This window comes from Phaethon aethereus (assembly GCF_964289735.1).
Source record: "Phaethon aethereus genome assembly, chromosome: 3".
Taxonomy (NCBI): domain Eukaryota; kingdom Metazoa; phylum Chordata; class Aves; order Phaethontiformes; family Phaethontidae; genus Phaethon; species Phaethon aethereus.
In genome coordinates this window covers 53,369,487-53,619,486 of record NC_138576.1, presented here as the reverse complement: position 1 = coordinate 53,619,486, position 250,000 = coordinate 53,369,487, and the positions used below count along the sequence as shown (strand labels likewise).

Below are 250,000 nucleotides of genomic sequence, written 5' to 3'. Positions count from 1 at the left end.
GTGTGGAAGAGGGATGATGTTTTCATATTCTTTTTCTACTTCTTCCACAAGTCATAAAAATAAACATTACCTGCCCTAGAGGGCTTAAAATCTGGGCTAGGAACGTGACACTTTGCTTTAGTCTTTGCTGTGGAGGGTACCCAAGGGAGAGGGTAAGCGTCTGATGACAGCAGCCAAAATTCTTCCTGGTGAAGTGTGAAACTCTGGAGCTTGGATTTCCTTGGCTGTGTTTATTTAGGTTATAGACCCAAAACAGTTCCCACATTTGCGCTTGCTCTTCCTAAAAGGATTTGTCTCTGAGTTTTTTTGAGGAAAGTTGTGTCTAGTTATCTGAAGAGAAAGCTGCATTTAAGGCAAGCGTACTTACGCTTATCTGACCCCATGGCAACAGCCTTTGTTGCAATCTCAATGTGTGCATCCTCATGGCAGCTTCCAAATTCTGCGTCCGCTTACTCCCATCCTGCAGATGGATATCAGCAGTGCCACGGAGTTTAAAGGATTCAGCCAAAGTACACAGGAATTATTTGGAAATCAAGACATTCCTGTCCAACCCCACCCCACGTGATCGCAGCTTTGCCTTAACCCATACCAGTGCCATTTCAGAAATGCCATGACTGGTGAATATAAAACCCTTCCCTTGTGTGTTGTGCACCAAGGAAGGTAAGGTTTCTTTCTCATCCTAGTATTTTCTAACAATGTAGGCAAATATAACTTTGATCAAAAGAGCAAAGGTATTTTCCCTCTCTCCGGAAGTGACGAGGAGCGCAGCTATGCTCACGTTGCGCAGTGTCTCTTCTGTTTCTTCATGACAGAAGTTTTCTAATCAAAAGCAGATAGACAGTTAGTGTGTGTTTTGGGAGAGAGCATCCTGACAAGTCTTCGTGCTGGGAAACAGATGAAATACCTGACAGATTTTGCAATCAGCTGCAAAAAACTGCAGGGGTGAGCCAGAGACCAACACCCTTCCTCTTCCTGGCCAGCCCCTTGCCTCCAGCAGACGTTTTTTAGAGGAGTTTGGCCATTTCTTCAAGCTTGGGTGCTCAGGCCCATCTCTAAAGACCTGCAGAAGAATTTGTTCCCCTTCGCTTATGCTCTCCCTGCAGCTTCCCAGGAGCAGCCATCACCCACAGCGGCCAGCCACGAGCAGGAGAGCAGGGCAGCCGCCCTCCCAGCTCCCTGGCAGGAGCAGTGGAAGAACCTCTCCAGATGTCAGAAGCGTCACAAAGGAGCTGGGACGGGGTTTCTTCCCAGGAGCTTGGGTCACTGAGCATCCACCCAAGGTTATTTGCTGAATTAATGCACGTTACAGAACTGGGTGTATGCGCAGCAGGAAGGAAGAGAAGGAGAAAGGGTGGTTTAAGGAGTTCCCTCAACATTTTTGAGAGCAGTCCAGGCCTGGCTACTCTGTCCCTTTAGGAAGGGCCTCTTCACTTTATTACAAGCAGGAGTATAAGCAACGGCTCCAGCTGGTTATCAGTAATCTCCTGCATAGTCATAGGTGCAGGGGGGATATTAAATTCTTGAAGCTTTCTGGCAATATCGTGATCTGACTTGAAGCTGCAGTGTCTTTGGAAATGAGATTGGGCACGATCTACACTCCCCAGCAGTCTCCGTGCCAGAAAAGGGATCAGGCTACAGGTTTCTGAGGGTATTTCAATATGCTGAAGCATTCCTTTACCCTAATTCTTCAACACAGGAGACCTAAGCGAGTGATTTCTCTGTCCTATGCATAACTATACTTGCAGGATAAGCTAAGTAGAAAAGTCAAAGGAAACCTAATGATACTCTGCAGCATGAGGCAACATAAAATACTGGGATAATGGGCTCAGCGTTGAGTCTTTTTCCAAAAGCCAAGGATCTTCAGCAGAGCAGAAACAACGTCCTGAAGCACTGCTGTTGGAGGAGGATGTTTCTGAATCATCTGTAACATTTCCAGCAGTGTGGGGATTTCTCTCGGGAATTCCCATCCACATACCATTGCCAGCATTGCTCAAAAAGTGTTCAGCATGTCCTGGGGTTAATTTATCCTCGGGGCCATCTCTACAGACAGAGCTCTGCTGTTGTAACAGCTTCTCTCTTGAACCAGAGCTACTGAGGGAGGAGGAGGATGAAGTCACTTTTCCTCCTTTTTAACGGTGTGTCTGTTTTAACACCAAAGCCCCTCGGTGCCTCCTACCTCGGCCTGGTGGGAGCAGGGGCTGTGGGTGGGTACCAAAGCTCAGCTTTCGCTGAGCTATCCTGCAGCAGGGTCTAAGCAAAATCATGTTTTAAAAAAATAGAAGATTTTGCAGGTAAAAACACAAGTGATGGAGTCAGGTCTCTCTTCCATCTGACCAAATTATATTTGCTCAAGTATTTGGAATAATTTTCATAATGTTTAGCTCATGTTATACAGGAAGGAAATAAGGCTGTCATTTAAATATTAAGTTGATTTAAGACATAAAGAGGCGTTTATCCTTTCAGAGGACTAAACTAATACGAAAGAGATTTTTAAACTATTCTGAAGTAAGCCGTTTGAAGAACTTGGTAGCTGGTCATTTGCAATACAGTTTAATAAAGTCTTAATATCCCTCCTCTAAAAGGCAGACTAAATACAGTAAATAAGAAACTTGAAGAAAACAAGGCTGAGTTTTTTCTGCCCGTATTGTGCCTTTCGTTAGGTTCACACAGTCTGTGCATGATCCATTTCACAGATAGCCAGATGTTAGGAATGGAACTAAAAAAAAAAACTTTGGACGTTGTAGCCTCCAAAGGAGTTTATTAACTTTTAAATCCCATCTGACACCTGATCCAAAACCTACTGAAGTCAATGGAGAGATTCCCATTTACTTCACTGAGCTCTGGACTGAGTTCTCAGTTTCTCTTCAGAAATCTGTTCTTCTTGTCACGGTGCTAAACTAAAGGCTGTTGAACATAGATGATCTGAATTCAAAGCGTTTTCTAGCTTTTTGATCTGACTACTTCAGAGATCATCAAAGAAACATCTTAGTGTATGAGGCATCACAAATTTGTTTCTGAAAAGACATGTTTGGGTGTTTTCTAAGGATTATATCTAATGGGAGGGATGCTCAAGACAACGCGTGTGCCTAAAGAGGTGGAGCTGTACCCCAGTACCCCACAGCTGAGCTTGCGCTTTGTGAACACCAGGGTGAATTTTGCACAAGGATCTAGTTCACTGGAGATGCTCAGTGGCATCAATGCAACTCAAATAAGAGTCTGCAATACTCTGCTGCTTGAGCACGCGGCATTCAGCTTACGCGCAAACGGACGGAGATACCCACAAGTCGAAGCACGTCTGAGCAGGCACTTCGAGGCCAGATGATCCAAGGGTCAGGTTTGCAAAGCTGCTGAGATGAGCAAAAGGCAGATGCCTTGCAGGGAGTTCGACACCTAACCTTCGCAGGCACTTGTCTAAGTCTGGCAGGGCACCACTCGGCAGCTTTACACCCTGGTTTGTGTAAATCTGACTTCATGCTGTACCGTCCCGGACAGTCACCACCACAGGGCAGTCATCATTTAAATTGCCACCTGACCAAAGGTCCCCGGTAAAGGACATTTTACCACCACCGCACAGGACAGCGCAGCACAAGTCCCTGCCACGGTTCTGGGCTGATTACGAGGGCTCGAGGTTTTTCTTTTCCCATCGCATCGGTTGTGACTCTCAGAGAACCATGACTCAGCGAGCAGGGCCGGCGCTAGTGACGTGGGGTAGAGGAAAAGGGATGCAAACAGCAGGGAGAGACGTGTGATGGTGGTGAGCGGACCGTCAGGATTTCAAGCCTGGGTGCTCGTGTGGGAAGGAGCTGGTTTGGCACCAGACCCGGGGCTCTCACGCGGGGGGCTGCGGCTGTCAGAGCAGCAGCCTGTTCGCTGTGTTGGTGCAACTAATAGCTGCTCTGAGGACTTGCCTACATGGGAAAATTTACCGGCGTAATTATCCCACTGTAATTATCCCAGGATAACTCTCCCTGCGGACGTGCTTATTATAACATAGGATATGTATGAATATATGGTAAATCTTCTGCATAGATGGGTTTTAAGTTACACAGAGGAGGAATATTTACATTTCAGCCCAGCAGCAAAGCACAGTTCTTATCCTACTTCTCAGCAAATGTTACACCCAGAATTTTCTATGCCAGAGGTACTTTCAGGGGGAAATGCATGCCATTTGATCTGATCAGCATGAATGTAAAGCCTCATTCTTGCCCTATAGCACAGAGCACAGCACTTGCTTTTACAGAATCACTGTGGGAGCCATGGTGAAGGTTGGGACACTGCCTTATACCTCTCTGTGATCCTGTTCAACTGTTTTTAATACTGTGGTCATTTGAATATATTCTTCATCTGACCTTTTTGTTCAAGCTACTGTGACTGAAGTTGGGAGAAATCCTTGGATCGCTAAAAGGTCCTGAAACGTGTTGTGATTTTGACCTTCTTTACCAGGCTTTCAAGGCAGATTCTGTTGCCAAATATTGTCATTCCCGTTGCTTGTGTGCTTAGTCCATTCCTCTCTGAAAACTCTCCTGTTTGGGATTTTAGCCTCTGTAATGTGATAGAAGGAAAATGGCTGGGGAAATGATGAGCACCAGGCTTGTTTCTCTATACTCCACATTATCAGATAAAATTTGCTGGGAGCAAGCTAATCTGCACCCCTGTGTAAGAGGATGAAGATGGCTGTATTACCTGAAGCCCACTCAGCATTCACTCATCACTGCTGCTGTCATTCTGAGTGAAGGTGGAGCAGAGGCGTCCATCATCAGGGATCACTTGGCTGGATCAAATTTACTGACAGCACCCCCAAAAGGCAGACATAATTTTGATGTTTGGGCCCAAGCCAATTCCAAAGAAAGGGGAGAAAAAAATCCAAACAGTAACTAACACCTCTAAATTGTCTTTTAATTTTTAAATAATTTGAAATATCAAAAACCATGTGATAATAGGCTGGATGAAGTGGTTTGATAAAATAAGCAACAACACTTGGAAACAAGCTTTGGAGTTGAAATTACTCCGCTAGGTGTGCGGTGAAGTTTAGATCCAAGGCACCAGTATGAAGCTATTATTAGAAGGTCTGGAGTAAAATAATTGCAAGTGATTGTATGCCCTGGAATATGCCTTAGCCAAACCTCCAGACCTAAGCAGCCTGCTCTTTTGTCAGGTGCAGAAATTACCTCTGAGAAACGGTTCATGTGCTTTTCCCCTTCCATTCTCAGCAGGAACAGTAAGTTCCAGAAATCCCATAAAAGCGTCTGTTTTGTGCAATGCGATTTCCAGAACTCTAATGGGTATTTCTTTTCCAGTCTCTGAGACGATAGAGTTATTTTAGGATTATTGCCTGTGTGAAACTGTACCATGTTCACAGGAGTCCTTTCTCTTGTTTTCCAGTTTGCTGGAAAATCCTGGCCTTGCAGTAAGGCAGCTGACTCGCGTTTCCGGTGCAACTACAAAACTTGGAAATGGCCTCTGTGTCAGGTTGGTCCCAGTTATAACTCTGTGCTAGCCAGACTCCAGCTAACCCTCTACTTTCTTGCTTTGCCAAAATTCAGCCTGACCTTTCTTGCTGTTTTCTGCCTGTCTTTCTAAAAAACCATAAAAATAAAAAGATTATAAAGAATATCTACTCCTCTTCAGTATTCCAGCTCACAGTCATTGAGTGATGACTGACAACAGGCATTTGTCTGCATGGCTGTCGGTCTACAGTGTTTCTTCTCCCACTTTTTCAGGCACTTTTGTGGGTCGAAGCATACCAGTCGAAGTGGATGAATCCATGCCGTGGTCCCCGTTTCCCGAACATGTCTTGGAAAAGGCTTTGCAGCCTTCTGGAGAGGATATGGAGGATGAGGAGTCCCAGACACCATGTGTCACTCAAACACCTCAGCCTGTGGCTGATCCATCATGCCTCTGCAGAGTACCAGCACGTCAACATTCAACACCATCCTTGGAGCCGGACAGCAGCTTGTGGTCAAAATACACTGATCCTGATGGAGATGGACGCTTCTGTTCCCCCAGTGAATCAATAGCTGGAGTAGTTCCCTCCAAGATGCATCTTGTAGCTATGGGCAAACCAGGCATGCAGCCAAGATCACAGCTTTCAGCTGACACTGGGCACAATTCCAGTAAATCAGAGCAGAGCTTGTCTGACACTCCCGAGGACTCGCTGGAGGAGAGCAGCCAAGGGAGTTCACGGTCACAGCAACCCTCAGGAAACCGACCCCCAGCAGAGCTGGGGACCGGGGACACGGGCTACAACTCCCAGTCACGAGATGTCATGGGCCTCAGGCACCTGGAGCCCCCCTTACCCCTGGTGTCCGTGCTGAACCCCCAGGACCTCCCAGGACCACTGATCTCCAGAGAGTTTTTTGGACCTGAGCATCAGCCATGCCCTATGTGCCAGCACTTGCCCCATCCCAACGCCTCCTCGCAAGCCCATGGCTGCTTTGGGCACCGCTGCCCAGCGGAGCAGCACCCCCAGGACCCATGTGAGTAGCCCTGCTCACCCCACAGGAGGTTTTCTGGGTGTATTAATCACAGCCATCATTCACCAAGCTGGTGTTTTCCTACTGTACTTCATAGCAATGCACGGCATGCAATTATTAACCTTTTCAAACGCCTCTTTGCAGTCCATTTTATGGTTATACAGATGGACTCTGATGCAGAACTTCTGAGCCACACAAAAAGTTAAAGAGCTCACAGTTACTCATCAAATGAAGGCTAATGATTTTGCCTAGAAACTAGCCTTTGTCGGTCACGCTGAGCATACACAGCCTTCTCCCTGCTGTTATTTCATATTCTAGTCATTTCCTTCCTCCTTCCATCAGTCATTCAGCAGCCTCCTATACTGACTTAATTCCTGTTGTTTTCATAGATTTCCTTGCTCCCACTTGGATCCCCAAAGTTGAGAATTTCCTGACAGAATCAGGATGGGAGGTTACCCTTGATCTCTGTAAATAGTATCTCCCAGCATTATGACCAAACTCACCCATGTGTTTCATTTCTATATGAAAAGAGCGTGACATCCATCATCCTCATTTTTTTCTGTTGTCAGCTGAAATGAAAGCTCATTACTTAAAATGGAGCCCTCTCAGCTGCTGGTGATTGTATCACTGAACGCTGATGTGACTCTGTCAATATGGGTGTTTTGGCTCTTGGAGGCTACGACGCAGTTTACAGCCTGCTATTAATTAGTATTCCTTTTCAGTCTCTGAGATGTTTATCTGTTATGAAGTGAGCTTTGAACATTCAATAGAAATATCATTGTTTTAATATAATTTACATTACATTAGACTCATGAGCCCCCGACCTGTTTTGGGCTGGCTTCATAATAAAAAGCTGTAGGCCTGTTCTGATAACCTGGTGGGGTTTTTTTAACCTTCTGTTGGCTGCACAGCATTTATATTTTATCTGTTTAAGGAGTTTTGTCATTCCAGCAATGTGCTATAATTAGGTATATTAAAGAGAGAGGGAATCAGAGACTTAGTTTTCACCTCTGATCTTGGAACTTTGTAAAGGGGAAGGAGCCACAGATGGACCTTCATCAATGTCTACAGCTGAACGTTTGCAAAACGTCCTCTGGTTTTCTTTTCGTACCTTCTCCTTTCAGTTCAGCTTTAAGCAGACAAAGAGCTGGTTGCACAACACCCCTCACTATTTACCTCCATTTACCTCCTCCACACGCGGCAGGCATCGTGAGAAGTAGGACATTTACTGAATGGGGCCATTTTGTTTTAAAACAAGAACTCTGAAAGGTTTTCTTTAGAAAAATCACTACCATTTCAACCATATCCAGAGGGCAAAAAGAATAAAATAAACTCAGATGGATGGAGCAGATTTGGTCAGGACCAAGAAGCTGGCAACTGTGCTCGTGTTTCTCACATGCCTGGTACAGCGTAAATCACCTCCTGACAGCTCCTTGCATTTCAGATAATTGTCGGGCAGTGGCAACTCACAACAAAGCTCTGCAGTTTGTGTGTTGCAATGCGCCTCTCCCGGGGACTGGCAGTAGCCTGGATTGTGCCCGTCGGCTCTAAGCTGGCTCCGGACACCTGCTATTTGAGATACAACAGCAAAACTGCTTCTGAAGTCAAAGAAAGCCCGCAGCAACGCTATGTGCCCAGGGACCATTATTTCAGATATTTATGTATGAGGGCTGTTGGGGTGTGTGTGCACGCACGCTCAGCTATGCTGTGCTTCTGAATGGCGGTGGCTGCAGCCATTAAAATACGGAAGCATCAGATAGATCTGAAGGAAGCTGGTGAAACATTGGCCTAAAAACCTGTAAACCTGAACCTCCCAGAGCCCTGCCACATTCCCTAGAGCTGGTCACGAGGGACCCATGAGAAGACCAGATTTACTTTCAGTTTTGTTCTCCCAGCCTCTTTTACCCTGTCCTGTTGCAAATAGTTAAGAGGGGGAGCAGAAAAATCTCCTAAAACAATCTCAACAAACACATGTTGCCAACTCACAATTTCATCAGGAAACTTTTTGTAATTGTGGAGTGGTTGGGTTTTGGTTTTTTTTAGTACTGGCTCCTGGAATGGGACTATTTCGTCAAAGCTTTGTTTTCTTTCTTTTTTTCCTCCTTCTTTTAAAAAAATTTTAGTCCTCATGGCTGCTAGAAAAAGGAAAGCATGACCCCAAAATAGCTAAAAGGATTTTAAAAAATAATCTAGGGGGGTAAAAAAAGAGTGTTCGAGTACTGCAGCTTTCAGAGCCAGCTCATAACACCATAATCATGCAGCGCTAATAAGCCCTGCCAGGCTGGACTTTGATCTGCGCACAGCAGCTTGAAAGTGCACAGAGCTGCTGCCTAATGAAAACTGCAAGCAGAAAGACTGAAAAAAAAAAAATCGTTTTCCACATTTGGGAAACAAACAGCTTACATTGCTTTCTCTTTCAGTTTATGCCAACAGTTCCACTGTACGTTAGTTATTAAACAGCATTACGTGTGCGCGGCCAACAACAGTAAGGTTTTTTAAGACTTATTTGAGCAAAATTGACACTTTGAGCTTCCCCTGCAGCCTCCTGGATGACAACAGGAGCAGCAGCAAGGCCTTAAAAGGTCACTTAGGCAGAAAATTCATACAGGGTGAAGTAACAAACCAAGAGATTATTTCTCCTCTTTTCATTTACAATAATCACAGTCTGTTTAGCCTTACTGTTGCAAACTGATTTGTTCCAGGATTTTGCATCTGCTTTCATGAGAACGTTGGGATGATTCATTTTCACAAGTTACTGCCAAAAAGAAATTAAAAAAAAAAAAAACAAACCAACCAAAAAAACACTGAGGCATGGTAAGTGCAGGGACAAAGCAGCCCTGAATGTTTAACTGTCCGTTGTCCCGACAGCTCAACCCAGGGCGGGGGTCTGAACTGTGCTGTATGTGAATGGGAAATAGCAATATTCAGACTGTAAAATGTTCCTTAATCTGGCTTCTTTCAGACCAAGATACCTGCAAATGACTCCAAACTGTTCAGTTTCCCAAAACATGAAGGAGGACGTGCCTGGAGAGGAATAAACACAAACTGAGGCAAAAATGTATTGGCTGAAAATTATAGTTGCTGCCTTTATTTTCTCACCCTCCCAGATGGCAGAGCTCCTTACCAACATTTTGCACATACATCGCAACCGCTTCCTCCTGTTCCTGGACCTTGCATGAGAGTTATCCGCCCGGCCCAGCAAGTCATCCCAAATTACTCAAACCTTCGTGCTCCCAAGGGCACTGGAGACCGACCACCCCCAAGGACATGCTCCTCCCCTGGTCCTCCTCGATTCCCGTAAGTATGCCTCGGAGGGGTGGGTTGCACACAGTGGAAGCTCCTCTGATCTGATTTTGTGGGTTTTCAACCAATAACTCTGAAGCCTTGTAACGTTAGCGTGCGCAGGCGGTGGGAGTACATGCGAAATGCCGGGTAGTTTTCTTCATTTGCTATTTTACACCCAGCAGGGGCCTGACCTTGCCCTAGAGAACTTCAAAGCCAGTTACCTGATCTGTTGTTACAGCGCACCCTGAAATGCACACATTAAGGAAGATAAATGCTTGAAGGTTAAAGGGATGAGGGGTTGAAAAATATCTCAGTTGAAACCTTAGAGCTCTCCTGCTTGAAAGCAAAGGTCAATTTGGCGGCTCACTGCGGTCTTCAGCTTTACGCTGTACCAGCTTGGGATGCCTCAGTCATTGGCTTCCAGTGATTTCCTTATTATCTCATCCGTAGTGCAGAGAAAAAGGGAGAAAATCTCACCTGTCGCTGATATATCTCTACATTGCAGTTTGCAGCCTTTTCTATGATTTTTCATGTAGTAATAAAACACCACATGTCTATCATTTTTCATTCAGGGCTTTTTGACTCGTTTTCAAATATTAATTTACCAGGTCTTATATCTCCCTCCTTATAAGCATGTCATTAACAGATGGGAAATACTATCCATGCAGGGTTTTCTCCAGACTCAGCTACCTGAAGACAAATTGAAGCTTCAGGCACTGAGGACATCTGAAATCAGACCATTTTTACTTAAGTTCCACAATACTTTTAGAGGTGCTAGACTTACAGGCATCCATGTTTGAAAATGTCCTCTTACGTGACATGGTCTTGGCAGACAACTGGGAGAAGAGATGGGACAAAAGAGTGCAGACGACTGAAATATCGCACTGCTCTGGCCTGGGAAAAGTTAGGGGCTGTGACAGAAAAGTGACAGCAAGGTGAGGCAGTACCTGCAGCAGAGATAATTGCGCTGAAGAGTTTGTACGAAAATGTAAAAATACTGAGGAATAGTGAGTATCCTTTGCAGTAGCAAAATTTCAAAACAGACTCCTAATTTTTGGCGCATTTGTTAGACAAGGTGAAGTTTTGGGAAGATCTGTAAATTAGCCACAGGGTAATTTTTTGTGGCTGTTGATGAGGTACATATTGCTTTTCTTGGTACTTTCTTCTGCTAAAAGAAATCCAGAATATGCGGGGTCTGTCCTGCGGCTGCGTGGCTGGTGTTTGCATGCTGATTCCAGAAACGGCAGTTATATGTTGGTAATATTTGCCTATAGAGTATTTTGTAACAGAAAACATCTGTACCGAAATGAATAAACCAAATCTTAATGTGACAACAGAAAACATGCTGTGACCAGCCTGTCATCATTCATTTAAGGAAGGCAAAGGAAAAAAAGAGAGTGGGCTTGATTGACTAAACATCACTGCTCTGTGGGGAAAAGCTCTCAGAGAAACCTAACACTCGTCCAGCAGATTCAAAGCACACCTCACGGAAAAATCTCTATAGACTCCCCTTCCTATTGACTTAACCTGTGAAGTCAAAGTATAGTAGGACAAGAACTGCTAAGCTTCCTAAAATCATCCCTTTCCCTCTGTTTGTTACAATGGAGAAGACGTTAGGCAAGATTATTATGGGTCTGGAGCGCAGATCCCTGACATGAGAAACCCTCGCTGAGTCTGCTGTTGCTGGTCAAGAAACTAACTTTGTTCCCTCTAGCAAAACTTTGAGTTTTGTCCTAAACTGGAGACCCTCCAAGCTGTGCCAGAGCTGGCGATGGAGTGCCCTTGCACCCCCATTTTTCTCAATCTCCACCTTGCACTGTGCTCCTGTGCTGCACATGACCTCCGGAGAGCATCCGGGGTGCCATTAAGCACCCTTTAGATAATGGGAAGAGGTTGCCCAAGTGCCACTCTGCTCCCGTACGTGCGTAAGAACATCCCCGACACGACATTATTTCTCACTCAGAAACGGCCTTTGCTTCTGTGAATTGCAAACTGAGCAGCTTTCAGCCATGAGGTGCATTTACTTCCTGTGGCTAAATGTTGCTTCTGCAATAAACTGCTTCTTGTGGTAGACTGTCACCAAGCTATCCATTCAAAAGATGCTGTAATAACTAAGTAGAAATGCTGAGCCAGGCATTTCTACAGGAACTTTTCCTAGCTAATATGCAGATAAAGTTCTTAGTGTGTTATTAAAAGAAAAAAAAATCTGAATTTTGCCTGAAAATAAGTCTTTTTTAAATCCTCGCTTGCTTTTCTTTGTAGAAACCAGCTATACAACCAGCTACCTAATGGCCAGCTGCCCCCCAAGGCGTGTGGCCCAGATGAAGCATGCTGTTGCCCTTCTGACAATTTTCCATCTCCAGCTGCCGTCCCGAGACCCCTCAGTAACCCTGCAGCCAAGGGAACTCTGAGAACCAGCAATTTGCCGGAGGAGTTGCGTAAGTGGTTAGCAAATTTGTTCTGTGCAAGATTTTACAGCGCAGCCCGACAGCTTTAGGTGGGAAAGCTCCGGGGGAGGAGGAGGCAGGGGGACCGACATTAAGACACAAAGACAACAAGAAAAGAAAATACTGAGTGTCATCACATCTGTAGGGTGTGAGCGTTTGTGTTTGGTGGGATGGAATTATCCCCTTCAATCCTGAAAACATAATTGTCATTAATTGCTTGTTACTTTGTTTACAAAAAATAAATACTGTTTAGATTGCTTTCATGACTTATTGCTAAACAGGATGTCCCTTTGAGGCAGGAGGCACTGAAGCTTACAGTAAAAGACTAATAACAAACAAAGCCCTCGGGTAAAGCGTTTCTGCCTGTCCCAAACCAGACAAATATGTCAAGTCTCAATCTCAGTTTCTCCCTGACCTGGTGCGTGGAGAGGACTTTGGGCCGGGAGCCCGCACTGAGGGCTGAGGGCAGCACGGGCGCTGGCTGAGGCGCTTCCCCTGCCACCGGCCCCTGAAATGCTTTCACCCTTCAACTCGCACAGGAAAGCCAGGCTTCAGGAAACTGCCTTCCTTCTCAATGCTGTGCTGGCTAGCAGGTGAGATAGATAGACCATTGCTAAGAACCTTCCTCATCTCTCCTGAGGTTTTGAGTTTTCCTTTATTCTTCCTTTTGCGCATCACCTTTCAAATCCACAGAGCTGCATCCCTCCAGCCTGTAGGAGGGAGTTATGACACCGGACACCCCTCTTGGATAGACCCTACTTTATCAGCTAGTGTGTCCTAGATACAGGAATTACTGGATAAAATCGTGTCATTTGTGATACATGCACAGCTGGATTAGATTAGCCAGCTGGTTTACCCTGACCTGCAAATCCATGATTCTTTCCTTAGTAAGACAACTCCTTCCACGATGGCAAGGACAGCTGAAGACACTGCTGTCATCAGCCATCCATCCTGCCTGCACAGGGGGTTAATGCTGCTATAAGGTGAGGCAGCACAGCATGCATAAGTCAGAGCAATGAGGTCTGGGGGAAAGCTGTGCTGGTTGCTGAGCTGGTGGCACGAGCGCTGGGTGAGGACCCAACCTCACGTACGCCAAAGGTCTGGGGAAGAAGAAGCTCTGGCAGCAAGGCAGGGCAAGCGGCAGGGTGATGTTACCCTGTGCGGCTTCCGCAGGGGCGCTTGCCAGCGGCACAGCAGTAGGAGCTTAAATCTAGAGCAAGGCTTCTGAACGGGGGTTGAGCTTGATACCAAGCCACTGCGCTATCCCGCATCCACCCAAATAATCCGAAGAGACGTAGGTGGGCAGAACCTGCAGCGTGGTGGAAAAGGAGGGCTGTGAAAGTCCCACCCTCTGAATGGTGTATTTTAATGCATCACATATTCATATGGACTCTCTCTCCTAGGCAAGGTCTTCATAACCTATTCAGTGGACACAGCAGTGGAGGTTATGAAATTTGTGAACTTCCTGCTTGTAAATGGATTTCAAACTGCTGTAAGTATTCCTTCCAGAGAAAATGACTTTCAACCAGGGGAGAAAACAGATTTTTTTTTAAAAAGTAGAGGCGATACACTGTCCATTTAAATGTTTTTCTGTTTATCATCACACGTGTAGGTTAAAGAAGATACAAATAGAATGAACTAGCCTTGTTTTTAAAAGTTGTAACTGAAATGATTTGCCTTTTTGTTTGCTCGTATTTCAACTGAATTTTATGCTTTGAAATGTGTTTTAATAATGACCCTGGAAAATTTCATTTAGTGACACCAGATGGGCAATACTATGAGGTTTTGTGAGCTATTCCATTAACATTGTCTCATATTTGATCTGTAATATCAATACTAAAAAAGGTCAATTTTCATGTTCATCCCATCCCAGCTTTTTTTTCTGCAATGGTGTTACATTGCTGGTTCTTCAGATGTGAATACCTTTCTGCTAAAAATGATCTAAAATCAGTGTATTTCACACAGCTTAATGAAACAGCCCTTCTCATGGTTTCATTTGCTTTGTTATACTTCTTTTAAAAGAGATTCTAAAATCACTGGCCTGAAAAGGTCTGTGTCCCTCTGTCTAACCCCATAAGCCATCCAGATTTTCATTTAACTTCTCGTGAATTTGCTTCATCATAACGGCCCTCTCTAAGGGAACCATCCACAGAGGCTCGGGGATTCAGTGTTCATCAAAATCTTAATTCATATTTTCCTATTTCAAGTACATATGCTATCTGACCCCTCAACCTTCACTCTTTGGCTTCAATTCAGGAAAGCGTTCAAGCAAGTGGCTATCATTAAACTGAATGAGACTCAGTGGGGGGCTTTGCACACGCTTATTTATTTTCATGAATCAAAGATTTTTTCCAGAGACTGCAATTATACTTCTCTCCAGCAGTTCTGTACTATGAACAATTCATAGTAAAGCTTTGGGCACCATAGAGGTATGGAGTAGAAGGCTCATTAACAGCACCTTTGCTGGACAGGCAATTCTTGGAGCTTGCTGCAGAATAATAAATACAGCAAAATGGCCCTAAAGCAGGGAAACAAATATGCTCGCCACCTTCAAAAAGGGAAAAAGAAAGAGTTGACAGCAGAACCTGACTCTTTTATCAAAATCTTGGAGAAGCTAATACTTATTCCATTGGTCACCATCATTGACTGCCAGTTTCTGGGCTCACCAAGCATGCAGGGAAGCGACCGGTGTTGGTCACATCCAGTCCTATGAAGTCCTCCACCTCTCTGCTGTGACTGAAGTCTGGGTTATTGCATCCAGTATCGGTGACCTGGCTGACTTCCCACCATGCACCCTGAAAATTTACTTCAATATGAAGATAAAACTTGACACTCAGTATATGCACTTGCAGACAGAAAATAGTGGACATTTGCAGCTATACAGATAGAGAAGGGGGGCAGCCATCCACCTTCCTGAGGCGTTTAGAGACGCAACAAAGCCATTTTGCAAACATCACATATCTAATGTTCAGTGAAAAAACGGCTGGGAGTTGGGAGTCCGCAGCAGCCCCCCTCTGCCTGCCTGGGGTGCCCGTCCGGCTCGACTCTGGACTGCAGGGAAAGGGGAGAAGTTGTGCATGCACACGTTTCTTTCCTATGGAAATTAGGCGTGCATGCTAGAAACCAGGGAAAAGAGCAGGCGCCTTGTCAGTGCCACCAAATGGGGAGGAAAGGTGAAAGGACGCTCACCACAGACTTTCATTCTCTTGCAGATTGATATATTTGAGGACACAGTACGAGGTATTGACATCATTAAGTGGATGGAGCGCTACCTAGGTGATGTATGTAAAGGCAATTTAACCTTGCTCGTGGCAGAGATGATCTGAGGAAAATGGCTGAATTATTCTGATAGCAACAGGAGCAGAATCAAAATACAAGACCCTACTATCGTCTTCCCTGCCCCTACAGGAACGGCAGGGGCCTGGCAGAGACAACATAGGCAAATCCCACTCACTTCTGTATCTTATGGTCCCAAAACTCTTTCTTTAAGAAATGAAGAGCTAATCCTGGCATTCCTGCCAAATTCCAGTGCTGGCTGTTACATTCAGCCTGAAGCTGCCACTGGACATGTTGTTCCTCCACCTTATTTTTAAACAGTGTTTTTTAGCTATGCTTGGTTAAAATGATACCTGTATTTCATCCCAGGCTGCACAGTAGTGGCTAATGCTCATCCTGCTTCTCACCTGTAGCTTTCATGTTGCTAAAACACTGAAGGGTTCTTCCAGAAAAACCATCCTATATGTAAACTGGAAATTAATATTCTGTCCGTCCAATGATAGATTTGCTGTCATTGCTTTGTATCTATCTAAGCAGTAAAATAGAGATTTATGTTGCTGGCAGCGCAGTCCCCCTGCAGCAACAACTTCCTCCAAAGTTGAACTGAGCAGTGAATGCACATCTCCTTTAGACCAAGCCAAGTGGTCCCATTATACCAGCACAGCGGGACACAAACTAGCGATCTGTCGCTTTACACATGCCATCATGGGGAGGCTTCGATTTGTGCCTTACTGGGTAGCCACTGGGCTTCTGACTCACTCTGGGCAGATCTCCATGGCTCAGGAACAGGATGACAAAGTGGTGGGCTCACCCCCACCTGAGCAAGGAAGCACTACAAGGTTTCCTAAAGGTGTCCAGCAGGACACCTTATCTCAGGTGCACGACCACGCAGGCATGGTACTACTGCATGCAGAGCCAGCTTGGGGCCTCTGCTGCGGCAGTGCAGTCATGCCTTTTGGGGCTTTCATCAGGACAAGTTAGGCTTGGGCTCCCCGTGTGTAATGGAGATACTGAAACTAGAAGCCAGGGTGAATTTTCTTTTGCCAAGAATGTCATTATCACTTAAAATACAAACTGGCAGATCTCCTTTGGGACTCCTGTGCAGTCAATAGGAGAGACCAGTATGTGCAGAGAGCAATTCCCTGCCTCCACATGATGATCCTTCTCTAACTGCCCACCCCAGAAACATGTTTTCCCCCATTGACTGTAGAGGCAGTTTCTAACTTCAAAACCTCTATACGTGTGAGGAAGAAGGGACTGCTCGGACACAAGCAGGGGGATGTGTGCAACCGGGCATGTCTCTGCAAACCCTCAACATCTGTAAGTGCTTACATGCATGTCAGGCACAAGCAAAAGTAATTCTGGAGTATGTTAAGTCGGTGTAAGGGATAATGGCTCCTTACTGTATTTGACCCTGTGGTGGGGCAAATTCCCCTGATATTGCACAGAAGGAAGGAGTTAATTAGGTGCCAGGCTGACTATGAGCCACAGACTTGGAAGCCTTACACAGCCTGATGTGGCGGGGATGAAAGACAGGCCCTAGGTAAACACAAGTAGGAGGCTTTCATCTGCTGACCCTCTTCACTGGCCCACCATTAAGGAGGAGAGACGTTCCCCAGATATGAAGGATGACCCCCTGTGGAAACCTGAGCTCAGTGGGGGCCTGGGATTAAACAGGTCACAAGAAGAATCCAGGCTGTCCTGGCAAGGCGAGGAGCGTTGCCTTCAGCCCACTGTGGCAAAGTGGGACACAGCTGCTAGGTACCCCTAAACCTGCTCAGGGCATCTGCAACAGTCCACCTGTCTGCACAGCCACCTCTCTGCATGCTTTGCCACCAAGATCAGCAAGAACAGTTGCTGTTTCTGTTGCCAAGAGCCCTAGATGTAGGGGCTTCCACAAACAATTGCCTTTAGTGGCTTTATGCATAAGAAGCCATAGATGGTTAAATAGATGCACTTTTACATAAGCTGTTGGAAAATGTTTACGTCTGAATTTAAAGATAAAACTTTTCTGTGTATGCACATAGACACTCTACACTGATAAAAAGTAGCTTTTTATTACAGGGATTCCAACTGTAAACTGGTAGCTGCTAATATATCTCTTGACATTTAGATTTTCTATATTATGAGATCTCGAGCAATAATGAGGAGAACGAGTGTACGAGTTCTCCTGTATTTCCTGCCAGAATGAATGAGATCCTCTCGTGTTTGCCAAGAACATAAAGATCACTTAAAACACAAACTGGCAGATTTCCGATCTGCCTCTACCAAACATGCTGCGTTTCCCAATTTCATAAAAGTGCTTTTTTTCCCTAACAGAAGACAGTGATGATAATCATAGCAATCAGTCCAAAATACAAACAGGATGTGGAAGGGGCTGAATCCCAGCTGGACAGGGATGAACACGGCTTACATACTAAATACATCCACAGGATGGTAAGCAAGGACATGCATTTGCTGTTTTACAAAGACTCTGTCTCTTCTTCTCAAAAGACAAATCTGTCTCCAAATGGCAGGTTCTTTGCTTTGTTTTCCCTAATCCCCATAGTTAAACCCCCCCCTTTGGAATTCATTAATCCTCCCTCTCATCAGCTCCGTATGCTCATTAACATCTGCTAAGAGGTTCAAGGAAGAAAAATCCTATTAAACATGCTCATCTTAGTTCTCCATATTTTTTATTGTTCGATGTTTTTTTCCCTCCTTCACCTTCTTGAGCCCTTGTTGCCCTGTTGTATAGCCCTGAGCACAATCTTATCTAACAGCGCCTGACCTTCCTCCCTATAAACCAGCCCCTATCACTTCAGCCATCCTGTAACTGAGGTCTTTTTTCGGGCAGCAGTAAAGCTGACTGAAAGGTGGAATTGCAAAGCGAAGGGCAGAGCTGCAAAGGGGGGGTCCTGAGAGGTGCAGGGTGGCAGGACACCAGTGAGGGTCACAGACCTCTGCAGTCTATCAGAGGATGCACATTTAGCCCACAGAACCGTGCACCTCATCCTTTCTCCCTCAGTTGGCAGTTTGCTGCCTTTCTAACCCTATAATCTAGCTGATCTCCCAGTTTGATCCTGCAGTCAAATTTCTCAGAGGCTGTCACCAACAGGTGAGCTCTCAGCAGTACTTTACTGTCCTTACCACCTCCAGGATGCCTGTGTCCGAGGACTCAGGGGACAGGCTGGACCCCAGCTCAGAGATGGAGCTGGGGACATGGGGAACAGGCTGGGTCCTGGCTTGGACACAGCTGGCCTCCGGCTGAAATCTTTCACCCTGTTGGAGACTGAACAGAGAGGCCTTAGTCAAGTCAAGCTTCATCGGTTCTAGATGGATTTCATGGGATTGCAACTTCAGCTAAACCCACAAGTATTTCACACCACAGAACTAAATGCCCAAGAAACATTGACAGATCTTTCCTGTATCATTTCTGTAGTCATGAAGAATCAGATTAAGTGGCCAAACAAAGCAATACCGAGTCCACCAGCAATAGATCAAATCACTTAACAGAAGAGCAGTTTAAGTAAGCAACAAATGTTTTTACGCATAGGACTCAGATGTATGCGAAGAAAAATTAACATGTTGTTACAATAAATCTGGCAATTTGTTCTATTCTAGATGCAGATCGAGTTTATACAACAAGGAAGTATGAATTTCAGATTCATCCCTGTACTTTTTCCAAATGCCAAAAAGGTAACATACATACCTGCATATATACTTGTTGCACAATTAAGCACATATTATTTTGATCACAATGCACCAGATGAAATCTTAAAACCCAAACCCTCAATTTCTTGGTTCTTAATATCCCACTAGCAATATTCCAAAGTTACATTTTACATTAAAAGTTTATAGTTTTATGTACAAATAAAAAACATTTCATCCACAATATAAATCAGCACATAAATGTATTTCTGATGATGAATGTGCAACTAAAACTCAAATTGTCTTGAGCATTGAAAGAATTTAAATGGAGAGAGACAATCTATCCAGCAAGCATGCTTTTTATATTAACCCTTTTATAATTTTGTCCAGATGTAATGCCGATGAGTGAGATGGGAGAGATTTATGACTGATGTGAAGTGAGGATCTGGAAGAGGGTGGGTTGAGAATATAAAAATAAAGAGGATAATAAATACTAAAGTACTAGGCCATTGCTTGAACTTTGATGGGCCCATCAAAGGCAAACTGTAAGTTTTTTTAGGACTTGCAATTTCATCTGCCCTCCTTATTGGTTTTGAAGATTCGTTTGAGAATAAGAAATAAGTAATGCAACAGATTCCCATCTCTTCTTCCTCATTCTGAAAGAATCTCTTGGATTTTTACAAGGCCAGAAAAGCTAAATGGCTTCAGTTGTAGTTGAGAAATCGCATTCTTCCCTAAACGTAGAATGGATGTATTTGTATTCGTGCTCACTTTTTGTTGCTAAATGTTGTGTGCACTGTTGGGTAGCTGTGATGTTACCCCTAGGTACAGCTGCATTTTGGAAAAGTATGGGAAAATTCTTTATATATCTTTGGGCCCCCAGATTTTGGAACATGAGTCAAAATTTAAGCAATGTTATCAATGATTGTAGGGTTGTGAAGTCCCACTGCACTTGTAGATCTTAGTGTAACAAAGTTATTTAGGCATCAATTTAATACAAACTCAGAAATTTGAAAATATGTCCCTGGGTTTGTAAAATATTTGAGGTCCTTTGGAATGAATGGTACCTCTGGTATTGCATGTCATTCAGCTCCCTTCCTGAATGATCTCAATCTGGTACTTGCCTTGAGTGTGAAAAGCTGGGAGATGGCACTGGTGGGGATTGGGCAGACCAAGGCAGGGAACAGGTCAGCATTTTCAGTCAGTCTTTGCAGCTTGATCTGGGGGGAAAGAGCAGGACTGCTCCTAACCTTGGGGGGTCCTTGAGTGCCTGCCATGCGAACAGACCGTACAGCCTGCAGCCACCTGGCACCTTAAGGGTTGCAGATAAGTGGCCCATCAGGCACTATAGCTGCCTTTGGGCTTTGAGGCAGACACAAGAACAATAATCTTACATTAATTTTGGCTGAAGTTTATGTATCGGAAGACTATTTAGCATATAGCAGCGGTTCTCTCAGACAGTGATTTATAAGGAATTTCCAGGGTTGGTTTATTCAGCTGCTCCTATCAAAGCACCAGGCTCCAGGCACCCTTCCTGCCCATCTTCTGTATTCCACATCACCCTTCAGTTTTTTGAGAGGTGCCCTTCTCACCTAAATTATGCAGATTAGCATTTTCTATTGCTGTTAAGCTTTGTTCTCTTTCTCCACACATTTCTTCTTTGGTACATCATCTACCTTCATCTAATGAGTTAATGATAATATAACTGAGGACGTCATGGGTGGAAGGAGAGCACCAGAGCCTGCACAAGTTGCAGTAATGAAGTCTGCAGGCAGTCAGAGGAAGTGAGGTACCTGAAAAATACCACATATATGTACAATTGGATGATGTTGGCAGGGAAATTACTTTCATTTTGTCTTTTTTATACTGTCCTTTACATGTTCAAGTACTACTGTAGCTGGCAGTGGAAAAGAGCAGGAAAGCAAGGTTTGGAAGGTTTCATCTGGGGACGTGGCTATTAGAAGAGTTAATCTCATACAAAGCACACCATAAAGCACTGCTGGTATGTGAAAGTTAGTCGACCTTCAACACGAAGGGATTTGTGTGATCCAAAGAGTGTTCATTAGGAAATCGAATAATGTGGGGAAAAAGCACAACACACAGTTAAGGTGGAACTAGCACTTCCAGCTTCGCATCATACACTGCTAAAGGAAACCTGGGTCTTGCTGGTTCAAGGCTTTCATCGAGCCAATCCACAGAAATGTGTTCTCTTGCTCTGGTCACACGATGATCAAAACATGAAGCCATGATTGCCCCACACTGGAGGCTTCCTCTGGCAGAGCGGAGGCAGCTGGACGGGTGAGATGAGCAGGGTCGGTGCCAGGGAAGCCAGGAGAGCTCAAACCATGTTCTGCCAACTCGGCCCTGAATGCATAGCCCTGCCCTCTGCACTGATACGCTCTACCCTCTTCCTACCCGTTTGATCCTCAGAGTAATCAAATATTCTCTCTATGGCATAGAGAGAATTTCCTCTGGGCTTACAGATACACAGCCAAATTAAAAAAATTTAAAAGGTGGTAACCATTTTCCCATTACTCCCACCTGCAATGACAGCTGGCATCACATGGCAAGGAAAAGCCCCCTTCTCACTTTCTCTGCTCTCTTTCTGGATCAAAATAGCAGCTATAGTTACCCCTTTACCCCTACACACCTCCCTCAAGTTAAAATTATTGCCAGAGCTGATTAGCGTGCAGGTGCTTTTTGCACCGAGTTCATTATGGAGGATATTAAAATGAAATTGGCTGCAGGAGCAGTTCTGGAAGAAAGGCGCAGAGCCTGTCTCTGGATGTAGAGTGCCTCTCTCATTATATCCCCACTTGCTGGTTTCTTACCTACTATACATTTCTCACACTAATTTCCATCTTTTCAAGCTTAACTAATGATTTCCCATGTGGACCTATATCAAATGCTTTACTGAAGTCCAGACCGACTACGTCTACTGCATTTCCTTCCTCCAAAAAAATGTCGTTTCTTATCAAAGGCAGAGAGAGGGCTCATTTGGTAAGCCCTTGTTGCATTTATTGTATTTCATAGAATCATAGAATCACAGAATCATTAAGGTTGGAAAAGACCTCTAAGGTCATCAAGTCCAACCGTCAACCCAGCACCACCATGTCCACTAAACCATGTCCCAAAGTGCCACATCTATATGTTTTTTGAACACCTTTTTTCTTCAATAGCTCTTAACAAGACTTAGTAAAGAAACCAGTTTTACATAATAAGGGTGTGCAAACGTAGTTATCTTTCTTTCTCCCAGCAACATTTGAATCTCTCAGACAATTTCAAATAGTTTTGTCAAAGGAGTAAAGTTCACGAAGATTAAAATCCATTCCTATGCAAAACCAGCCTTGCAGGTAGAGGTAAGAAATGTTATTCGTGCTCCTACCAAAGGGAACGCTGCAGGACCTTACCCTTGTTGGGTGGTGAGGTGTCCACCTGGAAGAGCAACATTTTAAAACCTCCACTTTGGGGAGGTTTCTCAGCCACTGGAGAAAGAGGAAGGCCAGGCTTGATAGATACCTCTGCCACTCACCAAGCTGCTTGTTCAGAAGCCTAGGTGAGGTCAGACTAATGGGTTTGTAAGTGCCTGTGTGACTTGACTTACCTCCTTCTTCACGTAAACCCTAAGGATCTAACAAAGTGGTTGCATCAACTAACACAAACCGCTCCTTGCGCAGTGGAAATGATGCAGCCTCGTTCCTACAGCTGTGAAGGCCAAGGAGAAGACAGCCAATTTGAGAAGCGTGAGGCTTGGGAATTAAAGGTTTGGACTGCAGCTAGGCTGTTTGCTGGCAGGCAGGACACGTGTTGCCCATGCCAGGGCATCCCCTGGCAAGGTCCCAGAGACATGGTGCACACCAGCAGCTTTTTGCTCTGTCCTCTTGGAGCTAGCTCCACTGGCTTGACAGGGACTGTGCTGCTCCTAACAGGGGCCACCTTGGGAAAATACCATCCTGCTAAATAAGAGGTCCAGGGAGCAAGTGCTGGATGTCTTGACTGCTCATGTTGTTTACCTGCTCTCTCACTTTGGCTGTGTTCTGGTGTCTCCAGCAAAAGCTCTCCAAAAAGAAACCTCCATCTCCACAGTGAACATGAGCTGGTCTTGGTCAAGGATCAGTCTTTGACCTTCTTTTAATTAGTGGTATGATAATAACCCTTCACCCCTACACATCCAGGCTGTCCACATGGAAACCTCCTAAGGCTGTGGAGACATGAGAACATGAAGTCTGAGCAGGCTCCTCTCCATCAGCCCGCGGTCACTGTCCATGCCATGGTGGTCCCAGCTTCATTATGTTAATGGGCATTAGCCAACCCCTCTGAAAGGCTGCATCTTTCTCAGGATGCAGGGAGTGGTGGAGGTTTGACACTGCTAATCTGGAGATGCATTAGTCTCTCCTCGAGTTCAGCATTGGCCTCAAGCTCCTGCTCAGGAGGCGGCCAGAGCACGCCATGCTTGGTGAAGGAAGGTGCAAGGGGAGGGGGGAGAAGGCTACCAGGATGAGAAACACTTCCCTGGGGTCCTGCTCTTTCCCTTTTGATTCTCATCTCAAGGTTGAACATGCTGTGTGGATCCTTCAGCAACTACTAAGGTAGCTTTCCCTGGTAGGGGCACTGAAATGTCTCCCTTCTCTTCTCAATGTTTATTTTCACAAGCCTTTAGACACCTGTCATTGAGATCAGACTCCCTTTGAAACATGGTGATATTAGCCAACGTGATGGCACAAAAGAAAGAGAGACAGGCAAGCTGTGAGATCACACGAAGTTCATTTATTTAGGAACCCAAATACAATCCTGAAGCCAAATTAAAATTTTTTGTTGTTACGAGAAGTGCCTACAACAGACAAAATGAAATCTTGCTTGGCACGGTCTGATGGAATCTGCGTAGTTCTGGTACAGATTCAGGAGGATTTATGGGATTTCACTTTTTTTTTTCTTGTTTTGCAGGAACACGTGCCCACCTGGCTGCAGAACACTCACATTTATAACTGGCCGAAGAATAAGAAGAACATCCTTTTGCGGTTACTGAGGGAGGAGGAATACGTTGCTCCTCCAATAGGACCTTTACCAACACTCCAGGTTGTGCCGTTATGAAGGTTATTACTTAAAGTGCACGACAAGCAGTTGTTAAAGGGTTGTTCTTGGCAGGGGGCCAACACTCTTCCAGATGGCTCTTTCTGATGACAGAAGACACTCTTTCTGCTACAGGAATTAGTTGTCTTGGGTAACTCAGGCTCGGCTTGTTCTCTACCATGTTAAACACCTATTTCTGAAGCTGATGAGGCGGAACTCTTTTTCTCTAGATTTTTAAATAAGCTGCAAATGGAAAGAATGCCCAGTTTTATTTTGACATCTGTTTTTAACATATTCCTTTATTAGTCGATATAGCAAACAAATAGCAGAAATAAGAGTCGCAATAAGAGTAAAATAAAAATTACATCCTCCTTTTTGCTCAGGGTTTCTTTAAAGATATTCCTGCCTTGTACAGCATTATCGAACAGTTGATTTGTATATACACTATTAAATATATCTGCCTTTTGTAAGACTACCTTATATATTGCATCAGCTTTTATTATTGCTGGGAACAATGGAGGAATGGTAACCATGGGGTAATGCAAGTTTCCCTTAGCCGGTCTTGCATAAAGACACTGTGTTCAATTAGAGGACTCTCAGATCTCAAATCTCTGGAGTTCCATTTCCTTCCAGCTCAGCTCCTAACACCTTCAGCGTGTTGCAGCAATAGTCCACAAAAGGAGAGCTAAATGCATGACTATGTGTGTGCTGTCAGTTCAACGGAACGCTGCAGTATTTTTTATAGCAGGCCTTTAGCTTCATTCCTGTTCTTCAGTCCTTATTTGAAACAGAGCATGTCAAAGGACAGCTGGCATTTGGAAAGCCAGCGATTGTTAAGAGAAATAACATTGACTCCTACAACTTGTATGCAGTATGGAACAATAAAATAATCAAAGATGTTGGAGAGCCACAGGGTGTTGGCAACCAGGAAGGCTCAACAACATCCCATCTGCTAAAATTCAAACTTTTTTTTCACAGAGCACATAAGTACGACTTTGGTGAGGGTTCTTTTTTTAAAACTACCTTAACCTTACTAACAGTGGACCCTGTTGGCTTAAAATTCTGCAGCCTTTATTCTTTAGACTATTCTTTAGACATTGTACAAGAATGTCCCGGCCTGACACAGAGCACTTCGTGCCTGCTCAATGCAGGCTGTTTCCAAGATCCTCCTCAGCTTTATTATTTCTTACAGAATGACCCAAATACAGCTTTACAAAAAAAGCACATGTGTTTGGTAGTCTGAAAAGTAAATTAGCCCCAAAGCTGATACTCCTCTTACATTACCCGAATGATTTCATTAGCTTTCCATACCGGTGGTGCCAGTGTGGTGTGCTTATACAGGACGTGCTTCGTGGTGCTCATGACGAACAATTGAAGAACCACATTGCAGATAGACTCAGATTTTCCTTTAGCAGGCTTTTGCATAAAGAGTTGCAGCCATTTAAGAGAACTGGGAGAAGGGTGTATCCAGCGTTGTCAACTCTTACAACTTTGTGGCAAATTTTGCTCTGCTTCTTACAACTCCAATTTCTAAAGGAAAACTCAACAGCTGAAATAGGCCAATGCCTTGTCATGCCAGCAGCCTCCTGACAAGGCACAATAAAATTGCATGGAGGCTGAGCAAGTCTCCTGAAATGCTGTGGCCTATCTGCCAACTCAATATGGCTGTCTCTGGTATTTTAAGATATCTGAAGTGTTTTAACACTGTGAACTAGTTTGTCTCAAGTGGCTTCTGAGCCCCCTAGCCAGTTTCTACGACATTTAATAGGTAGAAGCTCAAAGATGTTAGGTGCCTATGAGTTTCATGGAAATAATTACCTGAGCAAAGAGCTAGCCCCAAACCTGCACGCTGCGGAGGGAGAGGCAGCAGGGGTTCAGGCCTGCAGAGGTCTCTTCCCGGAGGTGGGCAGCTGGCCAGCCAGCACTCACAGGACTCACAGCTGGCCACCCTGCCCCTGGGGGGCTGCCAAGGCGCTGGGAGGGCTTTTGGGGTGTGCGGCCGGGGTAAGGCTGGAGGAGAGAAATCTGTAGGGAATGAGGCTGGGTCAGTTTTGCTGCTTGCAAAGCAGCGTATTAGAGAGCGCAGTTAAGCGTTCAAAATGATTAGCGAGGCTGGGTAGTAAATTCCTTTCATCATTTTGGCTGTCATCCTAAAATATGTGCTCTAGATTTACCACAGATTTGCTTGGTTTGGGCCAGGGAATTTCATTAAGTAATTCCTGCATCATGTGATACACAAGGTTGCATTAAATGGTCCAGTGATCATTTCTGTTCTTCTGTTTCAATGACCCTTTTCTGAAAAACAATGATAGCAGAGTGAGGAAGAAAAACTAAGCATTGGTGTTTAGGAAGTACAAAGAGCCCAATCTATTTAACTGCTGGGGCATTTTTTTTTTTTTTAATTGAATAACAATTCCCAGGATTCATTGATCTTTACATTAGTTAGAGCATCCTACAAGGACAGAAACCATGGTGGGGAGAGTGTGAGTAATGAGCTAGCAGCCTAGTGAATCATTTCCCCTAAAGCTTTGTATTTGTAGAGAGACAGATGGTGGGAGCTGTGAAGAGGGAGAGGGAGGAGAAAAGCTATTTTTTGCAAACAACAAAAGTAGGGATAGAGGACAGTGAGAAAATAAATAATCAGCAGGTAAGGGAGAAGAGGATGAAAATGCACAGGCTGTTTCAAAACTAACACGTTGCACAGGCTGTTTCAAAACTAACACGTTAATGTTAAAATAGATTAGAGTTATGGGAAAATATAGGAAGGAAATTACAGAAAACAAGAGCTTTGTGGCCGAGAGGGGAAAAATTTACCAAAAGCAGCCTTAAAAATATATTTGTAGATGAACTCTTGAGTCAGTTATTAACTAACTTTATGTGTACATAATGGGGAAGTAGCTGAAAGTATGCAAGCCTCCCTCCTGCAGCTGCCAGCTGGAGCTGCCGAGCTGCAGGTACCCACAGAGGCAAAAGGCATCGCTTGAATGGCGACAGTAGTGCTGGGGGTTTCTTTCACAGCGTCTCTACATTTGCAAGGCGTGTGTGGGAGAGGAAATACACTGTCCCTAACGTGGAAAATAAGCAGCAAAGCAAGAGAGTTACATACTGAACACTGGGATGAGTGCAGCATTAAGATAGAGACAGAGATCATTGAGGAACAGCCTGCTTTGCGGGCTTGCCGAAACTCAGATGACATTAATGCATGTAAAGATTTTTTTATGCAAGTCATCTGTGTGACAAAAATATGGCTGTAAAGTTTTTATCCCACAATTAAGCTAGATTGGTCTCTCCAGCAAGGGAAGTGTAAGGCGGTTCTTGTACAAAGTTAATCCAATAAAGCCTTGCGTGGAAGACATGAAATGCTGCCTTAAGAGCTCATTTTCTCCTGGTAGGTTCTTAACTGCCGTCATTTGGTCCCATTTAAGAAAATAAAGCAGCAGACTCCCTGCAGCCTCTCTGGGACCAGTAGCAAGGCAGATAACGAAGCTGGCTCATTATAGCAGCCCCACTGGAGGATGCCTTGCTGGGAGCATGCCCTTCCCTTGTCTCCAGCCGTCGACCAGACTGCAGGTACCGGAGACCCAGGCGTCTTAATAACAGCATTAGTCCAGGCAGCAAACTTGGGCAGTGTGGTCAGGGGAGCTCCTCAATGAGATACACTGATGGTGTAATAGGAGCAATTGCCACCATTTATCATGCTTCTGGGTTGTCGGATTGGAGGCGCTGGCAAGGCTGATGGAGATACCTGGTCTTAAAAGGGAAGGGGTAGGAGGTAAAAGGGGGAGCTATGTGGCCTCACAGTGCAAAAGGTCTTCTGTGGTAATGAAGGAAAACACATCTCAGAGAGTTTCCTCACCCCTAGTGTGCACAACAGGTGCACGTTATCTTCCAAAGCAAACATCTCTTGTTATGCTTTGGCTTTAATTTAACAGGTTCTCCCATGCCCAGACCTGTGGGACTCTACCGCTGTTTAATGTGTGTTTGGGAACCAGATCCTGCCTGGAAGGTCACAGCTTTCAGCAGCCTTCCCCTCCACCATCCTTTACTGCACCGTTGCTGCAGGAAAGCACTCCTGTTATACCGGGTTCACAGTACCGATGGGCTGGCGCTGCTCTTTCTCCCCAGGCCCCAACACGGGTCTTCTGAAGTTCAAGGCTGGCACATAGCTCATCAGTATCGTTAAAAATCTCCACCGTGTCATTTCTGCTTGGGCTGTGCCAATAGCTGCTCACACAGGTCCCCACAGCCAGCACGAACCGTGCTGGCACACAAACATCTCACGAAATCTACTTGCAAAGCCCTTTCTGAGACGCTAGGCCTCCAGACACACACCTCTCCCACCTTATCTAATGCCATTACAATTAGTGAAAGAAGAATGGTACCTATATTTGTGTGATATTTGTATTAAAACAGTTATTGCTAACAGTGAGGGGTGTTCTCTGGTCTGCGGGAGAAGCGCGTCTGGAGCGAGCAGAGGCATCCATTGCATGCTGGCTATGAGCCAGGGCCGCAGACGGGCACTGGATGCTGCTGCCCGCGCAGGCAAAGCCAAACCGGGCTCCGAGGCGCCGGCCCACAGAAGGAGGCAGCGGAGTAGCAGCCTCTCCAGTGCTGGCTCCAAACTAAGCCAGAGCTACACCAGGGGAGCTCAGCCCCGCTCCAGCCTTCGCAGGCTCGGAGCCCTGGCCTCAGCCTGATCACGGAGCTGTGCACAGACCAGCACAGCAGCTGTGTGTCTCTGTCTGTGGCCAAGATCACTTGTAAACAAAGAAATAAACATCTAAAACTAAGTCTCCCAGCCTGACCAGATCTGCCAGCTAGGCTACGTTTCAAGGGCTGGCTGGTGTAGATGGGACCAGACTAATATAAACGTATGTATCTCCCGCCGTGGCTCTGTGCACTGCACGCCGTTGTGCGGATCCGTGCGAACTGGAAGAAATGCCACCAAATGCAAAAGGGAGTTGTGGGGTTTTTTTAAACACTTGCTCTTTATTGAAAGGTATCGGGGATTTCTCCAGTTTCCAGAGGGGGAGAGGTCAAGCACCTGCCTGCCCACCTAACCCTTGGGTCAGGGGAGCTTCGCAGCAACTTCTGCAGCCGCCGAGCCCTCAGGGCTAACAGGCGGATCCAGGGATCTCAGGCAAAACCTGGATGCACCCAGTGGGTGTAAATCCCTGCAGGACTGGCTGTTGTGGAAGGGCGAAAGGAGTGGCCCAAATCCTGCCAGGGAGTAGGTGGCTTCCCAACACCTAATTTGCAGGTTGGGCAGATGAAGTCCTCTCTGTTCTATCGTACAAGTCTTCTAACAGGGGGCAAAATGCATGCTGTGGAAAGCCCCAGAAAACTACGAAAGTAGGGATTTTTCCTGGGGCTGCAGAAGAAGGTACTATAATGACAGACACAGGACAAAAAAAGAATTATTAAAATAATTAATAATTAAAATTTATTTTAAAAAATCATGACCAGCACCATGTGCAGTGAGCTCACTCAGGCTGAATTTCATTCTTTGGATTTTCTACTTTTTTTCCTGAAGGAGTGTATCCTGGAAATACTGTCTTGAAGGCTTTCTTCAAAGCGACCTTCCTTTACTTGGGCTGACAGTCCTTACAACATGTCTGTTCTGGTTTTCATCATCTACCTCCAGTGAAAATCTGCTAAATGTGATGTTTTGTGACTGGCATGTTCAGCACTGCAATGCTCCCATGTGCCAGCCTCGGGATTTACAGCAAGCAGCAGGTGCTCCAGTCCACTGTTAAAAAGCCTGCAGTCTTCAAAGGAAGCAATTTAGTGAGAAAGACTTCTAAACAGATAACACTACCGGGGATTGAGTAGAACGTCCCAGGAGCTGCGAGTGCCTTAAAAGAGTCTTTCATCCCTAGGCTGGGAGAGAGAATTGAGCCCGGCTTGGCACTGACCAAACCCAGCCAGGTTCATATCTGGTAGCATCGCTTCAAGTCTCAGTGGGCGTTGTGTGCGTCTCACTCACATGTGTGACTGCACGCAGCCAGATGCACACAACACCCCTCATAGTCTTCCTCCCAGATCTTCCCTCCAAGCAGGTTGTGCAGAGACACTGAGATCCCGCCTCAGCATCGATACAGGCACTAGCAGTTCCTGAATGCCAAATTAACGGCACGCAGCAGACAACTGATCATTTCTCTTTACAGCAGACTAAAGATATCTCTGCCAACAATGATTCCAGATGCTCGGTACTGCCTTTCCTCATGTACAGGGCAGTGGGTCAGGCACTGAAAAAACATTTGGAACACAGAAGTTTTATCTTCCACTTTACTACTGCATTGCTGCAGACAGCAGAGAGTTATCAACTCGCTCTGCTCCAGTCTCCTTACCTAAGAAGCTGAGACAACAGCAAACTGTTGTTTGCTGCACTTAGGTACAGTTATTGGAGACTTACCAATTAAAGTACTAAGTGCATACAAACAATATGTATTTTTATGAGTCCATACTCCTCACAGCCTTACAAGAGAGACACTTTTTTCTTGAAGCTGAAACAGCAGAAAGGCAGCAGTAAGATTGTCCCAAAAGAGAGATGAAGGCGGGCTATTTAAATAGGCACGACAGAAACGGCGAAGACAGACAAGGGAGTACAACAAAGAAGTGAGAAAGAGGAAGGGATGTATACTGTAATAAAATTGAATGAAGTAGCAAAACTAACCAGCTATATAGATTAATCTTTTCTGGCTTCATGTTTTATTTTAAAAGACGTAAAATAATATAGCATTTACTATTTTTAAAACAAAGAGGGAAAAGACGGAAAACCAGCATTTTCCTCCAGGTTTTTGTGTCCTGTTTTAAGACATTAGTTGGAAACCAACCTACTAAAGCAGCAGAGTCCCTCCTGGGCACACTGCCATACCGATGCCAATTTGGTATACTGGTGTATCAGCAGTCAACAGACTGACGGCTGCATCAAGACAAGACAGCCAGGTACAAATTATATGGAAAACAAAGCAGTTTTCTCTAACACAACGAATGAGAACTGCACATCTCAAACCCTCACATCTGTTGATTGATGCAGTCCAGACTCCTTGTCCACTCCAGGTTGGAGTTAATTACTCTCAGGAGTAATTAAGAGGTTGAATTTTAAAGCTCTGGGCTGGACAGACTTTGGCATCGGAGAGACAGGTTTCACTATACTCTCAAAGCGGTGCCCTGACAACGGTGTGAATTTTGTGACCTGCTTCACTGGAGCTACGCTAGGGAAAAAGCATCATCCGCATTGTCCTGGTTTCAGCCAGGATAGAGTTAATCTTCTTCACAGAAGCTGGTGTGAGGCTGTGTTTTGGATCTGGGATGAGAAAGTATTGATAATATGCTGATGTTTTGAGTTATTGCTAAGTAGTCAAGGACAGCCCAGCTTCTTTTGCTGGCCTGCCAGCGAGCAGGCTGGGGGTACATGGGAGGCTGGGAGGGGACACAGCCAGGACAGCTGACCCAGGCTGGCCAAAGAGATATTCCATACCATATGACATCATGCGTGGTATATAAAGTTGCGATGAAGAAGAAGGAAGGGGTGGAGGGACGTTCAGAGTGATGGCATCTGTCTTCCCAAGTAACCGTTAGGCGTGATGGAGCCCAGCTTCCCTGGAGATGGCTGAACCCCTGCCTGCCCATGCAGAGTGGAGAATGAATTCCTTGTTTGGCTTTGCCTGTGTGCGCGGCTTTTGTTTTTCCTATTAAACTGTCTTTATGTCAAACCATGAGTTTCCTCACTTTTACTCTTCCAATTCTCTCTCCTGTCCCACCATGGGAGAGTGAGCGAGTGGCTGCGTGGTGCTTAGTTGCTGGCTGGGGTTAAACCACAAGACCCATCAAACCAGCTTGGGGTTTTTTGTTTCTGTTGCCCATATTTCTCAGTCCTGCACACCTCCCTGTTTTTGATGTCTTACAAAGTAGCTTGTCTTGAACTGCCCAATGCTCCTTGTCCTAATGGCAGTTTCCAGTACAAAAAAAGGTTCATCTGGAGACCCACATCAGGCTCAGCCTGTGCATCCCTACCCAAAATGAACACTCAATCTGGTCTGACCCTGTAGTGCCTTCACACGAGCTTGGGAGGTGAAAGAAGAGCTGCAGCTGAGCAGCGCTCGCTATCATATGGAGACAGGGTGGTGCTTGGGAAAATCATCCACAGCATTTCTGCATGAAGGTTGGTCCAAGCCTACATCTGTGGTGGTACCCAAACTGGTCTTTAGCAGACAGCAAGAAGACAAGCCTTTACGAGGTACTGTTTGAAATAGCATCAGTGAGAAAATCCAGTGAGTGCCAGAAAATCTGGTGTCATATTGCTTGTGACAGAGCTCAGTAAAATGAATGCCTTCAAGGAGGCAAGGCAGCCCCCGACCTACTTGCTCCCTATGACCAGAACAGTATCTAGACACATCACAGGGAAACGCATTTAATCCTACCAGATGTACAGTACACAAACACAGGTTGCAAACAGCATGTCTGCGAGCTCCTAGCTTGTCAGACAAGTCTCAGTATCTCAAACCCTGGAGCCCGCTGGGATTTAGAAGGCTTTCAAGGCATTTTGCAGAGCCCAGATACCGGCTCTGCTACTATTAGGCAGTACATGTGCTATTGCCCAGGTAAAAGCATGGTTTCAGTTCTGATTTCTCTTTTTTCTCACATGCTTCCATTAGCTACCTCTAATCAAAAGAAGCAAATAACTTCTCATGTGTCATCTGTATTTTACAACATTAGAGCCAGCTACATAGATAGCTGCTCTGCACCTAACACTGAAAACCAGAAGGCTGTTCTTACGAAGAGCTTACAGTCTGACTCTATCTAGGATTTGAGTGGCTAACTAAAATCCTTTGCAAATTATCTGTCGCTTCTTTGTAAGCCCTGCTTCCTTTCTTTACGTCTGAATTTGGACTGGGGATAATGAACTTCCTGTATCATAGGCTGGGATACAAGGAAACTCATTGTACTCTCACCAAGGAAGAGTATATCAGTAAGTAGCTTATAAGGCAGCTCTGAAGGGTCTTGTTAGAATGACTTATTCTCTGAGTTTCAGTGGTTTGATTAAGTGGATCATGTGATAAACACTTATAATGAACTTCTTCAGATGCTGCCAGGGGAAACCCAGCAGATAAAATGCTGAATCCCACGGCATTGCTCTCTGCATAACAAACTGATTACAAAAATGGAAAAATCATGCAATTCACTGGCTTCTTCTGCTCAGGACAGTACAACAGTGTTATACAATTTTCTCTCTCCTGCCCCAAATTAAAATATCCTTCTACTAAATCCAGTTCAAACTAGTGCAATTTTCCTCCTACAACTCACCAGGCAGATTACAGCTAAATGTAACCACTTGTAAGCAAGTCTACTCATGCTTTTGAGTGACTTCTTTCTTATTAAAGAAAAAAAATAATACAAACAAACAATACTGCAAACGAACAAAAACTGAGCATAAACTCGTAAGTAACATATGCTAGTTTGATTTTTTTTAAAAAAAATATAAATCTAAGTCAACCTGAATCACCACAGGGTAAACCTCATTCCATTGGCAAGCAAGAGAGGTCAAACAGCAGGCCATGTTCAAGAGCATCCCTTGCAGTTTTGGCCTATACCTGTAGGACCAATGACCAGGGTAAGGTATGAGCATCTGCTATGCTCTCTCCTTACCCCAGCTAGTGGTTCATCATTTCTGCTTCTCAGCAGCACAGTCTCTCTTCTTTATCCTGTTCTCTCATGTTTTCTCCACGTAACAATCTACGGTGTCTCTGCAAAAGGCATCCTGGCTCAGGGATGAAGCATGGGATGTACTTGTTCCTGCCCCGTCAGTCAGCATAAATTACAGTGCTGCTTCTCCAAGGCCAGTGCTATATCCCTGACTCAGGTGTCAGCTGCAGCACGTGTGATGGATGGGGTACCCTTAAGAAAGTCTTCTTCAGGTCCTGGGACTGATGTGAGGGAAACACCCCAATACCCTCTGCTCCCTGACTAGTAATACCCACGTACTCCTGCTACCACGGGTAATAGCTGTTTGCAACAGCATGCACATGTTGGTCTGGTCCGATACCTGACAAAAATATCTGTAAGGGCTCTGCTACACAGAAAAGGGCTAGGAGCTCTGCTGGCCCTTTGAGGTGTCAGGGTAGAGGAGGCAGCCGTTTCAGCTGGGTGTGGTACTGCTGTCACTGAGCATGTGGAGACATGCAAGTGCTGGGCTCTAAGTGAGGTAACTGGTTTTACTTGGAACACTTAAATCAGCAGAAGGGCAGCGAGGGCATGAATGATGCTCTTCCTTTAAGCTACTTACTGACTGGGTTTCCCCTAGTCCAGATCCCAGCCTTTACAAAGTGGTAGCTGAGATGGCAGAAGCTGCAAAGCCAGCCGCCAGTAACGCCTGTCCTCAGGCTGCCTCACTCCGTATCATACCACTGAGTAATCAGCTCTTTAGGGTCACTGGGTGAGTCACCTTAAAGGGAATTGCTTTGGGAGTTCACCTGTCAGGAGAAATAAGAGGGCAAAGGGTGGTAACCAGCACGTCACCTCAGCAGTCCTGCACATCACCAGTAGGTCTGACATCTGTCAATGACACGTGGCGGAACGAAACTTGGCACTGCTAATTCCTCCACCACACTTAGAGCCCTTGCATTTCCCTCCTGCTCCGCAGCCGGGACGCACAAGGCAAGAGTGCCCAGCCTGGCACGGAGGAAGTGCAATAGCTGGTGCATCATCACTAGAAAGCCTGTACGGCCACAAGGCTGCTTTTGCACAGCGCTTCAGAGAACGGCCTCAGTTATGGCTGGCATCTCACTGTGCTCCCCATTCCATCTGTTTCTCATGCACACGAGCAGCCCCACATCGCTCGTCCGTTGTACTGAGCAGCGTGTTAAACCACCTCACCGACTGCCAACATATTAAATCACTGGACATGCACAGATATGCAGACAACCTTGCAAGTGAGGTCCTGTGCTTGCAGCTTACATGGACACTAGAGCTGTCCCAGAGACAAGCCTAAGAGCATCCTTGAAGTACAATACCGACGTATTAACCTGCTACGTGGGATGACAGGCTCATCGCACCTAGTGCAGCTGTTACCAAGAGACTTAGGGAAGAAACATTTGCCAGATGAAGAACACATACATGAATATCAAACTGACTTGTCAAATGAATCACAGCATCAGAGGTGGAGGGGATGCCTCGCTCCCTGCTTGACCCATCAGAATACTTATCCATCAGTTCTGCTGTGAGGAACGGTCCAGTGGTTATGGCATTCCAGAGAAGTCCTAGGGGATGGAAAAAACTGTTTGTGTTTTTTTCAAGCAGCCAATCTGTAAATACAACTGCAGTTTAAAATCGACATCAAGCTTTGTATGTCAGCTTTCCCATGCACCATTACGACCCAGCAAGTTTCCCCAGGTCATGTTATTTTTCAATTAATGGGATTGCACAGGTGTAATCGAAGGGATAATATGATACCAATCAGCTCTCATCAGCTGTTATGGCATGTGAGAAAGAGGGGCTTATTCTGATTTATTTTACAGCCAAAGGGAATTCATGCATCTAATAGTGAGAAAAAAGGCATCTTTAAAACATACTTTCTATGCAATCAGTAAGAATCAATAACAATAACAATACAGCTATTAGACTCAGTCATCAGAGAACAACGGAATTTTAATTTTGTAAACCAAGTGAAAATTTGCTCTTAATATTATTTTGTTTACGCTTGACAAGGAAGACTCCTGGAAATGTTGGCTCATTGTCCTTAATCACATTTTGGTATTTTGAACTGAATATACTCCCCCAAAGTATTCCCTTCAATTCTACTTGCAAGTTTGGTATTTCAGATTAGGTATGGATGTTGGACTTGAAAGAATTTTTTCCCCCACTTCACACTTAAAAACAATTCAGGTAAAAATCATTTAATTCTAGGAAGCAACTAAAAAGGAATAAAAGCTAGTACGTTTTTTATGTTAAATCTCTGTGTGCCAAGCTCTGTGTGCCCAGTTTTAAGAAACTGAGCCCCTCTAATTCCCCAAGAACTAAAGGAGACTTGAAAATGTGAGGCATACTGAGGCTAGGTATTCCAAATAGAAAATCAGGCTATGGTACTTCATTTTTCACTCACCTAGCACCACATAATCCTATTACAAACGCCTACTGTGAGACTTCAATATTTAAATATTTAGCAGCCGAAGAGCATCAGTGAGTGTTAAGTAACATTTCTTTCCAACTTACTAATCTTTACCATGTCTCTTCCTTCTATATGACACAACAGATAAGGTGTTTGCGTTTTAAACCACGGACACTAACCTATCCACAATCGAATCTGAAATTTTGAATTAGATCAATTTGGAGTACCATTCAGTAGCTGCTTTCTACTACTCTCATACTTGTATGTATTAAATATCGTGCACAGTTTTCCTGTGCAGGCCTATCCCCAGGGACTGAAAACCTGGTGTACACAACTCATAAATAAAGCTAGTGAGACATGAGCAAGAAAAAGCATAGCATACTTCTGGGAATCACTCCAGGAAAATAAATATGCAAGATGGCACATCACCCTACACAAAGCTGGCAAAGGTAAAATAACATTTGGGTTTGATCATTACAGAAAATAAAATAATTCTCTGTTCATATGTACATGCTGGTCTTCCACTGAAAAAAAGGGGCAAAGGTAAGACTGGAGTTTGACTCACAAGAAAATAAACCTGCTGGTAACAGTTGTACCTTATTTAAAGTTAATTTGGGGAATCAAGTCTGAATTCGATCCCTGGCTTTCAGAAGGCCCGTGAATTCTCTAGAAATGACCACCATCATTTACTTCCTATTGCTGTCGTCCATGACTCTTTCTATAGCATAAGCTTGCTTTTCAGAGCCTACCTAAATTCTAGGTATACCTTTCCCTCAACAGTCACAATGTGTGACTGTATACAGAAGTAGTATTTAAAACACAGTGAAGAACGAAAGAGGAACAATCGTCTTGTTTTCCTATAACGGGTTTGGATGAACACGCCCTTCCATTCCCATCTGTGCTTTACTCTGTTTTCTTCTTGAGAGTAGGATATTACATTTACTGGCACTGACTCTTTCCTCAGAGCTTATTCTTTTGCTCCCCTTCTGCTTTGCTCTCACTTTCCCAGTCTTTTCTACTTTTCTACACAGTCTTCTGAATCCTTATTTTCCTATAAATCAAACTTTGCACTATCTAGTCCCCAGTTTTGTTTACTGTTGTTATTTATGAGACATTGAAAAGTTCAAGCTGCTGTATATACGGTATGACAACAATATGATTGCACAGAAATGCTCATCATTCAAGGGATGAATTGGCAGAAGAGACATCCTGCAACTATGCAGGTTGTAGACAGATGTCTACCTGTGTTTTGCTTGGCTGCAATTTGGAAATGTACAGAATTCTTCGAGAGCAAATGTGATGTGTTCTTGCCAATTTTTATTTTGCTGTGGATTGGTCCCTATTTTTTGTTTTAGGGATGAAGGCTTACCATCATCTTATAACTGTTTGCCTGGCAATGTTTGTTGGTAAGTTTGTTGGGGTTCTTATCTGTTCTTATCTGACAGTAGAATTGCACACTTCCTGGGCAGATACAGCTTTAAAACAAGCTATTTATTGATGTCACACTTCATAAAGAGTTTTAAAATTTGGAGTTTAAGAACAATATCTTAAAAGTAGTAATTTACACTATTCCAAATGTGTTTTGTTCAGGTACTCTTACTGTTGTTTTGTGTGTGGGTTTTAAAATTGCTTTATCCTTTGTACAATTGAACACCCTTCCACTATCGGATATCGCTACTTTCATTGCACAAAGAACTGTAGGAAAGCTTTTCATACCACTGTCCGAATAAAAAGTTATTTATGATATAGCACCAGGAGTTCGATGAGAGGTATATACACATATCTGCTGGAATTGCACATTTGCTTATGTGACTGTGGGGCCTGGTGTACCTATATAGCACATAGAATCATAGAGGAGTTTGGGTTGGGAGGGACATTTAAAGGTCATCTAGTCCACCCCCCCGCAATGAGCAGGGACAAAGCCTTGAGGCTCGCTAAGATTTTAATTTGGGCAACAGCACCCTCAATGCACCTTATGTGTATGAGAATCCCAAGTGTGCAAGAGTATAATGAAAAGAGAATGTGTGAGATACGCACGTATCTACCACTGATCAATTACTGATAGGCAACTCATTTTCTGTTCTCTTCCCAGCAGTTATCTGTATGCAATACACATCCGTATTTCCACCACAGTGTACTCAATTGCAACCATTAGTTTCTTCCATGGCAGACTCAGATTCCTGGGAGGCTGCAGTTGGAACAACGCTTTATGTTGCACCCCATCAAGAGTTGTTAATATACTCTACGTAACAACTGTTGAATTGGGAAGACAGAGCTTCAGGTCGATGCTCTGTAGATGTCTCAAATAATTTTCTTGGTCAAATTTCCAGCACAGACGCTGCTCTGACAGAGTATGATCTAACGGTTTACCTGGAATTGCCATAACAATCTTAAACCAGACTTGCAGTCTGGAATATAAGTAGGTAGGAAAAGTCAAGTGAATATCTTAAAATACTGCACTGTTTGTAGTTAACAGGGTACCTGCTACCCCCCAAGTGTGGAGAGATGACTCTGTCTCCAGGAACATGTGGTTTGAGGGAAGAATACAGAAAGAAGAATTTTCTAGTTCAGATGGAGCTCCACAACCATCATTGGTAAAAATCTGAGGATGCTATTAAGCACTCTGTATCCATTTAGAAGAGAGGGATCAGCTGTACTTCTCCCTCACTCTTGTCACTGAAGTGATGGCCTCCAGGAGGTCACCCTAGCTCACAAAAGTCATCAAGGGCATAAAATTTTTGTCAAGGTGTCATGGTTTAACCCCAGCCAGCAACTAAGCACCATGCAGCCACTCGCACCCCCCACAGTGGGATGGGAGAGAGAATCGGAAGAGTAAAAGTGAGGAAACTCATAGTCTGAGATAAAAACAATTTAATAGGTAAAACAAAAGCCACACACACAGGCAAAGCCCAACAAGGAATTCATTCTCCACTCCGCATGGGCAGGCAGGTGTTCAGCCATCTCCAGGGAAGCAGGGCTCTATCACGCCTAACGGTTACTTGGGAAGACAGATGCCATCACTCCGAACATCCCTCCACCCCTTCCTTCTTCTTCATCCCAACTTTATATACCACGTATGATCCTGATGGGATCCACCCGAGAGTACTGAGAGAGCTGGCGGAGGAGCTTGCCAAGTCACTCTCCATCATTTATCAGCAGTCCTGGTTAACAGGGGAGGTCCCAGAAGACTGGAGGCTTGCCAATGTGACGCCCATCTACAAGAAAGGCCAGAAGGAGGATCCTGGGAACTACAGGCCTATCAGCCTGACTTCTGTACCGGGGAAGATTATGGGGCGGTTGGTCTTGAGAGTGCTCACAGGGCATCTGCAGGACAACCAAGGGATCAGGCCCAGCCAGCATGGGTTCATGAAAGGCAGGTCCTGCTTGACCAACCGGATCTCCTTCTATGACCAGGTGACTCGCCTAGTGGATGAGGGAAAGGCTGTGGACGTTGTCTACCTGGACTTTAGTAAAGCCTTTGACAGCGTCTCCCACAGCATTCTCCTGGAGAAACTGGCGGCTCGTGGCTTAGACAGGTCTACTCTTCGCTGGGTGAGGAACTGGCTGGATGGCCAAGCCCAGAGAGTTGTGGTGAATGGTGTTAAACCCGGCTGGCGGCCGGTCACAAGCGGTCCTGTGTTTGGTGAGAGAAGTTTTATTTTTCTGAACAATGTAACACATGAAAACCTCAATTCCAACACAAATCTTTACTAACAAATCAGGTTGATGGGCAGTAGGATAAAGGTTAAGCATAATTTGTTATTTACAGTTTTCAAAGTCATATACAAATCCCTATGTTCTGAGTGCTAATCTCTTATGCCCTATACATATGTTGTTTGTTTTATTAGACTACATGTGAATGAAAAGAACAGCTGTGACCCCCACCTTGTACTTCAAAAGGGCTCTGACAAAAAACAAACAAATCCTCTTTAAGCAAAAAATTCTTAATTTGACTTCATTCATCCGACATGTGTAAGGACCCACAGAATTATTCCACATTTTCATTACATAAAAAATTGATAGTGAAAAGGCAGCTAAGGTAGAATTGCACACCTGTTCATATTCAGTTTTGGAGTTATCGCTTAACACTTCAGTTATACTGCATAGTTCGCCACCACTGTTTTCTAATTTAGAACCAGACTCATTGTAAACTGATACGATGTTCATGTAAGTCTCCACCTGGGCCGAAACTGTGAGTTCAAATAATGCCATCTCCTCTTTGTACAACCTTCAGTTACCTGAAATATGTAATTAAAATGATTCTTCTCTTTCCGTATATAATTTTAACAATTCTTTGTTGGATTGGGTGTGATTTTTTAAGCATAATCATTAAGCTGATACCAGTATTTAGCTTATTTTAATAAATTAATTACAATTACTGTATCTGCACTGCAGGCTTATGTTGCTTTTATTACACCAAATGATTTGTTCTAAATAGCTAACAGTATACAAAAACTGGGTGTGCACAGCCCATAGTTAAAACTAATGCAAAGCCCTACATAGTCTTATAAAGATTTAGCTTAAGTTGGTAAATGAAACAATTAATCAGTGTAAGTTTTTAATGTGATCAAAACATAATGATACATGTATTTCACTGTTCAGCACTCACAGCAATTATCTATCACCATCCCGTCTCTATGCCTCCTGGACTGCATGCACTCCTTTTTTCCCCAGAAAATACAGATCCTCAAATACAAGCACAAGCAACGAGAATTCAACAAAAAACAAAAAAAAGGGCCTCTCAACTCAGCTGGAAATGGAGGCTGCTGCCTCACCATCAACAAGATGGTGCTGATCAGCTTGCCTTTCTATGAGGCAGCTGCTTGCAGCTTTTGCTAAGCTGCGCACTCGGTGTGGGTTGTGGAAGAAAGGAGATACAGGTGCTGGAATAGAAGTCTGAAAACAGGGAATACTGTAGTTTGTATTATGGTGGGGAGGGAGGTAAGGAAGGAAACTGCAACCAAACAATTGATTTGTGACTTACTGACACTGTATATTTTATTTGCCTTGTTCTCAGCCTATGCAAGTTTGGTGATCTCTGTCTTTTGGTCTTCTTCCACATACTCCCACTGCTGTCTAAGCTTTCCCATGTGTCAAATGACCCAAATGTTTCTCCTCCACTGACTTCCAATTTGACTGAGTTATTCCTGTGATTAACAGACAAGAGGTACATGAACAGTGTGCATTTTCAGTAACAAATTCTGCAGCTTATTGAAAAATAAGAATTAATAAAAATATTTTTAACATGTAGGTAGTAAAGAGAATGATTTGGTGTCTACTGATTTTGTTAATTTTCATATGTAACCATATATAAAGAAATTGAAATTATATGATGAATTACCAAAGTCTGTTACAGAATTTCTCATTTTTAAGACTGGAGTAACAGAAAATTTTTTCCTGCTTGCTGTATCATTGCCTGAAGAGATACAGGAACAGGCAAAGAAAGCAGGCAGAACATAGCTGTAGCTGGCTGTGCTCATGTAATCCAAATATTTAATAGACAGATGTGCCTAACAATAAATAAGCAATAATAATCTATTCTGTATCAAAGGATGTATTTGAACTCCTTGGGAAAGTTTTGGCTTAAGCTTATGAGGAATGTGGTAGTTGAAAGGAAATATATAAATAAAAGGAAAAACATTTTCTGAATTATTTTACCAACAAAAGGGAAGCGGCAGGAATGACCTACACTGTTCTGTACTTTGTTCCTGAAACAAGCAGAGTAACTTCCCTTAAAGCACACGCTGTGAACTGCACAGTCTGTGACAAGGTACCAGGCCTGGCCAAACACCCAAATCAGCTCAGTGTGCCCACTTGGAGTCACGTAACGTCAGAGGGCATGTTAGCTTAACGCTCAAAGGAGTGATAAGAATGTATTTAACCAACCGTGAGGAAAGTGCAGTAAATCTCTCTGTGTCATTTTCCCTCATGTTCTTCAAACACATTCCCCTCTTACTATGTGGCAAATATAATCCTCACCCTTAAAAAAAATCCCCTGAAATAACATTAAATAATTTGCAGGAATGATTAACAGTTCTGCTGACTGGTAAAAATCTGTTTAGAGCAGCTAGGGTATGATGGCTTTTTAGGAGCAGGGTAAAGTTTATTTGATTCTCCGTAACTGAGTGTCCTCAGTTGAACCTACCAGCCCTTTGCTGTGTGAGGATTATAACTCACGCTGCAGTTGGATCAGCCTCCATTTCTATTTTTAGTGCAGATCTTGCTCCTTATTTAGTCCTGATTGCATAGCCAGAACTGCATTCTCAGCAGCTCAGTGAAAAGCCTGCCTGTTCCATTTTATAACTTTTCCAGACAAAAAGATGGGAAGCGTGTAACTTTCCAAACAGTCTTATTTTAGGAGCTTGCAATACGATACGGTCCAAAACCCAAGGGCCACATGAATCCCTGCTGAAATACTATTGACTTTCCTGGAGTTTTACACAGCAAGAATTTGGCTGCTTATAAGTTAATCAGGATATTTAAAAAAAAGCCAACTCCCCTCAAAACCTTCTTCACCCTAAATACTTAAAAGATATTTATCGAAACAGTAATATACATCTGGATCAAATTCTCCAGAAAGCATTTCATCCTCCTTAGAGTCATAGTTTATAAATCCCATTCATGGAGGCAACTACTAGCCAAAAAAGAAATAAACAAGGAAAAATGGAAAATGTTGGTTTTAAAGAATCTCTTAGTAGGGATGACCACACAGAAGTAATTTTCTGCCACTCAATTAAAACCATAAGAAAATTTTTGGGTTTGAACAAAGTTTTCCTACTACAGCAAGGAGTTGCTGTAATTCTGACAAAATAGCTATGACGCTTCACCTTCACTTCTAGGATTTCTGGAATATCTCCTTAGTCATATACTTAGTAAGTTATATTTCCATATGTTGCACAGAAGTGCATGACTAAAAACCTCAATTAAGATGATCAAGGCCATTGTGAGGCTGTAAACACACAAAATGTAAAAAACCTACACTGATAATACATGTAAAATACATTTTTATCTATATGTACAATACATTTTTATCTACATGTACTGAAATACATTGTCAGTAACGGATCTTATTTTCATGTGTGAAGACACTTAGCATCTTACTATAGATTGAAATTACACACACCTCCAAATTGGTCTTTTATTTCTAACCCAAGACAAACAGTCATATCCTCACATGCACAGATCTCTTTTTATATGTAATCCTAAACCCTTGCTCTCACAACCTGCCATAAATGGCTAAGGAATTATTATGCTGATCAGGCAGCGATCACTGAATTCAGCCATCTTTATTGAACATGTAAGGATATCCAGCACTCCTCCTGCAGTGGGGAGATTGATTGCAGACGGAAACTTCCCTCAACTGCCCCTGTATGAAGGCCGTTGACTAGTCCTTTTATGCCACACTGAGAACACAAAGGCAGATTTGAAAGAAAATTAACTGGAGGAGTAAAGAATTGAAATCAGTGAAAGGAAAGATGGACTAATATATTCTCATTGTAAATTCTGTAATTTAATTAGCCCTCAGTCAAACGCTGGACAAATTACAAAGCCAATACAAAACAGAAGGGCCATAAAAATTATGTATTCAGCAGGTCTGAATTTGCATATTCTGTGTTCCCCAAATATCCTACTAACGCTGTGAAAATGGTGAGTATTCCAAATAGATGAAGTAAAGTCCTGTATCTTGATTTAAACGAGACAGGCTTGAGAGAGAGAAGTTGAATGCCACAAGAAACACTCAAGATCACTATCTCAGAGGCAGGAGGTTAGAAACTGAAAGGACTGGAAGTTATTAACTGAAAACAAAAGACCCAAGTACTTGAAAGCCTGTTCATCCTAGCTGCTGTCAGGAACGGTGTACCCTTGTACCCTAAATGGAGACTACTGAAATTTGGGTATTTGGGATAGGGAGTGTCTTGGCTGTGCTTCTCAATGTGACACATAAAGTTGAAAGAAAAATATAATAAAGACAGAAAGACAGAAAGACAGAAAAATATAATAAAACATACTGGCACTGAGGTGCCCATGCTTAAACCAGGGCAATGGAATCATGACGTGTGTGCCTATAAATTAGGAACAAAAATTTAAGCATGACCATTCTGACACAAAGGTATTTAAGAACAGAGCTTTAGTCTCAAAGAAGGCCACCCAGATTTTTTTCAAGATTACACTGAAAGAGACCGAACTGCACATGAAATCCTACAGAAAACCTAAGACTATGCTAACTTCCTTTGTGCCCTTTTCAGGAAAGGGTTTTTGAGCTGATGCATGGCAAAGGAGCCCAAGAAGCTGATGCTGAGCTGCAAGGGGCCAAGGCATGGTGTGGAGGTCTCTATACCTATACAAGAATATGCCATGTTCCAGGAAGGTTTGGAGAAATCTTCCACAGGAAGACTCTATATCTAAGAATAAAATTTAGAGGAAACTCCTTAAGGAATCATGACAAGATTTTCCCTAGCAAGCCCCTGGCATGGACTTTCTTATGAAACGTCATAGTATAGTGCAAAAATTATCAACTTGCTCACAACTACATTCCAGACATAATTTTTAATAATAAAAGTGACTGCTGAATCCATTTGGAAGAAATACGGATCTAAGTGTATATAGCTTTGTTTGTAATTCAACACTGTAAAGAGTGCCCTAAGAAATGATGAGTATTTTGTGTCTGATGTAATAACTATTTCTGTATTTTCAGCTAGGAGTGACCAGTTCTGTGTTTTGAGTTAGGAAATGTGCTTAACGTTAAAATAAAATTATTCAAGTGCCATTTTAAATCAAAATTAAGTAGGTCACTTTGAAGTCAGCTTTGATGGACAGTTTTGTTGTTGGTTGTTTTTTTTTTTTTTATGAGAGCATAAGACTGTTCCCTCAGCACCACTTAATCACTGGTAACTTTCATGAAGAGCAAACAAAAGGCCTCTTTTATTTATCCATTATGTTCCGAAGAGGTGAGAACAGCTTGATGCAAATGAAAATCATTAAAGCATTCTGCACCACCATTAACTGTCTGAATATCTGTCTATGCAAATACAGCACATAACCCAGTGAAACTGCATGACCTTCTGCATTGAAAAATCTATGCCTTATGACCCTCTCAACGCAATAGTTAAAATACTCTCTGTAATGTCCCTTTATATAAGTGCTTGGTTTAGACAGGCACAGCAATGGAGTGTAAGCCATTACAGAGATTCAGTTTCAGATACTCCTTCACCCTGGCTGGGCAAGGGGTAACATCAGAGATATCTCATTTGTAACAGTGCTACACAGTATGAATAATAAGCTAACATGTGATTGCCCAGATCTGATCCTGCATGCAACTACACCGATAACTTCACTCAAATGAGTAGTTCCATTTAAGACACAATGAACATATCATGCAAAACCATAAGTGGCTTGTAGGATTAGAGGCCTAATTAGATATAAACCTACTGACCTAATTCTTTAGAACTTTGCCCTTTGTGTGGACATTCATGCCCACGCAAATGGCATACAGAACACTGCTATTCTCACCAAGTAGCACTCCACCTGACCAACAAACATGGGTGAATGTATGCAGCCAGAGATTATCAGTCCTCCAACAGCAGTACCTAGCAACAGAAATGCACCAGAACTCCTGCATTCTTATTAGTTTTAACCAGAGACATATCATAACACGGAGATAGCTCAGACAGCACGTTACAGAAGGCCATTTATTGCTGTTAAGTCTGTCACTCTCCTTGGTGAAATTTAGGTCAGTCATCAGGCACAAATTTACAACTGCTGCCTAAGAGCTTTTCTAGAACTAAGTCTTGGCAGAGGTTAAGGATATCTCCCCCTCCTTTGGAACACATACCTTTGTTGCATACTCTTACATAGCAGCAGAGATGCAAGACAATGCATTATTCAAGAGCAGATGAAGAGGAAATAGTAGATTGGATTCTAGGCCTTCCATTGCTTGAATAACACCAAACCAGCTTCTCCTGCCTCCTAGGAGAGTGCCCCTGCCAGCAGGTGGTTGCATGTGAAGCATTTCTTACCTCCAGCTTGGGAGTTTGCCAATCCGTGCTGAGGAATGGAAGACTCTAGAGGCCACAAAGAAGAAGGAAGTTCTAATGTCCCAGGCCTGCTTATGTTTGTTCATTAAACAGTAATTATATAGCTTGCATACATACTAGTGAGTGCAGGGACTAAGAACTCTTAAGCAAGTGCCCTTATTACTCATTTATTTTGGTGTTATGAAAAGTAATGAATGTATTTGAAGCACTTAAAAAAGAAAGAAATCAGCAGAACTGAATACCCCTAAAAGTCGTTATGAATTTGGCAGATTGGCACATTTGAAAAACCTTCTCTGAGACATGGCTGCTCTGCTTATACTGTTTAGTAGAAAAGTACCAAGAAATCAGCTTGAACACTGGGCTGCTCATGACCCATGCTGTTAAGCTGCTAGCATTCTGTGTGGCAGTTTAGGCCCTTAACAACTAGTACCCCCTCAAACAGTGCTCCCACACTGCTCAGGGGACAGCATTTGGAGGCAGAGGGACACAGCGGTCTCTCCAGCCCTTTTGTATTGCACAGTATAGATGTAATATACAGCAAGGAACATTACAAAGAAGCCAACAAGGAAATTATGAATTCTACTCTCACAGTACAGTTCATGCCAAATCATTTGGAATTTTCAAACCTTTGAAGTAGCAGTGTTATCATTTTATATATGATTAAATTAAAGTGAGCTTAAAAAGTTTTGTTTTTATTAGGGGCATCGAAATAAATTACGCTAACAACAATACAATATTTACAGAAAAGTTGTGCCTCCAACATGCTCATTCATCTCCTTTTCTGTCAGAACGTAAGAAATAAAGGATGTGTTTCCAGGTAGTGCATTTTATACCTTTTGGCAACTACTGCTGTATTTTCTCTTTATCGGAGTAAAATTTACTTCTAAAGAGAACTATTTAATTTAAAAAATAGTAATGCTTTCAAAGTGTGATAGAAGGTAAAGCTAGCCTGGATAAGTTGACAAACATGGATGCTGTTGATTTCTTTTGTTTAAAATAAGCAATTTCCGAAGCACTCCAGGCAAAAAGCAATTCTGTGTTAGTCAGGAAAAGAAGAAATTAGGGAACTGACTAATAGTGCCGTGCTGGAGCAATAGAGAGAAACTCAGGTTACTGGTAGTGAAATCTTCATCACAAAACAGCTTTAAAAAGTTGCAGATCGAACATATGGTCTTTAAACACATATTTTTTTCTCCAACAACAATGAAGAGAAGGTGGAGATTTTTTGGTAAGAAATTAAATTTCCTTTTCAAACAAACAGATATTTAAAAAAAACCCCAAAATTACAGTGATTTTAAAAGCTTATTCATTACAGTACAAAAATACAGTCTGGTTTTTAATGTGTACCTAAAGATACACCCAGAACAGCCACCATAACTGCTATCTCTAGACAATGACGAAGAAAAACAATCAGGGGATGCAGGAAAGGTATTGTCTAATGAAAGACATACCCACTTTTCTCAAAGCACAAGAGGTCTTGGCACTGACAATTTTTGTTTCAAATGCCCAGTCCTAATGCCTTATTTCAGAATGATATGGTTTTGCAGACAAGCCCACAACTACATTCAATTTACTGACTGATTCTCTTCTGTTTCCTTTTAAAGATAAAGAATGTGTTTAAAGCTGAGTGTGAGAATGTGATCACTTCTTGGAAGGCTCTCTTCCCTCTCTGAACAATCTGAGACTCTTTCAAAGTTATTTTTACAGCATAATCATTTCCTATTTTCCCCTGCATATTAGTACTTTCACTCAACAATCATTTTCTTTGAAAAAAAAAATGCTCCTAATGCAAACACATTGCTTAATTATTAGAGAAAAAAAATTAATAGGCCAAAAGCCTAAGTCCTGTCCTCAGAAAAACAGATACACAAAATAGCTTAAAAAGTAGCATAGGAAAAGGAATGTGGAGGTACAGTGGGTGGGGAGACTGGAATGTAGCATAGTACTTAATACTTTACAGATTGGGGGCAGTGTTGTTTAATCTTATTAGCCAAGCCATCAAGTTCCTGCTTTTGGAGAAAAACAAGTATCACTGATTTTCTAACAAAAGCAGCTGCAAGATTACTCCAGAGACAGCAGGAAACACGCACCATATTATAACAGAATCCAGTCTCAGTCACTTAACTGCACAGCTTCCAGACAGAATGTATCTAATTTCTGTACTTGACTAGGAATCCATAAGCAACACACACAATTTTCCTCCCAAGAATCTGGAAACAGAATCATGGTGTCTTTCCTTTCAGTCTTTCCTAATTTCAGTTAATATATCACATTAGATTAGCAGATTTACTCTATAATGTTTTCTTCCCAAGTTTGTATCTCAAACTGTACCTATCTCATGCTTTGAGATATAAAATGACCCATATACTGGTAAGAAAATTAATTTTATTTGCAAGATTGACTGCAAAATTGTTGAGGTAGATCTGTGTGCTGATGGGGCCTGCATTTTCTGTGTCATACTTTAGTAGATACTACTAGAATTGGTTAATAATAATAATAATAATAACAACAACAACTCAAGCACACAGAGAAGTATTTATAAAGGGAATACATATCTAGGAAGACCATGTTCTGGATGAACTTCAGCTCCAGTGACCTCTTTTGGGGGTTACCTGTATATCACTGTTTGCATTGCCTTTTTCCCATGTGCCATATGCCTAGCAATGTCTTTGTGCACTGCGTTGAGACTCTGTAAAGTAAACTTACACAAGTATAGTATTATTAATTAGCACAAATACCAGTATTTTAATCTTTAAATGTAGGTGTGCCTTGATTTTGGAAAGAATAAGACGTGCAACTGTGTTTAACTGATGGATGTCACACTAAAATAAAATGTTAGTAATTTCTGGCTAAATATCATGTGCCTAGTAAATAGTTCCATGGTATTCTGTGGCTTTCTGTATTTTATGAATACACTTTTTGAAAGTACGCATACCATTTTTTGTTCCCCCCTCCTGTTTATATATTCCCATTAAGATTGGCATTGGAGGAAGCAAACCCTTAAAAAAGTTGAAAAGTCCCTTCACAATGCAAGTACAGAGCAAAAAAGAACAGAAGCAAAAAGCGCTCAGGAAGTGAACATTTCTGAAACTAGCTTTCAGCAGTCATAAAATCACTTTTTTAAACATGTAGGTAAGAGCACTACCTCTGAAATTCTAAACTACACTAAACGTAACTTCAGGCCAAGCAAGCCTGAAAATGTTAGCCCTTTAAGGCAACAACAGAGTCCTAGGCAATATTTAGCTTACAATAAAACAAATAACAACACTTTCCCCAAAAGCCAGAATAAAATACACTGTTCAAAGGAAATCTTTAGATATAACATAACTCAATTTTAGGAAAGCATTTAGTACCCTCATGAAACCTCAAAAATCACTCAGAATGTGTTGGATAGATTACAGTGCTGAATGAGAAGTACAAAGACACTGTATTCTGAAGCTTAAGGAAAACAGTGAATATTGTAGGGCTCAAGATAAACCTGTGAAAACTGACAGTAAATAAAAGAATCCTAGGATAAAGGACAAGTAGCAACCTATCTGTATGTGTGGTGCCACAGGAACTGTTGTGACGCCTTGTTTTATTTGACATCTTCATTAATCCCTGAGAGGCCACAAAGTGGATAACTCTGAGGACACTGAGATACCTCAAAATAGCTTAGTGTGGCCAAAATGCAGTCAGAAAACAGTAAAATGAAATTGAGTACAAGAAAAAGCAAGCTACTGCTATGGAAAAGACTGAGAGAAATATTCTGGAACAGATTCTGGAATATATTCAATAGGATAGAAACACCCCAAAGGCGTAATATTTGTAAAGGATCTAAGGATAACAAGCAAGCAGAAACTACAAATAGATTTGTAACAGAGTACCAACAAAGAGACTAATTGAGATTTGACTTGCTTACTTGGAAGCACTGTATCCTGGAGCAGGAAGGTAACAATGTCTCTTTATACAGCTGTAGGGCAGACTGTAGAACATTTTATTGGGTGAACAACCAACAAAGTCCTTCAAGCCTCTTGGTGGACCAAATATTAATACCCTCAAGTAATTAATTCTGCCCTATACATGGAGGTCATATGGATGCCTAAAACAAAGTAAAAAACTCTATCTGGACGTAAACTGAAAATTCTTCATCCATGCTCTTTACAACCACGTCTGGAATTCACAAATGATTTCTAGGCATATTACAAGAAAGATCTCTGCAAATTGGCTGGAATTCACATAAAAATAATAGAAATTCTTTGGGAGCTGGAAAGACTCAAAAGGAAATGTTACAAACCTAAACAGGTGTTCCCTTATTTGCTCAAGGTAAGCAATTAAGAAGTTCAAAATGCTTTTTTCTTAACATTCAATTTGTTCTGGAAAATTATTTCAAAGGAACAAACCCCAAGAAGGAAAAATAATTATTTGGGGTTATATATACATACTTAATTAGGAACAGAAAGATTTAGACAATACAGGAAATGTATGCTGAGTTCTAAACTATAGGTAATTGTCCTAATAGAAAAAAACAGTAGGCATCTGAAACTGCAGCATAATGTATACATTCATACATTACAGGGACCAGGACTGACAGAGATGGACAAAGCATTTAATGGAGCTCTGCCACCTCTAATCTAATCTTAACACATTTTACGTTTACTCTTATGCTGACATTCCTCTCTCTTTTTGGATAACAGTTTGTGATCTGCATATTGGACTGAGGCTTCTTTCACTTTTTCTGATGCATGAATAGGAATGCCTCCCGTAAGTCAGACTACGTGGCAGAAAAAAATATAGCATCGAAAATTAAATGCATTTCACCACTTATCATCCAGCCCCACTTCTGTGATTCATTCACAGAAACACATTTCACATTTTAAAACAACAAAAACTCAAATATTAACCACATACTCGTGTGTATTTGGCTACGTAAGTTACAGGAGACTGATAAGACTTCTGGCAGTTATAGTACTTGAAAATTTTCCATTATGAAATATTTTTAATTACTATTTGAACCATTTGGGCTAATTCTCTTCAAATCAAACATATTTCTCAATGGAGAGTTTCAACTAAATGCTTCAGCTATTTATCAGAACTAGTATATGAAAAATTATGTTTCGCTTGCCTGTTTAAAAACAACTCTTACAACCATTTCTATGGAATAAACATTTCAGAGTTTGGTAGGGATATGTACACAGGTAGATATATGTACATATAAATGAAAAACACTTTTTAAGTTAATAAACCCCACCCAGTCACATACGCTTTCTCCTGGGAAGACGATGGAAGGATCAACCACATGCAGCCTCAACTGGTAGCTCTGTTGTAAAAATAAACAAATTACTTTTATTTTTACAACAAAAGCTATTCAAATGCTCAACCATTTTTCCCTTTATACTCCACTACTTGCCAGTAAGTCTCACTGTTGAACATACCATTGCCACAAACAGTATTAATGTTCAAATGTTTTATGTCATTACACAAAATTCTCTCTTTTAAGTCCTTACCCAACTTTTATGGTCATCAGGCCCAAGCACTAGACAGCAGGTTTTTTAATTACACTGATTCAGCAATGCCACTCATAAAAACAGCTCTAGCACTATTCCTCAATTATCTCAGACTTAATCAGTCCATCTTAATCAAATTTCATTTACAAAATTCTCATTGTCATACATTCAATCACTAAACTTCACTTATTACTATACTGTTAACTGTTCCCCATCAATGTGTGCGTTCTTGTTATACTAAACTTAATTACTTATGCAATCATATAAATATTTTGCTCTTGACAATAGGTCATTCTCCAAGCACTGGAGGGAACCTCAATTCCCATGTAGAATTCTGTCAGTACAGAACAGTTCAGGAATCTCATCTTTAAAATTAAAATTAAGTGTTCATTGACCTTTTTCTTACATTACGCATACGTTGCTTCTCAATCAAATATACTTTCTCAATTTAAAAAAAAAAGTTATATAGTTCTACATTGTTACACGTGTAATTCTTTATTCATGTTTACATTTCAGTTATATAATTTTCTTGAATACTTATGCGTTTTCCTGTACACGCGGTCACTGGTAGATTTTTCTGATACAAGGCAAGAGCAAGACCTGAAAAAGTTGGAAAAAGAATTACTTTCAAAACAAACAAAAATTGAGTAACTTTCAATCAAAACTTCTGTTTGAAATTTAAGTTGATAAATGCACATACAACCCAGGCAACAAAAATGGTCAAAGGTGGCTTTGCACTTTCATATAAACATTATGCATACGGATTTGTATACACAATTCATTTACAGATATGAACATACACACAAGGACACAATACGTGTTGTAACAGGGTTGCATTTTGTGTTACAGTCAAGGTCTTCTGAAACAGAAAGCTATACCATATCCATGGTATACAATGTATCTTGTATGATGATAAAAACTCATTTATCCTAATGGCTAAATTGTCTGCATCGATTGCAGGAACCCACTATTGAAATGTTCAGTGAACTACATGTGATTCTTCTAGAATGTTGATCATCAGGTGCAGTCACATGCGATAACCAGCAAACATCATATAAACCTTTTGATAGTCTCATCAACCTCCATATTAAAACTTACTAAAATGCACTGCCCTGCTACTTCTGCTGTGAGAAGAAATTATTTCCTCCATTCATGGTCAGTTAATTTCCAGTTTATATCTAATCATTCTACATCAACACTGTTCTTTGGCTTAAGTATTTTTCCTTCTTGCCTACTCCAAAGTTACAGATATACTTACAAAGTTCACTTATATTCTTTCATCTTTTGTTCTTCTAGTTGAAGCCAACTGATTTTTATCTCCTTAATAAAATAGGCTTTTCACATCTATGATCATTTTCAGAACCCCACTCTCTACCTCTTCTAGCTTAAATTCATCCCTCTCGACAACTTAAAAAATTGTCCAAATAAGCTATGACCAAGAGCTTGTATAATCACACTGATATATCACTTGCTTTGATAGAAATAACTCACTTCATGCAGTTTAGGACTGTACTTATCTTTTAGACCCCATCATGGGGATAGATTAATACCACTCTGACTCCCAGATCTTTTATTCTGTTATTTCTGACATTCTAGTTCAGAGCAGAAAATTCTTAGCAATTTTAAAGTGCAAAATCTTGCCTTCCATATGCAAGATATGACATTTCTATTATTCCAATCCAATCCACACAATTCTTCCTATATGACACGCCTGTTCTCCCCCAAATTTAAGACTACCAGCAACTTTTATTTATATGCTAAATAGGACTACACTACAGACATTAAATGGTGAACTCTACCCATACCCAACTTCCACTTCTATAGTCCTTCTTTCAACACAGTCCACTGTCACTTCCCATTAGCAATTCTTTACATTATGCATCCTACTTAATTACTTATATGGCACTATATAATTCATTCAAACTATATATTTCTCATATGGCACTGTCTTTTTATGAAGTACAGATTAAATTATTTTATCTCCTTTGTCAATAAATGAACTATTTTATCAAAAAAATGCCCAGTTTCCCCAACCAAATCTACCTGTACTACATGGAAGATTTTTTTTTTTTAACTTCTATGCCTTTGCTTATCCTATGTCTTAATTTGTTTCCTATGTCCCACATACTGCAAGAGTTACACATAACACTTCCTTGGGCTCTCCTTCAAACACATTTCTTACTTTCCAATCACATGGCACCATTCTTGCTCTGATACGTTTATTAAGGTTTACTAAAAGTCTTTGCTAAAAAACTACTTTGATACTTCTGATATTTTCATTAACTGAGACTTAGGTTAGTTTTCCCATCAGGTTTCTACCGGCAAGACATTGTTGGTGTGAGGCCATTGATTAAGTGTGTGGCTGCCCTGGTTCTGACAGAACCTGACAGCATTACACTTCAGAGCCTATTGCCTAGCCTGTATATACTCAATGAGAATTAAAAAAAACCAACAAAACCCACAGCAAACCACTCATGAATTAGGATCTTAAGCATTATTTCCAAAGCACAGTTACCTCCGCAAATGAATTCAGAAGCCCAAGCAGCACTTTAAGCCAGTTTGGTGTCCTACAAGTTGCTCAATTCCTTGCTGTTCACATGCTGACCTTAGATTTTTATTTGATAACATCCAGACAGTACTTGACTTTCCATTGGTATGATCGGCATGCGCAATGTTGCCTCAAATTATGGCAAAAGTGGGCCTAACTACCTGAAGTATAAGCAAGGCTTGTCAGGACTCTCATATGAGGAATCCACCTCTGTACCCTGCCTATGATGTACGGTCTAACAAGCATTCTTAAAACATGAAATACCACCAGAAATTAATCTTTCCTAATATTTTGCATAGGTGCATTAGTTCATCCATTAACCTACTGTTAAGGCACTCACGTATGAAATGTGTATCTGTTTTCAAATCCCTGATCTGCTCAACTTGGAAGAAAGAGCTATCTTTCCCTGTTCATTAATCTCCCAAATAAGAGAAAGGTTGTACTTGCTTAGATATCCAACTCTAGGAGGGGACTCCAAACTCAGAACCCTGAAAGAAGGCTTCAGCCTTACTCCTTCAGGCAGGGGAACATTCAGTTTATACTTTCTCAGCATTTCTAGACAGTTTCTCATTCAGTGTACTTGCTAAGAGGGCTACTTCTTGCACTGAGTGTTTAGGGAGCCTTAGAGTCTAACATGAGACTACAGATTCTTACAGGTTGCAAATTATGTACAGGTTTGGCAGGTCAAAATTACACAGTGCAGCATCAAATATTTTACCCTGAAGATTCACACTTTTTTCATTCACTTACCCTGTGGGCCACACTGGGAAATAAACGTCCTGTGTAATGTAGACAATCTGACTGCCTGGGTCAGGACACCCACTGGGTAGATCACATACTACTCTTGATTCGTGCACCCAGGTTTTCTCCCTGCAGAAACCATGTTTCTGTAACCTAAAATATGTGGGCCACACTCAGCTCTCATTCTGAAATATAGTGTCGTGGTTTAGCCCCAGCCGGCAACTAAGCACCACGCAGCCGCTCGCTCACTCCCCCTCCCACAGTGGGGTGAGGGAGAGAATTAGGAAAAAAAACCTCGTGGGTTGAGATAAACATGGTTTAATAGGACAGAAAGAAAGAAGGGAACAACAATGATAATACCAACAAAGGAATGTACAAGAACAAGTGATGCCCAATACAGCAATTGCTCACCACCTGGCGATCGACAGCCCGTCCCCGAGCAGCGATTTCCGCCCCCCGGCCAACTCCAGTTTATGTACTGGGCATGACGTCGTATGGTAGGGAATATCTCTTTGGCCAGTCTGGGTCAGCTGTCCCGGCTGTGTCCCCTCCCAGCTCCCCGTGCATCCCCAGCCTCCTTGCTGGCAGGCCAGCACAAGAAGCTGGACTGTCCTTGACTGCTCAGCAACAACCCAAAACATCAGCACATTATCAACAGTTTCTCATCCCAAATCCAAAACACAGTCTCACACTAGCTTCTGTGAAGAAAACCAGCTCTATCCTGGCTGAAACCAGGACATCCTGGGCAAAATCCAGGGCACCCCCAGACTGAGAGCACACTCCAAGATTTCAGACCATAGACCTCAGAAATACCAAACATCCTGAAAATCAGTAGGAACTCAAACACAGATACAAAAGTCAGTTTTAAAGTTAAGACGTACAGTTTCAGATTTTACCTCTGTGTTATAGTCTAAACTTTTATCATCAAATTCTATTGCATTCTGCTACTATAATTAGATATTTGAATAATGTGGCTTCTCCCTGGCCCCCATCATGTTTAGTCACTAGATGATTCTGTCTCTGCTCATATTTGCATTTATAATTTTTTTGTGAACTACAGATACCATTTGGTGACCAGTTTTTTTAAAGTAGGTACATAGTAAGGATTAAGAGAAAGAAAAAACTGATGTGGCTTTTGTTAAAAAAAAAAAGGCATAACTATGTGATTTTACTCTATAAGGAAATTCAAACTTTTAAGACAGTCATCAGTTATGATGATAACTAATACTATTAATAGTCAAATTTTTATTGTACAGCTGTTTAACTGTACATGATTAGAAGCTGTTACATATTCAAGCTTGATTATTTTCATGCAAATACATGGCTGGCTAATGGGGAGAACAGCTGCTGCTTAGCAACTGAAGGAACAGAGAAAGGGGGTGCCTTGTCTTATAACAGAAAACTGGATGAAACCTTAGAGTACATGCAGAGTTTGGAGATACCAGGGAAAATGGACAGTAGTGCTCCCTAACCATGATGTTTGCTTTTGCAATTATCGACATCCTAGGACAGCAGTGTTTTCAGGTAACAAAGGATAAACTACAAGAAAAATTATATATAGTAGATGCATAAACACATGTGCATGAACAACAAATAAAACCAGTGCTCAAGACAAACCCTGACACACAACCTGAAATGCAGAAACAGGTTTTGTATCTGTCATTTACTGTAAGGGTTAAACTGACTTTTAGACTTCAGCAACTTAAACTAGTGATCAATTTAAGCTATCACAAGCCAAGACTGCTGGAAGAAGTGCTCTCTTTTTCTTCACTCCTGCTCAAACTCAGCCCCTGCACTGCCTCCTCCACTGTGCCAGCACAGGCTTTCACACACACCTACACAATGAGGCAGATCAGGACCTGAGCTAGGTTAAAACTAACCCATATTTTTTACTTGGATCACTTTTACCTGGATAAGCTTCCACATTCAGTCTGTTATGCAGCTATTCAAATACTTGCACTGACATGAGGAGGAGGGCAGGGGACCTTGCATGACAGTGCTCACTCAAACGTTTTCTGAAAATATATTCTTACTTTGGTGTGACCCTGCAGACTAACTTACTAACTTGACTGCAAGAAGAATATGAAAGCAGAATTGCGCTCTAAGAAATGAAGGGAAACTGAAAAGGTACAGCTCGGAAGGCATGTGAGTTCCACATAAATGTCTGCATGACTCTAAGACTACCACTTGGAAGAAGCTATTTACATCGAAAAGGAAAGTCACTTCATTTTTTTTCCTGGCAGTAATATTCAACATTTTCAGAAATCAGATTAATACCTCATATGAACAGGAAACTGGCTCTAGGTTTTAAAATTTTGTAATGAAATAGAACATCGAATGACATGCTTTAGTGAATCCTGCTTTATGCTTCTAAAAAGTTAGTTATTCCAGCTATCTACACTATTCTATTGTGGGCAATTGCTTTCTCTTCAGCAAGACCACCAGATATGAACCTGTGCCTACACCTGACACACTACACTAATTTCAAAGAAGCCAGAATCCTCCAGTAGCTTAAATGTCTTGGATTACATACCAACTCAGCTGAGGTGCAGATACACATTATGTTCTGCTGCCTACCTATATGACAACAGAATACAGTAGTGCACTGGTATCCCCTAGCACAGAAGTGGACTGCGGATGTTGGGAGTATGTTAAACTCATGCAGGAAGGAGCACCAGAGCACATTTGCCAGTGTTCAAAGACATTAAGCCATCAGTGATATGAACAGTAGTGGGAAGACACAATGCTCAGGAAGTTAAGACAATCATGGGAACAGAAAGACAACAGAGCACGGAATGGAGTAACACAAGAACAGAGTGGTGTCCCTACCAGTCCTATGGAAAATGGGGGAAATGTATTTAGTTAAGCAGCAATACAAAATGTATTCGAATAACAGGGTTAAGAGATGCTATTTGTTAACATGCTTCACCAGTAACCTTTTAGTGATTTATTAGCCGTTGTGAAATTTAAGTAGTCGTAAGAATTTTCGTGCAGTTCCAAAGGTTTTCCAAATATTAGCCTTGCAAATGTAAATATGTGTCAAAAAATTGAAGTTGTAGCTCAGTTATTCTTTAGACACAGTGAAAATAGTTTGGGTTTCAACCCTGTTTCGACAACTGACTTCCGTGACACAAGATCTCTTGATGACTAGGTAGTTTGACTTTTCTGTTTGCATAAAAATGAATTTAAGGAGGAAAACAGAAGTGAGCTAGAGAAAATAAACAGCTTACAAAGAAAGAGTAGGAAACCAGTTACCCTTGAGTAGACAGGCAAGCTTCCTGTTCATTACAATGAAAAAATGAAGGGTAGCAACTGCCTGACCTGTCTTTTGTTCAAATCTAAAACCAAAACATATGTAAGCAAAATGTGAAACATATGTTTTACATATTGGACTTTTGTCAGATTTTATAGATTTGTACATTTGTCTCGTATCATCCAGTCTTGCACGCATATGTAACAATATCAGTCTAAGTAGATGTAAGAGTATTTGGCCTTTTTACAGGCTGATCGTCCACACTGCCAACTCTTTCAATATTTGGTGTGGGCTTTCTTCCCCAAATCCTCAGCTCTGAGACAAAGTGACTGCAACAGGAATCCCAACTCAACATTTTGTTATCATTTTAAATTAAAACGTGTACAAGCGATCTGAAAAAAAGGCAAAACAAGCTTTCCTAAAGGCCCAAGGACCAAGTAAGAGAAACCTAAATCCTCGTAAATTTTACCCGAATTAAGGACGGGGGGGGGGCAGGCAGATGGGGAGGCACCTAGCTCTCAGGACTCGCTTCAAAGGACCCCATTAGCAGGTCTCCGAGGGCTGTCTCGCCCACTTCTGCTGGGGTTCAAGACAGCCGGGTGCCTGACCCCAGCCGGAGAGGGCCCGAGGTCGCGGCCTCAGTACCGCGGTACGACAGGAAGCCTCTCCCTCACTCCCGCCAGGTAACAGCGCGGGCAGCTCCCAGCCCCACTTTTATTCCCGGGTCGCAGGAAGGTAACGGGGAGAGGGGCCGAGGGAGAAAGAAACGCGGCGGCCGCTGGCTGTGGGGAGAGCCGGGGATAGGCGGAGGAGGCGGCGGCCGACGCGGGGCGGAGCGGCCCGGAGGGGCGGCGGGCAGGCTGAGAACAGGCCGCGGCCCAGCCCCCGCCGCTCCGCCGCAGCGCGCCCGGCCCGGCCCGGCCCCGCCCCGCCACCACCCGCGCGCTCGGCAACGGCACCAACCGCCGCCGCCTTCTACGGGCCTCGCCCCCCACCTCCCTCTTCCGCAAGCCGCGCGCAAGGGACCGTTACAACCAAAGGGGGCGCCGGCTTCAGCGGAAGCGCTACCTGAGCAGTCCCGCTACGCCCCTACTCCCCCCCCCCGCCGTGAGTAACGACGGCAGATTTCCTCGTCTCCTTCCTCGCCCCCTTCCCTGCCGCCCCCATTTTTTATTTTTAGTTTTTAGCCCCCGCAGCGTGCGGAGCCTCACCTTCCCGCAGCTAGGCGGCTTGGCATCCAAAATGGCGGCCGACCCAGCTTAACCCCATCGTGTCCCAACAGCGCTCCCTCCCCGCCCCAGCCCGTCCCATCCGCGGCTCGGGATTCCGCAGCCTCACCCCAGCCCGCGCGGCCGATCGCCGAATCACTGAGACACCCTCCCGGGCCCGGCGGGTGGAGGATGAGCATTGGACAGATTTCCTCCACTCCCACGCACACTCGCGCTCCGTCTGCTGAGCTCACCCGAAAGACCGAGGGGGGGCGGGTGTGTGTGCTGGTGAGCAACACCTCCCACGCTCGTTGCCCCCCCCACCCCCAACACACGGCCCGTCCACCTCCCCGTTCCCCCAATGGTTGCGTCCGTGACATCATCATCATGGCAACAACAGCTGCAGCCCGGAGCCGGGGAGCCGCCGCTGCCGCTGCGGTGTCCCTGGTGCTGCGGGGGGACGGGCCCGCGCTACCCGTGAGACGCTCGCGGCCGGCCGGGCTTTAGAGCCCGCGGGGCGCCCCGGCCGAGCGCGCGCGGCCGCGCACGCGCCCGGAGGAGCCGCCGTCACAGCAGCAGCAGCAGGAGGCGGCGGTGGCGGGGGGAAGAGCGAGCGAAGAGCGACAGACAGAGAAGGCGCGTGCGAGGGCGCGCGCCTGTGCGCGCGCGCCGGCAGGCGGGCGAGGAGAGGCAGGCGGGGGGCTGCGCTCGCTCGCTGCGGCGGGGGGAGCTGTGCGGGCTCGGCGCTCGCTCGCTCTCTCCCTCCCTCAGTGCGTGCCTCGGCGGCGGCGGCGAACAACATGTTCTCAGTGCGGATCGTGACTGCCGACTACTACATGGGCAGCCCGCTGCCCGGCCTGGACCCCTGCCAGTCACACTTCCGAGAGGCCCCGACCAAGCGGGTGCCCGTCGTGAGAGTCTTCGGCGCTACCCCTGCAGGTAAGGGACCCTCGTCGTTGTCGCCGCCGCCGCCCCCCGCCGCGGCCGGCCGGGCGGGGACGGCCCCGCTGCGGCGCGGGTCCGGCTGGCGCCGGGCCCGCCGCCGGGCCCGCCGCCGGCCCCCCCGCGGCGGGGGCAGCTCTTGCTCTTTGTGGCTGGGTCGCGCCCCCCCCCACCGCCGCCGCCGCTGCGGCGCGTCTCACCTGCCAGTGGCGGCGGCGAGGGAGCGCGCCGGGCCCAGCCAGACCCCGGCGACGCGGGGCGGTGGCGGCCGGCCAGGAGGGTACCTGCCCCGGGTGGCCCCGTGGGGGAGCCCGGCCGCCGCGGGTGGAGGGGTCGTGTAGTGTCGCGTCGCGTCCCGCCGCGCACCCCGCCTGGCCGGTTGTGGGGGGCCGGGCCGCAGGTGCGGGCCGGGGCGGAGGGCTCGTGGCCGCCGGCGCTTTGTGCGCGGCGCGGGGGTGCCCCGGGCGAGCGGCGGCAGCTGTGCAAACCCGGGGGGCAGCTACCCGCCCCCCGCCCCCGTAAAGGGCAGGGTAGCGGGGTGCAGGCGGCGCAGCAGGAGGTGTGTTGCTGCGGGGCGAATAGTGGCAGGGTGAGCGTACAGGAGGACGCCTTTGAACGTAGTCACAAGTGAGACTTCTGCGGTACTTACCGAGCGGGGGGGGGTTGTGTTGATCTTGCGGTAGCGTGGTATGAATCGCGTAAAACGGTAGACATTGGTGCTGCACTGCAGAAGGGAACGTCCTAACCGCTGGCCACATGTTGCCCCCTGAGACTTCCTAATGTCACATCCCACTTCTTCGTTGCCTCTTCTCTGTGGACTCGTGGTTATAGTCTTCCCACATCCCGAGTATGTTTCTGACTGTCAGAACAAATTTTAACAAATTTGATATTTAGAAAAATGAATTTAATATTTATTGTAGTTTACCCATACATTAAAAATTGTTTGGGGGAAAAAAAAAAACCCACCCTGTTTTTAAGCCCTGAGATGTCTAACATGTTCAGCATCATTGCTTGTGATCCCTTTATACTTATGTTGTGTAATGCTGACCTTGGGAATTAAGGAATTTATGGATATTTTATTGACTTATGTGTTGAAAATGAGTTATTAGTATTGTACATCAAACGTTAGGCAAAACAAAAAACGTGTAATAAGAAAGCATAGTAACAGTCTCCTTCCCTTCCCCCAGTCATGATAATAGAGCAGATTTTTTTGTTGGGTGGGTTTTGTTGTTGATTTTTTTATTAATATTATTATTTAGAATTTTCTGTCTGTTCTCTGTTTAGACACAGAGGAATGTGAGATATGAAAGCTGTTGTGATTGATGCCTCTACAGCTCCAAATTATTAAGTGGATGAATGAGATTAATAGATACAATATTGAAATAGTGGGACCTGTTTTATTGTACTTCTAATTTTGCATACAAAGGAGATATTATGTAATAATATTTATGTAATGGCATGAGTAACTATTTCATTATTAAAAAATGTAGAGCCTGAGGTTGTCTGGCAGGTAGCAGGCTTTCTGTGCATGCATGTGGTTAACTCATTAAGGCTTACTTTCTTTTAAGAAAATGTTTAGGCTATGCCATATCATGAATGTGGCATCATAAAGTAAACAGTGAAGTAGTTTAGTTGTCCAGCTATTAGAAACACAGTAGGAAATCCCTAACCATAAACTTTAATATTGGTTTGCATAATGGAAGTGTTCTAATGCGTCCCGGTTAGAGGAGACGCTTCACTACAGTCTGCAAAGGAAGTGCGACTTGGATATCTTCTATTTATTTCCTTGTTAAACTTTTTAATGCCTTTTTTTCCTTTCTGTACCTTTAGTAATGTTTGCTACTAAGCTTCAAGAACTTTTCATTACATCTCTGCATTTTTTTTTCTTTTCAAGAAAAGGAGACAAATGTAATTTTGTCTCTTTTCAGAGGTGTTGGACCTAAGCAGTCATTGTCAGGAGTAATGTATGTGGCCTCAGCGAGAGGGCTATCCAATTACTTACTTGAGATTTGAAATATAAAATTAAATGAAATAAAATCACTTACATCTGCATTGGCATTTCCTTTGAGGAAAAAGAAATGGTAAAAGCAGCTTCTAATATACTGTAAGACAATGGGGTGTACTTATTGTTTGGCTTACAGGCAGTGTGGTGCTTGTCTTCACTTGAGTGGGCCTGGATACGAATAACCCTTTCTCACTGGGTTTAACGTGTATGTCTTGCCTTCGGGGAAGGTGCTCAGTTGCCATGCTGCCTACATGATAGCAAACCACTATGTCTATGTAGGCTGCTTCACCTCCGGCATGATTAGCTCTGCTTGAAACTTAGTATGTTTAAAGCTGTGTGTCCATGCTGTGCAGCTAATTGGGAGTCAGGTTCAGAACAGACTCCACGTTCCACCTGCTGAGTGAAGGGGGATTGATTGGTATGTGGAAGTGGTTTATGCAGATGTTCAGCGAGTCAAATGTCTAGCAACACTGTATCTTGTGTCTAATATCAGCTATGGATGTTGGTTCTGAAGATGCCTCTCTACATTATCTGCCTCTTCTTCTGGAGGTATTGAGCTCAGTAAAGTACATGAATGACAAGGATTGCCAGTGTTTTTTATCTTTGAGGACTTTTATGTAATCCTGTACTCAACAATTGATTTGTAAAGGTTTGCTGGTACAATCTGTAAAATTAAAGTGGTTTGTGGTATGGTGCTTGGGGAAGGTAAAAACCAGACTTTTAATTAAAAATAATGGACTGTGTTGGCAATAACGTTTGACAATGTCTTTAGCTCTTTTGAAGAAGAAATCTCATTGTATTTGGCAAGACTATGCAACTCATCTCTTGATATCCTATATCTTTTCATAGTAAGAGCTTGAAAGGCAAGGCATCAAAATTTTTTTTAAGCCCAAAGATCTGCCTGCTATTTTCTGTTGCTCTGTGAAATACAAAGAGTAAAATGCTGACTACAATACCAAAAGGTGAAGTGAAGCACTACTAGAATTTATGTTTGAAAGCACCTTAGCTGGTTGAGGCATTTTAGCCATTTGGTGCTTGAAGCAGACTGGCATGTCTGTTGACATAGTGACTTGGACAAAAGCGTAATTTCAGAAATGCTACAACACTGCCATGGTGGTGATATAGTGAAAGCAGTGTTAAATTCATGCTTTGTTGTATGAGATTGTAGATATTATTTGATATAGTAGTCTTTGTATCTCTAAAGGAGTCTCATAATATTGCTGCTTATATTTAAAAAAATAGATTTTAATTCACTACGTAATGCTCAGCTATGAAACAATTTCATTATCTTCTCAGGCAGTATTTCTTTTATGCTAGCTAGCAATTTTTGTAAATGCTTTTTCTAAAAGAAAAAAAGAGAAATTGCAAGGCCTGTTTTTTAGAGTGAAATCATGATGAAAATTGAATTTTCTGTTTACATATGGTCATTTGTTTAATTGATAATTCTTGAATTGTCATTCTTGCTGCTAAGTTTTGATGTATGGAGGTATCAAAGTTTTGATTTATTCCCTACTAGCTTTTGGCGATTTCAAGATCTTAGAGTCTTTCCTCAAGATTTCACTGAAAGCTTCAAAATAAGTATATGAATAGTTGGGTGTTTCTGTTAGGTGCTTATTCACCTGCAGGAAGACAGAACCAAACTGTAAATCCATACATAAAGCAAGCAGGGTGAGACTAGATGTCATGTTAGGAGAGACATTAACAAACGAGCTGAGGTTGCTAAATTACCTCTTCACTTAACAAGACTGAGTGCAAGTAGCTGAGGACACAAATTGTAAACCACATACAAGATACCTGTTGGTGTATGATAATGAGTGTTGTAAAACCGATAGTTGAAATATTTTTAAAAATCAGAATTCTGATTTGGGCGTGACTTGAGGCTCATATACATGATAAATTTTACAGAAATAGGTACACATTTTAAAACTACTTTTGAAGGGTGTTATGCTGAGAAATGTGTGTTCAGTTGACAGGAGGGCCTTTGGAGAAAGCAGATTAGGAATTTACCTGAAAAAAAGCAATGTGTAATTTGAGGAATAGTGTAACTCCACTGTCCTCAACTGCCACTTTATATATTTGTCTGTTTTTGAAGGGTTGTGTATTTTACATTATGAAATCGTTGATCCAAGAATGAATCTTACTTCAGGGCAGCACAAAAACTCAGCCAAAGAGGAGGATGTTTTTAAGTTACTCTTGCAGTCTTCTGCTGCCAAGTTTTTCTGAGGCTAGGTGTGATTTAGTGTAGGGGTTTACAGTCAGCAAAATCTGTATGCATTTCAGGTAGATGTCTTAAGTTTGCTGGCTTCACTTCTCCTTTGTTTTCGGGGCGGGGGGGAAGCAGAGGAGAATGCTGCAGCTCAAATCTGGCTCTGTTCCAGCAGCAGTAGCTCTGGTATGACTCAGTGAGGGGGCCTGGTTATCTTCTTTCTTCTGTTCTTCCCTCCCCTTTCCCCCTTCGCTGACCTGGCTAGGCTGTATATCTGATCCCATTCCAGTGCCTTTCTCTCCTCCGTTGCTGCTCACTTGAGAAGGAATGAGCTCGTTGCAGGAACTTACTGCTTTCTAACCCCAACTCATGATTAACTTTTTTTTCTCCCCTCATTTTCACTACCATTTCAAACACTGTGTCCCACAATGGTCATTCCCTATAGCCTTCTTGGTTCATTATCCCAATGTTCACAGCAGTGCATTGTTCCAGTTTCCGCTACTTCCCATATTCCATTTCTCAGAATTGGGCATTTCTCGTTAACTTCATAGTGAGGGTACGAGGATGCAAAATAGGATACAGCCATTGCAGTGAGGCTTACGCCTCTGCCTTACCTTTTCACACCCTCTCCCAAATTACATCAGTGTACAACTCTTGATAGGGGATTATTCTGTGGATTGCAGCGTGGCCTAGAAGATTGTCAGCATCGTACAGTGCAGCTCTACTTCCAGCATACCATTTCTGCATCTTGCACTGTCAGGCTTCTCATATTTCTGAAGAGCTATTTGAAAAATAGCCTGATGTCCATTTGTTTCTCTTTTCTCCAGAGGTTTATAGCTTCTGTGAGATGTGAACAGGGCTGGAGTAGGAATGAGGAATGTGAGATGATGTATTTATTCTGAATGTTTTCAGTGTTTGAGTTTTGTCAGTGATGTGATTTGAGGTCAGCCCGTAACTCACCTGGTTCTTGAAAGGCTGTGTTTTCTAGTGTGTTGTGGGGTTTTTGTGGTTTGGGGTTGGTTTGTTGGTTGGTTTTTTGTTTGTTTTTTTTTTAAGAACCTTCGCCTTTTTTTGAGGCATTTGTTACATAGTTTGTATAGATTGCCTGCTGAGTTGTTTGAGCAATGAGAGTCTGCCTGAATAAACTGTGAAATTCTGCTCTGTTGGCATGAAACTTGTTAAGTAGCAAATTTAGTACCCATGTGTATACGGCTTGCTTTAATTCTGTTTCTTAAGTAAATTTTAAAATACTGTGACAAAATCGATGTTCTAATTAGAATCCAGATACTGGTTTCATACTGTTCCTCTGTTTGCTACTGTAGAGTACCTCAGTGACTTGACCAAGAAGATACTTGTGCTTTGGCAATTCAATCAAAAAAACCCCATGTATAACTGACACTGCATGCATAGAACTCCATCAGCTGCAGACTTCAAAGTGTTTCACAAAGTAGTTGCATCTATATTTGATCTAATATATAACTTGGGACTGATTTTTATGGTCAGTGTCCCTGGAAGTAGACTAACATCTATCTCAGCTACAACTTCCACTTCTGTAACATACTTCTTAAGGGTGCTTTTTGGCTGCTCGTTGAAATATCTTCTTTTTCAGTGTGTAAAATGAACCTCCTCAAAATAACACACTGGCCTGAAAATAGTTATGTCTCGTACTTTTACCCGAGTAGCACATGCATATCACAACTGAGGTTGGCAGGGTTAGAAAATGTGTAAACACTCAGTGAGAAACAGCTCCTGCTTAGCAATTTTTCCAGTCTCAGTAGACAAGATAAATCTCTGGAAGAAGGAAACAGGTGTGGTAACACCATGCTCCCCGTTTCTTTTCAGTCTCTTGTTTCAGAGTTCCAGTATTGATCATTTAATACCCTGTTCTGCTAACTGTTGTCATTACCTTGTTTTTGTCCTTTACCCTTGATTTACCTCTGCGTGCAGTGGGCCTCTGAGAAGGATGATGATAATGAAAATGTAACAGTTTGGAAAGAGGCAGCATGAACACTCATACTAAAAGGTTTTCAGTGGGTGTTCGGTTTCACAGATGAAGCAGCTGAAGTCTTTCAGAATGATTGGACAGGGTCACTGGAGATTCAATCTCATGTGAAGGAAGATCTGCTGATCAGAATCTCAGGACAACTGGCAGTCAACTTTTTTTAATTAAGCATTCTGTATCGCCAGCTATTGCAAAGCCAGCTTCTGAAAAGCCACCATCTCATCCTCCTCATCTGTCATCTTTGGATGTTGAGTTGACAACTGATGAACTTGCTTCTTCCTCTCTGTCTGCCATGTCATGTGTATTGTCCCTGTGTGTTATAATTGTGTGTGTTTTTTAAGTTTTTATACGTCTCATCTGTATTACATCTATTCTATGAGGAAAATTATTTCACTGTCTATTGAATTGTTACCTCACATTTCAGGAACATGTACTTGACAGCAAGGTATACCTGTGTAAAGAAAAGAATGGATTTGCTTAGGGTCCCACAACAAATCCATAGCAGAACTGATAGTACAATGAAGAAGCTACTGCCTACAGGCAGTGTTACTTCTGTGCTACTACCCTGCCCAATAATGAATTAATGTAAACAATAAAATAATGTTCTTTTATATGTTGACCAAACCTATAGTTGTGGTAATAAGTATAACATTAAGGCCTAGGCTTGATTAACAAGGTACAGGTTGCAAAGATCTGCCATGAAATCTGTATAGTTAGGCTGTAATTGCACTGTTATTCATGATGCCTGTGTGTATTCTGGTGAAACCAATAATTTTGAGGAATGCAGTGGAATAATCAAGTATATGGGCTTGCAAACAGACAGTATTTTTCTGCCTGTGGTACAGTTACTTTAAGACTGAGGATAGAGCCCAAAATATACAAGAATCTAAACAAATACCAGAAAAGTTTGTACTAGATACAGGGACTGTCTGAAATGTCAGTGTTTGCATAAGCTTCATTCATGCATGTTTGTTAAGGTTCTTTTATTTCAAGAGATGCTTTTTATTACAGCAAAGTTATAAGATGTGTAGAAGTTTTGCAGGGTTTTTGGCAGAGCATTTAAATAAAACTTCACACTTGCAGGCTGGGGTGAGCCATATGGCTTATTAGGGAACCGTTTGATATCTGTATGCTCCAGCCTTTCTGCGATCAGCATGCGGACAGCCATTTCAGATAACTTCTTCCTCCACTCATATATATACAGTCCGTCATGTTGACTGCATGTTTATGAGTTCATGTTATGTGACCTTGGTGTATGTGTGCATGCCTTCTCAGATTCTTAGGTTGTGGAGTCACTGTCCTTGGAGATACTCAAAAGCCATCTGGATGTGGTCCCAGGGAGCTGGCTCAGGGTGGCCCTGCTTTAGCAGGAGGTTTGGACCAGGTGACCTCCAGAGGTCCCTTCCAACCTCAACCATTCTGTGATTACTGAGATCACTCTTGTCAACAGTGAGTGTCCAGGTGCTCTATACAGCCTGTTCATGTGTCCAGGTAAACACAGTTGCTTCCCAGTGGTGTGGAAAGCTTGCCAGGTAGCTGTCTTGATTACCCTGCAGCTGTAAAAGTTACTGGAAGGTTTTGGTGGTGTTAGTGAAAACCGATACACATTTGGAAAGAAGAAGAAAAGAAAGAATATTCACTACAGAGACCATTGCTAGGTTGGGTTTGTCCCTCAGTGATGGGTTCTTTTCCTAAAAATTACAGAGAAAGTAGGAGCAGTCACTGCTTATTTACATTCAAGTTGTGCTGCTGTACTGTTTGCTGACTAAACCAGTGTTTACTACAGCAAGGCTGTATGTCCTATTTTAGGTGCAATATCAACATGCAATACTCAGTGCGAATACTGAAAGGGCTGTGCAATGTTGCACCTAATCCATAATACTTGGCACTACTTGTCAGGGGAGGTTTACAATACAAGTTTTCTGAGTTTTGTATAATGAGATGTATAATGAGTCTTTCATTTTGTGTTTGAAACTACCTAGATGGGTTTCTCTGTAGCACAAATCTTATTAAGCAGTGGGAGTTGAAAACTGCTTCAGCCTTCACTTCCGCAGGTATTGCCTTCAGATCAGTAATGAATGAATTTTTATTGCTGCCCCCCCTATTATATTTATTATCCAGATGAGGAGGTTATTTTTCTGGAGTTCTTGATGTAGCAGCTTTTATATTTCCTTTTAAAGAGTTACCTATTTAACTTAGCTAAAATGTTACAAAATACTTTCGTTGCAGATGATTCTTCCTTCATGTTCTTGTATGATTTTAGCCATTGACCATTAAGCACATGGTTTTGTGGCATTCACATTTCTAAGCAGTGAAACCTGTTTTACTGTCTGTAGGAAAATAGAAGAAATCCCAGGCAGTTTCTTATGATGAGGTAAAATGAATCTATTTTTATAAATAATTGGTAAGAAATATTTTAATTTTTGAGCTGTTTGAATTAGCTTTGTAGAACTGAGGCTTAACCATCTTTACTGTTAGACCTAAATAGTAGCAGTAAAAACAACCCAGTTCTGCTGTGAGTATTATCTGTTTGTCTGTTTCCTACAATAGAAGTGTGTTTTTACCCTCAGATGTTGGAAGGGACCTCTAGAGATTGTCTAGATAGTCCAAGCACCCTGCTCAAAGCAGGGTCGCCTAGACCAGCTCCAAGGATGGAAATGCCACAACCTGTCTGCCTAAGTTCCAGTGTTTGACCACCCTCACAGTAAAACAAAACAAGCAACAGAAGAGGGGGGGGACGGGGTGGGAAACCAAAAGCAAACCTACCCCAAACTTTTTTTTAGTCTCTTGTGTTTCAATTTGTGCCCATTGCCTCTTGTCCGTTCAGTGGCCACCACTGAGGAGAGTGAGACTCACTCTTCTTTACTGCTTCCTATCAGATATTTATATACATTCATAAGATCCTTCCCCCTGCCCCAGTCTTCCTCTTCTTGAGGCTACAAAATCCTGGCTTATGTGGCCTTAATTATCTTCATGGCCTGGCTCCAGTACATCCATGTCTGTCTTGTACTGGGGAACCCAGACCTAGACCTAGCACTCCAGATGTGCCTCACCAGTGCTGAGTAGAGGGGAAGGGGCATGCCCCGTGACCTGCTGGTGGTGTTCTTCCTGATGCAGCTCAGGACACTGCTGGCCTTTGAGGCTGAGGCACATTGCTGGCTTGTGTTCATCCAGGACCCCTGGGTCCTTTTCTGCAAAGCTGCTTTCCAGACAGTCTGCCTCCAGGCCATAGTGATGTATGGAGTTATTCCTCCCCAGGTGAGGACTTTGCATTTCCCCTTGTAGGCCTTCATGAGATTCCCCTCTGCCCGTTTTTCCAGCCTGTCAAGGTCCTGCTGAATGTCAGCACAACCCTCTGGTGTAAAAAGCACTCCTCCAAATCTTATCATCTGCAAACTTGCTGAGGGTGCACCTGTTCAATGTCCAGGTCATTAACAAAGATGTTAAACAATATTGGCCTCAGTATTGACCTCTAGAGTATACCACAAATGACTGGCCTCCATGTTCTGTTATTGCAAGGCTGCTTCTCTTCATTTAAGTTTCATTTCTCTCCCTGCTGCGCAAGTCAGATCTGTTTTAGAGCTCTCCAGTGTGTGTTTTGCTGTTACCTCTTCCTTTTTTTAACATGCCATCCTCTGAGGTGAAAGTATATGCACTTCATTTCATTTCTGATTACAGCAAGGTTTGTGTTGTAGCGTTTATAAAACTTCTATGTAGATAATCTTGGGTAAAGTATAACTATGTAAAAATAATAAATCACGGGTCTGTATTTTCTGTTTTTTTGATGGTATGTTTTACCTGAACAGAAAACATTGGTGAATATAACTCATCATTTGACTAAAAAGGTGTTCTATATCAGAAATACGGTTTTAAATTGTCCTATGTTTTCCTTACTTCAGAAAAGTGACATATGTTGTGCCTAAAGTAATTTAGCTTTCCGTGGTAATTTAGGTAATTCTTTATTGTGTTTTTTATGCATGGTTCTTAAGGAATTTGTGCATTCATGTGTATGTTTTTTAAACCTGCAGTTCCCATGCAGAGATGAATTTAGTATCTTTATGGTCTAGATTCCTGTTTTGAGTCTGATTCGTTAGAACAAAAAAAATCCAAACCTGCTAACAAAACCCCTCACTTCAGGATAGATGGGAAGAACAGAATGAAGTTCTGCTAAGCGTTTACAGATTCTGGTGAGCTTGTGTTCTTATGCCAGCAGTTGGAAACCTCATCGAGGAAATAAATAGTCATTTTTAACCACTGCTATACTAAAGATGAAAGACTTAAGAAAAGAAACCAGTTGTGTCAGGCGGTGTGCAGATAATGGTGGATAGTCCTCACCCCCCAAAAATTATGTTCTCTATAAACAGAGCATTAAAAGGTGTAGAAAGAGTGATATGTTATGAAAACAGATGGCATGGCAATATTGTTAGTCATTATTTTGAAGTGGAATTTTGTAGGAAGGATTGCCTGAATGGAAAAACAGGAGGATGGGAGTATGTGTTGAAAGGAAGTCTGGGAACAGAAAGGAGTATGTGGAGCATGTGAGGTGAGCTGGGGAGGGGGGGTTAGAGGAAGGAGAGTGCTGAGAGCCAGGACTGCAGAAAATACTGACGTGGGGAGTTGCAACAACAGGGACCAGTTATCTAAAGCAGCTCCCTTGTGGTTTCACTTGCTTTGGCTCATGGGGCTGATTCATCCCCTGGAATTTCTTATCTCCAGACTTGTGGCTGGAAGTAGATGAGGTGTTATGTGATGTTTATTGCTCTGTGCAGTGGGAGAAGAGAGAAAGAAAACAAAGTCCCCCTGACTGAGAAGTGTCCAGGAGGTGTAGAACAGAGTGGAGAAGTACAATATTCTCATGAGCACTCTGCAGTTTGTGTTGCCTGCTTTCATGAAAATTTTTATTATTATTTTTAGGTTAAGAGATGTGAAAATGTAAATAAAACAAGTTCTAAGTATCTGGTGTTCACCTTTCCAGTGTATCAGTAGACATAAACTAAAACCAGCCAGCCTTCAAGCCTGACTCTGCAGCGTGATGCATGCATGGGAAAATACATCTTCTGCTGGCAGAGAGAGATAGATGGGCCTGCGTAATGTAGTTGCATATGTGGCAGATTTAAGAAACAGAACAAAAACCAAGCAGAGAGAAACAGGACACTTCAACTGATCATCTCTTCTTTAGTGTAAACGGCTTTCTGTAGCCTGTTCATATGTTATGTCCTTCAGTTGCTTCCACAAAAACCTTACTTGTTTTGTGTGAGCTTGATTTGTTGAAAGAAAACCGTAGCAACATCCAAGTTAGTCTGGCTTTTTCAGAATGTCATTCTCTTATGGAAACCACTAGCAATGCAACAATTTCATTTTGTTGATAATTTGGCTTCTGTAGCCATCTGACTCACAGTAAACCATTTAATTTCACTCAGTGTTTGAATTCTATAGTTTTTAAAGGATGAGTGATTTGCATTTTTTACCCTCATGACCAGGGACTTGGTATTTTGATAGCAGAGCGTTGGTGGTGAGAGGCTGAAGCTTATGCATTTGACAATAAAGTTGTGGAGATAAAATGGTGATGGAAAAATAACAGTAGATCAGAGTGGACTTGGCCAGAGAACCCTTAATAAGAAGCTGGTTTAGGAGAAAACCTGGTGACTGTAATGCTTTTATTATCTGAAGATGTATCATGTGGTGTACAAGGGTCAGGAGAAGCACAAGTACTGTTTAAAACTGAATAGTACAAAACTCTGGCTGTTTTTACAGCTGCTCTGCAGCAGCCATCAGTTGAAACTTAAAGCTTGATCATACAGTTGAATCTCTGCCTCTAAGGTAGATCGAGTTTTCAAATCCGGTAGTTTGCATTTTTTTTCTTCTATATTTAGTTAATGATTTTAAATGTTTTATGGTGTGCAGTATTGAACAGAAGTTTCTTAGTCCAAGAGTTTGATGCAGTAATGATCACTTTAGATGAATGTTGCTTTCTGAAGCCATCTGATTTTATTTGGCTTGTGTTTGCACAGTGTAGTTATTTGTTAGTGCTTTTACACTAGAAAATGACTTAGAATTGTGGGGAAGGGAGAAGAGAAGGGGAAAGACTGATGCGCTATCTTTGCTGAGCTGAGGAGGCTTTGGGGGTGAGTGTGGTAGGTTTATTTTTGTTTGGGGTTTTTTTACAGAGGTAGACTCCGTCTGTTGTCCTGAAATAATTGTGTTCTTTGTTAGCACAGTGTAATTGAGGTTTCAACTGTAGAGCTGAAAATAATTTACTGTTTCAGAGTATTTTGTGAGCTGCTTATTGATGCTGTTATGGGTAACTAAAGAAGAGTAGATTATTTTCTACCAGTTGTGTGTTCTGAAATATTGCACACTCTGAAGCTCTGCAGAAGAATTCTGCTGTTTCAGTTCATCAAAACAGTAAAAGAGGATACTGCCAGTGCTAAAGGTGGTATATTCATGTGAGGGTTACAGGAAGAGACATAGATGAAGAGAAAAAGAGGAAAAAATAAAACTTGGGGAATTAGAAGTCCATTCCATTTGCATTCATGAAGGAGTCTTGACTTTTTTCCTTCTAAACATCATTAAAATGATTTCTTAATTTCTTCAAATATGTAGTGATCTTGTTGAAGGTATGCAAGGAATTAAGTTGGGGGTATTGTTTAGTCTCTGTGAGCAGTTAACAAGATGCAACCTTGAGGGAAGGAACAAAATAATCACAAAAGAAATACAGCTACTGAACCAGGAGTGAACTATCCTAATGAACATCTAATTAACATATAATTGGCATAACAGAAACCTGCCCTTGGATGGGGAAAGCCCCCTTCTCACAAAAGTCCCTTCCTCACTTAGGATGAGGATGCTTAGGAAAAAAAGAAGGATGCTGTGACTTTAAGCTTATGAGAGACCCATGGGAACAAGAGTAAGGGAGACAACTTTTTAAAAATACTGATAACTGTTGCTTGAAGTGTATAAATACTTTCTGTGAGTTAACTGGGGTGTGCTAGCTTTGTGGACCTACCACCTAGCACCCAACTCTGCACAGATTTGGAATAAAAGCAAATATCTCGGCTCTGTGTTTTTTGGCTCTCTGCACAGCAGCTGGAAGAACCCGTATTTGGGACAACGCTCTGTTACAGATACCAGCCATGTCTTACTGTAATTAGACACGATGGAGTTAGATATATTCTGCTATTCTGAATGTAAGCCTGGCTCTTCAATATCTGTAAATTGTATATTGAAATGCATACCCAGAACTATAGTCTTTTAACCAGAATAGAACCTAGTATAGCTGTTAGAAATCTTACAATACAGTTTTCAACAAACTTTGGATGTTAAAATTCAATATAACTAATTTTTCAGCTTTTTTTTGCAATTAAGTCATAATTGGAAAATTCTACAACTGTTGTATTGATATCCTTTATTTTCTTCCAGCTTTTAGGAGAGGAGGAATATGTGATAGGGAGAGCTATCTACTAAATCTTTGTCTGTGTCAGTACCAGAGTGATTTGGTATGAGTGCAGTCTCTTGTGATTATACTTGAAGTGTATGTTTCATTTGTTGGTGTGGGTTTTTTAGGAAAAATTAAAATGTTTGGGAAAATACTGTTTAAAAATCAGTTTAAGGATGAAACTTTTAATTAAGGGTGATAGTGTCACCTATACAAAAGGAATGACTTCCAGTAAATTTCTATAAAAGTGATGCCACTTTTTTGGTCTATTTTCTAAATATTCTTAAAAATAGGCTATTGTCACTGGTGCCAGCCAAAATCTCTCAGTGTCGCTTTGTTACTTCTTGGGTAGATTGTTCAATGAAACTTAGTGCTAGTGAGAAAGATGGCATGATGTGGTTGTCATAGTGGTAGTGAACTGGTCCTTAATTGTAACTCCACAAATTCTTTCCAATATTCCAGCTAAGGAATAAACCATGAAATCCTAGTTGTGAGTACAATTTTCTTTCCTCCTTGTAGTGCTTGTATTCTCTCCATTTTAAAAGAAATGTGAGAACTAGATGTAGTTCTATGTAATGTCTTAAAAAATGACTTTATGAAAGAAAACAAGACTACATATTCCAAAGTACAGCAGCTGTTTTAGAGCATCTGATTACATTGATTTTTTTTTTCCCAAAACACTGTGTTTTAAGCAGTCTCTAATTTGAGTGTTCAATGTATTGTGGTTATTAATATATAAGATAAAAGAACTTTATATCCTCTGATGTTATTGTTTGCAAGCTAGGATAGGAATTGAAAGGAAAGAATATGAGGTTTTTGTATGTAAGGATGCGGTCTTTTTTTTTTTTTTTAACCTGTTGGGGTATCTTTCTGTTAGTTTTCAGTTGACCAACAGAATTAATCACCCTGATACTTCGCTCTGTAAAATATGTGATGCATTTTTTCATCAACCTATGTTCTAGTAGCTGCCAGCATTTAGAACAAGGAAATCTCCAAGTTGATATTGGAGGCTAGCCATGTAAAAGGATAAGGCGCCAACTGCATGAAGTGTTGTTTTTCTGGCAAATAGCTTCTGTGTACAGCCATCCCTAACTAAAAAAACTAAATCTGATCTGAGGTAGTTTCCGCTTTTGTGAGTTAGTTGAAATTTAGCTCTGAATGCATGAAGCATAGGTCACATTTGTAGTAAAAATTGTTGCTCTTTGTTTTTGTAGTTGCACAGTGAGGTCAAGAGCTCTTTTTCCATTCAGGAACTTTGGTCACATTTTAAAATAAGCTCAATTGCAGTTGGACATCATTGTCTCTCATTGCCAAGCTCTCTGTTGAACTATTTAGCTTTAAAAAGGCTTCTAAAAATCATCTCTCATGAGGCTTAGTGGTATTTCTACATAGACCCAATCATAAAAAAAGGCTTTACCCCAAAGAGGGTTTGTAATGGTTGGAACTGTAGTTTTGTATTAGAATTTGCTCAAGCAGTTAAGAAATCTGTTTGAAAAAAAAATCAGATCACTTTCTACTGTTAGTAAAGAATGTGATCAAAATTGAGTGATCCTTTCCAAAAGTGAGAAATAACTAAAAGATGGCTGTGTTCATCAATTTCAGCTTATTTCATTACAGTTGATTTTTTTTTTCCATCATGTGTTAAGAAAGATTTTGAGTATTCTGTACTGATAAATGATTTCAATGACTCATAGCATAGCGTTTTGTTTTCTGAAGATTAAAGTTTTGACTGTGCTGTGTCTTCTGATATTTTTGAACCATATTCAAATACAAGTCTGCATACGTGCTCATGCACTTCCACTTTCGGAAAGAATTGTTTGAAGGATAGTCCCTGACGTAGTTTGGCTCACACAGTTCCTTTCTTACAAAAAAAAAAAAAAAAAAAAAAAAAAAATCTGGACAGGGAAACTTGGCAGACAGTCATATTGGAAAATAATAAACACACTGCTGCCAGAAGTGTTTGAATTTGTTACAGTCATCTGGTCTGGACTAGTAGCTGCTTAGAGATCTATGAATAGCAACAGTAGAGGCAGAGGAGCAATTTTTCTACAGTCGTAGAGTTGAAATGATTCTTATTTGGAAGACTGCCTTTGTCATCAAAGAGATAGAAGCATAGGGTTTTTTTCACTTAAAGTTTTTTTTCTGAAGAAATTAACAGTATGTAGTAATAAACAGAACTTGAAATTTGCTGGAACATTCATTTTGTAGCAGGACATTGCAGAAACACCCCAGTGACACTGGTGAATGATATTTCTGGCCAAAGCCAAGACAAAAAATAAATAGCCTTACCTGTGTTTTTAGATCTCAAGGTCTTTTGGTGGTTTTGATGGCAATTCTTTTCTGCTTTTCCTAGAAGTAAAGGAATTCTTTGTCTCTTAAAGGGTTAGACCCCAGAGGTTTTAATAGTCATCTTCTCTTTAGAGTTGCACAAGACTATTACTTTCTCTCAATACGAGGTTTTCAGGTTATTTTCCCAGTACACAGCCATCACTATTAATACTATGATGTCACCTGTGTGAGAAGGTGCTGTTAGTCTGTGCTTTGCTCTCAGTGCACTTTGTATTTATTTTACTTTTGATATATTGAAGTTAATTGACTAGGATTTGAAATAATCAGTTAATTGTTGGTCTTAACTATGCAAAATACTTTTTAAGCATAGATTTTTTTTTTTTTTATTCCTGGTTATGGTCTGTTTCCTCCAGTTGTCCACTGGATATGTAAGCATTAAAGAGCAGCCTGATGGTTAGGATGTTAGAGTTCAGAGTTGGGAGGTGAGGGGGGCGGGGGGTGTGTCCCATAATTTTCCGGTGAGGCTTTGAAAATACATCTAGTATCTATAAAAATATAAAATTAAGTCCTAATGTATAAATTGGCACAGTGCTCCACTGGTAATCTGATTTTAATAATTTGAATCTACACGATTATATTTTTCACCTTTTGGTCTAATTGCAAATGAAAAATATATCCTTTTCGTCATTGTCCTGAGCTTTGCTATAAATACATTCAAGTTCTTTTGTTCTGAATGCCTGAACAAGTTCAAGTGTGTCTTTTGTTTCTTAAGCTCATTGATGATTATCTCATCATTATAGTGCTAAGGATTGAATTAAACCTTTCTCTCAAAAGGATCAGGAGCTGGGACAGTGAAATAGATTCCATTGTCCAGAATAAAAGTGATACCATTAGTACTGGAAATAAAATGCAAATACTTCGAAATCCGAAACATGAGAACAGGAATATTTGTGCTCTGTGATACTGGTGTTCTCGGAGATTTTTTTAGACTTGAACTAGAGCCTCTAGTTAAGTAGTACTCTTACCTCTTTACAAAACTGGGTACATCCTGAGAATTTTATTTTTTTTTTAACAAGTGAGAGATGATGGCGACTTTATACTTCAACAGACCAAAAACATTTTACAAGTTAGTAATCTTTATGAACTGTGAGTTAACTGCAGTAATAACTGTCCAACAGACCTCAGGGACAAAACAATTTGAGGCATGATTTGTCAGCATACTTCTGAATTTGTATAAACTTCTTCATCTGTCTCCTGACACTGGATGAAGTGAAGTTGTTGAATGGCTTCAGGAATATGGCCTTTCTTTTCAGCTCTCGGAAATCTAAATAATTGCTTCTGAGGAGGACTCTTAAGTGCCCTTTTAAGGCATGCCTTCACTAATCAATCAGCATTAGTGCTTTTGGTTCTTGCCCAAAAGTGTATCATACTATTTACGTTAACAACCTGCATGTGCTTTCAGATTTGGTCAGATTTAGTGACTTTCCCTAAAGTCATAGATTGGAATTGAAGCGTATTTCTTATTCTAAGCATATTCTTAAAATTGAGGGCCTGTTGTCCTCCAGTCCTCTTGCTGCAGTTTTTCTCAAAGGGCATGTAAGCTGACATAACGTGCTGGTAAAAGCTCTTAGAGGATCTCAGCATGAAAAGTAGAATATACTACTAGAGGTACATGGATGAACAAAAACAATATTGAAGAAGCAGAATCACTGAATGGTGTTTTACAAGGTTAACCTGGGTCTTCAGATTCAGTTGCTGTTCTTTGAGTTCTCCACGGGGTAACCAGCTGTGAGGGTATCTAAACACACATGAGAATAAAGCAAAAGCTATTTTCAAAGAGAGGGAGATAATCACTTCTGTGACAATGAAAAGAAAAATCTATTCAGTAGCTTCTAGTCCTCTTTGTTTTCTTTTAGGGCTAGCTTCTACTATTGCAGTAGTTGTAGCATGGGAAAACAATGGTTTGGGAAGATTACCATATGTGTATTCTGCCATCAGCTGAAAAAAGACCTAATAAATGCTTGTTTCTGTAAGCCCTTGGGTAAAAAGGAATAAAGCCACTACAGAAAGCCAACTAGTATGGAATAAACTGGTTTCAAATGTTTACTTTGTAATAGTTTCATCAGAAGTTATATTCAAAATGCATAAAGTTACCTCTCATAGCTAATCTATAGTGTTATCCCTAAGTTTTACCTGTTACTCTCATAAGGAGACTTCATCCTGTGTACTTACAAAGTGTACAGTGTCCTGGGAATTAAATGGATTATATTTTGGTTTGTTTTGTCCCCTCCCTGTTGTTGCTAATATTTAGTCCTAAAACTCTCCAGAGTGCTTTTTGTTGGGGGTTGTTTTTTTTTTTTTTCCCTTCAGATCTGTACTACCCCTGCTCTTGTACAAAAGCGTCTTAGTCCATGTGGACTTTTGATTAATGCAGTGAAATGTCTGTATTATGTTTGGATGTTGTTATTTCAGTTATGAGGTTGTAGTGGGGAGCTTAATGAAGTCCTGTGGGTTATCTTAAATGTGGAATGTCCTGCATCCTGTTAGTAAAACATGTAGCTTTTAAATAGATTACAGATAAAAAGTGAGGACTGACTTTGATCTAACTAGATGATGATGATGACTATTATTATTTTCTTAGTGCATTGGAGATGTAAGTTCTCTTGCACTTTTAAGTATTATTGTTGCTTTTGATGATCCATTCAACTCAAAGGCTTAATACAGTAAGATTTGAAATATTTATGTTAAACTTGCATAGATATTTGATTCCTTTTTCTAAATGTGGCGATCAGTAGACATAAATTTTCAGAACTTGGATCAATAAAGTTCTGTTAATGGAACTTTGTATGCAGGCTCGTATAATATATGCTATTCTTCACCATCTTCAGTTTAAGCGGGTTTTTGTGTAAAACTGAGCTTCTTAAGAATAATAGCAGCAATCCCAGGGGACGTAAAAGAAAGCATCTTGGGAACATAGGTAGACCTCTGATTTTGTTTTTCAATTTGTTGTCTTAACTTTGTTTTCAAATGAGAACCAGTTCTGTAGTTGTAGTTGCAGGGAAACATTCAACACTGAAACTGAGTCAATCCAATATCATGCTGTCTGCTTGAGATGTCAGAGACCTTGAAACAATAGCTCTGAGGTATGAACTAACCCATTCTTAAAACTGTGCCAATTTGAGTGCCAACAATGATATCCCATAATATCAGAGTACTTTACTCTTTCATTATTCATTGAACTGTAGAAAGTAGTACCAAATTTATATGCATCTTATTTGCATTCTGAAAAATGCAGAGCCCAGACAGCCTGATAGAGTCAATAAAATGAGTAAAAGAACATAGTACATGGATATTAAACTAAACAGCAGTAAAGTCTTAGATTTGGAATTGCTTTTCTGAAATAAGTATTGAACAACTTTAGACTTGCTGACATAAGTACTGCCAGTTCAGGATGCTTCAGTCATAGGGGATACATGTGTTAATTGGTGAAATTTAATGGTATTTTTTTCCTTGAAGAAAAACTGCCTTCACTGCATTTTCTCTTGTTTCTCTTTGTTGTGCCTAAGGCTAACGGTGATTGGATCGCTTAAACATTTGTCAAAATACATTTGTGTAGAAACGAGAGTCAAATTTTAAAAATGCAACTAAAGTACTAGATGTTTTAGGTGACCCTGTTTTGCGCAGGGAGGTTGGATTAGATGGTCTCCAGAGGTTCCTTCCAACCTCAACTGTTCTGTCAGTCTGTTATGTGACAGACAAATTGCATTTAATATTACCTGCATAGGTTTATCCAACTAGTTTGTATTTCAGATGATTTTGCTCTTTGTTTTGTTGAAATATTTAGTTCATTCTGTTGTCTTCAATTAAAAGAAAGGATGCCTAAGTCATTTCTACCTAGTATTTATTCATGGAATTGAAATGAAAAACAAGTTTGCAGCTCTTTCTCAGTTTTGAATGAGTATCATTGATCTATTTGACAAAACACGTGAAGATACTGGTTCTGCACCTGCTTAAGAGAGATGATCTCTGTCACAAGCTGGCTTTAGAAAAACTCTGTAATTCTAAGTTGTTTACTTTTCATTTCCATGGTTTGATTTTCTTTAAAAATGTTTGTGTTGGACATGGTTTCCTTAAGTTTTGAAAGCATTTAATTGAAATTATGTTAATGGCTTACAGCAAACATAAAACCTCAATATAAGTTGTTACGTTTTCAAACTTAATCCTTAAAAGGTTTACTTTAAAAGGAAAGGGTTTGTTTGAAAGTTACTCAAATTGAAACAATTTGGGTTTATGGCTGTCTCTTCCTAATATGACCCTATGAAAAATTTTTAACAGTCTTGTGGTATTTAGTTGTTGAGGTTTTTTTGATATCCGTTTTGTGAGAGTCAATGGTACTGCCCACCACTTCAGTGATTTAAGGCTCAGGGCTGGATTGATTATAATTTAGCTTGCATTAATTGGTCTTTTCAGAAATGTGATGAATGAATAGCTCTGACATATAATTTGTAACTCCCTAAAAATATAAGTATGACAGTTAACTATTTGGATAAAGGACCAAGATTTTAACGGGATGAAATTAAGGGAGAAATTCACTACAGCTAACAGAGCTGCAGTGTAGTTGCTCATGCTGACCTACTGCAGCTGTTGCACTCGAGTGTTACAGACTTCTAAGAACTACCTGAGTTTGACGAGAGACATACTATTAAGTCAGTAAGTGATTAAATCTTCAATCATGGAACAAAGACAAACAGCCAACACTTAGTAAAATTTGCATAGTTCAGATTAAGTTACATTTGATTGTTGGCATTTAACAGTTCACTTAGCATGCAGAGTATCCCTTCGGCAGATTTACATTTCTCAGTTTCGGTGATTGCAGTGACTATCAAAGAATTTTAAACTAGGAATACTTCAACACGAAAAAAAAAGTTCTGTTTTAGTGACAGTGCTGTTTTAGTCCTGCAAGTAAAATTTTAGAATTCAGAGATTTCAACCGGAGTGCTCATTTGAGTGAACACACTCACATGCTCTAACTACCATATATATAGATAAAATGTGTGTAGTTAGAAATGTTACTATTTTTAATATACAAATTTTCTGATAACTTCGAGCATGTCACCTGATACTACATGCTTTCATTTGTTTTATAATTTGTGGTTGCAGAGTAAAAGCTGGAGTTTGGTTGGTTGGTTTTTTTAATTAGAAAAGTTTAATAATTTGGGGGTTGTCATCCCTTTAAGGAGCATAAATATTTCACATGAGAAGCTACTGGTTATAATATTTGTTTATAATAAACTATTTTAGTACAAGTTTGCTGTGAAATTAGTTTATATCAATAATGCATAATGTTGATAGAATTCAAGGAAGACAAAGAATTGCAGAAAGTTAAATAGTGCAGCAGTCATACATAGTTATGTAAATCACTGGGTAGAGAGTGGGAGTATTCAAAGTGGGATGTTATATGTAAGAACAAAGAATGTAAGCAGTGTCCATGGTATAGAAAACAGTGACTGTGAAAAGGATTTCGGGTCATTGCAGACAAGCAGCTGAATGAATATCAGTGTGATGATGAAAAAGCTAATGTCATTTTTAGTTACATTAATAACAGGAGAATGCTGAGGAGGTTGAAGGTAGCATTTGTGAAACAGATGTGAGAAGCAGTATGTCCTACTCCTGTGCCAATGTATTTTAAATTATGTTGAAAAAATACAGAAGGCTCAGAAGAGAGCTCAAACATGTTTTTTCCTCCTCTAGAGGATATTAGGATATATTTTTGTTAGATTGTATCAGGAGCTGGTGAAGAAGTGATGAGAAGTTCTAGTTTAGTGAAGTCGACCACAGAAAGAACAAATAACTGACATTTAAGCTAGTTAAATTCAAACAAATACTTAAATGAAGAAGAGTTTGGGGCGGGGGGGGAGTTCAAAAGATTTTGAACTGCCTGTTAAAGGAAAGTGGTAGCCTTCTCTTCTCCTAAAGCTCAGATGGATCTTTCTAGAATGACTGCTTTTGTCACGTGAGCTACTGGATAAGCAGGTTAACTTCTAGGTCTGTAATATCCTGGAAGGCAGATAGTTGATCAAATCTTCCCCCATAACTGAAATAAAAAAGTACATTAACTGTCAATCCGCTGCATCAATATGATGAAGTGCTGTATCAGTGGAGGGTTGCATCTGGGTGGGGTCTCCAGCTTCTAATTGGTCTGGCTGCACAGAGAGCTTTGGCTGGAACTCAGGAAACAAAGGAGAATTTATGACCTTTGGAAGAAGGGGCAGGCAACTCAGGAGAACTACAAGGATGTCATGAGGTTTTGCAGGGAGAAAATTAGAAGGGCCAAAGCTCAACGAGACCTTAATCTGGCCACTGCCATAAATGACAATAAAAACGTTTCTGTAAATACATTAGCAACAAAAGGAGGGCTAAGGAGAATCTACATCCTTTATTGGATGCAGGGGGAAATGTAGTGACAAAGGATGACGAAAAAGCTGAGGTAGTTAATGCCGCCTTCTTTGCCTCAGTCTTTAATAGTCATACCAGTTATCCTCAGGGTATTCAGCCCCCTGAGCTGGAAGACGTGGAGCAAAATGAAGCCCCCATAATCTACCGGGAAATGGTTAGCAACCTGCTACATCACTTAGACACACACCGGTCTATGTGGCTGGATCGGATCCCCCCAAGGGTACTGAGGGAGCTGGCGGAAGCTCTCGCCAAGCTACTTTCCATCATTTATCAGCAGTTCTGGCTAACCGGGGAGGTCTCAGTTGACTGGAGGTTAGCAAATGTGATACCCGTCTACAAGAAGGGCTGGAAAGAGGATCCGCGGAACCACAGACCTGTCAGCCTGACCTCGGTGTCAGGGGAGGTTATGGAGCGGATCATCTTGAGTGCTGTCACGCAGCATGTACAGGACAACCAGGTGATCAGGCCCAGCCAGCAGGTTCTGTTTGACTAACCTGAGGTCCTTCTATGACCAGGTGACCCGCTTAGTGGATGAGGGAAAGGCTGTGGATGTTGTCTACCTAGACTTTAGTAAAGCCTTTGACACCCCTTACCACAGCATTCTCCTGGAAAAACTGGCTGCTCATGACTTGGATGGGTGTACTCGTTGCTGGGTAAAAAACTGGCTGGATGGCTGAGCCCAGAGAGTTATGGTGAATGGAGTTAAATCCAGTTGGTGGTTGGTCACAATTGGTGTTCCCCAGGGCTCAGTTTTGGGCCCAGTTCTGTTTAATTTCTTTATTGATGATCTGGATGAGGGGATTGTGTGTTCCCTCAGGAAGTTTGCAGATGTCACCAAACTGAGAGGTGAGTTGACGTGCTTAAGCATAGGAAGGCTCTGCAGAGGTATCTGGACAGGCTGGGTTGATGGGCTGAGGCAATCTGTGAGGTTCAACAAGGCTAAGTGCCGGCTCCTGCCCTTGGGTCACAACAACCCCATGGAGTGCTACAGGCTTGGGGAGGAGTGGCTGGAAAGCTGCCCAGCAGAAGAGGACCTGGGGTTGTTTGTTCACAGCTGGCTGAACATGAGCCAGCAGTGTGCCCAGGTGGCCAAGAAGGCCAGTAGCATCCTGGCCTGTATCAGAAATAGTGTACCCAGCAGGAGCAGGGAAGTGATAGTCCCGCTGTACTCGGCACTGGTGGGTGAGACCGCACCTGGAATACTGTGTTCAGTTTTGGGCCCCTCACTACAAGAAGGACATTGAGTTGCTGGAGCATGTCCAGAGAAGGGTATTGAAGCTGGTATTGGAGTCCAGAGAACAGGTCTCATGAGGAGTGGCTGAGGGAACTGGGATTGTTTAGTCTGGAGAAGAGGAGGCTGAGGGGAGACCTTATCGCTCTCCACAACTACCTGAAAGGAGGTTGTGGTGAGGTGGGTGTTCGTCTCTTCTCCCAGTTAACTAGCAATAGGACAAGAGGAAATGGCCTCAAGTTGTGCCACGGGAGGTCTAGATTACATATTAGGAAAAATACTTCATTGCAAGGGTTGTCAAGCATTGGAACAGGCTGCCCAAGGAAGTGGTTAAGTCCCCATCCCTGGAGGTATTTAAAAGATGTGTAGATGTGGTGCTTAGGGACATGGTTTAGTCATGGACTTGGCAGTGCTAGGTTGACTGTTGGAGTTGATGATCTTAGGGGTCTTTTCCAATGTCAATAGTGCTATGATTGTAGTTCAGTCTCAGCATTGTGGGGTACTAACCATAGGCTTGTGAAGTAGAAAGATTTGAGTTCCAGTTCCCCATTATGCTCCTTGTATTCTCTCAGAGCTTACTGGCCTGTGACGATCTGAGCTTCATGTAAACAGCTGATCCAAAGTATTGGGGATTTAGATAAAATCTGTGGGTAGGATTGGGCTTTCTGTAGCTTGGAGCTCATGAGAGAGCTTGCTATCTTTGCAGCACCACTCTGATGGTGCTCTCCTGTAGTAACAGCTATGCAAACAAACTGTCATGGCAGGAGCAGCCGATACCTTGTAAATTTATGTGCTAGTTCAACCTGCTTGTAATTTGTGCATGTGCTTATGCTGCCAGGGATGACAGGCAAAACATCATGCCCATACTTTCAAAGTGTTTGAGTGACCAGTTGTGGTGTCTTCACCTGGTGTCACTGTCACCATGGGCACTGTCGCAGTGGAATCAGAATTTGAAGCTGAATGTAACCTTTCTATGAAATGTGTCCTTGGGTAATCAGGGTGTCTCTGCCATTATCTTACTATGGGGGAGGGAGGTTAATGTCATAGATCTGGGAAGCCTATACTGTCTTCCAAAGCAGCTGTTAAATGCACAACTTGAGTAAACTTTAGTTCAATAAACCAATGTTTGAGATTGGTTTGTTGTTAGATATGCATCTGATTAATAATTCAGTATGTGCAGGATTGGATTCTTCTGACTGCTTGTGACCTAAGAGAAGATGCCAGTGCTGTGAGTGCTCTCACACTGTGTAGCTCAGGGCATAAAGGGCAAGTGGCATCAACCTGCTGTCTCTTCTTTCTGGTTATAAGACAGAATCCTATGCTGAATGCATACCCTAGTCTTAGTAACTAATAGATGTGATGCAGATAGAATTTACTTGCCTCTTGATTCTTTCTCCCTTTCAGGTAAGATTAGCAGTGTTGTTTTATGTATAGTAGCGTTTCGGCCAGGTGCAAAGCCAGAAATGTTTGGGTTGAATCATTGAGCTTCATTAGGTATCCATTACTGCTAAATATTTCTGATGCTTATTGCGTTTTGGCAGATGCTATTTTCTTGTTTCCTTTGTGTGAAGAAACCCTTCTCCAAAAGGATGTAAGAGACATGAGATACCTTTTCAGGTGGTGTTTGTTCTGGTTAGACCTACAGAAAGATCAGGCAAGTGTGCCAGCCTAATAAAGCCAGTATTTTAAACAGAAATGCAGTTTGGCATACCCAGTCTATTTTTCTTCAAACTTCTTTTTATTATATAAAAAAAGTAACACTGTAGAAAGCAGCTTCAAGAGAGTACAGCATCAGGCCAGACCTAGTTTGGTTCTGTACTGTGTAAAATAGAAATAGAAAGCCTCTGTTGTTCTTTTCTATAGCAAGCGTATATTTATTCCTGTTAGTGTTGAGCACTTCAGCATCAAGTGTAGTAGTGCGAAATGCAGCATCACAGTATTATTTGGAATGGTTATCTTTATTTCTAGACAGATGTATTTATTTATGGCAATACAAGTATTTCACTGGTATTGCTCTGATTTATGGCACTGAGAGACCTTCCTGGCACTATCATTGTCCTTGCCTCTTTTTGCAAGTGTGAGAGGTCATTGCAAAATATGGTCAGTGTTGTTTTGAAAACATATTTCCAAATAGTCAGGCCTGTCTACTGAAAAAAGCTCACCCCTTGCTGTCAGAGATTTCTTACTCAGTTGTACTTTACACAACCCATGTTGATGAAATACAAGTCGGAATGAATAATTGGAGAAATCTCAAGTGGAATGGAGAGATAATTGTAGTCATACAAGGAGCAGCTGACATAGTCACGTTTACTCTAATACCCGCACCAATCACAGGAGGACTGAACCTTTTCTAGACAACTGGCTTCATTTGTTGTCGTTAAAGTTAGATGTCCTTCACTGCATATTCACTGAATTCAGTGTTATTCATTTGTGTCCTTCACAGAGTATACACTCCAGCTTGACTGAATATTGTTCCTGGTTGAAACCCAATTCTTAAAGGGGAGAACCTAATAAAGGAAGAAATTATTTGCCAGAAGATCACTGCTTTCTGGCCAGTTCGGCTATCAACAATTTGCCTATTGTTCCCCTTTTGTCAGCAGTTGTCATCTGTCGATTTGAGGGTTCAGGCAACTCCAGGAACTCCTAAACTACAAAGCTATGCGAGATCTTCTCTTTTGAGGGACAAAAGAGAGGTCTAAAAAATGGGCTTAGGTGAGAGGACTTTATACTCTTTAGTGGCAAACTATCAAACACTCTTCATAGCATAGAATTGCTATGATTTGCTTGACATTGTAAGTTGCATTTGATGTTTCTGATTAAACATTGCTGTGACTTTGATTCTTTACACAGAATGTGCTCCTAAGAAGACTTTAAGGAGGCGATGACCATTGACCATTCTTCTGCTTCTGGAAGGCAGTGAAACTTAAAATTTAATTTTAAATTTCATAAATATCACAAAGAAATTATTTTATTTGTACTTACGAAAACATCATTTTGGCAGTACTTTTCCCCTCAACTTCAGAGGGAAATGATAGCATGACAAAAAGTGATGCTCTGTTTCCATTTTGTGTTGTATATTGATGGAAAGTTTTTTATCACCATCCAAGCTAGGAAGAAACCTGATTTAGTATCATCTGGTAACTACAACATAGAGGTAAAAAGTAAGGCAACTGTAGAACATGGTGTAAAGTATTGGAAGTTTGTTAGAAAATGCATCTGGTAGTGACAACCAGAAACTTCACCCAGCTCTTCCAAGTCTTTATGCATATAACATGCCTGTAAAATGTAATTCCGAATTTACATGATGGGGAATCACTTTTCCACCTTCTATTGCTATTCTGCTTTCTAGCTGTTTCTAGATGTACCTGATGGTGCTCCGGAAACACTGGAGAGAGGTGTTGTCTGTACAACCATTGTCTTAAAGTAGGATGAATTACCTGTTGAAGGGGTCCATCTGCCCCTACCCCTCTTTGACTTTGAAGCAGCATAATGCTTAACTCATTAGAGTGGGTAAACCTCATGCTTAAAAGAAAACGTAGGCCTCTGGACCAAGGAAAAAGATCCATCCAGCTCATAGCAGGTATGTTTAATATGCAGCTTGATAGAGATGACGGTGCTGTTCCTACTATTTTTTTAATGGTTCTTTCTCAACACTTACCCTTTTTCCTCATAGGTCAAACATCAGTGGTAGGAGTCCTTAAGCTCATTTCACTGTTAGGTTCATGTAAACAGTACAGTTCTGCTGACAAATAAGCACATGAAAATAAAGGTACTCTTATTTTCCCCAGGGGACAACAATACAGAAACAACTTTATGGAATGAACAGTAGCAGGAAGTATGTGACACAAGTTTTGGATTAAAGTACATAGAGTGAAATGAGCCAAGATAGGGAATTGCAAATAAAGAGCCTCATACATGTGAGGCAGGATGCATGGAGCCTAGAAGTGCAGGCAGGTAACTAGGCAGATCGTGCCATTTGTACATGGTGTGATAACTACACGGAGAGTAATTTTATCAGTATATTGTCTTCTGTCTACTTATTTTTGCAATGATCCTACTTTTGCTGAAATAATTGACTTGGGACTAGGAAAGTTTTAAAAATTACTGTGACCATATTAGCTCTATTTGAAGTTAGACAATCCTTTATTGGATGTGTTTCCATTAGAAAAAGGAAAGTTATATTTATGCATGTTTATCATGTACACCGGGGGCTTGTCTGCACAATTTTTTGTATAAGCAATGAGCTGCAAATTAGACTGTTAAGCTTTTTTTTTTTTTAACTAGAATAAAAAGACTTTAGAAAATAGCATGTTTTGTAATACACATCCCTAGAGCTATATGTCTTCCAGTTGAGTGCAGATGTTAATTATTAGTTGGTTAACCTCAAATTTCTCTGGAGCAAAAATGTAAGCCTGGTCACATGGCAGACCACAATGTTGATTTCTATCATCAGTACTACTTAAAAGTTTTCTTAACAATAGTTTTACTTTTTTCTGATGTCTAAGTAAATTGGCATTCTTTCATATGCCTAGCTACAGATGTGGTGGGTGTGTCTTGACTTCTCTGTTGGGGGTATTACAATTAGATTGCTTTTGTTTCACTTTTTAAAAGTGATTTGATAAATCGTAATTCTGACAATAACTAAAAAGTATTCTGTACTATCCCTGAGGAAACATTGTTTCACTTGTGCAGATATGTTTGAATCTCCAATGCTGAGCCAATTTCTTGTGCTATAATTTCTTTGAGAACTTTCATGTATATTTGTTTTCATTGTATAGATCTTTATTTATTAAGGGCATTTGCAAAACTGGCATTCGCTCGTTTGGGGGGCTATAAATTCTTGTTGTATGAGACTTTTGACATGTTTGTGTTCTTTTTAATACTTTTAATCGGTTTGGGAGTCACAGCTGTTTTCTGACCTGTAAATGTTCAGTAAATCTGTCTTAAAGCAGTGCACTTGAACCTGTACTGGTTTTGTTCATTTCTGATGTTTTGTGATCCCATAACCTTAAAGTGTGAACACATGATTTCACATTGGTTATTTATTCTGTCTGTTTATGTTGTCCAGTAAATAACTACGAAGTACATAAAGCTTTACAGGTACACTTTTTGATTATGAACAACCTCCCTTTTTTTTTTTTTTTAAAAAAGGCAGAAATGTGAGTTTCCTCATTTAGTAGCCACTGTCTGAAATCTGATCCAGTTATATTAACATTGATATAATTGCTCTGCTTTTAGAAACACTTAATTTGCTTTACACTCTGGATTAATTAGTTCTTTTTCTGCACATGAAACTCAAGTCATCTTATGTTGTTTACAAGTGATAAGAATAATAGGATTTGTGTCTTTAAAATGTAGAACAAATCCCCTTCTGTTTTATTAGTCTTTGGAAGTTACTTGCTTTGTCAAACTAGTTTGCCAAAACTATTGTAAAATACTGGCTGGCAAGCTTGCTTTAAAAGTAAGGAACATCTAGAGATCATTATTGTTTTTAAAACCATTTACAATACTTTAAGAGTTTTCTGTCAGTAGCTAATAAAAGCCCGACCTCAAAAAAGACTGTTTGCTCAGATATGTTATAGCATTTAGTTAACTGGCATTCTAGTATTTCCTTGTACTTGTGGAAAATACTGCTTTTTATCTCTCTTTAGTCAAATTGTGGAGGGGCACAGCATAAAAGCTATATGGGTGTACATACTGTCTAGCTGTTCCTTCCCACTTTTAAGAATATGGCTGTACAGGATTGTTTTTTTTTTATTTTAAACTAGCTAACATTTAGCTTATAGTTTTGAATGCTGCTTACACTGTATTAGCTGACATTGATACTGTATGAAGCAAGAACTATGCACAACTGACCTGTGCAGCTTTGCCTCTGTAAGTTGTGCAGTTATGGTGAACTTGGGGAACTGCTGACACATTGAACGGGTAATCTTTTTTGCAGGATGAATTTTTAGCCAGATCACTGTTCCAGCTGACTTCCTAGTGCAGGTGTCCAAAATCCTGTACAGTCTCAAAAGAGAAATGGAGAATGGGAGCAAAAGCAGAAGATCTAGGCAGCTTAGTTTTTGTCTGATTTCGTCTCTACTGTACAGCTGACTTGCTTTTTCTAAAGGATGATCTTACGGAGAGAAGATATGACATAGTATAAACACCTGGAGGGTATTTTTGTATTGAAATGCTTGGAGCACAAAGTTGGTTTTGGGGTGGTTTTTTTCTTAGGCTGTATTTTGCTTTTTTTTCCTTTCCCTTGCCTTTCCTAGAGGAATAAAAGGGCAAAAATTAAAAACTGAGGAGCATATATAGCAGGTTAATGCTTTGGGTTTGTATAGTTGTGTGTTATTTCACTTCTTCCTAAGTGGTGTTAATGTTAAAAGTGGGTGGGGGGAAGGAGGGAGTATCTCAAACATTGAGGTGTTTTCCATTCAATATACCATAATGTGAAAACTCAAAGATCTAAGTGGACAGTTTGCTATATGCTAGGTTCAAATGATGCTTTAATAAATCTTTTAAAAATGTACTTTAAAATGTAATAACTTAAAACATGCTTTATTTCAGCAACAAGTCATAGGTCATATTTAAATAAAGTTGACATTTTAATTTGGAAGAAACAGCCAGTAAGCAAGTACTTTACCTCTAACTCAAATGTAGCTGTATACCTTTATAATGTAGCTTCTGATATGTTGGTGTGAGAAGAAAAGCTTTAGCAGTTCAGCTGTAGTATTTGCAACCAACTGCATTCATCATTTCACCTTTTGATACGCTTGCTGAAGTTGATGTGTGCAGATGCTGAACATGCAGTACTGTCATAAAACTGTTTTTAGATTGAAGTTCATAAGGTATCTAGTACATTATTCATTCCAGCCACAAGGTGACTCATGCTGTTACGTTGCTCTTGTAGGGCTGGAACTGTATGAGAAATTATAGATTCACAATAAAGAACAGCATATAGAAATAGCTGAACCAAAAGCGGTTTGTAGTGTACTAGGTTTCCTTTTTGGCCTGGCCTGATCTTGATTGAGAAGATTAAATAGTGTGATAGGTATCAGTTGTGCTGAGTTGAATTAATCAGTTGAACTTAATGTTGGTCAATTTGCATTTGGTAGATAGTTGTTCCCAGAACTGACATGTAAGAGCTGATGTCATTCTTAGAGTATGAAAGCATACATGTCATGATGCCATTCATGGTTGCTTAGTTCTGTATGTTCTGGTAATACACTTTCCTATAGGAATCTTGTGACTTACCAGCAACCTTGAACTCCATTAAATCCATGATTTCAGCTTGAACACATTTAGCTTTTACCTCTCTCAAACTCTTCCATTATTCAGTATCTTATTGTTAATTGGCTTGCTGCTTTATACTGTTTATCAAAATGTAGTAAATCATCAGAGGCCTAACCTGATATAACCAGCTACACCTAGGCAACAAAGAAGAAATACAGGCTTATGGACCCTTGGAAACACCAACAGAAATTTTGACAATAAAGAGTTTTGGTCCTTCTGTGTCCTGAGGGAAGGAGAAAATTACTTTAGTTATTGATCTAGCTCAGTAAGGTCTGTCAACTGGCATCTACTGGCCAATTTGAATTGTTTTTTCACCTTCATAGATCATAGAATAGTTTGGTTGTAAGGTACCTTTAAAGGTCATCTAGTCCAATCCGCCCTCCTCTCCCCCCCCCCCCCCCCCCCCCCCCGCAATGAGCAGGGACATCTTCAATCTTCAGAGCTACCAAATTTAATTTGTTTCCCTCCCATCTCATCTTCTCCTTATCTTCTGTAGGACTTCTACAGTCTCTGTTTATATCGGTGTTTCATATAAATTCTTTGTTAAAAGACCACCAGGGTTGCAGTCACTAAGAAGTGTGAAGGTATGCCAGAAGTCTTTTCCCCTGTGTGAAACCATTAGGATGATTTTCAGTAATATGATCAAATGCTATTTTTTCACATTCTGTCTAGCAATTAGCACATGGTGCTTAGTGACTTTTTATCCAATTACTCAGCTGGTAGGCGTAATCTTACTTATCATCCACAGTCAAAAATGTAACCCAAATAAAACATCAACTTTTTTTTCCCTGCAATACTGATGTATTTACAGGTGTTTGTGAAGTTATCTGCAAGTCAGAGCTGAGCTAATGATATTATCCTGTACATGAAGAAATTAGATTTTAAATTTTTTTTAACTTTTGTGGGATCTCAAGCTGAAAGTATTTGAGTTTAAGTTTTTATGACATTGCAGTGCTTAATGATGTAATTAAGCATAGAAATACTTAGCAGTTTTCTAAATCGTTTTTAGCTGTCCCAGTGTAAAAAAAGGCTCCCTCTGCCCTTCTTGTACATATGACTTAGCATCATAATAAAAATTCCAAGAGAAAGCTGGGAATTATATCCGTTTTCTAGAATGATACTCATCTGCCTCGATGATGAATCTTTTTACATGTGTTGGTACCTGCTTTATTGGCATAAATTTCTTAACTACTCTGAAAAATGAGATATGCATTATGCAAGTAACTCATTCAGCATGTGTTTTTGACTTACTTGGAGATTCTAGATCTTCCCTGTGTATCAGGTGAAGCTAAGCTTCTACGGAAGTATCACTATCAGTTGCACAATTAAACTTTTATTTAATTCATACATCTGAGGAGACAAAGGCTTAACTGGTAGCACTTAGTTCTGGCACTTACTAAGGTTTCTGTCAATAGATGGGCTGTTTCAGTTGCAACTTCAATTCAGGTTGTCATCAGTAGTTATCATCTGCCAGACTGCTCCATCTATCTTTCCTGTCACCTCAGACTCCTGCTTCCTGTTTTTTCCCCATGTTTCTTTATCTCTCAGTTTATCTGTTCACTCCCCTCTCGTCGTGCGTGGTTTGTTTTTTCGGGCTGTTTTGTTGGTGGTGGGGTTTTTTTGTTGTGTTTTGTTGTTTTGTTTTGGTGTGGTGTTTTTGTTGTGGGTTTGGGGGGATTTTTTTCCATTTTTTCTTTCTATGCTTGCTGGGTACCAGCAGTAGCGCTACTGAGAACCTAGAGAGGGGGTGTCTTTGTATTTGAACACTTCCAGACTCACAGAATCACTAGGTTGGAAAGGACCTTCAAGATCATCAAGTCCAACCATTAATCCAGCGCCACCATGTCCCCTAAACCATGTCCTGAAGCGCCACATCCACACGTTTTTTGAACACTTCCAGAGATGGTGACTCCACCACCTCCCTGGGCAGCCTGTTCCAATGCCTGACCACCCTCTCAGTGAAGAAATTTTTCCTAATATCCAATCTAAACCTCCCCTGGCGCAACTTGAGGCCATTTCCTCTTGTCCTATCGCTAGTCACTTGGGAGAAGAGACCAACACCCTCGTCGCCACAACCCCCTTTCAGGTAGTTGTAGAGAGCGATAAGGTCTCCTCTCAGCCTCCTCTTCTCCAGACTGAACAACCCCAGTTCCCTCAGCCGCTCCCCATAAGACTTGTGCTCCAGACCCCTCACCAGCTTTGTTGCCCTTCTCTGGACACGCTCCAGCACCTCAACATCCTTCTTGTAGTGAGGGGCCCAACACTGAACACAGTATTCAAGGTGCGGCCTCACCAGTGCCGAGTACAGGGGCACAATCACTTCCCTCCTCCTGCTGGCCACACTATTCCTGATACAGGCCAGGACGCTGCTGGCCTTCTTGGCCACCTGGGCACACTGCCGGCTCATGTTCATCCGGCTGTCAACCAGCACCTCCAGGTCCCTTTCCGCCGGGCTGCACTCTAGCCACTCCTCCCCAAGCCTGTAGCGTTGCATGGGGTTGTTGTGGCCGAAGTGGAGGACCCGGCACTTGGCCTTATTAAACCTCATACAGTTGGCCTCTGCCCATCGATCCAGCCTGTCCAGATCCCTCTGCAGAGCCCTCCTACCCTCCAGCAGATCAACACTCCCACCCAACTTGGTGTCACCTGCAAACTTACTGAGGGAGCACTCGATTCCCTCATCCAGATCATCAATAAAGATATTGAACAAGACCGGCCCCAGAACCGAGCCCTGGGGAACACCGCTTGTGACCGGCCACCAGCCGGGTTTAACGCCGTTCACCACAACTCTCTGGGCTTGGCCATCCAGCCAGTTCCTCACCCAGCGAAGAGTAAGAGTAAACCTGTCTAAGCCACGAGCCGCCAGTTTCTCCAGGAGAATGCTGTGGGAGACACTGTCAAAGGCTTTACTAAAGTCCAGGTAGACAATGTCCACAGTCTTTCCCTCATCCACTAGGCGGGTCACCTGGTCATAGAAGGAGATCAGGTTGGTTAAGCAGGACCTGCCTTTCATGAACCCATGCTGGCTGGGCCTGATCCCTTGGTTGTCCTGCAGATGCCCTGTGAGCACTCTCAAGACCAGCCGCTCCATAATCTTCCCCGGTACAGAGGTCAGGCTGATAGGCCTGTAGTTCCCAGGATCCTCCTTCTGGCCTTTGATGGCAGTTATTCTGCTCTTGCTGCACATGTCATTCATGCTCTTAGAGTAAACCATGGAATAAATCCCCATTTTTGCTCAGATTTTATTTTTTAAAGAAAACTTGTAGTATATCACTTAGACACAAAGTATTAACTTGTCTTTTCTTCTAGTTGGTCCTAGAGGCTTTTTCCTGTTAATTTTTCTCTGGTCAAGGTGCTACATCAAAGAAAAATAAAATACTTGAACAGTTCCCATATAGCACTGCTTAAAAGTAGCATGATCATCCACATTTTTTTTTATTGTAAATATGTGGATACACAGTCCATTAAATTGTCCATGATAACCGCGATTAATAAGAATCTTTCAGTAGGTGTAGGATGCATCTGTGTTATTAAGATTCGAGGATAATTCCTAGTGAGCTGCCTGAGTAGTGAGTTCATTCCATAGTGACCTTTCAAGAACATGAACAATGCTGATTATACCCAAAGTATGTATACTCTTCTCTGCCTCTGATTTCAGTCTGTCGTAGGCTATTCAGAACACGGGCTGAAGGGAGCTTCTAAAGCATAGTATCCTGACTCTTAAAAGAACAGGCAATCTCTTAAAGCATTAACAGAAAACTACATTTAAAAAAAGCTGTGGACTGGTAGTGAAAATTAAACATCCTTTTTGACAATACGTCAGTGCTGGAAGGAGTTTGTCACATTGCTGTCGGTTTTGATAATGCTGTAGTCTTGATCTTAAAACTTTAAGGTCAAATGTGAGGAATACATTTTTGGGAAGGCTGGTTAAAAAGTGTTAAAACATACAGCTCATGTATCACTGCTGTCATTGGTTTGGAAAAAGGGATAAGTGGGGGTAGAGAGGATTCAGATCTGAACAGAGCAAGGGAGCGACTGGTATTAAGTACTTTGAGCATTTGTTGGATCAGCTTAAAATGTGAAGCTGGATTGCTAGTTGTTTTTTCTCCCCTTGTTCTTTTTAATTTTGTGTGAGGGAGAGCTTTTGTTTTCAGTGCAGAAAGGTAGTCAATACTTAGAGTTGTGCTGTGTGCAGAATTCCAACAGTTTAAAAATTAATAGCCAGTGAGATGACCCTGTAAAATAGGAATATCTGGACTGGGTGATATATCAGCAACAGATACTTCTGAGCTACTCTTCAAAACATTTCTTAAAGAATGCAGACATTGTTATAAATACCTTGTCTTGGCAAGTAAAACATCCAGTCTATGCAGTCTTCACAGCCACTCTGAAGGTTATTGAGTAAATACAAGACAACCACATGAAACGATCTGTACAATGCAGTCTTTGGATACATGCTTTCTGTAAAGTGCTCAAATATTTAAATTATTTTGCTCTAGTACTAAGACAGAAAAAGATCTTGCAGTTATAATTATGTGAAGAACTAGAACAGTGTGCATGTTATCAATTAATGACTGTAACAAGCCTAAGATAAGAGTGCTACAAAGACTGGGCATTCTTTGCAGAAAGAAAGGCTAGAGCAGGCAAAAAGCCATGAAACCCTTTAACTGCTGCCAAGAGACAGCAGACTTTACAGAAGATGAAAAGAGGGGGATGGATGCCTAATTCAAGATGAGGAACTGAAGTAGCATGTCACAAAAGAAACTGAAATAAGAAGTAAGACACTTAATAGTATTGCAAAATGTGCAGAACAAAATAGTAACACCAGCTGTATTACTGAAAGAGCATTAATTTACATATTTTGTAATATATAAAAGAACATGTGTTCTTTTTTATATTTATATATAAGAAGAAGGCATAAAAAGATCATATTTGAAGAGTGACAGATGCTGTGCCTGCATTTAGCATCTTTTGACTTTGGTGGATGCTAAGGTCCTTGTTTACCTGGAGTCAGGCGGAAAAAAACCTTGCTTGTTAGTAACCACAACTGAGGGTGTGGCAGAGATCTGAGGACTATGTTCACAGTAGCAGACAAAAGCTAAAATACAGATTCTTGTCAAATAACATGGAAAAAATCTATGGGAAAAGAATAAGTCTAAAAAAAGCTAGTTGTATTTACTTTTGGTTTCAAGGACTTTTTTTGTTGTATAAGACTCTTACCCTCCCATGTCTTTTGACAAGCAAGCAGGCTATCTAATATTTTGGCAAGCAAAATAAAAATAAATATCATTACTGTAGCGTGATTTTATACCATGTTATTGTGGTGTAAAGGAGGAGAACATCTTTCATCAAAATAAAAAAAAACCTGAAAAATACTGTAATCTGAATTTGATTTTTCTAATGCTGATATTGTTTCTACTATTTAAAACAGTTATTTTTTGCACTTGCACAGTACCTCTCAAGAGCTAATCCTGAATAGCTATTGAAGATAAATATAATAATTATTGAACAACTGTTAAACTGGAGCAAAGATCTTAAACATGATCTGAAGGAAAAGGGGGCAGTAAGGTACTATTTTTTGTGTGCATGTGTGATAAACTATAGAATTGCTCAGGATTTATAATCCTGTTGGATGAATCAGGATTCAGACCACCAGCTTTCAAGACTACAGCTTCTGTAAATAGTCTGTGGAGCAGCTCCCTCTGTAACAACTCTACAGAATTGAATTTGGCTGGGATCAGTTCATAGCAAACCAAAGGCTGGTATATCAGCTGAAAATAATTTCCCTTGTGCAGCTGGTTGAAGGGTCCTATCATGAGAATCCTGATGGCATCCTGGTTTTGGCTGGCATAGAGTTAATTTTCTTCCTAGTAGCTAGTATAATGCTGTGTTTTGGATTTAGTATGAGAATAATGTTGGTAACACACTGATGTTTCAGTTGTTGCTAAGTAGTTGTAGTGCTTATACTCAGTCAAGGACTTTTCAGCTCCCCATGCTCTGCCAGTGGGGAGATGCACAAGAAGCTGGGAGGGGGCACGGCTGGTTCAGCTGACCCAGGCTGGCCAAAGGGGTATTCCCTACCACGTAACGTCGCGCTCAGTGTATGAACTGGAGTTGGCTGTGGGAGTGAGAATCACCTCTCGGGGATGGGCTATTGATTGCGTTGTGTATCGCTTGGTTTTGTATATTCCTTTATCAGGAATATTATTATTGTTGTTCTTGTTATTGTTATTATTATTTTCTCTTCCTTTGCTGTCCTATTAAACTGTTTTATCTCAATCCACAAGGTTTTTTTAATTCCGATTCCCTCCTCCATCCCACCTAACTGGGGGGAGGTGAGTGAGTGGGTGCATGGTGCTTAGTTGCTTGCTGGGGCTAAACCAAGATATGGGGAAAACTTTGAATAAGGATTTGAGATATGTTCAATCTCAATTTATAGCACCTTTTTAAAAAGCTTCAGTGGATTAAAGCATTTTATTGCCCTATCTGCTTGCTGTAGCTTTTTTTCCCCCACTTGGAAACATCTTGAACATTTTGCACCTTTGTGCATAGCCTTTCTTGGAAGACTGCTGAACAGGCATATCTTTCAGTAATATCCTTTACAGCAAACCCAGTTAAAAACATAATACTTTCTCACACATTGTTTAATTAGTATATTAATACAACAAATGGACAATATTTATGCCATTACGTTATTTAATGTAAGTTATGGTCATATGACTAAGTTATGGCAAGTTTGTGATTAAATATGTTAACGATGCATCGAAAGGTTTTATTACTTTGGGGATTGGGGCTGTATGTTGTTTTTTATTAAGTTAATATGGGTAGGCTGAAACTTCTACTCTGAGTAAAAGTTTAAAGCAGAGACTTGCAGCTGTAACACCCTCTGAAATCTTCTGATGAAGTTATAGATTGCAAGGTAGCAGGTATAAGTCCAGTAACGTTAAGACTTGCTTTGCTTTGTTACCTTTTCCAAACCTTCTGAAATAGTTTTTTGGCTCTAGAGGTTGACATCCAGGGGATCATCTCTATAAACTGTTACATGCTGGGTTAGGGTTGGCTAACAGCCAGGTTCCCACCCAGCTGCTTGCTTGGTAAGGCAGGGGATAAAATAGAAAAAAAAAAAAACAGAGAGAGTAACGCAATAGGTTGAGATAACAGGGAAATTGCTTGCCAATTACCATTGTGGGCAAAACAGACTCTACTTGGGGAAAATTAACTAATTTATTGACAATTAAAATTGATTCAGGTAGTGAGAAACAAACATTAAAACAGCACACCTTTCCTCCCCCCTCTCCCAGGCTCAGCTTCATTCCTTCACTCCAGACTCCCTAAACTGCATACCCCACCACCCTGCAAGCTCACATGTAGGATGGCAGTGGGGTTGCAGTCAGTAGAGAGTGGTATCTCTCTGCCACTCCTTCCTCCTCGTGTCTTTGTTCTGCTCTGGTGTGGGCTTTCCACTTTTCAGGAATATCCTTGTGCTTCTCTGTGGTATCCTCCATGGGCTGCAGGGGATATCCGCTGAGCCATGGGGCTGTTCCTCCTCTTTTCTCTGCCTTTGGTGCTCCCTTTCTTAAACGTATTTTCCCAGAGGTGCCCCCAGCTTGGCTCCAGGGCTCAGCTGTGCCCTGCGGTGGGTCTGTTGGAGCTGGCTATGTCAGGACAGCCCCTGGTTTCTTCCACAGCAGCCACCCCTGCAGCCCCCCTCTGCCAACAGCTTGCCATGTAAGCCCCAAACACACAGTAAGACATCAAGAACACAATTTATTTTCTGTGTCATGAAGTTCTGTTCCCTGCTGTTACTGTCGCATACCATATAGCCCTTTTGAAAGCTTACAGAGGAATTTAAAAGGTGTCTAAAGTAAGGAAGTACTCCCTAAGTAAGTTTATGCGTGTCTAAAAATCATGAGCTTAGAAAATACAAAAGATATTCAGAACTTCTTTAATGAAATAAAAGGATATACGCAATAAGGACAATCAAGTGTTGCAAATTTGCTTGGGTATCCTAAGAACAGTGCTTGTTTTTGTGGAGCATGTCATCTAGCTTTCATCAGCTGGAGGAACAGGCTGACATGACAGTTACCAGCGAGTGGGAGATCTTAATGCAAACACAAAAGAAAAGAAAAATTCCAGCAAATATTCATAGAATTAGTTGTATAGGAAGATAAAACAATGTAGTGTCATTTTCTACAGTGTATCATTTCTCTGAGATTATACAAGCTTGGTGGTGTTGAGGTATTTATGAATAGTCAACATTTCTGAAAAGTGTCTATGGAAGATAATACTGATGAAAACTCTTAACCTTACCACAGTTAGTGTCAGGGTTTTTTGCCTACAGTTCACAGTAACAAATAAGTCTTTGGCAATAACTTATGGTGCTTTTTTTCTAACTATCTATCTAGCTGACAGAAAAATACATGGTTTATTCCAGTTGAACAAAAATGTTTCGACTGATTTTGTCTGACACGGGAAAAAGAGGGGAATTGTGATTGGAACAGTGCACAGTCATTACGGTATTTAATAGGCAGATGAGCCTCATGCGGAGATGAAAGTTCAAGTTCAGTAACCAACCAGCAAAATTTTTTCTCCTTTGAATATATGCACCAATTCCATTTACATGTGGTTTGTGGTGCTTTCATCCAGAATGACTAATAAGATAGTTAAGAGAACTTGTGCAGCAATAACAGTCTTTAATGAAAACTAGCTGAAGGAAATGGAAACAAAAGACTGTGTGAGTACTCTGCTTTCCCTTTTTACTACTGACTTCATCTTTTACAGGTTGCAGTAAAGTATACACCAGTAGTTTATCTGGGACTAGTAAATACACTCTTTTCTGTTAAGCTGTGCTTTGGTCAGTGTGGTCTAATATAGCCTGCCTCTGATGCATTCATGTGGTTGCTTTTGTTACCGGAATAAGCAGCTTAGCCTTTGTTGCCAGTCTGTGCATGCCAAGAGCCCGGTATGATAGCTGGAATCCGTAGCTGGGCCCAGCTACGTGTTCCTCCTTCATGTGTCTTAGTTCAGGCTAGCTGGCATCCTAGTGATTTTTTTGATGCTTATTCTAGAAATATTACTGATATTGTACGGATGCTTATGTGAGTAATCTGTCAATAGAGGAAGCAAGAATAACATTTTGTGTATGGCTCATTTTGTAAGTAAGTATTTAATTAACCAAATACCTAACCTTGCCTTGTGTGTCAGCTTTTTCCTACTAAAAAAAAAAAGAAAATGCTGTTGCCATTTCTCATAACTCACAAGTAAACACTTGTGAAGAACAGTTTGTACATAGCTCATCCTTGATCTCCGAGGTGCACATCTTTGGTCTCCATTTTTTCAGGAGACTTGTACTTTTAAATTATTTTCTGCATCTCTGGACTTCCCTGCTTCTAGTTTGACTGCATAACAGTAAATTTAATGAGTTAACAGTAAATTTAATGAGTTATATTTTTCCTACAATCTCCACTGTGAAGTCAGTTATTTTGCTTGGGGTTAACTGTAGGTAATAGCTGTTCCTTTCTCATGATGTACCTGTACATCCTATAAATAGTTAGGTTTATCAGTAGTACTTCTGAAATTGGAGACCAGATAGTTTTCTAATGCTACGGCAGAAATTCAGAAAAGATCCTAATCAATTCAAGGCAGGAGGAGGTAGTTTTGTGGAGAGATCATCAGAATATCTTCACTGAGTTGATGTATTAAATATCTTGTCTCAGTTTTTATGCCTTTCTTGGCGTTTGCTTGTTATTTATGTGAAATGGAATAACAGACCCTCTGTTGCATATTGGAATAAAAAAAAAATTCTTGTTAAGACTAAAATAGTAGCCTTGCTTTTGGAGCTTACAACTGATAATTTCCATCAACAGTAATGTCCAATGTAAACTCTAGCCTGAGAGGCCTCAAAGATTATTTCTTTTGTAGATACCTCTCAGTTCAAAGTATCTAATGGACTTCAGTTTTGTGTGACTGTTACATGGCTCTCTAGACTGGAGAAGACTTGGTGAACCAGGTCTTAGGTTTAATGTTTCAAATGATTAAGACAACTTATATTTGATATAAAAAGCTGTCTGTGAGCAAATTAATTGAATGGATATCAGTTGGAGATGTGACAACTAAAATGTGTGCGTAGGCACTTAGTAAACGTGTGTGTGTCAAATGTAATTTTGTTTGGTGTTACCTACGCTATTGAGCAGTAGAAACATCTATTCCAGGGTTCTCAGCCCGTTAGACCTGACATGTTTTCTAGAGACCTTGAGAGGAATTTGTCTTTTGGAAAATACTGGATTCAAGGAAGCTTGTGGACTTCTTGCTTGAATCTAGAAACTGCCCAGAAATCTGGGTTTCTGGGGAGAGGATCTTTGTGCTGCTTTCAAAAGCACAAGAATGCCATTATGCTTCAGGGTCTTGAGGGGCATGTCCTGTCCCCAAAACCAATGTTATATTGCATTTTCTTCTGATTTGTGAGATCTTCTTAACTGTTTTTAGGAGCCTACTGAAGTGGTATGATGCTTATTCCAAATTTTCATCTTTGTTTTTGCATATAGAGAGGAACTTTCCTCATACTAATTTTTTATTTTTTTTCCTCTTGTAGTATTATATTTTAGGCATCTTACATGTTTGGGTTTGTTTTTTTTAAATGTAAGTCAACTTTACATCTGAATATTCTGCTTCTCTCTCATCTTTGTTTCCCCCGATAGTTCAAGTGGAAGAGTAAATTTGTTGACTTTTCTTGCTGCACTGAGCCATCCCGTAGATGGAAGATTGAGATCTTCCTAGCCATTGTGTACTCCTAAAACCTATCTTTGTCTCAGAGTATTCCTTTTGTATATTTATCCCTTTAACAGATCTTTCAGGTATGAAAGTACTGTTACATCAATTTCACAATGAGAAAGTGCATCATCTATGGTAAGTAACTTGCCTAAGGCCACACATGAAGTCTCCCGAGATGGGAATTGAACTCTTGTCTCTTTGGTTCTAGGCTAGGTATTACTTCAATATGTGCTTAGTTATACAGGGATTTCTAATTTTAAATTACAGATGGAAAACCCAGCCCTTCTCCCTCTCTAAGGATCTCTACATCAAGGGTGAGGAATAATCTAGTTGTAATGAGTCACAGGCCCTCATTTTCCTAGTGGATAAGCTTTGTGGTTTTTTTTTTCCTTGTCATGAGAATAGAGGTATTACATGTTACAAGGAACAATTACTGACTAAAGGGTTATAAATAACTAAACGCTCCATTTGGATTAAAAAAAAAGTAATTTTAAAATATTTTTTTCTGTCCTATTTACAAATGTTACTGAAATACGTGTTTTCTCACATGCCAGGGAAAAACTGAAAGCCTTAACACAAGTATCTAATTATGTATCAAATATGGTCTTTGGGCTCTGTTCTTGCTTTTGTTTCGAGGATGTCTTGCAGCAGCAAGACCTTATTTTATTATTCTTGTGTCTCTAGTATCCACTATTTAAGACTACAATGTGTGTAGTTCTCCCTTCTCACCCCTTGGAAAAAAGGTGACTTGATTCAGGACTTTGGGAAGAGGTTCAGAGTTTCACTTAATCATTGAAGAAGTTACATTAATGTGGTATACTACTAAAGACCTCTTTGACATTAAAAGATTAAACTTTTACGTTTTTGAATGACGTAGCAAACATTTTAAAAGGGAAAGGCCTTCCCATGTTTTTCTAGGGAAAGGATTTGTCTTCATCAAAAGTATCGCCTTACTTGTATCAGTCTGTATATGTGATCTATTTGCTTTCTGTGAGAGGTAGTCATCATTCTTTAATTTCATAAGCTGTATTAACAGTATAGAGTAATTGAGTCCTGTCCATTTTCAGTAGCTCAGTTCTGAGTGATATTCAATCATCAATGTCATGACAAGCCCACTCCAGCGAGCAACATAGCTTAAATTTAAAGCACTATCTAATCTGTGCAGAAGATGCTCATGTTTCACCTACCTAGAAAGGTAGAGTAAGTACTCCTGTTACAACTTGATGTTGCTTTCTGAAGCCTATTCCTGGAGAAAGGGTAAGCCTATGGTATGGTAACTTTTATCGTGGGAAATAAATTGCTTTGAAATTGGATTCTAATATTTATCCTATTTACACATTTGTATTTTTAGACTTTTTTTCTAACAGGATTGTTACTTTTCCCACTCTCTGTAGTCATTGCTGTTCACAGTTTGTTTTTCTTTTTTTTTTTTTAAATCTGCATGGTTCAACAGTTCTTTGAAAATACTTATTGATCTTTTAAATATGGTACTGTCATATCTTTTGGTTTTTACTGACTTGCTTTACTATAGCTGTTAAAGGAAGGAAATCCCTTATGACTGTCTAGCCTTTTCTGCATCCTGCAGTGACACGCTTGATGTGTTTATGTGCGTTCTTTTGCTAATATTGTGTATGTTTAATTAGTCCTGCCACTTTACAAAACTGCACTTAAAGTACTTCTAATAGATGGCAAGTGTATAAAAAGCCCTTTGTCTTCCATCTTCTGCATCCTTTTTTTAATCTCCAGCCAGAATTTTCCTAAAATCTTAGGATTTTGCCATGTATTTAAGTGCTGCTGCACTCTCCTTTTTACTCCCACCCCATTGTATTTTATAGTGGTCTGGGAGAAATTGTTCATAGTTCAGCAATTAAAATAACAGTTTTAGGGACAGCTTTATAAAACTGGTTGTTCATTTACATATAGGAGTAGATTCCATGTAGTTGTTCCCCCACAGCTCTGCCGAGCTTCTTATAATGCAATCAGCTTGTTCCGTGGCAGAAATAGCACAGCAAAATACGTTTGCATGTAGACCAGCATTGAACAGTTTTCTGAAGTCATATTTTTCTAGATTTAGTTTTACTTTTCTAAATACTAAATGGGATGATGTCTATTCAAAATGTTTCCAGTATTGTCTTCAGTTTGTGAGGGTTCTATAGTCAGTTCCTAAATTAAGAATTACAGGATAGGAGTTAAATGGCTTTGAGTATCATTTATAAAAAGTTAGTAAAACTATCATAACTGTAGGACATGCTCCCATTCGTTTTTAGAAATCTTAGACTGCAGTGATTTTGTATTTTAGAATACAAAATCTTATGCATAAACCATACTGAGGCAGGAACACCCCTGAGCTGCGGAGTCAGGCTCTTACTCTTGCTGTAGAAATCTTGCATTCCTGTCTGTGGTGGTACAAATTCAGGTCTGTAGAGCTTTTCCTGTAGGCTTGTGATTAGGTCAGTCTAATGTGAAAACATTGGGTTTGGCTATTTGTAGGTAGAATAGATCCTAGAACCTAGCGTGTGGTTCTTTGGGGTGCCTTGACCTCATTATTGACTTAGGGGCTCAGTAGATTACAGTGTACTTCAATATTCCAGGCTATAAACTGCATTGGTTTAGGATCATCTACATGTTCTCTGGAGACAGTCTGCCCAGGACAGTGGGAGGAAGTAACTTCCAGAGGAAGTAACTGGAGGCAGTAACTGCATGAGTTCACCCGTTGCTGGCTTCTGAGCCAGCAGGTAGTCCTGTACATGTGGAATTGCATCCAGAACAGATGGACTTCTGTCTTCTCCTCAAATATGTACACAGGTTTTCATGTCCTAGCTGTGGTGAATCCTTGAGTGCTCTTTGTCTAACTTTTTTGCAAACTTTACTCCTGAACCAAACAGTGCGGTAAGGTCTCTTATTAATAACTTTCACATTTTTGTTTTGCACAGAAATTTTTCAAAGTTTAAAGCAAAATCAAATTTTTCAAATGGTGAAAAAGCACTTCTCTGAGGACACTTGAACAATAATCCTCAGGTTCTGTAGCTTGTTGTACTATGAAATTAGATGTTCATATGCTTGGGCAGGGAGGCTGGACCAGATGACTTCCAGAGGTCCCTTCCAACCTCAACCATTCTGTGATTCTGTATAGACTGCATCTCAGTTTTATCCATACCAGATCATTGTGTATGGCTGAGCATTCCAGTGTTGAGAACATGTCAGTTCCTGCATCTTCTTGAGCAGTTGTTGAGCAACTGTGCATTCCTTTATCATACTGGCTTCAGATCTCTTCTAATTATATTGAAGTTTTCTGTCTTAAGGTTGCTACAGATTTTTTTCTGATATTTTAAATGATACAGTAACTCAAGGATTATGCTTGGTACGTGTTCCTAAAAGTAGTGCATATGGCAGCCATCTTAAAAAAATAACAGGCTGGCTTTCTGAATCTCTCTCTTGTGAGTTTCAAGTATGTAAAATGCTGTATTTGGATTTAATACTTCATTAACATTTATGCCGCTTGCTTTTTAAAGTACAGGTTTGGGAGGTGGGCTCACTTTCTTTACTGTCTGAAAATACTGCATTTATATTATTTTTGAAGTATTGATTCACTACTATTATTCTGGCTCTTCATGTATATTGACATTTAGTTTGCAGTTTCTTCTTTTCAGAAAATAGTTTGCTAGTTGAGTATCTCGGAATATCTCAAGATTTTGTGTATTGCCTCTTCTATGTTATAGCAGCACTTTTTGTGTTCCTTCATTCAGCACGTCATTCAGTGCCTGAAAATGACTTGACAATAAGTCTCAGCTTTTCTTCTAGGTTTCTGTATGTTTACTCAGCAGCCCCCCTTGAGTCATACGCTGAGATGCTTGATCTGTGACCTGCAGATAATTCAACAAGTGCAGACCCCATTCTTTAAGAGAGCATGGGCTAGAGAAATTGTTTGGGCAGCAGCTTTCTCCTGGCTGATGACCCATGGTCACCGCCAGTCCTAGCTTTTACGTGCTCATTATGTTCATTTGTTAATAGAGACATCATATGCCCTGCTTGTGTACAGAATGGTGGTGATGAATGTATGCAGTAGGTCCATCACGACGCCACAGTATGAAACATTTTAGTGGCCTGTTCCATCTGAAAACTCTGGGAATCACATCCAGGTGTTCAGTTTTGCATTGGGAAATTCTGAAGAGAGTGATCGTATAAGCCGTATTGCTTTTCTGCGGAATCTGCTGTCAAGCACCACTTCCGTTGATTCTACAGATGTAAAGAAACTGATGAATAGATGTAAAAAATAACATGCTGGTCACTGTAAGCGGTCACTGTAGTGGTCACTGCTGTTCCAGGGTACGAATTTGCTTCTGTCTGTATCTCTGAAAAGAAACAGAAATGCAAGATTGACATATTTAAAGCATAAAACTTCTTAACCTTATCCCAAGCCAAGTTTTTAATTTATGTTAATTGCTGAGTCTGTGTGGCCTGAGATCCTTAGTGGGTAGATCTGTTTTCTCTTTGTGGCTCTGTTGGAAAGAATCCACTAGAATTTGTAACTGCTTGGTGCAAACATGTTGCTGTTACTGATGCCTGGGCTTCAGACTCAGCACAGCGACATTTGGTGCAATTTGAGGCTTTGCCTTAAATGATGGAGGAAAATGACTCTGTTCTTACGCTAGCAGGGTAAGACTTCTAGTAACGTGGATTGTAAATAAAAATAGTATAACCAAATATTATGGTAAATGAGACATTTGAGAAGGATCAAAATGAGTAGCTGTATAAACCCATGTAACTTGACAGCTGCTGGCCTAATACGAGTCTGAGATCAGCAGTGCCTTGTTTGCTTTCTTGGCAGAATCAAAAATGAAAAGCAGCTCAGTGTGTATGTTTTATAAGATTTCCCTGGAGTTAGGTGGTAATTTGACTCTGGTCACTTGAAAGCTATAGTGTTCTTCATGGGTTTTTGCACATAAAGGGGAGTGCAGGGGAAGGGGATAGAAGGAAACAGAAGGAAGCTTTCTTTGTATGTGTTCTTTTTTTATTCAACAATAAAATGGTATTTCAGTTCAGCAAGAACTGTTAAATAGCTGCAGTAGAAATGGATATATTGTCTTTTAAATGTAAAATTAACTTGAGTAATCACGTGCTAGCTATAAAAGCATTATTAATTTGTCTTGCATGTTAATTTAGTCTTGCATAACTTGAAATGAACCTGAATTTAAGTACAGTAAGTTTAGACTGTCTCCTTGTTCTGTTTGTTCTGGTGCTTTTCAATTTTGTTTTCTGGGGGAACATAAATTAACTATAACTCAGAATAGCCAGGCAACCTTTAAAGCAAACTTATTTTTTAAAGTCTTATCAAAAAGAACAAGAGTTCACAGCTGTTAGTGTGGGGGGAGACAAAAAAGTAAGTGCAGGACTGGTTTTGACTCACAACTTGTAGGTAGTGAACACCTCGATTTGTAAAATTCATGGGGGGATAGACCTATATATTTGCCAGAAATTCTTAGTCTGTGGCTCCAATATCAAATTTAGTTTGGGGTAGGTTGGTTTGTTCACTTGTTTTTTAAAAGCTTTAGTAGGCATTCAGACAAATAATATGTATGAATGAATTTGAATTTATCCCTGAACGTGATCCTGGCATACATTTTAAAAAAAAAAAAAAAATCACCACTATTCCCCCCCCCCCGCCAACTCAACCAAAAAAAATCCCAAACCCCTCCCAAAAAAGACCAAACAAAATTAAACAGAGGAACTGTAGAGTTTAAGCAACTATTAATTTTCTGTTAATTATATCAGGGGGTGAGGGGGAATCCTTTATTTCAAAGTCAGTCTTAAGTACAACCATGAGTAAACGCTCAGATTTGTTGGTGACTTGGTACAGACAATAAACGGTATGCTACCACTGCACAGATCGATACTGTCAGTTCACATGCTACTAATAAAAGACTACTCCCACATTAGGGGTGCAGAGGTTTTCCTGCCGTGTGAAGCTGTTACTGTCCTTTATTTTGCCATTAAAAAAACCCTCTAGTTCATAGTTTCTCTTACTTTAGTTTCCCTTTTTTCTTAGTCTATCATTATTTGAAGTATGTAATACATAAATAAGAAGTTTCCTCTCCTGAAATAGTTTGCAAGTATGGGCAGAATTCATCATAGGTGATGACCTCAGCATTATGAATGCGTATATAGGTTGTATTTAAACATTGCTGAAGAGACTTGATGGGGTAACTTATAGGAAGCATAAAATTCACCTTGAAAAATGGACTTGTACTACCATTCTTTGAGCAATTTCTTTCACTTCTAGACATTATGTGAAAGTCTGATAAATATTTGAAGAAACAACAATACATATGACCCCCAGTTAAAAAAAAAAAAAAGCTATGCTGTTTATGGTATTTGGAGACACGCATTTCACAGGTGTAAAAATTTGCAAGCAGTCCTGATTCTGAAGCTCTGTTCTTCCTGCGCTTTAATGGACTTACAGCTGTCTTCACTGGGTGGCCAATGGTGCATTGATGCGGGTATGAATGAGTGTAAATAGTTCAGGCAAGGTCCACCTGCTGAGAAATAATTTCAGTTTGAAAGAATAGGCTTTTGGAAGTCTTTCCATTGGTCTTGTGGATCAATGACATTGTGCTGCCTCTTTGTCGGTAATATTTATCTCCTGGTTGATGAAAGCACTGCCTTTAGATACTGTTTTGCTGTCTTCATGCAGAGTTTATCCAAACAAAATGCAGGATGGTATACTTTGCCTATCATTACGGTGCAGTGGGGGTTAATTAGTGACATGTGCTGATAGTGTTTTTCTATGAAACTTTTTCATTGACCAGTGAGAAGTCATGAACAATTTGGGGAGCTGGAAGGATTGTGAGCAGGATCTGATGTTAGTTTCAGCAGTGACTGCATGCTCTGTTGCACTGTGGTGAGAAAAGACCAGAGAACACACATTACAGTTGAGACTAGCCCCTCAAAAAATGTGGTAGGTTTGGGAGATCCTGGTCCCCATCACTGTGCTGCCTTGTCTGAAGCAGAAAATCAAGCTGTGGTCTAGCACAATGGTTTTCATGGTGCGTTCTTTCATTCTGCTGTTAGTGCAGACTCATGAAAGCTGATGTTGAGAAGTGTGATGTTCGAAGGGTAGAGACCAGCATGTGCATCCTCTCAGGGATCCACAGATTTCTAAAAGTTGAAAATCGCCTGGTTTTTTTCCATATCCAAACTTATGCCTTAATAACTAGAACATTGAATGGCTTGTAGGTGCTCTGAATGTTCTTAATTTGAGACATTGTATGCTCATTCTGGTGAAGGGCAATGAAGCTGGTGAAGGGTCTGGAGAACAAGTCTTATTAGGAGCAGCTGAAGGAACTGGGGTTTTTCAGTTTGCAGAAGAGGAGACTGAGGGGAGACCTTATCGCTCTCTACAACTACCTGAAAGGGGGTTGTGGCAACGTGGGTGTTGGTCTCTTCTCCCAAGTAACTAGTGACAGGACGAGAGGAAATGGCCTCAAGTTGCGCCAGGGGAGGTTTAGATTGGATATTATGAAAAATTTCTTCACCAAGAGGGTTGTCAAGCATTGGAACAGGCTGCCCAGGGAGATGGAGGAGTCACCACCTCTGGAGGGATTTAAGAGACGTGTAGATGTGGTGCTTAGGGACATGGTTTAGTGGTGAATTTGGCCGTGCTAGGTTGATGGTTGGACTTGATGATCTTAAGGGTCTTTTCCAACCTAAACAATTCTATGAATTTCGATACTGCAAAATTTTCACGAAGGCTGAGAAACCATTAACCATCCAACACTGACCCAGTATGCAAAATTATTTTCAGAGAGGTGTTGTGTTATTACTACGAAGAAGATCGTTAGGATTATGTTTGTGTAACAGCAGAATTTGCCACTGTATATCATGTAACCCTGTCTGATCTGTATTGCTTTTGTCAATGAATCAAATGTTGAGAACTGCTCTAAATTTGTACCTTTTGATTGAAATGCACCTGAACTTGTTCCATAAATTTATCCTGTCTGCAGAACCTGAAAATAACCTGAAAAAATTCAAACTTGGGGACTACTTAAAAGAAGAAAAAGATGCAGTCATTAGAAAATAAATGTTTACCTTTTCTTTTTAGGTCAGAAGACTTGTCTCCACTTACATGGTATCTTTCCTTACCTCTATGTACCATATGATGGTTTTGGACAGCATCCAGAATACTATCTTCGTCAAGTGGCATTCAGCATTGACAGAGCACTTAATGTGGCTTTAGGCAATCCATCTTCTACTATTCAACATGTTTTCAAAGTTTCATTAGTATCTGGAATGTAAGTATGATCTGTTAGGATTTTTGGTTATTAGTTTTGAAATGTTTTTGCAGTTGTGCTACATAGAAGCACTTACTATGGATGTGGGTGACTGCAGTGCTTTTCTTTTTTCTTTTCCCCTCCATGTGTGTCTTTGTACAGGCCTGTACAACTACTAAATAACTCTTCTCACTTGCTTTGACTTTAACATAATGAACAGGTTTTCCCCCAAATGCTTGACACAACCATTTTTTCCTAAACTTAGATCCTAGTGTCTGTCATGTTCCCAAATCTGTTCCTTTTAACTTTTTCTGCCTCTGCTATTACAGCAGTACTTCCCAGCCAGCATTTTCTACCTGTCTGGGTTATTCTAGGTTCCCTGTGACCAGGCATGTCTATTGGACCCTGACTCTAGGTCTCCTTTTCTTTGTTCATCTGAGATGGCCCCTTTAGGAAGCACATCACAGAGACTGTCAGGTTGTATTCTGATTCTGTAAATCTGATTCTCCCAGCAGCACAGGCCATGAAGGTGGAGGCTCTTAAACATTAATGTACTTCTCTGTCAAGCTGACTGTTGTGTTTTATTTGTTGTGGCTTTCTGCTACTGCTGGAACTATATGCTATTATTGACTATTAATATTTTAAAGATTCTCTTAATCAATTTTTATTTAACTTCCATAAACAAGGACTGAAAAATATGTCAAAACATAGTGAAGACAGGAAGCTGTCCTGGAGGAACACAGTTAGTCTATACATGCATTTAATTTTTCACCTTGAGAACAGCGTAAATGCTAGGTTTTGGTACTGTACTTATTTTCATGCACTTTTGAAATATGTTCTAACTGTTAAGTTTAGGAAGATAATCCTGTTCTTAGCCAGTTTTAGTGGTATCTTCTAGATACTGCTAGTAAAGTGGCTGCAATAACTTCTTTTCATTTTTAATCAGAATATTGTGACATGTTTTTGCAGTAACAAGGAAGCTAAGCCACCACATTTCTTATTTTTGTTCTTTTTGTGAGAACTATGTGAGTTGTATAGCTTTTCATCTCAACAGTGAAAGCTGGGCACAGTAAACTGCTGAAGACAATCTTTCCTCAAATCAGTGACAAAACAAGAGACAGAGGTTAGGAGAACTTGCCTCTTTCTCACCTCTCTTGCCTTAGAGCTTCAAAACAGTCATTACTGAAAGTCAGGTGCTCATTGCCTCAACGAAGCACAGGAAAGAGTGTTTCATGTATTTTGTTTGCTTCCATAAGAAGCTAATGGGGAGCATCCTACAGAAATTGTAATACAGCTTGTGTAGTCACACAAATCTGTTTGTTCTGTTCTGACCTGAGTCAGATTCTGCTCATAGATAGTATACTGTCTCCATGGTGAGAAACCTGTATTTTTCTTTAAATCTTGGAGATTATCTTATCCCTTCCTTCCTGCATTAGCAGGGAAATTGTTATGTAATAGAGGTGTTTGCAAAACCTTTATAGGTTTAACGTAAGGTTTCTGTTGCATTAACTTCTAAACATAGTGGAGGTCCAGGAATACAAAGAGGTGAAATACACTGTCCTTGTGCATTGTGAAGTTGAAGTAGGTGTTCCTGGCTAACCTTGGCAGTGTTATAAATCTTGCTGTCCCTGCTGCCATGTCAATGTGAGTATGGATCATTTGTCATGCAAGTGCTGACTTAAAAAAAAGTAGCTTTTCATTTACATGCCTACAGCACATTGAGTCATTGTAACTCAATGTATGTAACCTGTCATTAGGTTTATACTGTCTCTATAAGGAGATTGATTCATTATACAAGATCTGTCTGCCTTTTTTTCAGCTTAACAGCTTTAAGTTTGTTCTTTCAATGTAGCTCAGTTTTAATATCATAAACTTTTTTTTAACAGTTTAGTCTAGCTTTTGGAGATATTAGATGTATGCATATTTAACCATATTAAGGATGACAGTATTAATGCTGTAGTTGTGCAGTTCTGCTGAGTTTGCATTTAATTTAGGACTGACATCCCTCTTACTACTGAACTTAATTTTTTAGACTTAGCAGGTAAGCATCGCAGTTGCATTTTTTATAATATTTTTGACAAAGAGATTTTATTTTACTTTGTAGAAGTAGCATTTAAACTTCTGCATTCCTGAATTTCTGTTGACTTTGGTTGCAATTACTGCAAACTGTAGACTTCTTGCATTCACTCAACGTGGTGAGTTGTGGCCTGATTCCTTAACATGCTGTTTTGCAATCATGTTAGATTAGATTAGAATTCTAGATGCTGAAAAGTCAGTAATTCAGTCAAGCAATACCAGAATTAATGCTGCCCATTCAACCTCAGTTTAGTCTTGACATATTCATTATGCTACGTATTCTTTAATTGCATTCTCAAATCCTATTTTCTTCAGGATTCATGCCTCATTTAGTGCACAAGATGATTAGTAATCACTGAAAAGGGGCAGCTATTCACTCATCTAAGCTGTTCTCATTGTTATTTATATTACGTGGCCAGTATTTACTCATTTACACCTGATCTGCAGAATTAATGTCCTTAAGGACTTTGTTGCAGCATTTATCAGAAAGGCTGAATGCTGTTTTTGAAGCAGTCCAGCGCTAATAAATTTATTAAAAATACTATTATGATGGTGTGCTATCAGTGTGTTTACATGTGGGGAAAGTGAGAAATAATGTTAATCCAGAAGTGCCTTCTAATTTTTTTTTTTTAGATACTTTGTCATGCATAGGGCCTATTCTTTTTATTTTTAACATTTTATATAGTAAAATAGTGCTCCCCTTTGGCCTGACACATGGGAATTTTTATTCTCCTGGATCTGCAGTTTATCTTCTGATTATTTTTTTTTTTTCCCCCCTGGATTTAATACTCTTTACAGTAAAGTGTGGTTGGATAACTGCCACAACATAACTGGATAGCTTCTTGCTTTTACTTCTTCCTCTCCAGGCCTTTTTATGGTTACCATGAAAAGGAGAGACAGTTTATGAAGATTTATCTTTACAATCCTGCAATGGTAAAAAGGTAAGGATGTGGTCATATGAAATTCTGGCTGATTTCCTTATACCTTGTATTAAAAAGCCAATTTTGAAGCAAGATTCACCTACATCGTAACAAAATAAAAGCAACAAAATTATTTTCCAAATTTTTTGAAACACATTAAAAAATTGCTAATCTGAAGTACACCAATAATCTTTTTTAAAAAAGCAGTAGCATGTTAGGAAAGCAAGACCAAAATATACTTGCCTTTAGTTGTCTTGTAACTGTAATTCTTGAACAATTAAAAAAATTTGAATCAGGTTACTTTTCCTGTAACTCTTAAGGAAAACAGGAAAACAATGTGGTACTCTTTCATATGTCATAAAGTGGATTTTGGTATTTTTTAAGTTTTTAAATTCCAGCGCCAATTACTAAATTTAAAATATACTTGGAAAACTTCATAGTCTTTGTTATTAGATAGTTTCTGTATTTCTCGGAGTAATGTTCTGTTAAATGAAAGCACAGTGGACCTCAATCTCACTGTCATGTAGTTTCAGTAAATTGTAAGGAGGAATTATTTCTCAAGCATAAACAGAAATCCCTTGAGTGTGTAGTATTACCTATTATAATCTTTTTTCTTTTTTAAAGATCTAATACCTGATCGTAAGATAGGATTGTCTGCTTTTTGTTCTAGGCTAGTAAAATTTTGCATGATGTTAAATTTTTGTCTTAATGTAATCTGTATGCATGATAACATTACAGTTGTTTTGAACTTTGGAGCTTCTCATGTTTGAATTATTCCTATCTAAATAAGAACTGACACTTCACTTAAATTACTCCTTTAATTTTTTTGTAAAAAAACTTTTTTGAATCTACTTTGTTGCATTTAGAAATGCTTAGTGCTTTTCTTCGATTTATAGATACATCCTGTTACTTGGAGATAAATTTATTGCACCAATTTATAATTATCCACATACCTGCAGTTATTTTTTCATGTGGAGATGTTTAAAAGAGCAGATTTGTCATGCTTCTAGGAAGTTGTAAGAATACTGCTTTTGTGTATACAGGACATCTTCGTGTATACATCAAGGAGAACTAGAGAGACTTTCAAAAATACTACTAGTGTGTAGGCATACAGCCACCACAGTTATTCTGTAGAAAGATTTCCATGGACTATAGTGGCTTTGGATCAGCTGCAGCAATGTTAACAACATTGCTGCAAAACAGCATGGTTTGATGTTTTTCAGAGGGGTTTTGTTTTGGTTTTGGGTTTTGTTTTTGTTTTTTTTTTTAAACTGGAGGCTAGTCACAGCTCCTTTGTAACTAACGCTTTAAGAAGTTTACATATTTTATGTTTTGATAAAATCAAATACCAATACTGTTGTACTGGAATAACTTTTTGTTTATGTCCTAATTTGTCTTTAATTTTAGAGTATGTGAGCTTCTGCAAGGTGGAGCCATAATGAACAAATCTTACCAGCCTCATGAAGCCCATATTCCCTACCTCCTTCAACTCTTTATAGACTACAACTTATATGGAATGAATTTAATAAACTTGGCTGCTGTCAAATTCAGAAAGGCAAGGAGAAAAAGTAAGGTGTTTATTTCTTAAGACCGAATAATTGTTTTGAAGGCTAAAAACTACCATTTTGAACAAGATGTCACTAGCTGTCAGACTTTTGCCATAGTCTGTGGTTGAATGGGTGTCATGTGGTGTTTCCCTATAGTTTGCTTTCAGTGTCAAAACAAAGTCTGTGTGTTGCTTTGTATAATTTTTCCTTTTTGTGCCTGTGTATTGGGATTGAGGAAGAGTCTGCTTCCTGAAATGAGATGCAGTGTATCAAGAAACACGTGTTCTGTCAGCAGTGTGGCTGTGACCATTTTCACAAGATGACCAGAACTCTTTTCAATTTAGAAGATTAAAAATAGTTGAAATTTATTTGAAGAATTTACATAAAAGTTCGCATACTAATACTGTTGCTTTAATTTTTTGACATTTGTTTTTTATCCCTATATCAATTATAAGTCTTTTTTTTGCTGTGGTAGTGTCTTTACAAAATTATGGCTAATCATTATGCTCTGCTGACAAATAATGTTTTTGATTAAAATGTTTGTGTTTGTACTAAGGTCATTTGCTCTATGGTGAAATTTGAACTATAAATGTCGGAGCAAAGGAGGTACTTTAAATTTTAATTTTAAAAATTTAGTTTTGCATTTTGAGTGTACACACTTCTGTAAAAATGAAGTTTGGCAAGAACATCCATAATGATACCTAAATGCTTCAGTCTAAAGGGGAGGTAACAGTAGGAAAACCATAATGTCTTTGGTATTTAACATTTAGAAAAATAACTATTCTTTACTTAAATCATAATTATTCCTACAGCTAAAGGAAGAGTTGAAAACAATGATAGTGTCTTTCTGTAAAAATGAGTAAGAATCATGCTGACTCTAATTTTGTCACATTATTTTAATGCATATATATTCAGACAGCAATAGATTAGTGCGTGAGGTTTCATAACTGATTCTCATCTAAAGAAAAATACTTTTAGCGTACTCAGCAATAGGCCACACCTTCTGCTGTTGTCAAAACTGTAGGAAGACAAAAGGTCAGCCATGGACAGAGCATCTTCAGGATCTTCAGTCCTGAGGAGGTATAGTTAGGTACCTTCAGTCTTCCAAACATCCGAAGTGCCTTCTGGAGACATGCAATGTGATCGTATTGAATAGTTGCTCCCACTCTTTTTCCATAGCTCTTTTGCCGTTCTCTTTCAGATGATAGATGAAAGACACAAACTATTTCTATTCTCCTTCATTTATTTAAGGATGAGAGACCTAGGTCTTGAATGGGGAGAAGAGGGTGAAAGAGGAGCATGGGCTGAGACCAGTGGATATTAACTGCCCTGGTAGGGGAGAATCCAATAGGATAAAAGCAAGAAAATGACAGACTACCTTGTCCTGGCTTGATCAGATAATGGCAGCAGTGCTGCTAGCAAGAGTCACACCGCTTTGAGTGGCTCCACATCACACATGTACAACTAGCCTGCCTCAGTCTGTTGCAGTCCCCAGGCACAGGATCACTATCTACTACTCCTAGCCCAGCAGCTGAGTGACACATGGTTTGTTCCTGGTACAACCTCAGAGAGGCAGTGTTGTCAAGAGGCCAGCCCTTGCACATCAGCCATGAGAAACACCATCCCTTCTAAGCTCAGGCCTGTTGGAGTGGTGTAGAAGGCACAACCTCTGCTTACGACTGACATGCTTACCTGCCTGTTCCACAGCTTCTGTGTTTTGGGGGTATGCATTCCTTTTAATCAAGTGTAGCTCGTGCCATGCAGGCAAGGCTGAACATTGTTTCTTAGATGACAGTAAAAGCCTTTGCCTAAAGATGTGGAGCAAACACTTACTTTTCTTCCCTTGCAGATGATGATATAAAAATAGTTCTGGCAAGGAACAGAAAATTCACTAATAGGTCAGTTCCTAAATGTAAGTAAGCAGTCCCAGGAGCCTGTTTCCAGTGGTATTTTTGCACTGAGATAAGTAGATTGTTTTGAAGGCTGAGAGAGGTCAGCAGGCAAATTTTTAGTAACAGGAATGCTCTGCCTTCATCAGCCTGTATCCAGAAGATGCAGGAGTTCTTTTTTTCAAGTTCTTCTCTTTATGGATAATGAGGAAAGAAGGCTGCAAATTCATTTGTGTACCTGTGCCACTAAAACTATTACAAAACTTTTGTTTTCATTAGTTGAATCTTCTTCAGTGACTCTGAAAGACCCTGATGTGTCACTGCTACTGTCTTTAAAGATCTTCATGTCAAGAAAAGAGGAATATTGAGTTGCTTCTTAATATGAAGAAACAACCTTACATAGGAATTTGAGCCTTGATTTTTAAAAGTATTTGACAGTAGAGTTCATAAAGAATTAAGAAAGGGGGTAATGCACTGAAAGTGCTCTGGTGTAGTATTTGAAATATGATTTTTAGAAATAATAGTATATATTTTACCAGTTGGCCTATAATCTCGCATAGCTGTTGTGATGTATTTTCCTTTACGATATACAACTATTCGGTCCTGTTTCATCAACTCAGAATATTAAAGTTGCAGATGGAAAGTAACAAGAGATGTTTCCATGCATAGTCAGCTTGCATTTTAATACAAAGAATTAGCTGATATGCCACACAGTGAAAACATGGCTGTGTTTCTTCCTGGACCTGCTCTGCCCAGGGGCAAGGTCGTCACTTTTGAACAGCATAGACACTAAGCTACACTAGGTTTGAGCTGGGTCTGTGTAAACGGCATCAGATATTTTGTGTTGTCTTTCTGGAATCACCTGCTTAGGCATCGCAGTGGATAGGTCATCTCAGTGCAGGTGTGGCTGAATATGAACTAGCTCCTGTATAAACACAAGCATGTCTTTTCATCACACTTAAGTGCCACATTCCGTGTGAGTGTAGTGTCTGTGTGCCCCATCAGTGCACTTAAGACTCTGATGTAGGGGCAGGGTTTGCAGGAACTAGTCTGGGTGCAGTAGGGTTGGTCTGGAACATATTTAATTAAGCCTGCTGGATTTTGGTTGCCTCTATTTGTAGCTTCTAAGGCACTTTTGGCATGGTGTTTCCCAGTTGCTTCTGCAGTAACTATATTATTCAGGGATTTTTGCCACATGAGATATCTCAATCCCTGCTGTTCCAAGTAGTGGAATTCACATTGACAAGATTCTGTTATGAAATTTACTCTTAAATTATAGAATAAAAATATATGTTTTCATAAATATTTCTTTATTGAAGGCCTCTGACAATTGACTTGTTAAATATACACTAACTGAAAAAGTGCAAAAGTGTTTGCTATCACTGAAAGGTAAACTTTATACCAAAAAAACCCCTGCTAGTGTGTGACAGCAACATAGATGAGAAAATTCAGTGTTCAAGCTGGTCTTTCCCACTCATCTAGGAGACTAAGTAGTTTTCAGGGTCTTCTCCCATTCTACCTCCCCCCAACTCCATTCATGGGCTTTTTTCTTTCTTGTGCCACATCCTGGGTATGTTGTCTTTACTTCCTCTGAAGAGTGAAAGTTTAGGAGGAGACCACAAGGAAGGTAGTAAATCTTCAGAGTGGACTTCTCCAGCATGACTTTGGAGCACACTTCCTTACATTGAGATCTCCGAGCAAACTCACATGGTGTTTTCTTTATTTGTAGGTCAGACAACATCTGCTTTCATTACAGGTGTCCACTTACTGCTACTGCCACTGCATCTGGAATATATTGTATATTCTCTCTCAGCTCACAGATAAGAAAGAGGAAAAGTGTGAAGTAGAATTTAGTGTTTTCTTTGGCTTCTGATTTCCATTGGGATCTGACCTGAGGACCCAGACACCTTGGAATCCTGAAGTTCACATCAGACTCTGCATGATTTACTTTGAAACTCAAGCGAATAGAAAAAGATTGAATTTAGGTTAAGATATGACTGGAAAACAGCAAGTGTAATTCTAATAATGTCAGTGTGTTGAGAATATATTTTTCTTTTGATATGTATCTACATGTTAGAAAGTTAAATCATTTAATTGACAGTAAAGTTAGTTTTTGAAGATGGTATCATGTGGTGCTACCTTTAGGAGCATTTGGACTGGTAGTATTAAATAATAAATACAATTATATATTTATATGTGTAAAAAAAAATTGCAGCATAAATGAATTAATTTCTCATTCTACTTTTCTTTCTAAGGTGATACATCAGGTGTAAGTAAACGTCAAAGAATTCGTTTGCCAGAAAATTCAAACAGTGCATCTTTCATTGAATGGGAAGAAGATGAAATACCAAGGTCAGCATGTCAAATTTTTTTTTATGTATGCTGTATTTTAATATACATATATATCAACTTGTATATTCTACGGGGTTCCAGTCTCTCATTTAAAGGACCCTTATATGTTTTATATGTTAAAAAAAGGCGGGGGGGGCTAATGTGACACAGATGATTGTTAATTTAGTTTCTTTGTATAGTTTTGGTCATCTGACACTTTCTGGTGTATGGTTGTGAAAATCTAACTGGGGATAATAATGGAAATATATGCGGCAAATTCAACTTTCTGCGTTTTGGAAGATACATTTCTAGCTATTGACTTCTGATGAAAAGCTAAGCAAGTTTAATAGTTATAGGGAATACTTACACCTGAGTTCATAGATTTTGTTTTTGTAATCACCCTTGACTAACATGAATAGTGTGCTGTCAGTATTCCAGTTTGTCGATTTCAGATAGCTACATGAGAATCTCAGCTTCGAATTTTCATGTCTGTCTCTCCCATGTTCTTCCTTTTTTCTAGACATTTCCTAGTCTACAGCTTGTAATTTCTAATAGCTTTAGCTCTATATGAAAAGAATTATATTTGGGATGTTGGGGGTTTTGGGGCTGGGGTTTGGGGGAGAGAAACAGACAGTATCTGGTGCTACCTTGATTTGTATAGTTTACCCATAGCAAGTTCATTATTTAAGCTACTTTCCAATGTTTGACAGATCCTGTAAATACTCTCATCTTGTAGTCTTCTCAGTCTTTGGGTAGTTCCTGTCATTCATCTGAATAGCTTATCATGCCCAGTATGCCACGCTGCTTGCTAGCATTATGTACTGGGAGCATTCACTTCCCCAGTAGAAAGTAATTGCCTTGAAACCATACTTCAGATTTTTCTAGTGTGCAAAAACTTGAGCTTGTGCAAGGTAGCATCTGTTTTTCTGATTCTACTACTCCTACTTTAAGTAGGTTTTGTAGAACATTTATCTGTTGTTTGTCTTGTGATTTTACTTGTGGTCAATTTGTACACAGTTTCTTAGGCTTCTCCTTTTTCACTGCATACTTCATTCATAGTCTGTTTCAACCTTTGTTTGGCTCGGTTATGTAAGCCATGTTACTTAACCTTTGGGGGGTTGACTCATAAGTTAGAGCAGGATTATCTGCTGTTACTTTACACAGATCTAAGGCAGGCAGATAAAAAGAAGGCAGCACTTCCTGGCGCTCAGACCCAGAGAGGGATAAGCCCAGCATAGCAGGAGCCTAGGGTGTCTTCTCTGCAGGCTTCTCAGCCTTATGGCTGTATCCACAAGCCTTCTTTCCTCCTTACACACTCTTGTGTACACCGCCAGGGGTTTAACACCTCACTTGTGCCAGTTCTTCTCCAGCTCTCAACACACTTCTCAGCAGTGGGATGTTAGCAGTAATGGGGCAAATATCAAGCCTGTCCATTTCCCGAGCATTCATTCTCTGTACTTTTGCCAGTAGGAATTTCTTTCTTGAATGTAAAGCCTGAATACTATGTAGTATACCAAACAAATTCTCTCTAGCCCAATATGCAACAATACTGGTAGTTCTCTCCCTGATATGCTTTAGTCTCATTTTCCATGTCAGTTTGGCTTATAAATGTTTTAAGAGTTATTAGTACAAGATGTTTCTCCTCTTCCTTTTTTTCCAAGTGATAATCTTCCATTTGGAGTCCCTTATAAGTTTATATAGGGTCTTGCATCCCATTTTTAAATATCATCCTGTTTCTATTACTCTACTTCTAAGTTACCCTGCTTTCGTTTTATGATGCTATGATCTGGTTATATATCCAGTATGTCTACCAGCTTGCCTTATTAGCATATTTCATTACTACACTCCTCTGTTTCCTGCCAACAATATTAATGAGATGTGAAATAAACTCAGTCCCAGAAACTGGTCTATATTCAATTCTACAAATTTTGCATCAGCCCTCAGTCTTTTTTATGTAACCAATAGGAATTTCACCTTTAGACAGCTCTTAAAATGCTTTAATAATTTAGGAACTAATTTACACCTCCTCCAACTGAAATTGCTTCCCATTCAATACTGTGTCAAACATTTCCTTTGTCTAGACAATAAATTACTTTATTAAAGGTGTTCTAGCATGGCTGTGTTCCACATGCTGTAGGATGTACATGCCACTGTAAAGTTACAAACCTAAGCTCCTTTCCATTCCTGATTTTACTCTGTTCTATATCTACAAACTTAATTGCCTGTTATAATTTCTCCTGCATTATTTATGGGAGGCATCAACTGGAAACAATATTCTTGTAATCAAACCCATACTGCAGTTTGTCCCACTTTCAGATTACGTTCCTACTTTCCTTTAGGAATTCCTAAAGTTATAAAGAAAAGCCCTTTCCTTTAGGAAAAGGAAAGTAGAGAATTTCCTTTAAAATTCTGAAAACTTGCATGTAGGTTGGTTTAATGGACCCGTAACTGTCATGATCAACCTTGCTGAGGGTAAATCTGACCCATATAGTATATGAGATATCTATCCAAGGAAACCCTTGTAACTGTGTCCTAAAATGATTGTGACTCAGATTTTTTCCATACTGTTTTTATTCTTGTGGTCTACATCATTACTTGATATCTTTAAAGCTTCCCTTCTTCCTTTATTTCTATCTTTCCTTGACAAAATATATTCTGTATTTCTAAACATTTGGTTTCTGTGTATAGCTGTATCAACAGCTATATTTATTTCTAGTTTCATGTGCAATGTCAGCACTTTATTATTCAATTTTCTTGAATTCAAGTTGAGATGTTTAACTGTTTCGTGACTTGTTCAACAAAAAAATTTTACTTACTGTATTTCACCATTTGACTGCTTTTTCCAGCAGCAGTTGGAGTTTCTCCTATGTGTCAATATTGAACTTCTAAGTCTGGGGTCTCACCAGAGTGGAACAGAGGGGCAGAATCACTTCTCTTAACCTGCTGGCCACACTGCTTTTGGTGCAGCCCAGGAGACACTTGGGTTTCTGGGCTGCGAGCGCACATTGCCTGCTCATGTCCAGCTTTTCACCCACCAGTACCGCCAAGTCCTTCTCAGCAGGGCTGCTCTCAATCCCTTCATCCCCCAGCCTGTGTTGATACTGGGGTTGCCCTGACCCAGGTGCAACCTGGGAAATGGAGAGATCTGACAAGTAACATTATTGCACAGTCTATCAGTTATGGAATATTAAAGATTTCTACTAGATTTGTGACTGTTGTAATTGCTTTTCTCGCTTTCAGGATGTACATGTTTTTATTTAGCTATTTGATTCGTCATAAAATGTGCACGTTATTCAAGTCACTGGAACATCCTGCAACTAAAGACGTTTTTTCTTCCGTGAACAAAATATGGAAAAATATATGTGAAAGTTTAGAGGCCTTATCAGTGCTTTTTATTGACACATTTCAGATTCTCTGTGGGGTTAATTTTTTATCTACTATCCTCAGTTTAACATTATAAATACCTGAGATGTAGTCATCACAGAACTTGTTTCCCTAGGCTGTCATTAATGTTGGTGAATTAAGATACTGACCGTGATGTCCATTATTCAGGGGTTTTGAGGGCTTTGATCTAGATAACTGTATGTAGTGGACACTTTTTTTAATTGTGTGTCCACTGTTGCTTTAATTCATTGCCTCAGCATCTGAGGAACCAAACCTTGATACTTTCTTTGAGCACAGGTTTCATCCTACATTGTTATTATAATTATTATGCCAGTGGATAGTGCCAACAAACTTTCACATTCTTCAAAAATAAGGACGGTTCTCTCTAGTCTCAGAATAATTTATTTGGAGCTTTTTCTACAAAGGTATGATGAATTTATATTGCGGTTTTTCAGCATAGTGTGCAGGTATAAAAATTTTAAATTAGTTGGTTTGAGTATCTCAAGTAGCCTAGTCATGGCAGCTCAGTGTTGTGCAACCCTGATTTATCTTGCTGCTTAGGAGAGTAAACTTCTGTTCTCTTGCAGCTGGGTTGCTTCCATTCCTATGCCACCTCACTTAACCCTTCCTTTCATATATCTGTATTATAGGTTGTACTTTGTGAACAATTCTATGTTCTTTTTTACAAAATCAAACCTAGATGCTATGAAAAGCTTTGGCTTTTTTTTTTTTCCCCTAACCTTGTTCTAATACAGATACTCTCAAATCGTGGTTTTGACATTACGTAAAATTATCTTTTTCTTTGGAAAACTAGTGCATGTGATGAGGCAGGTGGTTAGTCCGTTGTATAGGGCAATCTGTGTCAAACAGACCACTTCCGAGTATCTTCCAAAGCATAAGAACTGCTAATTACCTGAAGTAGTTCATATTTTCAACTAGCTGCAGCTAGGAGACTGGACATGTTCTGACTTATTCATGCTGTCTTCTCACCTGCTAATTGCAGCACGGTAGCTGCTCATGATATGTGGTTTGATCTGGGAGAGTAGGAGATACTGTTGCTTCATGTATTTTCCTGATGTGTTGCGCATGTTTGTTTTAGGTGAGCAAAACCAGCAAACCTAACAGCTGACCAAGCTGTTGACAGTACTCGGATCAAATAGTTCTCAAAGATGCGTGTAATCATGTTAAATAACAGTACTCCAGGACAGTTTGTACTCTTCCCTCTCCCCCTGACATTTTTGTTTTAGAGTAAATTAAAATGTTAGAAGGGCCAGTCAAAGCTGTTTTGTTTTCATACGCCCTTTAAGGTTTTTCCTGAAGTGGGAACAAATGGCTCCTTGGCCTATGTGGCTTACCTGGATGTTGCAGAAGCTTGTGGTGCTACTGCCCTGACTTCTGTTAGTGCAAGTGTCTAATGACTCACCTTGACAAGGATGTTAAATGCCAAGTTAATGAATCTACTGTATTGAGAAAACACTTTTGAAATCTAATAAAAATCTGACTGTACGTGTCAGTTGTCTTTATTAGTCTCCACATCAGTCTGCGGAGTGTGCAGTTTTGACTACCACCCCTGCCTTAATCCTGAAAACATTAATGAGAATTATGATGATAAATCCTAAATTTGTTTCAAAAAAGGGCTCTTGGTATCTCAGTGTTTTTAATTTGAATAATATGCCATGTTAATCGGAATACTGTAGTTTTTGATAGAAAGACTCCTTATATCTGTTTGATTTAGAGTTTGGGCAAAATGAGCTTTTCTGCTTCTAATTGCCTAAATAATTTGAGTCTTGGTGACTTGCAGACAAAGAACATGCTTTAAATTAATATTATTATGGAAGCACACTTAAGTTATAGTGACAACTACCAGTTTGTTTTGAATTCATCAATATTGAATTTAGTGTTATTTTGTAGGATAAATGCATATTATAATCTCTAAATAAATAATCAGATTATTTGGAAAGCTCTTACCTAACTTTGTCTGCAGTATTGATCAGTTCTCAAGACAAATCACTGGCCACGCTCTTCATAGGGATGTGGAAAACCAAGACATGTCTTTTTGACAAAATGTCCAAGCTAGTTAAAGGGAAGAAAATAGAAAGCTTGTTTTTTTTGTCAGAGGAAAGACAAATGTTTCAGTTAATGGTTTTAGTCATCAAACAAACTCTTCAGAAGTACGTCACTAACACTAAAAATACATTTTGTCTTAAACTTTTCAAGAATTTTCTTTCTTTTTTTTTTTTTTTTGGTTTTTTAATGGGACTGTTTAAATAAAGAGAAAATTAGTGAAAGTAGAAAGCTCAGAGCTTTACTGTTGTGTAGAATCCTAGAATCATACAATAATTTGGGTTGGAAGGGACCTTTAAAGGCCATCTAGTCCAACGCTCCTGCAATGAGCAGGGACATCTTCAACTAGATCAGGTGGCTCAGAGCCCCGTCCAACTTGACCCTGAATGTTGCCAGGGATGGGGCATCTACCATCTCTCTGGGCAACCTGTGCCAGTGTTTTGCCACCCTCATTGTGAAAAATTTCTCCCTTCTCTCTCATCTAAATCTGCTGCCTTTTAGTTTAAAACCATTACTCCTTGTGCTGTCGCAACAGGCCCTGTTAGAAGTTTGTCCCCATCTTTCTTGTAGGCCCCCTTGAAGTACTGGAAGGCTGCAATTAGGTCTCCCGAGAGACTTCTCTTGTCCAGGCTGAAGAGCCCCAACTCTCTCAGCCTGTCCTCATAGCAGAGGTGTCCCATTCCTCTGGTCATTTTTGTGGCCCTCCTCCAGACCAGTTCCAACAGGTCCATGTCTACCAAACAAGTCAAAGACATGTCTTGACCAGATTTCTGGTCATTTACATGTCTCATTTAGCAAAGGACAGTATTGAAATCAGAAACTTTTGTGATATCGGTGACCATTGTGTATTGTGGTCCCTTTTCACTTGTTCCCAGAAATGCTTTGATTTCATGAAGGGAGCAGACAAAATTTTTGCAGCTTCCTCCCTTGTTCTTGTTTCCCAGCAGTCTTGCAGTTCATTCTTATTACGTGATGAAAATGCAAGTTTCGGCTTGCCTGCAGTTCCTGTTGCCTGCCGTGCAGGCAGTCTCTGAATGCTTTGATGAATACGAGCACCCAAAGTGCATGACATGAAAAGTATGCATCTTGATCATATTATGGACTTGTTTCTCAGCTGATGGCGTTATTGGGAAGGGAGGGAAGTGATTGCAGTAGATTGTCCTTAAAGTGTGCGTTAGGGTATGGGCAGTCTACTTCTGCTAAAAAGCTGAGCTGCTTTGGTTTAGGAGTTCTGTGATCTGCGCTCTTAGTTCTCACAATAACTCTGAAACAGTACTGCTGACTGGAGGGATTAGTAATCATGTATTAATGCAAGGCATCTTACAGTTGTTAATGAATTCTACAGAAGTGCTTCACAACTTCTGCCAGACTACTTTTGGATGTTTAGAATAAAGAAATATCCTGCTCTGCCTTCTTTTGCTGTAACTGAGTGAAACATACATTTACATACAGAGTGAAAAATACATTTACTGTATTAATGCAGCCACAAAATGTGACATCACAAATTTTAAAATATGGCTGCCAAGAAATTATTCTAGAAATTTTGTTTTCTCTGTTTTTAAACTACATGCTTTCAAAATATTAAGTGTCGGGCAATTTCTAAAATTGATTTTCAAGATGCCTATTTCTTATCCCTCACTCCATTAAAAATCCAATTGCTGAGATTTGTGTGTTGTTTCTCAGTTTCGTATTATGTGTAACACAGGATTTTACTTTCCAGTAGAACTTACGTTATTATAATGTGATAACAGGAGAGCAAAGATGATTCTTGAAAGCTGAGTCTGCTGCTGTAGAGAGGTTGAGGTTATCACAGTAACCCCTGTCAGCCTTATGTAGGGGAGTATTTTTTTCTTACCCCAGAGTAAAGTTACACATCAGCTGAGTAATTGAACTGGTAATACAAATTGAACTTTGTATTACTGTGGTATATAGAGTCAACAACCAAATATCTAGATCTCCTTTTAGTCCTCTCTGTCTTTTCCCTTATAAGTGCCAGTAAATAGATATTTTAGGATTGGTTTAATTTCTTCCTAGATTTCTAACACTGTTTATTTCTATCTTGTTCAGTTCTCTATCTAAACAGTTAAGCTAACAAGCTGTAAGTTTACTCTGTTGTTGGGTTTTTTTAATCTCCCCTGGAGATTTAAAAAAAAAAAAAGGTGGACTTTTTCAGAACTTAACTCTTTTATGGTTAAAAATAATTCTCTGGTTTCCCTGTAAGGTGTCAATGTTTGTATTTCAATTGACACAGATGTAAAAAAGTAGTTATAGCCTAACAGTTTCAGTTTTCTCTGCATGATACTGTCATCTAACAGTCTACAAAGCAAAGTATTTGTTTTCCAGTGCCTTTCTTAATCTTTATGAAGTTCACACACTATTGTGGATCTAATAAATAATTCTTGCTTTTGTAATCACAAATGGATGGGTTTGTTATCTTAAACTAAGTCGTATGGTACATTGATACACTTCAGAAATGTTAGATCTCCATTCTGCTGACAGAACTGGACGTCAGTGAATGTAGTGACTTCTATTCAAAGCTTATAGAGAGCACTGAAAATATTAATAAATTATATCTTATATCCCATGCTGAGATTTTTGAGGCTCTGTGTATGTCAGGGAATGTAGGAATACCAGTAAAATACCAGTTAATTAACCTAGACAAAGGGTCCTGAAGAATAGCATTATTTTAACCATGACGAGCTTTGAGTGGATTTTCTGTGTTTCCCTAAAAATTTGCAAATGGTAAACAGACTTCCACATAAACCTGGGAGGTTTCTCTTCCTTAGCTTCCTCCATGGACTCCTTAAAATTAGTACACTGACAGCAACAGGTGGAAGGCCGCTGACCTTAACAGATCTGAAAAGGCACTGCAGGAAGATACCAGAACATTGTACAACAAGCTTGAATCTGTTTCTAGTATTTTAAGTCTTAACCAAGCCAGTTACCCTTAGTTCTGCACATATTTGGGATGCTAATACTCTGTTTATATTTACCAGGCTACCTCTAAGCCCCCTAAATAAATTTAAAAAACCTGAAAAATGAAACACTTTTTGCTTCACTTCCCTTAGTTGGAAGTGTTAAACTGTTTTGCATTGCTCTGAATTGTGAATGTGAGAGAAAAATTCTTGTCGCTCTGTTTTTTGGGCGCAAGATCATGCAAATGCAGATGGTCCTATTGGCTGAGAGTTCTACAGAACATTTCATCTTGCATTTGAGGAGAACAGTATTGTAATTGCTGTAGTATTTAGAGTTCTTTACCACTTCTCCCCAGAAAAGAAAAAGCTAATCCCTTTAAGTTGAAGATACAGATTTCTCATCTAATTAGATTTGAATACGACCATTAATTTAAGGACTTGCGGGTGAGGATGAGAACTGGTAATTCTGTATTGAGGTACTCACCCGCATTCCCCTCTGAAATATTTTAGATGTTAGTCCTGTTAGAAAACAGTGCTGATGCATGTTTCAAAATCAACATATCGATTAATTATTGATTAATTTTATATTAACCTGTACTATTTATGTCATCACAGCTCTTTAATGTTGAAAGGTGTTCAGGCACAAAGTACCTGTGAATTGGAGGTGGATGCAGTAGCTGCTGACATTTTAAATCAACTGGATATTGAAGGTGAAGTGTTAATAACTTTCTATGTAAAATGTTCTAAGGCAGGAGCTATATTGTCATGTTTTTTCAAGGCTTGGCTTAGTTAAGCCACAATCCAGATTTCAGTGTCAGTGAATTGCTATCTACAAACTTAGATTTCTAAAAAAAATAAGAATTAAATGAACTCTGAAAAAAAACATGTTATAAGAATAGCCTATTGTCAGAGCAATAGAAAGAGGTTTTTGTTAATGCATAACAGAAGGTTTCAGAGCTATAAGAAGAGTAAGTGAAATATCAAGTATGTGTGCATGTGTGTACATGCATACACACACATGCTTGGTGAGAAGACCAGCAAAAGCCAAAGGTCTAGATAACAAATAGGACATCTGCATAACACTGAATCCTAGAGTAAGGCAAGAATTGCAATTAAAAAAACAACAGGTTAGAATGAAAAAAAAGATGAAGAATGTCAGAATCTAACTGGGGGTGGGGGGGGAGAATGCTTCATCACGTTGACAGACTTTCCTTTGTGTATTATTGCGTATTTCAGCCCAGATTGGCAGAAACCCTGGTTTGCAAGCTATATGGGAAGATGAAAAGCAGCGACGGAGACAGAAATGTGAATCTTCTCAGATTAAGCCACCTGAGTCACAAGGTAAAAAAAAAAAAAAAAAGTGCAACTTTTAATCAAAAACTTTGAATGACAAGCAAGCAGGAGTAGAATTTAAATCAGTGTATCAAGTTTGAGGGCTTTTTAGATGTACTGTTTTTTTTAGTTCCAAGCTTACTGATTGTCCAGTATGCGTATTCCAATTTTAAAAGCAAGATACATAAACTTGCCTAAAAACATCATGATTCAGCTAGTGGCAAAGCATTCAAGGCAGAATGAAAGATAATGACAGTTAAGATTGCATGCTTTATGATGGAAAACATTTAAATGTTTAAATAGTGGCTAAATTAAATCTCTTATCCTGAAGCTTTCTGTGGTAGTTTATGCATAAGGGCAGTTCCTTTGAATTTCTGTGGAGTTATAGCTGAGGTGGTGTTAGATGAAAATTCTAAAAAGATGGACAAATCCCTGTATTTTTATGTAAAATTCATTGCACAGGGAAGACTGTGCTCCGCAAATTAATTGCATAATGAACAGAGCTATTCTCTGCAGAACCTAGGCCATGTTTCTTTTAAAATAAGAATGATATTTGGCAAGTAAGCCAGAGGATTGCAAGCAGGGAAGAGGCAGATTCCTGGCTAAGGCAGACAGTTTTCTGTGTTTTGGGGTTTTTTTCCTGCATTTGTGTAGTGTTATTCAGGCTGCATAAACCAGACTTTTCAAAATTGTTCACTGATTATTCTTTTCCTGGATGCTCACCTTGGTGTAATTGCAACATGATTTGTAAATGCTGTTGATACTTGCAGTTGCAAATGAGATCAGTGGGAGTATGTGAAGTATTTTAAATTGTTTAAATACACTTGAGAAATTGGCCCTCAAATTTGGCACTTAAAATTAGTGGACACTTCAACTTTGAGCCATCTCCTAATAGAATTAGTAATTTTATCTGCTCTCTGTGTTGAGAGGTCAAAGTAAAACTGAATAACGCATATTTTAAAAATTTTAAAGACCGTGGATTTGTGCCAGCAACGGAGAGTGAAAAATTTTTTCAGAAGAGGCTTAAAGAAATCCTCAAGCAAAATGACTTCTCTGTGTAAGTGTTTAGCCATTTGCCATACAGTATAGTATTCTATGCAAACCTTAAATATGCATTTAAAAATTGGTTTTCAATTAACTAGAACGTTGTCAGGATCAGTGGACTACAGCAATGGATCAGAGGAGTTCTCTGCTCAGCTAACACTACATTCTGAGGTACTTTCTCCTGAAGCCTTTCAGTGTACACCAGCTAATATGGTAGAAGTACATAAAGATAAAAAGATGAACAAAGGTGAGTATTTTTAATAGCATAATTGTTTATGCGTAAATCTGTGTCATGCTTTGGCTGTTTATACTATTAGCAGAAGCAAGCCAAGGAAGATCTGATTGTCCGTTACGAAAAAACGAAGAGTAGTTTTGCTTTTATTTTCGTCATTGTTAGAGTAAGCCTTTTTAAAATTGCTATAGCAAATAATGGAAACATACTTGCACAGTAAAATCCATTTTGAAGTGACTTGCTTTCATAATGTATTGATGTCTGTGACTCTCTGAAGTTCTATCCTTTCTCTTTTTGTTCTCTTTTAAAGAATCCAATAGGATGCATACTGATAAAGAAGAGGAAGCACTTATTAATGAAGAAGCAATTTTAAACATTGTGGAGAATAGTCAGAGCTTTCAGCCTTTGTCTCAGAGACTGAGTCAGACTACAGTTTTTAGTGAGTATGACTGGAATGTCTTTTCTTCCAGGCTGTTTTATTGTTCCACAGTCTTTGTGTTCACTTACATTACCAGTCATGAAAGAAAGTAAGTAGTTTACTTCAGGGAGTTTGTCAAGCAGTTTGAGACTTTACACACACACCCTACCACCACCACCAAAAAACCAACTTATAATTTCTAAAAAAGTCACCAGGACAGTATTTGTAGAGGCTACAGTGCTTTACTGGTTCACTAAGCTTGTCCTCTTGCTAGATCAGCTAAATGCAACCTTACAGGTATTGCTCTTCCTTATGCTCCTAGACTGATAGGACTAAAACTATCAGAATAAGGAGGATTTTGACTGTCTAGCAATTATATTGTTGCAGTTACTGCATCTTTTGTACAGTTACAGTAGAGAACACGCTCACGGTCTATCTTTAGAAACTCAGCTGTTTGGAGATACTGGGCGATAGTAGACTGATAATGAGAGCCAAGTTGCAGCAGAGCATTTCCCAAAATTTATGGATACAAAAGAACGGTTGAAGGCAAAGAAACAAGAAGTAAAACATTAAAGAGGGGGAGAAAAACTATAACAGCAAATGCGGATGGCATGAAGGGGAAAAGACAATAAAATAACACAACAAAGGAACTTGTATGAGAAGCTACTTCAGGTAGAAATAGTTCAAATACTCTAGAGGTGATGAAAAGCGCATAGTTCAAGCTATCTCTATATACATTCTTATGTAAATATAAGGTATAATGTTAATATGCATTTAAGTTGATACTACAAGGTTTGGGGAGGAGATACCTAAAACTCATAGTCTCCAATGCTTTTGATACCTATATGGTGTGAATACGTGTATGGGCGACAAGATACAATATGGGCAACTAATACATATCTATAGGTAACAATATACATCAGTATACAATCTTTCCTTGCAAAGAAGGGAGGAGTGGATGGATTGAGATTAAGAGTATTTTTCAGTGCTGTTTTATTTTGCAGAAAGTAGGCAAGATTTTAGTTATGGAAGTTTTATAGGCAAGGATTTGGATTTATCGAAAGAACTATAAGTAATTACATGGGAGTTGGCAAACATGAGCGTTGATTTATCTTTTCGGAGTGAGAAGATTGTGCTGAGAGGATGAGAAGTGGCTAAAATAGTGTATAGGGTACGTCTTATGACTGTGTGTGTGAATTGGCCAACCAAATAGGAGTGTTGAAAGGGTTTTGTTTCTTCCAGTGGCTGGGGAATCAAATGGAGACTTCATGACTTTGTCTTATTTTTTGTCTTTTTTTCTTTTTTTTTTTTCTTATTATGGGGCTACTAATTGCTGGTGTCTTGCGTGACCATGAGTACAACATGCTGCATCTTTGGGTCTCTCACGCTCTTGCATAGCATCAACTAGTCTTTACTATGCTTTTGTAGCATAATGGTGTCACAGGGGCTGTGAAGTGCGCTGCTGCTGCAAAGTACACACCAAGGTTTATGCTAGTGGAAAGTAAAGGTTGGAGTCCAATGATGGACATCACAAAGGGCAAAAAAGCTAAGAACAGAAAGCACAACTGAAAGTGGTTAATACAGAACTCTGGCAAAGGGGTTGGTTTCCATTCTGAATGGTTGCATGGTGTCTTGTGAAGCCTTTGTAAAATATGGAAAATGCCTTCCTCACCGATGTTGAGACCTATTTTATATGATTCTCAGGATCATTGTAAATCATATGATATTTCCTGAGGAAGGAAAGTAGAGATTGTAGTTCTTCAGCCAGAGGAGAAGGAGAGAGAAGTAACAAAGATGCCTGGTAGACTGGAGATCATAAATTGCTTATGAGGTCAGATGAAAGGTAAGCAGGAGGAGAGTGAGAAAAAACTGTGACTTGAAAGGATGTTTAAGAAATAAAAGTAAAGAATGAGAAGGCAAGTGCATGAGTTAGTGTAAGCTTGGATCAAATAAAGGAAAACAAAAAATAAAATTTAAGGGAGGAGTGATATCAGATAAACTTTAAGTGTTTAGAAGAACCTAGGAAGAGGATAGGTTATAGTGGAAAAAAAAAAAAAAAAAAGAGAGATGAAGTTAAGCATTATAGTAAAGGACAGAAGGAAGGAAAAAGTAGTTGGTCAAAATCAGCATCACCTTTCATGAGATGCAGTGGTTGAAAGTCTTCCAAGTGATACAGAGAGAAGTGCCCAACAAAGTTAATGCAGACATGGAAATGATGAGAGCAAGAGAAGACAGTGATGCTTCCAAAACTGGCACTCATGCTGAAATAAGAGTGAGGCTTTACTGAATGTGAGGAGGTAATAGGAGGATGGAGAAAAAGAAGTGCTTCCACTAAATCTACTACAATGAGAAGAGGAGGGCAGAAATAAAAAAAGAAGGTTGTCAAGATTCTAGATCAAGAGCTAGAAAAGATAAGAAATCATAAAACTTGTAAAAAATAAGATCTGAAAAGAGCTTTTATTTCGGTAGCCTGCCTTGCTTGAGACAGTAACGAACTAGTAGATTTTAAAATGTTTTTTTGGTTTTGTTTCTTTGGTTTTGTGTTTTACTGGTAGATATAATACATTCTACTTGTATGGGCTTTTTCTGCAGTGGACAGTAGTGCTGATGAGGCCATGATTGATCTTTTGGCTGGATTGGAGAATGATGGATATCAGATGGGACGTCATAAAACACTCTGTCACCATCGTTCTCTTGGAAGCTGTCGAAATTCTCAGAACAGTGATGATGAAGAAAATGAGCCACAGTGCGAGAAAGAAGAAATGGAACTTAGCTTGTTAATGTCCCAAAGATGGGACAGTAGCATTGAAGAGCCTGGGCCAAAAAGAAGGTATATATGTGATTTTCTTTTCTTGGTATGTTCTTTTCTGCCAGCTCCTTCCTCTCTCCCACCCTGTCTTCAAGTGTGCTATGAGCCTAGTGAGCTGTTGAGAGGTTGCTGACCACATTGGAAAAATCTATGCAAATCTTGGGATAGAATGCAGCTGTTCAGATGATGCTGTGAATTGTCAGTTTTATATGGAAATAAAGATTAAATGTTTAGGTTTGGCTAGACCTAAGCTTCTAGTTTGCCTTTTAAGGAAAACCCGAGTAGTTTTTTTGTCCTACAAGTGCAAATACAAAAAACTTCAGTTGTAACTTCCTCTTAAGGTCACACCTTGGATGTAGTACAAATATTAAGGTGTATCTTGTACATCTCGTGTCCCTGTAACTTTTACTGAAGTAAATATTTAAGAAGTATTCTTATGAAGACTGACCCAGAGCCTGAGGAAAACATCCATTTATTTCCATGCTCAGAGCTTAAATCAAAACATGAATGTAGCTCACTCTGCTGGACTGTTAAAGGTCAGCAGCTTGAATATTTTTAAGGCCAAGATTCTTGGAACATCTTCTCAGGTTGTACTGACCTTTTGTACAGTCTGCACTGACAGGCATTGAAAGAAGCTATATTCAGTTTCTCTTCACCCCTGCTTTGGGCAGACCTGGTATTTATAATTCTATTGGAAAGATGAGAGACTTCAGAGACATAACATTTTGATATTTGTTTTTTTTTACATCAGAAATCATAATTGCTCTATGATTCAGAGAGCAAAAGAGGCATCGAAATATTTAATCTTTTCTTTCCTGAAGACATACAGAAGAGTTGCAACAGAATCAGAAGTTAAATCATTAGTCTCCTAGTTCTAGAGAGAATTAATCTCTAAAGCTACTTTTCCTATCTGACCTTTGATTTTCTTTGTTTTTTTCCCCTCACAGTAGTCTGAAAAACTGGAATTTCCATCTAAAACGTTAACCTTCAGTTAGTGGTAGTTTCTGTGTAAAACCAGCCTATATATTGCAGAATTTATTAGCTCAGGCACAGCTCTGTATGGGCATGACTGTACAACTTCTGTGGTCAGGTAGGATCCTGAAGCAATTAGCTGCTTTTATGCAATAAAGAATTCTATTTAAAAACTCATCAGACTTGGATGTGCTGGCTCACTAATAACTCGCTCATATATGCCTACATCTTAATCCCAGACAAAGTGCTAGGGAGAATATACATACCAGGTGCCTCCACAGGGAGCGAACTCGTATTCAGAGGGAATTACAAGCTTTGTTTGTGGGATCTCTGCAGAATTTGGACTGACCTCAGAAGAGACCATCGGTATTTCTGCCCCCTGCATGATTCTGCTTATGCATAAAGAGCCATTTTGAGTCTGGTGGTGGATCCAACCTTATTCTGCTCGGATTTATGTAATCTCTACTGTTTACTAATGCGTCCTACCATATCCATACTATCACTTTTCTGTTACTGGGTATTCACCAATCTTCCATTATCTCAAAAAATATATTGAGATAATAAGGAGTAACAACACCCTACTGACTGAATTAAATGGTTTGGGTTTGATTTGTGCTGAACTGGAGAAAAAAGCCCATCAAGACCTGGACTTGTTCATGTGTGGTGGTATCATGCTGTGTTACACAAATTTTCCTGGAATCTAAACTGATGGGCTTGAATGCAGAGAGATCAAAGTTGTTCCCTGCAGAAGTTGTCTCCAGCCTAACTGGATTTACTAAAGTTGACAAGATTTACTTCATGCACAGGATTAGAGCATAATTCATGTTTGAAGAAACATCTAAATGCTATGTAGTCCAGTGCCTTAGTCAAAGCAGCTTTGGATTGATCAGTTGCAAAGAGCCTTGTCCAAAGACAGAGATTGCATAGTCTATATGGGCAACGTGTTCCAGTGTTTTAACACCCTCATAAAGAAGAATGCTTCCTTTGTACATAACATTCCCAGAGGCAGCCCTGTGCCCATTGCCTTTTTCATATCACTGGGCACCTCTGAATCTGGGTTCATCTTCCTTATACCCACTCATCAGATACTTGACAAGTGCAACAAGATGTCCTCTTAGTTTTTTCTCAGGGCTGAGTAAGTCCTGTTCCCTTAGCCTCTCCTTATACATCATGTGCTCCAGCCCCCAGTCACCCTGGTGCTCCTCAGCTGGATTTGCTCCAGTTTGTTAGTGTCTGTCTTGCAGTGAGATGCCCAAAACTGAGCACAATACTCCAAATGCAGCCTCACAACTACTGAAATTGGCCACAGTCCTGCAGTTACAGCCCAAGATGCAACTGGGTTGCTTTGCTACAAAGGCACACTGCACACTCTCATGTTCAACTACTTGTCCACCAGGGCTTTTGCATCCTTTTCTGCAAAGCCACTTCCTAGCCAGCTCTCTCCATGCCTGTAGCAGTGCATGGGGTTATTTCATTGCATTTGTGGGACATCTGGATTTGTCTTTTTTTTAAGTCCATGAAGTTCCTGTCAGCTCATTACCCAGCCTATTGAGATATCCCTTGGAATAGCAGCCCTACTCTCCAGGGTATTGATTGCTCTCCCCAGTTTGATATTCATTTGCATATAGAGCTGAATGTTTTTGCACTGCACTTTTCCATGTTTTGGGAACATAGAAGAGGGAGAACTAAGCTCACTTAGATTGTGACCACTGTGCACATAGCTGTGCTTGTTAGTTAGGTGTCTCTTCCAAGTCATGCTGCTTCCAGACTTGAGTTAGTCTGGAAATTATATAGCCATATTTGAGCCTATTGTTGTTGAACTAATCAACATGGCTTGATCTAAGTTGGCTCAGTGCTGAGCACATTCAGATGTCTCTGGTATTATGATACATATAATTCATGCTCTGGTCGAACTCCCCAGATGAGTTCTTCAGAAGTATTTAGGCTAGTATGCATTTTCCTTCCTGTAACTTCAAAACCTTTATATTTATACCTTTTAAGGTACTACAGAATAATGTTTTGATAAATCAAGCTACTAGGATAGATTATTATTATCTTAAAAACAACAAAAAATACAAACAAAAAACCAACCAAACAAACCCCAAAACCTTAATATTTATCTGGATTTCTCTCTTGCAGCCACAGAATAGCTTATTTCTGTGAAGAATTATATCCATCTCACACTTTATTTTGAAGAAGAAATCAAATTCCTAAGTGCTTCTAGGGTTGTAATACAGTAATACAGTGGACGGTTTTGGCGGGGGGGGGGGGGGGTCGATATATTTTTTTTCTTTTTTCCCCCATATAAAGTCATGCCACCTTAAAAAGATGAAAAATTCATAGAAGCTTTTCTTTGTAGATTTATTTTTTTTTTCTTTCCCCCAGCAGATTTAGGACTGTAAATATGGCAGCATAGAACAGTTAACTTAGTAAAAGCAGCTTAAGTATTAACAACAGCAACTTTGAAGACAACAGAATGTTCGAGGATGGATGGCAACAGTGTTTTGGTGGTTGTGCTTTAGTTAAGCCTGCCAAGAGAGAGAATTGTTATAATACAGTCAAGATTCCTTAAAAAAAAAGTAAACATCTGTTTGCGAAGAGCTAAACTGAAATAATTTTGCACAGTTGGTTTAGTCTTCAAATTTCAAGCACTTTCAAGCAATGAAATTATATTTCAGTAAAGTTGAAATAAAATTAAGCATCTAAATGCCTTCTTGCTAACTTCTTAAGCTAGTGAATACTGCTGAGTTTGTCTGTTGTTTTTAAATGGTTGGTTACCAGTATTGCCTCTTAAAATAGACAAACATTGACTAATATTTTGAGTTTCTCAGTGAGAAATGTAACAATTTTTTTGTTTGTTTCCCTTTGTTCCCCCAAATTACACAACCATATAGTACCACACCCCTTTGATTTTGAGGTTCCCTGTGGCTATTGGTATTTTCTAAGAGAGTATTGTGCATTAGTTAGTTCCTTCTATTTCTCTAGGTCAGTTGGCAAAAATATGCATCGAAGTTCAACAGAAGAGGATTCATCTTCAGAGGAAGAAATGGAGTGGAGTGGTAACAATATGCTCCTAACTAATATCTCTATACCTCAGTTAGATGGGACTGCAGATGAAAATGGTGGTAAGTAAATAGAAAAACAGTTTCGGAAGTTGAATTATTACCTGGGTCATAGTTTCTTTTCAGATCAATTTGCTAATTCTCAGAAGTGCTAACCGTTTTCAATTCTTGTTTCAATTGGAAGGGAATGCTCTCAATGGATTGCAGAAGCAGGCCTTCAACATCTTCCTTATAAGCCAACAATATTTTACTCTCAAAGCCCTCTACGAATTACCAGAATCTGCTTTTCCTATGGTATTAATGATCAAAAAGGCATTGTTTAATTAGTTTTATGGAAAAGATAGTTACCTTGTTGCAAGGGGCATTTTTCTGTTACTATTTGTTATGCAAATATGGTGTTAAAATTAATGATTCTGTAGGATCATTTATCCTGTTAGGACTTAATTGTAAATAGTAAATGTATTATTGTGTAAATTTAGATGGTTCTTTGCTTTGCAAGTATTTGCCACAAATGCTAAAATACAATGAGCCTTTGTTTGGGCCTATGTTCACTCAGCAGATTGCATGTTCATATCCTGGGATTGCATGAGTTAAACCTATGCAGTGGCAAAGCTGATGCAGAAGAAACTGCCTTTCAAAATCAGTAAAAAATTAATCTGTAGACATACCTCTTGCCATCTCTATAACCTGCTGTCTTTGATCAAATAACCTTAGTTAATAGAATGCCCACTTGGAGGTTAGGCAAATATGTGTTATTATTTGTTTCATTAGACAGTCTACATATTTTCACATTTATAAAATACTGCTGAGCAAAACCAACGTAAAATGTATGGATCTTCTGGGGGAAAAATACATAATTGTATCCAGGGTTTTCTCAGTATTAGGTTCACTTTTCTTCTTGGTCTAATCAACAGTAATTGTTCTTGTTTGTTTAGAAATGTTATATTAGTCATACCTCATTGCCTTTAAATTTTGAAATTTGTCGTTAATGTCACTTTGTACAGAAGCTTCTTTCTCAATCCACAGTAGAAACTGGTTAATGTAAAATCTTGTTTGTGCTCATGCATGTACCTAATTTCCTATTATTGCATTTGTTCTTCAGGGCAGGAGTGTAATCCTTTACAAAATTTCTGTACTAGTCGTGTCTCTTGAAGCTATTTAACAAAAATAACAAACATCATATATTAGTATATAAAATACATACATTTTAATAATCTATTAGCAATTCTTTATTAAAGTGAGTGATATGATTTTATTACATAAACAGCCACAGTTATTCTTTTGTGTTCACTGTTTAAAGCATAACTTACTTTTTGTTTTGCTTGTATAGGTATAGTGTTAGGGTTAATATATGACTTGATGTACTATTAATATGATTTAGTTTTGTAAAATATACAATTGTTATTTCCTTATTTGCAATACTTTGCAATTTAATGTTAAAAAGGAGTGCTCCTGGCTAATAAGACTGTATGTTAATGTTTAAATTTTAGAATATTTTAAGTGTATGAAATATCACATGCAGAAGAATGTCAGCTTAGAATGTGTTTATTATTGTGAACTTTTACATCAACTTCTCATAATAGGAGATACAGTAAATTCAATACACATCTCAGTCCATTTCCTCTAAATTAGAAAATGCTTATCCACGCATGAATCTGTGTCCATAACATCTGACTGACTAACAGGTATTTTTGCAATTTTTGTATCTGAATAGTCAGGTATCTTCCAAGTGTTTGTTGACACTTCACTAAACTCCCATTTTCTTGGTTTTCAATTAATCATCCTCATTCTTTGTGTGGACTCCTACCCTCAAAGAATCATAGGCAGCATCTCCCAGCTGTGTTTCAGAGCTTAGGGACTCTGTATATGCATTGGAAAATGTTACTAGAAACAGATTGAGACTTTCTTTTACTTTTCTCACCCAGCAACAAATAAATTGCTAAGCTGAAGGCAGAATGAATATAAGATAGTCCCCAAATTGTTTGAGACTTACAGTGAAGGCCCAAAGGATTCCCCCATCTAGTAGGACAGTGTGCAGTGCATGCTTCCAGGGCATACAGCATGTTTCATAATTCCTGTCCCCCTTCAACATTTCAGCTAAAAATGTGGACACTTGAACAAATTTCTGTGTGCCAGGAGCTCTGTGGTAACTGCGTCTTTGCAGAGGAATAAACTCCTTCAAATTACTTGGTGTTCATTGTGGTTATGAGCAAGCACACAATTGCTGCAAACCAGTTGTTAATTTGTTACTTGGCACCTGCCTGTCCACACTTCTCCTGCAGTAAATGGGGAGAAAGTATTGGTGAAACAGAAATCTTCCCAGGTATCCTGTGATGAGCCTACACAGGACAGTTACTGCAGCACATGGTGGTCACAGATCTGTGTGGGAATGTTAATGCACGGATATGAATTCATGGTCTAACTAAATGGTGTGAGCTCCTTGCAGGAACACCTGAATGGGTGGTGGATTGCTCTGCTTTATAAAAGTGCAGCAAGCTACCTATGCTTAGTGCACAGGACAGTTAATGCAAAGCCCTTGCCATGTTGTAAGATAGTACTTTGGCTTTCTATGCAGTGACTTTTCTATATAGGGAAAGTCATCTAAATAAGTTCTTTGTCTTTCAGAGCCAGTGAGTATGCATACTTCTCAGGGACAAAGCAGGATACTTTACATCCTACATTGATTTCTAGCTTTTCTAGAAATCAATCTGTTTGTATTTAGTTATCTGAAAGTGATTTTAGAAGCCTTCTTTCAGTAAACCAGCACGAGATCTTTGGCGAGTGTATGCAAGCCTACCATTGAGGAGTAACTGACAGAACAGCTCAGACACAAATGTACTGGTGACGTGACTTTGATAAAGCAACTCATGTACTCAGGGTCTGTAGCTGTCATGATCATAAATGCAGTGTGATTTAGAAGAGTTTTGTTTCTTCTTTGGATGGGAGGGCTTTCAGGAAAATGTCATTAAAATGGTTAATGCGTTACTTTTTTTCTTCTTTTTTTTTTTTACAGGAAAACTTGCTTGTCTGTAAATTTGCTTGTGAGTAAAATTGGTTGTCTTCTATTTCAGACAATCCTTTGAATAATGAAAGTTCTCGAACTCACTCCTCCGTCATTGCAACAAGCAAAATGTCTGTAAAGACCTCAATCTTTCACAAAGATGCTGCTACACTAGAACCCCCGTCTTCTGCTAAAATTACTTTTCAGTGTAAACACACAAGTGCCCTTTCTAACCATGTTTTGAATAACGAAGATTTGGTAGAAGACCTCTCTCAACCAAACACAGAAACAAGACCTGAACTTTCAGTCCATTCTCTTACAAAAGAAAGCACTTACTCAGCAAAGTACCCAACTCCATTCAGCAATAGTACCCATGCAGAAAACTCTCACAAAGAGAGTAACAAGAAAGATACTCTCTCTGTTCCTTCATGTGAAAGTAATATTTTTGAGTATGAAGATGACATTTCATCAGTGAGCAGACAGATACCTAGTAGGAAGTATACTAGCATCAGAAAGGCTGAAAAGGATGTCTCTTTTATGCATGTGGGTCGCCACATTGGTGACAGCATGTTGAATAAAAACTTATTTAACTTTTCTGATTTGAGCCACTCCAGCCACTCCAAAGGTAAAATGTCCTCTGAAGTAAATGAAAAATCCAGCAGTGCAAGTATAAATAGTTTTTTTCCAGCAACAGTTACAGAAAATTGTGAATTGGTGTCCTGTTCAGGAGGCAGTCGAACTGTGGTACATTCACTTGAAAATAACACTGATGAAGGTGGCCTTAATAAGCTTAAAATTAGGTATGAAGAATTTCAGGAGCATAAGGCAGAAAAGCCAAGCCTCAGTCAACAAGCAGCACATTATATGTTCTTTCCTAGTGTTGTTCTTTCTAATTGTCTCAGTCGACCACAGAAGTTAGCTCCTGTGACATATAAATTACAGCAAGGCAACAAACAGTCCAGGTTGAAGCTGAATAAAAAGAAACATAGTTTTATCAATCATCAGGAGCCTGCAAGTGTAAATGATGTTGCATCAGTGAAAGAAAGCTGCTATACACAAGGTAATGCTTGTAGTAACATTCCTGATAAGGATAGTGCTTTACCTAGTGACTTAGTTCAAGTTCCTCTTGAGGATTTTGAAAACAAAATGCCTACAAGTACTGCTAATTATACTGACTGTCAGTTTGCAGATGGATCTCTTGAATCTGAGCAGGCATTTGGATTATGTGGGAATAAATATACGCTCCGAACGAAACGGAAGGTAAATTATGAGACTGAAGACAGTGAATCAAGCTTTGTCGCACACAACTCCAAAATTAATCTACCTCAACCGATAGAAAGTGTTGAAAGTTTGGATGGGTCTCAGAAGTCTCGAAAGCGTAGAAAACTTTCTAAAAAACTGCCACCTGTTATTATTAAATATATTATCATCAATAGATTTAGAGGGAGAAAAAATATGCTTGTTAAACTAGGGAAAGTAGATTCTAGTGAGGAAAGAGTAATACTCACAGAGGAAAAGATGAACTTATATAAAAAGCTTGCACCTTTAAAGGACTTTTGGCCAAAAGTTCCTGACTCTCCTGCAACCAAATATCCTATTTATCCACTAACACCAAAGAAAAGTCACAAAAGGAAAGCAAAACATAAGTCAACCAAGAAAAAAGCTGGAAAACCACAAAAAACAGGTAGTAAAAGTATTAAAAGAACTTTATCTTTCAGAAAAAGGACTCATACAATTCTTTCTCCTCCTTCGCCATCCTACAATGCTGAAGCTGAAGACTGTGACTATAACTATAGTGATGTTATGTCTAAGTTAGGTTTTCTTTCTGAGAGAAGCACAAGCCCAGTAAACACAACTCCACCTCGCTGCTGGTCTCCCACTGATCCAAAAGCAGAAGAAATTTTGACCAGCCTGGACAGAGAAGCTTTATTTAGTAGGGGGCCCAATATGTACAACAGCAAGACTGTTAATTCTAATGCAGGAAAAAACAGTCGAGCAAAAACTCAGGTTAAGAAATGTAAAAAGAAGTTTGCTAGCCCCACTGTGTCTAACAAGAAAAAGAAAAAGATTAATCAGGCTGATAAAACAGCAGATGATGGAAAGAAGAAACCTAGAGCAAAACAAAGACAAAAAACAGTTGAAAAAGCATCCTCAAGAAAGCGTGTTGTATTTAAAGATGAAAAAGGAAATACTCGCTCTACTGCAGAAGTAAAATTTGTGCTGAAACGTCAAGATCTACCTGAGATTTCTTACAACTCTGTCAACTCGCAGCCACTTCATAACCGGAAAGACAGTCCTCTTCCTGGCTATTCAGCAGGATGTCTACGATCAGCACAGCTCCCTTCATCATCTGATGCACAAGGTAATTCATCAGGCTGTTTTCATTCACTGATGGAAATTGATAAGCCTGTAGATGCACAGTGTTTACCTGCTCCACGAGAAGACCCTCATTCATCTCTTGCATCTACTCCTGTGGCGTCTGGAAAGGAAGTACCAAAAATGAGCTCTCAAAGGCCCAGGACTCAAAGTGCTATATTTAGAATGAAGGATTCTACTCTCATTCAAAACATATTTGATCCATCTAATCACTCAACTCGGGTAACACAGAATGCATGCATCTCTAAAGATAAGATTTCTACAAAAGCGGAAGAGATAAAAAATTTGCAAAACAGATACTTACCACCAGCTGGGAAACTAAATGAAGCTCGTGACTCTTTGGACACAGCAAAGATGGATCAGTTACATGGCACGAACTATTTGCATTGTAAAGACAATAATCAACAGCAGATTTTTTGTTTACCAGAGGCATCCAAGCATTCTGATCCTTGTTCTTCTATTCTTAAGTCATCTGAGGAAAGCCCTGGGCCACTTCAGTTGCCTAAGAACTGTTTTGTAACGTCTTTGAAGAGTCCAGTGAAACAGTTAAATTGGGATCAAAACCAGAGAGGATTTATTTTGGATATGTCACATGTTAAACCTGAAACACTAAAACAAAGGTCTCTGCCAGAAACAACCATGCAACCAAAACCTATCACTCAGTATAAAAACAGGGCTATAATGGCCCCATCAGCATTCAGTGAAGGACAGTCTGGCCTAGCTGTTTTGAAAGAGTTGCTCCAGAAGAGACAGCAGAAAGCACAGAATGCAAGCATTACACAGGAACCATCACCGGCTAAAACACAACTGAGCAGGAATATACCCTGCCCTCTTGAACAAAATAAAGCAATCAAAAGGTCACGGTCAGTCACATCGCCAAGAAAATCTCGTGCTCCCAGGAATACAAAACCTAAAGAAAAAACAGCAAAACTTTCAAAAATGGAGTCCTTAAGCCAGCAGATCACTAGTCGCATCGATCAGTCTGTGTCTGGTGACAGCCCCATTTTTTTTTCAGACCCTGGTTTTGAAAGCTGCTACTCGCTTGAAGACAGCTTGTCTCCAGACCACAATTACAATTTTGATATTAATACTATAGGGCAAACAGGATTTTGCAGCTTTTATTCCGCAAGCCAGTTTGTCCCAGCAGATCAAAATTTGCCTCAGAAGTTCTTGAGTGATGCAGTTCAAGATCTTAGTTCTGGGCAAACAACAGAAAATGACTTTCTCTGTCATAATGATAAAAAGTCAGAGGAAGAAAAGCAACATTCTTCAGGCACAAGTAAGTGGATAAGGTCTGGTTCCCTGAGCCCTGAGCTTTTTGAGAAAACCTCACTGGATAATAATGAGAACCACTGCCATAGCCAATGGAGGAAAGATGTTCATCCTTCAACTTCTAGATCTAGTTCTGTCAATACCTCTTGTACACAAGAGACTGAGGTCTGTTTAAATGAAAAATTCAAGTTGACTAGAAATACAGTAAATAAAGAGAGATTTCTTAATCTTCCTCAGCCAACCAGCTCAGACTGGATTCAAAGCCACATTAGAAAAGAAACCACTTTTGAACCATGTCAACCACTTGATTCAGTTAATACCTCTTTTACATCCATATTGTCTTCTCCTGATGGTGAACTTATAGATGCACCTTCTGAGGATTTAGAATTATATGTCTCAAGAAACAATGAGACATTAACTCCAACTCCAGATAGTTCACCAAGATCAACCAGTTCTCCCTCACAATCAAAGAATGGAAGTTTTACACCTCGTACTGCTCATATCCTTAAGCCTCTCATGTCGCCACCCAGTCGTGAAGAAATCATGGCAACTTTGGTGGATCATGATCTCGCAGAAACAATTTATCAGGAACCTTTTTGCAGCAATCCTTCAGATGCTCCAGAAAAGCCAAGGTACTGTGTTAAATGCATTTCTGTCTACATATGCTTGTGTAAACAATTTTATGCTGTGATGTGGCACAGATGCATGAAAGATCCCATCTGATATACATACATTTGAAGTTGAAAATTACTGTACTTCACGTGCAAATACCTATTTTCATTCATGGCACTTTTTTTTATTGCTTGGTATTATTGTAGTAAGTGGGAATGTGCCTGCTTGGTTTGTAAAAGAAAGATACTCCCCACAGAAATTGCATAGTGAGAAAACTAGTTAGTAGGTCTCTGCTTGTATATTGTCTTGAGGACTGCCTGCAGTGCAGTTCAGAGCAAAACAATAATTCAAACTATTTTCTTAACAGGGAAATTGGAGGACGGCTTCTCACAGTGGAAACTAGGCTTCCAAATGACCTGCTTGAGTTTGAGGGGGACTTCTCATTAGAAGGTCTACGACTCTGGAAGACTGCGTTTTCAGCAATGACAGAAAGTCCTAGACCAGGATCTCCTCCCCGTTATGGTCACTCTACTGTTAATAAAAGAGAAAATAATAGCCATAAAACTAGTGAAGACAAAAAAATAGTCATAATGCCATGCAAGTGTGCTCCAAGCCAACAGCAAGTTCAGATATGGCTTCATGCCAAAGAAGAGTATGAACATTTCAAGAAATTGCCTAAGAATCATCCTGCTGAGATGGAAAAGGCAGCTGAGAATTTCAGCTCTGAAGTACTGTCTGAAGAGAAATCTATAGAAGTAGTAAAAGCAGCTAAAGATTTAAATTTATCTAGCCTGGAAGATGAAAGACCTATTGTGCCTACAAAGAATTCTCCTGCTTCTGTGGCAGAAACTACAGAAACACAAACCAATGAAACCTGTGATAAGTCTATAAGCACTATAGGAACTTCTGTAAATAGTAAAAATGACATAGACTCTAGTAAAACTCTATCTGAAAGCAAGACACTTATTACTTCAACATTAGAACACGATAAGGAGGAGGAGGACGAAGATTATTATGTCAATTACAGTTCACCAGATTCTCCAGTACTTCCTCCTTGGCAGCAAGTAATGTCTCCAGATCCCAAGCAGTCCAATTTAGAAGACACAGAGTGGAAAAGTCAGGATATTATTTTGTCTTCTGTGGAAGGAAATGATGTAGTACCTGTTGTAAGTGCACAAAATTCTCCATCCACCCTAGAGGCTGTTAGGACATCCTTTGACACATCTCCATTTCCAATTAATGAAGATCCTGGAAACTCTGAATCCCTTTGCCTACATAGTACACCCATTGTACAGCGAAAAAATCAAGATGGAGTACCTGAAGTTCTTGGTTTTACTCCTTTATCCACAGGTAAATCCATTAAGTGATTCTAATGATACACAAAAATATTATCTGAATATGATAACATATTATATTTCTTTGGACATAATGAGAAAATAATTGCATCTCCACAAAAATATATTTAAAACTAGTTTTGGAAAGGAGGAGGCCTGTGTATTATTGTTAAACTAACTATTGAATTATGAAAAAAGTCTAGAAGCAGAAAACCCTTTTGCTTCCTGATGGTCTCTAGCATCTGAACTCTGAAGTGCTGGTTAAAAACTTAATTTAAAAGTACATCTTATTTTGGGGATTTTGAAATCTTGTTGTTTATTACTAGTATTTTTCCAAACGTAATCTCAACGTGGAGTGTAAATAACATTGCAATGTTCAAGATGATAATCATGTGAGGTTTGGTAGCCTACTGGCCTTGTACTATACATTCCTAAATGTCCATAAATACCAAATTGTTACAGTTGTGCTTTGAATTGGACAGAGAATAAAGTTGTATGTGGTATGTATGTAATATTTGTTTATACTGTTAACCAAATGCCTCTGGTTGTTTCCAGCATGTTGTTTAATGTATAGGCAGTATTACTGAGGCTAAACAGTTTTGCACTCATCTATGTTTACAGAACCAAAAGCCCAGAAACTGAGCCACAAGAGGGGAAATAATACTGATGGTCTTCGAAGAGTACTTCTAACCACACAAATGAAGGTAAATTAAGATTTTATGTACAGATGTATTTTTATTACGCCACAGGTACACATTTCCATTCTCTTCTGTGTTACTATTTTTTTTCTTTTGATGTTAAGATCTTGAAAATACATTGTAAATGGTAGGGTGCAGTTGCTGTAGAATCAGTGTACGCTCCAAGTTAGGAAGAAGAAATCAGTTTAATTTACAGGGGGGATAAAAAGTTAGGTATTGAGAATATGTTTTATGTTTCAGGGTAGTGAGACACTAATGAAACACTAAAGACACACCATGTGAGGATGTTGTTTCGCTCTTTTAGTTACAACATCCTTTTTAAGTTCTGTTGTGATTTCCCCTTTATATGTGTGTGCCTGTGTGTACACAAAGATGTGTATATTTATGTGTCTGTGTGTGTATTAGTTGTCAGACAATGTTCTAAGCATTTTCTGAAAACAATGTAGGCAGTGAATGGCACTGGTATGCTGACAGAGTAGAAAGGGAACGGATTTCATAAAATGGTCAGACTCGCATGTTTTCCCTAAATGGTGTTTCTGCTCCCCATGTTGGAAACAGAAGCATGCGTTAGGTGCATTACCGAAATGACCCGGTAGTTTTTTCTTTTGTTCTCAATATACTGGTATTCACCCTGTTCAGTTGGATACTTAAGTGTACCTTTAATTCAGTGTCTTAAAAAGTTGTGACTGAAACAGGTTTTTGATGAATTGTTGCTCAAGAGAGAATAGAGATTTTGTTGGTTCCCCTGTCCTCAGGCTTCGAAGAAAGCCAATATGCGTGGTTTTGGGGGGTTTTGTGTGTGGGTTTCTTTTTTTAAAGTATTTCAAACTGCCTCTTGCTTTACTATGAAGTTTCATTAAAGTAATTTCTAAAAAGCAGAAAGACACAACTGTTGTTTCCCTGTTGAAAAATGACATGAGGAGATAGTGAAAGCTTTTTTTAGTAATTGTAGTGTAGCATTTGCATTTTCGTTGATAAATTTGTATTTAATATTGTATATGAATTTAGCAACCTGTAGTTTTTTCAGTATTATACTGTGCTTTTTTTTTTTTTGTTTCCCCACCCCAAAGAATCAATTTGCTGCCCTTGGCGCTCCAAAGAAAGAGACTTCTCAGATTGAAGGACCATCTTTAAATAACACTTATGGTTTTAAAGTCAGTGTGGAAAACCTGCAGGAAGCAAAATCTTTACATGAGGTAACTTACTGTTACATGTTACTTTATAAAATTATAGTTTATCAGACCGGTTTTATAATGGCAGGATTTAAAAATCTTTTCCTCCTTGGTCCCTGCCTGACTTAACATTAATCGGTGTGTGATGCCTGCAGCTTTAAGTAGTTGCTCTACTAGTTTCAGCTTGATCTCCAAGCGCCATTATTTAATAGCATTAAACTAAATTTCACAGTATTTTTGTTGAGAAGGTGATAAATCTTCCTTTAAAAAATAAGGGAAAGATCAGAAGGAAGAAATAGTAAATTTTGTATAAAAACATCACTGGAAAAACTAGTTGACCATTCAGCTAGTTCAAGAAAAAAGGCATCTGGCATCATTCAGTCAGGCCCTCCTACATGTTACCTTCTGAACCTGTTGGCCAGTTTCTACTGCATTTGACAAAATGGTAGATGTCTCAAAGAGTGTCTACATATTTCATGTAGATCAGCGGTTGGTCTGGGAAGAGAGATCAAAGTTTGTACTGGAGAAAGGGATGCAATGTGAATACTGTGAAACCACTGTGTTTGGCTACTAACTGGCCAGCCAGCATGTATGTGCTCCCAGACAGTCACCACATCCATGGCTTGGAATTAGCTGTTGACCAATGTACAGATGGCATGGACAGACAGAAGTTTTATGTGCCAAGTAGATGAGATAGGAGAGCCACAAGAAACTAACGATTTTGCAGGAAATGGAGATAGAGCTTGATAGTAAAATTTCATTGCAGTTACGGCTATAGTGATTTAGGATGCAAATCTAGAGGAAATCATGCTGAAACAGTATTAAATACTACAGTATTTATTGTAGAGTCAAAAATGTACAACATATAGGGATTAGAATTTTCTAAATGCAAACCATTCCGCAGAAAGCTGTAACAACATGATGTGGAAGTTCATTAATGCAAATGAAGGGAAAGTTAGGTATTCTCCATACCTTTGTGTAAGTGACTTAGTCTTCGTGCTTGTTTGCATGTCTTGGGTGAGAGAAGGAAAGGAAAATAAAGACCAACGGTGGTTCTGTGTTCTTGATAAGTCTGGAAACTTAATTCAGGTTAATATGCAAAGCTGTTTGAAAACCTTACAGGAATTTACAGTTGTTGAAGGTTGAGCATTTCTTTTTGTTTCTATTTTCTGCTTTTTGGTAGAAGATAGTACTCAGACACAAATACTGAACTTTAATAATTGAGTATAAAAAATTTACTAAGTGATTAATCTTTTTTTTTTTTGTAAGATAATGCTTTTTGCAAAAAAGTGAGATCCGGAGATGCATGTTTAATCCTTTCTATTAATTTTCAGGTGTGACTTGTTAGTTACAATATAATATGACCACATAAATGTCTGCAATGAGTTTGTTTGCCCTAATAATCTCATCTTAATTTTTTTAAAAGCAAGCTACAAAACTTACTAACTTATTGTATTTATTTGTTGTTAGGTCCAACACCTTACCCTCATCAGTATGGAATTACATGCTCGAACCAGACGAGATTTGGAACCAGACCCAGAGTTTGATCCGATCTGTGCTTTATTCTATTGCATCTCATCAGACACAGCACTGCCAAATACTGATAGAAGAGAAATCACTGGTGCTATAGTGATTGATAGAGACAGGACATTCTCAAGCCAAGGTTCCTATTTCTTTTTCTGAACATATTTTTAAAAAATGCTTATTTCATAGTAATCAAACAGTAGCAAGCAAAATATAATCGAGTATCTATATTACTATTTAGCTCATTTAATTTTGTCTTGTTGACTGTTGGATGAATGGCCGTTTTAAACATAGAGTTTTCCTGCTTATATCTTCCAAAGAACTATTGCATGGGCTGTAAACCACAAATAACATATGCATGTGCAAAATATCTGTTTTGCGTATTTGTGGACAAGCTCCTGCAGTGTTCTGAAAGTATAAAGAGGAAAACCTGCCTTTAGTTTCCTACTCAAGTTGCTGGATAGCTACAAGTAGAAAATGTTAAAAGCAAGACAGTATGTTTTATATTTTACTTAAGGGTTATTTTTATGGCTTTATCTGATCCTTTTAGGATCTAAACAGGGGCCCTTATTCTATTGTACCTTTTTGGCTTTGTTTAGACCAGTGATACTCAACCTGTGGCTCTAGAGCCGGATGTGGCTCTTCATGGCCCTACAGGCGGCTCTCGCAATGTAGGCGTCTGATCGGCGCTCCACTCTATCAGGCAGCGCGGGGAGCACTGAGCAAATGGACCAGCAGTGTGGGAGTCGCTGAAGTTCCCCCTCCCATAGGGGGAAAGAAAAGGAGCTGCTGGGATCCCCCCACAGGTAAGAGTAGAGATCACCTCCCACCCAGCAGCCATGGGGCAGAATGGGGAAAAACTTGCCCTTTTGCCCCTTCCACCCCTCCACCCCACTCCTTCCTAGCAGCCAGAAGGGGTTGAAGACAGAATGCTGCTGGGAGAGAGGATACTGATGTGTCATGTCGTGATGTATCAATATGTGATGATGTTGAGGCAGCATCATCACACATTGAAGTGTCATGATGGGAAAAAAAAAAATCACACTGTTGATACTTGATTTTTATGGTGCTCTACAACTCCATTTAATAAAGAAGTGGCTCTCCAGCTGTTAAAGGTTGAGTACCACTGGTTTAGGCTAGTAAAAACACACCCAAAAAAAAAGCAAAACAAAAAAAGAAAAAAAAAAAGTGCTTACACTTTCAGGGTTTCTTTGGCATTGTGAATGCGTATTAAACCACAAAATACTGTCTAAAATTTAAGCGTGGACAAAAACCTACCAAAAATTTAGCATTAAGACAACAGCTCCTTCTTTTACCAGTTTATTTTTCAAAGTATTGTAGATAATACATCATATTAAGCTAAGTTGTTCTTATTCTCAGTGACGTTTATTCTGGTATTATATGCTTGTTACTATCTTTTAAAAAATTATCTCCATTACCTTACTAAGTAAGATTTTTCCACAGTATAGCCACTATGGCTCCCTAGGTGTGTGCCACTGATAAATTATGAAGAAAAATCTCTCTGTAAAGAGGTCCAGTAATATTTTGAGAAACCGAAGGTTCTGATCTGTTTCTGTTAGTGAAATAAAGTGGTATGTTTAAATGTTATTGTGTCATTCCTTGCTTTAATTGATGTGTGCTGTCAGTATTTTCTTGGTTAGGACTTTCTGAGTTCCCTGTGGAGTTACTTGACATTGAGATACAACTTTTTTTTTTTTTCCTTTTTGTACTATTGTTGCTTTGTAAGTTACAATACTCATTTTAACATTTATTTCTGAAAGCACACTTCTAGTTTTCAAGATTTTAAGAATGTGTCAAAGTAGAATGCCTTTTAAAAACTCCAGATTCTTGCCTTAATCAGCGATATTGCTATCTGCTGCATAGAGAAAATGAAGAGACAGAGTATGTGTTGCATATTATTTATGTAAAGATGACTCTTCTATACAGAAGGCAAATGCTGAGTTCCTGCATGCATACGAATTTAGCTATTATCCACATATCAATGTAGACACTCTTAATGTGCACTAAGTGAGCAGTTGCTCATGTTTTTCCATTTCTATTAGTAACTTAGCATGGGTTTTAAGAAGTGCACTGAAAAAAGAACTATACTATGTTATGTAGCATTTTCATTCTTCAAAGCATTTTGCAAAGCGCTACTCTAAGCCAGTAAATAAAACACATATTTTGCATTAAAACAATGCGTGAGTTTTCATGTGGCCCTTTAATATTTCTTACTCAAAAATAACTTTCTAATGGCTGGGCTCTTGTACATGTAAAATGGTGACATTTCTCTTGAATCAAATTTATTTATATCTGAGAATTTGTGCAAAAGTACCACTATGGTAGAATTTTACAAAGTGAAAAGAAAAAATTTTTCCACCCAAGAGGAACAAAATAAGTCCATGGAATTGTGATAATAATTAGTGTAGGTCGTATTCAGCTGTATGTTTTCTTCTAAAGCAATGTTGTTGACTGCAGTCATGTAATTCCTTCTGAATTGTAATGATTTTTATTTTTTTTACTTTATTTTCTAGGGAGCAGAGACCAAGCCCCCTTGCTCACAAGATCTGGACTTACAGGACTAGAAGTCAGTTACGCTGCTGATGAAAGAACTCTTTTCCAGGAAGTAGTGAATATTGTAAAAAGGTAGCATATCTGTACGTTCTGCTTTTATTTTTCAGGCTTCGTACAGCAGATTTAGTTTCTTCAATCCTTGCCAGTCTCTCAAACAGTTTTTTGTTGTTGTTTCCCTCAAAGGCTTATTTCTAGAGTGGACAAGCATGGTGGTCTTTCGAATAAAAATACTTTTTGCTTTTCCTTTTGTCTGACAGCAAGAACGTTCAGATCCTCTTAAGCAGCTGAGTTACAGTCTTGAAACTAATCAGCCATATCAGTAATCTTCTTTAACACACAACATTTGCTGTTAATCCCAGAATTTGTTACACACCTCTGTCTGAAACTCTCAGTAGATATTAACAGTGCTGAAAACTATAGAAAATCCCTCAGATGGGAAGAATTTTTCTAGGGACTCTGAGGCAAGACAGAAAAAAACCTACATGATACTGAAACTGCTATGGACCAATTAAAATAACCGATAGCTGAAAAATCAGTTTCCTTCATTAGTTTTGTCTTCTCTGAATGGGAATCCCCTGCTCCATCAGACTTGGAAAACTGCTGGTTTTCCTCATCTCCGCCAAGGCTGGGAAGCCTGTTTGGTAGACCTCTCGGCTGGTGAGTAGGTGGAAGCACAGATGTCTCTCCAGGCCCTACTTTCAGAGGTGCAAAGCTGTAAAATTGCAAGGAAAAATAAACAGATTTAAACTATGAGTCACCCTGCTGGAATAGAGGCACAAGAGAAAAATGTGTACTAGGCAGAGTACATTTGCAATTCTTTCTCTCTCCAACCAGAAAACCTCTGATGAGAAAGACATTGACCAACCCCATGAAGCCAGAATACAAAAAGAGTTGCTGAATGCAACCAACACAGGGTGGGTCCTGACAGAGCAGCAGATCCCTGTTCAGAGAAGACAAAATTCAGGTAAGGAACGTAATTTTATTTTTCTCTTTCTTGGAAATCTAGTGCTCCATCAAACTTAGGAAAATTACTGAGAACGAGAAGCTGCCAATAAATGAAGAATTCTCCACCAGTTGTGTGGAATTTTAAAAAGTACATAAAGAGTATGGGAGAGAGAACTCAGCAATTAGAATAAGTATTTATCACTAAAGAATAAAAGTTGTCTACGTCTGTACATATTGAAGGCACTATGGAATAAAAAAAAAGCATGCCATTTTTGCAGTACTTCAAGATGGAATGTACCAATCACCAGGCTGCTGACTGAGAAATCTCTTCATGAGAGATCTTCTCTTTCAACACTGTGCCAGCATGCCTTTTTGACTCAACAACTTTATCTTCAAAAATTGAGTTAGTTAACTCATATTCCTGGAAGATAAAAGATTTGATCTATTAATGGAGAGGCAGACTGCTGTCATCATCTTAGTCTACATCTCTTCCCCCCCTCCATGCAATATCACCTAAGGAATCAGAGTTCTGCTGAACTCTCAACAAATATGTTTTTAAAACTTGGACCGCATCTACAATTTGCAGCTCTTTGCCCCCTTTATTTTCTGTAGCCTAGGAGAAAGAGAATAAGAGATTTTGCTGGAGCATATGTTTTGTATTTCTTAAGCACAAAACAAATGTCTAGGCCCAGAGTAGTTTTAACTGAAGGAAAAAGTCTGGTAAAACTACTTGATTAAAAAGTAGTGGACTGCAAAAATCTTGCACAGTGGAAATGAGCAAGCAAGCAGCTTTAATGAAAACTTTCAGCATGAGGAATTATTTTTTAAACAATCTTCTGTTGCTGTTTTTAGTGTTATTTTTTTCCAGCACAAGCTAGGTACTCTAATTGTTCTGGTAGGTGCACTTAATAGTAGGTCTGATAGGTTAGAGAAAGAAAACAATCAGACCATGTTTAAGAAGCATTACCACTTGGGGTTCATGGACCAAAACTCAAAATCACCTTAATTTACCAGCGGAGGACCATATCAGTATCTTATATACCAGTTTTATGCATCAGGCTAGAGGATAATAGGTTCTTGTGACCAAATAGCATGCCCAGCATGACTGCAGCTTGCTTTTGGTTCATGTTGTTCTCTGGCTGTTGGAGGGAAGATTTGGAAGAGTGAAATTCCAGATTCCTGGCACAATGAATGACACAATATCTACTCAATCTTGATTGTCAATACCAGGAACAGACTATCATGTGGTGCACTGAACTAGAGGGTACCTCACTGTGGGAGGAATTGTCTTACGCAGTCCAGTTGAAGAATTCGTGTTCCCATTTCTACTCATTCTCGTAGTACTTGGCCTAATTCTTGCTCTTATTTCATATACGTGAAATCGTGGAACATACTAATTTGTTTCAAGTTCCAGCCTTCTACTCTGTTTAAGAGAAGGCCTTTTGTTTTTATTCTGTTGTGGTTATTGAAAATAAGAAATTGTCAATAGATGTAAACTCTGGAAGAGCACAGTAGAGAATTCTTGGCCACTGTTCCCAGCACACAGATGAAGGAAAGGTGATTCCTGGGAAATGTGTCACTTCCTGCAGTACTCTGTAACTCGTCAGTCTCTTTATCCATCAGAAATCTGCAAGCTTTTTGTCTTAGAACAAATGGCCCGAAGTATCTAACGCAGATAGTCTTTCTAATGTGCTGGTTGATATTGAGGGACAGAGGTGCTGAAGCAGAGAGTGATAAATTAGTGAAGTTTTAGTGCTTGCTGGGGTTTTATTCTTGGGCTGCACCACTAGCGTTTTGTCACTGAAGAGTGTTTCCCAAATTTAACTTTTTATAGCAGAGCTAAAATTACTCTGCTATATGTTCACTGAAGATGAGTATTGCTCCAGAAAGTTCACTGGAATTGATGAGATGAAGTTGGATTCAGTTAAACTTTCACTGTGAAGTTGTTCAGCATGTGCTAGATCTGAATGACCACAGTAAGATTAGCATGTGTTTCCACCTAGATGTCCATAAAGTAAATACCACGTTAGATGTTCTTCTGTGAATTTAGTAGATGATGTCTCTGATTAACTCAGGGCAGTTGGCAAATGAAAATAGGTCATCTTGAGGTCAGTATACCAGAAGATGACCTAGTTGTTTCTCTGTAATTGTGATCTGTGATTTCATCTATGCTAGCAGACTTGTCCAAATATTGAGAGGAATAATCACCTTTATTTCTAGGACATTATTACTGAGAGTGAAATGAGAGTATTTACAAGTACCAAAATCTGTGTAGAGAGAGCTAAAAGAAAGCAAATCATTGTAAAGGGAGTTGGAGAATTCCCTTTCATTCCAAAAGGTATTGAAATACTGAGCTGCTTGAGAATTGAGAGGCGGGGAACGGTTTAAAAGGGAGAGCCATAGAGGTGAGTTTGGAGGAGGCAGGGAAGAATAAACAACGTGGATTTGCAACAAAGAAAAGCATAATCAAAGTGGTTCTTGGTACCTTGACAACCATCTTGGAGTTTGAGAGGAAGCTTCACCTACATAGGTCCAATTTTCCCTTCTTCGGTAAGCTATACTTGGGCTGTAAAAAAAAAAAAAACAAAACCCACCACCAAAAACGACTTCATCTCAAAACTGGCATAAAGCATCTGAGGAACAGCATCCTTCCCATCCTGTGCAGCCAGTGTGGATGATCTACAAGCACAGAGAGTCAAGTTGTAGGCTCTTTTGGAGTTGTCATAGAGGAAATTAATTTTTTTTTTCTTGAGATGGAGCCTGTACATATATTGCTGTCCTAAAGGATTCTACCATGCTGCCTAAACAGCTTTCTTGAATAGACCCTCTCTTTATCATAAGGTGTCAGCTGCAACGAGTTGGGAGAAAAATTGGAAGAATCTGTCTGCTTGAAAAAGTAAAACAGAACCACGTCTCTGAACCTAAAGGCAGAAAAAAGAGTAAACACATTGACATCGTTCCATAAACCAGTCAGTACAAAACACAGGAAAGCTGTCTGTTTGAGGAGGAGGAGGAAAGGAATGCTACAAGAATGGTTGTCTTGGATATTTAAAAAACAAGGGAAAAGTAGAGATGTCCAAGCCTGATGGACTGATGGAGCAGTGGATTGCCATGAAAGAGAAATTAAGTGTCTGGGCCTCTCCTACACTTTTAAGGCAAATTGTGCCATTCTTCTGTAAGCACAGATTCTACCAGATAGCAGAAAAGGGCTGGTCCTGCAGGCATGAGAGGAGCAAAATTGGGGAATTTGTGTTGAATGCAGAGTCCCCATCTCTCTGACACACAGAGGATGTGGAAACAGGATGGGCTTGAAAAAAAAATAGTAGATTCACTGCTACTTGAGAATCACCAGGCCCTTATGGCTCTTTGTCCCCATGGAAATAGTTTCTGATAAAAGTACAAAAACAGAGTAAGTTGTAAGTTTTGTCTTAAAGATTTTGGGGATAAAATGTTTGTAATTATTTGTAATACTTAAATGTTAAGTATTTTTTTTTAATGTTTTTCTCATAAAGTAATGTACTATTCAATCTTTTGTATTGGATACAGTCATTATATTTGTTCTTATGTAAGTGCTCTAGCAACATTTTGTCTTTAAAATAGAGGTGTGTTAACCTAACCTTCTTTTTCCAGGCCAGTATCATCTTCTGTCGCATTTTCCTGTAGAAATCTTTACTTAATGTCCTTACCAACATCATGGATTTCTGTTGTCCAAAGCAAACTGGAAAAATGTTTTCAGAGTTTTCAGTTATGTATTTGAGTCACCAAGTATTCTGCTGCCATGCATGATTACTGCTTTTGTCTGTATCACAGGTCTGGCCTAATTTTTTTTCCCCCCTTTTTCTTTTCATTTTAGCTGGAAGAAAAATAGCAGTCAGGAGAACCAGACACATAATAGAAGGGAAAGCATAGCTGGGACCTTTAGTGTTCATTCACAAAATTATCAAATGAGGCAGAGGAAGAGATGGCATAACAGCACATACGACTTAGCTAGAAAGGAAAATAATCGCATTTCTTCTCTCTGCAGTATGTATGAGTTGAATGCTAATGCTGCTGTTCTTAAATCCTGCCAGTATAAATGCCGCTTTTCCTTTGCAGAGAGACTGGCAACAGCATGCAAAGCAGTATCAGTGCCCATACTTTTAACAAAAGAGCACTATGTTGGCAGGCACACCTCTTCTTATTCCTGTTGTGTTAGTCCTAGCCAGCAGCTTTCAAATATCAGTATTACAACTTAGTAGTTTCTTTCTCCTGGTCTCATTACAATTTATTTTAATAAAACAGCTTAAACTGATGATGAAGACCAACTGGATAGTATAGTGTAAAAATTGTGAGAAGGGAGGATGAAAAATATAAAACTTGTCCTCTCCTTAGCTCACAGCCTGTCATCTTTGTGGTATCACAGGGAAAGGGGAGAGAGACAGACAGACTTCAGCTGAGCTCACATCAGCTAAACCTTGGGTTTGCCTGTTCTTTTTCCCATTTGGAATAATGTCATCTTTTAGCTCCAGGCATCTTTTCTTCTCTAATAGCAAAATGAATACTACAGGAGGTCTCAACTAATGACACAGTGGTCCGTTGGTACAGCTAGTACATGGAATTGGGCTTTAAGGAGAAGGCGCTTCTGCTGCATAAATTGAGACTCGAGTTGTTCAGCAAGGAAATAAGAAGGAAGAAACAGCAGTGCCTCATGTTAGGTGCAAGAAATCTGATAACTGTTAAACCTGTTATATAAAGTAGACCTTATGCATACTGTAGTGCAGGAGTTTGCAGTTTCAAGTGTTCAGTAGAAAGGAATTCTACTTGAATATAATCTTACTTTGTTTTTTCCTTCGAAGATAATTCAGAGATACACTTAAGCAATAATTATTTTGATTGTAAAGTTACGGAAATAACCTAAGCGTCCATAAATTTGCTAATACTAATTATGGTCCTTTGTGCATATACATTGTGAAAGCATACAGATATACATACAAAATACATAAATGTGTAACTTACTGCAGTATCTGAGCAACTCAGTTGCTAGTAGTGTGTTTTATTGTTTTTCATGCTTTCAGAAGGATACTGCTGGGATACAAGTTTTAAATATGGGAAACTAAGGGACTATGTTTACAGGGAATTTACAGTAGGGTTTGAATTCACCATTTACTAGCTACTCTACCTTGATTTTCCATGTAGATAGCTTTGTATGAGAGTTATCTGGTGGAAACTTAGGCATCTACATTTCATTGCCAGTGTCTTAAGTAGCTACCCTCATCACCATGTATGTTAAATGGAAAGAACAGGATCTCATTCTGCAAGAGGTAGCTGAAATATAAGGAATAGTTCACCCAAAGAAGCATTTTTTCTTCAATGACAATAAAGAGACCAGCTTGGACAACTTGAGATGCCAAAATTAGTTGAAATGAGACCCTGCCCTTAATGCATGTGCAGTGTCTGCTTGGGAAGGAAAAGCAGAGTAAGTAATGCGTTGTAAAGTGATATCCTGTTGACTCAGTAATGTGCCATTATAGGCAATCTCTAATGGCCTATACAAGCAATACTGAGTTCAAAACTAGCATGCTGATTTTTTTTGGTTTTATTTGTTGATTGATAAACTTTGAATCTACATGTGAGTTTACATAAAACTGTGTTAAAATATGTGATGTTTAAGCTGCATACAATTTATTTATGTGAGAAAATGCATGTATCTAAAAACATCATGAACTAAAGTGGTTTTATGTCTTGTCCTATAAAACATCTTCCCATCTGAAGGATACTAAAGCAACTATTCTTGATATTATATGTAGATAGTTTACAGAGGTCATTTTATTCATTAGCTTAAAAGAGAATAGTAAGATGAGTAACTCAAGAATTGATGAAATCTTGTATTAAGTTGCAATACAAATAGAGGCATTTGCAGTAGTAATGTAATAGCCCACTAAAATTTGGTTAAGTAGAAAGTGGGGGAAGTAATGCACTACTTGGGCAAGGAAAAACCCAGAGCAACGGTCCTTCATCATAAGTAGTAGCTGGTAATATAGTTATGGCAATTTGCTGCTTACAAACAGTATGCTTGTTTCTGTTCAGAAGAGGTTTAAAAGAGCAAGCAAATTCCTGACATAACGAATACTGTTTTATGTACCACATAGGCACTTCTTCACAAGTTTCTCATTCAGGTTTGCATCTATCATGGAACACATCTGCATAACGTCTTGCCCTATTCTACAAGTATTTTCCATTTTGAATTATGTGAAACCAGTTTTCAAATATGAACATAAATGACTACTTCCTTCATTTTAAATAGTCCAGTAGTGTTTTGCAGTATGCTAGAACCAGGGTAGTTTAGCTGCAAGAATTAATGTGAAAATATGTTAATTTTTTATGACTGTAAAAACCATTACATAATTCCTCTTTATTTCAAAGCTTAGATGGAGCTATTCATAATTTTGGAACCTCAATTGGCAATCATTGTATGTTGTGCAGAGCAGCAAGTGGTCATAACTCTTTTTGACACCGATTCTGCTGCTGGAAGGAACTGCTGGCTGGTTTCATTCATTTGTCCATAAATTGTTCCAAGTAGCTTTGGGTTTGTACCACTGGTAGAATAGGCTTCCAAAATGAGTAAATTTACTATTTCCATTCCTGATGATCTTTTCCTGTCTCCAAAAACAAAGAATCATTCATTTGACATTAACAGCAGATAGCAAAATACCCTCCAAATGCAAAGTGCTAGTTCTTTTACTTTTTCTGTAATGCTAGAAATTAAAAACTTCAGAATCTTCTGCTTTAGCCAAAAATTGTATCAAAACCATTCCTTCACAGGTAGAAGTAGGTGGTGAAATGGTTTTTTGCAATTTTTGCTAGCTGGTGCAAAAGCCTGAATTGTAATAAAGAAATAGCCATGCTGAGTAAGAAGATTAACATACTTCTCCCTTTATTTTTCACAAAAAGTTAGTGTCTATGTCAGAAGTCTGGTGAATCTCTTTTCTGGAGCTATTCTTAGAGTAGTTAGTTACTTCAAAGTGAGTTGTCATCTGCCTTTGGCTGGGACACACAAGGAAAGAAGACACTTCCATGATAAAGTCTGAAGCTTCATTTATAATGTCTGTGATACAATTGTAACTTAGGATTTTGGGGAACTGTATTCTCCTATATCCAACAGTCAGGAAATGTTGGCATTTTTTGATGCGTTTAAGGATGCAAAAAGTACAAAGATCCTGTTCATAAGCCAAGGCCCCTGCTTACTTCTCCCATAAACTGAGGTCTACAAGCCTGCATCCTGTTGTGGGGTTGGGCATAGACTGTGGTACAGGAGCCTGAGCCTGTCATCCTGTCCTCTACCTCCCCATGTGCTGTAAGATGAGCTGGTGGGGAAGATGTGGCTGAACAGGGAGCTTTTGCTGGGACTCAGGAAAAAAAGGCAAGTTTTACCACCTTTGGAAGAAGGGGCAGGCAACTCAAGAAGAGTACAAGTATCTCATTAGGTCATGCAGATAGAAAATTAGAAAGGCAAAAGCCCAGCTAGAACTCAGTCTGGCCATGGTCATAAGCGATAACAAAAAATGTTTTTACAAATATATTAACAACAAAAAGAGAGACAACGAGGATCTCCATCCCTTATTGAATGTGGGGGGGAACATTGTCAGCAAGGATGAGGAAAAGGCTGAGGTACTTAATGCCGCCTTTGCCTCAGTCTTTAATAGTCAGATCAGTTATCCTCAGGATATCCAGCCCCCTGAGATGGAAGATGGGGATGGAGAGCAGAATAAACTCCCCATAATCCAGGAGGAAGCAGTTAAGGACCTGCTACGCCACCCAGACACTCACAAGTCTATGGGGCCTGTTGGGATCCACCCGAGAGTACTGAGAGAGCTGGCAGAGGAGCTTGCCAAGCCCCTCTCCATCATTTATCAGCAGTCCTGGTTAACAGGGGAGGTCCCAGATGACTGGAGGCTTGCCAATGTGACACCCATCTACAAGAAAGGCCGGAACAAGGATCCTGGGAACTACAGGCCTGTCAGCCTGACTTCAGTACCAGGGAAGATTATGGAGAGGTTTGTCTTGAGGGTGCTCACAGGGCATGTGCAGGACAACCAAGGGATCAGGCCCAGCCAGCACGGGTTCATGAAAGATAAGTCCTGCTTGACCAACCTGATCTCCTTCTATGAGCAGGTGACCCACCTAAGTGGATGAGGGAAAGGCTGTGGATGTTGTCTGCCTGAGCTTTAGTAAAGCCTTTGACAGCGTCTCCCACAGCATTCTCCTGGAGAAACTTGTGGGTCAGACAGGTGTACTCTTCGCTGGATAAAAAACTGGCTGGATGGCCAAGCCCAGAGAGTGGTGGTGTTAAATCCAGTTGGTGGTCGGTCACAAGCAGTATTCCCTAGGGCTCGGTTTTGTGGCCCGTTTTGTTTAATGTCTTTATCAATGATCTGGATGAGGGTATCAAGTGCTCCTTCAGTAAGTTTGCAGACGACACCAAGTTGGTTGGGAGTGTTGATCTGCTGGAGGGTAGGAGGGCTCTGCAGAGGGATCTGGACAGGCTGGATCAGTGGGCTGAGGTCAGTTGTATGAGGTTTAACAAGGCCAAGTGCCGGGTCCTGTACTTCAGTTATAACAACCTCATGCAACGCTACAGGCTTGGGGAGGAGTGGCTGGAGAGCTGCCTGGTGGAAGAAGACCTGGGGGTGCTGGTTGACAGCCAGCTGAACATGAGCCGGCAGTGTGCCCAGGTGGCCAAGAAGGCCAACAGCGTCCTGGCCTGTATCAGAACTAGTGTGGCCAGCAGGATTAGGGAAGTGGTCATCCCCCTGTACTGGGCACTGGTGAGGCTGCACTTGAACTGTGTTCAGTTTTGGGCGCCTCACTACAAGAAGGATGTTGAGGTGCTGGAGCATGTCCAGAGAAGGGCAGTGAAGCTGTTGAGGGGTCTGGAGAACAAGTCTTATGAGGAGCAGCTGAGGGAACTGGGATTTTTTTTAGTCTGGAGAAGAGGTGGCTCAGGGGAGATCTTACTGCTCTGTTCCACTACCTGAAAAGAGGTTGTAGTGAGGTGGGTGTTGGTCTCTTCTCCCAAGTAGCTAGCGATAGAACGAGAGGAAATGGCTTCAACTTGTGCCAGGGGAGGTTTAGACTAGATATTAGGAAAAATGTTATTTACTGAAAAAGTGGTCAAACATTGGAACAGGTTGCCCAGGGAAATGGTGGAGTCACCGTCACTGGAAGTGTTCAAAAAACATGTAGATGTGGCACTTTGGGACATGGTTTAGTGGACATGGTGATGTTGGGTTGATGGTTGGACTTGATGATCTTAAAGGTCTTTTCCAACCTTAATGATTTTATGATTCTCTGATTCTCCTGACAGCTGCCCTTTTTGTCATTCAGTTGGGTTGAATGCTGCCTGCTGGAACTCAAAACTCCTTGACTGAGCTGCATTGAAAGAAGCAGCTGTTCTTCCCCAGGAAGCTTCCGTTCTTTTTTTGCTATAAAAATAACAAAGTATTTGTTATAATACTTTGTTATTATAATAACAACATATCTGATGTTGCTTTGGCTAGTCTCTTTCTGCCCAGCCCACAAAAGTCATTCTTAGGCACTTCAGCAAGTGACCAGATCATCACTTCTGGTTTTAACAGTGCCTACTCAAAAGGTAGGTGGTACAGGCTCCTCTGAGCTAACTCCTACCTGTGCTTTGACTTTGAAGCCACCTTGTTTATCCTTCTGTCTAGTCAACTCTTCCCTGAGCCTGATTGGAAGATGGGCTGTGACTGTGTTAGAAGACAACTCTTTGTCATACCTGAGCCAGTCAGATTTTTCCACCCAGCATGAGATACAGCATAAAATGAGTTTTCCTTGTGTATCTTCTAGAAAGAAGGTTATCTGAAAAGAAGAGGTATTTAAATAGAACTGGTAGATATAGTTGCTTTTCTCCATGTTTCAGTTTTGACAGCTCTCACTCAACTGCAAATAGTAAATTACCCAATAAAGAGTCACCATTTAGGACCAGAAATGTCCTCTGACTACTGTAAGCTGCACTGCAGTATGTGTGGCACGTTGTTATTTGCAAAACATTCAAGTAGCCTAGTAGCAAGTTCTGTGCTGTTTCATAAAGGAAAATAATACAACAAAGTTTGAGGACAGGACTGTATTGCATTGCAAATCTATCTTGTGCTGGTAGACAGGTTTCAGTTTATGCTCAATACAACCTAATTCCATCGATAAAACTTGATTAGAGCTAGATTTTGTTCTTTATTTGTAAAGACAAGTAATAGAAGTATGTTTAAAAAAAAAAGTCCCAACAAAAATATTTCTTCTAAAGATTTTTTTAGTTGAATGTTACTGAAAATCCTAAAAGATTGTTTTAATTACTGTCTCCTAGTCTGGATGCTGCTTTCATAGAAACTCATTGTGGCTGCTGCTTTTTGAAACTCAACATGATTAGAATGAAGTCCTGTTTATACTCTGTTCATGGAAAATATTTTTTTGAATAATATGAAGTTCATTTTCCTTTTCCCCCCTGTCTAGATATGACCCAGACATTTTGTTAGGCTATGAAGTCCAGATGCATTCCTGGGGTTATCTCTTACAGAGGGCTGCTGCACAAAATATTGATTTATGCCAGATGATTTCTCGTGTGCCAGGTAAGTTATTGTATAGGGTTTCAGTTCAATTCCAATAGAAACAAGTTGAAATCTGTGCATAAATTAAAAAAAACAGAAGCAGAGTATTTTTTCAGATGTACCTCTTTTTTTGTTGTTGCTGTTGTGTCGTTATAGGTATAATCACACAAAAAAAAAATGAAATACAAGTGAAATTCTGGTTTTCGGTGCTTTCTGAATTCTAAATTGCTTGTGTATTCCACTTCTGGGTGTGTCCTGTATCCATGAACCTAGAATAATTTTCAGTAGTCGTGTGTGTTAAGTTTTCAGTTCTTGGAGGTGCTTCTGCTGCCAAACCTTCTCTTGCTTTTCCTTGGCTTCATATGTGTGTGTCATTCAGGGTACCTACCATAATCATTATTCGCAGTTTCTCTGGCTGGAATATGAGGACATAAGATGATCCTGAGCAGTACTTGTCCTGTTCAGTAGCTCTGTAATAAAATCCTTGCTTTCAGTAGCCATTCTTGTACTGTGGGCAAACTTTACTGGGTCAAGTGCTGATGCATTCAGAAAAAGATCTGTTTGGGTGTTTTTTCTTGAAAACCTGGGGAAAGTTATCCAGGAGAGTGTCTATACTTAGCCAATCAATAGAAGCTGTCATTCTGAAAAATGCGGTTAGTGAACAGATAAATAAATGTGTTGCACCTGAGAAGAGTTAAAATGACTTTGTAAAATTAAAAACTGTCTCAAAAATTTTTTGTAGCTCTTTGCAGTCATCAAGAAGATGTGGATGAGTGAGATACGATTTTAAAAATCAGAACAATTGAAAAAACTGCTTTTGTCAGGGCTTTTGCCAAAGATCTGTAGAGAAACTAAATAGCCATGAAATAAGTGCTTTCCTGTGACTGTCCTGTTAAAAACTTGATCCTGTTGCTCCCTAATGGCTGAAAAAGCAAATGAAGTTTTAGGAATTATGGAGCAAGGAAAATATAAGACTATGAATGTAAATGTAAAAATCTGTAGTGTGGTTGCACCTGAAATACTGTGGTTCTAGCCTCTCTATAACCTTTCCCCCATCAAAATGGATGTAGGAGAGCTGGTGAAGATGAGAAGAGTAATCCAAATGTGTCTAGTAATTTAGTAAGTTAGGATTCCAGAAGAGACAAAACTGGGTAAGGAAGGTAAAAGCCTGTGAGATCTTGTGGCATATAAAGGGAAATATGGATTGGTTGTTCATGGTCTTTTCCAATGCAAGAACCAGAAATCATCAAATAAAGTTAGCAAATGGCAGCTACAGAGTTGATTTTTCATGCCTGGTTTGTTGAACTGTTGAGTTCCTTGCCACAAGATAGTACCAATGCTTAAAGTGTATGTTGCTTTAAGAAGAAATAAATTATTGGGAGAAAAATCCATTGGGGACTATTATATATGTGACAATAATGTCCAGCCCATGAAGCTGTTGAAGAGTTCTAGAGAGATTATCAGTAGCTGCTTCCCCTGTTCTTGAAGCATCTGCTTTTGGGTACTTGATAGAACATGATACTGGGCTAGCTGCATCTTTGAGCTTACCCAGCATAGCAGTAGCATCTTTTATGTTGGCATCCTGTGTGCCTGGCCAGGAGAACATGTTTTAAAAGAGCTACATTCACACACTCCTCCCTTGAGGTTTGAATATTTATGCACTCTTTTGATCCCTGCAAAATCTTTTTATGTTTTTGATACCTGTGACCTGTTTAGAACAAGTCTGAGTTATAAAGACCTACCAGGTTCAGGAAAGCGTAACAACAAATTTGCATCTTCAGTTGAAAGTTGTTGGCAACTGGACCTTGCTGAATATTTAAATACTTCATATATGAAAACAGGAAGACATGCCAGTTGAAATATTAATTGGCCATCAAATGTCACAAGTTTCCTGCTTCAACACAAGTGTCAAATTTGTTCTTCAGGAATAATAACTGATTGTGTGAACCTTGTTATTAAATTCCCCTGGTGGCTCAAATTGAGACGATACACTGGCTGCAATAATAATGCCTCTGGGTACAGTCTTCAGAGGTATTGAATGGTGTTCAGAAATCTTTTTAGCCCTTACACGTCAAGATTTGCAATGTATTTGGTAAAAGCAATGGTAAGTGTTGCAGTCTTAAACCTCTAAAGATCACAAAAGGTTACTGCTCTACTGTAGAGTATGACTGAACAGTTTGGGACAGGTAACTAATGCATCTCTGCTTTTGTTCTCAAAGGCTGAGTCACAGCTCCTGTCTTGCAGGACAATTATGTCTACCCCGTAGTTGATGCAGAATCAACAGTTACATCAGCAAAGCTCTTGATAGTGTCCATCTTTGCGACCTAAGCTGTTGCTCAAGTTACTGGAATTGGGGTACACGTGCAGAGTTCCTCAAAGAAGAAAGGTTACTTCTCTGGGAACTGTATGCTTCTTAGCGGTGATGTCTGTGTATTTCACAGTTGGGCTTCCTTCCCTACAACTATGAAGTCCCACACAACACTGGTTCAGTTCTAATGAAGGAAATCGGGGTTCTAGCCCTTAACATCTTTGGACATAAAGTTCGAGCGAGCATGCAGGATATAGGCATGATGTCCACAGCACTGGTGTTCATAGTACAGATGTTCTTGTGGCAGGTGGTAGATGCACACCCAGAAGTGGAATACATAACACTTAAAATGTTTCTAGGAACTAGTGTAATTGTAAGGTAAGTAATTATTCTTTTTTGACTGAACAGCGGGAGAAAGATAAGGACATGTTCACACTTGATGAGCTCCTCCCAAAAAATGTCATGCCATAAGTGTGGGCTTACATGCATGACCATAAATGTACAAGTGTTGTGTTCTCCGTTGCTTTGTGACCTCCTTGTCCATGGTTTTGACCCCATCTATGTTCCTCTTGCTGTTCCAACCCCTATGCTTCATATTTCCCTCCCTTCTTCACATGCTGTATTTTCAGAACAGGAAGTGCTCCTTGAAGCAGTATGCTCCTCTTTCCTTCTATTGAAATAAAGATGGAAGGTACTTTTCCTTCCCTTTCCTGTGATTTCAACTTAACAAAAAGAAAGCTGGACTTCTCTCTGGTTTTGCTTTATTGGCTGAGTCTGGTGCTGCCTCTGCCATTTACAAGTGAACTATTCATAAGTCATTAGGACACACCACAAGAGAAGTGAGTACTGTGCCTGTGCGTAGTGGCATTTTTTGTGTGTGCACTGTGGCCTCCTGTTTCCTCCTTTGCATCACAGCTCAGAGTTAGGGAGCGGGTAGAAGAGGATGAGAGGAGACTTCTCTTTATTTCATCTGACGCACTTGAAAGATAGGAAGAATGTCCAGTTCTGCTTCTTAACAACTCTGTTTCCAAAGAGGCTTACGTGGTTCTGGTAATATATTCCCCACACCAGTTGTAGAGCACTAGAGGTTTTCGTAATTTTGCAGTGCTCATCACATGCAGAGTCTCTTGTTCTTCAGGGTAGTGGGTCTCTCATGACCGCAGGATACTTAGTCACCTGTCTTTACCATCAAGACATGAAGCAAACTTAAGAAACATAGGGACTCTCCTAAACAAGTCAGAACCAGGATGACACTGCAGAAAGTAAAACTAACTGATAGTTTCTACTTCCAATTAAAACAAAATTGGGGGAGGGAATATAAGTTCCTCACTTTTGCAGGAGGTCCAGCATGCGGAAATGAAGAAAAGCAGAAGAAAAAATGTGGAGTTTTTTCCAATCCAAACATGAAAAGAGAAATTGCTTTTTTCCCTCTTTAAAAATCTGAAACAGTAAAGAGGTTAAAAAGATGGTATGCATTTTGATAAAGTGTATGAAAGGTCTGCTAAATTTTGTCAAGGCTCTGATTTATTGATAAGGTCAGTAAATGACAAATAGATTTTTTTTTTAACTATATTTTGATTGATACTGTACACATTTGAAAGGTCAACATATGAAGTTAATCTGTATTAGATTGTTTCAGAGCAGTTCTGCAGAATTTCAGGCAATTTTTACTTCTGTCTTCAAGGGTAAATGTGTTTCATGGCTGGCTGAGGAACTAATTGCTCAGTTCTGATCATTACTGCAAAGCATTGTGTATCCACACTTCTATGTGCTCTGTCCAAAATGTTCTGCTTTTTATTAGTAGGCTACTGTACAGGGATATCTGATAAACGAGTAGTGCCAGGGTACGCAACCAACAGTTGAAAAACGGGTATGGATTTAGAACTGTGGGAAAATTGGCTCAAAGTGCTTTCCCTACTGTTTAAACTAGTAAGAAAGAACGAGACTCAAGCAGCAAATAATACAATGTGTTTTCATAGTGAATTTTAAACTGTGTTTACGTAGATGTTTTTTTAAAATGTACAACTTGAGGGAAAAAAAACCCAAAACTATAGCCTTAGGTTCACAGAAAAAAAGACAGTTTCAAGACAACTGTACCAAAAAGACTGTCTTCTCTTGTGTTGTAGTATTTCAAAGTATGAAAAAAACCCCAAGGATGGCAAAAGAGGGTATCTTTCCTGTACCATAGTCACCGCTGTCTTACAGAAAGATTGAGTGCTACTTTCGCCTCTGCATTTGTTCCTTCCTATTTCCTTCTCTCTCCTTTTTGTGCTATCCAGAACTCATGTCTACCTGCTCCCACTGCGGTGGCTTTGTTTTTACTGTATGAAAGGCACTGAGTTTTCCTCCCATGACCTGGTTCCAACGGTGGAAGATCATTACAAGTTAAAGCCTTGAGTTATAAACTCTTTAGGGCAGAAATAACTTTTTTTTTTTTAATGTTGTGCACTAAAGTGCATGCAGACAGCTCACAAGTAACATTTAGCATTGCTTAACCAGTATTTTCATTATGGATGCCATTTCAATGAAACTGAGGTAAGAGTTATCTTCAGAGGGATGTATAAAAGCAGAAAAACCTGGAGGACTTTTATTTAGATATTGTGTGGAAGACTGGTAAATAAATAATCTTGTGGAATTAGTAACAGTCTTTATGAATTCTTATTTTTCTAGAGAGCTTACATTGGAAGAGGGATAGCTTGATATGGTCTTGATATCCTATAACTTGTCTAAATATATTCTCTTTTAATGTCTTTAGATGAAAAGAAAGAGAACAGATTTGCAGCTGAGCTGGATGAATATGGGTCAGATACAATGAGTGAAATAAATATTGTTGGGCGAATTATCTTAAATATTTGGAGAATGATGAGAAACGAGGTAAAGTTTTTAAAGGGCTAATGTATTTGACTTGCTGGGTTTTTTTAATTATTGTAGACTTTGAAAATTTCATGTAACTTATGTAACTTTTTATTCTTTATTTGTACACCTGTCCGCCACTTTGTGAGAATGGATTTTACATATCAGTAAAATGTAAAATACTGAAGCCCTTATTTTTCAGTAGTGTTTCTTAATGATATTCCTTTTCACTTCTTTGTGGGTTTTGAGAACAAGTTACCTGTTTTAGCAATTTGTCTAGTATGGTGCTTTTACTAAATTAAACACTTGAACTTACTTTAAGCTGTCAGACTGTATCATTGTTTTGCTGTTTATGACCTTACATTTAATATTCAAATGGTTCAGTCTTTACAAATCTTGTTCTACCAAATCCATACCTGATCTTTGTAATCTACTTAATTCTGTATATTCTTTTTAACTGATGAGGGATATTCTTTCCTGACTTGTAAATAGTTAGGAAAGTTAGTTATATTAAGTATAAAATTTTAGCTTTTTAACAAAGAATACTAATAAAAAGTTAATAAATTTGGTTGTTACAGTTTTTAAAAAGTAGAGTTTTCTTTTACTATGAAAGGCATCATGCATGTTAACACATCCTCTCTGTTTTTCTAGGTGAATCTAATGAATTACACTTTTGAAAATGTGGGCTTTCATGTTCTTCATCAACGTTTTCCTTTATTTACTTTCCGAGTTCTGTCTGATTGGTTTGATAATAAGGCAGATGTCCACAGGTAATAATCCATTTTGTTCGTTCTCTTTAAGGCCAGGTTCTTAATATTGGATAGGTATAAGCTAAAGTCAGCACAGGAAGAAATAATCAATTTAGCTCCCGTACTAGAACAATCTGTATGCAGCAACGTGAGCTTATTTACTCTGTTGTTCTGTTGTGTTCTGTTGTGTAGTTATACCCCTCAATATTTCATCTTTGTGTATTTTTCTGTTTAAAGTACACAAAAACAAAACAGTTTTTCAGTTACAGTTTCAATATACCTGAATAGATGTATTATTTTGAAGTTCTACAAGGTCTTTATTCTGTATATACTATATACAGAAGGTCTTCTAATGAACTGTCAGGTTTCTGTTTTACTTCACAGTGCATGTCAAGCAAGTTAGGCTTGAAAATAGTACAAAACTGTGTGTAAGATGTTAAGAGAGTAACTATAGCTGCTTAAAAATACCTTTATATATATGTATCACACTGGGTTTCACTCTTCCTTGGAGTGATTTTGTATTGTATGATATGGACGATTCACAAAACTGAATACGGATCTGAGTGTCATTCATGGCATACATACAATTTGTGTAAAAGTTAAATACTTTTCAATTAGGTAGAAACTTGGTTTAGTGCTGAAATTGTAAATTAATGTTCAACTGAGATAGGTGTTCTTAATACAGAAGGATCTTTCCACAGAAGTCCACTCAGTTAAAAAAAACATGTATACTTACGAAGAGAAGCTTGAGTTTCTGTTTCAGTAATCCTTCAGGGCAGTGAGGAAAAGAAGATATAGTATGTCATTGAGATATGCCCTAACAGTAGTTTGCTGTAACACATTTTGTGTATATCTTTAAAGTATGTAAGTGTATGTCTATGTGCACTACATTTTTGAAAGAGCTGTATGAAAATATGCTAGGGGTAATTTTATTTGCTGGGTTTTAACAAGCTATCATAAAAATACATTTTTCTTAGTAGAAAGAGCAGTGCTCTCCTGTTTATAACGAGGTGTTCACTTTCACAGATGGAAAATGGTTGATCATTATGTTAGCCGGGTCCGTGGGAATCTCCAGTTGTTAGACAAACTGGATTTGATTGACAGAACAAGTGAAATGGCGAGACTTTTTGGCATTCAGTTCTTACATGTATTAACAAGAGGCTCCCAGGTAAGATTTAGTTTTCCTTACACTTCACAGAAGCAAAATAGTCATTACAAAATGTTTTAGTTCTTCAGTATCTTTTCAGTCAGTATATGTGTTTTCATAAGGTCACAGAAGACTGTTTTGCATAACATGAAATTGAAATGTAAAGAAAGGCAGTTCGAAAGCAGTAATAATAGATTGAATGGTTAGCCTCAGAGACTTAAAATAGCTGTGAAAAATAGAGTGCCCCAAATGTAATCACACCAGTGAGTCGCTTCTACTGACCTTGGGAGCACTGTTTTCCCTTGGAATTGGTATTTTTCACACTTAGATGAGTCTGAAAATGAATGCTTTTTAAAACATTAAGAAATATAATTGAGCATGTTTTAGAAAGATGAGATTATTTTCTTCCAGGGCAGACAAAGCTGCATCGAGTGTATTCTAAGTGACATTTCCTGTGAAGCAGACCTTTGTGTGAGATTTGGTGATAAGACCAGAAGGGCTCTGGCTTTAAGTACATGTGTCATGCAAGATGTCTGTGGTTCTGTTATTTTGTTACTAGCAGCAGAGGGAAAGGGAGCAGGACAGAGTAAGATTTACACTACTGTTTGAGACCCCAGCAGTCTCCAGTAATACCAAAGGCTTTCCTTGCCCAGGTTCTGAGAGACAAGGCTAACTAGGCTGTTTTCACGGCTCCACAGCACCTGAAATGAGAGACAATTACTCTCACTCAGATGTGTCTGCTCTTCTGTTATCATCTGTCTTTCTTACCATAACTCTTTTTTTCCACCATCTTTCTGCTTTCTGTTTTTATGGACGTTTAGCTGAGCTGACCAGAACTATGGTGGTGTTCAATAGATGCTTGCCAGTTTAGCTCCCTGATCTGGTTTGCCATTTTATCAGAAAAGCACCGTTGTTAGAGCAAAGGAAGAAAAATGCGCAGTTAGGGACAGGGAGGGTGGGACTGGCATACTGCCAGCATAGATATGCTTAAGCTGTCATGATTGCAGCCTGCAAAGACTGTTCTGCCTATCATTTTCTCAGATGGCTGTGAGTGGGAGTGAGCAGCAGAAACTTGCTGCGTTTTCTATCCTGACTGTTCTTTTCTCTTTCCTTCTGTGCACGTATGTTTGGTTTCCATTGAAACTTTCTAGATGACAAAAATGGCAGGCAATTCACAGTCACCTCAGAAAACTTTTTTTTTCACTTGGAAGCATCATCACTACCTTTTAGGAAGATATTCCTTTTCCCTTTAGCTGAAAAAGATGTTGAAATGGAATAGTACTAAGAACAGATTTCAGATATTTTAAGTTATTTTTTACATATTTTTGTATCTCTTACTAAGTTTTACAAGACCTTTTTTAAAGGTGATTTTTTTTCCTTTATTTTATTTGGCTATCTTGAATATTCCATAGTAGACTAAAGGAATCTTAACAGGAATCTAATAGACATACAGATTATTAGTCAGATGATTGAAGAGCTTGCTGAAAACTAGAAAAAAAAAAAAAGCCCTAGCTCTTGCCAGATCCAGTCCCTGACCACCTCATCACACATCTGATCTCAACACTGGACACAAATCAGTGTGCAATTTAATGCACGACAGCAGCGGCTTATGCCGCTGCAGAACTACACTTTCAAACGCCAACCTGTTTGTAAACTGACAGGGTCCTGTTAAAGCTGTTGGTTCTGTAGGTTCATTTATAATATCAAAGTTAAAGAAATTATCCATAATCCATTCAGTACAATGATTGAATATGTAGTGCGTCAGGCAGAGGGCTTTTGGATAGTGATTTAGTTGCTTACAAAGCCCAGGGTCTTAGGATTATATAGGACTGTTCTGTGATATTTTGGGATTTTCAGTCCTTTGCCACCCACGTATGTAGTTTTCAGCTATTTTGTTTTTTACTGTGAATGGACACAGTGAATACCTGGCTGTTAGTGCTCTTAAAGCACTGAATAATACATAAATAGATAGGACTGTTTTTTCCTCATGTTGTTGCCTCCACATATGACATTTTATGATGTCTCCAACAAGGTGAAAGTTCTTAAACTTTTTGTTACTTTATGCTTTCTGTACTACTTGTGGCATCATCCAGGAGAAAGCAGAGTACCCAGTGCAAAGCAGCAGATTTTTGAAACGGGATGGCTTAGGTTCTTCGCTTGTTTCTCTTGCTGCCAAGTACATTCTAGTTCCTTCTCATGGTCAAAAGCTTGGAGGCACAATTATTAACTTACACAACTTCCATGTCATTTCTCTGTTTTCCCAAACGTTGAAATAAAATAGCTGTGCAGATTCCTATGGAAAATGGTCATCAACTGCATTTTATACTTTGTTTTCTTCAATGTTCTGCAGTTCTAATAAAAACACAGTTTAGCTAAATGGTCATTCACTGACTGTAGCATGGCCAGCTATGTATTGTTGCAGCCTGTTGGATGTTTATTTTTTAAACCGGAGCTGGATGTTTATTTTTTCCATAGATAAAAATTAGAAGTACTTCATTTTCAATGACTAGGGCTAAAAGATGAGGAAACACATGGAGGAGTTCCACTATATGTGATAGAAAATACATATTAAAAGTAAGACTGTGGCTATTTATTTTGGAAAACTCGTTGTCCGTACTTTAAACTCAGGAAATGTAAGTGCATATTTACACAGTCTTAATACCCTCGTGTTTATTCTGCATTTTTGAAGTTACAATGATTATATCCAAACTGTTTTGCAGTATCGTGTGGAGTCTATGATGCTGCGTGTTGCAAAGCCAATGAATTATATTCCTGTGACACCCAGCGTCCAGCAGCGAGCTCAAATGAAAGCCCTGCAATGTGTTCCCTTAATAATGGAGCCAGAATCCCGCTTCTACAGCAATGCTGTTCTTGTACTAGATTTCCAGTCGTTATATCCTTCCATTGTGATAGCATACAACTACTGTTTTTCAACCTGCCTGGGACATGTTGAAAACTTAGGAAAGTAAGTTGTTGTTCTTTTCTCACAAACTTTGCTTCCGTAGAGACCTCAGCATCTTTTCTAAGGTACTGAGAACCTTGGTTGTCATTGGAAACAATGGGCGTGTATGAATAGCACCATTTTCTGATAGACAATAAAGATGATAAAGATCTACCGTGTGGGTGTGTGCGTGTGTGTGTATACACACACACATATACACATCAGTATGTATTTTTAATTAAATACAGAATTAGACTCCATTCTGTTAAAAAAAAAAATTAACTCTGTATGTGTATATGTATACACCTGTTCCATTATTGTGGTGGTGCTAGTTTTTAATACTGCTTCAGAAGAAGTTAAAATGTTCTATAAATCCACTACCTGTATTCAGAACTGGACTGGTGTTATTCTGCTGTATGTTAATAAATTGCTGGTTTTCTCTTTTAGCAATTGTAGTTCAGTCTGGTCTTAACTACTCAAAATGGAAAGATACAATGAGTTATTCTGTGTAGCATCTCTTACTGAGCTTAATTCTGTTAACTGGAAAAATGTAATTACCTCTATAAAGCATTATTTGGAAGAAGGGGAAGGTGCATGCCATGACTGCTAGGTGTCACCTTCAGGTTTTCAAGTTTCTGATTTGAAATTCTGAATTTGTAGGAAGAACATGCATGCAATGCGTTACTTAGTAAACATGCACGGTTTCCATAGGGAATTACATAGGTATGAGTACATGCCTCCACTAACTCAGCATTTGGAAATAATGCATTAGCGCAGAACAGAATTGATGAATTATGCATGTGTTGGAATTTAGCCATTTATTACTACTTTATTCCTAGAGCCTTTTGCATGAAGCTAAGAAATTCTAAATGATAGTATGTTTCTTTATACCTGAGATTATAATTTTGATTCTATCCCTGCTGGCATTACCAGCATTTTAATGTGAGTTGATGCTTTTGCTTGATCGGGCTGTGAAAGAATGAATGGTCTTCATATTTAGTTTTTTTCTTTATTAGATATGATGCATTCAAATTTGGCTGTACATCTCTCAGAGTACCTCCTGACTTACTTTACCAGATTAGGCATGATATCACAGTGTCACCCAGTGGAGTAGCTTTTGTCAAGGTAATGATATTAGTGCTCTGTGACAGGCACTTTCACTTCCTTTGGGCTGACTAGTTTAAGATCAAATTGATGCTGTAGTTTATATTTTGCTGCATTAAGAGCAGACAGAAGGGGGGAGGTCCAGTCTCTCATTTCCCAGTGTTTTTTGATACTTGTCAGAGTGCTGAACTTCTGGCAGTTCAGGAAATAAAATGTCATCTTTGTGCTTTCATTTATACTGAAGGCTTATTTAATCTGTAATTAAACTGTATTTTACTTGTGCAGTTTGGGGATCAAAGAGTAATTATCTGTGTGTAACACTTCATTCTTCTGCCTGTATAGCAGAATGCTTTCCTAGAAAAAGAGTCATCATTCAGGAGATGAAACTCCCTGACTTGCTTTCTATTGTTCTCATTTTATGTTATGTGTACTGCTGTCTGATTTGCAATGAATTAATAAATATGGCCTGGAGCTCTTACAAATAATTAGCCACCCACCAGCGTACATATACTTAATGTAAAACAAAAACTTTAAGTAAAGAATATTTGCAGAATTTTTAAACGAATAGTATTTCTTTAGCATTTAACATTTTGAGAATTAACAGTTAAATATGGAAGTACCATTTTAGTTAAGATTATCTAAACACTGCATTAGCAGGGCTGATGAAAACAAAGAACAAAAAGCTATTTACCTTAGGTTGTAATGTTTGTGGGAAGACCCAAACTGTTGGTGCCTAGGTCATCTTGCTAATTAATTTGTCTTCTTAACAGTGATTATCTAACGGTTCTGGGTTTTGCTTTTACTGCTAACTGTTTAGGTTGGGCTTTTTAACATAATTTTTCTTCTTTGTTCCCTTTATGGCAGCCTTCAGTAAGAAAGGGTGTGCTGCCAAGAATGCTAGAAGAAATCTTGAAGACTAGGATAATGGTGAAACAGTCAATGAAGGCTTATAAGCATGACAAGGCTGTAACTCGAATGCTTGAAGCTCGTCAGTTGGGTCTTAAATTTATAGCTAATTTTACATTTGGTTATACTGCTGCTAATTTTTCTGGAAGAATGCCATGCACTGAGGTAAGGGTTGCAGATAAAAATGAAGAAAAACTGTGGAAAAGACACTATTAATAAAGTATAGTCAGATAACACAGTATTATTATTTGAAACACATTTAATCTAAATAACTTTATAAAAGCTGCTTTTATTTGTAGTACTGAAAATCAGCAACTTAGGATTTATTTGTGATTTTTTTTTTTAAAGTCTTATTTTTCTTCTTCCCATAAAAGAGCATGTAGAGTTGGCATTTGTGTAGAACTCTCTCCAAAGGTAGACTGGATTACAGTTCTAATAGTGGAAATAAAATAAAACATTGTAGCTGTTTCATAATTTTCATGAAAGGGGGAATCAGCAGAATCCAAAAACTAGAAAAAAATGATCCTAAGTGATCTTGTCTTGCTCCATATGCTTTTAATATGCCTAAAGAAGTTTAAACCAAGTTTGTCTCTATTTTAATTCTTAATAATTTTTGATCACTCTTCATTTAATTCTTGCTAATTTGGAGTAATGTAAGCGACCTTTTTATTTATTATATGCGTTTAAACCATGAAATAAAATACATTGTCTCAATATAGTTATTTTCATGGACAGATCAAGCAAGGTTAGACTATGCTTACCAAGAGCTAGTACTGGGTTTAGCAGTAGAATAAAGTTTTTCAATTTATTTTTAACTTTGCAGGTTGGGGATAGCATTGTCCACAAAGCCAGAGAAACATTGGAGCGTGCTATAAAACTGGTGAACGATACAAAAAAATGGGGAGCTCATGTTGTATATGGTGATACTGACAGGTAATTAATGGTCTGCTTCTTACAGTGTTTTAAAATTGTTCTAGTCTTCATAGATATATCTTTCTTTTGTCTTAACAAGGGGAATTTATGATACTGAAAAGAGTATGTGGACCCTCTTTGGGGTGTTACTGTCTTGCAGAATATGCAAAGTGAATAATATTTGTTTTCCTGAAATTTCTTTTAGGACTCTTAGAAAGCATTTTGAGGGTTTCCTTTCTTTTGAAAATTATGTGGAACAGAAAGAGGGGAAAAATCATATTTTTTTCAGGTGTGAATTAATGTAAGTCTTATTTATAGAATGAGGTTTTTTGTTCCTTTTTCTGATGCCGTTTTTATTTTGGAAAATAGAGTATTTATAATATAGTAGGCTTTGCATGTCGATACTTGGAGGAAGGCACTATTTTAAGCTTCAAAAGTGGATACAATTCAGAAGCAGCCACCAAAGCATACAAAGATATGATTAGGCTGTCTGAAATATAAGTATCTCCCCTTTCTCAGTCAATCTTTCATCTAAATAATAGCCTTGCTCTAGGCGTATCCATCTCTGGTGCTACACTTGGGTAATTTTTCAACCATGGGAAACAAAGCTTGTCTGGCTGTCCTTCCTTAATAACTTGGGAATCCAGTGGCTGATTTCAGCCAGATTTGATGAAAGACTTGAAATTTCAAAGACACTAAATTCATAGTAGCTTCACCAAAAAAAAAAAAAAAAAAGAGTTGGAGAAAGAAAGTAAAATCATATTGCTGCCTGTAGTGGAAGAAAAAGGGCGTACCCAGAGCTCTTTACAGTTCTCTCCTAGGAACTGAAGTTTTACAGTGCCTGTGAGCAGTCGCATTCCTTGCCTCACCAGAGCATCACAGCATTTGTCGTGCCTTTGGCACTCATACTGGATCTCATACTGAACACTGAAGTTTCTCAGGTTTATGGCTTTTCTAGCTGAAGGAAGGGAACAGAATTGATAACAACATCCTTGACTTGCCACCAAGAAACTATAGCTTACAACTTTCAGGAACCATGTTGAACAGATTTGTGCTTATTTGCTACATCTCATCTCTTGTAGCATGTTTGTACTCTTGAAAGGAGCCACAAAGGAGCAGTCTTTCAAGATTGGTCAAGAAATTGCTGAAGCTGTAACAGCAACAAACCCCAAACCTGTTAAACTGAAGTTTGAAAAGGTAAAAGGAGGGTATTTTCAACCATGTTGGGTGAAAACGTTGTTATCCTAAAAAAAATAAGTAAAGATAAAAGAGTTTTCTGGACATCAACATAGCATGATATACAACAGTCAAACAGTTGTGTGCTGTACTGTTTCATATACATATAAAATGAAAAATCCTAACAGTCCATTCAGTAGACTTTTGGAAGAATTATTAATGACAATAAGCTTTTTATGGAAGAGCAAGGCAATGTGATACTAATTTGGTGGAAGTCTATCATTGAAAAGTCATTAGCAATCAGTTCAGGTGCTCTAGATATTTTCAAAGTACGTACCTAACTCAACGGGTTCAGTCAAATTTGTAAGCAAATTGCCATTTTTCATGGAAAATACAGTAGAAAAATATTAGCAAGGAAAGTCAGGATAGCTGTGGATGGCACAGCAACTTCTCCCAATGTACAGGGACCCTTCCCACTTTGAGGCAATTCTGTGTCATTAAGATGAAGGAGTAATTTGCCAGAAAAAAATGATAAAAGTGCAAGGATATACTTGAGAAGATGTCAGAGTGCTTCACTTTAAGTGCCCGTATCCACCTGTGGGTCAAAATATTGAGTTCTTTCCTAGGGTAGCTTCCTAGCACAGAAGGAGGAAAATGCTTCAAAGCTGCAGTTCAAGAAGTGGGACACCTCTGTGCAGGACCTTCTTCAGCCTGAGGCAATCTAAACTTGCTGCTCCCTCTTCCATGGGAGCCAGGAAGATGTGGCGTTATCCTAGTAATACTGGGAAGAAATTTTTCCTCATTCTTTCTTTTAAAACTGGTCAAGGAATACTGACACAAGAATAAAATAAGAGATTTGAGAAAACAAGCAAAAGAGACCATGATCCTAAAAATCCATTCATGAGGAAACTGTTCTCCAAGCGTAGGAATTTAAAAAACATGCTTTCCCCAAATCAAGCTACTAACTGATTTTAGGCACCTCATAATTAAATGAAGTGTGAAAATAGAAAGTTCAAAGCCACTACTTTTGCTGGGAAAGGTTTCTTCTCTGATGTTTAAAATTAAGTAGTTGTCTTTTTAAGAGAGAGAGGTAATACAGTTAACATTAAAAGTGCTGACAGATGCAGTCCAGAAAATTAAGGGTACTCAAAACAAATTATGCTGTCACTTTTCATCTGAACTTCAGGTTGCTAAGCCTTTACAGCTAGATGAAATATAAAGAGATGTAAGAATGGAACACCACTGAATCCCAACTTCCTCATCCAAACAGTCCTCTGATCTAGTTTATTGATTTTAATTATTTTAAAAGACAGACAATCAACAAACGAAAACCAACAGCAATAAAGCAAAGTATTCCTTAGGATATTCCATAGGAGACCCTCTGTGTTCAGAGCCACCTTATTTTCCCAACATATGCCAGATTGGGCTATCTTCTTTCTAAACATTCCAGGTCTACTTGCCATGTGTCCTGCAAACTAAAAAGAGATACGTGGGTTACATGTATGAAACACTGGACCAGAAGGACCCAGTATTTGATGCAAAAGGCATAGAGACAGTCCGAAGGGACTCCTGTCCTGCTGTTTCCAAGGTAAAATACTCGTGCATTTCTTCCCAAATGAAATTATAGTATTCTGTTATTTCATTGTATATTTGTCCTTTCTCAGAGTTGATAGTCCTTGTGAGTTGTCTGAGACTTCTTCCATTTTTCTGCTATGAGCCATTTGAAAGATAAATTGAAGATCTTGCAGAGCATGACAAAGACTTGCACTTTCCATCTTAACTACTACTTTTCAGCCCCTAAAAACCCCATAAAAAGCCCTCAGCCCCATATAAGTTGTCTAGAAGACCATTCTTGATCGATTTCACTTTAACTGGAAGTATTACTCCAAGACGAGTGAGGTACACTGATGTGTGTAAATAGCTCACTTACATAAATCTAGTTTAGCTAAGAATTCATTTAAAATAAACCTCCTTGCCTGTTTATGTTAAGTTGTGTATTGGGGGTTTGAAAAGAAAAGGCTCCTCTTCTTAATCAAGTCAAAACACATTTATGCCAGTAAGAAAGATAACCACTTAGGAGGATTTACTCCCATTTTTCTTTTTAATCCCAATTCTTTGTTTGCTGAGATGGTCAGAAAGCCATGGCAAAATATTTTAGATGACAGGAAAAACAGCTCTCTCTCTGCAAAACCTCTCAAATTGTTGAAGCAGTCTTAGTGCCAGAGTATGGATGTCATGAAGGATGTGTCAAACTGATGAAGAAATTGTCCAGTAGTGTGTTTATGAATGTCTTTGGAAGAGAATGCAACCTGTTGTCATATTAACATTCTAGTTCACAACTGATAATTTTTCGAAGCAGTGTATTAATATTTCTGTATAACTTACTGAATTATTTTGAATTAATTATTTTTTAGTTAAACATAGGGGTTTTCTCACCTTTCTCCTTTGGTTGTAAAGATACTTGAGCGTTCTATCAAGCTGCTGTTTGAAACACGGGACATAAGTCAGATCAAACAGTATGTTCAGAATCAATGCATGAAGTTACTGGAAGGAAAAGCCAGCATGCAAGACTTCATCTTTGCAAAAGAGTACAGAGGGAGCTCAGCTTACAGACCTGGATCCTGTGTACCAGCTCTGGAAATCACCAGGTAATGAGATTAAGAAACGCTAATCATAGATGTTTTTTTCTCTTAACCTTTGTACTGCCAAGTTATGGGTAGTAGTGAGATGTCTCTTTCAGATACTGTTGCAGCAGTTGGCTCTGACTCTTCTGTATGTGAAGAGAGATCAGGCACCAGATAGTCCTAGAAAGCCATTTTGTAGTCCTGGAAAGAGCCACACACGTTCAAGAGTAACGTCTCTTGTCAGGATGCTGTAGCAATGTGTTCTCTGCTGTTACTTATGCTTTGGTTTTCATAGAAGGGCTTGGCCCATCACTCACAGACATTAGATATGTTAAAATTTGTAATAATGATGTCTCTCAGTGCTGTGAAATACATTATCAGGTGTGATTTTTCATTTTTTAAAAAGTACCTTACTTAAAGTGAGTATTTCATACTGTTGATACTATTTATCTGTAGTAGATAATGTGAGCTGGCACGTTTTGCCACCTTGCTTAATACAAAAGGTCTTCAAATTAAGCCATGCTTTTTAAATAAAATAAAATTCAAGTCCAGGACTGATATCTGCTTGAAATTGAATTGTCCTTTGCTTTCTGGGTACTTGAGCTCTTTTTAGTACCCTGGCTGCTCTTTATTAAAACACTTCTTTAAGGAAGGGGTAGCTAGAAAAAAAACCTGCATGCAAACCCAAGTGACCTGACACAGAACGTATCTTTGGGGATCATGTTCCAAGTTCTAAAATTTGGGTCTGATCATGAGAAATTAAAAATGAAACAACTTGATCCTGTGCTTCTTAACAGACACTAACTTCAGTTGTCTGGAGACCTACTAATATAACCAGATGGGGAAGTTTACAAGCAAATGAAATCACTATGAATTTGTCTCTGGATGCATTATAAAGGCTATTTTTAAACAGGAGAATGCTTGCCTATGACCGTCGCTCTGAGCCACGAGTTGGGGAGCGAGTGCCCTACGTCATTGTGTACGGCATGCCTGGGCTGCCCCTGATACAGCTGGTGAGGCGGCCCATTGAAGTCCTGCAGGATCCCAACCTGAGGCTGAATGCTACGTACTATATTACCAAACAAATTCTGCCACCGCTAGCTAGGGTGTTCTCACTTATAGGCATAGACGTCTTCAGCTGGTACCATGAGTTGCCACGGGTAAGTGTTTGAAAACAAACAGGTTACAAATGCAGCGCATCTGTACAGTGTTTGGTTTTATCACGACTTCTAAAGGAATTAGGTTTATGTGAGGCAACAGCAAAGTTTATTTTACAAGGCAGTGTTTGATGCCCAAACATGCAGACCGGATTCTTAGATCTTCTGTGTGTTTTTTCTAATTGAGTAAATCAATTTTTTCTGCCAGTCCTGTGCAAGGTTGATCACACTGTCAGTTTCTATTTTCTGACCCTTTCCATAGCTTAAAATAATATTTTGCTGTAACTGTATGTTTTTAGCAGTACTTGTATCTGTTTGGCTGTACCACCTTTTAAATCTCTCGATAGTAGATGCTGGAACTCCTGTTTTTCCAAGATGTTCTGAAGAGCTTTGCTCTTTATAGAAAAGGTGGTAGTACCCAAGCAGCAACAACACTTTTTTTTTTTAAAAGTCTGTATCAGCAGAAACTTTAAACTAATTATATCCAAAACTGACTTTCCTAAAAGTTAAAGAAATCATCGAGATGCAGGAAGAGAAGGGTTGGATAGCTGGATTTTAGTTTGCAATTCCCCTGATGAAAAGGGATGGTGAAAGACAGTGTATTTGTGTAGTTTGGTGTCGTGGTTTAGCCCCAGCCAGCAACTAAGCCCCACGCAGCCGCTCACTCGCTCCCCCACAGTGGGATGGGGGAGAGAATCGGAATAGTAAAAGTGAGGAAACTCATGGTTTGAGATAAAGACAGTTTAATGGGTAAAGCAAAATCCGCACACACAAGCAAAGCCAAACAAGGAATTCATTCTCCACTCCCCATGGGCAGGTGGGTGTTCAGCCATCTCCAGGGAAGCAAGGCTGCATCACATGTAATGGTGTCTTGGGACAATGGACACCATAACCCCAAACATCCCCTCCACCCTGTCCTTCTTAGCCCCAGCTTTATATACCGAGCATGATGCCATATGGTATGGAATATCTATTTGGCCAGCCTGGGTCAGCTGTCCTGGCTGTGTCCCCTCCCAGCTCCCCGTGCACCCCCAGCCTTCTTGCTACCAGGCCAGCACGAGAAGCTGGACTGTCCTTGACTGCTTAGCAACAACCCAAAACATCAGCATGTTATCAACATTTTCTCATCCCACATCCAAAACACAGCCTCACACCAGCTTCTGTGAAGAAAATTAACTATATCCCAGCTGAAACCAGGGCGTTTGGTTACTCTGTTCCGTGTAGACTTTGGCAGCATAGTAGTGCATCATGTTTCCCACTGCAGACTTTCAATACAGCCTTGATTGACTTCAATTCCGCTTCTTTTCTCTGCCTTTCTAATGGCACTGTGACACTCACCTTAATTATCTCCAACAAGCTGCTCTAAAAAGGCAAAAAGAGACCCCAACTTTCTGCAAGGCCAGTTTGCGCCAAGGAGGTTGTGGGGAGCGGAGGGGCTGGGGTTTGAAGCAGGAGAGTGAAGGACAGCACAAAGTCCTGCAGCACCAGGAGGGAGGGTGGAGAACGACCCTCCCTGGGCAAGGGCGCAGGGGCACAGCTTTGTCGGGGGAAATGGGAACGTGAGCTAGAGCCACAGACCAAAGGACGGTGGCAGCTCCGTGACCAGGGCTGCCGTGGCACAGAAACTCGAGGGGAGGCAGGATTCAGAAGGCAGCCACTGGGGCTGCAGCCCAGGGCACCTTTGGATGTCAAGTAGATCGGCACCTACAAAGTAACAGACGCAGGAGGCAGAGTTTGCCATGAGGTGGGGAGTTGAGCATGTGACTGAGGATTTCTGTGGTTACTCTGTTTCTCTCTTCTGGTGAGCTTCCCTGTGCAATAGGTGTGGGTGGGCTCTGGTCGGCATATTGCTTCAGGGCGAGTGCTACGCTCTTCAGAGCGATGCGATCTGTGTTAATTTGTGCATGAACCCATGCCCTGCAGGCTGTGTTGCCCTTTCATAGTCCTTTTAAAAAAAAACAGGCTACTGGAATCTAGGAATAAGGCAAACTGCTCTCTTGGAAGTTCATTACCTCTGAGTTACTTTTTTTTTTAACAGATTCAAAAAGCTGCCTCGACTGCCCGCAGTGAGCTAGAAGGACACAAAGGCACAATCTCACAGTATTTCACGACCTTACACTGTCCTGTGTGTGATGAACTGACCCAGTATGGGATTTGTAATAAATGCAGAAGCCAGCCACAGCATGTGGCAGTGATTCTCAACCAAGAAATCAGAGAGCTGGAGCGTAAGCAAGAGCAGCTGGGCAAGGTATGATTAAAGCATTGTCAGATATCTGTCAGCCAAACACAGAGGCTGAAATTTCAAAGCAGTGTGTTACCGAATGCCCCCAACAGAAATGGGAAGCACCATCCGGGTGTTGAATGTGTTACAGCTTGTTTGCTGTTCCCGTTGCTGTTGAGCACAGCACAGCAGCTGTTACTCTCCTTAGCTTTGAGTGAAACTGAAGGCTAAGGGGGGGATCAGAACAGAAGATGCTTTTCTTCTTTTTGTAAGAGTAGCTTACATGGTTTGTAGATTCCTTCTTATAACGACAGTGATGGAGAGTTGTGAAAGTATGAAAAACTCACCTTTTTTTATATTAAAATAACTGATGATGTTCTAGTAACAAAAACGTTTGTCACCGAAAATGTATTTATCTTGGGTGTATAACATGGATGTGTTTTTAGCTTGGGAGTTTTCTTGTTAACTTTCCTCTCAACAGGAATTTTCCAAGCTGTTTTTTTTCCCTCGAGCTAGAAGTCAGTTAAGAGGGTAGCTGACTGTGCTATAATATATTATAGCAAAGCACAGTGCCTCCCCTTGCAGAAACATATGCATATCCTCACCTAATTTTGTACTGTCATATTTTATAATTTATATTTTTGTTAAAATTGATTTTTAGCACTAGCACATGTGAGCCATTTTAAAGACTTGCCTGAATTGCAGAGATAAAAATGTGCCTGTAATCTAAGGATCGATTTGATAGGTTCCCATGGGGCTCTGTTGCTAGAAAAGCCTTATAATTCTCATAATTCTCAATTCATAAATATTGCATTACTAAGGTGTGGGCTTCTATTTCTTGCTGTATTTTGCAATATTTGCTCTGATCTGCATTGTAAATGGCAGTCAAGGAAGACGATGTGATGCATGTTCTGCAGTTTTCCTGCAGTAGTCCAAACCTTTTTGCATTGCTTTTGTTCTGGAATAAATCAGAACTTGGCAGATTGGTCCAGCCCCACAGAAGGGTCAGTGGGCTTGATCAGAACATTCTCTTGTCCCCGCAACATGCAGCAGGCTGGCAAGGCCTGGGATCCCATTCTAGTCAGTGTTTGATTACGCAGCCTCTCAGTAATAGCATCTGTCTTACTTTCGTATGAAGATGTATATATCCTTCACGTCTTAAATTCTTGGCCCTCCTAGATTATAAACATGCCGGAGCCATCAGAAAACTGATACAACACCAAATCATACATTACTTTAAAAATTACCAGCCATAGATGGCAGACTCATTTCTGAGGTCCTTCTAGTGGTTACAACCGGGAACAAACCCAGCTTTAGTCCTGTTCCTGCTGGTCAGGGTTGCAGGCGTGAGGAGCGGGTTCCTCTGAGGTGCTGCATGTGGGAGTTGGCTGGGAGGGGCTGCTCCTCTCCAGATGTTGTCAGTTTGAGTTTCTGGTCTGCAGGGGTTCAGTGCTGAGAGGGCTGCTGCTGCCCAAGTGACTTTAACATGGAAAGAGGGAAAAGAACTAATTTTAAAAGCAAAGGATACGATTTTGACTTCTTGTTCAAACTATGCAAACACAAGGGTAACATTTTTAATGTTCTGGTGTTATGAGACACAAGTGTGGTTAGAAGCAAATTTCTGATGTTTTGGAAAAAACTCTTGGATGTGGCAGATACTGGAAAGGATCAAAAATGAAAGAGCAAAGATGGGGACTTCAGTTTTCCAAAGGTAGCCAGCTTTGGAAAAACTGTGCCTGCTGCTGTTTTATTCCATCAGGTAGCTCATGTTAAAAGTGCTTTCAAGCAGCATTAGCTACATTAACGAGTAGTTCCATGAGCAAGGAGAGCATGGAACCAGCCTGCCTGTGTATTTCTGTCTTGGGATTGATTAACCCTGGCTTGGAAAGTAAAATTCTAATTGAAGCTTATCTTGAAACAGAAGTAAGTTTATTAAGTCCCCTTCCTGTGTAGAGAATAACTGCAGAATAAGAGTTTTGTCTTTTTTCACTAGGAAACCTTTATACTGGACAAGTTTATCATGAATATAAACACACTGCCCCACTTAAATCCACTCAACTTACCTTATTTTTCCAAGTGCCACCACATACGAGTAGAACTTGAGTAGCAGGGCTGAAAGCCGAGCCGTACAGGCAAGCTGTCCATCTCTGCCTGCTTCAGGCACCCACTGAGCAGCCTGGCAGCGGCAGGAGAGGGGCCGCAGAGCTGCGCTGGATCCCCCTCTGTGTGGGGGAAAAGCCTGGTGCTGGCTGCCTCGAGGCCATGCCTGTTCTGCTGATAAAATGCCAAGTAGTCCCAAGTGAGGCGTGCCTGCTTGTGTTAAGTTTCAAATAATCTGGTTTGCTTTTTTATGTCATCTAGATATGCAAGAACTGTACAGGCTGCTTTGATCGACAGATCCAGTGTGTCTCCCTCAACTGTCCAGTACTTTTCAAGCTATCCAGAGTAAGCAGAGAACTGTCAAAGGCACCGTATCTTCGCCAGCTACTTGACCAGTTTTAAATGATCTGTGTTATGGGATTCCAGGTGCTATTTTTTTTTTTTTCAGTGTTTACCACACTAAGACTTATGTGCATGGTGCTTTTTCAATTCTCATCTAGTCCAGGATTTCCATTCTAACTGTTGGGTTTATTACCTGAAGAATAATGAACACTTATCCTAACTAAATTAAAAAAAAAAATACATTTGTTGATCTATGAATAGCTCACTTTTTAAGATGTACAAATTTCTTCTCTCTTTCATGTTTCTAACATACTGTTTTATAAAGCTGATGTTGAAATAGCTATGTGTAACATCTTGTAAATCCATTTCAAAGTAGAAGTCAAGTTTACTTCCTGGAGGAAGGAGCACTGAAAACCTCTTGAAACGATAAAACCATTAGTGTGTGTTCTTGAACTGTCAGTATCAAGACGTGTTACTTATATATTATCCATTCACTTTATAATTTTGTCTGCGAAATATTTTGTAAATACACTTTTTTACTTTTCAAACAACTGAGTAAAATAATGTGCAATGACTTTTATACAGATAATTTTAAAGTCGGTTGGTATATCTCCTCCTAAGTTTTGCCTGATTCCAAGTAGATTGTTATTTTGATCAGACTGTGCAAACAGTAGTATCATGTGTAGCATTTTGAAACATTATTTTCTAAAAATTGCTGTCTTGCTTTAGCTATTAATGGGGCATTGTGAGGAACTGTGCAAAGACATTTTTGTTACAAACCTGTGGGACTGTTGCAATACTTTAAATATAAAATTTTATTCCATTTTTGCTTGTTTTGTATAGACATTTCTATTGCTTCTAAATATGCTTAAAATATTTTCTTTCCTTACGTACTGTACAGTTAAATCTTATTTGCCACCATCTTGACAAAATGTGTATTTAGAATATTTGTATAACTGTATAAAATGGAAAAGGAATTATGTGGTCAGTGCATCGTTTTCTAAACTGGAAATCATTTTGTTTTAGAAGTTAATAATGGAAACCATATTAAAGTTGAATAAAATGATATGGTAAAAATTATATGCTGCTTTTTTTATACTTGCCCTCAGCTGCAGACACCTTTGTTTCCCTCCTTTGGCACTCAAAGAGTAATGGGAAACAAGACTGTTCAAATGAGAGTTCAGAGTCCACAGATCAGCTGGGATCTAAAACCTCAGTATCTGTTCTTGGAGGCCTTCCCCAAACCAGAAGAGAAACATTTCCAGTTTTCCATTAGTCAAAACAGGAGTGAGTTCTAAATTTAGAAGTCCAGAGTAGCTTTGAAAAATAGAACAAAACTTTATTTACATCAAGGAACCTGAGTGCCTCCTCCAGTTTAGAATTTATTACATTCAAGACACAAGACAGTCTTACCGAATTTCACATTCTACAGTACAATGTAAACCCATGCCAAGCAGAATAAAAACTGTTAAATAGATAATAGAATGGCCACAGCTTGCGATGTGCTTTTATGCAAAATAACTAAAAAAAAAAGCCATCAAGGCACAAAAACTTTGCCTACTCTTGCATTCTAGCGTTGGTCCTGAACAGAATAAAAGTGCAAAGGCCAGGACTAACACATTGATGCTTATGGTACAATCCAGCATTTGGCAGTGCTTCAGGGATAAATAAAAATACTAAATGACATTTTAACCTTTAACACTGGAGTAAAGGGGCAAGTGCTCATCTTCCACTCAGTCCTGGCTTTATGGACAGAAATATGATTCTTAATAAATTTGGGCATCTCATCCATGGACCACAGTCATCCTCCTCACCACAGAGATGACTTTTCTAGCATAAGCAAGGAAAGGGTAAAGCAATACAGTTTACTTCAAGTAATTTCACCCCATAATGTGTAAAGTTAAGCTTTCTGGAGGATCTTTAACTTCAAAGGCACTGTAAATAAACCCTCACTTTAACTGTATATGCCAAGAAGCAATTTACTTTAAATGTCCTTCCAAACCTGGAAAAACTAACAAACATTCCTTGTCTAAAAACAAGCCTTGTGCACACCAAAACCCAAGAACTAAGTAAGCTACAGCCTTGAACATCAAGGATGCCTGGGACTGCTGTGAGCTGGACTCATTGATGGACCTGTCCTGATCTGTTTTAATCTTAAAATTGCTTTAAACATTTCATTTTCATTAAAGTGATATTAAAAGCAGGCTTTTAGGGGATAAGGAGAACAAATTCCTTAAGTATATTCCATTTCAAGTTTGAGGCCAGAATCAAGACATGGAAGGCTCTAAGCACTTGCCAAGATGACTCAAAATTTAAACGTCATCCAGACAAAGGCCTCCACGTATCATCGTAACGTGATTCTACATGTACCACTCCAGATCCTTACGCTGAGTTCCACTCTGCCTTCCTGCTGCCTTCATTCACCTCCTGTAAAAGGCTGCGCTCACCTTAGCATTCCAGGCTGTTGCTCCATTCCTAGTACTCAGGCCTCCTCCTGCTTTTATAGGGGACATGGGGATGAATTCAAGTGACTCACACACAGTATTTGTACACTTGTGGGGAAGACATCAGTCAGAAACACAAATAAGTGTGTGTATATACAAGCAGTAAGTGGGTAAGGTTCAAAGAGGTTTCGGTGCACTTCCCAGTGTGACTTTCATTTCATTTTCTAGTACTTGATTATGCAAGATGTGTTAGTGATCCCTGAGAACAATCTTACCTGCAGGACATTCCCATTTGGAATTTCAATTCCAAAAATCAGCGTATAAGATGGGGATTATTTAAAATCTTCCCGGTTGCCAGGTACATTTCCTAAACTAATTGTCTTCTGGCAATGCGATCTTGAGTATGGGGAGACTTTTTCACTTTTTCACATCACCATCAGTCCAAGTGAAGCCTGTGGACGGCCGTTCCCATTTCCGTACCTTTTGTTGTCTGTCCTGCACCCAGTTTCTGCCAGAGGAAATCTGTGACCTCCCCGGCAGGGATGACAACTCAGGCAGAAGCAGAGCAGCAGCAGTTACTACTCACCCTGTGATTTTAAGTCACCACCTCTGCCCCATGACTTCATTTGTTATCTCATGAAACTAATAAAGCACAGTTTAGTTAGTTAAACACACTAATCAAACACTAACTCCTGCTGATCAAATGCTGTCACACCCACCTAGAACAGGATTTGGCCTGGTAATGAAAGGCATTTACCTTTAAGCAAAGAAGAGAACCCTTGTGTAGCAAGTGAAACAAGTTTTAAAGTGCAGGTTCATGCACTGCACTGGAAGAGAAGCCACAAGAGAGCACATACATACACACAAGGAAATAAAAGGAATGGGGCAAAACCATGACAGCATTTAAGTGCCAACAGCAGGGGGGGAGGGAGGGAGAGAGGGGAAACCCTTCCACAGGGCAACATGCAAAAAAATTAGGCATTTTCACTGCAAGTTGACTCCTGCTTCTTACTGACTTCTCAGAAGAAAGGAAAAAGCCACAAGGTTCTAGGTTGCTCACTCAAGAGGACAAGACAGGAAAGAAAAACAGACCTGAAAATACACTGAACACCTAAGATTCTGTGCTATATTACAGCTAGAGCTCTTTTGATAGTAAACTAAATCTCCTAGCAAGACAAATACTAATAAAAGTGCAAAAAAAAATCCCAACATGAGCACATTTTGATCACACAGCTTTAAAAAACAATACTTAACCTACAAGTTTGGAGTTTCAAGTAGACAAATTGCAGGATTACTGTTTCTGAGTCAGATTTGGTCATTGGCTGCTGCTTTTTTTGCTCTTACTGGGGAGGCCTCGCTGGCATGACCGGTCCTTCCCCCATCCTCCTGCTTAGCAGCAATGGGTCTACAAATACAAAACCACTGCTGCTCCTCTAGAATCTGCCTGTAAGTAAGTCATCACCAAAAGAAAGAAAAACCCAGAGGGCACCAATCCACAGGACAAGTGATGGTGAAGTACGACCTGAAAGGATTGACTGACGACTCCATAATTGGCTCTCATCCTCAAATTTTCTTTTCAGCATATGGCTATGTTAAAGTCTTGGCACAAGAAGGCAGAAAATTGACTTCAGGACATGGTTTAATGGACATGGTGGTGTTGGGTTGGTGGTTAGACTTGATGGTCTTAAAGATCTTTTCCAACCTTAATGATTCTGTGAAAAGTTGTTACAACCTTAATTTAAGCAACTGGCTTAAAAATAGCACAGCCCTATGCCGATACCATATAGTAAGTCATCTCTTTATATATCATTTTATCTTCTTCATACATTTCTTGATTTCAATGGCAGTGCAGTAATTAAAATCACAGGTACAATCACAGGTACTTTAGATTTGTCACCGGTGTTTAACTAGTAAATCAGAGTGAAGCATTATAGTAGATTAACACGACCTATTTTGTCTCCCTTCCTACGCACCACTTTCAAATGACCCAAAGGCATGGTCCCACTCAGAAAAATTAACCTTTAATTTTTTCTCATCTTAGTGACAGAACCAGGAAATTATATAGTTTGCCAATAGGCTGTCCGATTTACAGCCGCTGGTCATGACCTGAAACTGGACTCGATCTCCTGGTTTATGTCACACACAAACTTTCAACGCAGCAGAAACGTTCTTCTTTCATGATATGAGAGTGTTCAGTATCACAGATAACAGATTTCTACCCTCTCTCATGAAAACATTTTTATGACCAAACATCTCAGAACTGCACCCTTTCACCCACTCCAAAAAACTGAGTGGTCTGAGTCCCCTTCTTTCCTAGTTCTTATTACAACATACAGTATTACACGCATGCCTCACACTTTAAAAAACATCTCTTACTTTTTAACGTTTTTTGGTATAGTCTCTACATTTTATCACATTACCCCGTGCACGTCACAGTGGACCTTCCCAGTCCAAGACACGTCACTGCAGACTGAAAATGAAAGAGGAGAAAGGGCCGGACAAACAAACGAACCCACTGAGCTCTGCGCTGCCACAAAAGGATTCTTGAACCACTTTACGAGAACGGCTACAATTCAGTTGCATTTCCCTTAAAAAAAAAATAAATAAAAGGTCAGCTTTTGCTTTAGTCGTTCTTCTCCCGGTCAACTTTGACATTTTTTCTCCCAGGGGAGCCACCCACAGCCACAGGAGCATCGCGCAGTACATCCTCCAGACAGGGCTGGAGAGAGGCTCTGGCTGGAGAGTCCCCTGGTATCTTACGGGAGGTCTCTACCACAGAGTTTCTCAGTGTGTCATTCATCTCTATGACCTCAAAGTCTGCTTCGTTCCACTCTCCTGCGTCCTCCTCATCCTCTTCATCCTCATTAAGCCCCGAGTTTGACAACAAAGCTTTCCGGTCCTCGCTCTCACTCGTTTCTTTCAAGCCGCTCTCACTGGGAGAGCTGGCCAACCTGTACATCAGAGGGAAGAGTATAACCGTCGTTGCAGAAGTCACCAAGGCAGTGTACATAACCACCGGAACGTGGCGAAACCTTCCTTGAAGATAGCCCACCACGGCAGGAATGCACATCTCACCCAGCGCGGCGCCAATCACAAAGAGAGAAGCCGATTTCCCTTGCACGACCGTGTACTGTTCTATCCAGGAAATGCCGCTGGGAAAGATGGTCGCCATCGATGCTCCATAGACAGTGGTTCCGACCCACAGCGAGGCTGGGTGCCTCGCAAAGAAGGCCAAGCACGACGAGGAGACAGAAGACCCTACGATACTCAGCAGGATCATGGTGCCGGGGTACAAGCAAGCGGCACAGAATATTGCCACTCCTCTGCAAGCGGCAAACGCGCCCCAGAAGACAGAATTCAAAGCGGCTGCTTCGTTTTCTTTCATCTCGGCAAAGGCCTTTGCGTAAGTAAATATGTAAGAGCCATAAGTGACCTCTGCTCCCACGTAGCAGAAGAAGAATAGGAACAGGAGAATAATAAGGGCATAGTGGTATTTGGCAAACATGCACTTCTGCAAAGAAGCCTTTGATTTGTCTCGAGCCGAGCTGCCCTTGGAATACAAAATAAAAAAGAAGAAAGAAACAAACAGAAGATAGGTCCCTATGACAACATAGGACCACAAAAAATCTGCACCAAGACGGTGTTTCAGTGCTGACGCTGCTGGCACAGACCTCGGGACAGTCTGGTTTGTCTTTTCAGCTACTGGAAGGTCTTTAGATTCAGAGCCTCCCAAGGCCATTTTAGCCAGGATCGGAGCCACAAACGCACCGACAGCAAAACTGAAGTGTAAGGCCTGCATGTGTGGCCCAGCCTCTGCTCCCCAGGTATTCAGTGCCAGTACATTGCCACCTGCAGATCGGAGAGAGGAGGCTTCAGTCATTTTAGTCTGAAACCAGATACTGTTTTGTTTTTTTTTTTAAAAAAGAAGACACAACAAACCGAACCATAACCCATATTATTAATTCGATTTGCAACAATACCAGGTTTAGCAAATACAATGTGCAAAACTGTAGTTAAACTGAAATTCTGCCTGTAAGCACCTTAAACCCACGTGATTACTTCAGGTTTAGGAGGGTATTCACAGCAGTCAAAATGAAGAGCCACACACTGACTTAGCCCAGCAGCAACGGCCGCACTTAATTACCCTGCTTGACAATTTGCAGCATTTTCCTCTTTTGAAAAAAGGCTGAAAATTTAACTGCTTCTCATTTCTGTAAGTTTTAAAAGCAACAATGCATAACTCTAAGGATCAGAGCCCTCATTAAACAACGTTCCAGGAAACTTCAAGAACCGCTTGCTCCTGATGGACTGGGACTACCCCAACGGCATTCAAATGACCTTCCAGAAGCAGAAAGGTTTACAGTAATACTTCTGCAGAGACCAAACTACGACACCCTCAGATCAATAATAATGCTAGAAAATAAGATCTGGGAGAGACATTTTTAAGCAGTCCCTGAGAAGAATGCAGGAAGATAAGAACAGTAACTAAATTCCTCTGCTACAGTACAGCAACCCTTGTCATGCAGCACTCGCTCTTCCAAATTAATTCAGTTACACTCTACTGCCTTGCTCTTAGTTTCTCCTGCTGGGAAGTCTCCCTGCCTCAGAGGTCTGATTTCCAAGCAGGACACCTACCCACTGAAGGCATTTTTACAATCAACTGACAGGATCTTACCATATGAAGAATTTTTATACCAAGTGCCACGTATAACAATCCTAACAGAGGCAATAAACACACCCCTGCACTCAGGTTATTTCGCATAACCTGTGCCATGCAAAACCCTGTTTTTCACTACTATTTCACGCTCTTGTCAGTGTTAACAGAGCTCCCTCAAGCTCCGCAGAATTAGGGCAGACAGTTCACACATGCAGCCATCACTCCTCTGTGTTGCCTACCAGCCAAGCCACCAAAATCAGGCCCTGCCTGGGATGCTTCCAGAGCTGTTTGGATAGCTCGGCTAATTCATCAGCCAGCTCCTACTCAAAAAAAAAGCCTGCCCCGAAGCTGGTCAGACAGCTGGTCAATGGATCCAGTCGTACCTTGCTGGCTAGTAAGTAATCACAGGCCTCGGTAAGCCAGGGAAGTCTGCACGCTGCTGGCATGTCACTGGAGAGGTGCCCGCTGAGTGTCTGCCTGCTGCGGCGTCACCACCGCCTTCTACAGCAACACCAGAACACTCCGCCTGACGTATTTTGGGTTGTTTCCCGGGCCCCGGCCGCAAGTATGGCAGCGTTACCCAGCCATCCCTAAGTGTGCTTAGGTCTCTTGCCGTGGCCTCGCCTCCTGAGCCAAACTCATCCTTTCTAAGCCATGCCCAGTGAGCTAATTTCTGTGGGGATTTCTTTTTCATACCTCCGCTATAACTGACCTTTCCAACCGCACCCGTAGACGTTTGCTCTGCAACTTCACCGGTACATCTTCCTCCAACAAGGAGCCTCTACTAATAAACTGGTTTTCAACAGGTTTCCAGTAAAAGTGTTTTTTCCGGGCTGTTTGCAGTATGCACATGCCACAGACTTACAATTTGAAATAAACAGCAGAAAACAATAAATTCAAATAGAATAAATTTGTATTCTCAGACACCTAAGAGAGGCTGGGCTAGCTTCTTGTAGGTGAGTCATTTAAAGAAAACACTGCTTAAAGAGCACATGACACTTCCTTTACGTCTGTAATTGCCCACTGAAATGCGTATTGATCTTCTCCAGGAAGCAAGCGATACCCAGCTCCCCAGGCCCCTTCAGGAGGGCCAGCTGCAGAGACACAAACACTGGGAGTCTCAGGACCAGAACAATCCAAGAATCCCAGCCAGGTAAAACAGTTCCTCTCTTTTAATTAAAGATGTGTCAAATGCAATACCAGCAACAGTTTGAAGCGAGCCTGAAGTTTCCAATTAGTTCGGTGAAGGAACTCTCGGACCATGTGGTCCCTTACCTGTGTCTAGAATTCCCATGGAAGCTCCAATAACTGACATTAAGACAGCTAACAGCAGGGATTTCTTACACCAGGGTATCCCATAAAGACCAACCGTTGTTCCAAACATGGATAATGCTGGAAAGGTTAAAAAACAAAACAAGCAAAAACCCAGATACTACAGTTTCCATTTAAACTACAAAACAAACAGAAGACCAAGAAATACAAATATATTCATCATTATTACAGTTACAGATAATCCTAGTATGTGACATAACCTAATTACCTCAATTCATGATTAGCAGAAACAGCTAGAAAGTTCAACAGAATCATTTTTCACTTGGAGAAAAGGAGTTTCATCAGAATATACACACGACATGAAAAACCTGTTTTGCTAAAGCTTTGTTTGCAAAGGGAGTAGCATCTGCTGCTAGAACACTAAAAAGTCATCTTCTGCAGACTTCTGATTTAGAAGTGCTATTTCGGCATCTTCTGCAAGCTTCTGATCTAGACATGTTACTTTACCACGAAAGAAGTAAAACGTGGTTTTGAACAGTGTGAAATTTTCCCTCTGAGAATGACAGAGCATTAAATTTGGCTCCATTAAAAAAAAAAACCCACACAAATCACTGAACTCTTAAAATCCTATAAAGTGATTGCACCTTGGCCAACAAGCAGCCTCCATATAAAAATGCTGAATTTCATTTATATTCTGTGCTCACATGAGGGATTTATTCCAAGAGATTTCTGGAGTTTTAAGAGACAGAACTAGAAAACTCATCATAAATTTAGCAGCAATTCATTAACTTTATTGGTTTTGCTACTAATAACTACACTCACAACATGCCATTTCAAAAAAATCTTTTTAGCAGATGGAAGTTATTTTTATTACCATTTGGGAGAAAGTTCAGCAGTTAAATTCTATGCTTATAATCACCTTCATAATAAAACAATCTGTAATTAGTATCTTGAATACGCAGTAGTAGGTTTTTAGAAAGCCTGTACCAGTTCAGCCATCTCTATAGGTGGGGCAGATACTTAAAGATCAATGGGGATTGATGTAAATAAGAACTTAGGTTAATTCCAAACAAAACCAACAACAAAGGAAAAAATAAATCTCCAGAACCCTAAAGCCCTAGCAAGACACTTGGAATACAGAACTGAAAACATTTTTGAAGGCTAGCATGCTGAGTTGCATAGAGAAAAAGCTAAAGATGGGGTGTGTTAAGTACAGCTTCTCTGATGCCCCACTCAGAGCTGAAAAGTAACTTCTCAGCAAGTTCCCAGTTGGCTGCTTCAGCTCTTCACCTGAAGATTGGTACTTAAAAGCTTCCTTGACAAAGACAGATTATGTCTTCAATTTTTACCTCTGTACAGCAGCAGAATTTCAGCTGCCAAAAGATGGGAGGTAAAACTACATGAGCCACAATCTCTTGCAGGCAGCCTTCAGATGATAGAGATGAGAGAATATTCAGTAGTTCGAATTGTGCTTTTGCCGTAAGCGCTACCGAACTGGGAAGGATTAGGAGACGAATCATCTTCCAAGCATTGCTGACAGACAGCTATCTTGCCTGATATCTCAGGAAAAGAAGCAAATACTAAACTATTTCAAGTTAACGCTCGCTTCCACAGGTGTATTAATTCCATTATGGAAGGTAAAGTCTCAAATGTCAGACATCGGCAATGCTGACCTCGTCACATGTATAAAGAGGCCAAAGGAAACCCACTTTACAGGTGTTCTGGAGAAGAGGAATAAGGAACAGGGAGGACACCAAATAAAGACATCTTAGAACAAGAGCAAATAAGAAGAACTGATCCAAGAAGATGAAGACAAGAGGGGAAAAAAAGAGAGAAGGCACAGACAGACATTATATGACATGATTGCTCCTGATAGCAGGAGGCAGGCACACAGGTCTAAGAAGAGACTTAGTTCAAACACTAGCAATGGAAAATGGACCTTCTCACACCCTCTGAACTGACCCTGTGATTTACAGCATGGTCCTCAGCGGAGGCACGGTTCTGTCTGAATCTCCCCCAGTAAAAGTATGGTAAGGGGAAGGAGAAGAGCGAGCCCTGGTATCTGCTTTAGTCCCTAACTTATACCATGAAGGCACATACTGCCATTACCGCACTTGGAAGAGAAAAAGCCAGGGCTGTCACTTTTTTAGGTGTGCTCCAAGAACCTCCACCCGAAGGAGACACTAACGCAGGTCTGAAGGGAACACCTCCTTTCTAGATGCTGAACTAGATGCTCTTGGCTGCCCCGCTCTGCCCTGTGCTCCTACAGCAGAGAGTTTCCACCTGCCCAGAAAGCAATTAAGATCATAAACTGTGGCTCCTACAGAGTTTAAACGTTTTCATAGCTAGGGAGCAACTGAGCAGCAAGTTTCCACCAGCACAAGGTGGTATTTAATGTTTTTCCACTTTAAGTAAGTTCTAATTTGACTAAGGCTCTCCAGTCAAAATCTCAGTACAATTTGGCCTGTACAGGAAAATGAGTGCTAAGCTTTAAGAAAGAGAAGTTTTACAAAGCTCTCTCCACAGAAGCCTACCTCAGCACGACCACAGGAGGTTTCCACTGTCTGCAAATTAAAGCCAAAACACAGTTTCCCCTGTTTCCACAGAATCACACAGAATCACTAAGGTTGGAAAAGACCTTCAAGATCATAAAGTTTTGTTTCATCATAGAAGCCTGCACGTTCCAGGAGGGTCTATAGTGAGACTATTACTTGATAGGAAAAAAAAAAAATCTAGTTGTACTTTTTTTGTCCAAACCAAAGGCACCTTTTGGTCAGTTCAAACAGGTTTTGTCCCTTCAACGCCAGTTACCGCTATAACGTGCCCGGCAAGCCCAAGCACCTGGAAACGACGCTGTACAGGCCGGACACACACTGTGAACAGAAACAGAACGTCGCGACAGCGAACCACAGCAGGAGCGCGGCGTGTGAGGAGGAACAGCCCCACCTGCTACTGCCCCCCCGTGCCCCCGACTTCCACGTCGCATAAACGCGACCCGCCGCCCGGCCGCGCAAGCCAAGGAGAAGCGAAAAGTTGCCCCGGCGGTTTCGGACGGAGCCATTTTCCCTCACGGCCAACGAGGGAGCGCTGGAGGCGGCTGCGGGGGCGGCCCGGCCGGCTCGGCCCTGGCACTCACCGAGGAGGAGGTGGGCGTTCATGCAGTCGAAGAGCAGCCCTCCGAGCACCGACCCGCCCAGGTAGCCCAGGGACCGGCCCACGAAGACGTAGTACATCTCGCTGACGTTCCTGTGGACGTTGGCGGCCAGGTTTTGGAAGGTGGGCCCCAGCACCGCGATGCTCATCCCCTGCAAGACAGTGTAAACGGGGTGACCTCGCGCGCCGCCTTTCCCGCGCTCCCACCGGTTCGTGGCCCCGGCCGGGCCCGGGAGGCGGCCAGAGGGGAGGGTGGTGGCGAGGCGCCCCTCCGCCGCGCTCACCAGCCCCAGGAAGGCCGCGCACAACGCCCCAGAGATGCACCACCGCAGCGCCGCTCCCTCCCCGCCCCGGCCGCGCCGCCAGCGGCCGCCGCCGCCGACCACGGCCACCTCCGCGTGCGGCGCGGCAGGGGGGCGCGGCCCCGCCGCCACCTCCCCTGGGGCGGCGAACCGGACGTGCTTCTTCCTCTCAGCGCCGGCCATGCCTCCTCACGCCGCGGCGCCGCCACCAACGGCCGCTGCGGCCCCCGGGGGAACGCGGGACCGCCTGCCCCGCCCCCTCGCATGGCGGCGCGGGGGTCACACACGGACGGACTACAGTTCCCGGCCTGCTCCGCGCCACCGGACCCGGGGGGGGAGGGGTGTGGCGGCTGCGGCACGCGCAAGGCCCCGCCCAGAACTGACGTAGCGGAGGCGGGCCCGTGCGGGGGGTGGGGGCGCGGGTTCAAGGGCGGTATTACCGCGGCAATTAGCGACCGGCTACAACCTCACGCGGTCTTGCCGTCCCCGTACTGAGAGGGCGATTAATTAAAAGCGCCCTTGTGAAAGCAGTGGGGAGGGGAGGGAGAGGTACCCGCAGGCCTCACTGAACAAAACGGTAAGAATCACGCCTTAAAACAGATTAACAAACTCTAGTTGTTTAGGATCCCCTTTTACAAGTAATACTTTTTTAAAATACTCAGCCTACCTCACAGCAGCGAGGCCCTAAGGAAGCATAAGGCCATCAGCAGGCCCGGGCTCTAGTGTGACGCCAGCACGCGTCCCCCTCTACACCACCATGCCATTAAAGCTGGGCTTAGCGTCTCTCTCTTCACAGGGAGAGTATAATAGACACACAGTGACCATCATAGTCAGTGTTTTAATTTAATCCACAGTGGATTAATGTTTTTCAAAGTCTTTTTTTACATTTTTTTGGTCAGAATCTCCCGCACAAGTCACGCAGTGTCCTGGTGGCCGCTGGCTCAGAGAGCGAGCAGGTGCTTCCCCCTCCCCTTCTGCTACCACCTAACTTAGGGTTACAGGTACAGGACCTTGCAGACAACTCGGCGTACAGGTCTTTGTCTTCTACAGTGCCTGTGTCATGTCACGCTTGTAAATCTTGCCAAGGCACACAGAGTTGTTGGGTCTCCTCTTAGCTCATATTAAAACACTCATACAAGTTTATAGTACTTGTAGTTCACAGGCTTTTTAAAAGTGTTTCATTTCATTATTGCCGTTTGGCACAGAGGTGCTAACTTTCAGCATACTTGTTATTTTTAAGCCTCACAACTCAAAGATAATACCAAGTTGGATTTTTTGTTTGTTTTGAGAGTTGTTCAGAACAGAAATATACACTAAAATGTAACAAACATTGCGTGCAGATTTTAGCAACCTAATCTTGTTTCCTCTGGCACTGGTTAGCATGTTGCAGGTACAGCTCCAGTATACATTTAAAAAAATCTAGCTACAACAAATAACCATGCAAGATAACATTTAAATTGGGTTGTTCATAACCATGTTAGTATCTTTGCAAGGAGTGCAAAGTCTTACTATCAGTTATCTGCAGAATGCTGCAGAGTTTCTGTTCATGGGCCCACAGGTAGAGAGTATTTCAAATAAAATAATTTCAAGTATAAAATAACGGTATTTCTTTTCTAAAGTCATATACAGGTCACACCACATTCTAGCTGCTAGTATTTCGCCTTGTTAATTACTTTTCATCATAAATGCTGGTATAAAAATAGCTTCCTGAAAAAGGTACAAAAGTACTTGAAGTTTAGTCTACAAGCTTCTTGGTTTTGTTTTACAAACGTACAAAGAGGTTTTGTACCTCGAGAGCATACAAATGGCAGCAGCACTCGGCTCTTACAAAGGTTTGGCGCATCTTTTTCAAATGTTGATTTGAAATACAAACAGGAGGGACTGGGAACATCCCAGGAAGAATGGGACTCTCTCCTCCTTATCAGATATGTTTAGTAAAGAAAAGGAAATATTTGGCCTTACTACAAAGTAAATGTGAATGAACTCCTGCGATTTACTGAAGCTGTCAATGAGGAAACTCTTTCATACTGCCGAGGTAAGTCAAGGTGAAATTCGTAGTAGGCCAGTAAATGATCAAAGGTCCACTGAATTACACTGGCAGTTCATGAAGAAAAAAAAAAATTACAGAATTCTTTTAAAATGCCACTCACATTTATGCTACTATGGTTTCCCTCCTTCCCTCAATTTTACTTCTGCCTTTTGTGAACGCAACTGTTCTGTGAGTTTGATATTAAACCCAGAGTGGAAAAAAGAGTAGATAAAATTTTCAGAAGCATGTAACTCTGGAAGTCGGTAGTTTAGGTTTATAAGCCATTGGTCTTAAAATGGATCGCCAGCGTAATCAGAATTAAATGGGTTGCACTGTGTATTAATTCAGGAACAAATGTAATGGGGACATTCCAATCAGAACACAGCGGTAATAAAAGCTGTAAAGGCTTTATACAAAAGTCTGCACATGAGATTCAGTAATTATCAGAATATTATACAAAATTACTTTTAAAAAATGACAAGTTTTACCAGAGAACAAAACTAAAAACGTGCACGCAGTAACAAACGGGGAACTTAAGAGCTACCATCTTTATTCTGATTAATTTGAGATTGATCACAGTTACTTTAGCACCATGAAAAACATTAGACATTCATTTCTTATCCTTCTAACAAAGCAGAACTTCAAAGAATGGAGTTAAGGCTACCAAAACGTATATCCTTTAACATCAAAAACATACAAAATATGATGTCTATAAAGATACTTAAACATGTCAGTGTTATCAATATTAGCACACATTTTAGTATAAAATCACTGTAATCCTAGCATATGCAGTTCTGAAACATTAAAAAATGTTGACGCAGTATCTGTAAGATTAAAAGGCATACTAAAAGCATGCAAAAGCTTACATGCCTAGAAACTCACTGGCTGTCCGGAACTGTAATGGTGCTGGGCTTGTTGGCAGTGAGACACCCAAATGAAAATAATTACCTCTTCCCTAGCTGTCTCCCACATTATTCCAGTGCTACAGCTCCTGTAGTTAAATGCAGAATGTTTGTGTACGCCCTGGTCAAAATACATTGTATTCATATATACATACACACACTCTTTAACATCAGAGGGTCAGTTCTGACAGAAGAGTTAAGATGCCTACAAGTCAGGTTCCATAACACTTCCAGCTCCCTGGAGGGGCATCCCAGCCCCAAACAAGGCAGCACCTCTGCTCCCTGTGCAGGGAGGACGGCCAACCCCCTCCAGGGGGGCTCCCATGCAGCACAGGGAGAACGTGGCTGCTTAAGCTAACAGGAATAGTAGCACTGATTCCCATCCTTAGATACTTCCTTTGGGGCTGCAAGGAAGCGTGGCCTGTCCCATTGGCATGTACTACCTGATGCAAATAGGCATTCTTGCTGTAAAGTGGTAGCAACTGTGTTTTTTACTAAATGAATGCTTCCATCACACCCTTATGATGCGAGAACTGCCTTCAGCACTCTTGTGAGCTGATTGAACCTCGCATCTCCCACTTCATAAAAACTTGCCTAGTCTATCAGGCTATGGCTATTCAAAGGTTTAATGCAAGGAAGATTGAGAATGGAAGGCTGAAAAGTGTTCTCCATACCCACTACGGTGTGCATCAGCTTGGACAGTCCAGTGTCTCCAAAGAGACGAGGGGGGAATGTATATGCCAAGACATGGTGCATGAAGAGCCCAAGAAGAAAAGCGTCAGTTATCTACATCATATGATACTGAACATACCCTGAAGGATGGCCACAGAATGGCTATGTCATCTTTGACTTGAGTAAGCCACTTAGGAAGGTCCGCAAGTGGTCACCAAAAGTAAAGTTAAAAAAATTCTGTTAATGCTGAACAGACAAAGATCTGGATGAAAGCAATTCTAATGAAGAGTATGTTAATTTGAAGTCTTGGTTTGAGCCTTGAACAAGTCTTCTAACATGTAGCCAGCATAAATCCAACAATACTTTTTTTAATTATACATTGTGTATTTTTGCATAGCTTGGATGTAAATAAGAACCTGAAGGGTTTTCATTATTTCAGACTCTTTGCTGAACAGGATATATTAAGATTTGCAGGGACCTCATACCTACTGAAAAGACACAAGTGTCAGCCATACATAAAACCAACCCCTTGCTCAAAATTAGTCTTTGTTTCAAAATATGGTGTATTAAATTACAGCACAGAGTAGGACTGGAAATGTCACACTGCCATTTTAAGTGAACATCTTTCTACCCAATTTCTTCTGAAGTTTACCCCAAGAACATTTAATGGAAAAAAGACAGACGATTACTCCATAGGATGGGAGAGCAATGTCTATGAAAGTTACTCTACGAACTGTTCTCGAGAGGGACACAGCTGAATGATTTAAGGGTTTTCCTGAACTAAGCTGGTATTTTAATTGTAGAATCCACCCCCAACAAGATTAAATCTGGCAAGTCAGGAAAATGTCAGTTACATTAAGATGTCTGGTCACAATGATTTCCAAACTGCGTCAGTGCTAAAAAGCAGCCTTCTTTTTTGTTAAAAACTCAAAGCTAAAACACATGAAATGTAAGATCTGTGATGAATACTAATTTTTCATAACAACGCAATAGGAAACAAGAGGCTTTTGCCACACTTACTCAACACTTTTTGCATTGCTCAAATAGAAGATAATACTGAGTGACATGTTCTACAGAAATACTCCAGACAACAACAGCATAAGCTGTTAACTTCATTGTTGTAATGAAGGCAGCATTTTGTAGTCATTTTAATTAACAATACTATGAATATATTACGGAAATTTTTAGAAGCACTTACGAGGTGCAGAAGCATAAGTCCCAGTGAACCTAAAGGGACTTGTTTTACAGACTGGGGTTTTTTTCCACCTCCAAGTCCCTCCCATACACCTCTAACATTTTAAGATTCAGTTCTTTTAAACCTCACTCATGTAAAGCAGAGATTGAAATTCCGCAATATAAAAAAAGGTATGGGCTCTGGTCTCCAGTAATTAGGATACTTTGCACAATTATATTTTAAAGGACTTTTATGAGTTGATAGATGTAAACGTTCCAAGCAATAGTATTGCTAACTATGTTTTATATCACAAATGTGCATGGGCTTTCTGAGCAATTTACTAGAACTCCAGAGAAAGACAGATAAGAAAAATAGAAAAGACAATAAAGGCTGTAATTTTAAAACAATGCGCCTCTGTGGTTTATGTAAAGAACAGGTATTGTTACTAATTAAGAAAATGCGCTTCAGTGTGCATTTTGTCTTCAGATCACATTCAGATTACTCTTTGCTATGACACTTCTAAACAAAAAACCAAAAATTATTAGTATTGAATGGACCTGAAATAAAGAACAACTAAGTATTCCACTGCATTGCTGATCCATATCCACAAATAAACTATGTACTTGGAAGTGTTTTATGATAAACTGAAAAGCAGTGTTTTCATCTCAAAGTATTATGCTTTCAAATATTTTTCAGAGAAAGGTTTTCAGAAATACCTGCTTGACAAACAGTGCATAATACCTACAAATACATAAGTATTAGGGCCTTGTTTAGCATGTTAAGCAAGAAATAGGACATGCAAAGACATTTCTTTATAGTTGGATAAAATATGGAGCTATATGCTACACGCAGTTGAACACAGCTATAAAGACCTATAATAAACCTGTATGTTCACTTAGTGCAAAAATCTTTAATTGTTGAATGTCATTTTAATAGCTTGTGTATATTCCCACATTAAAAACAACTTATTATTGCACTTAGAATGTATGCTTTAAAGCTGTCTTGGTTTTAAAAATAATAAAAGAACCTAACAAGTACGAGAGAACAATTTGAAATTTAGTCTAATTCACAATACTGCTCCAAAGTATTACTGTCAATACAGTTTTAAAACTATCAGCTATTCTCAGGTTTAGTTGAAAAAATATATATATACACATATACATTAATAGTATTGCCTTCACCAAATTAAAAAAAAAATCTATCATTCAGCAGATTTACTTCTGAATGTGTTTCCACACAGACCTTATTTTGAACATATTCAAAACCTGCGCCCATCAAAAATTTCATCCTTAATATTCTTTGGGCTACTGTGAAAACGTGAATCAATGCAAAAACAGGTGAATGTTTACATAAACTGAGCAGGCTGGGGTATTTACAGAAAACAAAACAGATGTTTAATAATTTAGCTTTCTAGTGATTTCATCAAGAGTTAAGGGAATCAAAAAGATGCATATTCCTGTTCATGAAATAGAATTGTAAGAGACTGTAAAACAGCGTGAGAAACTTCAAAAAAACATATCAGTCATAAGAGCTACTACGTTTTCCAGTATAAACACCCACAGGTGTGCCTGCATTGGATGGGCCATAAAAGTTATTGAAGAATCCTGGGTCAGTAAACCAAAAACAGCTTTCACACTTCCAGAAACAGGTTCTAACAAATTAGAAAAATATTCTCTTCACACACAGAATCACTACGCACGTACACACTAATGCTACGAAACTTCAAATACCTTGAGTTTGATTTCAAGCCACATTTTCAACGACTCATCCAAAAAAGTTCAATGGTATAAAAGATTCTTAAAGCAGTTTTGAAATTTGAACAATAGTCCAAAACTTCTTTAGTATCATATAGTATCTTCAGCCAAAAAGTACAAATCTAGCTTCAGTAGAAGAAGGTCGGGCTGGTACAGGAAAAGCAAGCATCAAAAACCAGATTCCATTTCTTTGACTGTTTTTTCTACAGTGTCCGACACCAAAGTGCTTTCATTTTCCAGCATTTTCTCAGTAGTTTCTCCATCAACAGGCTTTGCTCTTCCTTTTAACTTCTGCCGTTCATGGACCCAGGGGATGAAACATAATACAGCACCGCCAATAATGGGAGGGACTCCAGCCAGGTAGAATGCTACATCATAGGTGCCAAGTTGATCGCGCAGCAAACCTGGAAAGAGAGAAAGTTACCACTGATAAATAATGGGGCCTCAGAATCTATGTAAAACGTGTCTTTTCTTTGGATTCAGAAACTTGAGAGCTAGCACAGATTACTATAACCACTAATCTGACTACCTGAGGGCCAAATATAGGTATACTTAGGTAGAAAGGTATTCCAGAGTTGATTTAAAGACTCCAAGTAACGAAGAACTCTGTCACCACTCAACCGCTTAATTACCACCCATCATTAAAAACTAAGTACCGTATTTCCTATTTGAAAGTTACTAATTTCAGCTTCTCCAGCACTTGAATCTTGCAATGACTTGGAGAAATTCTCCCTCTTTTGGTAACAGCTGCCTTTGGTTAACGTGCCTCTTAACCTTATTCTAGATAGACTGCATATATTGCATTCCTGGTAGCCTCTTACTAAAAAGTGTATTTTCCAAAAATTCACTGTAATTGCTCTCTCAAAACTCCTCCCATTAATCAAATTCTATTTAAGTATTAATAGCTGTGATAGTGTATGCAGATCAGGAATTGCCTACTCTATGCTGTTCTAGGTTTAAAATTTTGTTCTTTATAATGCTGCGTAGTTAAGTTTTACTAAGTATCTTTCAGTAGCACTCAAGTCCTTAGGGTAAATTATGATTGAAAATCATCAGTGGTCAGGATTATAGCTTAAACTATTTCCACCTCCCAAAGAACTTACAGTTTTCATCTTCAAAACCTGTACTTTATTAAACAGTCTCCCATCAAAGAATGAAAAAAGCCAGTGTTCCTGCTTATAAGCAGCAATTAAAGTGACTGGAGCTTTTATCCTCACAATTGTTTTTGTATGAGCAAATTTTGGAGTCCAATTAATTTTCAGATTCTAACTTGGAGTCCTTCTGTAACACAATCAACATAGAGGCTGTCACTTCAAATCCAACTGGAAGCCTATCTTTCTTTTGAGGAATGTTTTACATCTGCATAACTTAATAAAAAAGATTGAAGCAAACTTTAAGGAGTACTGTAAATTAATAACCCATGAGCAGTAGTTAAATTCATCATATATTCTGGAGCACTTAGAGAGAAAGTTTCCAATGTAAGTGCACTGCATATGATGTAGGAAAAGAAAATATGGAACAAAAAAGTCATGCAACCACAGAAACGTATTTCTGTTTCAACAGCATCCTGGCCTGTATCAGAAATAGTGTGGCCAGCAGGAGCAGGGAAGTGATTGTGCCCCTGTACTCGGCACTGGTGAGGCCACACCTTGAATCCTGTGTTCAGTTTTGGGCCCCTCACTACAAGAAGGACGTTGAGGTGCTCAAGTGTGTCCAAAGAAGGGCAGTGAAGCTGGTGAAGGGTCTGGAGCACAAGTCTTATGGGGAACGGCTGAGGGAACTGGGGTTGTTCAGTCTGGAGAAGAGGAGGCTGAGGGGAGACTTTATTGCTCTCTACAACTACCTGAAAGGGGATGTGGTGAGGTGGGTGTTGGTCTCTTCTCCCAAGTAACTAGTGATAGGATGAGAGAAAATGGCCTCAAGTTGCGCCAGGGGAGGTTTAGATTGGATATTAGGAAAAGTTTCTTCACCGAGAGCACGGTCAAGCATTGGAACAGGCTGCCCAGGGAGGTGGTGGAGTCACCATCTCTGGAAGTGTTCAAAAAACGTGTGGATGTGGTGCTTCGGGACATGGTTTAGGGGGCATGGTAGTGTTCAGTTAACAGTTGGACTTGATGATCCTGAAGGTCCTTTCGAACCTTAATGATTCTGTGATTTACAGCTACAGACAATACCTACACTTACCCGCAATGGGTGGACCAACTGTCATAGGTATTGACATGAGTCCTAGTAGAAATCCGATGGCCTGGGAGACATCCTGAGCTCCAACAAGCTCAAAGGCAATAGGAGCCATAATGCAAATGAAGCACCCATCAAACAGGCCCATGAAGAGACACACAGCAATGAGACCTCCAAAGGCATGGCACAATGGAATCATCATAGACATCAGGCCAATAAAGAAGAATGAGGCCACCTAAACATCACCAAGGAAAAGAAATATAAGAACATACTGCATTAAATCAGCAAAGATAAAGGGAACAGATGAGCTTTCTTGCATTTGTAATGAATTAAATTGTCTGCCTGTATTTACTTTAAAATAAATATAAGCAGTCTCTATGGATTACCACCATCAGAAGTTGCATACCAAGGCAAAAAACACACATATAACTGTCATGACGTGTGATCAAAGAAATTCTACTACCCATTTCACAAATTTTCAAAATGCATTTGTAATCAACTATCCTGTAGTGATTATGTAAGTTCATTTCTCATGCACCAACAGTTTTTGAAAAGTTATTTGCTCTGCTCTTTTCACAAATGAAAGCCACAAAAATATCAAAAGTTTAATGTAACTAAAATACTATAATTAGACTTCTCACTGTTGTAATTTAAGCAAAAATATCAGTATTGTGTGTGATTACTTCAGGGTGCTTATATTCAGAGGCTGTATTTGAAAGTCTCATTCCAGTTTTTCCACGTAAAGGTATCTTGCTCTATTCCTGTAGCCATCCATACTTGCAAAGATTTTACATCATAATCTTAGATTAAGATTATTGTTTCTTTGTTGTATATTAAAGGAATAAAACTTCATCTTTTGGTAAAATGAAGCATTTGAAGAAAAAATAAAATAAGAAAGCTATGAGTTTTGCTTGTGCACCATCCATATGTCACCACAGGAAACCAATGTCCCACCTAACTGCACAAACATATTTTCCAAACAAGATACTTGTGCATTTGTCACTTGTAGATCATTAAAGAAAACCAAGGTCACTTTAAAACTACTAGACAGCACAATTTTTTGATGGAGAAGTGACATCAAATATATTACTTCATTAGGAAAAATCTTTAAGCAGATAGCTAGATGGAACTTAATTTTCAGGACAGCATAACAATTCTTTTAGTACTTTCTTTAGCATACTAAAGAAAAACTGTCATGAAAAAATTCTCAGTTCTGTGTAGCCTGATACAGAAAATACAATGTTATTTGAGATGAGTGTATACCTAAGTAGTACTGTGGTTATCTGTAGACAAAAAGTCTGAACAAGATATTGTTGACAAGATTCTTTGTATTATCATATTATGACACAAGCAGCAACTAAAACCAGAATCACTAAACTTTCTATCCAGAAGAGACAGAATGCATCCTTCTGTTACTAAAAATAGAATTTAAAGAAAAATCCAGCAAAACAAGTCCATAAGAAGGAATGCAGAAACAAAGATGAATGTTGCACTTGCTGGGTAGAACTGTTGTAAATTGTTCAATTATGAGACAGTAAAGTTCTAAAAGGAAAAAGGTTTCATTTGCATTAGTCAAATTTAATTCTTAAATAATTTTTGCATGAGATAGGATAATAGTATGAACTGTTGGACAATCCGGAATAATATTTGAGGTGAATATTTGCTTTCCCTCAAAAACACCAATTTGAAACAGGAGAGCTAAAGATACTGGGGCATGGCTTAGCAAAAGTTAACATGGTTTTCCTGCTTAAAACTAGGTGAAACCAACAGCACTCAAGCATCCTAGTTCATGCCCTAAACAAAAATCCATGCTTTTCAGTTCTAGCTATTCAAGGAAAAGAACAAAAAACCTTGTAGTTTTACTGCAAGTTTGGTATTGTGCTTTGTAAATCATGTGTAACATCTCAATGCTGCCTTTTAATTTTTTATCTTAATAGTGACATTTCCTGAAAGTGTAACAATAGGTTTTGTATCAATGCAAATGAATGGCATACACTCCCAGTCTCTATCATCAGGGAATCTGAATTTATGTAACTATGGCAACAAATACTCCATCTCCAGAAAGGTGATTCTTTCCTAAAAATTTTTGTTTCAATACTGTAGTACAGATAATAGCCATTAGATGTCTCCCTTGCTATTCATGTTAAAACTTCATCCCCAAGCTTCAGCATTTCTGGAAGCTGTGACTTTCTGCAAGTAACCTACTTCATTCAGCAGAATCTCCTCAACTAAGCATGTCTTATTGGCTTTACCAGTATGCACTATGCACAGAACACATCTGACACCAAATTATCACCTATCAAAGATCAAAAAGAGACATCCAAAATCCTTAGCGAAGGAACATTGGAAAAAAATTAATCTTTCTGCAACCACTATGAAGTCATGGGGTAGAACAGGGAAAGCAGAATCTAGAGAATCCCCAAAGGTTTTCTCACTCACAAGCTAATGACTAGTAATTTCTTTCATTCCCAGTTGAAAACAGCCAGCAGGTAGTAGACATGTTTCCTTAGCATTAAAAAGATAACAAAAAAATAAAAATCAGAGATTCATGAACTTTGCACCAAAGGCTCCCAGTATCAAAAACTATACATTGGAGATTCAAATTGGAGAAATTAAAGAACTCTAGGAAATCCAATCAGTTAATTCTGCTTGCTTAATAGCACCTGCAACGAAAGCCTTCACAATATTGTTTGTATATTCCTTCAGAACAGTGTGAAGACATACCTGTAGATAAATTTTTTTTGCACCAGGAATATAATCTGCAACTCTGCCAAAGATCAATCTGCCAACTCCTGAAGTAATGCCCAGACACAGCAGAAGCACTTCTTCTGGCACGCTGTCACCAAATCTGTCTTTTACATGCTTCATCTGTTTAAAAAGTGTTGAGAAAATAAATTTGCTTTAGAATTAAAAGGAAGATAAACTTTAGAAAACTTGAGTTAAATAGAAGTAATCTGTGAATCTCAGACTTACAAATACGGCTACAACTAACTTACAAATAGGGTGAACTACCTTACTCTGCTTTTATAGGTTTTAGAATAAGTTTTGCACTGGCTTATCAGTATTAAGTACAATTCAATAAAAACAATCTGAAAACATGTTGATTTATTCACAATTAAGGAACTTAACTCAAGCAAAAAACAAGGCTGCATGTAATACCAAGAAAATTGAAAAGAACCCAGAAGTGTTCTCCGCAGCCACACTTAATTTACTAGTCATAGATTTAACATAACGCAGAATGCACAAAGGACGTCTAGAACTGGTTGCTTCACTGGCCAGGGCACACTCTCAGGTCTGTAGGTACTGAATGATTAATGAGTATCACCTACATACTACCAAACTTTTAAGATAGCTCTGGGCAGGAGCAAGAAGCAGAGGGGCAGAGAGCTGGAGGCCAGACAGTCCAAGTAGGAGAGGCCCCTCCAGACTGCCTCATCCTGACATCCAGGATCACCGTGACATCCAGTGGCAGGGAGGAAGAGGAGCAGGAACCACCTGCAGTGTCAAATACAACAGCAAGCACTTCCAGGAGAGGGTGCAGCTGCAGCAGCAACGAATAGGGCAGAACGGAAGAATGATTTGTCAGCCACTTCAACCTAAAGAGCTAAAGCAACTGACCAACAGTCCTGACAGTAGACCATCAACTACAATGTGATGAACTACCAGTGTTAGTAATTCTAACCTTTCAAGTCATATTAAAAAAAAAGTCATAAGACTGGCTTGACCAACTTGATGGGTTTGGGGTTTTTATATTCTTTCTGGTTCCACAGTGGTTTTTGTTTGTTTGTGGGTTGTTGGTTTTGTTTTGCTTTTTGTTTTGTTTCATTTTAAATCAACCATGAAGACCAGAAATTACCCATATGAAAGATTTTTTGCACACTTTAAAACACACTTGCCAGTACCAAATACGCCAAAGTGAGCATTAGAAGATGTAGAAATCATTTGCATAGTCCTGCGACCTCCGTGCTCATAACTAGTTCCTAACAAGATGTACAGACTCAGAGGTGTTGAGAAGCAAACAGAACAAACTGATTTTAAGTAAAGATGTAGTAAAACCATTTGAAAGACAAGGTGATCACAGGCTGACAGATCTGGATAGCAGAAGTTGCACACCTATTTCTGCTCTTAATTCTGAGTGTGTGAGAGCACTTCAAACTAGAGAACCCCTATTTTCCTATCTATAGAACGGAAAAGTTCAGTTTTAGTAAAATACTGCTAGAGCAAAATAGCCAAGATTCTTTCCTGTACAGAGTGTTAGTACACAAGCAGAGCCTTCTTCCCGCCCACATAAATGGGATTTTCTGAGTGATGGTGATTTTCTTAAGTATAAAATCAGTTGGGTTTTGTTTACATGTCACAGAAAGTCTATTAAATCTAGTATTAATTTGTCCAATATAATTGATTTTGTCAGAAAGGAAATAAAAAAATAAGGGTTAGTACTTTTGTTTTTGAATAATAACTTCTAACCTCAATTAAAGACAGATGCCTGCTCTTTCTATTTTCGAGGTTATTTTTTTTCTTTGCTTTAAGACACATTTGGGAATAGAATCTGATGAAATTTTTCTTCTGGAATGATATTTACACATAAAAGATAAGTTGTTCTATTTATTCCCTTTCTGTCAAACGTGAGAAGAGGAAAAGCTGACTGTTTTCCCACCCCTACCTTTACATGCCTGTCAGCAACTGCTGGCCCAGACAGTGAGAGAAGCCAAGGTATTTTCTGCCATTCTTGTCACCTGTTCAACTTCCATGTTTCTGCAGCCTCTAGCTTGTTTAATTAGGAGACCTGATTCATCCACTCCCTGGAGGCTTTTCAAGAGGTAAGATAAAGCTCTGCATCTAGATAACTATTAACCTTGCATCTGCAGCTGAGTAACTGAATTTCTCAAAGCAGCACGCTGAGGGTGAAATGCTGTCCTCTTAGATCAATGGGGGAAAATACCAATTCAATCAACTCTTTAAAGTAGGAAAATAACTGCTATGGATCTCGATCTTCAGATATCTAAATGAGTATTTTTATTTTTTTTTTAGCTTTCACACCTCTTAAGCACAACATAACCTTAAAGAGTTTCCAACTAGATGGAAGGAGCAACTTTTTCCCCAGGAGGGAAGTAGGCACAGGTTGCCCAAAGAGCTTGTTCAGTCTCCTTGGTTGGAGGTTTTCCAGACCCAAGTGCACAAAGCCCTGAGCAACCTGGTCTGATCTCAGAGCTGGCCCTCTAACCCTTAACAGCATAATCAATCTTCAGTGATACAGTCACTAAGTAAGCTGTAACAACTGAATATCTGAAAATACAATGATTCAGGATTAATTCAGTAAGTGCCAAGTCATGGATTTAGACATTTCTTGTAACTATAGGCTAAATATTTTTATTTATGATGAAGTAGCTCAAATGAGATTCAGATTTCCACAGATTTTTTAGCTGATAGAAATACTCAAAAATCCCACGATGGGCAATTACTTGTGAACCTTCTCAGGCAGCATCTCATGCATTAACACTCTTGTCATTGCAGAACTATACAGGCTATAATTATATGACTCTAGGCATTATCTACAGCAGTCAAGTGGGGAACCAGGCACACAGACACATCAAAGACCACAGCACTTCCCTATGGGTTTTGTCTGTTCTCAGTAATGTAGCTAGCTCTTCTCTCAGAGCTGTGTGCATGTCTGATTTTTCCAAATGTAGAAAAGGCCTGTAATTTTGCCTGAGCCAACCAGTGCAAGATTTTCCAGACTTGTACAGCCTCTTTACTACTTTAAAATAAGTTATCTTTGTACAATCCAATTTTCCAAATCCAGGCATAGACAGTGGACACTTATACCTAATAATAGTAACTAATAATAGTAATGCATCCCTGGCACCAGCATTCTACCTTACACCCTGCTCTCTATCGGGGTAATGCATACAAACACAGATCTTCTTTTCCAAATTCTCATTACTGTTCAGATGAGACTAGAAGATTAACCACTTGGTAGTGGCTGGAATGCTTTCACATACACTGCTTTGGCTAACCTCTCTCCATCCAAACAAGACTCAGATTTTGCCAAGATCTTCCACTCAATGTACACACACTTCAGCTATATTCATGCACTGAATCAAAGAGAGCAATCTGTGCATAGCTGGAGTTCCTTTTACCAAGCACAAAGAACCTGAATCTGAAAGAAGCAGTAATGAACTAGTAAGAAACAATTCTTCCTCTGTCAATTTCCTCCTGTGTCTATTCCATTTTAGGAATTCCCAATCAAGTAAAACTTTAGTAGGCTAAATGCAATGCAATCTCTTTCTCACTGAAAGAGATGGCCAACACCAATATATAACCTGGAAAAGTTAAATTTTAAACACAGACACCCAAAATAATTCTAGACTTGTATGATGTATGAGACTTAGCCATCAATCTAAGTATGGCAATACCTCCATAATCTATTGCTTTGATTATTACTACCATGGTCTTCAAAAACCCATTCAGTATTATTAGAAAACATGATGGCCTTGTCATTCCATCACTCAAGATTTTTTTTTTCCCCCTCCAAGCTCTAAGTGCAAAAAGGCGAAAGACAAAAATTAACTAAGCACATGTCCAAGTAAGGGTATTAGCAACTGACAGGACACAACTGGAGTGGGTACAGGTAGAAAAATTATACTAGTGCTCATCTTCAAGACTACAATTAGATCCTCAAAATTTCAGAAAACTAAAAGCTTAGGTTTATTTCACACACATTTCCTGAGAAAAGAACAGCCTTACTAACAATGTACAGATCTTTCTGTGCTGTTAGTGCCATGACACAGCAGCCTTCCTTCAATGAACAAATCAACCACATGCCTGAACAAACCAATTCTTTTGAAGGCCTAGAGAAAAGTGCTAACTGGTGCCCTGATAAAGTTATATTAAGAATTTTGCAGTGAACTGTCCTGGAAAATTGAAAGTTCCAGGATATGCTGAAAAACAGAGCATAAAGTAACTCTGGACAAATCACTGTTTATTCTCTAGCATAAGGACTCACCACAAAAGGGCGGGGAGAGTGGGGGGTGTAAATCAGAGAAAGAAGCTTCATTGCCAGAGAACTGTATGCTACTAGGTCCAGGGAAGATCATTTAATGCAAATAGGTTTCTGGTCCAGACTCCACCAAAGAAGCTTTTACTGATGAGCTAAAAACTAGCAAACAAACCAGCAACTCCTGACTCCTGAACATTGACCAAAACTATGATCTTCATGTTAAGAGTGTTAAGAGACATGAAATAGCATTACTAACACCTAACGCAGATCCATTTTTAAAGGGCGTATCATCATCCTGAGATGGCTACAGTAACTTCTAAAAAGAAGTGTCTTCACATGACGAAAATATGCATTTATACATGTTCAAGATAATTCCTGTTTACATACTTGCCACAGCAGTGATAAAACCTCTTTCTCTATCTGGTCAATGTAATATACATAATGAAGAAGGAGAGAATTAAAGAAACAAGGTGATCATTACATGGCAATTGGGAAATTTTCTATTATTCCACCAATTGAAGCAGATTAAACAGAATAATCCACACATCATAACGATACACAACAAGTATAATCTGAATTTCTTAAGTAAAAATGAAGATAACCATTAACAGGTTAACTGTTAAGCATATTTAACATTAAAAAGGTTAAGAATTCAGATTAATAAAAACTCAGGTTAACAGTTACATAGTTAAAATAGTTTGGTTTTTCCCCAAAAAAATAGCTAGCCCTGAAGAAAATTGCCCTAAACAATAAAAAAATAAAATCTCAGCACTATTAGTGCTATCTTTAAGAGCATGTGAAGGATGAGTATGATCTCAGAGATAAAAAAAGGCAACCAAGAGCATAAAGCTTAATTGAAGAAACCAAGACAATGGTTGTTAACCAATAAACAGTTTTTCTACTTAGGATCACAAAAGCTAATCATTTTTAAAGCAATTAAACCAGTTCTCAGGTCTTGAGACAGTGAATGCCAGTTGGTAGGCCTGAAAGATATTCAGGGAATAGTGCAAGAAAGCATGCTGGGGACTGAGAAAAGCCTGAAGCAGGGGGGGACAGCCCTTACACTGCAGCACAAGACAGTCCATGACTTCTGCTCTTTCCCTCTTCTGCTCCACTTCATCTCAGGATATTTTCAGGTCCTGTCCTCCACTAATAGCTCTTAGAGGTGCCAACAGAGACTGGATCCCGCTGGAGCCACAAGAGACAGCATAAAGAAATGGGCACAAGGATCCTGGGGGGTTGGTGTGGCTTGGGTTGCAGCAGCAAGATGGGTAAAGCACACACATGTCTGGGGAAGCTTACAGTGACTGAGAGCAAGGCTGAGGAATAAAGCCAGGGATATGCAAGAACTGAAGTGCTACATACACATGAGGACTGTGAGTTAATTGTCAAACAACTTGCTCTTAAGTAGTTTTTCAGTTCACTCTCATTTGTGACTACAATCCACAACTTAGTCTTAGTTCTATCAGTCCCTTGTGGCCCTAAAGCAGTGTTTCCTGGGCCTGTCTTATGCTCAAAACTCAACTAGCCACCAAAATGTCCAAAATTAGCTACTGTCAGCAAGTCCTAGAGAGTTACAGGTCAATCACATTAACTTGAATTTCCAGAACAGCAGAAAAGGAAACAAAACCAGAACTATTCCTAAACATCTAACAGGCAATATCATAAGCTAAGGATCAACATAGATTTGTGAGAAAACAAACCCTAATTTCTCTCTATTACATGGTAGGTAGCAAACCATGACAACAGAGGGAAGCACAGATGCAACAATTTCTGACCTTGGCCAGTGTTTTGAAATTCTCTCCAAATATAACAATTCTTATGAGCCAGTTTGAAATACATGACTTAAATGGAACAACTGTAAAGATGGGTGTTCAAATGTTTGGAAAAGTTATTTTTGATTAGTTACCCATTGCAAAATTGATATGCCAAGGGCAGCTCCATAAAACCCTGCCAAAATCTACCACTTTAACATTTTCATTAATGATATGGACAGTGAAATAGAGAATAAACTTACTAAATTTGCAAATTACATCAAATGATGAGTATTGCAGGCACTGCGAAGAAAAAGACTGGAATTCAAACTGATCTTGGCAACCTGGCATCTCAGTCAATAGTGTGAAATAAAAATGATTAATTTCTATAAAAACATTATGAGGTAAATAATATTCAAAAACACTACATGAGGTAAAAATCAGATGCATGAATACAAGATGGAAGAATGATCTGGCAACAGATCTTTAGAAAGATAACTACAGGTGTAGCAGATTAAACTTCAGCATGTTCTAATATGTCACCATATTGCAAAAGTAGTAGAATATGTATCAATTCATGACACAATGTGACCTTCACATACTGCTCAATACCAGTAAGGCCTCAGCTGAATTATGTCCTATTTCGGTCATTACTCATTATTAAAGACAGGGCCCATGTATACAGAATCCAAAAGAAAGATCTGGCAATGAGCAGAAATTTGATATGCATGACTTATGAAAAAAGATTTTTAAAAGAAATATTTTAAAAGATCCTTTACCAAAGTAAGTCTATACTCAAAAAACTGTAAATTTGATAATGTGCTAGGGTACCTCCAGTCTTATTTTCTATGATTCACGAAGTGATTTGATGGATGTCTTAGTATAGTCAAATACATACTTATTGAATGTTATAACTTGAAAACTTTTTTTTTAGCTCTAGAGCTTGGTAAAACTCTGCTGCACATTTGATCAAAAGTAACCTTATGACTGAAGGAAGCAATTTCCTGACATAACCACTTAAGTTTTGGAAGCATAATATAAGTAATTCTTTTCAAATCATTGTGTCATTTACCAATGTGATAAAGTGTTATCAGGTTATAACTTATGTAATTAAAACCAAGCATATTATATTATATGCTATGATTAAGAAATTATGGAATATCAAAACAATAGATTAAGATATCCTGTACAAATACACAAAGTAATGAGAAAATACTTCACTAGCCACTGATGATTAACATTGTATGTACTGGACTTATTAAAAAAACACTTTGGCTAATTGTTGTAAACACAATTGAAGATGGCTTCTCAAAGCTGCTAGTAGAAGTGAAGCAACTAAAATCTAATACAGCAAGTTCATCCTCTTTATAATATTAAATTAAAAGCTTATAGTATAGATTTATTTAGCATACTTAAGTAAAATTTTAATACAAGTCTGCTGCTACACACCCAGTTTAGTCTTCCTCAACTTTAAAAAAGAAAAATACATCTATTTTATCATTCTGTCTAATGATGATAATGCCTTCACCTTGACTTCCAAATAAACAAGGTCAAATTTTGTTAGCCTAGCTTAAAAATAGAAGTAATAAAAGAATAGTGAGAAGAGGAATATAACAGCATATGCTATTTGTCCAGAAATAAGTGCAAAGATATGCTAACAAAAGTGGTATTTTTTTTAAACTAAGAACTGTTAGTAGTTATAGCTACTTCAGTTAAATACCTAATTTCCTTCCTTATTTTTGCCTAAATTAGACATTGCTGGAAATACTATAAACATTTCATACAAAGCATATATTTAGTTTCTGACAATACAGTTCAGCAAAGCTGAAGGTAAAATTACCTGGGAGGACAAGTGGGACTGTTTATTGACCAATTAAATGAAGTAGCAAGTGGAAAAAGGGAAGTGCTAACACCATTATAATACAACAAGCAAGACCCTCATTAGAATATTGTGTTAGCTACAGCATTTGCATGTCACAAAAGGATGTCTTCTCAGTGCTGAACTTAAGATGTCTGCCTTGACCAGCTAGTCTGCCTAACTGATTACAGAAAAAAAAAAAAAAAAAAGAAGATTCTTTGAGAGGCAATTCAGAAGTCTGGCCTTGATGCTCCAAATTGCTCTCTGGAGAAGCTTCTTATTCTTTGGACCATAAGGACTAGTCAGTCAAACTAAAGGTCTTCAAGTCAAGTGAGGTGAGTACCCCTCAGCTTGACAAATGTTTTGAAAGACAGCTACAAGACTGATTCAAGGTGTCTGGAATCTACCATACTGAAAAACGTATCAGGAGAAAGCTCGTGTTCTGTAACTACTCAGACAGGAAGATACTTGACAGGAAGATGACAAAGGTAAAGAAACACTCAAAGCTGGACTAAAATCAGAATGAAAATAAGTGTTTATTTGCATGAATGGAAGTAATTAAGCAGCAACAAAAAGCTTTTACAAAACGATGTGTTTCCATTTTACAAAGAAATGCTTGTTACCTCAAGTAAATTTTTCAACTTGCCAGTAGAATTCAACAGTAAGATTACCAGACAGGATTGTATGACTCACTTGTGTAAAAAGCAAGCAGCTTGTTACAGTAGCCCTTCCTAAAATGTACAAACATAAAGATTGTTCTTCAAGATAGGTAAGAAATACAACATAATAAGCAACTAACTTGGAGTTAACTGGTTAGTAAAATAGGGATCCATTCATCTACCTATCCGTTACAGTGCTACTGCCAGCTTCTGAGACAGTTTTGACTTCCCTTCTCCACAACAGAATTTGTGCTACTTTCATCAAGTCTCTCAGGACTAGACTCCTTAAACCATAGGACTTAGGTGAGTAAAATCAAAACAGATTCTCAAACTTGTATTCAGCTGCCACATAATTCATCTGTAACACTTCAGAATTAGAGATCTACTTGTGGGCATGGTCATAATGACCTCAGCTTTCACAGAGCTGGGTGAAGTGCCTGTCTCATTCTACTGGGAAACACAGAAGAAAGCTCTCACAGGAGTCTCCATTCTAGATGGAAGTCTCAAATACACTGCACCAAATATCTACCAGATCAGGGCCCAGAGAAATTGCATCAAATAGACATATCTTCATTTAGAACACAACAAAAAGATGATAATGATAATCTCCTCTCCTTATACAGAGATATAGCCCTTACTCGGGGAACAGACATTTATGTTCAGTTTTCTTTCCCGCCTGGAGCAAGCCCAAACCACCTCTCCCTTTTCCTAGGAAACATTCTGCTCAGTAATAATGACAAATTTTAACTCAATCATCAGAAAAGAACCTGAAAAACAGCTCACAGCTTGACAATTCCTGGCAGTCAAATGGAAAGAGCTAGGTTCCAGGGTTTCCCTCAAAGGAAAATTCAAGATACATGGAAAGAAATTCAGAAGTCTGAACAGGATTTAAAACACAAAGAGGATTTTTATACAGCTCTTCTTGGAGCAGAAACAGTACACAAAAACTGGTCTGTGAGTGAAGAAAGGTTCTTCACTTAAATTTTGGTGATTAGTTTTCTTTACTCTGTATGAGGATAGCAGGAAAAAAAACATTAACGTGATTTCAGGCTTCTGGGCACTTGTAGAGCTTGAACAGCTTAGTTCAGGTCAAGATGCTTCAAGCATCCAAAGACAGGATGCTGAGTTTACCATTAAAATAGCATTTAAAAAAAAAAAAAAAAAGAGATAATACACTTTGCAGTTTAATCTGTCTTTGACCTATATGCTCTGCTTGCTATCAGAATAGTTGGTATTATGCAAGAGTACATTAACTAGTGTGCTGTTAGAGACTAATACAAAGGAAATCACAATGTAACTCAGACCTTTCAATCTGCTAGTACTGCACACAGACCTGAGGAAGACTGCTTTGCTCTTATACATCTTATTGTTTGTACCTGAGTATAGCTGCTACCTAAAATATTTTTTGTAAACTTTCATTTACTTTTACTTGTAAAACCAGAAAACGTTTGTTTTATTCTTTTCAGTTTCTATTCTTTCTGTACTTATGATTTTTATGTTTTCCAGATCAGTACTGCAGAAGTTTAAATATGCTTTCATAACAATTACAAGTATAAAGTAGGAAATAATTTATTTCTTTTCCCACCACCACCCCCAATGTCAAAAGCAGACAATCTAGCCAAGAGTAAATACTGCCAGATCAACATTGAGGAATAGTGGGAAAGAAATGCGTACACAGAATAATTACAGAAGTGGATAAAGGGGGAAAATTTCACTAACCTGGGCAGTCAAACTGCAGCAGATGTTGAGATCTGAAGGGAGATAAATGCAAAGATTAGAAAAGCAAGTAAAGCATGGGGAGCCACTGAAGATTTGGGGTCTCAGAGATAACTGCTTAATAATTACATCGGACCTTTACAAAACCAGTGCCTTGTTAGTCTTCTGTTGGAGTCAGAAATATGGTAGATTAAGTGGATGAGAAAGGTAACAGTGATAAAATTGACAGCTATACCTACAATTTTAACTTTTTTAGATTATCTACAGTATAAAGAAATATCTGTTTGACACAGTTATCAGTTAGTACTGGACATAATTTTAAAGATACTATCCTATCATTACAAAACAGACTAACAGCAGATTCTGGGAAATAAAAGAGGTAGGAGACTTCAGACAAATGACTGATGTAGGAGATCTGAAGAAATGAACAGGTTTCTTAAACAGCAGGCCAGAAAAAGCAAGTGAATGTAGTAATGGAGGCTGATTTTTTTCCTAGTTTGAGTAAAAAAATCCAGACATACCAATTAGATATTAAACTTCACACAACATTTTAAAGGTAGCAAATTTATGACATAATACAAGTGGTTCACCAGAGACAGTACTTACCTTACAAGAACTGAATTTCTTCAAGATGCGCTATGTGTATGCACTTTACTGTGGATATGCATGTGTCTTACATGTTTAAGTTTAGAGATTTTTGGTTACTGGAGTCCATACAGTACACATCATACTTTTAATCATGCTTTGCACTCTGACATAAAGGACAGCATTTTTATCTGTGCTTCTATTTGTCTCGGCTGTGGAATCCAGGAGCATAGGACTTATAGGGATAAGAGAGGTGCAGGGTTAGGACTGTACATGCAGAATGCACAACCTGAAGAGCTTCACTTGTTGCAAGGTATATAACTCCTTTCTACACACTGTCTATGTGGAGATGAGTACTCTTGCAAGGATAGCAACTAAAACACTGGTTTCTCAAATGAGGAGTCTAATCTAGAAATATCACACCTGACAATATCAGTAGGAGCAACATCAGTAGGGGAGGCTTGAAGAGTTACAAAAAATATTTTTGTAAGCAATGGGTGTTGGTCTCTTCTCTCAACTAACTAGTGATAGGACGAGAGAAAATGGCCTCAAGTTGCACCAGGGGAGGTTTAGATTGGATATCAGGAAAAGTTTCTTCACTGAGAGAGTGGTCAAGCATTGGAACAGGCTGCCCAGGGAGGTGGTGGAGTCACCATCACTGGAAGTGTTCAAAAAATGTGTGGACGTGGCGCTTCAGGACATGGTTTAGGGGGCATGGTGGTGTTGAGTTAATGGTTGGACTTGATGATCTTGAAGGTCCTTTCCAACCTTAATGATTCCGTGAATGTTATGGATGATGACTTGGGTCTTGTTGGGCAGAACGTCAACTACTGCAGTGAGATTCATCTTGACTACCCTATAACTTGTCCCAATACAGCAGCTCAGATCTGCTTGGTGAATCTTGGGTGGTTTCTATACTCTTCCTATCTTCCAGTATAATCCTTCATAATGACCCAAAGCTTTTGCTTGCAGTTCACAAGCAAAAAATGGCTATTTTTCTGAATGGGCAGAATAGAGACCATTTTGTCCTGAATAAATAAGGCCTTTCAGAAACCAGGTACATGGAAGTGAATACAGTTTTCAAAGCACACAGCAAGAATTTCAGGTAAGTTCCTAGAAAAAAACGTGGCTACAGAGGATCTCATGAAGGCTTGGCTCTTCATTTCTCCAAGTTGATTGCACAGGAAGACAGTTTTTATTGGCACATATTCTAGGGGGCAAAGGTTCAGACATTGAATTTACACAGCACAATCTTATCTCTTATTAACAAAAACAAGGTACATCACTGATACAGAGGGAGAAATGGGTAGAGACAAGTCAAAATAGCTGGCTGGTAAAGAACGGAGCTGAAGGACAAATCATCCTCGTTCAATTTAAGGCAGCAGTTCAAGGTCATAAAACAGTTGTAGAATAGTTAAATCACATGAAGGCAAGGATCTTACACTGGGGGGGGTCAAATCTGGCAACAAAAATCTGCATTATCTACAATCTGTATCAGTAAGCCCTCCTGTTCATTATGTTTTTTATAGAAAAAAAGGATTTTTCTTAGCTAAAGAACAAAGGATCAAAATGGATGTTCCAGCAAAAGATAGGAAGTATAGACCAGTAGACCGCACTATCTTTTTGTCCAAGGACAGACTATGTGGGCACAGCATGAGACCCAGCAACTTCAAAGTAAAACACAGAAGATCTGGAGACAGACTAAGCCACGCAGAGGACAGACTAGTATTTATCTCAGCTGTCTGATTTTATGATACAGACTAGAAAATTAGTTTGTTTACATGCATTAAAAAGTTCTTATGACTAAAAAGTACTTTAGAGAGACTCCAACCATCTCCATGCCCCTCCCAAGAATAAAAATGTGTCTTGTTAAGATGGTGAAGATTTTGAACACAGTTTAGCTTCCATCTGAGAAGCAGACTGCCTAAATGTTTTAGCCTTTAAGTGCCCATCATCTGTTCTGATGAAATATATCAGAAATGCATTGCTTTAAAGCTTCCCTATATAGCAGAAGCACCATGACCTTTTTCTCTGGTAACAGAAAATACAACTGCAGTATCGCCCACAGCTATCTTTAAGCACAGAGGTTATCTAGAGAACAGATTCATGAGTTCTGAAAGACCGTCTACATTTTGAGAGCACTGTATCTGTCAGTAAAACTCCAGTAAACTAGTTGCCCTGGATGTCAAAAGGAGGTCCCCCACAGACACTTACTAAACTCTTACAGAATTTCAAGAAGGCAAAAGCATGTATATTTAAAAAATACCTGCCTGTGCAACCAACCTTCAACAGCCCAGATGTGATCACAGATGTAGCCTGGCACATGGCACCATGTACTTTTTCACCGTTGTGTTTTGATCTGCAGGCCTGAACAAGTTCTAGAACCTACTACAAGAGAGATACGCCCTTGCAAATCAGGAAAACGAAGAGCCCCCCATAACCTTCATTATGCCAAGGGAAAAGGTTTGACTTCCAAGGGTTTAAAACCCCTGTCAGCCCTGTTAAATATTTCACCACTAAACATTTTCTGTAGAGAAGATCTGTCTGTATTAGTCAGCTGCCTCAAAGACGTGGGTTAAAAATCCTCAAAGCTGTCAATAATTCAAATGACAAGGGCCCTGGTATTGTTAATGGTTTTGACCTAACAAGCCAAGGAACTTCACACATATGGTAATATAATGGAAATGTTGAATTCTGAAAGTTAAGACATAAGAACCAGTCTCTCAATTACATTTAACTCCAGTTTGCAGATAAACAGGTTTCCCCAAAACTGTTTGGGGATGTTTTGCAGATAAAAGTGAGTAATTTCCTATTTCCCCAGAAACTTCCTATTGTAAAAGATATCATTGGAAGGACAGCTAAAAGACCATGGGAGATAATGAACAGGAAACAAACTGAACTGGAAGGATTACCCAGATGACAGGGAGCCCAAGATGACTAGGTATGCTGGGTAATGAAGACTCAAATGCTCAAAATGGGCCAAGTGGTCTCCAGAGGAAACACAGCAAGGTACTCAGTCTGTCACAGCTGTTTGTGGCCTGACCAGAGCAGGAGATTAGTGGCCTGGTAAGAATGCTCGTCATCACTGGCACTTCTTCCCAGACATTCCTAAGGTCTATAAAAAGAGAAGGCGGCTAAACTGATTGCCTTCATGCAAGATATAATACCATGGGGAGCAAGGAATCTCCTCTGAATTCTTCCAAATATAGTGTATTCCTGGTTTTCATACAGCAAAGCACAGCACCACAGAGGACATACACTATCATATTTTTTTATTTCCCAGTGAAAAACAGCTACACAGCATCCACTGCTGGCAGCCAGGCTTGTTTAAAGGCTAAACCTTCACTTCATTGTTACAAAGCTTCCCCAAGAATCTGAAAAGGCAATTTACCACCCGAGTCAGCAAATTTCATATTTTCAAGTACGACACCAGCAGAGCCTGAGAGTCTGTACCTAACAGTGGTCGTGGGGCTGCTATATCTTTCTGGAATAACTTTTAGCCAGCCAGCTGCTTGGAAGCCTCTCTATTTTTCATTGTGAGATGCATTTTCTTTTCCAATACAATTGATGGAAAGTCTTAGAGCAGAGTCCAAGGTGATGCTTTGTTTCTCAGTGGCAGTATCTACCTATTTTTTCCAAGCATTAAGTCTGCAGTCTCACTTCGCTGTTCCCTGGAGGTCCAGCTGTACCTAGTCCTGGCACATGCAGATTCAGAGAAGCAATGAGACACTGAATCTTCAGTATCTACCTATGGAGGAGAAGAAATCTAGTATTTAAATCTGTCTCCCAAGACAGATTCTCCCAAGGAAATTGTTGGAAAAATTTTTCCGCACACCATTTTTTCCGATCTTGAATACAAAGCAGACAGATACAGAACACATGCATTCCACATAGCTACTGCTAACCAAAAATCTCTACATATGCAAGTATGTATCCATCATGGAATATGAACGTGGATAAGCATCAAAAGGAAAAGTCAGATTTACACAGTAAATTAAGAAACAGGCAGCAAATCAGGGTGACAAATGTTGAAATCTATTTTTCCTGAGCTATTCTAAAGTTTTAAGAGTACAGTCAGTGTTATGGTAATTTTCACATTGCTTAGCAATTAATGGGTAGCTTTGCGTACAATAGCCTATAACCGTATTTAAACAATAAGCCTAATTTTCAAATAGATCCAGGCATCCTTTAAGAGTACATATTTTCTTTATAAAAAAATATTTAGACTTAGAAAGGTAAACTTTATTAATACACATTTTTGCTGCATTGTCTACCATCCAGCTGCTTTTTTTAAAAGTAAAACATGTAATAAAAATTTGCACTATTTTGTTCAACTATCCAGTTGTTCAGTTCCATTTTTTCATCCTGCAAGGTGTCAAACACTAAATAAGCCAGGACCTATCATTAGCAAAAGATATTTAATAGAAGTAACCGCTAAACCTTTTCTGTCTTTGAAACTGAATTAGAGATACTGTAAGTGTCCCAAGACAAATTACTACAGAACTGAAACACTGCACTGAAAGTATCAGGATTATATTCTCAGTCCTACCAGTATTTCTCATAGTGGCTGAATATTGCTATACCAAAATACACCACACACTGGCCCCTTTTTTTGTAAATGTGTCATAATTAATATAGTCCTAAACTCATACTGAACCTTAGTTACTACTTAGGAAAGACTAAGCAGTGACAACATCCATTTTAAGCAGTATTTCTTTTCACCCTGCTAAATAAAGCACAAAAAGCAACAGCTTATCTTTTAAACTACCTAACATGTGACCTTATATCAAATTTTAACAGATTTTATGTAACAAGCTCGTAAGAACTAAGGGGGTATGATCCTGATTAAGTACATACTTTTTTAAAGGGTAAGAGAACAGCACTAAACACTTAGCAGTAGACTGATTCTCGAAAAACAGAAGTTCTCTTTTTATTAGCAGAATAAGCAAAGGACAAGTGGCACAGAGACTAAGTATACTTTCTTTCAAATACACTTAATCATTTCCTTGTGAGATATTCCTTATTAAAAACAAGTTAGAAAGAGTGTTTTGCATTAATCTGACAGATTTCTGTTTTGGACTCACATTTTAAACCTGAATGGACTAGTTGTTTTATTTGGCTATTTGCCTATTTTAGAGAGACATCAAAAGAAAAAAAAGCCACTCTCAATTGCTGCAGTTTAGACTGGTTTTAAAAATTGAGACAAATAACAGCCATTTGATGTAGTAATTCTATGAATTATCAATTTGCTCTTCAATAATCTGAATTGATGCTAAAAGCATATGATAAAATTAAGTCAAAACCTATTTATAGTATTTCTCCCAACCCAATTCCCCAAAATCACCTGGAATGGAACACCTACTAATGGAATATGACACCAATTAAACTGGGATAAGAAAAGCTCTCCCTTTTTGGTTCTCCGGTGCAAAAGCCAAACGGAATATAATGCTTATTTTGCATGCAGCTGATATCTACCAGTCTGGTAGTTCTGGTAATTCTTGCCAGCTCCTTCATATGAATCCCATCTAGCCATATAATTAATTTGTTGATTTGTTTAATTTTAGTTAGAGCCTAATTCATGAGCAGGTTAATTTATCTGGTTTTAATAAGCTTTTACTCTATCTAGCAAATATAGTGCAGACTTTAAATTGCGAAGACCACGCTAATTCTACTATTCCAAAGCCCAAAATGAAGTTTTATTTCTTTCTTACCACAAACTTCACAACATGCATCCTCCTTTCCAATATGCTTCACAAAACACAAGAGACATACAGGAATCAGGGCTGGCCTCAGGAGCACTCAGAGACCCTGTCTGGGACCTTAGGAGCTCCTTCGCTGCGCCAAGCAGAAGACAGCAGCTGATGTGCAATGACCAGAGCACACCAGGTCTGCAACCTCCAGTTACGACAGACCTGAGTGGTGACACACAATGACCCTAATCAGTAGGGCCTGTGGCACCTGTTTCATGGTCAAGAGCACCCACTCTGGCAGAAGTTGCCTTTCCAGGCAGGAAAAATGGGACTTGATAAGTACAGGAACCAGGTCTGAGGGCTAAGGAAGGAGTTGCAGGCATAAGGCTCCATGTCTAAGTGTTTTTTTCATAGGGCACTTGCAACCAGCATCCCTTTCTAGCAGTCTGGCTATTGTCAGCCAACTGTAACAGTGGGAAAATTTCAAGGATTTTAGCACAATGAAAGCTGTCACTTGGAGAAGTATCATATCCCTTTTCCAGTGTTGCTACAATTTTAAAAATGCAGTAAACAATGGAATAATAGTAACTTTCATTTTAAAAAGCTGAGGAAAGCAGTCTTTGGTTTGGTAGATACCAGCAAAAAGTTATTTTTTCTTATAGCCTTTGACTTATCTGGAAGTACGTACTTTTATATACTTCTGGAGGTACATAAAATGTGTTTTTCATCAAAAGCAGACAAAACTAGGATAAAAGAATCCAGAGCTCTCTACCGGAGGTGAAGTATTCGTGTTGAAGGGCAGAATCCATGCTGTTCCTTCATAAACACTGATCTATTCACTTTCTCAAATACAGATCCACAGAGACTTTCTAAGGTTTTAAATAGTTCCCCCAGCATACATCATTGCCCACCAGCAATAAATGCTATGGTTCTTCACTTATTCATGTTTTCATAAAAATAAATACCTGTTTCAATTTAAAAGGTTGTCCCTTCTTTTTGAAATTATTGAATTTGAGTTAGAGGGATGAATGTTTGCTTAGTTCTAAAAGCAGACCTAAATTCTTGAATGAGTTTAGGTTTATGTAGAAACAATTACAGAAATGACGAGTTTAGCTGTGAGAAACCTTCATTCTTTAAGCCCCAAGCAACAAGTTTACTGTTAGTCCTACAACTGCATTCTCCAACCCAGCAATTCGAACTCCTGCTTTCTGCCACAAAGATTTCTGCTACTAAAGATACATCCATCCTTGGTAATCACATATAAAGTAATTATAAAATAATCTGTAATATATGACCTGCATGTATTACACTCTTTTCATCCTGATCACTTATCCAAGACTGAAGGTTAGAAAAATCTTACACATTCTAGAATGCTGTTTATGAAAATTCAAGGTTTAGTTTCCCATTTCAACATCAGTAAAGCTAGCGATTATTTGTATGTCAAGCTGAAAGATTAGTGAGCATTTACACAGTACTTAATGAACCATATACATAAGTAAACAGAAATCTGACATTGTTGGTATCTATGTAGTTTCTTTATCAGTATAAACACATGAAATTTTATTCCAATTCATACTGTTTCTTACCATCCCTATCATAGTCACTGATCAAAGTGTGCTTTAGGCTTTAAAATATTTCAGAGTATGGTCAAGAGCCCTAGGTACATAACACAAGTAGTACCTCAATCATCCATAGATGCTCTGTGTATATTGAAAGGTACCTAAATTAATTTTTTTATAGAAATCTGAATCATAAACAATCAGATGTTTTAAAAGATTAAAGAAAAATCAAGCTATTTTCCATTTAATAATGCTATCTGCAATGCCAGGAATGAAAGCTAACCACCACCTTTAGAATCGTTTTATTAGAAGTAGTAGAAGCTTACTTTATATTACGAAGATTTTCCTCTCTGATTTACAGGAAGACCAAAGAATTATATATTAAAATTGAGTATTTAGAGACAAGTAAATTGAAACAAAAAGTTGTGGGTTTCAGGAGTGGGATTTGGTAACAAAAATTACCAGAAAACAGTTCCTAAGAGCTGGTGAAGCTTCCCTTCTCAAAAGCAGCATACAAAACAAACTTGATTACCATTAAAGATTTTATAAGTAGTTACACTTCATGTTCCTCTGAAGCTCTGAGAAAAAAAAGCTGGAATTTGAGTCTCTTGGTATAATTTTAAAGTAATCTTTAAAATATTATATTCTAACTGCACTTTGGAATAGTTTTGTACTGTTATCAATCATTATATTAGAAACAGCCTTGATCAAGTTATTCTCCTGTACTAGAGCTGTATTTCACAATCAGAATTTGTGCCAATCTGGTATGTGGGGGAAAAAAAAGCACTCAACAGGAATGAAAGCACACTATAAAAAGAAAAATTATATAATATAAAAAAAAAGATACAAAGGGTTTTGTCCTTTACAATTCAACCAGCAGCTTTAGTCCATTCTAGAAACAAGAAGCATTGGTACAAGTGTCTTGGGAAAAAATTGCACGCTTTTTGTTAAATAAATGTATTTTAGAGGTTCTATGAGACTGCTTGTATAGTCTTGTTCTTCAGTTTTCTGCGAGTGTTAACGATCATTTACAATCTATCCTGTAGCTTTCTCTACAACACTTCTTTCTACTCCTCTGAACACTGTTTTATTTCAAAATACCTCTACAAAACTTATGGGGAAATAGCGTATGATGTCACAATAGCTTAATCATCCAATTGTATGGTCCTTTGAAATATTCTATAACTCTTAGAATTAGACTAAGATCTACATGATTAAAAAGTAAGTAACAAGAACTAGCCATGAATAAAAGTCAGTTTACAGCTGCTCAAAAACAACCCAGCCCCCACCCTAAGGTAATTTTTAAAATACCTGATGCAGAGACCGTAATCTAACCAACGTATTACCAGAAAGCAGTGACAACACTTGCATATATATATTGCATACAAACCCATGGGCTTTTAAGGAGTTGAAGATTTTTGACAGAATTCAAGACATTTATTATCATGAATCTTACTGTTCTATCATGGATGAATAATAAATATTAACATGATCCTTCTGCTTTCATAGTGGGTACTAGCTCTACTAGTCCATGCTCTTTATCAAATACTCTTGAATATGAGGATATGTAAAGGTCAAAATAGAGCAAGTTCTGTGCTTTTCTTCCTTTTCCCTTTTAATCCTTTTGGTTTGCACCACCTCAGTTTAGACAGTATCACCAGGAAGCCATTCAAAAATAATTCACCACTGCCGTGAATGCCAGCCAGACATATTTCATGGAACGCATCTCAGTTGCATCAAGATTTGTTAGATTAACAATGTACTACAGAAAAAAAAAAATTCTACTAGGGAAACAAGTTAACTTTAGTACTTGTATAAGAAATGGCCGATATAGCATCCCCATCATCAGAAGCTAAAGCTCCATCAGTTACTGTAGACAGCAACAAAAACCAGATGAACCAGTGGCTAGAAGCACTGGGTAACAGGATCAGTTATATTAGTACTATAGTGGTAAACTACAAAGCTAAAGTTTCAGAGAAAGAAAAATCCAAATATTTTGCTTTTAATAAACCAGGATAATGGTCAATAAAATATACTCTAAAAATGCACATTTTAACAAACATACCTCAACCTAAAGGAACAAAAATTAGAAGTATAAAATTAGAAGTTTTACCTGTTTTCTGTTATTTACCCTTTCCATTGTTCCTCTGAAATGCACAAGTATCATTGGCAATGTGTGCAGCTGAGTACCAAAATAAAGAATTCTCTTTGGAATAGTACAGAACACTTTTTAAATGTCTTTTTTCACAGTTAAAGTATTTTAAACCTTAGAATGAGAACAAGGAACTAAAACTTTAACTGTCTCAACTAATAGTTCTGATTAGAGTCCTGGAATCTCTTTTAGTCACAGACATCAACATTAATTTTGTACTTCTCCCCAACATGACTTGCATTTTAAATATTGCTTCCTAACATCAATCGTTTTCTTAGTCTGAAACACAAAGGGAAATAGCTGTAGTTTTAAATACATCATACATCGGAAAAAACACGTACTTACCAAGTGAACGTAAGGCACAAAGTATCCAAAAAGTGCAGCTGGGATCCCAAAAGCCCAAATTCGGTAACTGAGAACTCTGAAAACTGAGAAATTGCAAATCTTTTTTTCAGGAGGAAATCTGAACTTTCCCTTCTTTCCTCCCTCCTTGTCTTTGGCATTGGAAACAAGAGGTTTGTACGTAAAGCCAGCCAGGAACAGAATAAACAGAAGGATGCACAGGACTCTCAAGGTGTTGTATAGGCCAACAGAATCAATCAAAACTCTCAAGAGGAAGGGCAGTGACACGGTGAACAAGCTGCTGCCTGCAGTGACGATGCCATTCACTAGTCCAAGGCGTTTCTTGAAATAGTGCCCAAGAATGACCAAGGATGGCTGGTACGCAAATGAGCAGCCACAGGCAAATAAAATTCCATAGGTGAAATATAGCGGTTCAATGGTGCTAGACCAAAAAGAAAAAAAATCATTAGTGTTTTGTATAACACTACTCTCACATTCACCTACCATATGCAAGACAGTTTTTCAAGGAACTGACATATTTACAGAAGTGAATTAAGAGTTTGTATGTACTTATAGTTGAAATATACTGTGTCATCTTAACTCAGCAATTATTGTTTTCTTACACTGAAGATTTCCTAGAATTCACCAAACAGGCAAGAATGCAAAACTATATTTAATTACACCAAATAATGTGACTAAAAGAAAGTTTTAAAAATCATTTTCAGGGTGAATTAGACAAATATAATTTCAACCATCGCTGGGGTTTTGTTTTTTTCTTTTCCAAAGAAAGTTATATTGTTTTGATTTAGACATTTCTTCAATGTGCTAGCAGTTCAAACAATACTGAACATTCCTAATGAACCCAGAAAAATCAAGTATTTACATATTTTATTATGAAAATACAATAGCAAAAGTAGTAAACATTAATGAAAAATAAAACATAAAAATACTGTCAAGTTTTGGCAATATATTATGTTACTAGCAAGTTATAGACTTTAGGTATTCATTTTTTTAGACAGATAATAGCCTTTTTATTAAATATTCCAAATTCAGTCTTTTGATCCAGATATTGGATAGGCTAAGAAAGAAATAGGAAAAAACATTCATAAAGAATGAAACGTTTCCACTGATATTAAGGAGGATCTTCATCACAAGGTTCTCCACCATTACCATCTACCATACAAGTGAAAAGAAGCAGAGCCATTGTATTAGCTCACAAGCAGATATGTGACATTAAAAGATACTTGTGCAAGAAATCTTAACAGTATGAAGTAACAGTGTTAGTATAATCAATTAAATTAATATCGTAGTATTAATTAGTCAAAGAACACATTTTTTTTTTACATTTAGATGAAGGAGGCAATGTGTGAGATGTATTTATACAAGATTTCTGAGGTGGCACATGATTTTTTTTTTTTTTTTTACTACTATGTTTTCAATGAACCATGGGCTTTTTTCTGTCAGCTAACACCTGCTTTTAAAGTAGTTATAGAAAACCATTTGACCTGTTAGCCAATATATTAACTTTAAGGAGCATGAATACTTTATGTACTGCCTTTCATCACAGGATGCTACCTGCCAGCATCCCTCTATACTAAAATACACTCTGCAACCTTCCCATGAAATTACAGAAATTCTTAGAAAACAGTATTTGACTAACAAAGGTCTGACACTGATTTTGTGTATTATCATGAAAAGATTATTTGTGTAATATAATATTCTTGCTTTCTGTATTAACTATCAATTTCTAAAAGTGATTATACTGTTTTTTTAGTTTATAATCTAAAACTGATTACTGTTTCTGCTGGTAAACCAGCAGAAACAACATAAGAGGGAAAGACCAATTACCTTTATCAATGGAAAATACCCAAGAAAAACAAAAACAGAAGTTATAAAATGAGAGGAGAAACATAATACAATGAGGACAGAGAAGTCCTGCTTCTGGCTGTAGATTCATTCAAAGAGTTTACAGCATGGCATACATAGTAAAATGTTTTCCTGCATTACAAATACTCTTACATCTCAGCTTCCCAAGAGATAAAATTTATATTAAGAAATCAGTATGTAAGAAAAGCAGTAAATCATATTTACATTTATCTACTTTACAATATTTTACTTTTAGAACATCAGCTTCTATATCTGAACTACACTCCCTCAATTAACTGATAACATCATAGGCATAAACCATTTTTGTGTAACATCATAAAATACCAAGAATGCACATTAACACGGCATGTACTCTAGCAAGAACTTACCTCTCCTCTCAAAGTGCTCCTCAAATTCTAAAACAGAATTCAAACAAGCTAAAATATTTTTAAAGCCTTTACAAAATAACTTCCTTTTGCATGTCTCTTCTGTGCCCTTGTTCCATTGGATATCAGGGAAACAAAGATGACAGCATTTTGTTTCAAAGAAGAAAACATCTTTCCTTTATCAAGAGGTTTAATTTATAATAATGAGACTGTTTTAGTATTCACACACTATTGGGAAGCAATGAGGAAGAAAGACTTTTCCAAGATGCAATCTTTTACTTTTTACCTCGCAAGTTTCAAAACATATCAGGAAGTGGGGGTTTTTTGTTTGCTTGCTTTAGTAAAATGAGTTAAGCAAAATACTTGCACTTGGATTAACCAAAAAATAAAAATCAGAAACTTGCTCAAGTAACAAGAAAACAAAGCTCTCTTTTTCTCATAAGTTATTCCAAGAATAAATATAAACTCTCAGTACCCAAGACTAAACTACGTGTCTTCTGTTCCTGTAAATTTGTGGCTATGTCTTCACATTAGGGGACATATGCCCAAACTAGACATATTGGCTCAGGCATAGCACCACACAGCATAGATATTCATCCACCCAGATCACAGCCAGCTCACATCTGTCTGGTTCAGAGCACAGGCACAGAAAACATTTTCACAAGCCCGTCTATATAGACACATTTTCATTTACATAGGAAACTTCTGAATTTTGCTTTGGATTCTTCCTGTACTTATTCTGCTAAGTGTGGAAAAAGGGCGGACTGAGAACTAGAGGTAACTGTGGCTTATTCTTCTGCTAATTCTTACCCTATCTTAACTAATCAATTTCTGCTGATGACTAGAATAAGTAAATTTCCCGTTTCCTCATCTTCTACTGCGCACATCCAACAAACCAGCTGTTCATGAACGTCTTAGTATTTATTCTGCAAAAGGTACAGAAACGTACAAAATGAAGTGTCATCTGGAGGAAAAAACTCAACTACTGTTCAGTTTTTTTCACTAACAAAAAAGAACTGAGATTTTCTTAATAAAGCAAATAAGCCTAAGTATATGTCATTATACCAAGGTTTTCACTATCTTAGTGTTTGGCAATTGGACTAGTAATAGAAGAAAACATTAAATTTGGCTGAAACATTAACACCTTCCTGGAAGTCCTACTGCATATTTATCAACATTTAAACAGTGTTTTAAAAGACAATTAGGGGAGAGGAGACAAAAGCAATGTTTATGTACATGCTAAAACACAACATATATCAAGAAAATATACAAGAAGTTTATCACAGCCAATGTTGCTGATCTTATAGCATTAGTCTTGCTGTCAATACATTTCTACATAGTGGTTCCTGTTAAATAGGAAGTGCTGTTATCAGGTTATGTTTTTTTAATTACTTTTGAAGTTTAAAGTACCACTTGGAGTTTCCACAAGTCATAGTTTGAAAGACAAAAATGAAAACAAATAAAACAAGGCTTCTACTCTAACAGATAATATAAAGTAGCACTGCTTACTCCATATTGTGTCAATGAGACCATGTAAAATTGATAAAACACTCTGAATGTAAAGAAAATAATTTTTTACCTTACAAAAGAGCTTGAAAGGAGTCCAGCAAATCCTAGTGCAGCTCCAATAACAGCTACTTTTCGACAACCAAACAGGTCTGTGAATATGCTGACTATTGGAGAACAGAAGAAGACCATTCCCATAGAAAGAGAGTTCACCCATGCTGCAGAATAGAAAAAAGATGGCATGTTAGAAAACCAAGTGATTTCAGCTTTCAGCTACCATTTGTTTTAGTTCAGCAACATAAATTCATAGATAAAAGTGAAACAATTGGGTAACTTTTAAAAATATTTAAATACCTTTTAAAATATATTTACTTAACATGGTAAAAATTAGAAGTCTGACCAAGTTATATAATCAACTAATTTAGACTTTATCAGCTCAAGGAATGCAAGCAGCTACAGAAGTTATTACTTTTTAAAAAAAACACCCCACCACAAGTATTCCTCCAGTGAGTAAGCTAGTATGGAAACTGATGACTACACCATTAAAGATTTCTTTGAGGCTCCATATCCATTCTGGTGTCAATTAGCACATTTCATTTAATTTAATTCTAGACTTCACTGACTTTAAACAGCTAGGTTTGCTGAAAAAAATTAACAAAATTTAACTTAATTACATACATCCAGATCTTACAAACATTGAGTAAACAAACATCAACTGGCTTTTATACTGTAATATAAAGTGTGTTTTTTATTCCAAGTGTACAAAAAAAGTCTTAAAATAATTTAGAAGAGAATTTGATTCATTTAAAATTAAAATTCACCTTTCTGCTTCACTCCATACAGGTGTTCAGAACCACATCATTTACCTGCTATCATCTAATCATTCTTCCAAATATGCGATACTGATGTTACACCCAAGAGTTCTCCCAGGACATAAAGGTAAATCAAGCTGTTGTAACACAACAGTTACAACAAATATATTCAGGTGGGTAAATGCCCCCATCTATTTGGAAAAAAAAAAAATGGTCTAAGCAGATAATGGAAAAAGCTGCTGATGCAAGATGCATTGTAAAAAATATTTTAAATTTTTTTTAATTGTATAGAAGATGAAAGACCTCTTTCAACCTGGAATGGTTTAAGTCTGTGTAACTGGAATTTTGTTTAGAGTATCTTTCTTAAAGACATAGTTAAATAATTGTGATCCAGTGATAAGGACAACTGAAACTATCTGAAAAAATATAACCAAGAGACCTAATGAAGAATATTTGCAAGTATATCTATCAGTAGCAAGACTTAGAAGTAGTGTTGTTAAAGCTCCAATGAGCCCTATGCATTAATAAAGATTCCATTGTGCAAGGCACTAAAAAAAGCAGAGCAAAACAAACAAGCAGAGAAAAAAATTGTTTCTTGAAAGAGTTTACAATGTAAACGAAAGACAAAAGAGAACAGATGGTTAGAGAAAAACAGAAATAAGTGCACAACAGATAAAGGGCAACAATGATCTCAATGAACCATGACCTAACATGTTTGGGGTGGGGGTGGGGATGTTATGGGGGTTTTTTGAGATGTGATAAATATAATGGCATTTCAAGACACAATTTGAAGAAGAGTGAGGTACTATTATGGATGTTTGCTGCATTTCTCGGGTTTCACTAACCCAGACAAGATAGCACTGCCAGACTTGCACCTCTGCAGCAGAAACATGAGCTGTATGAAGGGAGAGCAAGAAGGACTAGGAAGAACAAGGACCCCATGATGCTGACTGAAAGGCAAAGACCAAATTTATGAACGGTCTGTCCTTTTCTTCCTCTGCCATCAAAGAAGGCTCAAATGCACCTTGGATGTGGCAAGAGGTGACTTAGAGATCTGTCCCACGTTCAAGCCCAGAGGGCTTCTGATGTTGCAAGATAGCATTGTACTGACTACAATTTGTAAGCTGGAGTCAGAGGGAATAAATGCTCTCACAGCCTGGAGACCAGCCAGTTGCAAAGCTTCTAAGAAGTCCAATTTCCACAAGACTTCTCATCTTTTTACTTACCTTTCTCAGAGTAAGCTATATAAAGACCCTGCAGTTCTGCTACCCAAAGGAAACTGCAAACACTAGAAGGTAGAATGCCCATGGCTTCCTGTCACCTCTACCCACCCCATCCCCTCAAATAAATGGTAGCTCCACCATCACCAACAGTCCTCAGCACCTCTGCATGACTTGCAGGGTAGCACTAAGACTCAGAGTACCTTTGCCACCTGGTATGTCTGCAAGGCCAAGAGAAAAGGCGGGTAAAACTCGAGAAGTGGACATCACAAGACTCACTGTCGTCAGATTCACAGTGGTATGAAGATACCAAGGAATGGCTGAACTTCATGCCAACCTTCCTGCCTAGGTATGAGAAGACACAAAGGCAACTGTGGCACTAGACAAGCCCACAGTAGGTTACTGGTTATGGGAATCTAATCTCACATGGACAGGTACATGCACCCCACTCATGGAGACAAACAGGTAAAGAAACTGGGCAACTGAAATGGAGTTCAAGTAGCTTGTATAAAGTCAGGCTAAATTATTTCAGAACCACAAATAGAGTCCAGCAGTCCTAATTTCCAGTTATCACAGTCTATGATTAAAGTAGCATTCTCCTTAGTGTAATCAAATAGTTTACAGCACTTTTTAATGGCTTATAGAGCTATTAAAATAACTGGTATATAAAAGCCTGAAGTGAAAACATTCAGCTCATATTACATTCAATTAACATGCTGACTTTGTCTCTTGATAATTCCAGGTACAAATGAAAGAAATATGCCTTTCTTATCACTTGATTCTCTCTTCTTGTTATAACAATGAGAGGGAAAGCCTAAAAGAAAGTTTCCCACTAGTTTTCAACACAGCAAACAGTTAAGAGGAAGGACAATAGTCTTATCTGAAGCATTTCAGAATAACACCATGGTTAAACCACAGAAGTGGGAGCCCATGCTCTACCGCTTATCTACCAAATGGAAACTGAAGCCCTTTAACTTACAACTTGAAGTTAACACGAGGCTCTTGGGTCCTACAGAAATGCAAGTTAAAGAGATGTTGTCAGCATGTCTCATATGAACAACTTTATTATTTAATGAAAAGAACGTTCTTGAAATTTAACTTCGCATGTATGCATAGTTCAAGAAATTTTACTATATTGATCCTCTGAAGAAATCCAGCACCAAAAAGAATTGAGATATAAACAGAACAGCATCTGTTTAGATTGTTAATTTCCTCTTAAGGAAAATAATAAATAAAATAATAAATAAAAAATAGCAAATAATTCTTGCTGCAATATGTTGACCCTATAGAGAAATTGATGGATATAATGTATTCATTAAATCCAAGTAATTTTTCACTTTGCTCAAGTAACTTTTCAGGCATTCAGGGTGAAAAAGATACAATGAATTGTCTTCCACATTTTTAGATTAAAAATTACAACTGTCCCAAATAAGTAATATGAAAAATTACAAATGCAGCTTGCCAGGATAATGAGAGCTCTCTAGAGCAGTTATTACATAGTAATCAAAACATTTCTCCTCCAGGCTATTGGCTGCTTTCCTGGCCACAAGCTGGCTATATTCCAGAACTGCTAATTCAGATACTAATACAGCACCTAATTGCTACATATAACTGCATTCATATTCATACAGAAAACGTTTTGATTGCCATAGAAAAGCTATTTCTATTTTAATGACTTAAGCCTTCCTTAAAGCATGGGAAGTTAAGAATTAGGTCCTCAAAACATGTAATTGCAGAATAAATAACCAATCCCCAAGCTTCCCTACATGTAAGAGAAATTATCCTTAAGATAAGGATATCAGACCAGAGAGCCTACTGGTAGCATCTGTAAGTCTGTTTCTAAGCCATTGAAACGCATAACAAATTAAAAAGAAAAAAACTTTATTATAACTGAAATTATTCCAAACTGAAACGTCACAGCTACATGTTCTTATCAGTTCACTAAAATGTACTTCAGCTATAATCTGAATATATGTTCTCATATTTCTTTAATTATTTCTCTGTTCAACTATGAAACTATACCACATGCTCCACAAGTATGTTGCTGTTTTACCCTAAGTTTTTAAGTCAGCCATATTTTAAATACAACTTCTTTCATCTTTAGCAATAAATATAGTACCTAATATCTGAGCATTTACAAAATCATTCCTATCATCACAGCTGGTTTACATAATATATATATATATCTCTACCAAACTATGAACCAAGCTGTTAAATGTTCTAGTTCTTTTAGACTCGAGCACTAGGACTTAAAGACAACAGAAAAGAAAGCATTAATACCGTATCTCATTGGAATGCTTCATCTTGCATAAATTTAAATAAAGGCTACCCATCCATAGCATTCCTCTTTAAAATCAAAATTTTTCTACGCATTACAATCTTATCAGTTTTATCCTTACAAATGTCTTTCAAGTGGTTGGCTTAACACAGTAATAACACCCTTCATTCTTTAATGAACTTCAAGAATTTTTTTTTAATATCTTCCCCTGAGCATTTTCTGGCTGAGGTATGGAACAGAAAGCTAGCATCTGGAAGATAAATGATATGGCAAGTGAAGAGCAGAGTATTCAAATTGAGGACTCAAAATCAACTCAAAAATATTTTGTTTCCCCACATTAAAAAAAAAAAAAAAAATCAGAGGGGAGGGGTGTATACAGTAGTTCAGGACATACTACACTGCTAATACGTTTAAGTACAAACTATAATGATGCTGGATAATGAGAAATTCTTGCATTAACTCATAATGAACAGAAAGTACAGAATCAGAGACAAACTGCTTCAGAATCAATCTCTTGGTTTAGAAGATGGAAATAATACTTCTCATGCTGAAAGTGTGTGAAATTCTTGTTTTGTGGAAAGTACTCTACAAAGCAGATTTCTAAGAAATAAACTATTTTAAAATGATTGTGTAGAAAACAATATAGGACAAGTTATATGAATGGCAGATGTTTAAAAAAGTTTCACTGTCTCACACTGCAAAGGTTTGTGCAGAAGTAGCCTATTACAATAAAAACATAATGCAGAGTTAATATAACTGCTTAAATAATGGCACTTAGTAACTCCTGAAAGTTCAACTTTAATAATATTTAAGAGGGTTTTCCTTGTATTTTATAGAAATACTTGGGAAAGGGAAGTGTGATATTTACAATATGAAAATCTTCATGCTTCAATTAAGTTATTAGTTATGATTTATGCAATAGTAAGGGAGCCTCTAATGTACGCTCCCAGCCTCAAACCATTAACAGCTGAGGGACATCCTAAGCCGGGGGGGGTTTGTGTTTTTCCTACCAGACAAATTTGGACATTACTTTGTTTCAGTGTACTTATCAATATTGTGGCAATTTCTCCTCCATGAACTGCCATCCTCTCCTGGAACACTTACACATTTTCAGCATCCACAGCATCTTACAGCATACTCCTTAACGCAACTATGGGCCGTGTGAAGGACCTTCGCTTCTGCTGTGGCTATTTACATACAAGGATATTCTATTCAGCAAAGCAAAAGATTGGCTTCCATAAGAAGATTTCTTATGAGTGTAGCTTGGGAATTTGAGAGATCCTGTTTTGGAGGAAACCAAAGTGGTTGTTCAACATTATTTCTAGAGATAATTTGCGTGTCACCAGCTAGTATTAATAATTCCTTGCCTGCATAATCACATTTACATGGCATTTATTGTTAACAACAAAAGAATTGCAATACTGCATAGATCAAAGACTAATTTAGCCCAGTATCCTGTTTCTGACCACCACAAAATACTCAGACAAAGAACATTTGAAAAAGGGCTAGCATCCTGCAATACTATTTCCCTGAATATGTCCTCCCAACATCCAGCAATAAGCAGCTTAGAAACTTCCTAAGCAGAAAGTTGCACCTAACCATTCTTCAGGAACATTTAGTTCCATCAATATTACTTTGATTTCACTGCATTTTACTGTAATAAGTTACAGAACATGCTCAGGCACCAGCACCACATAAAAAATAAACTCCCCTTTGTTTGGAACCCGCTCATACTTTAATTCCTCTGCTGTAAGAAATAGGAACTAATCATCCCTGCTAAAATTCCTCTTGCAACCTATGATTTTTATATGCCTTTGTCAGACCTGTTCATACTAGTTTCCTCTCCAAGATGAAACATCTTTTTGACTTAGTCTGTCTTTGTAATAGAAGATATATTTTTCCCTCTTCCCCCTGTATATTGAGTCTAATCGTATTACATTGTTTCTGAGACAGGGTAGTCAGAATTGCATACAATATTTAATATGGGAGAAACAATTAAGTTTCTGTGCTAACATAAAAATTTTTTGTCATTCTCTAACTCTTAATTATTGTTGAGGTTTTGGGGGGTTGGTTTTTGGGTTTTTTGGTGGTTTTTTTTTTTTAAGTATTGCAACTGCTTCAGAGTAAAGATGTTTAGAAAACTATCTATGATCTTATTTTCCCACTAATGGTAATGACTGATGTAGAGGCCATTTTTTTTTTCCACCATGTATTAGGATTATATTTCTCCCCATGAGACACACATGTACACTGAATTTAATCTGCCATATTAATCACTCAGCAATGACACAAAAACTCAGCAAGTCAGTTGGTGGTCAGCCACCAACTTGCTCATGTATGAGGACAGCCTACAAAGTTTGAATTTTTTCAGCCTGCAGATGAGAAGACCAGCAGCTCAAAAGGAATTTAATTAGTGCCTCTAAATATCTAACAGCTGATTAGTACAGAATATAGAGCTAGTCTTTTTTCAGTGGTGCACAGTGACAGGACAAAAACCAACTGGAACTGCAACAAAGGATATTCCAATTAGATGTTATAAAACATTTTTTCATCATGAAGGTAGTCAAACACCAGAATGTGTGGTCCGGAAAAGCTGTGGAATTTCCACGCTTGGATATATTGAAAACTTGGCTGCACAAGACCACGAACAACCTGATCTAACTCAGAAGTTCAATGTATTTTTTAACTTGGTCCTGCTTTGGAGTAAGGGGTATCAGACCAGATAATCAGAGTCTCTTCCAACTCAATCTATTCTAAGACACCAATTTATGACAGAATACTGTTCTAAACCTCTACTTATTGAAAAGCTGGATTCTGAAGATCATGTTAAACATTAGTAGTTCTTTAAGAAAAAAAACTTTTAGTTTGGCAATATTATGCCAACCGCCAATCCTGTGTTTATGAATCTTAGAGAGATGTAGAAACTCCTCCAGGCAAGAAAAAACAGAATGAAGCCATAAGATTAAAACCCTTTTTTTTTGTCCTTAGGAAATGGGAAGGACTTGAGGGTATCCTTGAATTCCAAGCCAAAGAGATCCTTACAAGTAGATCTTATGAAACCTACTGTTAGCATTATAGGTATAAGGTTCATTGCTCAGAACTACCGTATCTCCCTCCTACTGATGCTCTTTTTCCATCAATATTGTTTTATTCTTGTTGCCTGTGCCCAGAAGCAGAGGGTTACTCTTTGCCTAAGGCAGTCCAGATACATCCTCTTTTCTCCATTATCTATTTTTCTTTCTCCAGTGAAAAGCTAGTAATTTCCAAAAGAGGGAATTGTTCAACAGATGTTAAGTAACCAACAGAGCAACATAACCATTAGACCCAGCAAGTATCAGAATATCCTGCCATGTCGACAGAAAGACTCTGTATAGGTCAGCCTCCTGGAAATTGGCAACCCTATTTTTATCCAACCTATCACTACCCAAAGACGTCAAATGCCTTGTGCTACATGCCTTGCTTACACACACTTGTGAAAATTGTTTCAGAGACTGCTCGGTAGCTTCTCATGAATTCTGAGGCATTTCATTAGTTGTGGGTGCAAAAGGGAGAACTGAATTTCCACATAGCTGTTCTCATTACTGAGCAATCCACAGACCACAAAACAGTATGTCAGTGGAAAAGGAAAGCGGATGTTGAAATGCATGTATTGGCACATTTAGAATTCATACTGTCAAAAAAGTGCACTTCTTGTTCTATTCAAGAGATCTGCTAATCCCATTAGAGTTTAAGGACTAAAAATAAATGTATGACATAATGCTGCCACAGGAAGTATCCTATACTCTGAACTCAGGTTACATGACTACAGCTTTCAGTCTGCTTATTTTCAAGCGTATAGTTTGCAGATGTCTGAGCTAGGCTCTCCCTTAAAGCAATAAATACTATCTAAAAAAGGCAAACAAAAAGTTATGTCCCAATTTAAATTAAAATTCTAAAATATTTTGGGCAAAGAGAATTTAGCACAAGTAAATACCATCTCTTTTGGACATCAGAGCTATCCTGAACAGTCATTAAGAATCAGAATTATCTATAAAGGTTCCCATCAGATTTCCACAACACACAATAGATCAAGAGATCATGGCCAATACCTGAAGATTTATGAACCAAGGACTAGTGGAAATATCTGACAGGAATACAAGACATTGTTTTTCCCCCCACTCTTTCTTGTCCCTGAGGAAGTCTTTTATTGAATAACCATATTACTGATCGATACTGGTAGTTATAATGAGTCTGAAACCAAGAGCTATATAGGACCCACTGGATCCCAATAAAGACACCTTTGAACAGACACCCTATTTCCATATCACAGGCATGAAAGCGTAACTTCTGTTTTCAGCAGACATTAAGCCACTATTAGACAGTCTGAATTAGCTTATTCTGAATGAAAAGACTGATTTCACAGATTTTACAGATAGCTGTAAGATTTCCTGTGCTTATGCATAGCACCTCTTCAGTATACATGCCTTGTGACAGCCCAAAATGCTATTTCAGGTTTGTATGTGCCATTTTGACCTTGATGCAACAAGGTAGAAAAAAGCATAAATGTGCCAATATGTTGTAAAACTGGCAAAATAAACTCATATAGGAGTAAGAAAAACATTGTATCGAGTCAGAACATACATTGATTTCTTCCAAGGCTTTATACACCATGCATGTTCTCTGACATGATGTGTGACAGAGATGACACACCAAGCACTAGAAGAGATTCACGTACACCCTTAATACAGTGACCCCCTCTAAACTTGCCATTTACAAAAATAGGACTAGACTAGTTTCACCCTCTGCCTTCATAAGTAATGACAACACAAGATCAGAATTTCCACGGAGACCAAGTCCTTGTGAGCATAAGCAGCAGGAAAACAGAAAAACCAGAAAAATGGGTATTCATGCACTGACAAAACATACTTGTGTCACTGAAACTAGCCAATTATTTAACTACCATCTAGTTTACACTCACTACAATAACACAAGCTTAGGCAGAGTTTTGGAGGCTTTTCTGCTTGTTGGTTCCCCCCTTGACAAATCAACAAAATAGGTAGTAATGGTGAATCCAAAGCAGGTATAGTGTTAAACTGATCATGACATTTTCTTCAAATGTACCTTATAAGGTACAAAATAGGAACCTGAAACAGTTAAAGAAAAAGATGTTCTTATAGGCAAACAACTTTTACTACTACAGAGACTGCAGATCTTTTTTGTAGTTTAAAAAGTTCAAGGAAAATAAACAAATGCTTAAGTTAGTAAAAGCTAAAACAAAAACTCAAAAGTAAAAAGTGCACTGTTGTCAGGCAAAATATTGCAGGTAGATATTTAGAAGTATTAAGCCTTCAGGAACCTTTAAAGGAAGGCTGAAGTCAATCATTAACAGAAAAACACATGCATTTGGATTTCACGGCAAACTGAGCTTGACCTTTGACACTTAATAAAGTTTGAAAATGCTGTGGTAGGAAGAATAAACAAGGAACAAATCGATAAGAAATGGCTGCAACCACTTGTTTTTCCTTTTAGGAATCATACAAGAATGTTTTCTGCTGACTGTCTGAGACAGTTTTCAAAGCACAGAGTAATCACATTTTTAACTAATGGCCTAAAAAATTTAATTCCAGAACTGATTTCCAGGCACATTTTTATCTTTCCTTCCCTCCCACTACTCCCAAATTAGCACTGGTTTCTTTATTCATTTTTTTAAATACCAAACAGCTGAACACCAAGGCTCATGTATCTGTGTTGATTTAGGATCAGTAACATTCTGTGTAAGAAGGTATTAGCTATTAACTTCATAAGCGACAGCCTAATTTGCCAGAAAAGGTTTAACCCTAACTGCTCTCACAACCAACAGTTACACACATTACACACACAGATATTCCAAACATATCTGACACCAAACATGTCATGCAATGGTCTCATGTCTTAGAGCCATAGCATAGATCAGACCTCAAGACCCAAATTCCTAAGTTCTTAATGGAGCTGCTAGTCATCTTCCTTTACCAACTCACTTGCATTGGGGCAAGACCTGCAAATCAAGATTGCCTTTTAAATGGCACAAGCATACATTTCACTTCTACAGCATCAGAAGTCCTTGTGAGACCACAATGAAGACAAAAAGCAGATAAAATAAAGAAATCTGACTCCACAAGTAAGTTTGGTATACTATTTGAAGTTGAGGAGCATAGTTTGCCATCAAGCAGCTCAAACTAACCCTAACTTTCTCACACAAAGATCCTTCTGAATCCATCAGAACTGACTAGGAGACCCTATCACATCTCAGTAAATTCGTGAGCATCCTCAAGACAGATTAGAATAGCATGTATTCTCTGATTACATCAACATATATTCCCCCCTGTAGGTCCCTACAGAATAATCAAACTTAATTTAGGTCCTAAATTCGTATCTTCAAGGCCCAAACTGTTACCTAAAAGATCTGCTAATGTTACAAACCACCATTCCCTGCTATCAACCCCAAAAGAGTACCATATTTAGGGCTTTATAGGCAAACAAGTCCCCATTTTCAGCAAGGGACAGACTATTTACCATGAAGAAAAAAGTACACTAACCAAACACAAAATACTATTACACAGTGCAAATTAAATCAGAAGAACAAGTGATTTCATGACAAATCATCTAGATGCTGTAACAGGTAAATATTTTTCAAGGCAAGATCTGATTGTTGAACTAGCATCTGCTTCAGAGAGGAAGAATCTGCATTTATATAGAAACAGAAGTGTCTGTTTTGAAACAGAATATTTCCATCCAAAACCAGACAAGTGTTCAGAGGCATGTGTCTGCACAAGCACAAACATTGAACTACACAGCAAAATGCTGTCTTTGCAATTGTAACATTATTTTGTGCTGTAAGTTACATGGAAAGCTACATTTGACTTTAAAAGAAGTAGTCTTAAGGTAAAGCGAATTGACAAATAAGTTCAGTATGCTTTCATAATTTTTATAAATAATGCTTACTCTTTCCCCCCAATATTTATGTATAAATTTATCAGTCTCATCACAAATACACTGCCAAATGGAAATATAAGTCCAAAACTGGAATATTTTTAGGTGACACGAAGAATTAAATGTTGTTTTCACAGGCTGAGGAAGAAAGGGGAAGTACATGCATCGTATTTTCTCCCCCATCTCCCCCATTCTCTTCCCTTCAAATATTGAAAACTTGGTAAAATAACAGGGGTACCACAAGGTTTTGCACAGCAAACAAATCATTAAAGCGTTGTCCCTTTCAGAAGATTAATAGGAAGAGGGAATCATTTGCATTGAATGCTGGATAAGAGCAAATACAAGAAAAAGCATGTATGACAGGGTAACTCTCTATGTCAGCATGTGCCCTTTATGTCAGTTATGTGTACATGTGACTCAGCTTGTGCACTCTAACCCGTGTAACCAAGTGAACGAGCCACTGCAACTCCTGACTTTGTTCTTCTACCTCATCTCCATCCAAAATTTTCAAGTCTGCCAATATCACTCACTGGGATGATAAACTATTCCTCATTATTTTAGTAAATTAAAATTCATTTGATTTAAAATAAATTAGATATCTGATTTCCAGCAATCCAAATGCCCAGGTTGCCATACATCTAAAAAACATGAATAAATTGCTACTTTGCACACACAGTAGTTTTATCTTAGGTATGCAGCTGATAAATCCTCATGAATGTGACATGCTACATATGTAATATTTCACATATACAGCTGAGATAAATCAGTCTGACAGATACAGGACATATGAACTTCGGTTTGTTGTCCCACCTAGTCTAATATCCAGTTTGTGAAAAATCAAAAGCAAGAGGTTATATATGTTTTTATTTATTCCTAATACCAACAGGATTTTGACTAGAGTCTCTAGGCACTGCAAATACTTACCACTAGCACGAGTTATAATTTATATTATATTTACAGCTAGTAAAGTACAACAAAATTTTAAACAAAAAGCTTCCTGTAAAGCTGTTGACTCACAGCCCCCCTCTCCCAACCATTAAAATAGTCTTTTTTTCCTTAGGAAACACTACTGAGTCAAACATGAAAGCAAATACTTCCTCAAAACTATTTTAAGGGAGCACCATATTTAAGTTCGTATTCTACAGGTGAGAATTTACACTTGTGGCAAGTTGACCCTGGCTGGACTCCAGGTGCCCACCAAGCTGCTCTATCACTCCCCTCCTCAGCTGGACAGGGGAAGAAAAATATGATGAAAGGCTCATGGGTCAAGGTAAGGACAGGGAGAGATCACTCACCAACTACCATCATGGTCAAGACAGATTCAACTTGGGGAAATTAATTTATTGCCAATCAAATCAGAGTAGGGTAATGAGAGCTAAAAACAAATCTTAACACACCTTCCCCCCACTCCTCCCTTCTTGCCAGGCTCAACTTCACTCCCCATTTCTCTACCTCCTCCACCCCAGCAGCACAAGGGGGCAGGGAATGGGAGTTGTGGTCAGTTCATCACACATCGCCTCTGCTGTTCCTTCCTCCTCAAGGGGAGGACTCCTCACACTCTTTCTCTGCTCCAGCGTGGGGTTCCTCCCATGGGAGGCAGTTCTCCACAAACTTCTCCAACACAACTCCTTTCCACAGGCTGCAGTTCTTCATGAACTGCTCCAGCCTGGGTCCCTTCCACAGGGTGCAGTCCTTCAGGAATAGACTGCTCCAGCCTGGGTCCCTCCACGGGGTCACAAGTCCTGCCAGTAAAGCTGCTCCAGCCTGGGCTCCTCTCTCCATGAGGTCACAAGGTTATTGAAGTCATCGAGTTTAAATTGGTTTTTTGGATACTCATTTTTTCATAGCCATTTTCACACAACTTCCATATTTCACGTTCAGCACTGGGGACTTTAACAGCAAAACACAGCAATTTCATTTTAAAATACAAATAAATGGGCAAATAATTGTGCTACTTGAACATTGTTTCATAATTTTAAAACTACAATATTTCTTTTGAGCTAAAATTCTATCTACTTGAGATAGGGCATAAATTTTATTCTGCAACATTTGTCACATATACAGGTACTCTTTAGCGTCACAAGTGGTCTTTATCATACTGTATTACTCTGCAGAAATTATTTTGTTACACTTCAGACATCTAAACTATTCTCAAAATACTGAGTATACTTCCAAAGAAAACATTTAAGTTTTATACAGGTAAAATCTAGTCAAAAATAAGGAATAGTAAAGCATATATATCACATAGAAAATAAAAAGCATATATAAACAATGATATCTGGAAGAAATTTGTTGTTTAACTCAAGAAACACATCTTTCTATTCCAATAATATTCCTACTACATTATTTACTCTTTTACTTTGGATCCACCTATTAGTCATCCTTCACCAAAACTACAATACTTGCTCTCAGAAAAAAACAAAATTCGAAGTTTAGTTAACAGATAAAAAGAATAGTTTTGCTTGATAAAGATACCACTATCTTAAAAATAAAACCAATGGTTTTACTGAATATTTTGCTGTGTTCTGAAAAATCTCAGAAAAGCTCTTATTTATAAAATAAGTAGGTACAACAGCACAAAACTCTGAGCCAATCACACCGCTGGTTCATTCCCTACCCTGTTTTTCACCAACGCCTTTAGCTCTTCAAGCTTCTGGGTGGCTGTATTAAAGCGACTCTTTGTACCCACCATGAGCAAATAGACACAGGCACACACTGTCTAGTATAAATTTTTTATGAATGTCTTTTTTTTTTTAAGAGAAACTAAAATTTAGTCAAGAAAACTGCTGGAATCAGTCATCTCCTTCAAATATCTGACGAAGGCTGGAAGACCTTAGGGAGTTTCAATGCCTTACTCCTTAACCATTCACTAAAGAATCTTTATCCCTATATTTGTTGAAAAGGAGCCTAAATCTACCACTCTGCCAAGCAATTGCAATAGTCTCGCTTAAGCTGTACAAATCTGAAACACTGTTTATTGCAGTCACTCAGCCATTTTTGTTGTGTCAATGGCAAGAATTGGTATATAATCAGTACAGAGATTTTTTTTCTAGTTATATTGCATAATAGCACATTATGGAATAGTACAACAGTTGTTACAAAAAAAAAAGCACTGAAGTCTTTCTGATGAAGGATCAATCTCCATCCATTAACATTGAACTCTGATTTCTTAGAGGAGTCTGAGCATTTTAAATGTGTTTTTATTTTATCAGCTTGCAATCTAACCACCAAGTAGCTTGGCTACTAGCATTTCTACAACCGTGTTTACTTTAATGCTATTCCCAGAACAGTAACCCCAGTAGATCAATTAAGGAATTACACCAACAATTTGCCATCTTCATAGTCAGATCTTAAATCCAAATGAATTATTATTCCCTATTTCTAATTTGAAGGGGAAGGAAGACAAGGACTAAAAATAATATTAAACCTAACAAAAAATGCTATTACATCATAAACAGTAACTGTCACTAAACAACATGTGAACAACAATATTAGCATAATAATGTATATATAATACATATCCACCCTTCACAGAAAACAGCCATATTACATATACAAGGATTATTTTTGTCTTCTAGAACATAAAAAAGAAAGCTTCTAGCTCTTATAATGATCAAAAAAGCTTAAGACACAGGGCTATTTCCACTGACAAATAAGTTACAGCTTCCAAGAGAAGAAAATGCAGAAAAAGCAACCAAACAAGGAAAACTGCCGTTACATGCATTACATGCAAGACCCTGAACAAAGTCTTTGAGTTCTGTTGCTCATGGAGTACAACCCTGTTGAGCTTGGTTAGAGGCCTGCTTGCAGGCATCACTACTGACCTTAACAGGTATCAGACCATGTCTTCCATCAAGCTCCATTTGCGCAGTGTTGGGTTGTGCAATAAAAGATCACCTGCACACCCACAAAGGGGCACAGAGAGGCAGTGGCAGGAGGGGGAGCCCAAATAACATCCTGCCCGGCTCCTCCCAGGCTCAAGGCAGGAGCCATCAGCCCTGATAGCACCAGCCCATTCCATATGCCCAGAGGAACACAGAGGTGAGGGCAGGTGGGAACCCAAGCTGCAGGCTCAGAGGAGGGGGCTCCCTGTCCAGTGCCTCCCCAGGCTGTCTCAGGAAAGCCCCAGCGTCCAGATGTGGCACCAGCAGGATGGGTCAATGCCAGGGCACTTCCCAGGACTGAGGCAGATTCCTGCCTTGGGGCACAGGGCACACTGGGGAAAAGCCTTTTAGGATCGCACAGGACTTACTATGAGATGTTTAGGGGAAGAAGCAGGGAGGAATTTAGGTGACCTGGGAAGGAGCAAGTGTGGGAAAATAAGACAGATAAGAGGATAAAAAGGACTAGTCACATGTGAACAGTTTGCTGGTCAGTACACTTGGTTGGCCATGCCCTGCACCTCATCAGCACAGCCGGTCCTGCTACTTGCTAAATCCCTTTCCAACCTTTTCCTGGGACTCTCCATCTGTGTGCCTATCTGAGTATCAGAGCCCAGAACCTGGAGGGATCCACATTACAAACATGCATACGTATATTATAGATAGAGATACATACACACATATTCGGTCACAACAAACCCATGCAACGCTACAGGCTTGGGGAGGAGTGACTGGAGAGCTGCCCGGCAGAAAAGAACTTGGGGGTGCTGGTCGATAGCCGGCTGAACATGAGCCAGCAGTGTGCCCAGGTGGCCAAGAAGGCCAACAGCATCCTGGCCTGTATCAGAAATAGTGTGGCCAGCAGGAGCAGGGAAGTGATTGTGCTCCTGTACTTGGCACTGGTGAGCCACACCTCAAATACTGTGTTCAGTTTTGGGCCCCTCACTACAAGAAGGATGTTGAGTTGCTGAAGCCTGTCCAGAGAAGGTCAACGAAGCTGGTGAGGGGTCTGGAGCACAAGTCTTATGAGGAGCAGCTGAGGGAACTGGGCTTCTTCAGTCTGCAGAAGAGGAGGCTGAGGGGAGACCTTATCACTCTCTACAACTACCTGAAAGGGGGTTGTGGCGAGGTGGGTGTTGGTCTCTTCTCCCAGGTAACTATCGAT

The 250,000-nt window shown here is 39.5% G+C and overlaps 4 protein-coding genes across 4 annotated transcripts in view; 2 read left to right on the top strand and 2 right to left on the bottom strand.

Annotated features, from left to right (window-relative positions):
- The first annotated feature begins 5,436 nt into the window (after positions 1-5,436).
- On the top strand, positions 5,437-24,342 carry TRAF3IP2 (TRAF3 interacting protein 2). The gene is made up of 8 exons (XM_081997853.1): positions 5,437-6,476; positions 9,581-9,770; positions 12,021-12,196; positions 13,609-13,697; positions 15,418-15,486; positions 17,801-17,917; positions 19,085-19,159; positions 24,056-24,342. The coding sequence occupies exons 1-8, from the start codon at positions 5,654-5,656 to the stop codon at positions 24,200-24,202; spliced, it is 1,686 nt and encodes a 561-aa protein (XP_081853979.1). The 5' UTR covers positions 5,437-5,653; the 3' UTR covers positions 24,203-24,342.
- Positions 24,343-60,360: 36,018 nt separating this feature from the next.
- REV3L (REV3 like, DNA directed polymerase zeta catalytic subunit) lies at positions 60,361-186,279 on the top strand (the record flags this gene model as incomplete). The annotated part of the gene is made up of 32 exons (XM_081998525.1): positions 60,361-60,499; positions 110,276-110,465; positions 113,387-113,461; positions 114,848-115,017; positions 119,132-119,228; positions 128,186-128,280; positions 128,807-128,911; positions 129,875-129,959; positions 130,045-130,197; positions 130,499-130,617; positions 133,189-133,426; positions 137,363-137,502; positions 140,511-144,720; positions 145,068-146,050; positions 146,656-146,738; positions 147,803-147,928; positions 149,375-149,567; positions 151,963-152,074; positions 163,451-163,566; positions 168,610-168,728; positions 169,359-169,477; positions 170,483-170,624; positions 173,324-173,568; positions 174,561-174,669; positions 175,513-175,719; positions 176,378-176,487; positions 177,549-177,663; positions 179,093-179,230; positions 180,100-180,290; positions 181,180-181,426; positions 183,462-183,671; positions 186,006-186,279. The coding sequence occupies 32 exons, from the start codon at positions 60,361-60,363 to the stop codon at positions 186,144-186,146; spliced, it is 9,522 nt and encodes a 3,173-aa protein (XP_081854651.1). The 3' UTR covers positions 186,147-186,279.
- Positions 186,280-190,816: 4,537 nt separating this feature from the next.
- Positions 190,817-198,097, bottom strand: MFSD4B (major facilitator superfamily domain containing 4B; the record flags this gene model as incomplete). The annotated part of the gene is made up of 3 exons (XM_081997352.1): positions 190,817-192,379; positions 194,463-194,579; positions 197,596-198,097. The coding sequence occupies 3 exons, from the start codon at positions 198,095-198,097 to the stop codon at positions 191,154-191,156; spliced, it is 1,845 nt and encodes a 614-aa protein (XP_081853478.1). The 3' UTR covers positions 190,817-191,153.
- A 6,516-nt stretch (positions 198,098-204,613) lies between these two features.
- Positions 204,614-250,000, bottom strand: part of SLC16A10 (solute carrier family 16 member 10) — a gene marked incomplete at both ends in the record, with an annotated part of 72,846 nt that continues 27,459 nt past the window's right edge. Inside the window, 5 exons of the mRNA XM_081998672.1 lie at positions 204,614-204,849; positions 206,630-206,858; positions 209,348-209,491; positions 229,942-230,380; positions 233,770-233,914. Coding sequence (XP_081854798.1) covers positions 204,614-204,849; positions 206,630-206,858; positions 209,348-209,491; positions 229,942-230,380; positions 233,770-233,914 — 1,193 coding nt within the window. The remainder of the gene's footprint in view (positions 204,850-206,629; positions 206,859-209,347; positions 209,492-229,941; positions 230,381-233,769; positions 233,915-250,000) is intronic.

What these genes read in the sequence shown, in the direction of transcription:
- TRAF3IP2 (XM_081997853.1), top strand. Translation starts at nt 5,654, where the DNA reads ATGACTGACAACAGGCATTTGTCTGCATGGCTGTCGGTCTACAGTGTT. An exon ending in CCTGGTCCTCCTCGATTCCC is followed by an intron (nt 9,771 to 12,020) that starts GTAAGTATGCCT and finishes TTTTCTTTGTAG; the next exon opens with AAACCAGCTATACAACCAGC. An exon ending in TAAATGGATTTCAAACTGCT is followed by an intron (nt 13,698 to 15,417) that starts GTAAGTATTCCT and finishes ATTCTCTTGCAG; the next exon opens with ATTGATATATTTGAGGACAC.